At 50.1% G+C, this 287,574-nt stretch overlaps 4 protein-coding genes across 11 annotated transcripts; 1 reads left to right on the forward strand and 3 right to left on the reverse strand.

The window, feature by feature from the left end:
* Window positions 1–12,616: 12,616 nt before the first annotated feature.
* Window positions 12,617–142,175, reverse strand: Bcr (BCR activator of RhoGEF and GTPase). The gene is given in 24 exon segments (XM_052744694.1): window positions 12,617–15,332; window positions 15,726–15,888; window positions 16,383–16,488; window positions 17,452–17,586; window positions 19,603–19,742; window positions 21,318–21,427; window positions 22,516–22,575; window positions 31,505–31,636; window positions 33,726–33,823; window positions 36,868–36,942; window positions 37,602–37,706; window positions 39,266–39,341; window positions 40,156–40,176; window positions 40,179–40,277; window positions 42,239–42,407; window positions 43,944–44,065; window positions 51,389–51,529; window positions 53,843–53,895; window positions 57,544–57,604; window positions 61,365–61,472; window positions 65,937–66,122; window positions 66,439–66,543; window positions 72,562–72,743; window positions 140,778–142,175. Coding segments are annotated over 24 exon segments (3,822 nt in total). The 5' UTR covers window positions 142,063–142,175; the 3' UTR covers window positions 12,617–15,242.
* Window positions 142,176–149,468: 7,293 nt separating this feature from the next.
* Window positions 149,469–165,738, reverse strand: Rab36 (RAB36, member RAS oncogene family). Its single transcript, XM_052744712.1, has 11 exons — window positions 165,473–165,738; window positions 164,292–164,379; window positions 160,577–160,668; window positions 159,592–159,657; window positions 157,923–158,024; window positions 155,716–155,780; window positions 154,231–154,286; window positions 153,491–153,568; window positions 152,872–152,962; window positions 151,904–152,029; window positions 149,469–151,074 (listed from the first exon to the last, which is right to left on the reverse strand). The coding sequence occupies exons 2-11, from the start codon at window positions 164,358–164,360 to the stop codon at window positions 151,016–151,018; spliced, it is 804 nt and encodes a 267-aa protein (XP_052600672.1). The 5' UTR covers window positions 164,361–164,379; window positions 165,473–165,738; the 3' UTR covers window positions 149,469–151,015.
* A 3,515-nt stretch (window positions 165,739–169,253) lies between these two features.
* On the forward strand, window positions 169,254–249,263 carry Rsph14 (radial spoke head 14 homolog). Of its 2 annotated transcripts, none has more exons than XM_052744710.1 (7): window positions 169,254–169,408; window positions 170,521–170,768; window positions 172,163–172,265; window positions 178,478–178,596; window positions 243,651–243,876; window positions 245,605–245,741; window positions 247,568–247,872. In XM_052744710.1, exons 2-7 carry the CDS (start codon window positions 170,570–170,572, stop codon window positions 247,807–247,809), a joined length of 1,026 nt encoding a protein of 341 aa, XP_052600670.1. In that variant the 5' UTR covers window positions 169,254–169,408; window positions 170,521–170,569; the 3' UTR covers window positions 247,810–247,872. The 2 variants fall into 2 exon arrangements, with proteins under 2 accessions (XP_052600670.1, XP_052600671.1); XM_052744711.1 differs by lacking the exon at window positions 247,568–247,872 and adding an exon at window positions 248,420–249,263 and having other exon boundaries at window positions 169,256–169,408.
* On the reverse strand, window positions 186,225–238,705 carry Gnaz (G protein subunit alpha z). Of its 7 annotated transcripts, none has more exons than XM_052744702.1 (4): window positions 238,506–238,705; window positions 213,476–214,713; window positions 211,971–212,123; window positions 186,225–188,249 (listed from the first exon to the last, which is right to left on the reverse strand). In XM_052744702.1, exons 2-4 carry the CDS (start codon window positions 214,196–214,198, stop codon window positions 187,869–187,871), a joined length of 1,257 nt encoding a protein of 418 aa, XP_052600662.1. In that variant the 5' UTR covers window positions 214,199–214,713; window positions 238,506–238,705; the 3' UTR covers window positions 186,225–187,868. The 7 variants fall into 7 exon arrangements, with proteins under 7 accessions (XP_052600662.1, XP_052600666.1, XP_052600665.1 ...); XM_052744706.1 differs by having other exon boundaries at window positions 186,225–188,213; window positions 211,992–212,123; window positions 238,506–238,703; XM_052744705.1 differs by having other exon boundaries at window positions 186,225–188,213; window positions 238,506–238,703.
* Window positions 249,264–287,574: the final 38,311 nt, after the last annotated feature.

The raw sequence follows: 287,574 nt of genomic DNA on the forward strand, positions 1-287,574 counted from the left end.
AATTACCAAAGTCAAAGGGACCAATGTTGCTAATGAGCTAGTAGGACATTTGCATAGTGGGCATATCCAACACTGTGGTAGCTTTCACAGTTAGTGGTCTACTCCTAGAGATCACACTAGACACATACAGTTCCTAGACAGGGTGTGGCTTCTGAATTACATACCTCCACTCTATCACATCCTAGCCTCACTTGAACATTGAAAATACTTCAAATGAAAGAATACATCTTATGAAAAAAATCCAAGCAATAAAATAACCCCAGAGACATAAATCCCAATATAGTAATAATACGGAGAGCATGAAAAGCCAAGATAATATTACTCCAAAAATTACTAATCCCAAAACAAAAACAAAAAAGCCCAGGCAGTGGTGGATCATGCTTTTAATGCCAGCACTCAGAAGGCAGCAGTTCAAAGCCAGTCTGGTCTACATAATGAGTTCCATGACAGCCAGGACTACACAAAGCAATCCTGTCTTGGAAAAAAAACCCACAAAAATTACTAATCCCACAGTAATGACCTTCAGTGAGGGTGAATTAGACAAAATCTTAAACAAATAACTCAAAAGAAGGATTAGAAATATTTTCAAAGAACTCGAAGAATAAAATCTCAAATGAAATCCAAGAGAACACACAAAAAAATGGTAATATAAGACATGGGTTGGGAATTCAATAAGGAAAAATACTGAAAGAAAGCCTACCTGAAATACTGGAAATGAAACCCACAAAACACACGGAAAGCTTCATCAATACAAAGGATCCAGAAAAGAACAAACTATCCAAACCCAAAGATGGAATAGAGGGATCAGAGAAAGGACAAAGATAGATTAATAAGATGGTATGAGTGGAACTTTCAAGATATTTGGGACACTGTGAAAGACCAAATCTAAGACTCATGGGAAAGGGAGAAAAAAAATTTATGCTAAAGGTAGAGAAATGATTTCAACAGAATCATGTTTGAAAATAGGTGAAAAGATGTCACTCCACACATAGGAGAGATTTAAAATACCAAACAGAAAAGACCACAAAAGAACTTTCCTCATTATACTATAAGTAAATACACAGAAAAAGCAAAGTATGTTGAAAGTGACAAGTGAGAAGAATCAACTCACATAAGAAGGCAGGCCCTTCAGAATTACAGCAGATTTCTTGACAGAAACTTTAAAAGTCAGGACTGCTTGGAATGAGGTATTTCAGACTCTGAAAGAGAACAATGCAACCCAGACTACTATATGTGGCAAAGCTATGTCAACCCAGGCTACTATAACCAGCAAAATTATGTCAGCCCAGGCTACTTTACCCAGCAAAGCTATGTGAGCCCAGACTGTTATACCCAGCAAAACTATGTCAGCCCAGACTATTATACCCAGCAAAGCTATGTCAACCCAGGCTACTATAACCAGCAAAGCTGTGTCAGCCCAGACTATTATCTCAGCAATCTATGTCAGCCCACACTTTTATATCCAGCAAGGCTATGTCAGCCCAGGCTACTTTACCCAGCAAAGCTATGTCATCCCTGACTATTATTCAAATAATAGCAAAGCTATCTGTCATAATGAAAGGAGAGAGAGAAATCTCATGTGATCACTGGGCCAGCTCTAGAGAAGGTACTTGAAGGAATCATTTAGGCTAAAGAGAATGACAAACACATACATGCAGCAATAGGAAGGAACAAACCATGCCAGGATAATAGAGAAGCAACAGAGGAATAGGAAAACGCAAAGCACTACAAAATCCACAAAGAAGGACAAAACTTAATACACACCCTTCAATACTAATTCTGAATATAAATGGACTCAACTTCTTACTCCAAAGATTCAGACTAGCAAAAAGGGATTAAAAGGCAAGATCCACCTATTTATTGCATCCCCCAAATGCACATCACCATAAAAGACATCACTATCTTAAGATGAAAGGATGGAAAAAGGTATTCCAAGAAAGTGGAACTAGGAAACAAGCAGTTGTCACTGTCCTAATATCTGTCAAAACAGATTTCAAATCAAAACCAGTAAGAAAGACAAGGAAGATGTCACCTTATACTTATTAAGGGAACACTCTGTCAAGAGGACATTTCAATTCTTCTTCCAAAGACGAGTGCATACAATTTTGTAAAAAAAAATACTACTAGAGGAAAAGTGACCACACAATAGTAGTGGATGAATTCAATATCCAGTTCACATCAATTCACACACCATCCAGGCAAGAGATACACAGAGAAACATCTGAATTAAAAGATGCATAGATAGAATGGACATAGTATACATCTACAGAAAATTCCACCCAGACACTGCAGAACACATATTCTTCTCAATAGCCCATGAAACCGTCCCTAAAATAGATGGTCTCTCGGGTCACAAAGCAAATCTTCAAAAGTGTAAAGAAATTTAAACTCATTTCATTCTATCTGATTACAATTGAACAAAACTACAACATAACAGCAAGTGAAATTACGGAACATACACAAATTTATGGAGACGAGACAACACAGTATTGGACAATGAATGGGTCATTGCAGATATCAAGAAGGGATTAAAAAAAAAGTCTTAGAGTTGAATGGGGGAAAAAACCATAACATATCAAACCCTATTGGACAGAATGATAACATTCCTAAGAAGTTTCAGAGCTATAAGTACCTACATGAAGAGAATAGAGAGGAGAGCCAGAGAAATGGTTCAATAGTTAAGAGCATTTACTGATCCTGCAGGCCTGGGTCTGGTTACCAGCACCCATATGGCAGCTCTAAGTCTAATTCCAGAGCATCCAATATCTTTTCTGACCTCCACAGGCTACTGCACACACATGGTGTGTGGTTCATATACTCACACTCAGGCACACACACACATGCATATAAAACCAAACTTCTAAAAATCTTTAGATTTATTTGTATTTTATGTTTATGAATGTTTTACCTTCATATATGTATGGATAGCAGGTGTGTGCCTGGTGCCCCAGAAAGTCAGAAGAGGGCTTCAGATTTTCTGGACATGGAGTTACAGATGGTTGTGAGCCACTATGTGGGTGATGGGAATGAAACCCAGTCCTCTGCAAAAGCAACAAATGCTCTTAATTGCTGAGCCATCTCTCCAGCCCCAATAAATATTTTAAAAAAGAAAATTAGACAGATCTCATATAACGATGTACTCTAGGGCCTTGGGAAAACAAGGACAGGCCAAACTCAAAAGTAGCAGATGGAAAGAAATAAGACCAGCCAGAAATTAATGAAATGGAAACAAACAAATACAAAGAGCCAATGAAACAGACTTGGCTCTTTGAAAGGATAAAAAGGGTTGACAAACCTTTAACTAAACTAACCGAAACAGAGAAAAGATCTATGTAATTTAATTAGAGATGAAAGGAAAAAGATCACACCATCCACCAATCAAATTCAGAAAATCATGAGTCCATACCTTAAATATGTATGGTCCATTGAATTAGAAAAAGAAATAGATGAATTTCTAGATATACATTTTTCTGCCAAACAAAACTGAGATGACATAAAAAAATTTAAGCAAATTTATAAAAAGTGAGATAGAAATAGTAACTAAAATAAAAATAAAAGAAGCATAGACTTAGATGGATTCAGTGGTTGGTTTTGTCAGACCTCAAAGAAGAAAGGACACTGATGCTTCTTAAACCACCCACAGGGGGCTGGGCAGATAAACAAGCCATGTGGAGCCAGCCAGTGGGTGACACTGCTCCAAGGTCTCTGCTTCAGGTCCTGCCTCCAGGTTCCTGCCTTAAACTCCTGCCCTGGCTTCCCTTCATGGTCGACTATAAGCTGTAATCTTAAATAAACCCTTGGCCTCTCTAAGTGGGTTTTAGTCACAGCCACTTACCATAGCAACAGAAAGCCAAACAGGACACATACAAAACATAGCAGCTTCCTATGTAACGATAAAAACACCCTGAAACAGACATCAGGAAGAAACCCCAATCACAATCATCCCCACACCAGGTAGTGCCTTGGAACAAATCTAACCAACTAAAAGGCTTTACAATGAAGACTTTAAATCACCAAAGAAAGAAACAAAGAAAGGACTTGAGAGACGGCTCAGTGGTTAAGAGTACTTGGTGTTCTGACAGAGGATCAAGGTTCAGTTCCCAGCACCCACATGGCAGCTCACAATTGCCTGTGATGTCAGTTCCAGGGGAATCTGATGCCTTCTTCTGGCAGTCAAGGGCACTGCACATAGTACATGGTGCACATACATACATGCAGATAAAACTCTCATTCATATAACATAAAAAAAAAAAAAAAAATCGCCGGGCGGTGGTGGCGCACGCCTTTAATCCCAGCACTCGGGAGGCAGAGCCAGGCGGATCTCTGTGAGTTCGAGGCCAGCCTGGACTACCAAGTGAGTTCCAGGAAAGGCGCAAAGCTACACAGAGAAACCCTGTCTCGAAAAACAAAAACAAAACAACAACAAAAAAAAATCAATCGTTACAAAAAAAAAGAAATTAGAGAAGATGCAAATCAACACGGTTAAAACAGCTACACTGAGAAGAGCAGCCTACAGATCCAATGTAATGCCCATCAAAATTCCAATGCCATTTCCCCACAGAGACAGGAAAACAATCTTAAACACATACAGGAACCAAAGACCCCAGATAATCAAAGCGATTATGAGCAGAAAGAATAATGCTGGAGTTATCACCAGACCTGATTTCAAGTTAAACCGCAGAGCCATAGTAAGAAAAAATAGCATGGTGCTGGCACAAACCAGATAAGCAGATCAATGGAATAGAATAGACAATCTAGATATAAACCCATGCAACAACAACCACAAGGATGCCAAACACACCTGTTGGATAAGAGACACTCTCTTTAACAAATGGTGCTGGGACAACTGGCTGTCTACATATAGAAGAATGAAACCAGAGTCTCTTTTTCTGTCACATTTCATTTATCTATCTATCTATCTATCTATCTATCTATCTATCTATCTATCTATCTATCTATCTGTTTATTGTATGTGTACACAACACACTACCACAGCATGGAGGTCAGACGACAGCATATTGGAGTCAGTCTCCTTCTACTATGTGGATCCTTGGGATTGAACTCAAGTTGCCAGTCTTGGTGGCAAGCCCCTTTATCTCCTGAACTATCTCACCAGCTCAAACTAGCTCCCTTCTACCTTTTACCTTGACTAACAATCAACTACAAATGGACCAAAGCCCTTAACACAAAACCTTAAACTTTGAAAGTACTAGAAGAAAAAAGTAGGGCATATACTTCAAGATATAGGTATAGGTAAAGACTTTCAACTATAATTTTTAAGTTTTAATTTTTATTCATGTGTATATCTGTGTGGCTGTGTGGCTGCCACATGTGTGTGTATGTGTGTGTGAGGGTACCCGATAGGACCAGAAGAGGGTGTCAGATCCCCTGGAGCTAGTGTTACAGATGGCTGTGAGACTCCTGACTCAGGTGCTAGGAACCTAACGTGAGTCCTCTGGAAGTGTGGCCAGACTCTGACCACTGAGTCATTCCCTAGCCTAAGGACTGACTTGTAAATAAGACTCCAAGCACTCGGGAATTAGGCCCAACAATTGACAAATGGGACCTCCTGAAATTAAATAGCTTATGTACAGCCAAGGAAACAAGGAAGTCAAGAGGCATCCTACAGATTAGTAGTAATCACAAAACTTATGGAATGAATCTCTCTCTCTCTCTCTCTCTCTCTCTCTCTCTCTCTCTCTCTTTCTCTCTCTTCATATATATTCACACACACACACACACACACACACACACACACACACACACAAATTTATTGGAATGACTTACAGGCTACAGTCCAACAATGGCTAGCTGTGAATGGAAAGTCCAAGAATTTAGCAATTGCTCAGTCCCACCAGCTGAGTGACCAACCATACAGCTGGTCTTCTGTATGTGCTGGAATCCCGAAGAAGTGGGCTCCAATATCAGTGAAGAAATGGATGTGCTGACAAGGTGAGGGCAAGCAGGCAAAGAAGAATGAACGCTTCCTTCTTCCCCTGTCCTTACACAGGCTTCCAGCAGAAGGTGTGGCCCAGATTACAGGTGTGCTTTCTTGCCTCAAGATCTGTGTTAAAGGCCTGTGTCTTCCAGCCTCAAGATCCAGATCAAAGGCCTGTGTCTTCCAGCCTCAAGATCCAGATCAAAGGCATGTGTCTTCAAGCCTCAAGATCCAGATCAAAGGCATGTTGTCTTCCAGCCTCAAGATCTGGATCACAAGTGTGCCCTCCATTTCCAGATTGTAGTTCATTCCAGATACAGTCAAATTGACAACCAAGAACAGGCATCACAATTAATATTAACAATATACAAAAAAATTTTAAAAATTGGAATAGCAAGAAAAATAATCCAATTGCAAATGGGCTAATAGGGCTGGAGAGACTGCTCAGTGGTTAAGAGCACTTGCTACCCTTGTAGAGGACCTGGTTTTGGTTCCAGCACCTACATGGCAGCTCACAACCATCTGTAACTTTAGTTTCAGGGAACCCTGTGTCCTCTTCTGGCCCCTTCTGGTTTCAGGCACACATGTGGTACACATACATTCATGCAGGCAAAACACTCATACACATAAAATAAAAATAAACAAACCTTTCTTTAAAAATGGGAAGTTGAGCCGGGCGGTGGTGGCGCACACCTTTAATCCCAGCACTCGGGAGGCAGAGCCAGGTGGATCTCTGTGAGTTCGAGGCCAGCCTGGGCTACCAAGTGAGTTCCAGGAAAGGCGCAAAGCTACACAGAGAAACCCTGTCTCGAAAAACCAAAAAAAAAAAAAAAAAAAAAAATGGGAAGTTGAACTGGACAGAGGGTTCTCAAAAGAAGAAATGTAAATAGCCAATGAATACTTTAAAAAATGTCAACATCCTTAGTAGTCAGGGAAATGCAAATTGAAACTACTGTGAGACTCCCTCTTGTTACCATCAAGATACCGAGGGATGACAAATGCAAGTAAGGATGAGTAAAGCCTTCTTTACTGGTGGTGAGTGGGAAAACCAGTGCAGCCACTGTAGAAATCTGTGGGTAGGTTTCTCAAAGAAAAAAAAAAAAAGCTAAAAATACAACTACCATATGTCACAGCCATTGCATTCCCAGGCATATCCTCAAAGGGCTCTATATCCTTCACAGAGATGTGTGCACATCCATGATTATTTCTGATCTATCCACAATAGCAAAGAAATAGAATTAATGTAGATGTCCTTTAATGGGTAATGAAAACATAGTCCACATAAATAATGCAATTTTATTCAGCCATGAAGAAAAATGAAATGAAGATATTTGAGAAAATTAATGGAAATAGAGAATGTTGGATTAGGTGAGGTAATCCAGGCTCAGAAAGATGAACACCATGTGCTCCCTCTCATGACATCGTAGCTCTAGTTTTCATATATGGGTATTTATATGAGGGTGAGGATATGTAGAGGCCAGGAAACTAGAAAGGGCCCATGGGAGAGGGAAAGAGGCTTTGGTTGGGGGCAAGGATAGTAACGTGTCATAGGAAAGTGGAAGGGTGAATGAATACTGGAGTTAGAAAAGTTTAAGTGAGGATGGAGGAGGACAGAGAGATAAGGAGAGGAGGGTGTGCTGGGGAGGGTCACCCCAAACTAAGAATGTATAAAAAAAGGCTGTAGATAGAAGTTTCCCTGTGTCCCGCCTGGTCCTGAGGCTGCTCGGTCCCAGGTAAACACACAGAGGCTTATATTAATTACAGACTATATGACCTATGACTCAGGCTCATTATTAACCAGCTCTTATAACTTAATTCCACCCATTTCTATTAATCTGTTTTGATGCATGGCTTCATGGCTTACTGGCACTTTCACATCATCCTTCTCCCGGGGGCAGCTCACAGCGTCTCTCCTCTCCTTTCTTCTCCCGTCTCTTCAGTTCGAATGCACTGCCTAACCTTATTTTACCTCGCCATTGGCCAAACAACTTTATTTATCAACCAATCAGAGCAACACATATTCACAGCATACAGAAAGACATACCACAGCAAAAGGCCGAAAATAAACCTGCTACTTGATAAGATAATTAACAATCAAGTTAAGCTGAAGTACTCTGTGTGGGTGGATAAAGCTACTCCCATAAGCCATAGGTTATTAAATGATAATTCTAGTACTGGGTGTGGGCTATCTCCCAATGACTTCTTGGCCAGGGAGGAGGCCCCTAAAACATTATAGGCTATTCCCACTGCTCTTGACTGCCCACCAGAACTGGATGATAAGACTCTATTACTGAAGACACCACATGCTTTGGTTGCAGGCATGGAGAGAACTTCTTCCTGGCCAGCTAGCTTCATGGTGGTGGTCATTAACAGTCTTAGACAGCTGTAGACCGGCCATAATTCACTGCTGACCTGCTAGTCAATATGTGCCCACTGGTGGAATAGCCATGGTGTGACCACTTTCTGATTGGATTTGAGGAAGGTCTGCTCCACGGCAGGGGATTCATACCTGGTACCATAAATCTGATCAAATCCCATGACTAGGCCTTAGTGGCAAGGCTAGAACTATTGTTTTATTAAATAGACATGTTGTGCTGGGCATAGTGGTGCATGCCTTTAATCCCAGCACTTGGGAGGCAGAGGAAGGCAGATCTCTGTGGGTTGGAGGCCAGCCTGGTCTATATAGCGACTTCTAGGACAGCCAGAGCTATTACCCAGAAAGGCCCTGTCTTGGAAAAACCAAACCAAACCAAAATTTAAAAAATGGACATGTTGTGTCTATCCAATTACCTTCTAAATCTTTATGCCCGTAGGTTAGTGTTGCTCTCAACGTTGGGCAGATCATCTTTTTGCAGTAGGCAGCGATTACTGCTGAGACTTATAATTACTCAAAGTGCTGAGAATAAGTAACTGCTGAATGTTCAATTCTGTATCATTCCCTCTGAGGCTCAGGAATGTTCAGGAAGACTAGATGGATAGAGAGTAGGAGCTGGAAGGCATGGAGTGTTGTAGAACGCCATCTTCCTGATGTCACATGGCCATTGCGCTTGGGAACTCATAGGAGCTATGATTATCTGTACAAAGTCCTGCACAAGATCAGGCCTGCTAACGACCTGGTATGGTAAGGGGTGTTCTAGGCAGTTAAGAGTTGCAACAGGGTTGGGGCTCAGGAGACTCCTTCCTTTCTTGAGAATCTATAGGCAGTTACTGTTGCTTGGGGAAGGGTGTAACCTCTGTAAGTTGCCAGGGCTCCTGTGAATAAACCCTTACCCATGTTCCTGAAGACAAGCCTAATCAAGCTCATTGACAGACAGACAGACACACACACACACACACACACACACACACACACACACACACACACACCATGAAAAGACAAGAAACTAGCTGGGAAGAGGATGATATCAGTAGAAGTAGGAGGGGGCAAGAGAAGGAAACGGAGGGTAAATATGATTGAAATAGATTTTATACATGTATAAAGTATTCTAATGGAACTATTATTATGTATAGTTGGCATAATAAAAATTTCTTTAAAAATTGATCTTTTGGAGTTGGGGTGTAGCTCAATGGTAAGGCATATGCTTAGCACGTGCAAGGGGCTTGATTTGATCCCCAGCAGACATCACCACACACCTCGCACTTCAAGGTAGGTGTCACTGATGTCAAATTCTGAGCAAGCAGCTGCCCTGGTGGATGCCTCTTCCCCTCCTTTTGCAGCGCTAGCGACAAAGCCCAGGGGCTGCATCTTAGGCAAGCACCGAGTCGCCGGCCCCCATTTCCAGCCCCCTGATGCTTTCTGAGGGCTAGACGAGAGCTGTTTGTGAGGCGAAGGTGACGAATTCCAAACATACTAGAGGGCCTTGCGGACTGAGCCTGATGTGGGACTAAGGCTAGGAAGGATGTGGACACAAGAGGCAAGTGAGGACCTAGCAGAAGGCACTCCACCTCCTCGGGGCCTTTGTAAGCACAGCTGGTGGTCGAAGAGGAGCAGCAAGACCTCTAGATCAGGTCAGCAAGCCCTTTGTTTGCCCAAATGCTGTGCTGCATCATTGCCAAGCGTGGGGGTGACCTTTGCGTCTGCCTCATTGGCTTCTTTCTGCCTCTCTCCTTTAGGCTTTGGACCCTAGGACTGATGGATGTATCTTGACTTCCTAGTTGTGTGAAACAGTATTAGTTTCACGCGGCTGCCTTAGAAATTTATAAACCACAGGGCTCCAGAAAACCAGGACTGACTTCTCAGTTCTAGAAGCCAGAAGTGCCGAGCTCATCTGTTGGCAGGTGGATGCGCTGGGTGGAATTTTGGTCCAGGCCTCCCTCTTCAGTCATGGTGCCTCCTGCAACCTTGGCAATACTTGGCATGTAAATTGCCCCCTCCATCTGCGCATGGTATTTTCTCGTTTGTATTTTGAAACACGGTCTTGCTAGACAGCCCAAGCTGTCTTGAGCCTTCCCGAGTTCCATACACAGGACAGGAATGTAGATGAAGCCTCTGATGTACTTCCGTAGTTGGAGACATAGCCTGAGGAGCTCTGAAGCCTTTCTTGGAATGTTATTACCATCCGACATCAGGCCAGGCTGCTGGGTTTAGGAGCTTTGGGCACCATTTTCCCACAGGGAGCTGGTACCCTTTCTAATTTGGTTAGGAATGAGATGTGGCGTGTGTCTTCAAGAACCCACCTCTTAACCCATTGCCTGTCATTGTCACGTGATGCAGAACTCTGCCTGGGAGTTGACTGTGACTTGTCAGCTCTCTCCCACTTCCATTTGACCCCACCAGCTCTCTTGACCTCTGCCGGGATCTAGCTCCGGTCCTGCTGGCCTGTGGGCGCTGCTCCAGCAGAGGCCATTTGGGCCTCTTCAGGAGCCGGTTGTCACTCCCTCACTCTTGCTGTTTATCTTTCCAGAACTATTTGCAAGGGCCCATCATCAGACCTCGGGAAATGTCTTTTAAGGCCACTGGCACATTGGGGTGGAAGGAGTCATGAGAAGCCCTTCTGCAATTTCTACATGAATTTGAGAGGGCAAGATGCCAGACAATCTCAGCCTGCACGTCCCCACCAACAAATGCCATTTTGTTCAGGCTCAGGCTGGAAGTCGAGGTCTTGCCTAGCAGAAAGTTGGTTCATTGGGGACAGGGAGTTAAGACAGAACCCCGCATCTGCTCACAGGGAGGATTTGCAATGCTATGTAGAGCTGTGGTGATCCCCAGCCATAAAATTATTTTGTTGCTACTTCATAGCTGTAGTTTCGCTATGGTTATTACTCATAATATAAATCTCTGTGTTTTCCTATAGTCTTAGGCAACCCCTGTGAAAGGGTTAACCCAAGGGGTCGCAACCCACAGGTTGAGAACCACTGCTCAAAGGACTCCCGGCAGTGTTGATGACTTCAGATTTGAGGCACAGTGAATTATCCTGTCCCCAGGCCATACCACGGATCTGGGTTTGGCCAGACCTGGCTCTGGCGTGCAGAAGCATGGTGAGGAGTCAGCTTTTGCCTGAAGAATCCACCTCTAGTAAGAGATGCAAAAAGGCTATGAATGCATGTATGTGTGTACGTTTTCCAAACAGAGCCAGGCAGACAACGAAAGAGAGCTCGACTGTAACCTTTTAGGGGCTGGACTTAGTCTACTACCAGCAGAAGCCCTTCCTGGTCACCGTGCGCATAGCTTCCTGGGAAGGGTGAGTCCAAGGTCAATCCATGTGCTTGTGGGGTGGGAATGGGGTTAGGGCAGCTGAGGCTGCTCAGAATCCAAGGGTGAGGGTACAGCTCTTTTGGTCCTTCAGGGTGATCTCTGTCAAGTCTGTCAGTTGGTGAATGGAGCAGTGAGCGTCTACTCTGATCAACCTGTCACTCCTAACACCTCTATAACCTTGCACTGTCATCAAAATGGCAATGGCGACAGTGATACTCCAAGCAGCCTGCAGGCTGGAGTCACACTGAAAAATCACATTGTTCAGCTCCCCCACTCCCCCGCCCCCTTGGCCATTTGCAGTCTCTGTCAAGTGAGCCTTGTTCTAGGAAGCATTAGGGTGACTTGATTTAAATATTGTCAAAGGTAATCTGATGGTGAATGGGACATGGCAAGGCTCTTCCCAAGACACCACCATCAAAGAAAGAACCCATGTCACATGCCTGTTTCCACCAGAAGCAGGCTTCTGAGAGCTAAGACTATCTACCTACTCTACATGCCATACGAAGGTAGGGTCCAGCTGCCCAACTTGCAATCCCAGCAGGTTTTAGGGGCTTAAAAGAGGGGCATGGGCGTAGGTGAGAACCAGGTCCCAGCAAAACAAGCAAGATTGGTCAACAACCCTACTGCCGTCTCTGCAGGGTCAAGACTGACTTCCTAAGTGGTTTCTCTTTCTCCCCTTTAGCCCAGGCTATGCTCCTTGCCCAAACTAGACTGCCCCATGCTTGAGGACTCAGCTGCCATTCCATATCTTGAAACCGCGTGCCTGGCAACTGCCTGTGGGTACCCAATTCCAGTAAACCAGGCCTTCCCACAGTGGTACACGCAGACCCCTTCTCCCTCACTGATGGCCGGGTTGGACAGTGAAGGGCTCTGTCCACTGGTTCTTCTCTATGCCCACAGTTTCCAGTTTTGGCAAGCCCCAGGAGTGCAGGGGGTTCAAACCCAGAGGCAACTGACCAACTAGAAACCACCACAAACTGAAGTAGTCTCAGGAGACTTTAATAAGAGTGTCCATGGTCCTTCCGGCACAGAAGTAGTACAGACAGCTGAGCTCAAAAGCAAGATCGCAGCTAAGAGACCATCCACCCACCAGGGAGACCAGGTTACCACCATGACGCCAAGCCTGCTATACCCAGGCAGGACCCAGGTTCCAAGGTAAGAAAGCATCACTTCTTCCTTTATTGTCTGGCAGCCACGCTTGCGGGGTAGCCATGATGGACTCCGGGCCATCATTCTCTTTGCAGAGGGAAAGCTGGGTTATCCCACTCCTGGGAGAACCACCGTGTATTTTCCAGCCCCACATTGGCTTTGCCAGCCTACAGGCCTGCAAGGTGTGAGATGGTAACAGAGGCAGCCCCAGCCACGGCCACCGTGGCTGGATGGCGGAGGAACACTTTGAGCACAACACAAGAGTGATCATTCCATCCTCAAACAACACCTATATAAATAAAGTGAACCGAGGGAGGAGCCGGGCAAGGGGATGCAAATTGGCACGTTGATATATTGCTTTCCAGTTCAAGGGTGACAGATGCAAATCAAGAGACAACAGAGTGGGCAGAAACGACAGCTAGGGTTGGCTTTCCTCAGCAGTGTCCCCTCCTAGGGTCAGAGCCACCGAGGGGGACCGAGAGGGACAGTCAAACTAGGGGAGCCCACTGGGTCCAGAAACGCTCCAGGGCAGACCAAAGGGTGGCTCTGCTGAGAAAAAAAAAAAAAAAGCCAACTAAACAAACACTGTATGCAGACAGAGGAGACCCTGCAGGGTCTGTTGTTTCCTGCCCAACACCTTGGGCAGGTTCAAGAGCAGACAGTAGGGGATACATGACTCTGCCTCTCGGGAATCCCCATGTGCTGTGGGGTTGGCAGAGGCTGTTTGCGGACACACCCACCTTCCAGGCGTGGGAGGGGCTGTGGCCAATGTGACCAGGTGCGGGAGTCCTCCGTGACAAGCAATCTACACCCCCAAGTCATGCCTTTCTGCAGGAGCAGCACAGCATTCAAGTCTACTGGTCTCTTCTCTCCCGTCTACTCCAAGCCCCTTGTACCACAGCCCTGCATTGGAGCCTTGGCTGGCCGCCTGATCAGCTCTATGCTGCCGAGGCTGGTCTTGAACTCAGGGCAATTCTGCCTCAACCTCCCAAGCGTGGGATTCCAAGACCATTTTAAAAACAATGCATGGATTTCTGGGTTTCTTTCTTGAAGGTAAGTGGCGGCTTCCCCTTTCTCTTTTCACTACGGAGGGTGGTCAGGAAGAGACGATCCCGACTCCCGTCCAGGTACAAGGAATGTAGGGTGCGAGGGCAGAAGATGGGCTAGCTTTCAGGCTGCTTTGGGGCATCTGCTCCCACCCCCAGGCCTGACTTGCCTAACCTCCTTCCCATGTTTCTGACGTTCCAGGGACATCAGAAATGACTCCTAACCAAAAGAAAGCTGGTTCTTGAAGGAAGACAAAAAAACTGCTTGGGACGCTGCCCGTCCACGGTGTACATTCTAGTATCTCATTAGGTGTCTGAATCCGTTAGGAAAAAAATTAGAAACTATGTATAAAACTTAAAAATATTCAAGTATCAAAAGCTATTTCGGATCAAAGTTTTAAAACAAGCCGCTAGAGCAAGCTGCTGCTCCGGAGCAGAAACTCCTACAAAAGTTAACCAAGTCTGCTCAGTCGAGAGCGAGGAAAGGATGTGATGTGGATGTGGGACGACAGGGGACAGAGAGCGAGAGAGCCGTCAGAGCCAGGCCAGAGAAGTCACAGCCTTTGTAAGCCAAAAGGGAGACGTGGTGCCAGGCAGGCAGTAAAGATCAGTGGGCACGGCCACTCTCCCTGCAGAAGGAATGGTAAGGTGCCCGGCCGGGGCCTCCTTCCCCCCCACCCCGTGTCTGGTCCCTGGACACTTCTGGGCTGCGATGGAGCATCCTCCTGAGGAAGTGCACGAACAGCTAAAACAAGAGTATCAGCAGACAGGAGGAGCCTGACCTACTTCTGCACAGACACCCCTGGAGAAAGACAGAGCAAGCAGCAAGGAGTGAAGACGCCACCGCGTTGACTCAGCATCTCAAACCCCGTTTGTCACACAGACAGCGGAACTTCTAAGTCGGGGCAGTGAAGACAATCCCCACCCACCCAGGGACAGGGCTGGGGCCCCCACAATATGAAGCAGCAGCAGTGTTTATTCAAGACACAAGAGTGAGGGATCTGGTGGTGTCCCTATTCCCCAGAGAGGGTGCATCGGAACAAATGATCCAGTAGAGATTTTTTTTTTTTTTTTAAACTCTGATAAATTAGATTTCTCGTAAAAACCACTCTCTGCCACCTTTCCCTCGTATGCAGGCTGGCAGATGGGCTGGCCTGGGGCGCCCTCCGGTGGCAACAAGGAAAGAGTACAGTCTGGGGCCAGCCTGGGACTTGCAGACACACCCGGATGATTTGTGTAGGCCCCTTTGGCCTTTTGCTTTGGGTACTTGTCTCTTGGCGGATGGCCCAGAGCCTGGGAATGGTTAAATTACACCACAAGAAGGGTCCCATTCCCACTCCGAGGATGGAGTCTCTTGCCACAGGTTTCCAGGTCATTCTGTGGACCTCTTAATGAGACGACTGACGCCAGGCCTTTAGACTTCCGTGGAAAACAGGACGCTCTGTCTCTTGCTGTCGGGGGCAGGGATGGCCTCCAGCTGCAGGAAGTACAGCAACACTTGGACCTGTCCCAGCAGAGAAGGGAGAGGTAAACAAGTAAGAGGGTGCTCTGGGTTGCGGGCAGGAAGCTCATCTTGGCTAACCCAGCTCAGGCACTAAGAGACCCCGTTAGTGACAACAGCCTCGCGCATCAAGACACCCCGGATTAGGCAGGTGTCCGCCTACACAGGATGAAGTTTTAAGGCCTAGGCTGTGCACACTTGAAAGACCAGCAGGTGGGCTGGGCCTTGGGCCCTGCAAATCTACTCAGGTACTGAGGGAATCAAAGTAGCCAGGGTCCTTCGTTCCTGGCCCTCTCAGTCGTAGGGGGTCGACCTCTGTAGTAGAGGTGGGAATGACTAATAAGACTGAGGTCGTCCCCTGTGTCACCAGGGTAACGTGGACTACGTCTCCTATACCTGGGACATGACCTCCAGGGACCAGCTGTCAGTCATGGTGATGGGCTGGCTGGGGTTAGCAGGGAGCTTGCTTTCCTTCTCTGAGGGTCGAAGCAGCGTAGGACCAAAGACTGTGGCGAGGTTGTGCAGGGACATCTTGTTCACCGTCTCCTTTTCCGCCACCCTGTGTAAGGCCAAAGCAGAGGGTGCTGTTTCAACATTACATTCAGGGCAGAAGTAAAGATTCCACCCCAGCCAGGCGGTGGTGGTGCATGCCTTTAATCCCAGCACTCAGGAGGCAGAGCCAGGTGGATCTCTGTGAGTTCAAGGCCAGCCTGGGCTACAGAGCGAGATCTAGGACAGGCACCAAAACTACACAGAGAAACCCTGTCTCGAAAACAAACTAACAAAAAGACTCCACCCCAGAGTCTGAGGAGCCCTGGATCAAGAGAGCTCAAGGCCAGTGGGCAGCTGGGACAGCTCTGGGCCATGATCTGGGAGTAAAGGACAAGTTCAAGTGCAATTCTGGCTGTTGGCTTAATGTCATGGTGCAGAGGGACAGGGGTGGCCGTGGTTCTGGTCCCTGGAATGGGAAACTATTGCAGACCCAGGAAGGAGACAAAGCCCTTGGTGCCTAGTTTCTTGGGGTCTTGGGCTGCACAGGAGAACAGGCGCTACCTTTTCAAGTGGTCCAGAAGGAAAAGGAACGTCAGTAGGTTGGCTTCTGGGAGGGACAGCAGTAAGTTGAGCATGCAGCTCTCCTTTGCAACAGGGTCTGAAAGAGCTACAGAAAGAGGAAGTTTAGTTTCCAGGGTCACAGCCCAAGCTGGAGACCTCTCCTGAGGATATCTGATGACAGATCCAAAGCCTATGCTGGAAGATGACAGAGTTCAGCAGGCCCATCACGGTCTCGGCTCACACAGCTTAGACTAATCCCCTCTGAGAAGGACCCCGGGGTGGTTGTTTATGTGCCATGGGAGATACTCGAAATGCCTTCTCTCATCTCAAAGGGACAACAGCACCCTAGGCACCTGTCCAGCAGGTGTCCTAACCATGCTGACTGTGGGTAGAGCTGTGCTCAGGGCCACTTTCTGCAGCTGTAAGCACACGAAAAGAGCCCAGGTTCTGAAGGAAGCATGTAGAGTTGGGATAAAGAGAACTGGAGGGCTGCAAGGCCCCTGCCCTGGTCCCTGGGAGTTTCCCTTGTTTTCATGTGCACCCTAGGGGCACTTTCAGGCCCGAAGGCCCAGGTCTTCTGGTGAACTGGCCATACAGGCTGGGTCACCCTAAGGGCCAGGTAGGAGCTATGCTTGTCTCACGTGCTAGTGGCTACTTTGAGCACCATCCTTCAGGTTGACTAAAGGTCAAGGCTAGGCTTGAACCTCTGCTTGACTGGGCCAGGACCTGGGGATAGAGTGTTGGGGGTTCCCAGAGGAACCCGGCAAGCCATCCATTCAATGCTACTCCACTGAAAGGAGTGCTGTGGCTATCAGGATGCCACAGCTGGACATGCCCGTGGCGACACTGGTTACCCTCTGGCCATATTGAGAGGAGAGGGCAGCAGCAGCCCTTGGACAGCCCACAGATGGCTTGGTTTTTGTCTTACACAGCCAACTCCCTTAGGTTGGGTTCAAATGTGGACCCAGCGTAGAGGGGAAGAGTTCTGATTCCCTCTCCTAACAGTGCCGGAAGAGAGAAGAAGAGGTAGGGAGATGCCTCCCACAGGGCTGAGGCCGTCAACGCTCACCAATGCCCTCTGCGAAGTTAGGGTAGAACTCATCAGTGAAGAGGGGTTCCGGCAGCTCGCGGAAGTAGAGCTTCAGCGTGCCAGCAATGGCATTCACGTCCATCTCACTCATCATCACTGACACGTCCTTGTTATCTGGAAAGAACACAGAAAGGGATTCTCCATGTGGATCCCAGGTCTGGGCTTCTGCAACCCTGCCCGGGCTAACGAGGTCACCAGCATGCTGACAAATGTGTGTGCCCATTCTCTTTATGTAGTTTATCTTCTTTCTCCCAAGCATCTGTGTGTGAGCCTGGGCAGAGGTGCAGGGAAGCAAGAGTATCTCACACCTCTGCCCGTGTCTCTGCTCCGTGCACAGCAGTCCGGCTGCAGAGCCAGGTTGGCCAGAGAAGGAGAAGGCAGAGTTCATGGCGCCTAGGTAGGACTCAGGCAACTCTGTTCTGTACAGAACAGCTGCCCGGGTGGCTGCTTCTTCTAACAGGAAGGCCCTGGGGTCATTTGGGTCATTTTTATGGTCCTATTGGGTATTGTCTTTGGACTGTGGTGGCCACTGGTTCTCTGACCTGGAGAGCAGGCCTACTCTGGTTTCCCAGAGAAGCTGAAAGGGCAGTAAGGCTCATCAAAGGGTGCTGGGCCCTTGGTGGCCCAGGTCAGGAAGGCGGTACACAGTCTCTGTAAGTACACAGTCCTGCCGAGTCCTGTTTCTGTCTACTTGTTCTCTGGGGATGCTGGTTGTTTTTTGTCAAGTTGAAACAAACCTAGATATACCTGGGAAGAGGGAACCCCAACTGAGAAAATGTGCCCATAAGATTGGCCTGTAGGCTTTTCTTGATTGATGATTGATGTAGAAGGGTCTAGACTACTGTGGGCAGCACCATCCTTGGTCAGGTGGTTCTGAGTTGTATAAGAAGGCAGACTAAGCAAGTCACAAGGAACAGCTCAGTAAGAAGTATGCCTCCATGGCTTCTGATTCAATTTCTGTCTCCAGGTTCCTGCCCTGACTTCTCTCCGTGATAGACTATGACCTGGGAGTTGTAACCTGAAATAAACCCTTTCTTTCCCAAGTTGCTTTTGGTCTAGGTATTTTATCCCAGCAATAGAAACCTTATCTAAGACTGACTCTCTAAGGGTCTCAAGGCCCTTGCTTAGCACTTGGGGGCAGCTCTGTCTCCCTTGCAGGGTGTGAGGGTTTGGGGGACAGATAGAAACAAGACAGCACCAGTAAGAATTGGGTCATAGCCATGCCCACTGTCCCACACCACCCTCGAGTGAGCCATAGTTAAATTATATGGGGCTTTAGCTCCTCCTGTCTACTCCAAAGCATCAGACCACATCCCACAGAAGGCCATGGTCCAACTCGGTGGATGTGGCTAGACATTTGAAGGATTCATTTCTTTCTTTTTTAAACGAATTACTTGCTATTTTTATGTGTATGTGTGTACCTGTATGAGTTTATGTGCACCACATGCATGTAGGATCCCACAGAGGCCAGAAGAGGGCATGGGATGCCCTGTAACTAGAGTTACAGGTGGTGGTGAGCTGGATTGTTAGGTGCAGGGAACTGATCCTGGGTCCCCTGCAGGAGCAGTTTGCGCTCTTTCCTAAGGCATCTCTCCATTTTCTTTCTTTTGAGATGTGACATTTTAGGCAGGGTCTGAACTCCTGGGCTCAAGTGACCCTGTCTCAATCTCCTGAGTAGCTAGAGCTACAAGGTAACATCAATGTGCCCAGATCACACCATCTCTCAAACTTATTTATTTATTTTCTTTTAAGGCAAAGTCTTGCTCTATAGCCCTGCCTGGCCTTGAATTTGCAGCAATTCTCCTGCCTCTACCTCCCGAATACTGGGATTACAGATGTTAATTATCAATCATCAGTCAATCAATTATCTATCATCTGTCTACTTGACACAGGAAATCACTATGTGGCTAAAGCTAACTTGGAACTCATCATGTAGTCCAGGCTAGACTGAAAGTATGTATTCCTGGATTATCCTCCTGAACGTTAGAGTATATGCTCACACTGCCATGCCCAGCTTTTGTCTTCTACTCTTAAATAAGGAAGGAAAAGGTAAGAGAGTGATGTGCTAGGCCCTCTGGGAGTCTCAGTGTGGACATCACCTCTGTTCCACCCTGCCTGGGCAATACTCACTGACGTCAAAGGCCGCCTTCAGTGCCTGGATGTCTGTGGCCACTCCAGACACTCGGTAGATGCCCACCTCCTCCATGCCCCGGCGCTCGATCTCCTCCACACACTGGCGCACAATGTAAGGTACCTTGGACCTCTCTCTCCTGCAGGGGGAGAAGAAGGTGTGTAGAGTTTGAGACCACAAATGTAAGCTTGGGCAAGTTTTCCTTCCTGCTTTGAGCTCTCTATTTTATCAGGAACTTTCTAAGAGCCTGAAGCATCCAATCACCTTGCAAGTTACATATGACCCCGTGGGAAGGTCATGAGGCTTGTTATTTTCTTCCACGGTGCTGGAGGGTAAGTACTCTGAGCTATATCCTCAACCTCAGAGGCTTTTCTAAGCAACACTGCTCTAGGAAGTACAGCTTCCAGGCTGTGAATGAACCAAAAGCTTCCTAGAGTCTCGTGATAAAGACTCTCACCTCTAAGATAGGAAGCTGGACAAGGTATTGGCCCAGACTCCTGACTCCTGTGCAGTGAATCCCCTGAGGCTCCTTGAGAGCTAAGGCTTGCACAGGGCAAACACCATGCATCTGCTGTGTGTTCGATAGTTTTATGTCAACTTGACACAAGCTAGAGTTATCTGAAAGGAGGGAACCTCAACTGAGAAAATGCCTCCATAAGGTCTGGCTGTTAAGACATTTTCTTAATTCGTGATCAATGGGGGAGGCCCCAGCTCATTGTGGGTGGTGATATCCCTGGGCTGGTGGTCTTGGGTTCTGTAAGAAAACAGGCTGAGCAAGCCATAGGGAACAAGCCAGTAAGCAGCACTCCTCCATGGCCTCTGCATCAGCTCCTGTCTCCAGATTCCTGCCCTGTGGGAATTCCTGTCTTGGCTTCCTTCAGTGATGAACAGTGATATGGAAGTGTAAGCCAAAAACACCCTTTCCTCCCCAAGTTTCTTTGGTCATGGTGTTTCATCACAGCACTAGTAATCCTAAGGCATGCTGCATGTACAAGTCTTCAGCATTACTCAGGTCCCTTGCCATTTTAAATACTTTCTCTTCTGGACAACCTCTAGACCTCCTGGTACAGCTCTGGAACCAGAATGCTTTGAAGACAGTAACCAGTGCTATGAGGAGGTATGAACCTGGACTCAGATAAACACAATCAGGTCCTTTCCAAGCCCTGATCCCATAGTTACACAGGTGAAGTGAGGGGGCACCTTCCTCCCCAAAGTGCACATCCGTGTTTTCTGGAAAGAGCTTGGAAGCAGACTCTCTCATAGGAGAAGAGTGTGTTTGGACACATGTCAGTGTCGGGGCAATGGGTTATGTAGCCAGTACTCCATCCTGGGGAAGTGAATGGAAATCTGGGAGGAAGTGGCCTGTATCCCCAAGAACTGCCCTCAAAGCAACAAATAGGCATCTCCCGGCAACAGGCTCACAACAAAAGGGCCGAGATTCAAATTATTCAACAGGAACTTGGGATCACAACATATTCCAGGCAAGGGAAGCAAGTCCTGCACTTGGGCAGTTCCTGACCAGGAGATGAGGACATTCCTGAGCTGGTTTTACAATAAACACAGGAGGTGGCTAAGCAGAACCTCAGTCTCCCCTGGGGCTACCCCCAATCCCCTATATGCAGCCAGCAGGGCCGTGCCCTAAGAGAGCAGGCCTTTCCCTCAGGCATGCCTGCAGAATGCCCTCAAGAACAAGCCCACACCTCCTGCCACTCACTTTGTGACCACAGCGATCTTGACACCGAAGACCCCTGTCTGTTTGCGGGAAGGCATTCTCTTCAAGCTGAACTCCCTGCTCGTGAACTTGACGGAGAGTTTCACTTCAATCTGCAGGGGAAAGGAAGGGTGTGGGCCTCTTACCCTCTGGACCTCTTAGGCTGAGATCTCAGGGTCCTTGAAGGTCCTAGCCCAAGAAACCTTTTCACCCCCAGGGCAGACAGGTCAAGGCTCCAGAATGAGATGGAAGAAGCCCTTGTTGTAGTCAATCAGAGCCAGGGGTGGTCAGGGGCGTAAAGGATTTACTTCTGCACAGTCTCCTCTCATATCCTCATTGTTTCCCTTCATTTTTTAAAGTAATATTAAAAAAAAAAATAAGCAGGCGGGGCTGGAGCGTGTAGCTCAGTGACGGTGCACACACCTAGCATGCACAAGGTACTCCGTTCAGTTCAAATCATCAGAACAAAGCGGAAGAAGACAAGCCAACTGGACAACCACCGCCTCCCCTAAAGAACAACCCACCACAACAAAAGGAACAGGTCAGAAGGTTCTAATCCGGAAATCTAAGCTGTAAATCACAAACTGTAAACTCCCCGAACACCAAAGTGATACACGAGGAGGGTTCCACACCCACCTGACCGCCTGCGAATGAGTTAAGATGCATAAAATCCCTACCTCCACAGCTATGCATGTAAACTCTCCATAAAATAATAGATAATAGTAAATTCATATTTATATTTGGGTCCCATGTCTGAGACTGCTTACGTACATGCAAATATCATCAGGAAAAGGAAAAAAAAAATCTCTAAAACTGTGCTAGTCCCAATCTTTTTGGATACATTTTCCTGAGATAGCCAAAGACAACGTCAGTGGATCTTAAGTGTTTGGTGAGATGTGGTCCTGGGGATGGACCCTAGCATCACAGACCTTCCTTTCAGGATTGAACCCGCAGGGTCTGGGTGGCAACTGGCCACCAAATAGAGAGGGCTCCTTCCTATGCACGGTGTCTCTGCTCTGGAGGTGCCCACCTCTGCCCTGTACACAGCACTCCTGGTGGGCATTCCTTCCTCCTCCAGAGCCCATTCTCCTCTCCAGCCATCATCTCAGGCTTAGCCTTCTTCGGACCGTTCTCGGTGGAACTGGGTCTGTTTTAACTTTCAGTGGGAAACAGACACAAATAGAGCTCTGTGGCCACTTACCCCATTCATGTCGATGACAGTCCGTTGCCACTCTCTGTCCTGTAGGGTTTGGGGGTCCAGCTGAAACCAAAGATGCACGATTACAAAAGGTCCTCAGGCCTCCTCGGAGGCTCTGCTGGGCAACGGCCACCCTGCTGCTGTTCCATGCTCTACATGGGAAGCGGAGTCCTACCGCGGTCAGAGGGGCAGACTGACCTGTTAGACAGTCCTGGAACCTCAGAGTGCCGCAGCTCACTGCCATGAACCCCGCTCCCCACCCCCACCCCAGGTGGAGCCTAAGTCCCACTTCCATCTGTCAGAGGGGTTGCTAGATCCGAACGGAGGGCAGGCTGGTATAAGAACTAATTTCAGTGGTGACTGTGAGAGGGCAGAGCATCAAGGGTTGCCAATCACGCTTTCTCCCTCAACCGTGCCCAGAAAGACATAGAGTGCCACCCCGAATCAGACGGAAGCCTCACTGTACCCCCCAGCTTTGACCTCTGCAAACCATTGTCCAGCAGCCAGTCTATAGGAACCTACCCTATGTCACCCGAATAAGTAGTCTTTATAACTACCACCACCCCACCCCACGCCATGTATAGAAGCTCTGTCTCCCCTTTCTGATGAGCACCCACGAGCTATCATAGGCTTCAGAGAGGCCACTAGTGAGGCTAGACGAATAAGGAACTTGAAGTCTTCTGAAAACACGTCATGAACTGAGGGTGGGCTCTGTGCTGGAGCTCTCCCTGGCATGCACAAAGTCCCTGGTTTTTATCTCTAGTACCCCCAAATTCAGAGATAAAAGAACCACCACTGCGTCCCAGGTTCTTTTCTACAAAGAAATTCAGCTCTCTTCACTGTGGGAATCTGTGGTGTGGGGAAGCCCCCTGCCCTTGCTTCACGGGTCCTTGTAGGAACCCCAGGGCCCACCTGTGTCTTGGCTGCCCAAGGATAGTGCCCCTTCCTTCTTCAGAAGCAAGCGGAGTGAGACAAATCCTTCCCTTTCTCTCTGAGGACAGTAGTAATGGGGACCCCTCTCCCCTAAAAACCCAGGGGCAGCAAAGGCCATGAATGAGCAGTCCTAAGACTGGGTGAGCGGTAGGGTGAGGAGAATGACCGTCTGAGACATCTGGGTGACTGGGTCCCACCCTTCCCAGCCTACCCGGGATCCCAGGCCCTGACTGACTGGCCCACCTTGCCCCTGCACACCAGACATCGGATATGGGTCCACAGGGCAGTGCCTCGGGCACACAGCTGTTTCTCAGCAGAGGCTATCCGGCTCCGGCTTGCCCGGCTGGGGTAGAAAAACCGAACGAGGCCCTGCATGGCGACGGGGGGTCAGGCGGCAAAGAAGCTGGTGGAGCTGAGCAGCAGGACAGTGGTGAGCTCCTAACCTCTGTCTCCTTTTGAGCAGGCTCTCCCAGGGAAGCTCCACCCTACAGTCGGGCCAGCCAAGGTCACAGTTTCCCATCACCCTTACATTCCACTTTTGTTTTTGGTCAGTATATGGGAAAAACAGCTCCTGCTCCCAAGCCTATTGGTTACGGGAATTCAGATATGTCAGTCTCCTCTTATGCCGGAGTCTCCTTTTCGAGTGGGTGGTTTCCTGTGGTCCAAATTTAGAGACACTGAGTAACATGTGTGTTGTTGGTCAGTCCACTCCAAGCTGGTAGTGTCCTGAAAGAATGCTTCCAGGCAAGCTGATACTCCCAAATCCCATGTACTGCCGCCAATGGACTGGGGGTAGAGAGCATCCTGAGTATTGATCCTGTTCCCCTGCAGACAAGCTTCCAAGGGCCTTGCTGATCTAGACATTGTCCACTCTTGAGCACCAAGGCCTAGTATCTAACTCCGCCTAGAGCTGCTGGGACCAGGCTAGGCCAACACCAGGCCCCCTATTTGTAGCTTATGTTGGTGTCTGGGTACTCAACCCTCACAGCAGCCTCGAATAGGTGGACTGGCCTCAAAGAATAGACTGTGCTTAGGCCGAGCAGAAACCATGTACAGAATAACAGGACACGGAGGGCCGGGCTACGCTGCAAACAGCATTCAAGGCTGGCACACTTTCCCAGGCAGTTATTTAAAGTTCCAGAGCAATAAACAAGCAAGAGGCCGGGATCTGGAAAAACTGATGACCGAGGGGGAAGTGAGTGCTATTACACAGAAGTGCAGGGAAAAGCTAAAGCCCTCAGGGCCACTGTGGCTGTCAGGTACCACGGTTCCACCCAGGCACTGGGCAGCCAGCAGGTGTGTGTGCATACAGCGGTCCCGGAAGGACAGTCTGTTAACACCACTGTCTCCCTGGGACTGCATCAGGCAGGAACTTCGAAGAGCTGTAGTCAGTGGGTCTGGGGGATGGTGGCTCAGAGGCCTGCCTAGAAAACTGCTCAGTACACACCAGGACAAGCTGGGGAATGCCTAAGTTGAACCGGAGCAGACACTGAATGGGACCTGGAGCCTCCTCCTACCTACGACTGGAAAGCAGTCATCCGTATTGACTTATACCAATGCCACGGGCCACCGCGGCACCAACCACAACAGCCTAGTAATCAGAGAAACAAAACTGTAGGCCATGACAGGGTAACCTTATTTAGCTACTATTGATAATACCAAGAAGTAGATAACGCTTAAAAACAACAACAACAACATCAACAACCGTCAGCTGGTTGGTGGTGGCGCATGCCTTTAATCCCAGCACTTGGGAGGCAGAGCCAGGCAGAGCTCTGTGAGTTCAAGGCCAGCCTGGTGTACAGAGTGAGTTCCAGAATAGCCAGAGCTACACAGAGAAACCCTGTCTCGAAAAGCCAAAACAGCTACAGAAGATTATATCTGGCCTGATTCTGTTGGCAGGAAATGTGCGAAGTGAACAAAACTCTCAGGACAAAAGGTATTATTACCCAGATGGCTCTGTGGGAATCTGAGTGATAACCCCAGCAGGACACTAGAAGGTTAGGAGGGAAAATGGGAAAAGACAAGATTCTACGTTACTCCCCAAGAAGGAACAGGGCTGTGGGAATTATTCTGCTTAGAAAGTGTGTGAATGGAAATGAGAGAAGAGAAGCGGCAGAGAGAAATCTGCAAGGGCCCTGGCTGAGGATGATGCTCTCAGGATCCTGTCCCGGTCCTGACCACATCCCCCCAGGCTACAGACTAGCATCCCCTCAGCTCAAGCAACCCCACGAATCCTGGGTTCCTGCCAGCCTTGGGTGTAAAACTTGATGTCTTTATCTTGGGAAATCTCTCCCTGAAGATACAGCTAGTGTCCTATCCTGTGACAGTCTCCCTGTGCCCTCCTGACCTTGCCCACCATCAGTGCCATCTGAACCAGCGTGACCTTGTTGCAGGCTGGCCCTGGCTTTCAGGGCATCTGTAGTATCGTTCTTGAGTCTCTCTATTCTGGATCACAAAGCTTGGGGATAAGTGTTATGGCTTTTTTTTTTTTTTTTTTTTTTTTTTTTTTTTTGGTTTTTCGAGAGAGGGTTTCTCTGTGTAGCTTTGAGCCTGACCTGGATCTCACTTTGTAGACCAGACTGGACTCGAACTCACAGAGATCCACCTGGCTCTGCCTCCCGAGTGCTGGAATTAAAGGCATGCGCCACCACCGCCCGGCGTGTTATGGCATTCTTGAAGCCTGGCATACAGGTTCTTCCTCATGAAGGCAATACAGCAGGCTCTCATGTACTGTTTGTTTAGATAACCCACAGAAGCTTGGGACAATCTTGAAAAGGACCCTGGCCAAGGTCTTGTGTACCTACTGCATGTGAGGGCTCCCATTCTCCTTGCTGGGTGACTCTTTCAACAGCTGGCACCATCCTGGTGACTGTGTCCCAGATCAGTGCCACCACACCCCTCTCTTTCTGGCCCGTGGCTCTCATGTATCCTGGGTTCAGAAAGAGGGAGACCCCTACTCTTTCTCTTGTGGAATTCCATCTTCAGGAAGAGAAGTGGGGACCTGATAACTCAACTGAGACAGTCATGTATTGGGGGGTGGGGTAGACAGAAACCACAGATTCAGGCTATGGTTCTTGAACTAAGTGTTCAATAACAACATTTACGGAGCAAAAAGGATGCCAAGGCAGGATCTTAACCTCAGAAGAGTCCGACACCTCCCGTCCAGGGATGTGCATGAACAGCACCATTGGAGTCCCAGTTCCCATTCTGGTCCTTCCCTTGGGCCCTGCTCTCCTGCCTGGGACTGGACTTCTTCCTGTCCTCTCTTGGATATCCAGGACTGTGCCTTCTTCATCTCAGCATAAAGCCTTACCTCACAGGAAGCCCCTCTACTCAGATTCCGAGTCAAGGTTGCCATCCCTACCAACTCCTAGCAGGGGGAAACGGACAGCTAGGCACCCAACCCACACAGCACACAGGGAAGAAGACACTGATGTCATCGGGGAAGCCTGGGTTCAGGGAGGCTGCCCTTAACAAGTCACGGACGTCTCTCCCAGGGAAAACCTAACCCAGGAAACAGTATCTGCAGGTGAGAACAAGCCAGGAGGCAGGAGAACTGAGCCAGACTGGAGTGTCAAGGCCTCATGGGTATCCATGGCTCCTCCTCCTGCTTCCTTCCTCCTGAGATCACACGAACAAGCCCCTGTTGCCAGGAGACCGGCCAGCCACTGTGGAGGCGGCCATGAGTCATCTAGACCCTTTACAAGCACTTGGGTTCCTTCCTGTTTCATGAGGTTCCAGAGGCCATTCATCTCTCAGACCATGGCTGAGATCATGACCCGGGGGGCCGGAGCAGGATCCGGCTGTCTCCAGTGCCTCTTCGCTAACAATGACGATGACAATAACATAACAGCATCAAACGCTGACCAGGTCCCAGTGACACATCACTGAGCTCCAGATGCATCATGTCTCCCACTCCGACAACCGGCTACGTAAGGAAACGACACTGGAAGGGTGAGGGGGGTGATGACTCACTCGGGTCCCACAGAGCATGGCAGGGCTGGGAGCTGACAGAGATCAGCTTCCTTACCACACAGACTCCGAGCTCTTTGTTCAACACTGCTCCATCCCTGGGCATGTTCTCAAAAACCCAATTTGAGTAAGAATCCTGTTAAGTCAGTTTTACTAGAAACCTCTATCCTGAGATTATATATGTGTGTGTGTGTAAAAATATCTATAATATAAATCTAATATATATTAATATATATATATTTTTAGGGATGCTTTTATTTTGTGTGTGTATGTATACATGTTTGTGGAGGCCAGAGGCCAACCTCAGGTGTCGTTCCTCGGGTGCTATCCACCTTGTTTTTATTGAGATAGGATCTGTCACTGGCCTGGAACTTGCCATAAGGACAGGCTGGCTGGCCAGCAAGGCCCAGGGATCTGTCTGCCTCAATTCCCCCAGTGCTGGGATTAGAAGCATGTCATTACACTGGGCTTTTATCCCTGCCCCCTCTGTTTTACACATGGATTCTGGAGATAACATTCAAGCCTCCAGATCAACTATCTCTCCCTCATACTGCCCCTAGGTTTGGTTTGTTTTTTTTTTTTTAGTGTCTCGTGAAGGCCAGGCTGGCCTCCATTAATTCACTATATGGTTGTGACTGGTCTTGGAGTCATGGGATTTCCTGCCTCTACCTCCAAAGTGCTGGGATTACAGGTGTACACCACCACCTTTGATATTTGGTTGGGTTCTTTATCTCCTACCTTCCTCCAGGTATTATCTGCTTACCCGACCTTCCTGGAGCAAAAATCCCATTAGGCTGGTCTAGCCAGAATCCTTACTCACAGCATTTCCTATTAGTAATCTTCCACCCACTGCCCCTCACTTGGCTGTAAATCCCCACTTGTCTGTGCCGTATCTGGAGTCAAGCCCTGTTCTATAGAAAGGTGTCTCTTCCGTCTCGGAAGCCTCCGGAATATATCTGTCTTTGTTGCCTTCACTGCTCTCTGGCTCTGGAACTTTCTCTCTTCTCTTCACTAGGCTGGTTACAGGGCACTCAAGACTCCCTGACAGAAAAGCAAAAACATCAAGAAACATTTTGTTCATATGGCAGCGCCACAGCAAGGCGTTTCCAGAGAAGCTTGGTTTGACAGAATAGCTCTGTCCGCTTTCCACTGAGACCCCTAGTTTTCTGGTGGTAGTACTCAGAGGCCTTGCTTCCAAGCCCGCCGTTCTCAAGATTCCAGAGGTGAAACTTCAAGTCACTCAGGACGACTAGTGGGCCCCGAATTTCTCTTTGCTGTACTTGACAAAACCACGAAGGAGCCAGGCACCCAGTCTGTTGGCATCCTTGGGATCACCCCTGAGTGAAGCTGGGTAATACAGGCTCCAAGAGGGTCCCAGGGTCTGGGGTGTGTGTGAAGGATGCCTGGCTTGTGAGCAGATACCAAGAGGGAGAAGGGGAGCGGAGCAATGGCTGTTGGTCCTAACAAGTCCCAGACAGTACTGCTCACCAGAGGACCTGACACAGTTGGGAAAGTGTCTCCTTGAACGTCAAATGAGCACCCTTCAAGTCTTACTGCAGTTGGGTGAAGCACACACCTGATCCCCCCATCTACTACGGAGGCTGAGGCAGTCGGCCTGTAGGTGAGCTCTTAAGGCCTGCCTAGGCAAATCAGGAAGACTCTGTCTCCAACCAAAATAAGGAAGGGACGGGGCTGTAGAACAGTGGTAGATTACTTGCTTAGCACATGCAAGGTCCTGGGGTCACTCCCTTCTCTTTAATAAAAAAAAAAAAAAAAAAAGACCTGCTGTAAGTACCACGGGAGAAAGCACGTGCTACACTCTGGAGGGACTCTGCCCTCCGTGTGACAGCCTGGAGAGTGGGTGCTTTCAGAAGTGGAGCCTAGTGCAAGGTCCTCAAGCCACCAAAGGAGGTGTCTTTGCGAGAAGAAGCTCTGATGGGACACCTGGATTCTAGGGAGCTAGTGAGGACAAGGTGTTTCAAGATCAAGCCTGATACCCAGACTACCCCCCCTGGGGTTCCCGTTTCAAGATGCAACCTCCTCTTTCTACGTCACTATCAATACGATGGTCTTCTCAGTCTCCAAAACGGAGCAAAATGAAGCCCTTTTGCTCCCTGAGTAACCTGCCTCAAGCACGCTGTACTACAGAAAAATGGAATGGTACGGCACACAACACAGGGCCGGCGCCATGACAGACATTCATTCGATCTGTAACTGTCACTTGGTACGTGTGCAAACACTTGACTTCTTTAAGAAGTGACGGCTTCAGCTGCAAGAACAAGTCTGACAGGAAATCTTTGGGGAACATGACAGTATGATAGTAACAGACAGACAGAGGATATCCATACTGGAGCTGGAGAGGTTGCTCAGTGGTTGGAACCACTTACTGCTTTTGCAGAGGACCCAGGTTCAGTTGCATCCTCACCCACATGGCAGCTTACAGCCACCTGTAACTCCAGTTCCGGGAGACCTGCTACCCTTTCCTGGCCTCTTCGGGCACCAGACACACATGTAGTGCATACACACACATGCAGGCAAAACATGCATTTATACACATAAGATAAAAATAAATAAATCTTAAAAAAAAAAAAAAAAGACCCATACTGGAACAGAGGAAAACCAGAGAACTACCATGGTGTCCAGGGGCAGCGTGGTCACTCTGTGGCTGGCTGGATTAGTGGCAGCTGCCTGGCTGAGCATGGACAGGACACTTAGAGGAACATTTCTGTCCTCCAGTCTGCTCTCGGTGTATGGTAATTCCTTGAGGCCCCAAGCACCCGAGTCCCCCAACACACTTCCACAGTTAAAGCCAGGCAGCAGCCTGCATCTCTTAAGACTCTAGCTAGGCAGGGGACAGAGAGGCAGGGGACAGTGACCTGCTGATCTGAGTGAAGAGGATGGGTCCCCGCCTCTCACAGAAGTGACTTCACCACTCCTGACACTGTTCTTACCACAAGGTGGATTTTACTTCTCGCCCCCAGGGAAGGAACCTGGCGCTTGTGGGTGTGTACAGAGCTCTCACAGGTGTCTCTTTTCTCCTGTGAGGGGCCTCACACCGAGGTAGAAAGTCTAGGCAGTGGGGTGCCATACTCAAGACCTGACCCACTTCCGTGGGAGGAAGAAGTCAGACAGAGTGGCTGGGCTGCACTGCATGGAGTAAGACGCACCAGCAGGAGGGTGAGAGAGGAGGCAGGAGGATTGCCTGGGAGCTCACGGGCCAGCTCATCTGGAATACTCAGCAAAGCAGCAGAGACAAGAGACCCTGCTTCAAGGTGGAAGGAGACGCCCCATGACCTCTACATGCCCTACTGTGGGATGCCGTGCCCACACATGAAATAAACAAATAAATACCCCACAGAAAGAAGTCACACTTGTAAGAAAAGTAGAGACTACAACTTTTTTATTTTTGAAATAGGATTGCTCTCTGTAGCCCCAGACTGGCCTCTGAACACCAGAGTGTGATCATAATAGGCACATGTTAGGCAAAGCCATGAGACACTCCCAGCAGGTGGTGTCAGCTCCTGTCTGCCAGGAAGCAGCGGAACACGGGTGAGGTTTCTGGGGCTGTATAAAGCTAGTTCCGAAGGACAGAGGGTCCAAGTGGCCCCTCCTGAGGCCTGGGGACCCTGCGCTGGTCCCGTATGGACATAGTCTCTTGGCCTTCCTGGGGGTTCCTATGCTAACTCTGGGGTGTACTTGTGTGTACCCTGTTCAGGAAAGCGGCTGGAAACTGGGCCTATACACCGGACAGACAAGGAGTAGGCTCTGGGACTCCTACTTTTCCAAAGAGAGATGGCTTCTTAACCAACTTTAGCCCAGGGCACCGCCTAACCATCTGCTTGTGGCTGCTAGAACCACGGGAGAAACTATGGCTTCAGCTGAAGAAGAAGTCTGACAGAAAATCTTTGGGGAACGAGACAGTATGATACATAGGACAGACAGAGAGAGAGAAGGAAGGACCCGTGACTGGGCTGGCTCTCCACTCCATCCCAGGAGTTAGGCTGTTTTAGCAGCCTCCCATGGGAAAGGCCCCGGAGCACCCAGGGGGTGGGGGGTGGGGGTGGGGGTGGGGGTGGGGCAGGCTCACCTGGAGCTGACCTTTCCCCATGAGCTTGTCTGCACTCTCGCCATCCTCCTTGGGGATCTTCATCTTGTTGTAACACTTTTCATAGCAGAGTATCCGCAGGGTCTGGGAGCCTTCCAGCTCTATCTCAAACTCCTGTGGTTCCCCAAAAGAAAGAACGTTACCCACGAACAAACAGGTCCAACCAAGGATGTGGCAGTTCATCACCGTGTCTGAACCACGGCTCAACAACAAATGGTACCCCTGCTGCCCCAGAAGGACCCAGGCCTCACACAACTCTCCTCACGTGGTCCTGGGGCCTGTGTGAGCATCCCTGTGGGCATCGCTGTCACCACACTGTGGTTCTTTGACTGGATGCTTCTGGAAGCTTTTAAACCCTCTCCAACCTAATTCAAACTTGGTACATCAGCATCTATCTCCAAAGCATGGTCTTGATACCAACAATATCAGAATCTCGGGGTGATTGTTAGAGGTGCCAGAATCTTAGGTTGATTGTTAGAGACAGATATTTGATAACTTTGGGTGGTATTGAGGTGAGTTCATTTTTAGGGCAGTGAAGCCATTCTGGGTAGTACTATAATGGAAGACACATGTCGTCATTTATTTGTGAAAATCCACAGCATGTACATCTAACATCAACTGTAGCCTTTGGGCAATGCTCTGCTGATGTAGGTGAATTATATAAGATTTTAATAGTGGGGAGTATATGGGAATTTCTGCCCTTTCTCTTAATTCTGCTGTGAACCTAAGCCTGAAGGATGAAATTGAGGCTAGGGGTACAATTCAGTGTTCAGCAAACGCAAGCTCTGGCTTCAGTAAATTCTCTTTTAAAAAATGTAATTCATGGAAGGGCCAGACAGAAGGTTCTGGAATGGTCCTGTGAGCTTTGTCTGCCACTTATTGTGGAGTTAAACTTGCTCCTCTATCAGCCTTCTGAGTCTCCAGTGAATCCTGCATTTTCTGTTGATGCTTATGTATGCATGGCTCTTATTGGGCAGAGTAGCTATTTCTGGGAAGATGTGTCAGGAGTATGTGACTTCCCTGGATGATCTGCATGTACACACCAGGTGACCCAGACCTCCCATCATGACCCCCTAGAGCTTTGGCTGATGACACCTACCTGGACCTTTTGCAACCTACCTAGAATCCATCTTTGAGGCCTCTGAGGGGGTCACAATCCCCCAGTCCCCTTGTTTTCTGGAGGCCTTCTACAATGGGTCTCCTGTAGCTTTTTTTTTTTTTAAGATGGAGCTGGCTTGGTATTCAACTATGTAGCCCAGGCTAGCCTTGAAGGCTAGGTAATTCTCCTGCCTCTACCTCCCATGTACTGGGACTGCAAGAATGTACTGAGCAAGCCTCATATGGCTTTATCCTGCCACTATCATAGCTGAGATGACCAGAGAGGTTAAGTACTGGTTCCCTTGTGTTCTTGTCCTATTTAAACAATATTTATAATGACAATGAGGGGATGCTATGTTGCAAGACCTGGGATCTGGTCCCATGGTCCTCCTATTCGGCCATGTGACCAAGGCAGACTAGACCAAGGTGCCTGGTGTTTCACGGTTCACTCCTCGGTGGGCAAGGGGTAGGAGGCAGCTTTATATCTTCGCTGTTCTGTACCAACTAAATCAAGGTTCTTTAGGGTGACGGCAACGGCAGAGACCAGAAGTGACAACTTAGAGGTCTGAGGACTTCATGCACACTGGCCTCTGTGCAATCATGCCACTCCTAAGGTCCAAGGCTGGGGACTACAGACAACAGACTGCGCAAACCTAGTACCTCAATGCAAACATACAGGATCCTTGGAGACAGACCAGGGAGGTCGGGGGAGCCCGGCCCACAACCCTGACAGGCAGGGCCTAAGAACTCTGGAAACCGGAATAGCCACAGGAGCTCATTCGAGGTTCAGAGGAAAACCGGAAAATGGAAACCTAACAACTATACAATAGGCTATCGTGGGATTCAAAAAGCCTTTTAAAGTATTCTTTCCAAACAGTTCTCTGGAAAAAACGGGTTATTTCTCTGCTGGGAGTGGGTGGGTAAGACTCTGAGGAACACAGAGATAAAATCTCTTGGCTGTATCACACGCCTCCCCACCCCCACCCCACCAACCTCTGGGAGATTCCAGGAATGCTGGCAGCAGTGTGGCTTTCGGGGAAGCCCTTCGGGAGCCCCTGGAGATTAAGATCTGTGGAAAACATCCTGGTGGAGGCAGGCTCCTCACCTCATTCCAGTTTGGCTCTGTCGTGTCCCTGTAGACTCGAGTCTTTGCTTTATTCACAAAATACCCAAAGGAATCCACCTCCAGGGTGCAGTACAGATCTGGGAGGAAGTGACAAGGTAAGGGTGACCACTTTTCTATATGACCAGCTTTTCTTAGGAGCAAGCGTTATTCACAAAATCAGGAAGAGAACACTTTTTCTTCTTAAAATAACCCAAACAGTGGCTGGCACAAACACCAGCCCTCAGGCAACACCCCTGGTCCTGCCAGAGGAGTTGGGAAACGGGACGTCTCACAGCACTCAGCATCCGCTAAAGCCCCTTCAGTGACAGGGAACCTACAATGGGTGTGGGGGGGGGGAGGCGAATATGGCCTTGGAAGCCAGAGTGGGCTGGTGCTGTGCTGCATGGAGAGGCCGCAGCACAGCGGATGTCTCCTATCCTGGGAGTGAGAGAAGGTGGAAACCGGAGCCTAGGGGAAGCTCCTAAGATCTGAGCAGACCCTGATAGGAATTTCACCAGCACAGAGCTAGGGCGCAGGAAGTCCCACACCAGGGCAGGGCACAGGAAGAGATGGAGGCACTTGTTCAGCTGTGTGTGACATGGTCAAGTGTAAGTGGGAAATGACAGGTGGGGGTTCTGCATCTTAGGAAAGCCCTGGATGAGGAGTAAGGGAGGTCTGGTGGTGGGGATCGGGGAGGTCATGCCAAAGACCTACATGCATATAGACTGAGATGACATCCAAGTGCCACAATGGATAATGACATTTGACTGACAGGGTAAGGGGGACAGTATGGTGGAGCAGGACAGCTATCAATGGCAGTGTCCAGAGTTCAGATGAATACAGACTGGGACACTGGTGGAGAATGGCATCTGGCTGATGGCAAGCAGTCACCAAGTGGACCAGAGGCTGCAAGCCACAGGTTTGGCTTGGAAATGTAAAGTTTAGAGAGTTAAGACATCAGATGGAAAAATAACATGGGAGGTCAGGTATGGTGATATTTTATTTGTACTGAAATGTGATTTTATTTGTATGTTAATAAATAAAGTTGCCTAGGGGTCAAAGCTAATATCAAGCCATAGCAGAAGCCGGGGCGGTGGTGGCGCACGCCTTTAATCCCGATCACATGACAGGCAGATCTCTGTGTGTTCAAGGATACAGCCAGCATGGAGACACACGCCTTTAATCTCAATACCAACCATACAAGACCTGGAGGTCTGTATAGACAGGCAGTGATGAGGAGGTCATGTGGTTGGGTTTACAACCAATGAGAAGGCAGAACAGAAAGTCAATAAAAAGAAAGACACACAGGAAGTAGGTCTCTTTCTGAGGGAAAGGACAGCAGCGGCAGTGAAGGGTATGAAAGGGTTTTTAGTATCAGCTCTCAGCTACTGCTCTGACCTCTTGGGCTTTTAACTCTGCATTTGGCTCTGTGTTTCTTATTTAATAAGACTGTTACATCTACAGTCAGGAGTCAAGAGTTGGAAAGGCAGCCCTGGCATCAGTGGCTTGTTACTGAATGAACCCTAGGGGTAGGTCTGGCAAGGGAGGAAGATGCTCATGGACCATCCTTATGGTTCATCTTATCGACTCCACTGAATTTAGAATCCGTGGCAAACAGATTGCTGTGAGACTTATCTACACTAGGTTAATTAAGATGTAAAGACCCACCCTAAATGTGGGTGGTACCATTCCACATGCTAAGAAGAGAAAGCAAGCTAGCTTAAGCCTTCGTCTCTCTCTGCTTCCTAACCGGATGCCATGTGACCAGCTGCCTCCTGTCTCCGTGACTTCCCTGCCATAATGGATGGTACCCTGGAACCGTGAGCCAGAGTAAGTTCTTCTCTCCTTAAGCTGCCTCTGTTGAGATATTTGGAGAGACACTAATACAGGGGCCTGGTACCACGAGCGGGAGTGTTGCTGTGATAAGTCTGACTGTGGCTCCAGGACTCTGGAATGGGTTTGTTGGAGGAATGCGAAAGCGACCTGGAACTCTGGGCTAGAAATGCCTTTGAATGCCATGAGCAGAGTTTAATTTAACACACATTATTCTGGCGTGAGTTTGGAGGACCAGAAGACCCAGAGACTTTGGACGGCAGAGGCCCACCTCATCAGGTTTCAGAGAGAACTAGGAAAGAGGTCATTCAGGTTATAGTCTGCCAAATGTTTGGGCAGTATTTTGCCCATGTCCTGAGAACTTGAATGAGGCTGAATTTAAAAAAATAATGGACTAATTCATTTCATGGAAGACATTTCAAGGGAAGAGGACATCCAGGCTGTGGCATGGCTATTGCCCTTCACTCTTGAACCATAGGCCTAAGAGTTTGGGGGAGGAGCTAGGCAAGGAGATCCATAGAGTTGTAGTGCAGTCACCCTTAGGCACCTAGAGCAGCTAGCTGGGAGAGGAAGGGCATTGTAGCCCATCTGGGTTTCCTGGTGGCTTTGCTCAGCAGGTCTGCATAAGAGGATGATTGGACCACAGGCTGAGTGCAGGTGTTTGGAAGGGTCTACACTTGGCTGTATTGAGAAGGGGGAGGTCCTTTGCTCCTCTCCTTGGCATTGCCATAAAAAGCCCTTTGGAATAAAGTTCAGGGCTGGTGGGTTGAGACCCAGGCTCTCCCGAGGCGATCCTGTGTTTCTGTCTTTCCTCTCGTCATCTAGGTATCTTTTTCTAGCTAATATTTCTCACTTCTCCCTACTCAAGAGTACCCTGGGTCACAAAAGTTGCGGCTGGTCCACCATAGAAGGGTATTCTCTATCCAGTTCAGCGGAAGAACTAAATCTCCTCTGCAGAGGGGGTTGAGGGATCCATGCCTATGGTTTCCTGAATTGGAGCTTGGGCTCTCTGGAATTTTGCTGCCATCAGGCCTTGGGCTCAAATTCCTGATCTAATCATTAAAAGACCTGCCAGCAGGTGGCAGCTCATTTGTATGCATTCCCTGAGACAGATATGGGGAAAAGCTGAGAAAACATTCCTATTCCAGCAGGTTTCAACCAGCAGGGTCCCTCAAAGGTCCCTCAAAAAACTGCACCTCTGGTGGACATCTGAACAGTGTTCCTAGGTTGCCCACGCCTCTCGCCTGATGGTCCTTCTTAGTTAAAGTTTACTTATAGGGTCCACCACCTCCCTCTCTAAGCTACTTACTTGAACTCTGTTTAAACCCGGTGGCCGAGTGGACGATGACATTCAGGAAGCCGTAGAGCCCAGGAGACTCATCATCTGCAAGAGAGACCCCAGAGGTAAACTTTACGCCTCACCAGGGTAAAGTGACTGGTTGATCCAGCACGGGAGAGTAGCACAGACAGTATGTGCCCACTATGGATTCTGCATTTTGAGTCTTAGGATCTAGGTGGGTTCAAAACATAGGCAAGCTGGGCGGTGGTGGCTCACGCCTTTAATCTCAGCACTCTGGGGGGGGGGGGGGCAGAGGCAGGTGGATCTCTGTGAGTTCGAGGCCAGTCTGGGCTACAGAGTGAGTTCCAGGAAAGGCACCAAAGCTATACAGAGAAACCCTGTCTCGAAAAACAAAAAAAAAACCAAAAAAAACAAAAAACATAGGCAAACCAATGACCAAAACAAAGTTCCAAAGAAAAGAGAGGAGGCTGGGGTGACAAAGGTATGCGTGGCGCAGGTATGCTTAAAGTGTGCCAAACAACCTGCCCACGTGTGTTAAGTGAGTCCATATGCACATGGACAGCGCTGAACACAAAACTTGGCATGGTTTCAGCAGCACTCAGGGTTCACATCTACCGTACTGACGGTCTGACCGGCTGTCACAAACCTGATGACTGGGGACAAAGCCTCTGGCCAGTCTCTTCAGCTGCCCAGCAGTGGCTGCTCCTACCAGGTCAGCCCGATGCCCAGGAGCCCAGCCTTACCCTCTTTGTTGATGGTCAGTGGAATGTGGTGAACAGTCTGAAGTTTTACACATGAGTTGGTCAGCATTTGCAGCTCCACCGACGTCAGAGAGAAACTCTTGAAACCTGAAGGGGCAGAGGAGGGACGGGGATAGGTCAGTCACAACACACAGGGGGCAGGGAGATGAGGCTCGATGGCTCCCAGGTGAAACGCAGGTACAGCAGCAGAGCAATGTGAAGCCCGGGAGAGCCCAGGACCAAGGGCTCCTGAGAGGATCAGCAATATTGCTTACAAACTCATGTTCACACATGCTGACCTGCCACCCAAGCACAGTGCCCACAGGGCAGGTTTGAATACAACAGGATGGCCTGGAAGCATCTCCCCGGTAGGTCTCCCCAGACAGACACCGGTATAGCTCTGTCCTTGACTCTGCTAAGGTGGGTCATGTCTCTCAGTCAGGTGAAGCAAAGGGGTTTATTTCTGGGCACAACTTGGAGCAGAGACAGATGCTGCCGTACTGGAAATGGTTTTGGATCTCCATGTTAGGCTAGGGATCCCTGGGACACAAGCCCTTCCTTGGTCTCTCCCCGGCCACAGAAGCACTGAAAGGAAGAGACGGTCTTAGCCTTCGAGACGGGAGCTCAGGATGGGTCAGAGGCAGGCAGAGCCCCCAGCTGCATCTGCAGAAACCGAACCCAAACTCCTGCTTCAGCAGGAGCTGTTGATCTCTCATCACGGAGCAAGCAGGCCTCTGAGGACACAGTTCGTGGATAATGGGGAGCTGGGTTGCTGGGCAGTCGCAGCCCAAAGACTCGGGGTAAGGTCTACCATTCTACTCCCAACAATGTCCTAGGGCCCGGAGCGTAGCGTGCAATTCCAGAGAAAGAGGGAAAACAACAACAACAACAAAAAAACACTAACAGAGAGAAGAGCCTAGAGAAGGAAGGAAGGAGTCATTACAGTGAGGATTAAGTGTCTTGTCCTGAGGTGAGGTAGGAGGAGGACAGTGGACCAACACAGTATGGTTCCTTAGGTGTGTCCAGCCAAAGGCTCCTTCTTCATCACTACCTGCAGAGGGAGGGCAATGGAGTCCCAGGGGAGCTGATATATATATATATACACTTGTGTGGTTTTTTTTGTTTTGTTTTTTTCATAATATTCAGGTCGACCAGTTGGCTGTGTGGGTTGTTTTTGTTTCTGTTTTTTTTATTAAGATGGAGGTTGACCAGTTGGCCTTTTCAATTTTATTAAGTTAGGAAGGGCAGTGAAGGTACAGTTGAGTGGTTGATGGTAACTGGTGATCAGGGGAAGCCCAAGGATGATGCCATAAAAGGCCTGGCCGGGACAGATGAGAAGGGTGGAAGGTGTGTGAGCAGACATAGCAAAGCTAGCCAAGATGAGGAGTTGGGATGGTCTGGAGGAAGGAATCTCAGGGAAGATCAAAGGGCACGGAGGGTGGGGGAGCACAGTGAGGCTAGGGAGTTCCTCTAATGGGCGTGCTGAATTAGTCAGGGCTCCATGCAACATTTCCCCCTGGGTCTAAAAGCCCCTCTGAAAGGAAGAGCCAAGCAGAGAAACAAGGGAAAGGAGAGGAGTTGGAACATTAAGAACTGTCCACAGAGTATCCATCCATCCAGCCCTGATGGCTGATGGCCAAGTTCTCCGGGTACAGGGGACCACTCACATTTCTTCTGCTGCTCCCGGATGCTTTCTCTCCACTCAGCTCGCTCATAGTCGGAGGAGATCAGGAATGTGTAACTCTATGGTGAGTGAGGAGAAGAGCAGACCCCAATTATCTCTACTCCGGCTGAATCAACATTGGGAGAACCCAGAGGGCGGAGTCTGAGACACACACCGTTCTCCGGCAGCACACAGCCAAACTGACTACATTTTTCACACTCTACTGCACTGACTGTGGGCCATCGTACCCAAGCACAGGATGGGCCTGTGTCCAGCATAAGTCTTACCTGAAATGCCTGGGTTAGGGAATGACTCTGGCCGAGGGGGTGTGGCTTAAGGGACATGGAGGAGTTATGGAGGTCGATCTTTAAGGTGAAGGCTGATGGAACTCTCACCTCTGTATCCAATCCGTAAGAGGATAAGATGGGGACAAGGCCCTACAAAGTCTGTCAACTGCTCTCCTTGCCACGTGCTACAGAATTAGTCATGCTATGCATGCACAGTACATACGGGGCTAGTGGAGGGAGAGGCCTAGGCTATAGATGGCACCAGCAATCGAACCACAAGAGAACGTCAATGACCCTGGAGAGGTCCCCAGGTTCCTGTACCTAAGGTCACAGCTGCAAAAAAAAACCGTGCATGTTGTCTCCCCTACTCCCCTCCCTGGAGTCCTGGCCACTCCCCAGCTGCAGGAGCTGAAGCAGCTGCTACTCAGCTGGGGACTCCGGCCCAAAGCACCATCAGAGGGATGTGGGCCCACAGGCGACACGCTGCACTGATCTCTCCTGGAATGGGGAGGCTCCCCAGAGCCTAGAATAGCCGTTCGTGGCACAGACATCCATGAGCTGGAGACAGCAGGCAGCTGGGCGAGTCTGGACCGCGGCTGGCACTCACCTTGCCATTGCGACTGTGTACCCCTGAAGGCCATGCTGGGGGGACATTAACAGCAGCAGCGACTCTTGCTCTGACAGCTTCTTTCTCAGCCTCTCCATGACCTTGCTGCCCTTGTTTGCTCTCTGCGGAGAGAGGACAGTCTTGCCTTTTCATCTGGAACCAATGCCACCCTGCTCCCCCATCAGCTGTGGTCCATCGCTTTCCACCCTTACCCCCGGGCTCACGGAGCACAGAATCCCATCTGTCTACTCAGCGCAGTCCAGGGCCTTCGTCAGCTGTTGCTGGTGGCCTTTAGGGGATGTCAACAGCCTTTCCTTGGGGTCCAGCCTCAGCGCTAACTGGGGTCATACTCCCTAAGCCCTTCCTGAAGGAATGAGCCCTTCTCATAAGAGCAGAGGAGAGGCCTTCCACTTTTCAAAACCTGGACAACAATGTTCAGGAGTTACTGGCACCTAGGGGACCTTTTACCTGCTTCCTGCCTTGGTCACATTTAACACCAGGCCCCTAGAATGTTGGGGGTCGGGGAGGAGAGGGTCCTAGTACATTAAGATGAATGTCACCATGATCTGATCAGAAAACCCCTGCCTGTCCTGAGCTGCGTGGAACCTTCCTGAAGCCACTATACCCTGGAAAGAAGACTGTGGCCTCTCATAAGCTGGTTCCCCGACCCCAATTCCCAGATGAAGAGCATGGTGTGGGATGGAAACAACTATCAGTAGGCAGCAGGGCCCAGGAGTCCTGAGGATGCAGTGCCTCCTCTGCTTAGGGACAGTCCTACAGAGGTCATAAATAAACCATTAACATCCACTGCGGTCTTGGATTTCCCCGGTCTGAAGCTACAGGGCTTCCCTGTACGCTCCTAAATGTGCAAGATTTACAGTGTGGAGATCTAGGAAAGGGCATACTGGCTGAAGAGGACCCCCTGTCCTGCTGCATCCACTTCACCAGGGATACAGGGAGTGTTCTTGAGCTGAGGCCCGATTTCTGATGATATAACTTGTTTGTGGCTAATACCAGTCCCTCCCCAAACTCTGGTCTGGATTAACCCTAGACTCAAGGGATCCACACCCACTCTTTACACCTTCTAAAAGTTCTCCAGAAAAAAATTCAGGGAACTGCAATCCAAGGCAGCTAGAGGGGTCAACCTCTCCATCCCCACATCCTAGACTGCCCTGAGTCCTCTACAGCCTAAATGGGACACACCCCTCCCGTTAAGCATGTCTTCCTGCCTCAGTACTACGTGGATGCTGCCTGGGCACCAGGTAGCTGCTGTTCTAAATATGGAAAAGGCTAGGGTGGGAGGATTGCTTAGGCCCAGGACACCAGCCTGGACAACCCACCAAGACCTTGTCTCTTAACAAGCAAAACAATGAGCTTAGCTGTCCCAGGTATACACTCCTTCTCTGCCTCACTTTTCATTTCTCCTTGGTGGGAAAGTGGTCCTCCCACTCTTGTGTGCCTTTCCTGCCCAGGATCTGAGAGTAACAATCTCCCGGCTTGTTTTCTACGTGGTAGGACATTACATTTACACCTTCAATGAGCGGAATCAGAGGCTACCCGAGGCCAGGTTTTCCTGGGATGCCAGGCAAGGATGGGGTAGGGGGGAGAATGAGAAGACGGGAAAAGGTAGGTACAAGGCTGGGCTCTTAACATTCCAGGGATGGCCATGCAGGCTTCAACTGGACATGGGTCAGAAAGGAGTCACAGGGGACCCGCGAGTGCACACGAACCTTCTGTACGAGGGTCACTGATCACAAGTCAGGTAAGTGGACGTCAAGCAGTTTTACAGACGGGGTTAAGTATCCTATAATAGGCACTCTGAGAATACCATTGCCAGTGTGCCTCATTTCCCATTGGGGCTGGGTTGCTAGTGACTTTGGTATGAGGTTCTCAAGACAACCCGAGTCTAGCTACGACCAGATGCCCAGCACTCTAGGAGCTGGGAACTCTCACGGGTCCCAGCAGATCCCGGGGACAGATGCCTGGCCAAGACCGAGGAGGCACCTGTTTGGCCTGCACATGAGGGCCTGCTGTGTACTCAGGCTACACAGAACCTGGCCTGAGCTCTCCCAATCGGTCGTACCTTCTCTCGTTGGATGTCACTCTTGATTTGGGAGATTTTGATCTTCAAGGCATCCAGTTCCTCATCTGGCACCAGAGGGATGTTGGGTACTGCCTCCAATTCATCCACCATCTGGAAGCTGAGGTCCGTGAGCGGAATGTACCATTTACAGTCATATTGCTGGGTTTTGCTGGAGAGGGAAGAGAACATTAGCAGACCAGCTACTTTCCTTTGCTTCTGGGAATCAGAGAGCCACAGGTCTGCAGCTGGGCTGTTCACCTTACTTCAAACTCTGTGCTTCATATAACAGGCTAGGTTGAGGTTGACAGGAGACACCGCCAGCCCCAGTTATGGACAGGACAGGACTGAAGTTCAGAGCATAGAGTCTGAGAGGCTGCGATCTACCTGTTATAACCCCTTCACTTGACAGACAGGGAGTAGAGGACTTCCTTCTGAGTGGAGTCATTAAGTTCATTTGTACAAAGTCAGTGGAAATGTGTAAGGAGACCCCACTGTGTTTATGTCTGTTCTAACATGACCTCTTGACTCCATTCCAATCTGGTGTATCCTGGTCAAATCTCTGGTGGTGGTGGTGGTGGTGGTGGTAGTGGTGTGTGTGTGTGTGTGTGTGTGTATTTTGGGCAATTCATTGGTGGTGGTGGTGGTGTGTGTGTGTGTGTATGTATATATTTTGGGCAATTCACTGGTGGTGGTGGTGGGGTGTGTGTGTGTGTATTTTGGGCAATTCACTGGTGGTGGTGGTAGTATGGTATGTGTGTGTACATAAGTGTGTGTGTTTTGGGCAATTCACTGGTGGTGGTGGTGATATGTGTGTGTGTATTTTGGGTAATTCACTGGTGGTGGTGATGTGTGTAAAACTTAGAAGGCATTGGGCCGGGTGGTGGTGGCGCACGCCTTTAATCCCAGCACTCGGGAGGCAGAGGCAGGCGGATCTTTGTGAGTTCAAGGCCAGCCTGGGCTACAGAGCAAGATCCAGGAAAGGCGCAAAGCTACACAAAGAAACATTGTCTCGAAAAACCAAAAAAAAAAAAAAAACCAAAAAAAAAAAAAAAAAAAAAAAAACTTAGAAGGCATCACAGCTTGGCAAGACAGAAGTACAGCTACCACCTAGTGACTGGCTGCTGACAGAGCAGGGTTCTTGGCCCACAAATGCAGCCCTGGACACTCACTCTTGGATGGTTTATGATGAGACCTTCCCCCAACAATAGGAGTCATAACCTTGTCTGCCCCCCCCATTACAGAAGGCAAAGACATGTCACTGTCCTGCCCTGTGACACCTCCAGATGGTTAGTGACAACCCTAACTTTGTGCTTGATTCATATCCAGATGGAAACAATGTAAGGAGTGGGGTGGAGTGTGTGTGTCTGGCTACATTGTTATCCGTGTCTGTTGGAAACCCACCCTCCCAAAGCACTGTGGCCAGGGCACAGCCAACGTCGCTCACACACCCCCCCCCCCCCCCCCCCCCCCCCCCCGCTTTGCTTCTTCAGTTTGGTGCAAAGGAGCAGGTCGGTGAATAGGAAGATGTCAGAAACCCACCCTCCCAAAGCACTGTGGCGAGGACACAGCCAAGGTCACACACACACACACACACACACACACACCCCGCTTTGCTTCTTCAGCTTGGTGCAAAGGAGCAGGTTGGTGAATAGGAAGATGTCCCCTCCCAAAGCACTGTGGCCAGGGCACGGCCAACATCACTCACCCTCCACTTTGCTTCTTCAGCTTGGTGCAAAGGAGCAGGTCGGTGAATAGGAAGATGTGGCGCAGCTTGCGGGCCCCCTCTACCAGCTCCACCATGAAGCTGTCCTTCAGCAGCTGCCGGTGCTGTGGGCACAGTGTGGACAGGCCGCAAGTCAGGGTGATGGGTGTGGCGGGGAGCTGGGGCACCGGGGCCTCTGGGCTCAGCAGCAGGAGGAGACTATCTAGAAACCTCTTTCCTTTGGGGAGTTTTACTCTTTCCACATTGGCTTCCAACATGTTCTATTCATCTTCCTCGCCTGCTAACAGGTGGGGCTGCCATGGCATCTCTTTGGTTCAGCCAATTATTCTGAGTCCCACCTAGACGCTTGGCCCATAGAAGAACACCAGAGATTGGGGCAGAGGTGGACATCAGTTTGGGGTGACCAGTGCCTCTCTGAGGTGCTGGCCTGAGGTCAGCCACACAGAAGGGATGCCCTGCTGAGTGGCTCTTCTCAGGCACAGGCACAGTACTCCAGGGACTGACCGGGTAGCCTATCAGTAGGGAGAAGACGGGCCCAGGAATTCTTTGAGAAGAGCAGTGCTAGGATACGGGCTGGGTCTAAGGCTGAAGGCTTCGGGAAGCCATGGACCTACGTCTGGACTCCACCTCTGGTCCTTCCCCAGACACTAATGACTAAGAACAAGTCCAACAGAGAGAAGAGGTGGACAGCACAGGATGTGTGACATGGGTGGGCAGGGCCTAGAACAAAGAAAAGGATATGAAGAGAGTCTCCCACAGGCCCCTTCTGTACCTCAACAGTCCATCTGAAAGCCAAGGGATAGTCCACCTCACTTGTCCAACTCCAGAAGTTGCTAAGCAGGCACAGTAAGGCAAGTCATTAATTTATTCAAACAATGCCAGACACCTCATGTGGGTCAGGTGATGTGCCACACAGAGGACTCCTACTGTGAGTCACCCCCATGTCCACTTTGAGATAAGAAAATGGCCCCGGAAAGGCCATCCCAAGGTAGCACTGTGTTATGTATACTCATTGGCCTGGGGGGAGCACTCATTGGCCTGGGGGGAGTACTCTTGGCCTGGGGGAAGCACTCATTGGCCTGAGGGAGTACTCATTGGCCTGAGGGGGAGTACTCGTTGGCCTGGAGGGAGTATTCGTTGGCCCAAGGGAGCACTCATTGGCCTGGGGGAGCATTCATTGGCCTGGGGGGAGTACTCATTGGCCTGGGAGGTGCACCAGACTTTAGGGAGGCTTTTTGGAGGGGTGATTGCTCTTCACACTGTCTGGGAAGGATCTGTAGGTCAGATGTACACAACAAAGTGCATCATGAAAACCCACTCTTCTCCCCCAGCCTGAGGTGTGGTTGCCTCTCCACCCCCAGGAGCAGGGATGCTCCCTGCCTTCATCACAGTGGACTGGAGGATGCACAGTGTACCTGGTTCCCCTGTGCCTGTAGCCTCCACCTCCATAAACTCTACTTCCCATGCTCTGTAGGGATAGAAAGTAGATTCTGATGTGTGCATCCTGGACAGGCTCCCTGACATCTGCTGGCATGGAGGGGGACGTCTCCATCACAGGCAGCTCAGCTCATGACGGCCAGCTGATTGCTGGCACAGGACAGTCAGTTATTTTATACAGGCTGGTGTTCATACACGGAAGGACAGGAAGGCTATCAACATGCTAAGACCATGACTCTCAGACACACCTCCACAGGGCAGAAGGCTTTCTGGGTGATGGTAGCCATAAGATTCAAGAAACAGTGTATATACATTTGTCTTTTGGGTTGTGAGCCTAGCCTTTTAACAGGTGAGCCATCTCCCTAGCCCAGCAGTGCATACATCGGAAGAAATGTCAGTGTGGAGCTGGAGGGCAGGTTCTAGAGACTGGGGTATACAGATTGCTAGGTCTGTGGTAGGGATAAGGGAGGGTGCTGGGACACCAAGGTCGGCAGGGAATGACTACATGACTGCTTCCTCAATAAGGACCCAGAAGTGGGTCCCCAGACCACGAGGTGGCAGTCTTCTCTATACAAAGTAACTGAACGTCTTGCAATAACCAGCAGAGGGCACTCTAAGCCCAGCCTACCGCTGTGGGTCAGTAGTGTTCAGACAAGAGCCCCCTGGTACAGAATGCTCTTCCAATCTCATGCAGGCTTAAGAGGTTCCAAGAGGCAGATTTAGCCTGGTCGTGGCAAGTACTTTTGATATCACAACAGTTACTTAACTCCTCTCCAGCTCTGTCACGGGGGTGAGGGGTAGGGGATAGGAGAGGGTGGAAGTAGGTGGGTGGGGCTTCACCACTTCCCAGCCAGACCCACCACCCCAGGCCCCTAGGTCTATGAGAGCTATATTCCAGGAGTGTGTAAGTCACTCACTGACTGGGACATCAGAGCTGTCCTTGTGCAAAGCAGCATGGGATCTGACTTCTGAGCCCCAGGGCGTGGGCAGTTCCACCCGAACAGAGCATCCAACAGCCAAGGGAGGAGGGCCTCCTAGCCTTGGGACAACAGGTGAGGTCCCAAACCTAACAACAGCCCACCCAGGAAGGGAGGCCTGGAATCAGAGAAGGAAGGGTCAGTGGGTGATGGCAGCCGTGGGCAGAGGGAGGGCAGGCCCAGTCCCACAGGATGAGGACTGCCCTGGGCCCGGAGGGCAGAGTCTCGAGGCTGGCAGTCTTGCCCTGCTTTATAGTTAAGATCGATAGGACTTCTGGGCAGATGCCTCCTCCATAGCTCAGGAGGTTGGCCAGGCCTGGTCTCAACTCTGCTCTGAGCCCAGCGAGAAGCTCTATCGTGTGGGGAGGGGCTAAGACAGTCTCACTTCTTCCATCCTCCATCACCTCCCCCTGGGAAACAGCTGCGGGGGGTGGGGGTGGGGGTGGGAGAGAGAATGCAGGGAGGAATCTACGATAAGGAAATGGACAACAGAGACCTAACAGTAACCTTGCTAAGAAGTCTCCACTGCAAATCCAACTCCTCTGTTGCCTCCCCCCATTCCCTTCCTGGAACCCTGGCTCCTGTGCAGACTCTGGCCAGCCCGGTCAGTCTGGCTGGGCCAGCTCACATGGCATCAATGACTTCAGACTCTTGCACAGCTTCAGTCTGCCCAGGGGACACCTTGCTCAGAAGTGCTCGTCAGCCTGGATACAGGGTGCTCAGCCATGCCTTCCCATCCAGCCTGCCCCCATTCTCCAGGGTACACAGGCAAGGTCAAGGCTGAGCCACCTCTGCTAACAGCATCAACAGGGTGCTAAAAAAATTAAATGAGGTCAGGCAGTCCGGAAGAACTGTTGACTCAAAGTCTCACCCAGTGCAGCCCACCCCGCCCCACCCCTGCCCCAAGACAGAGCTGAAGGGCAGACAGCCCAGGAACTTGCTGACCCAGGTCTAAAGAGTCTGTAGCTCAGAGAAGGACGTTTGCTGAAATGGCCAGAGCGTGTACAAGAGGACAGGGGGAGAGGTCCTGGGATGTGTGTATGTTCCCGTGTGTGGCGGCTGGTGTGTAAGTCCTGGTTTCTCCGTATGTGCGTGTCCTGTGTGCTGGCAGGAGTCCCTGTGCAGGGGTCTCTGTCCCCATGTTGTGGGGGCAGAGCAGTGGAGGAAGATATGTGCGTATGGTTTGGTGGGTGGGGGGCACTTTCTGGGCAGTCCTCTATGTCCAGGTAGGAAATACCAGCTGGAAGGGCCTTCTTAAGTACCCAACCTGGCCAGGCATCCTGGAGAGAAGAGATCCAGGGTCTTCTCCACTCTCACTGCCTGTCTCCTGGCATCGCTTGGGAACCAGCCCATCCAGGACCTCCTTGGGGAAGACCAAATTCAGAAGCACGTTGTTATGGGTTTAAGGCTTACACCCTCTTTCTCCTTTGACACAGCTTGTTGACTTGGTTTCTGTTTCTTTAAAACTCAGATGTGGGGTGGGGAGGGGGTTGAACTAACAGTCCAGTGACAAAATGCTTGCCTAGCATGTACAAGGCCCTGGGTTCCACGCCAGTGTTACAGACATAAAAAGTTAAAACGGGAGGGAAAAGACCTGTTCAGTGGCTTTTTTTTTTTCTTTTTTGAGGATTAAATGAAACAGCATACCCACAGAGGCTATTGGGCTTTTATGGGTACTGAGGACCGAATCCAGGGCCCTTGTGTATATATATATTCTGATATTGTTCTGTACTTACAGTTCTGAGCCCTCTGCATGGGCTGTGGGGCTCTGCGGTCCCTGCCCATCCTCATCATGACACCAAGCAAGCACTGCCCACTACTCAAGTGCTGGTGGAGTTGGGGGCCTCACCCTGCCCTCACCTCTGCTCACCACCCTCTCCACACCTGCTGCAAATGGGTTTGACTTTTCCAGCTGTAGTGATTCCACGACTGTGTGTGTGTGTGTGTGTGTGTGTGTGTGTGTGTGTGTGTGTGTGTGTGTGTGTGTGTGTATGAGTGCGTGCATAGCATGGAGCCCAGGGTTTCAAGCATGATAGGCAAGCACTCTGCCAGTGAGGTATATCCTTAGTCCCCCACTCTTTTTAATCATCAGCAGGAAAGCCTAGTGTTCTCTGTCTGAGCCCCACTGCCTCTCAGCCTTCCCTAGCCCTAGTCCTCTGGCTAAATTCCTTATTACAGCACCTTCAGAAGCCACTGCCTGCTTTCCTCCACAAGGGGCCGCTAGAAGCCCAGGGAGAGAACTGGACTCATCTGCTACTCTTGCAAGCCCTAAGCTGCACACAGGGTAGAGCTCAAAGCAGACAGGCAACAACCGCTTGGAGGAAATCATTGAGCAGCAGGGACCTAGTTACCTAACTGTGAAGTTAATTTGGCCAAACAAGTGCACACCCGCCCGCCAGCTCACAGGACTAGGGCCTGGACGGATGTGTCTGCAAGGTCCTTTGATCCAAAAGCCGAGATCTCAAGCCCTCACTCCTCATGCTGGGTAGCTCCTGGTGTGTTCGCGCAAGGATTCTGGCCTGCCGGGGCAGCTGCTGGCCACTGTCCAGTTTGGAAACCACCTCTAACGCTGCCCAGACACTTCCAAAAAAGGGCCAGCCCTGGAGTCAGGAGACTTGGCAGAAAAACACGAAGAGCTCCCAGCAGACATACTGGAGATCAGGTGCTACCCACGGCTCACACTTGGGTCTCTCCACAATGCCCCGGCTCACCACGCTGGGAAACTTATGGGGTCTTTCCTGGATGGTGACATGAAGGGTGTCGCTCACCATCTTCAACACAGAAGGCATCTCCATGTCACCACCTCTGTTTCATAGGAGAGATCACTTTCAGCTTCACCACCGCCCAGTGGAGGGGGTCACTGTCCTTAGAGAACACAGACACTCAAGGCGGAGGGGGCCCAGATCAGGTCCACAGGCAAGCAGTGGGTGAGGATCGGCGCGGGGTTGGAAGGTTGCCCTCTAGCACCTCTTCTGCAGCGTCAAGCACTGTGTCGAGGGTGGAAGGATACTGAGGAGGATGCTGAGGACCCGACATGTCTGGGGACCACAGGGCACAAGTATAGGAGGTCATCCTGGCTTAATAAGCCCTGAGGTGCTGATGGACAGTGCTGGATGAAGGGGTGTTAAGTCAGGATTGCAAACCTGCAGGGCCTGTAAGCAGCTGAGGGAGCCCCGGCTGACTCCTCTGCAGGGAGTCTCCGGCCTTCATAAAGCACTCTGCCCTCAACACTACGGACAGATGTGGGAATAGGGATTTAGCTGCTAACTTCCAGGTGACATCAAATCCTCAGTCCCTAAGGCAGCTGATTTGAATGCTCTGAATACATCTTTTAAAGGATCCTAGACAGCGGGCAGGGATACACGCGTGAACTTGGCCCCGCATTCAGGGCCAAGGGAAAAGGGGTTCAAATGCTCGTTTCTCGGGTCAAGCTCTCTCAGAAACGAACAGCCGGCAAAAGAGAAAGAAGAGAAGCGCCATGTGGGATGGGTGACTTCCGCAGGCATCCAATCGATACACGAGATCCTGGCGGATACAGACCCAACACCAAGTTAGAAACCGTGACTGCTGATGGGAAAGCACAGGCTTTGCCCTCATCCAGTGGCCTTAAGTGAGAACCAGGTGCAAGGCCCCATGTCACTTCAGACGAGACCTGCTTCCTGGCTCCCCTGGGAAGGTAGGAAACTGCTCCACTCAACACTTTTCCTAGTGAAGCTAGGGTCCCACCACTTCTGTCTTCAATGGACTTAACGATAACTGAAGAGTGGACACACAGGGCCCGAGGGCTGTCATTTACTGCCTTTTCCAAAAATCGCATCACTTGGAGGCCCAGGGGCCCAGGGAGGTGAGTTATGTCCCGATCCTACTGTAGAGACCAAGCCTGGGTCTAGAAGGGAGAAGCTGTGAGTGGTGGGATGCTCCGGGGCAGGCCCTCAGGATACTGGGACAGAGCCTGAGCTGGCTTTATTCCAGAGCCTGGACAGGCCCGGTGAATGGAACTGAAGGACAGTTCCCTCCTCTTCCCCGGCTCCTCCTGGGTCAGACCCACCAAGAGAAACGTGCCCAGGCACCTCACTCATAAGCCCAATTAGACTGTGGCCAAGTGAGTACTTTCAACCCAACATGTAGACCAGCTCTTCCCAGGGAAGCACATGGCGGGGGGGTGGGAGCCAAGAGTAGCTCATCTGTCACTATACTGAAGAAGGAAAAGTCCCCAAGCACCTGCAGTCAATGGCATGGCCTTCCCATGTCCTGCCTAGGTCTGACAGCTCCTGTCTCTGCACAGACTCCAGAGACCACAGGGCAGGTTCCTTAACTCTAACACCACTTCTGACAAAGGATGCTCGCGCTAGATTCCAGCTCCCTGCCCTGCCTCTGTCCTCACCAGATTCCACCCAACCGAAAAGGTACGTGCCTCGTTAACGTGCTGGGCTCCTCCTTCAAAGGGTCAGAAGCAGCTAGGAGCACAGGCCAAGGGCTGCCTACTGATGATGCACAGAAACAGAATCACCATTAGTGGCTGCCACAGGGAGAAAGTGAAGCTCTGAAGATACCGACTTCGTTAGCCAGACTCACGTTCCCCAAAACTGTGGCTCCTTCTCTTTGTCCGACATGTAAACCCTTAAATCTAGTGTTAGCAGTTTTCCAAGAAAACACCAGGAGATGGTGGCAGGTCTAGGCACACAAAATGCTATCCTCTGCTCGCCATTGCTTCGGGTGGGGACCTGAGCTGGTGGAGCATGAGAAAAACAATGAGAGATGCTCCAGGCTTAACTCAACAGAAACAGAAAAAAGAAAGAGGTGGCTGAGTGAGGGGCAGTGACAGAGGCTGATGTGGCCATGGCAGTACAAGGTCACCCTTTTGACTTTACCCAGATGCCCTGCTGTACCTGGCAGAGTCATGGATTCCCCAAGGACCACACGTGTCCTGTGCTGTGCTGAGCCACCTGCTAAGGACCAGCAAGGGGCTCTCTGTGCCTGAGATGGAGGGTGCCACGCTCAGCCAATGCTCACCTCTCCTTTTTTCACCGTCATGGACTGCCGACGGGGTGTGATCTCCTCATTGATGCTGGACAGGAAGTTCTGTGAGATGCGGAGGGCGTCCTGCAGCAGGGAATGGTCGGGATGGCTGGCTGGAGTGTGCTTTAGCAAGTCCTGGCCCAGGTGGGAAGACTAGAGTTAGAACGGGATCGGCACAGACCGCCGTGTGAAAACCGCACACTCACACTGGCTGCGGTTCAGAGCTGCAGGCCCCCTGCTCTCAGAGCACTTGGGTGAACTCTATTCCAGAAGAGGCCCTGGTCCCCATGGCATGCCCAGAAAACCCGGTAAGGAGGATCTACCACTATAATAGACCTAGGGCAGGGTTTCTGTTCTTGCTATAATTAACATTTGGGGCCAAACTCTTTGTTATAGTGGAATGAAAAGGGCTGTTTCTGTACAGCTCCAGGCGTTTAGCACCACTGCTGGCCTCTGCATGCACTAGATGGCTGTAAACATTCTCTCATCTTCATCTGTGATGACCAATATGTCTTTGGTCATTGATGCTGGCTCCTTAAGGGCAGAACTGATCATGGCCCAGAACCCCTGGTCTATACAAGGCTAGGAGAAAGCCCTGGGTCCTCCAGGCTCCCCTTCCTTCAGATGAGAGCCTCGGCCTTTCTTCCTACCCAGACAGGAGTATTAATAATTTATTTACCACAAGGGCAAATTGTTCCTGCCCATGGTGAACAGCTAGCTCCCTGATTTAGAAACAAAACCCTTTCAACTCCTAATCCCCACTACAAAGAAGACATGGAGAGATGAGTAGGTCCCCCCCCCCCACTCCCAGGCGGCTCTGGTTTTCTCTCCCAGGGTGCTTCATTACACACGTGTCTGATATCTGGACCAATCACAGCCACAGGCAGGTGGCAATATCTCAGAGAGTCAAATGGATGGGCCACCTGGACAGAACCTCTGAACTGTTACTATTTCACAATTCTAGAGTCATCTAGAAAGAAAGCCTTAATGAGGAGTTGTCTAGAACAGGATGGTTTATAGGCATACCTATAAGGAATTTTCTTGAATATATTAATTTCGGTGGGAAGACCTCCCCACGGTGGGTGGTACCACTCCCTAGTCAGGGCATTATGAATCGTGTAAGAGTGGGGAAAGCCAACTTTGTACAGCACACACATTCATCCCATCTCTGCTCTTGATTGTGGATGTAACTGGATGCTTCAAGATCTGTCACCCTGAGAGCTCCTGCCCACAGAGCTCAGAGGTACCATCCCCTTGGAACTGGAGTTATAGGTGACTGTGAATCACCTGATGTGGATACTGAAAATCAAACTTGAAGCCCTCTGGAAGAGCAGTACACACTCTTAACTGCTGAGCCATCTCTCCAGACCCATCCAAAACTGCAATCAGAGCATGATAAAAGAATAATAAAGGTGAGTATGGTAGCATATGCCTGTAATCCCAGCACTTGGGAGGCTGAGGCAGAAGAACCATGAGTTCAAGGTCAGCTTAGGCTACAGAGCAAAACCCTGCTGCACAACGGAATATTACACAGCTTTGAAAAATGAGACAAAGCTGCCCAGACCAAAACGAAATAATAATCTCCATATACGTTATTAAAAGGGAAAAAGTAGGACCTGGAGAGATGGCTCAGGGGTTAGGAGTGCTCACTGCTCTTCCGAAGGTCCCAAGCTCAGTTCCCAGCACCCACATGGCAGCTCACAACTCTCTGATGCCCCTTTTGGTGTGCAGATGTACATGCAGATAAAGTACCCATAGACATAAATAAAAGGACCCCGTGGTGTGAACACGTAGAGGACGCCACCTTCTGAGTAATTAAAAAAGAGGTTCACATGTTAGCTCACACGCAACAGGCCCTCTCGTGGGGACTCCTTAGTGGGAGGGGAACAAAAAAAGAAACATCATAAAATTCTTGTGCATTGGTTGTACATTAAAAAAAAAAATGTGTCTGGAATTTGTAAGCATGCATGGTATTATTAACAGGGTTTCCCCAGGCAGCAAGACTGGAGTTGTTTCTGTTTTCTGCTTTTGTTTCTCAGCATAGGAAAACCTCCTGGTAGTGGGATTCCCGTTGCAATACCGGCCCACTCCCCCAGCCCTGCCTGTTTTCCATGGAACCTCACTCAGCTCACACACTTCACTACCAGAAATGTTCCCACTTACAGACCCCTGCTCACGTGGGACAGGATGCTCCTTCCCTGTCTGTCCCTGTGGGAGCACCAAGAGATACTGCTTCTGTTCCCCAGAAGCCTCCAGGGAGGTCCTGAATTCTCCATGAGTGTGTGGCAATGGGACGGCTGGGCACAGGTTGAGAGGCGGGCCAAAGACCAGCATTAACCTCAGGATGGGAGACCTAAGTGAAGAGGCCTTCCCTAGCTGGCCTGAGGACAGGGAGAGGAGCCAGGCCACCTTGGGAGGCAGCTGTCACGCTTCTATGATGGGACTCACGTGAAGGACTAACGTGCTCCTTGTCACCCGGTCCACAGGCTTGTAGAGCAGATCTGTGGAGAGACAAGCAGGGGGAGACATGACCACACTGGAGAAAACAACATGCTTGTCGACCCACTGCTGCTGCCAGGCCAAGAGGAAGAAGGGAAGTCCTACCTCCCCTTTGCAGGGCCGTTGAGGGCAAACTTGGGGTATCTGTCGGCCATGCTACCAGCTAAGTTCAGGGTTGCTGCTCAGGCCTGAGCCACTGGAAAGGCTCAGTATGGATGTGCTGCTGCCCAGGACTGTCCAGAAGGATAGCGAGGGCCCCGATCCTACCCTGGAGCAGACCAGGATGTGGCTCTCCAAGTCCATGGCTGGACAAGCTTGAGAGACCTGGATCCAAGAATGGCAAAAGCCAAGTGGGGTGCAAAATAGAGCTCTAGATCTGGTGGGTGCTGGGATGGGAGCTCATTTGGGGGCACTAAGGCTAGCCCTGGCCATCTTTGCTTCTCCCACACAGTGATGAGCATGGTTCACATGAGCACAGACACTCAAGGTCTTCCTAACATATGCCAAGTACACTTCTTTACATGAGTTCCATGATGGCTTCAGGACATACACTGCTGTTTCTGTTTTATACACAGGGAAAATGGGCTCAGAAGGGCTAAGGGGTGAGCTCTGGGGAATGGAACTACGTTCACTGTTCCTTATGAGTGAATATAACTGTTCACACCAGCCTAACCCCTCCTGTTCACACCAGCCTAACTGTTCACAAGAGCCCAACAATCCAAACAAGAAGCAACTTACTACTTTTTGATTAGTACAGACACATGGTCCCAGGAGTCATCGCTTGCCTGCCTACCTACCTGCATTCCACTCAGGCACTTTATGTGATGATGCCCTTGCCTTGGTCTTTGCTATCCATGGTTGATATGTTTTTCCTTTGAAACATGACTGGGCTCTGCCCCCGTGAATGAATTCATCTATTCAAGGATTATCAAGGAAGTAGCTTTGCCATTCATTTGAACTATCTCTTTTGGATACTTGTTTGCCTTGCTGTGTGGTGGCCCCACTGGCAAGAGCGCCCTTACTGGATGAAACGATTGACCTTGAACTTCTCACCCTTTTAGGCTGTGTGTGTGTGCTTGTGTGTATTACTTGAGATTGAGCACAGGCGCTGTGTATGCTAAGAAGCCTTTCTTCCCTGTAGAGTGCTCAGTTAAGTCACGTGTGGCAGCTCTTATTAGTAATCCCATCACCTGGGAGGCAGAGTCAGGAGGAGAGCAGTGAGTTCCAGGCAAGTCTGGACTACAGTGTGAAACCCTGTCTCAAAAAACCAATGAAATAAAATAAAGAACTCAGTAGTGCTACTCAGTTGGAGCAGCAGAAACTAGACTAATACTTACAAAAGAAGAGACAATACAATCCTTTCAGGGCCAGTGGAGACATCGTGATGATATTCTTAAAAGATATTTTAAGAGGACTGGAGGGATGGCCCAGCACTTAAGAGTGCATGCTGCTCTTCCAGAGGACCCACGTTAGGAAGCTCACAGGCACCTGTAACTCCAGCTTCAGGGGACGCAATATGCATAGTCTCCTCCCCCAACACACACACACACACACACACACACACACACACACACACACACACACACACACACACACACAATTAAAATAAGACAATTTTTAAAGTATTTGGGGGGGACTGGAGAAGGGCTCCGTTGTTAAGTACACTTCTTGTTCTTCCAGAGGATCCAAGTTCAGATCCCAGCACCCACAACCACCTGTAAGTCCAGCTCCAGGGGAATTCACTGCCTCTGGCCTCCAAGGACAAAACCACACTCATGTGCACAGACCCACATAGAGACACACACACAGTATTTAATAAAAACAACAACAACTAGTGATAATAAGAAGTAGTAGTAGTATTTGGGACCTGGAGAGGTGGCTCAGTGGTTAAGAGCACTTACTGTTCTTTCCAGCTCACATTTGCCTGCAACTCTAGTTCCAAGGTATCTAATGCCTTCTCCTGGTCTCGGTACCAGGCACATATGGTACACATACATACATTTAGGCAAAACCCTCATATACATAAAACAAAAATACATAAAATACATAAAATTAAAAAAATTTAACAAGTATCTTAAAATGGGGCTCTCACTTGCTCAGACTAGCCCCAAACTCGCAATCCTCCACCCTAGCTTCCCTAGTAGCTCAGGCTACTACTGCTTGTCCCTACACCGGGCACAGCAACGTGTAGATTTATTTTCAGACAGGGTCTCACTATGTATTCCAGGCCAGCCTCAAATGTAAGTTTCTCCTAAATGTCTCCCGAATGCTGAGATTATTGGTGTGTGCCACCTCGCTGGTCTTCACAGTAAGACTTTAGTATGTGATATTTATTATGTGATTAATATTGTGTCTATGTGAGCTGCCATGTAGGTGGGTGCTGAGAACTGAACCTGGGTCCTCTGAAAGAGCTGTTAGGGCTTTTAACTGCTGAACTATCTCTCCAGACCCTTAATGTCTTTTTTTTTTGAGAAAAATTTTTTGAGAAAGAGTTATTTATTTATTACATATACAGTGTTCTGCCTGCATGTATGCCTGCACGCCAGAAGAGGGCGCCAGATCTCATAGATGGTTGTGAACCACCATATGGTTGCTGGGAAATTGAACTCAGGACCTCTGGAAGAGCAGCCAGTGCTCTTAACCTCTGAGGCATCTCTCCAGCACCCCTCCTTAATACCCTTTTAACGATATAGATTAATTAGCTTTGTGTGTGCATATGCATGCACATGCACTGGACAGCAGGCATGGGTGTATGCATGTGGCATTTGTAGGGTAACTTTTGAGAACTGGCTCTCTCCTTCTAGCGTGTGGATCAAGGTCATCAGTCATGGCCGCAAGCACCTTTCCCCATGGCCCCACAGGGAGCTTGGCAGATGGTGGTACCTGCTAACTCCTGCAATGTTTTCCTGGGGTCACGGTTAGTGACCTCATCCCTTCTGCCCCCGCCATGACCCAGGCTGGCCTTCGTTCCTCCTCACTCTCAGTACTTGAAGTCTAGAACTGGGAAGATGATGGCAATGATCCAACGAGGTGTCGCCGTGTCTGTCTTTCCAACAACACTCCCTCTGCTGGAAGTGGTCACCACCACGAAGGCACAGTGGTGTGGAATATTAGTTGAAGATGTGTTGTTACCTTCGTTTATGCTGTGGAACATTTGTTCAATGATGAAACGGTGTGTTGCATTCTTTTATGTTGCATTTGTTTAACTCTGTGAAGCTGTGTTGCTGTGGCTGTCTAAAACACCTGATTGGTCTAATGACAAGCTGAACGGTCAATAGCAAGGCTGGAGAAAGGACAGGCGGGGCTGGCAGGCAGAGAGAATAAACAGGAAGAGAGACAAGAGTGTAAAAAGGAGAAGGAGGAGGACTCCAGGGGCCAGCCACCCAGCTACACAGTCAGCCATGGAGTAAGAGTAAAGAAGGGGATACAGAAAGGTAAAAGCCCAGAGGCAAAAGATAGACAGGGTAATTTAAGAAAAGCTGGCAAGAAAGGAGCCAAGCTAAGGCTGGGCATTCTTAAGTAAGAATAAGTCTCCGCGTATTAATTTGGGAGCTGGGTGGCTGGCCCCCACAGAGCAAAGAGTAAACAAACAGACAGACAGACAGACAAGCCAACCACAGCACAGAGCACGCTCTGCAGAGAGAACTCACTTTCCAAAGAATTCTTGGTGGTGGAGTCCTTGGCATCCTTGTTGCTCCTGGCTCTCAGGTTCTGCAGAGAGAAGAGCACATGCTCACACGGAATGGCAGAAGCAGTTTGGACAGTGCTGGAACAGAGAGCTTGGTCTTTCCTCCCCACAGAGCCCCTATGTACAGCAAGCGTCAGGCGGCACTCGGAGCCACCTAATGAAAACGGGTAGAGCCGTGGCCTGTGAACAAGACGAGCAAGCACCACGGGTGCCCCTAGATCAGTGGTTTTCAACCTGTGGGTCGCAACCCCACTGGAGGACAAGTGACCTTTTCATGCAGGGTGGAGGTGGGGGGGGGATTCAGGGGGTTGCCTAAGACCATCAGAAAACACAGATGTTTACATTAGGATTCACAGCAGTAGCAAAATGACAGTTACGAAGTAGCAACCAAAATAATTTTATGGTGTTGGGGAGTGGTCACCACTACACGAGGAAATGTATTAAAGGGTCACAGCATTAGCAAGACTGAGAACCACGGCCCCAGATGTTCCCTTAAGACAAGGTTTCTCAACCTCAGCACCCCGTGCGGGCATTGAGGGGTCAGAAATTCCTTGTCTCGAGTGTCTGCCCCATGTGGCTGCCATAAGCCACATCCCTGTGTCCCTATGTATGGGTGCAGTAACAATCCATCCTCCTGCCAAATGCTCCTTCAGGAGCAAAGTCATCTACAGATGAGGACCTCTGAGATGGAGAATTCTGCACAGGGCAGTTTAACTGCATTCAAGTAGCTGGTTATTCAGAAGAGTCCTCACTCACCTTTGGTGATGGCCAGTGCAGTGGGGGCAGGGATGGGGCACCACCAGACGGATATCATGTTTTACCTTCAGTCGGTCTCATGAGTGGAAATACACATACATACTCGCTACAATGTGCCAATGAACTGCTTTATTATAAAAGGAGGCACTAAGATTGAAAGCAAGGATTGTTAATGGAATGACATCAAAGACGTCTCATTTGATCAGAGATGCTACTGGAGACATGACGTTAAGCTCCTCAGCAAATTCATAACCAGCATAGGAACAAGAAGGGCCTCTGGGATCACTCTCCCAATCCTCCGTGCTACAAGTAATATCTTGGGATTGGAAGATGGTATTAGTATTCCCTAGCTCATCAGGGCCAACGCCTGATGGGTACTTGAGTACTTTTCCTCAGAGGTTAACAGCCTTGGCAGTGGTTGTTCCCACTTACATCTTACTCAGTAGTTCCCAAAGGGTAGAAGGAGGCATGGAAGCTAAAGGAGAGACTCATGGGATCAGGGAATCAGCCCAAACTCCACATTCTCCCGGACAGTTTAAGGTACAAGGCGTCCTGCCTCAAGGAGCCTTGAGTTTAATGACACATTTCCTCCACACACCTGACTCCCAAAGTCATTCTTATCTAGCTCTCATTTATCATCTGGAGAAGTAGAACCCCACAGAAGCCAGGTGGGCATCTCTGGTCTAACTGGGTACCACTTCACACATCTCTCACAACGGCCCTGGGGAAGAGTGAAAGTCCACTACCTGCCCTGTACTTAGGGATGAACTTACAGAGAGCTCCACGCATGAGCACTGACAGCCCTAGGACCCAGTCCCCTGGCAACCACACAGCTGCTGCTTCTTCCTTGAACTTAACTTTGTTCTCTTCAGGCAGCTCCAATCTCTCTGAAGCATTTTTGAAAAACAGGGAACAGTAGAAATGCTGCTCAGGTGGTAACCAGAACAATCAAGGTTCAGAGAGAGCCACAGGCCTGCTCCTTGCATCCCAGTGTTGGCTCAGACTCCCACTGCAGCGGTCAGTAGGACCATGCAAACATCCTCCCGGGTGGCAACCCACCACAGCTTTCTCCTTGGGTAGAATCCTGTCTGGGTGGACTCAGACTTAGCCACTTCATTACAGTCTGTTTTTCAAGAATCAAATCTTTTATCTGTCGGGGCCACTTGGGATTCTGTACAAACACTGAAGTTGATAAAGGTACAGAAAGTAGTTAGTTAATGAAGAGGGATAAGGAAGGAGCAGACTGCACACCTGAGGTAAATAGGGCTGACAGGGAACCGGACACTTCGTAGGCTTGGGAATGTAATGGAGCACAAGCTGTTAACCATGGGAGGTGACCAGAGCCAAGGCCACAGATGTGTGATAAATGATAAAATGGTACAAAGTCCCTGGAGCACAGATCAGGTATGATAGTCAAAAGTTTTCTCTCAGCAAGAGAAACCTGACTCATCTTGGGTGTTTAGTTTTTCCACTCTCCTTTGTAAAAGTGTGTGTGTGTGTGTGTGTGTGTGTGTGTGTGTGTGTGCGTGTGTGTGCGTGCGTGTGTTTCCCCCTAGTGCTACTGTTGACGTCAAACTGGTCTTGACGTCATCCCTTACACACGAGTAGGACACAGGAGGGAATGTTGAGTGTCTGCCTCGGTTACTCACCACCTTATGCCCTTGAGGCAAGGTCTCTCTCGGAACACAAAGCTCTCCCTTTGAAGTCGGCTGGGTTGGCCGGCCAGCAGGCTCCTGCCTCTGCCTTCTCACCCTGGGATTACAGGCACATGTGGCCATGTCTTGCTTTTACGTAGGTGCGAGGGTTTTAAACTCAGGGTCCCATGCTCGTAAAATAAGTGTTCTTACCCATGAGTCACCTTCCGGCCCCTACATTTTCCTTTCTAATGTTGCCTCTCTGCATGGATATCTTTCCTCCCAGAATCCTTGTTTGATGGAATAGAGAAGTCAGTCAAAGCTCTGAGGAGGGGGAACTGTACAGAGGTGACAGTGACAAGCTGCCCCCCCCCTCCGAAGAAAAATGTCACATGGCTGCCACTGACATTGCAGAGATATGATGGGGAAGGGAGAAGAGCCCTTGTGTCGAGAGATGGAGACCCAAGGGTGATAGTGAGCTCTAATCCTGACTTGGCTGCCAGCCCCAAGTGTCCTATTCAGGTTCTCTGTACTCGAGGGGCTCTTTTAAGGCCCAGAGGCTCACGACACCCTGTGGCTTCCTTCCTTCAAGGTTAAATGCAAACAGGGAGATAAGCAACCCTGAGACCCAGGGCGATACAGCCCGGAGCTTTCCGACAGTGGAGGTCTATGGACAGCAACCCTGGCTAAGCTGATGGCTTCCTCTCGGCCTCTAGTGACAAGACTGTGGAGTAGACACAGGACTCCCATAGGTCAGAGGGTTAGAATTATAATAACGACAGACAAAACAAGGGAGAGCCCAGGGAACATGGCTGCTGATGTTCGAATGTGTTCCTCCTAAAGCCCATGTGCTGGGAGCATAAATCCCTGCCATACATGCTGTGTTTGAAGCTGGGATCTTTAAGAGGTGGTTAGGATTAGATGAGGCCATGAGGGTACACCTCAACTGAGCTAGTCTGCTTGCTCGGTCCTGACATGTGACATCCCGTCACGTTAGGCTATAGAGAGAAGAGCCTCAGCAGATGTACCTCAGTGTCGTCAGGCTTCTCAGTCCCCAAACCAGAACCAAATACATTTATATTCTTTACAAAGTACACGGTGAACAGTGTGTAAGAGCAACATGAAAAAGATGAAGACATCTTGACTCAGACCCTGGCCCTTGGGTAACAAACGGCACTGTGAGGGACGGCTCCTACTGAATCACAACAGTGTCCTGCGACGCAGATGACCCGGCAGCAGACTCTGAGTCAGAGCCGGGGTTCCTACCCAGTCTTTAATCTGGTATACTTTGTTCTCCCAACCACCAGCCCGCAACCCATCGAGGGAGTGGGAGGCTACGGGTGGGAGTCAGCAGCACTCTGGCCTGCACCGCGTCACGGCACTCACTCATTACCTCAGATATCTCTGCAAACTGACTGTTGGCCTGACAGCATTTCTCTGCGGTTTCCATGGCCACCCCGTAGTTATCCACAAAGGCTCGGTACACACCCAGCTGGCTGGCCTGCGGAGAGGAAGGAGGGGAGAGTGAGGCAGAGGTGGGAGAGGGAGCGGCTCCCCACCTTCCTGAGGACTGGGCTCTCGTGCATTGCTCTGGAAAAAAAAAAGCCCAGGTACAGACAGCACGCGCGCGTTGCAGAGACCTCAGCTCTTCCGTGCTGCTCCTTCCCTCCCACCTGCTTTACCTCCCCACACACCAAGCACGATTCCCTCTCCTAAAATGACATGTTGAGAAGTGAGTCACGGCCCTGGACAGGTAATGGCTCCCTTCTGAGCTCCTTATTCCTCCCACCTCCCTTGCATAAAGGGTGCCGTGAGGAGCGGCTTCAACTTGAGATGAGGATCCAGATAAATGCCTCCGTGCAGGGGAGATGGAGGAGGCCATCCTGGCCATGGTCCATGGACCCTGGTAACTATGGTGGTGCGCTCGTATCTGATCCTGTCAGGCAGGTAAGGAACAGTCTGGCTGACTGGACAGAGGAGCTCTCACGACTAGCTGCCCTTCTTAGACCTCACAGGGGTACCTGCCTCTTATACACCGCAAGGTGAGAGATATTTTGTTTGTTCTTTATTTGACTAAAGACGTTAATAGAGGGTTCCCTCACTGGGCTTCTGCCCAGACACACACTCAACTAAGCCACAGTTTTCCATGGGTAGATGGAAGGGGGTGTGTGCCACCACCACAGTTATCTCTGGGTCTCACATCATTTTGGGGCAGTGAAGAAACACAAACAAACCAGGGTTCACATGGGACAGCATGTGGACACGGGGTAGTCACGCTGGCTAGGTTTGAGCCCCCCACAGCAGCTGCCCAGGAGCTGGAAGCCTGATGCATTTGCTGTTCCTGGAATTTTCTCTGGGTTGAGCCTAAATTTCATGGGCATTTGCATTTATATGGGCTCTCCTATTTCTGGGGATGACAATTCCAGACACTAGATAAAACCTGGTGCCCTTGGATAGGCCGGGCCTGATCTGGCTGTGCTCCCATTGGGCTTGCACAGAAGGTATGGGGTGTCCTCCAAGGAAAGAGACGGGCTGGAAGACACCCCTACACAGCTCCTACACTTTTAACCACGCCAGAGAAATGGCCGCATCCTTGAGTTCCAGGCTGTCCTTCCGTGAACAACCATAACACCCGGAGTACTGCCTCCTCCCACCCCCTCCTCCTTCGCAGGCCCCTGAGTGAGGGCTTCCCAGATGCCTGAGGAGCATGATGGCCTCTCAGGAGAGGAGATGGCTATGCAGAGTCTGGAGTGTTTTGGTAGAGGACCACTTTCATGGCTTCTCCTTTCCTTTCCTCTTTGCCTAAGGGGCTTACTTCTTTCAGGGATGAGAAATTCTGAAAAATCAATTCTTATGTTTTTGGTAACCCAAAACTGGAGCTGTATAATAATGGTAAGCATAAAGATTGCCAAACCGGGTGGTGGTGGCACACACCTTTAATCCCAGCGCTTGGGAGGCAGAGCCAGGTGGGTCTCTGTGAGTTCGAGGCCAGCCTGGTCTAAAGAGTGAGATCCAGGACAGGCACCAAAACTACACAGAGAAACCCTGTCTCAAAAAAAAAAAAAAAAAAAAAAAAAGGATTGCCAGTATCTAGATAGGATGTCCTGTGATGGACATGGATCCCTATACTGTGGTCATTCTTTACCAGAAAGGTCTAAGGAAACATCTGACAAACTCAAAGCAGCCTGTGCCCTTCTGAAAATGTCTGTTCAAGGAGCTAATATCAATAGAAGGTGCCTAAAGAGACATCATAGTCAAATACATAGAACATTGGACAGGACTGGATCCTCAATCAGAGAGGGAGGAGGCGTGAGAACTTCAAGCAGAAACAAAACCCCACACACTGAAAGTGGACCACAGGAAAGGGCCGTCTGCACCACCGCAATAACCCAGCAGTCCAGGGCTCTAGAGAAGGCACCAAAGTTGGAGGAGGTACACGTAACTCCCTGCATCCTTGGACTCCCAAGTGTGATGCTGAGTGAGTCTTGCCGCAGTCTGAAAGGGCTACATGTAGGACTGTGTCTGTCTGTCCTAGGGAGTCCCCAGCATTCAGCCCAGGTTAAAAAAAAAACGCATGCAATATTCAGCAGACTGACTGGGACTGACATTCCCCTGCAGCCTGTCACGCATGTAGACAGTGGAAGAACACCACGGAAACCAAAAGTAACTTTCTAAATTTTACGTTCTAGTATTAAAAGTTTTCATTAGTGTTTTCTAAAACAGAAGTTCCTGGGAGGTTTCAGAATGCTATTCTAGGGAGAGTGTGGGGTGTGGTTTCTCCCAAGAGCGCTATTCTTTGCTTTTCTGGAGGTTTCTGGTTGAGTCTGCTCTGCAAGTTTTAAAATTACTGGTACATGGCATAATGAGAGAGTTGGAAAAGGGACTCGGAAGATGAGGTGCACGGAACCAAAGACAGCTTCCTACAGTGCGGCTGCGAGGAAAGGACCTCAAGAGGAGAAGATATGGACCAAGTAAGTGTTAGATTTGTCTCCTGGCCTTAGTCCAATGTGTCTGAGGTCCAGGGCAGCAGAGAGGGAAGGAAAAACAACAGGAAAGCCACACCCTGGACTGGGGACCTGGCCTCCTGCTTCCTAACCGTTTTCTCAAGATTGAAGCATTCCATCCTGCAGGGGAGCTCCTGAAGCAGGAAGGTAAACAACTCAAAAGGGCTTCAGGAAGTCCCTGAAACTCACTAGATTCACTAGGCCCCTTCTGCCAGAGTAAACAATAAAAGCTGAGAGTCTCTCTCAGACAAGACAAGCTGCAGACTCTAAAGAGACCAGACCACACTGCCTACAAGAGGTTTAGAACAACTGAGGCACCCGCAAAGGACACCCTCCAACCTGTTGAGCTGCCTGAAGGCTGTGTCGTGTGTTCTAGGCTCCCAGCTTTTGTGGGCTGTCACCCATGCTGGGGTGGGCTTTGGTGGTGCAGGTGTCTTTGAGTTATTTCTGCTCCTGTAAGTGATCCCAGTAAAATTCATTGTTTCACTAAGTTGGACTTTGGTGGTATCTGTACTTCGGTTTGTCGTGGGATCCCTCACTGGGGTGAGCAGATGTGTGTGCTGTGTGTATCTCCCCAGGAAAAGTTGTGTCACACAACAGCTCCTCTGTCTCTGCTCCACAACCATCTGGGGGAATGGGTAACCCAGTACAGTGTGTGTAGGGGGTCCTTTTTAGCCTTGTAGGAAGGCTGTCCTTGGACCCCTGCTAACCCTAAAGGACTCATTTTCTGCATGAGGGAGAGTGTTCCAGGCAAAGAATATGTGCGTAAGAAGCCCGGGCAATCTAGGAATTGGGATCAGCCATCTTCAGAAAGAGACCAGGGCTAGCACCGACTTCCTATGGCTCTTCCAGGATGGGGTAACCTCTCTATTGGGCTGTTCTGCCAGCAACCTCCCCGCTTTCCTATTCCCATGCTAGTACTCACAGCTCTGGAGAGCTGACAAGTGTTTCTACAGACGTGTGTCAGATTCTTGGTTGGTTTTGATCTACTGACGACTTTCAGAAACTCGTACTCTGTTGTCCAACAAGCCCTTGTCTTTGGTTTTTATGGCCCCTCATACACGAGGAGCCTAGCCATCCTCCTTCCTTGCCGAATGGCTTTGAAAACAGTACCTGCCTTCCAGGGCAGCCTCACTGCAGGTAAGGTGGTGCATGCCCTCCGGGCACACTTTCTGCCCCTTCATATCAGAGTGGGACCCAGCTCTGTAGGAACCAGACTTCCTCACAGCAATGTGGCTGTCACCTGGTCTATGCTCTTTGGGAAGGTTCCTGGTTACATACCCTCCCTTTCTCCCTTCGCTTACTTACTATGTTGGCCTTGGATGGTCCCCTAAACTCCTGGGCTCAAGCAATCTTACTGTTTCAGCCTCCCCAAACAGCTGAAAGTACAGGTATGTACCACTAACCCAGACTCACACACTTCAAACCATCTCTAGGTCTAATCCAATGGGATCACTACGTAAACAGTCGCTATGCTGTAATATTTAGGGACTAATGACAAGGAAGAGCCTGTACATGCATCATTTTTTTTTCAGCATTTGATTAGTTCAGTTTGCAAATGAAGACACCCATAGATACAGAGGTGGACTTGTAACCAAACTCCACTGTGCTCCCATCTGCAATCACCTCCCCAGGCCACGCTCTATTCGCCACTAAGAGCCCCGTCTGACTGCGGAAAGCCACTTTGGTCCCAAAGGCAGCCTGATCTGTGTGTGGACACTCGAAACCCCAAGCAAAACTGTTGGAAGCCAAGAAGAACAGGACACCGTACTCACCCGACTCTAGCTGGGTTGGCCGTGTGTCCCTGAGCCCTCCCTCCCAGTGGCCTGCCCTTTGGCACCAAAGGCACTGAGACACGCCCCGGGCTCTCCCTTACTGTCTCCTTGTGGCACAAGCCCATGGGACAAACCTAGTCCTTTCCCAGCTGTGGCCACAAGTGCCAGCATGTCCAAGTCACTCACCAGCTTCTGGAAGAGGTCACCCACACGCTGTTGGTGGCTCCACTGCTGCACACGGGGGAACAGCCCATCATAGAACTCCTTGTGGATCTCATAGAGCTCAGGCACTTTGAAGAAAATGGTCTCGATCTGCTGGCTGGTCAGCACTGGCTGGGAGGTGGTGGCAGCGGCTTTCAGGGGCTTCATGGGCTAGAGGACGGCAAGGTGAAGCGGCCAGGTGAAAAGGGCTTATTATTTGCTAGATTCCTCAGGGTGGTTATGCGACATCGGCTTTTATTTCTTTGGTGTTGTGCGATCAGGTCCAGGTAGGACCTCGGGTATGCTGGACAGACAGGCGTTCTACCACTGAACTACATTCGGGCTCGACTGTTTTCGAATTCCAAGGGAAAATTAAAAGAAAGGGAAAACTTGGTAACAGAGGTCTCCCGTCAGTATCTACCGGCTCCCAGAGAAGTGCAGATATCTAGAATGAGGTGTGAGGTGAATCCCAACAGGGAGTGCTCACCAGCAGCAGCGCCTCCAGATGGCTCAGGTACGTCTCCTCGCTGGCCAGGATTCCGGACAGAACCCACTTTCTCATCTCCAAGCCCTTTTCCAAATCCAGTTCACTCTGCAGGAAGAGAAGCGGAGACATCAGCTCCCCCTGAGGACAAGCCAGAGATGATCCATTGGGAAGGGAGAGGGAGGTCCCAAGAGCCCTGGGACCCATTTAGCCATAGTTACTAGTCACTAAAATCTAGAGAGCCATCCACTCAAGGGCCAGCCTTAGCCCCCACAGACTAGGAAAGGGGAAGGTGGATGCCAAGCAGGCTGCAGGACCTCCTCCCTTCTTGCCTTGCGCCTGGGACCACGGAGTGGCTGCCTTCCACACATGGAAGGACAAGGAGGCTCTGACTCGAGGTGGGCGTAGCGCACAGGAAGCCCAAGGCTAGCTCCAGCAGGGCTGAGCTGGGGTACATCGGAGCCTACTGCCTGTCCATCCAGATTCCTGCTATCGAAAACACCCGCTGCTCCTTGCCCTTCACCCGATGTGTGTGTGTGTACCTCACCTGGATTTCTAGACTGTCGCTCACACTTGAACCTTGGACCAACCAGGCCCCAAGGGAGCACCACCTCCTTCCTCAGCATGCTACGCTTCCTGGCCTTGACTGCCCCGGCTGTGCATCACCGCCACCTGCCTGTGGGAGTAGCTAGCCGGGAGGGCGGCCGGCCCCCAGGCTCAGGACGTCTGTCTGATTCTGCTTTCTAGGCTCGAACCTGGCCGGTAGGGACCCTCTTGCAAAGTAGACTCTACGCGAAGCACCCGAGCTTTGTCAGCTTCCCAGACGAAGAAACTATGAAGCTCTGCAGCCTTGGTTCCAACAAGACAGAGCGGACACACTGTTGGATGCTGACCCAGGGGGTGCAGCCTGCACAACCTGGGGGACCATGAGCTGATGTCAGCTTATGTGGGCTGAATTGTGTCGGTCCTGCCCCCTCCCCACCCTCACCCCGTCCCATTCCTGCGGTGAAGTCCTGAGCCCCATGGCCTGAGAATGTGACTGTATTTAAAGACGTTGAGACGAAGTCAGAAGAGCGGATTCTAAGGCGGTGTAACTAGTATTCCATAGGAACTGGAGTATATGACAGACACATAGGGCAGGCATTTGACCCGACTGTCGTCATGTACAGCCATTCACAGATTCAGGAGATAAGTCTTGGAAGAAAACACCCCTGTAACAACTTGACCTTCCAGCCTCCGACACCTACGAGAAAGTACATCTCTGTTGTTTAAGTGGCCCAGCTTACGGTGTTTCGTACGGCACGCCTAGCAGACCAATAGTGATGGTGGAGCCAAGGGCAACAGAAAGTGCTGCTTGACTTCCTGGCCGCTCCCTGCTTCACTCCCCAGCCACAAGCGATGTCAGAGGCTGGCCATGCCTGTGGAACCACTGTGTGGCACCTGGCCAGCCAACCCCACCTATAAGCAGAGGGGGATGCCAGTAAGGGGAGGAGCCCTGCATCCTCGGAGGGTCATGTGATGTTAAAGGCCCTGCCCACTCCGCTTCTGGTTTCCGAGCCCAAGAGCAAACCCACAAGAGCCCTATTACCCCACCTCCCGGGCTCAGAACAGGAGCAGTGACCCCTTCCATGACTCACTTTCCTAAATCATTAAAGGAAAAATGTCAGCAATGCTGACATCCGGGGCCGAAGGGCAATCCTATGCAATATGATGCTGTCCTGCATCCCTGGCCTCGACCTCCCACATATGATGGCCACAAATGTCTGGATAGAAGTGTCGACTGCCTGGGGCCTGTATGACCCCTGGATGAGACTGGGTTCAAGGAAGGACCTAAGGCCAGCTCAGACCTCTTGGGAGGCTCTGCAGTTAGGCATTCGGACCCCACTGTGGACCCTCTGTGCCATAATAGCTCTGCTGGTCCACAATAGCTACAAAGTCCTGTAAGAGGGAAGCATTTCATGGTATAGACTACAGGCTCATCGGGAAGAGCCCAGGGTCAGGAGCCAGGGTTGCTCAGGGAGTCCCTGGCCCTGGGATTTTTATCACCTGGATGTCAGCTGCCTAACTCTCTTTTGTCCCACCTGGATCCCTAGGGCTTGGATCACATTGTCACTGCCACAGGATTACCTAAGAACCCTTCTTGAGTCATGACTTTATGTATGCGTGCATGTATATGTTGCTAAGCTGTGAACATGCAAATGTGTGTAGGTGGCACCCACTGCTCCAGGAAACTAACCCACCCAAATGGGTCCCTTCAGGGAACACCAGGCAATGGCTTCCACAGATAGGAGCCTCTAGGGCACAGCTGTGCTTGAACTTGGAAATTCCCTGGAACATAGAGTGCTCAATTAAGATTCGTTTCACCGTCAAATCTCAAAGACCTGGCGAGGTCCTAGTTTGGACCTCACTCTATGAAACCCCAAGGACTCCTTCAGAGTCTCAGTCTTCGTGTTGGGAAACAAGCAGATCCCAGAAATCCAGGACTATTGTGCTTGTTAAACACTGCCCGTGGGGCCCGGATCTGCAGGATTTGACCGAGTGATGCCCACTTCTCAGCCCAGTGTTAAATGGCAGGTCCTCAGAGAAGCAGCCTTCGCTTGTCTCTGCACACACGCCTCCCACCGTGGGGATGATGCACCTATCCCACACAAGGGAAGAGGTTAGGGAAGTGGCAGGCCTCTTGACAGCAGCAGCCACCCCCAACACCCAGCTCTCCTGTTCCAAGAACAATCTTGCTACTGTGAGCTCCAGGGAGACAGCGGGGGCCTGGGGAGGTCAGCAGGGCCAGTGACAGTCCTACCCAGCATAAGCTGCTGCTGCCTGCATGGATGGGAGAGGCCGGTAGAAGCCTGGTGCCTCATTCCACCCACACAGTTTGGAAAGCCAGTGGGAAACACTGTGCAAGCAGGACGGCGCCAAGTCCAGTTCTTATTCCGAAGGGTGAGGCCATCTGGCCCGGGGACGGTGCTAGGGTGGACGGAGAGAGGCCACGAGAAGAGGAATCTTCTTAGATGGGAAATCTTTTTTTTTTGGGGGGGGGGGAGGGAGATCAGAACCGTGCTGGTGGTGACACAAGCAGCCCACTCTGTCTCACAGGAAAGCAAACCAGGCAAGAAAGAACAAGAGAGCGGATAGCAAAGGCTGGCACTGGCTGTTTATAACCCCAGCCGCACACATGACATTCTATTATCAGCACCCTACAGGCAGGGAGGTTCCTTCTAGGAGGACGCTTCCGGTAAAGGGCAATTGGAAGAAAACAAAAAGGTAGCGAGAAGTCGTTTTGCCTAACCCGAGTCCAGAAACAGGCAGCCAACAACGGATAGAAACAAACTAGGCTCATGATAACAAAGTAACAAAGGCTACCAAGCCCGCAGGTGAGAGGAAGGCTGGTCCATGAGTAAGTCTTTCAAGACTCCTCCCAGGAGAGCCCACTGACCAATCAGGGTGCAGCTTTCTCTGCTCTAAGTTCATAGCCAGCATGGCTGCGGGGGGGGGGGGGGGGGGGGGGGGGGGGGGGGGCAGGGGCACTCTTCTAGTCTGCTTAGGGCCAGGGCTCTCTGAGTAGTAGGCTAGATACTGGCCCACAGCCAGGCTTTCAAGTGCTCCGAAGGGCGGACTTTTCACAGCAGACCAGTCCTCCCGAAGGGGAGGTCCCGGCACCCAGAACTGGCTCCACTAGCAGATCCTGTCTCAATAAACCCACCAAAGAAGGCCTTCTTGCTGCTCCCAGGGTAAGGGGTGCCAGGTCCCTGCCCCACCCCAATTCAATACCTACCTAAGGGGTGGATGCTCACAGAGGTCCCCTGAAACTCAGAAGCTCCACTGAGCTTGTGTGTTGCCATGGAATCCCCAGGGAAGTTCTCTTAGTGCTCAACAGCCCAAAAGGTACGAGCTTGGCAGCAGGGGAGCTTGGCAGCAGGGAGCCAACCAGGCTTTGGGAGGCAGAAGAACCTAGGCAGCAGGGTAGGGTGCTCTGGCCTCAAACCCACCACATTCCCTAAGGAACCTAAGAAGAGAAATCAGAAAGCTACGGTTCTGCCTGTCACCGGTGCCATGATGGGCTTCTACCCTTAGGGTTGTAGACACTAGAATAGCACACCTAACTAGAGGGCTGCTGGAATAAGACTCGGTGACCTGTCAACCCTCCTCATTCAGACACCTCCCACCTGCTCTGGTGGAATGCTTGGGGGAACTGCAGACCTGTATGTGCAGATGTGCAACATCCTGCCAAATCCGCAACATGGGTGGTGTTTTATGGACTCCTGAGGGGGCTGCAGAAGGCAGGCAAGGTTCTGCATGGAGTCTCCAGGGATGAGCCCCTGAACTGGGTGCTAAAAGGTCATCATCTCCATCAGGAGACTGGTAGGATAGAGGGGTTAGGGTGCAAAGAGGGTAGATCAGCTTCCTCTCAAGGGATGGATGGACAGAGACGTAAGCGACAAGGAGCAGGTACGTGTTACATGCTGGCTTCCTTTCCCATTCTTGTGTTTCAGGATGAGGAACCTGCTGAGCCTCAGGGCCATTAGAAATCACAGACCCATACAAAGAAAGCACTCTCTCAACAGAGGTATCAGCCCCAGAGCAAAGCAACCATGGTGGAAAGATGCATTTCTAAGGCTTGGTTAACAGCCCTGGGGAAAGTGTGATGCTGGCATTAGGAGCCAGGGTCATATGCATGCCGAGCATGAACTCTACAAACTAAGCCATGATCCCAAGGCCCGTTCTCATTCTTATGCTCAAACCCAGGGTAGAAAACATCCAGAAACAAGGTAAGCAGTGGGGACCATAGAGACAAAAGGGCCAGAGACAAGGAGGAAAACCGCTCCAGAGCAACAGTGATTGTTCAGGCCAAGAAGGGAAAATCCAAGATGTGAAGGGAGCTGGCTTCATTGTTTCCTGTAATAAAAAAATATCCTGATAATAATTAATACACACATACATACACACACACACACACACACACACGTAGGGGGAGAGAAAGGGGGAGAAGGAGAGAGAGACTGAGAAGCAAGTTATGGGATAAAAGGCTTATTTGGCTCACAATCACAGTCCATCACTGTGGGGAAGTCAAGGTGGCTAGTCCCATAGGCTACCAAGACCAGGGAATAATACCGCCCACAGTGAGCAGGTCTTTCCACATCAAATTAGCATAATTAAGATAAATTCCCCACAGGTTATCCTAATCCAGACAATCCCAATTGCCGAGACACTCTTCCAATGCGATTCTCACTGTGTCACATTGACCTTTAAATTCGTTACAGAAGGTATCCTTGCTCCAATGGCAAGAGGAGCATGCCCCTGCCTCAGCACACCACTGAAAAAAATGACCTGCAACAACGCCCTCACCACAGGGCCACAGAATGGCTCAGGACACAGTGCTGGTTGGACAGAGTCACTGCGGGAACTGCTCTGTCCAGCCTGCAAGCACCTCAGGGTGATGTTCCTGAAGGAGAAGGCGGGGCCCATAGAGTATGCTGCTTGGAAAGGTGACAGATCACCTCTCAAACGTTCCATTACTCCCTAGCCACAAGACCTGGGAGGAAGCCAACAACTGGCCTCAGTTATGCACTGGTGACGGGAAGAGGAAGACAGCAAGGTAAGATCCTTAGGACTGATGGCCAGGGTTGTGTGACAACTCCCTGGGAAAGGCAAACACACTCACTTGGTCACACAAAGCCATCGTCAGCACCTTCTCTGTTGAAAAGGGAGTAAGCATACAGGGCCAGGGCTAACGTCAGCCTAGCCGAGCACTACGGCACTACACTACCATGCCATTCTTGCTTTTAGGTAGGGGCCTCTGGCGTGACTCCTCTCAACCTCAAGAACACACACAGCCTGCCCCTCTAGACTCAGTTTATAAAGCAAACCCATGGCCCACCCTCCCTGCAGAATGTATGCACAGGGCTGCCTGCCTCTACTACTCGATTCACGACAAGAAAGGAGTTTCCTGTTTTTTGTCTAAAGGTGCCGTCACCTCCTTGCTACATGTCTCTGAACAAGGAGTTAGTTGCCTTTTCAGGAGACCTCTCCCCGGAAGCCGCGACCTGGTCCAGAGCAGAGCTCAGTGCCCCATCCAAGATTTCACATGTACCCCACATTCCCGGCAGGCGCCCCTCCGGGACTCACCCCTTTGGTGGGCTCCAGGGCTCCCGAAGCCAGAGCATCACGGCTGCCCCTGCCTTTGCTGCTGAGGTGTGGAGAGGAAGAAGGTGAATCGTCGATGTAGGGCAGCCCATCCTGGTGCCGGCGCTGTTCCTCGGCCTGGTCTGCGGCGCAGCCATACCCAGGTGGTGTTCCAAACGAGGAATCTGTGTGTATGAAGAAGCAACCGGTGTTAATGAGAGCCAACAAGGGTCCAAGCTGACACCATGTCTGGCACACACAGGTATCCCTCGGGGACTTTAGGTACACTGCCATCACTCTCAAGACCTACTACTAGCCAAAGACACAAAGGATGAGAAGGGGTCCAACTGCAGCTTGTATCCAGATAATAGCCAAGACTGTCCTTGGGAAGTGGATAATAGAGGGGACTAATCCGTAACATCTGGCCCTGGTAAAAAACACACACATACACATACTCTTTCACACATATACATATACTCTTTCCTAGCACATAGACACATACTCTTTCCTAGCACACAGCTTCTAAAATCATTAGACTTTCCAAAGTGATAATTATTTTTTTATGTTAGTGAGATGACTGGAGAGCTCAGGATGGGGGCTGGTTGTTGGGAGTGAGTGGGAGGGGAGGGTCAACCACGTGATTAGAGAGCTGGAACTTTCGGCTATGACCCTGGCCCTCTAGGAAAGGGGCTGAGGGTTGAGTTGATCATTAGAGGCCAATGACATAATCAGTCAGGCCCATGGTGTGGAGGAAAGGCCTGCATTTGGTCACAGAAGCTTTCTGCTGAGGGTGATGTGAAGACAGATGGGGGCTTTCCATATGGGGAGGGGACCTGGGCTAGGAGAACCCAAATGCAAAGATGCCCTTGTATGGTCCCTATACATCTACCTACAGGGATGCAATGGACAAAAAGACCACAGTCCTCTGTACTAATTGTTGGCAAACCCAAGAAAAGCTCACCAAGATCCTGGGCTGCCCCCACCCCGACCCTGCCCCGGGCTACTACTTATAGTAACCTTTGCTAAGACCTTCCAGTGGACACACACACATAGGCCTACCCTTTACATCAACAGCTTAATTCGGACAGCTGGGGCACGTGGTGGGTTAGCATGGTGAGGAGCAGAGGGCTAAATACCAGACCAGACAGCCAAGCTGATCATGGCCCTAGTTACCTGCTAGTCCTGTGAGAAGCCTTTATAAGAATGAGGGTGTTAAGTTGGGTATGGTTACACCAACATTGTGTAACCCCAATGTTGGGAGGCAGAGGCAAGTGGATCTCTGCAGGTCTGAGGCCAACTTGGTCTATGTAGAAGTTCCAGGGCAGTCAGAGCTACAAAAGTGACCTTGTCACAAAATTTAAGTGGGGGTTGAAGGTGGGGATCGAGGGTGGGGGTCAGGGTGCTTTCCTGGTGATCCTGACAAACAGTGGGGTGTATCTTTTAGAGACAGAGATGCTGTGACATCAGCTATCCATGGGTGCCTACAGTTTGCAGTAGGTCCTAGCCTGAGACCATAGGACAGCAGGCCAGCCCAGGTACAAGAACTGGCAACTGTGAACAGTGATCACCAGCAAGGTCTGGTGGTCCTGACCTGAGGAACCTGAACTACAGCCCAGACCCCCTTTATTCCAACCCAAGTACAGCATAAGGAGAGAGGGGCCCTTCGTGGCTGGTGAAGCTCTAGTCATAGGAAATAATATACCCCACACAGGCACTTGAAACTAATCCCCCCTCACACACACACACACACACACACACACACACACACACACACACACACACACACCTACAAGGCTGGATGACAAAGCCTGCTGGCCACCTGTAGCTCCTCTTTGAACCATGTCCAGTTTGAGATTCCTTCCTTCCATTTTGCTGAAATAGGGTCTCATGTCTCTCAGGCTGGCCTATGTCCTACATACAATTCACTATGAGGCTGAGGATGACCTTGAACTCCTGGACCTCCTGCCTCCACCTCTGAGTACTGAGATTAGGGGCATGCAACCTTTTACCAGATTTATGTGGTGCCGGGGGCGGGGGGAGGGGGCAAAACCCAAGGCTTGCAAGCACTCCAGCAACTGAAATACACTCAGGCTTTAGCTTGTATTTTTCAATGGAATGGACCCTTCTAGCTTGTGTTTTTCAATGGAATAGACTCTTCTAGCTTGTGTTTTTCAAAGGAATGGACCCTTCTAGCTTGTGTTTTTCAATGGAATGGACCCTTCTAGCTTGTATTTTTCAATGGAGTGGACCCTTCTAGTTTGTGTTTTTCAATGGAATAGACTCTTCTAGCTTGTGTTTTTCAATGGAATGGACCCTTCTAGCTTGTGTTTTTCAATGGAATGGACCCTTCTAGCTTGTGTTTTTCAATGGAATGGACCCTTCTAGCTTGTGTTTTTCAATGGAATGGACCCTTCTCCATAGACAGCACAGACAAGGGCCCAGTGTCGGCTAAATATTCCTAAGAATCTTTTGACAGTCTTGCTCTTTTCCTACGGCCATCTTTTCAGCAGCTGACATCCTCTTCATCATCTGACAGGATGCCTTTCGTCTGCTCCCTGTGGCTTCCACTGACTACATGGACTCATGTCCAAGGTCAAGTCAACACTGCGTAGTAATCAACCCAGTAAGAACATCAGGGTCAGACTTGTCCCAGGGGTCACTGCACCTGAACTGCAGGATTCCATGTCTGGGACACAATGAAGTCCTTGAGCAGCCTGACAAGAGAATCAACTGCTTGGCAAGGGCTTGTCCACCATTGTGGGGTAGGAACAACGTGGACATTTCGCCTTCCCTGGGTGAGACCCACAGACCAGGAGGTCCCCTGCTGGGCTGTGCCAGCCCACCTAACAACCCAGACTCCTCAGGTTGCGCCTCCTGCTGTCTGAGTCACAGGTGATCCAGGAACTGAGCTATGTCCATCCTCTTCGAAACTTCCAGAATGATCCGGGCACCTGAACTCAGGAGAAACATGGCCATGTTCTTAGCCCTGCCTTCCTAGACTATGGAACAGACTGAGAGGGCCAGGTAACCCATTCATTGGAACACACTGGGAAGGCGTACTGGGGAGAACTGGGGTTGGGGCAGCAGCTCAGCTGTGGCAGAATGGCCCCCCGTATTCCAAAAGTGAGAACAGATCAGACATCCAACTGTGACAGGAAGGTTTCCCCAGCTCCTACCTTCCTCTCAGCTCTGCCTCTGCGCCCTCTCCAGGGTGCATTTACATTGCTGGTGATGGCTGTTTTTATAGACAGTTGCTCACATTCCTTTGGTGGCAGACCTCTCCAATACAGGCTTAGAAATCTGCTGGGCAGGCAGGTCCAAGTCTCACCACAGTTAGAGCTAGTTCCAGACCCTGTGATCACAGGCTACAGTCTAGAGCCTTCTTCCAGAACCCCGTGTACCAAAAGCTGACTTTAGCTTGGGAAGAGGGCTATAAATCAGGAATGTGAGCCTGGTCATCTGTAGGGCTCTTCCTTTATTTTGGAGCAGTACTTTGTATGGGTACTTTGCACAGTAGCCATGGCGCTACCGGAGCTAAGTTTCCTAACAATGGGAAAGCCTCGGCTTTTGCAAGAAGCAGGGTGGAAAACACCTACTTGCTACCCTTTTGCCAGACACTTCCCAGGGCTCTTCACGGTGTTGCAATCTTTTACACATTCTGTGGCTGTACACAGACACCTTGGTGGGCATGAATTCCCAGACCGCCATTTTTCTGACAGAGTTTTGGAGCCTGATTACATTCAAGTCCACCTATGACTATCGCAATTTAAGATCCTTTAAGATGTAGGGAACTCCTTCACTGATGAGGAGCAACACTTGACAGCTCCTGAGGGTGTACACAGCATGCCTGGGACCCACACACAGAGAGGTCAGGGAGTATGCAGAGAGAAAGCAGGAAGGAGGAGAAGGAGGGCATATAAATGCATGAGCCTAACCCCTTCTTGGCCCAGGGTGTTATCCAAACATTTTCCTAATGGAGTTTTAATTGGCAGGTTTAAAGCAAGCAGGCACTAGCTCGGGGGTGTCACTAAGGCATATCTTGACCATCTGTGTGACGTGTGGGGTTAGTAGGGCAAATTCAGTCGGTGTCTCCACCTGCTCTATGACCACCCAGGGAAGTGGCCATATACCTGCCACCCAGGGAGGCAGTTATTTAAGGCAGATATTGCAGGAACCGGAAGGAGGTGGAAGGCGGGAAATTGTGAAACAGTTGCACAACTGGAAGGGGGTGACTGAGACCTGTCTGTAATGGGAGGAAGCCCATTTATATTAAATATGGATGCCAAAGCAGCTTTTGTAAAACTGTACTTCATGGGCTGGCATAGGAAGTCTGCCTAGCGTAAGCAAGGCCCTCGGTACCTATGTACACACACACACACACACACACACACACACACACACACACACACACACACACTTGCATGCACCCCAGCACAGCCTGTTGGAATAGGCTTGTTACCCCAGCTCTGAGGCAGCTAAGGCAGGATGATGATAGGGTCCAGGCAATGCCTGAGCTATGAGGTGACTTCAAGGTCAGTCTGGGCAACTCAGTGAGACCCTACTTCAAAATGAAAGATAAAGGGGGTCCTAGAGATACAGCTTAGCATGCCTGAGGCTCTAGGCTTAACCTCTAGTGCCTACTCTATCACTTTCCAAGCACATTCAAAAGAGAAGATATCCCTAAAATTCTGTGCTGGTAACCATGTGATCCAGCAATTCTATTACCTACGTGACTATGGAGACAAGAAAGTTGTTTACTCGGATGTTTAAACAAAAACGTGGGTTGTGATGTTCACAGAAGCCACTGTTCATGGAGCTTTGGGCGGCAGTGGTGGGAAGCTTGCCTGGCACGTGGACAGCCTGGGTGAGAGCCCCACTGCTGGCAAAAACCAAGAGTGAAGGTACACCATGGTCAAAAAGCAGAATCAATCCCAATATCCATTTCCACCATGGTCTGTTAGCTTTAAATAAAGATGATCTGACATAGGCTACAAGATGGATGGGCCTTGAGGACATTATACTCAGTGATGAGGGTCAGTAAGAGTCAGAAAGGGTCGCATATCACGGTTTCATTCACATGATGTATCCACCAAGGACACGGAAAGATACAGGAAGTAGGTTAGGGACTGCTTTGTGAGTACGAGGTTTGGTATTGGGGGATGGAGAACCGTGGAACCAAACCGATGGCGGCTGGTGTGCTGGATAGTTTCATGTCAACTCGACACAAGCTGGAGTTTATCTGAAAGGAGGGAACCTCAATTGAGAAAATGCCTCCATAAAATCTGGCTGTTGGGCATTTTCTTGATTAGTGATTGATGTGGGAGGGCCCAAGTGGTGCCATCCCTGGACTGGAGGTCCTGGGTTCTATAAGAAAGCAGGCTGAGCAAGCCAGTAAGCAGCACTCCTCGATGGCTTCTGCATCAGCTCCTGCTCCCAGCCAGGTTCCTGCCCTGTTTGAGTTCCTGTCCGGACTTCTTCAGTGATGAACAGCAATGAAGAAGTGTAAGTCAAATAAACCCTTTCCTCCCCAACTTGTTTTTGGTCATGGTGTTTCATCACAGCAATAGAAACTCTAAGATTGTTGGTTGAAACTGAGTGTGTAACACTCAACTGCTTGCTTTAATTAATTCTGAGCTAGACCTGGTGGTTTAGGCTTGTAATTCCAATGTCTGGAAGACTAAGGCAGAAGGATTACAAATTCAAGGCCAGCCTGGGCTATATATACAGTGAGGTTGAGGCTAACCTGGGGAAAACAGTATTAACACTAACACACACACGCACACACACACACACACACACACACACACACACACACACACACGATAACTTTCATGTGATATGAATTTTACCTCGATTAAAAATAAATTGGGCTCACAGCACCCTCCTCTATAAGCATAGCTCCCTCAGGGAGCTTAGGGCAGGAGGCTTGCAGACAGCTTAAGCTACATGAGTCACTGTCTTAAAAAAACAAAAACCAAATCTAACAGTTTTCTGAAGGCCAAGAGTGCTATTGGAAATAGACAAGAGAACCAGTCATCTGGTGCCGTAACCCCAGGCCACCGCAAGCAGCAAATGGCCGCTGAACTTTGGTATGTTGCTGGTTTCAGTGGGTTTTCTGCTTTCTCCTCTTCTGTTAGGTTGGCAGCTGTCCATCCTGCACTGACAATCAAGTTAAATCAAAACTCTTCATAAAGGAGACATCCCTCACCCACTCGGCCACAAGCCCATGGCAAGAGCACTATCTTCAAGAAGAGGGGCACCGTGAGCACCCAGTCCTGGGCCTCTTCGCCCTTGCACTGCATCCCTAAAAATGGCATCACCATTTCTGGCCAGTTCCCAAGCATGGAAATCCCCGGTTGCCTGGGCAGGGAGAGGTCATGGTCATGAATCAGCGTGCGCCACACAGAAAGCCCTGAGGCTGGCTAAGCCCTAACTACCACCCAGACGGGTTGCAGAATGCCAGTCAGGAGGGGCCTGAGTGTGCCCCGCTCATGGCCTGTTGCCTTGGCTCTCCAGGTAGCCCTATTTGTCCTACAGGAGGGCAACGTTTCCAGTGCTTTGTTTTCTTGGACCAGTGGTTCTCAACCTGAGACCCTTTAGTACAGTTCCTCATGCCGTGGGGACCCCCAACCAAAAAACTATTTCTGTTGCTACTTCATAACTGTAATTTTGCTACTGTTATGAATTATAATGTAAATATTTTGGGGGATAGAGGTTTGTCAAGGGATTGCAACCCACAGGCTGAGAACCACTGTCATAGAGGCTGACCCATATAAGCTGCACGGTTGTCTACTCAGGGCCTGGGTTCCAGGTGGCTGAAGACTCTGAACTACCAAAAGGCCAATTTTGCAGGATATCTTCCACCAGCTGAGTGTACCCACAATGTGGGCAAGCACCCTTCCTAAGGTGGTCTGAGTGAGAAAGGCCCTCATAGGCTCCTATGTTTGAATAGTTGGTCCCCAGTTGGTGTTTGGGAAGGATTAGAAGGTGTGGCCTTCGAGGGGGTGTGTCACTAGGGGGTGGGCTTTGAGGCTTCAAAAGTCCATACCCTCCCAAGTTTCTCCCTCTCTCTGACTGATGCTTGGAGGCTGAGATGAGGGCTCTCGGCTACTGCTCCAGTGCCATGCCTGCCTGCCACCATGCTCCCTATGATGATGATCACGGATCACCCTCTGAAACGGTAAGCCTCCAGTCAATTCTTCCATATGTTGCCTTGGTTGTGGTATCTTCACAGAAATAGAAAAGTAACTGAGACACACACCCCACCCCCACTTACACACCTGGCATCCAGAACACTCAAAAAATCTTAAGTCTCTGAGGACTTAGCTTGCCTAAAACTCCTAGACACTGAAGGCAGGAAAAAAATAATCTGATGCTCGAGGCCCAAGGCTGAACTGGCTCGTGCCAGGGTGGGGTAACCAAGGGTGGAAACCCCAGCTAGGAGAAGGCAGCAGTCCTTTGCCATGGGAAGAGTGATTTAATTACTGTTTCTTGAACCACTTGGCTTTTTATTTTTTAAGACAACAAGGTTAAGAAAAACTTCTTGGAACCTCAACTATTTATCCGAGACAAATGAACATAGCATCTATCTCAGCCAAGACATGTGCTGCATTTAACACCTGTGCTGGGTATGTGACGGGACCATATACACCCCTCCCTTTGGAACTATGGGAGATGTACACCAAGATAATCACGCCAAGGTCACCAAGAGACAAAGCTGAGGAAATGACTACAGAATCTGAGGGAGGGTTGGGAGAGGCAGACATGCTCTGTCCTGAACACAAAGGCAAACAGCAGGCCATAATCGGCCCAGGGGTAATCCTCCCAAAAAACACATCCTTGGGCTGAGAATGTTACTCAGGGCTGGAGTATATGTGCAAAGCTCTAGGTTCCGCTCCTACTGCTGTTAAAAAAAAAAAAAAAGAGTATGTCCATCTCCTACCTCTGAGCCTGTAAGGTGAGTAGAATCTTATTTGGTTGGGACAGACATAATTAAGGAACTTCGGATTCCACCTCCATAGATTATCCAATTACTATCACTCTGCTGTGCTCTTGCCCTCAAAGACCACTCAGGAGAAATACAGGGGGCGTTCCTCTACATCAAGCAACCGTCCACTTCTTGGGACATCAACTGAGTGACCTCGGTTTTGTTCCGATCTGTTACTACCTGGACTCCACAGGCTAAGGGTTCAATCAAATGTTGAGGCTACCTGGGACTTCTGAGTGACCAGCCACTAAGCAGTATAGGTCTGTGTTTCTGCCACACTGTTCTCCTGGTAGTAATTTACCAGACTAGACTAGATTTTTGGAGAACTTTCTACAGACAGGGGACCCCGGGCCTGGGTGAAGTCTCCTAGCAGCTGAGAGTCAATGATTTTGTCACAACTAATAAAATCTACCATGAATATTGCCTATGTAATTTTTTTGACTAGCAATATTCTAAATAAGAATGTTAAAATATCAATGTGACCTTTGTACTTAACCTTATTCCTTTCCTGGGTATAAACACGTAATTTTATGAGACCCTCACAAACAAAATTACAAACTCTGTTTACAGTTAAAATGTGTTTTCACTTCCTTGTGACCTGCATAGAGTAAGGACTCCTTTGACCCTTTTAACCTACTTTTTAGGATTCTATGAGCCCACAATCCTAAATCCCATGCACTTCAGAAATCACGATTTAAGAAGAGTAAGTTTCTAGAAACCTTTTGAACATCATCACTCCAGAAGTCCACCCACCCCAATCACATATGTGACAACGGCTGAGACACTCCAGGTCGAAGGACAATTTCCCCGAGGAGCCCACAGCCATGCCCGGTATGCGCTGTCCCTTTATGCTAAAACCTTTCATTAACAAACTCCAACTCTGCATCACATTAGTCTGTTTTAAATTCTCTTCTGCAGTGCAGTCAGGAGTCTCTGGAGACTTCTATGAGGTGGGCAACTGGCAGAAACCAAGGGCTGCCAGACATCATAAGGGACACAAAAGACAATTGGCAAATGGAAGAAGAGTACACAGGGTGTATATCCCAAGGCTGTACCAAGAGCCTTCCACGCCTCTCCAGATGTTCACTTGGAAGCTCTCTGAACCCCGATGTTTAGTTGTTTTTTATGAGGCATGACTGACTCGCTCAGTGACCACTGGCATCAATTCAACCTCCAGCCCCTTGTCCCTCCCCCAGAGGTGGGGAGAAGGGCTGAAAGTTCCAACTCTCTAATCCTGTGGGAGCTGGTCAGGCTGGCAACCAGCCCCATCCTGAAGCTCTTTAGCCTTCCAAAGTATGAGACAAGGAACTATTTTTGGAACCACACTGTTTGTAGTTTTTTTTTCTAGATCAATGCATGGCCTACAGAGGAACTCAGACACCAGCACCAAGGAACCACTTCCTAATTACCACCTGCCTGTGCCCATGGAAACAGGACTAACCAGCTGGCCATGAGCGCGACATGCCCTGAGCGCCACAGCTAGGTCTCAAAGTGGAGACCTAAGGTGGTCTTCCAGTTAATAATTAATAGCAGAAGGTTTGGTCATACTCTAGGCTGGATCCTCAACTTGGCGCATTCGCAAACTGAACTGGAACGAGGCTACCGGGAACCGGGTAGGGTGTGTGCAAGTGATGTTCTGTATCTAGTGCCAGAACTTATGGTATAGGATACGTGGGCAGATGTCAAAAGCCAAGGGACAGATCAAAAAGTGGCAGGGTCTGCTAGCCTATCATAAACAGATTCTCCCCTGGGAACTCTGCTTTTGTTTTTGTTTTTTTGTTTTTTTTTTTTTTTTTTTTTGATTAAACAGGTATCTGTTAGGAGACATATAATCCTTTTTGTTCCCTATCTCCTTCTTCAACAATTTCCCTGAAAAAAAAAAAAAAAAAAAAGACAACAGACAGACTGGTATCGCAGGGATGGGGGAGGAGTCAGAGATTCTTTTCATCTCAACATTCCCATCAGTGAAACAAGGCTAATGACAGACACTCTTACCCATATGCCCTGGGGGGTAACAAGTAAACCATCACTCCCCTACCAGAAGGAGGAAGCACCTAGAAGCATCTCTTAAACCAGTGACTGCAAACTGGGTATTCATCCCATCCAGGGCGTGATAGTTATCGCCACCATGTGGCTCCCTTCCGGAAAACCCTATGGTCTTCTCTTGCTTAGCTTCTTTAGTGTGCGGAACCTCTTCTTCTTTCACTGTTTTAAACCGGCTCCACTTATAAAACATGGCAAGATCCACGTGCTGGCGGGGCTCACAGCAAGCGCCTAAGTCTGTCTTCTGTTGCTATAATGCAACACCAGAGGGCAAGGACTTATAGAAAAGATTATTTAGCTCACAGTTAGCACGGGGCAGGCGTGGCTCTGCTGAGGGCTCCCCTAACTGTATCGTATCACGGAGAGTGGCATCTGTTACAGGATGTATAGGAAACATTCCCCAAAGGCTCTCGTGTGTTAAAAGCTTAGTCCCCAGCTTTTGGGAGATGGTATAAACTACAGGAGTTAAGGCTCAGTGGGAGGAACAGGTCACTATTCTTAGGAGCTTATTCATTGTCTTCGGCCCCTTCCTTTGGGTTCCACTCCCCTTCGCTTCACTGCCAAAGACAAAGCTTTCCTCTACGGGATCTTTTCTCTATAAGGCCTCTGTCTTGACAATGACCTAGAAGCAAAGGCCGCAGATGACCATGGACTAAAACCTCAGAAACCATAAGCCGAAATGAATCCTTCCTTCCTCGCTTGCTTCCTCGCTTGCTTCCTCGGACACTTTCATTCCAGTGATAAAAAGTCTGACTAATGGAGCAGAGCACCACTGTGGAGAATGCCAGAGGGGAGAAGGGGCTGGTGCCTTCTCCTAGGATAACCCATTGTTGGATCTAATATAGGGTCCCGTGAGAACTAACCCAAGAGTCACTTGCCCAATATCTTAACCAACTTCTACTGGGTCTCACCTCTCAAAAGCCCATTACTGATCAGCATTGCTACACTAGAGGCCAAACTTCTAACATTCAAATCTTTGGGGTTACATATCAAAATCATAGCAGCATCTACCTATAGGGTTGTAAGGCTTTTGTGGGCCAGAGAATCATCCGGGCACAGCACTCGTAGCCTACTAGAAAAGGTCAGCGGAGCCTGTAATGCTGACGGTATATACTGGCCACTTATCTACAAAGGTCCTCTTTCCCATTTTCTCAGATGCCGGGTGATTCCAGATTTCTCTTCTCAGGCACAAACTGGGCTGGAGAGGAACTCCGCAGGGCTTCAGGCTCTGCAGGCCAAAGAAAGTCTCTGCAGGTGGCTGAGAAATGAGCCAGAAAGCCAGCCAGTAAGGATCCCTTTGTCCAGATGCAAGAGGAGACTGAGAGCTTGGCTCTGGACCTGAAACTCAAAACCGTCACATTGGAATTACCACTCATGGTGATAATCCCAGTTGTCATCAAGGGTGTGACAATCTGTTCCAAGACCCACCTGTCACTCCTTGGTCAGTCAGGCTGGGGAACCAGGCCTGGCTCCCAGCCTGCTTCCTCCAGGGAGAAGGGATTCACAGGCCTGAGCCATCCCAGACAAGCACAGCTGTCAGACACTCGCACACCCACTCAGGGCCCACACTCAGTCACCTGCCAGACCAGTCAGGTGAGCAGGTCCTGATGACAGCTGGGCTACATTCCATTCCTGAAGTACTCTCCAGGGAAAGCTAGTCTCTGAGACTCCAAGGAGGAGCAGCTGGACCACTTCTCTCTGTGACGGAGTCCTTACGTCATCAGCTGGAATAGTATCAGGAAGAGGCCTTCCTCCAGAACCGTGGGATCCACTGGGAGCCGAGGCGTCTGGAGGGGTGCTTAGAAGGTATCCGACGCGGGCTCTAAGCCTGGTGTGTCTCACAGAAAATCTCCAAGTAGTAAAGTAACAGCTTGACTCTACTGGACCACCTTGCCCAACACTCTTGCCTCCACAGCCACCTCCGTCCTCGGGGCCTTGCAAAGGTGGCAGCTTATTTAGGATGAGTCAAAGACACTCAGGCTTCCTGCACACTTCTCACATACAAGCTAATCCCAGCCCACTTCCAAAGGTCCCTGTTTGAGCCCACCGACCTCCCTCTGGAGGGGCTACCGCCAGCCCCTGGCAAAGGATAGCAGTAGCGACCATCAATTTCACACCAGTGTCTGGCAGACGCTAGTCACCTCCGTTTTCAGGAAGAAAGCCCAGAGCTGCTTGCACCCAGGGCTCTTAGTTAAGATGGAGTATGTTCTGCATCTGGGCTGTGCACATGTGTGTTGCCCTTTTTGCTGAATTTTGCTCTGTTCGTGACTGGAGCACAGGAGCGGTCAGCAGCAGAGCATGGACCATGTATTTAGAAGGGTGGACTGATCTATTTGGACAGCTGACCGATGACCATCAGTATTTGGACAGCTGACCGATGACCATCAGTCCGCTTCCACCTGCTGAGTCAGCAGCACACTGGCAATGCAAATGTCTCACAGCTCCACCAAGAATGCACTGGAGTTGCAGGATGGGAGTCCTGCAGCCGGGGGAAGAGAGAGCTGTGAGATGGCCAGAGCGGCATGCAGTGGAATCCCGGGGCTCAAAGACGGAAGCTATTGTCCACGTGCACCAGGGGTGGGGTGGGGGGGGGGGTGCTGGTTGTTGTGTTGCAAGGTGGGTTCTGGAGCGTCTCGAACTGAAGCGCTCCCAAAGGCCTCCATAAGCCACCACGGCCACCAGTCCCAGAGGTGTCGCCAGCTCTCACGGGCAACATCCCTCAGCTTTGTGGAGGAGGCATTGTGTGAGATGTCGCTTGCTACAGATGACATGTTTGAGTCTCTTTAAAATTCACATGTTGAAACTTAATCCCTAGTATTTTGGGGTGAGACCTTAGGCAGGTGGACAGGATGGAAGGGTGGAATGCTTGTTGAGTGGGAATGGTTTTTTCCTGGGACCCCAGAGTACTCTCTCACCCTTCCACCACGGGAAGACACAGTGAGAAGATCAGTCAATGCGCCAGAAAGAAGGGTCCTGACCAGGCACCATCTCTGCAGACACCTTGATCTCAGCCCACTGCCTCTCGGACGGAGAAACGATCGTTGGCAGTTTAGGTTACCCGGTTTGCAGTACTTTTACTAAAGCCCGAATAGCCTTGAGACTGACAAATCTGATATATAAACAGATCTGTATTCTGAGCGTCTCCTAGAGGCCCCCTTGTCTGCACCTCGTGTCTGAGAACACGCGGACTTGACCACTACACCTTCTTTACTCTAGGGGTGTTCTCTTCCTGGGAGGTGCTCACACAGGCTTTATACTCAGGATTCGGCCTCCGGAGGTCAGGCAGAAATGCTTTCAAGGCTTGAGAGATGGAGATGAAATGGGAGCCTGATTTCTGCTGGTGTTTATACTCATCCCAGCTGAAAAATCAGGAGCATTCAGGACAAACTACTGATGTACATACAGCTGAGTTGTAGACCCTGTCTAACTGGCCCCTCAGGGCAGAGGGCGGGCTGTGTCCACGTACCCTTCTCCCAGCTGTCCACAGCCTCAGGCTACCTTAGGCTCCAAGGCCCTCTGAGCTCAGCCTCAGTTCCACCCTAGCTCAGACATGAGGCCCAGTGCCTCGTACTGGCTACTGATTTCTAGTGCACACCTCTGCCTGACCAGCCTGGGCCCCCGGGTGCTCCTCTCTAGAGCTTGGCTCACACCGACCTCCTATCAGCTGGGTCTACAAGTCCTACTCATCTTTATAACCCACCATTCCTTTCCCTGAGAGTCGTAACTGACTCTTGCTCCTGCAGCCTGGGCCAGGGGGCATTCTCCAGAGATCTTTCTCTCATTCTTCACAGGATCCTCTTACTCCAATACTCACATCTAGATTATGGATTTTCTTTCAACTTTTAGTATTCCCTAAAAACAAGGACCCATCCTGGTCCCTCTGCAGGCTGATGAGTGTTTAAAAACCATGGACCATTTGTAGAGCACACCTCGAGCACACTTATACTGTACCACTAATTAGGTGCTCAGATCTAAACCAGTAAGCCAGCAACTACACATGTGCACAACCACTGAGAGCCTGTCTGTGTCTAGCCAGGGAAGACACCAGGCTAGCCAAACTCACAGTAGACCATGAGGCCAGGAGAGGGGTGGGGCACCTGACATACAGGAGACTTTTAAAAGACTTTCTGTGTTGATAAGATACAAATAAATGGTAGTCTCCCGAAAGTCCGGTAGGGCCAGGGTCTCCGTAAAAATGTCAGAAGAAAGAATGCACAGGACCGGAGATGTAGCCAGTTGGTGGAGTGCTTGTCTAGCATGTGTGAGACCCTGGGTTTGATCCCCAGCACTACATGGTCCACTTGTGGTGGGGCACACCTATAAACCCAGGGAGGGAGATCAGGAGGATCAGAAGTAGGCCATTCTCAACTACAGAAGTTCAAATCCTGTTCAGGTTACATGAGACAAAAGAGGAGAGGAGGGGGGGGGGAGAAGAGAAGGAGGGAGGGGAGGAGGAGGGAAGGAGGGAGGGGAGGAGGAGGGAGAGGAGGAGGGAGGAGAGGCAGAGGGAGGAGGGAGAGGAGGAGGGAGGAGAGGAAGAGGGAGGAGGAAGGGGAGAGGGAGGGAAGAGGGAGGGAAGTGGGAGGGGAGGAGGGAGGAGAGGAAGAGGGAGGGGAGAGGGAGGGAGGAGGGAGGAGAGGAAGAGGGAGGAGGAGGGAGGAAAGGAGGAGAGGCAGAAGGAAGGGGGGAGGAGGAGGGAGGGGAAGAGAAAGGAAGGGAGGAAGGGGGAGGGAGGGGAGGGGAGGAGGATGCAGGAGAGAAGAGAGAGGATGGGAGGGGAGGGGAGGAGAGGAGAGGGATGTTTACATACATGGCCACAGCTGACACCTTCGAGAGGCCTTATACCAGAGCTCAGCACATCTGCATGGTGAACAGGCTGGGCTCATTGGGAATGAATCACAAAAACCCAAAGTGACGTTCTTGGTTACTGACCACCAGAAAGCCTCCCATACCTTGTGTCCAGTCCCTCCGGCTGACCTCTTCCTTTTCCCAGAAGCCCCTAAAACAGTTCTCAACCCTCCTGATGCTGTGACCCTTTAATACAGTTCCTCATGTTGTAGCGACCCCCGCCCACCCCCCCCCCCCGCAACCATAAAGTTATTTTCGTGGCTACTTCATAACCGTAATTATACTACTGTTACGAATCGTAATGTAAATATCTGATGTGCAGGAGATCTGATAATGCCACCCCTGTGAAAGGGTTGTTCGTGACCCACAGGTTGAGAACCAAGAAGGTACACATCCTGAGGTAGGTGAGGTCACCATGCTTTCTAAGGACCAGGAGGATGCCCACCATGCACGTACACGGAACCTGGCACTATGAACATACCACTGGCGCTGGCTTTGTGTTTTAGGACAGGAGAGAAATGGAAGAATAAAGCAAAAGAAGGCCGTGATGCTATCTTCTCTGTTTCCAAATAAGAAAAGTCTGTCATCACTGGGAGGACAAACAAGACAGCCTGCTTCCGCCAGGAAGAGGGCCAGTGGGTGCAACACGGAACGCAGCCAGAGCCCCAAGTCTGCACAAGCTGCTCGGAGGTCTTTGCAAGAAATGAGCATAAGAAAGAAAGAAAGGAAGGAAGGGAGGGAGGGAGGGAGGGAGAGAGAGAGAGAGAGAGAGAGAGAGAGAGAGAGAGAGAGAGAGAGAGAGAGAGAGAGAGAGAAAGAAATGAGCATGTAAGTGACCCGTGGCCCACAGGAAGCTCCCACAGGGCACTGCTTAGAGATGTTGAGGGCTCCAAGAGACAATGGCCTCCTCCAGGGCCCTCACTGCTCACAAATACTCTTTCAAAGTATTTTATTAAGGCTGGCGAGATAGCTTCCCTGGTAGGCACTTGTCTCCAAGCCTGACGACTTGAGCTTGAGCTCCGTCTCCAGGCCCCATATGGTAGAAGGCAAAGGTTGTCCTCTCACTTCCACATGTGCGTGCTGGTGTGTGCGCACGCATGCTAGTGTGTGCGCGTGCGTGCTGGTGTGTGCGCGTGCGTGCTGGTGTGTGCGCGTGCGTGCTGGTGTGTGCGCGTGCGTGCTGGTGTGTGCGCGTGCGTGCTGGTGTGTGCGCACGCACACGAATGACAAGTAGGCACTGTGAACATTTTTTTTTAAGTTCAAAAGTCTTTTATTAGAAACCTTTTCCAGGCACAGGCCTGTAGTGGGTGTTATTGTGTTCCCCCAAAATATTGTGCACCCTAATAAACTTATCTGGGGTCAGAGAACAGGACAGCTACAATATTAAACATAGAGGATAGGCAGTGGTAGCACACGCCTTTAATCCCAGCATTCCAGAGGCAGAAATCCCTCTGGATCTCTGTGAGTTCAAGGCCACATTGGAAACAGCCAGGCATGGTGACACACGCCCTTAATCCCAAGAAGTGAGCCTTTAATCCCAGGGAGTGATGGCAAAAGCAGAAAGATATATAAGGCGTGGAGACCAGAAACTAGCAGCTTTTGACTGGTTAAGCTTTTAGGCTTTGAGCAGCACAGTTCAGCTGAGATTCATTCTGGATGAGGACTCAGAGGCTTCTAGTCTGAGGAAACAGGATCAGCTGAGGAACTGGTGAGGTGAGGTGGCTGTGGCTTGTTCTGCTTCTCTGATCTTCCAGCTTTCACCCCAATACCTGGCCTCAGGTTTGATTTTATTAATAAGAACCTTTAAGATTCCTGCTACACAGGCCTTTAATCCCAGCACTCGGGAGGCAGAGGCAGGCAGATCTCTGTGAGTTCGAGGCCAGCCTGGTCTACAGAGTTAGTTCCAGGACAGCCTGGGCTACACAGAGAAACTCTATCGAGAGAGAGAGAGAGAGAGAGAGAGAGAGAGAGAGAGAGAGAGAGAGAGAGAGAGAGAGAGGAGAAACTTTTCCCCTGTTTTACCTCTCCATATAGACGGCAGAGAACTCATTTTCCCTTTCGGCCTCCTCTTGCTTTATTCAGTGGCATCCCATAGATTGCCCTACGCCTGTTCTGCTCCAGGTGCTGCTATTAACGTCTACTGCCTGACTTAATGGTGCTTGTGGGTGAGGAGCAATCATCTGCATGTACATGAACTCCAGAGCCCATTCTTATTGCCAGTGGGAGAAATACTTCAGGCCACAGATACATGAAGACTTAGGGAAATATCGCATTTCCTACCCACAGATTCTCAGAAACCGCCTCCCCTCCTAGCTACACTGCATGCCAGGCCTTCCTTCTTCCCAGTCCATAGCCATAGCCAGCCCCACACCCAGAGCAACCATCCTGTGCAGTTGTTCAGGACACACGATGCTCTGGCAGGGAATGTGCCCCCCCAAGCGGAGTGCACTGCAGAGGCCAGAACCATCTGTCAAACCATTCCAGGTCCCACCCTCACGATGCCTGGCCATAACGCACCAGATGAGTTGCTGTTTCTCTCCCAGGTCCTTTGTCAACTGAGATGAGTCATGGAAACCCTAAAAGGGCCGTGACAGATCAGTAGTAACAGCCTGGAATGGGGTAGGTGCTATGGAGATGGAAGCTGCTCGTTTCTAATGGAAGGGGGGTGGGGAGGGGTTGCTATAGAGCCAACGTACCCACTTTACTGGCACAGAGGCACACCTCTACACCTTTTTAAAAAGTGTACCAACCAGCAGCCTGTGCTGGGCAGGGCTGGGAGGACCACGGACTCCCGCAGCCCTGTGCTGGGGCCGAATTGCCTCTGTTCTGACCACCATCTAGGCTGACCCTGTTCAGCCTCCCTCTTTGCTGTGGGGAACAGCCATGGAATTTATCAGGAATGTGTGGTGCATCCTTCCCTGGATCCCTGGATACCATCTGGCAGTGCCCATGGAACACATGGACCTATAAATTATGTCCCCACCTACTCCCATACTTACATTCCCATTCAGGGGGGTGAATCTGCTCCTATTTAGAGCTGGGGGGGGCTCTAAGAAGACCCTAGGGTCTTCTGGATCTTTATCTGGGCCCTTCTGTCCTTTGTTCACTGGCTCTGCCTTGCCTGACTACTCATCGGGCCAACCTCAGGGAGTCTGAAGACGGCTTGCCCTTTAGGCCCTCCCTCCCATGTCTGGTCTCCAACTTCCTAACCCAGGGTCTTCCTTTCAGCATGGTAACTTAGACCTCAATATTAGTTCCACATTTTAAGGTGCCTTTTCACTTCCACAGACATTACAATTTGGGAGACCTGGTGCTCAGGCGTGGACAGGGTATTCTGGTATCCGAGTTCCTGATAAACTCTGGAGTAATGGCGTTTATGATGGGCCCAGGGGCCTCACAAACTGGAAACCGCACCAGCCAGTCAGACTGGGAGAAGAAAACATAGACTCCACAGACAGGTCTGAATCACAGCGCCAGCCTCAGCCAAGACCAGACTAAAGGGACTCAAGAAGGGTCATGGAAAGTTACTGTGAAAGGCAGAAATGAAAAACATAGGCTACCAGCCTCAGAATGCTAAGAAAAAGATCTGTCCAGAGAGTACCATCACACACAGAAAAAAACGGTATTTAAACGTAGAGGCTGGGCTGGTAAGATGGTTCATTGAGTACAGACACTTGCTGACGGGTCTGATGAACTAGGTTTGATCCCTGACATCCACAAGGTGGAAGGAAAGAAAAAGATTTCTACAAGTTGTCCACATGCACTCTGTGGCACACGTGTGCTCTGCCTCACATAATCAAATCAATCAATGTCACTTTTCTTTAAAAAGTACAAGCTGAAAGCTGGGTGTGGTAGTACGTGCCTATAATCCCAGCACTCTGGAGTATGAGGTCAGGAAGGGCTACACAGCAAGATACTGTTTCCAAGCTACCTACTCCCCCAACCCCCACCCCCACCCCCAAACACACACAGGAACACAAAGTAGATGCTGGAGTCAGAGGTACGTGTCTGTAACCCTAGCATTTGGGAAGCTGCGGTAGGAGGACAGTAAGTTCTAGGCCAGCCTGGGCTACACAGCAGACCCTTTCTCAAACCAAGAAAGAAAGAGAGCTTCAACTTTTGAGTTCCAGGTAAGAAGGCATACCTTTCCCCATGAACCTAACCGCTGTGGAATATAGTTTCGGATGTGTTACATTCATTTATGCGGCAGAACATTTGTTTAATGATGCAAAGATGTGTTGCATTCATTCTTTCCTGTTGCATTGGTTTAACTCTGTGAAGCTGTGGTACTTTGCTGTCTCAAATACCCGACTGGTCTACTAAAGAGCTGAATGGCCAATAGCTAGGCAGGAGAGAGAAATAGGCAGGGCTGAGAGAATGAATAGGAGATGAAGATGAAAGAGGAGCGAGAAAAGGAGGACACCAGGGACCAGCCACCCAGCCACACATCCAGCCACAGAGTAAGGAGGAAAGAAAGATATATAGAATAAAGAATGGTTAAAAACAAAACAACAACAACAACAAAACCCAGAGGCAAAAAGCAGATGGGATAATTTAAGAAAAGCTGCCTGCTACAAGTGAATACTAGCAAAAGCAGGGTATCTGTCTTCCTTCCCACGGATGTGGCAGCAGGGGCCCCAGAAGCTTTGGCGGTCTCAGACCACGAGGCAATGCCACTGAAGAGGCAGGAGGCTCTGAGGGTAGAGCCTGCACACTGCAAGGGGAGGTGAAATTGCTGTGTGTCTAGTACCTGAAAGGATGGATCCGAAGAGGGTGAATGGATGGAGGTTTGTGGAGGAGGGGGATCCAGAAAAAAAGATCTTTTACGTCTACATGTGAAGACAGGCCTCATCCTATGCCCCACTGCGTGCGTGTGGAATCACCACAGTCCACAGCGCAGCACAGCACAGGCTGCAGACTGACCCCAGGGCGGCACACGGCAGAATGGACGATAGAATCAGAGCCAGAAAATGGGCCAGGATGTGCAATCTGTTTCTACCTTGGCCGACTTCCTACTTAAACCCTGGAAAAAGGATCCAGGGCCTCATGACATACTCTTCAAAATGTGCAAGACACTATCCCAAATTAATTGACAATCAAGCAGGCAACCAAAACAAATGTCAAAAGAAGACATCGAGTGCCGAACACACAACCCAAATGTCGGGAGTGTCAGGAGAAAACCTCTAAAGCATCTACTATAACCGCCACCGAAGAGGAGCAAAGAAAGATGCTTGAAACAATGAAAAGAGGGGAGACGGGGGTTCTCAGCATACAAATAAAAGCTACGAAACATGCAAAAGCCCCAGAGGATTAAGGCTATAGCCTCAGGAGTGGTAGAGCACTTGCCCACCACACACAAGGCACGGGGTTTAATCCACAGCACCACAGTAGTGGGAAACCCAAGGAACAAGAACAAAATTCTTGATAAATAAAAAAAAAATTGATCCGGTGTAAACAACAGTAGAAAAAAAAAAAATCTCAGAAATCTACAGGACTCCATCAAAAGATCTAGTACTTTCTAATATCTAATAAAATATATAAAAAAAAGATTTTATATTTCAGGAGTCATAGCGTTGAGAGAGGATGGAAAAACATCTGAAGAAATAGTAGCCAAGCAACTCCCGAATTTGATGAAAGACACAAATCTGTAAAGCCCAGAAATACAATAACCCCCAAATAGGGTAAGCAAAGCCATAGTGGACAGAATATTCCAGTCAAAGTGCTGAAAATCACAGGTAAGAAAAATGGTCTTTTAGACAACAAGAGAAACAACACACTATATGTGAGGTAACAGTCAAGTGACCGTGTGCTTCCCTCCCCAAATTACGGAGGCCTGAAGACAAGACTCAGAAAATGATTACATTTTTTTGAAACATGAAATGTCTTTATTTATATAGGCTAATACCATCTTGGTTGCTAGAGGGCTGACTAGGTCTTAGGGATCAACCTCTGTTAGCACGTGGTCTACAAGTACCTTGGCCCTGCTTCTTTTTTTTTTTTTTTTTTTTTTTTTTTTTTTTGGTTTTTCGAGACAGGGTTTCTCTGTGTAGCTTTGCGCCTTTCCTGGAACTCACTTTGGACACCAGGCTGGCCTCGAACTCACAGAGATCCGCCTGGCTCTGCCTCCCGAGTGCTGGGATTAAAGGCGTGCGCCACCACCGCCCGGCTGGCCCTGCTTCTTTTTATAAGAAAACTTTCCCAACCACCTCTTAATCATCTATCGGGAATAGCTTTTAAATCCTCTTTAAAATCACTTGACAAGGCCGGGCGGTGGTGGCGCACGCCTTTAATCCCAGCACTCGGGAGGCAGAGCCAGGTGGATCTCTGTGAGTTCGAGGCCAGCCTGGGCTACCAAGCGAGTCCCAGGAAAGGCGCAAAGCTACACAGAGAAACCCTGTCTCGAAAAACGGAAAAAAAAAAAAAAAAATCACTTGACATGCTGGGCAGTGGTCACACACATCTTTTACCCCAGCACTCAGGAGGGAGAGGCAGGTGGATCTCTGTGAGTTCAAGGCCAGCCTGGTCTACAGAGTGAGTTCCAGGACAGCCAGGACTGTTACACAGTGAAACCCTACCTCAAAAAACAACAAAATAAAACAAAACAAAAAAAAATCCCCTAACACGCTGATAGAAAACTTGGGAGTCTACCTTCAATGAAATTAATGACCCAAAAGGGAATTCGTTCACAATTCTATTATGTCCGCTCCCCTCCCACAAGTCCCAGTCTATTCTTTACTATGATCCCAGGGCACAAAAGCTCAAGGGATTCCATTAGTTTACATGCAGGGCTTCTTACTCTCCTATAGTTCTCATTTCTTCATCTGTGACGATGGGAAAACAGCACCCACCTCGGAGTCCTGGGAAATGAGCAGAAAGGGTACAGGACACACCGGCCACCCTGCCCCGTCAGCTGTCCTGCTGCTCTTGTTCTTGGGACAGTGCATGGTCACCTGATTACGACCTGAGACCATATCACCTCATTAGAAGCATTTTCCCACTGGAACTGGAGTATGACAGTGGGTGTAAATCAGTTGAAATAACAATGTCAGAGCATCCCAACTCTCTAGCGTCTTCTTTGTTGTGTAAGTGCTTGGAAAGTGAGCAGCGTCATCCCTGGACCCATGGGGAGAGACTCCTGCAGCTCGGGATGGACTGGGACACAAGTGGGTACCAGTGCACACTTGGCAGTCAAACACAATACGTAGCAGCAATCAGCTCTCTTCCTCTACCGTGTGGGTCCCGGTAATTAAACTCAGGCAGGCAGATCTGGGGGCAAGTGCCTTTACCGACTGAGCCATCAAGCCAGCCCCGAATGAAACGCTTTAAAGGGCTAAAGGACCATTAATCTAGAATGCTGTAGCTGGCAAAAGCATCCTTCAGGAACACAGGCAAAATGAAGACTGTCCTAGAAAAAAAAAAGGAACAAGAGCTGGCCCCGTGCAGCCCAGTGTGAACTCCTGACCTCCAGAGCTGTAAGATATTAGGTGTGGTTATGACATCTGTATGCTGCACTGTGCTGGGATCCACATGCTAGGCAAGTGCTCTGGCCCCGAGCAATATCCTAGGTCTATTTTGCTGTTTTAAGTCGCCAAGATTGCTATAATTTATTAAAACAGCAATAGGAAACATCTACCTACTTATGTATCTATGTATTATGTGTGTGTGTGTGTGTGTGTGTGTGTGTGTGTGTGTATAAAATCTATCTTTTAACAAAAAAAAAAATAAGAGCTGGGGACTTAGTTAAATCAAGGCACCAAAAAAAGAAATCAATAAAGCCAATAGTAAAACTGGCACAGTGGCTCATGCCTGGAATCTCAGCATGTGGGAGACATAAGCAAGAAAATTACATGAGTTGAGGCCAGCCTGGGACACCCGATAAGTTTCAAACTGGTTTGGGTTACAGAGTGAGAACCTGTCTCAGAGAGAGAAAAAAAATCAATAATATAATAAGTAGATTAATACAGAAATCTCTAAATTAAAAAAAAAAAAACTAAAGACCTAGACACTGCTATTAAACACTAACACTAATCTGTACATCAAAAAGGCAGTCTTGAGGAAGGCAAGAAAATGGCTTAAAGTGAGTGGAAATAAAAATAGACCATATCCCAATTTGTACAATGCATTAAACACAGTGTTTTGGGGTAAATTCTAATACAAATGCTTGTATTAGAAAAAAGGAAAAATCTCAAGTCAGTAAATTTCCATACCAAAACAAAACAAAACAAAGAACAAAACCAGAGAAAGAAATCCAAAAGGATGATAAGGAAGATAAGGTCAGAAATCACAAAAGCAGAGAAAAGCAGCATCTAAAGGAAGAAGCTTTTTCAGAAGGAGGGGAGAAGAAAAAAAAAAAATCAACAAAACTGTTAAGCTTCCATCCAGGCTGACAAACAAGCCACTCACAAAACATCAGGAATGGAGGGGACCTCAATCTCCTGCTGATCCGGACCTTAAAAGGATACCAGGGCAACAGTGAAACAACTCCGTGTATGTACACTATGACAGCTTCAAAGAAATGGGCCAATCCCATGCCACCTATGGGTTAGCGCTTCCTCCCCCGCCCTCCCTCTCTCTCTCTCTCTCTCTCTCTCTCTCTCTCACACACACACACACACACACACACACACACACACACACACACACACACACACCGTCAGCCATCTTAGTGCTGACCAGATCATGCAGTAAAAGGAGCCCGGAGCTGACAAAGACAGAGGCAGATTGGGGCCACGGAGAAATAGACACAAGGACTTCCTGAGATGGTCCAGCCTTCTAGATTTCTTAGATGCCACGAACTCCCGAGAAACCAAATCTCCAATGACTCTGGGCTTGGGTGATCAAAAGGGTCCCAGTGCATTATCATGTGAACCAGGAAAGAATTCTGTACAAGCAAACTGCTGAGTCAGAAAAGGTCATCTCCCAGCAGCCATCAGTCAATGCCCTTTCACCACACAGCTGAACACAGCCCTGGAAACGGCCTTTCCTTTCCAAAGCTTTTCCCTGATGGGAATCAGTCACACACTCTCCCGACAGAGAGCTAATCTTATTGTCCAGCCATGCCTGCAGTCAAGATGTCCTTCCTTATGTCCTCAGGATGTCTATTTTTCTGGTTAATTTCCCCCTTCTCTGTGTAGAGGGATGGATAGTCATGTAAGAGACACACACCCCTGGAGCCTCTGGAAGCAACTGGGGATGATGGGAAATACTCTGCAGAGCTGTTGGGAGACCGAATGTGAGGACAGTGTCTTGTGTGGCACTGGGCATATGGTAGGTGCGGAAAGCGGTGGCACCATTTGTAAATGGCACTCGTTAATCAACCTGCTCCTCAAATGCTTTCCTGAAGGCTTCACTTTCCACCCGTCAGCCCACTCAGGCGGTTTAGGATGTGTATGGTTTCTGGGTCTGAAGAAACTTTAAAATGACTGAGGTGAGATGTGCTCAAGGCAGGCAGTTTGCTAGGTTAAAAAGGATCCTGTCCCAGAAGCCACACTGATTCTCCTCCTCCTCCTCCTCCTCCTCCTCCTCCTCTCCTCCTCCGGGTTTATTTATTTTATGTGCATTGGTATTTCCTTGCATGCATATCTGTGTGAGGGTATCAGATCTCCTGGAGGTAGAGTTACAGGCTGTTGTAGATTGCCAGGTGGGCGCTGGGAATTGAACCCAGGTCTTCTGGAAGAACAGGCAGTGCTCTTAGACGCTGAATCATCTCTTCAGCCCCGCCACACCGATTTCTAATCACCAGATGGCAGTCAGTAGTATTGTATGCTCCGGCCTTGGCCTGGTCTCTCAACCAAATCTAACCTTCACCGCCCTGACTCCAATAAGACGTCCCCTAGTGCTTCCCAACTCCCTTCACACACAGCCCAGGGAACCTGCACTATCAATATGAAGCCAAGTCAAAAATAAAACTGCTGGAGGAGAAAGAGACTCTCTAGAGAGAAAATACTACCCTGGGGTCTCTCCACGTTACTATGCCATCTTAAACCAGAGACCAGCAAACTTTTGCAGCCAAGAGCTAAAATTCTGTATTTCTAGAAATAGAGGATCATTTTGAGTTTCACGAGCCTCGCTGTATGGTCTCCACTACTCCACCGTACTAGTTAGATTTGTTCATTGCTTCAGCCAAGTAACCGAGAAGACAGCTTAAGGGGGGTTCCTTTTAGCTCGGTCCCCAGAGCCAGCAGTCCACGCTGGTGGGGAGTGCAGTCCGACAGAGCGGTTCAACCGTGGCAGCCGGGTAGCAGAAAGAGAACAAAAGAAACACAGCCCAGGTCAAGGCCACAAAAGAACACCCAGTAACCTACTTCCTCCACCTAGGTCCCCTTTCTAAAGTTTCCAGAACCTGCTAGGACAGTGGTTCTCAAACTCTGGGTCGCGACCCACGGTGGGGGAATTGTCAAATGACCCTTCCACAGAGGTTACCTAAGACTATCAGAAAACACAGATATTTACATTATGATTCATATCGTAGAAACACAGTTAAAAAGTAGCAATGAAAACAATTTTATGGTTGGGGGTCACCACAACATGAGGAACTGTATTAAGGAGTCACAGCATTAGGAAGGTTGAGAACCACTGGTCTAGAATAATGCCACCAGCTCGGGACTGTCCCTTTAATGTATGAGCCTTTTGAGGGATCCTTCATATCCAAACCACATTAACCATGCTACTGCATCATGCAAGGAGCTATATGTGGTACCTCCAAGCCAGTGACTGGGCTGTGTTCCAGGAAAACTTCATAAAACAGGAAGTGGGCCCAACTGAATGTAAGTAACAGGGAGAAGTCTCAACCCACCATCCTCCCCACATTTCCTCAACCTGGTTGTTTCTTGAAGTCACCATAGGCCTAGAAACTTGCAAAGCAGCTCAGGGAAGCTCTTCCTCTCTGCTCGGGCATTTAAACGCCATCAAGGACCCCACCAGTGCAGGTAACACACCCGAGACAAAAAAGAAAGTCCTTCATGGCCTTGATGTGTGGTAGCAAATGAAACACACACACACACACACACACACAGAGCAGAGAGAGTACAAGTGAGCGAGGGAGAGCGAGCATGGGAGCACACACACATACACAGAGTGCACAGTGTAAGGCCATGCACGCGTGTACACACACACACACACACACACACACACACACACACACACAGCGAGCACACAAAGAGCAAGAAAGAGTGAACATGTATACACACAGAGAGAAAGCAAGCACACTGTGTACAGTGGGGTTGTGCGTGAGCACACGAAAGCTCACATTAGTGACACCAAAACATATCCAGGATCTTGATTCCTATGTAGCAGAGATTCTGCAAAGAACACTTGAAGGAAATGAGTCACTTATGGAGCCCAAAGAGAAGGTTTCCACTATTCCGTGGGCAACAGCATGTATGTTCCACCCCATGGGGGGTGGGGGGAATGGGGGGGACGGACGGACGGATGGGGACATGGACGACAGACAACTCTTGCTCCTTCAGGTAAAAAGGAAAGAGAACACACAAGGAAAGAGAGACACAAGGAAGTGCCAGGGCCCAATGGAGAGTTTGTGTATGTTTTTACTCACCTATTTCGAAAAGGTTTTGAGACAGTCTTAAACAAAACGGTAAAATGATACCACTGAGAAGAACACAAACAGGAAGAGCCAAAGCGTGTTTTATACTCCAGGTCGTATCAACTGTGCGAGTGAACCCGGAACTGTCCCATCTCAGGCAACAGTCAAGGAAAGGAAAGAGTCTTGGATAACTGCCAGTGGGTGATAAGCAGGAGGGCCCTGAAACCCCATACCTTAGTTCCGCAACGCTACTCCGTAACCTGCTGGTGGGCTACTCTTGACCAGTCTGGCCACCACCAGGTCCCGAGAGATTTCCTCAAATCAAACTCCAGAACAGCTGTCAGCACAAACTGGGGAAGAGGGAGCTCAGGCCACATTCCCGAGTCCCCAGGCAAGAAGAGCCTGGAGGAGGATGGGCCCTGCAGTCTCCAGCTGGTGATCCTGGCTTTATCAGAGCCCACACCCTCCACCTGGCCTGGCCAGCTTGCCTTGGGTGGGGTCTGAGAAGCAGGGTGAGGTCCACTCCGTGAGTGAGCCCAGAGATGGAGAGAGAGGAAATCCCAAAATAACCACAATGCCTGCCCTTCTGGGTCTGGATGATGACTTCTGTCCAAGCTCCCAGTGAAGGAGGGAAACCAAGACATGGAAAGATCACAACAGCTGGTCAAGCGACTTCAGGATCTCCTGCCTCAAACACGAAGTGGTTCCTTTCCTTACATGAGGTGCCCAGGGGGAGCTCGGGCCAGTTCGGCTGCGGGCATCCTTCCCTGGGGCAGCCCAGTTAACTTGTCCCTCATGCCAAGTCTGCCTGCGAGGTCTTGGAGCCATGACTGGGAAGACCAGACAAACCTATGGGAATCCTTGGCTCCTACTCAGGGCTCAGCTCATCACAATCTGCTCTGCTCAGGTTTTGAGGAAGCTTCTCCTCCTCTGAGTGACCTGGAGCCAGGGTCTTCAGAGGCAGTAAGTGGGTACATAGGGAGTAGCTCCCATCAGCCATCTGCCCAGCCCCTGGGAACAGACTACGGGAGCCTGCCAGAGGCAGAACTTGAAAGCTATGCTCGAGAAGAAACGCTGCCCACTCTGCCTCACTGCCCAGCCCTGCCCATGACAGGACAACAGACACCTCCCCAAGCCCAAGGTTGCAATCTACAAAGCCCTCTGGAACATTCCCCACCCCCACTGCTAGGGTTATCATCCGGGGCTTTATGTATGTCCAGCCCCAAGTTCAAAAAAACAGTTAACAAGTCAAAAAAAAAATATAAATGAAAGCTCGAGAAGCCAGCTCTGGGTTGGCTCTTGAAATAGACGAGGCTCCTGGAGACCACAGAAGCCGTCTAGGACAGCAGATGTAGCCACCTCATGGTAGCTGTGCCTGTCACCGGGGCCTGCGCCCCAGTATGTCTTCCTGTTGTGGAGTTAGGCCCTGCATGTGCCGCCTCAGCACTGGCTTCCTGCAGGCCATGTGGAAAGGAGAGATAAATGGTTCACAGCCCAAATAAGGCCACGCCTGGGTCTTCCTGTGGGAAGGTTTCTGGGGTCCCAGGCACCAGGCCCTGGCCCATGGGAAAGGCAGGAAGAGGAGGCCCCAAAGTGCAGACAGACAGGGGGCCATCAGGGCTCGGTCATGGAGAGGGAATTAGGAAGAAAGTAAGGAATCAGAGCTCTACCCACCTCTGTGTGGGGAAGAAGGGTGCTATAAACCACATGACTGGAGACGAACCCCACAAATCTCCATGTGCTCTGGAAGGATGGGCCACTTCCCTTGGGCCCCTGCCGGCTGGGGTCAAGATGATGATAGACTGCATCTGAGTAAGTCTCTGCAGCCTTCCTGGAGCACAGCCTTCCTGGAGCTCTCCCGAGTCTCCTCCCGACAATCTTTGCCCAGCAGGCAAAGGGGAGGTGTCTGTTGGCTGTCCACGTGCATCCATTTCATCTTCTCAGAAAGGAGTCAGCACCCCAACCTAAGAGATGCTAAGGCTCCCAGCTTGGCCTCATCTTCCCCAATGGGCCACAAATGTAGGCACACTCATGCACACGCACACACAGAGATACATGAGTGTGCACGCACACTCTCATTCACAAATGATCACACTCCTCCCCAAACTTCACATCCCCTTGGTGGAGAGCTTGTCATCTACTAGGTCATTGTCCTCCAGCAGCTGCATGGAACCACATGCATTATGGACTGAATATTGGTGTCTCCTCCCCAAATGTATATGTTGAAAATCTTCTCATTGGGACAAGACCAACAGGTAGGACCACTGTGGGGGAGGGGTCATTAGGTTCCTTATGAAAGAGGCCCAAAGGAGCTCTGTGCCCTTCTGTCCCGAGAAGACACAGCAAGAAGGCCTTATCTATGACACAGAGAGCCCTCACCCGATCTGGAATCTGCTGGTGTCTTAGGCTCTTCCCAGCCCCCAGAATCATGACTAACAATCATTGTGCCAATAAGATTGTGTTTAGCTACAGCATCTAACAGACTAAGGCGTACTTGTGACCTCTAGGAGAAGCAGGGACGATGCTGGTGGAGACTTAAGACAGGTCAGAAATAAGGACAGGTAGTCTGACTCACTCACCTAGACAGCCCCATGGACATGCTCATGCTACGGATCCAAGCGTTGTAGACACAGACAATGCAGCTTGGGTCTTTCTGGTTGGTTCATGGGCATGGCACAGACACCAAAACTACTGAGCCTCGTGTTGCCTTGTGCCCACAAGCACGTCTTTTTACACCTATTGACTGTCACTAAATCATAACTTCAGCCTTCGTATCTACACCCCTCTCCTCTTGCCCTGCAACAATACTCCTTGCTCTGAACTTCCACGGCACTTAAGCTTGTACAGTTTATCTGACAATCAGTATCAATCTTTCCCACTGATACATGGTGAACTATCACTTTCTCATTTTAACTTTCGCATACTTGTATCCTGCTTTCCCACTATGACTGGCAAGCTCCATCGGGCCTCATAGTGCCTAGTTGGGAGGACAGAGATGGGTAAGGCAGGTTTGTCTTCACTCAACCCTACACATGTTAAGTGAGCACCTGCTATGTGCCTAGTGTCCCAGCCTCTGGAGTGCAGGTGTAAACAATGCACAGTCACGACAGGTCTGCTCCAGAGGGAGACTATGAAGAGGCTTGTGACAAGGATGATGTCACCTTCTGAAAGATGCCTCATGGAGGATAGACAGAAACACCAGTGAATCCAATCAGGAAAACAAGAAGTACTTGTGCCATTAATTGAGGGTCTGGCCTGAGTCGTAAGAGATAAGAGGGTTTTTCACTTCTAGGGTGACGCACTGCCCCCAACCACTACTGCCAAAGACCAAAAGAACCGGGAGTTTTCTCTCAGAAAGCACTGAGCACTATGGGTGTCCTTGTCCGGGCCTCCATTCAGCAGGAAGTGGGTTCCCTGCCCCTTTCCTCCAACACCTTCTTTTTTGGTATTTCCCATTCACCCCATCCTGAGGGTGGGGGGTAGAGAAATGAGAGAGGCCCCATTCCATCTCTGTGAACTGAGAAGCTGAAGGGGGAAACCAGGAACACAATCAGCTGGAGGATGTGGCAGGGTGGAGAAGCCTCAGCTCCTTTCTCCCGAGGAGGCTTATCCTTAGAAGCCTGGAGTCCCGATCTGGGGATGAACAAGTCAGTTCCCGTCAGTGCTGCCAATCTGAGACCTGCAAGAGGGAAACACATCGTGGACAGCAACAACGTGCGGACCGGAAGCGTCCATCTCTGCTCCCACAGCAGTTCGAGTTCCGTGCCACGCACACGGGGATTGGGAGGGGAGGAGGAGGTACTGTGAGCTCACTGGAGAAAGAGGAACTCATCTCTGCAGATCCTGCCCTACTTTTTCAGCGGGAAATGTTCTAACAGACGGGATACCGAGAAGCTGAAATGGGAGGGGTCGATCCTTGGAGAAAGCCTGAAAAAATTCAATCTAATCCTTTATCCCAAATAAAGAGCCACAGAATGAAATATGTCTCCTCTAAGCCACGACGCAGGCTGGCTGTTCTCTTCTTTTGCTACCACCATTCCAGGGAGCAGTGAGGGTGGAGGTTATAAGTCCCATCTTACAGATAGGAACATCAAGGCCCAGAGAGGGCTTCTTACGACACTGACAGCTCAATTTCATGACACTCCAGAAGCTGGTTGGGAATGGCATGAATTATGTACCAAGTATCCAGAAAAAACAAGTGAGCTGAGCTGACAAGTGGGTGGAGAAGGAATGGCACTCCAGACAGCCTCGGGGCTTCTGCTCTTGGCTTCCCCCAGCAGACCCAGCCTGTCCAGGCTTGGCTCAGGGAGCGGGTGCTCTCGGCATTTCCTATCTGGGTGTGGCCTGAAGCAAATGCTGCCCCAAGAACAGTTGGAACCAGTGAGCCCAAATGGATGGGTCAGAGGGGCAGCCTGGGCCGGCAGAGGTTAGAGGCCACTCCCCACCACCTGAACCTGGCTTCCTCTAGGGAGGTCCTCTCCCAGATACACTCTGCCCGGCATCTGATGCATTGCTATCACTACAGCACAGACATAGTCCTCTTGACTGTAGGTCAAACCTCAGTGCAAGAAACCCTCCCTTCGGAAGAGCTTTCGACAGGAGGGAGATCGTCTTTGCCTTCATTCGAGGGGTCAAGTGCTTTATTCACGAGAGAAGACACGGGCACTGGGGGTCTGCTGTGTGTCCAGACAGCCTTGAGGAGTAGATGGCAGAAGGGATACCCCCTCTGGATAGTCATAGAAGTTGGCGATGGCACCAGCGACTACACCCTCCAGAGACTAGAATCACAGAATGGCTCCCCAGTTCAGGAGCTACAGGTTCAGTAATCACTGGGTACCAGAGTGAGCTGGATGCTGCAGGAAAAAGCCCTAAGGGACAAGGGAGCAAGAGAGGTGATGGAATCACAAGTTGTGTGAGGTTGAGGGCGTTTGGGAAGAAAGGCAGGGTCAGGGAAGGGGAGGAGCCAAGAAGCATGGACGCTAACGCTGAGGCCAGGAGGACCGGAATGAGAGACAGCTAGGCAGCTGATGCGAGAATACAGGACCTTCCAGGAGGGCAACAATCTCAGCACTGGCGGGATGAAGGCGCTGCGCTGTCCTGCCACACAGAAGGGAAGGGAAGCCAAATGTAGGTTACACAGCCCTGCAAACCTGCCGGTCTAAGACCCATAATCTTGAACTCGAGACCATGCGCAGCTTAGAGAGGTTTCTTAGAAGCAAAGAAAGAGCGGGTTCTTGGGAGAGGAACTGGGCACGTACAATGGCTCACACAGGGGCAGAGCAGAGTCAAAGAAAGGCAGGACACGCCATATTCAAAGTGAAGGAGTCCAGACACCACCCGAGTCCGGTAGGTATAGGTAGGTGTAGATAGAGCAGGCAAAGAGTAGAGTAGCCTGGGGCAGGGGAAGAAGCTTCATGCAAAAATATGCACCGCAAGGGGCAGACCTTGCCGATGCAAACGTCTTCAGTCAAGATGCTCACCTTTTTACGAGCTCACTGGCATTTTCAGCTCTGAAATGCAAAGGCCCCCTGGAAGACACATCTCCGAGAGCCATTTGCTGGCTTGAGGGCTTTGCTTTACTTTCTCCCCTCCCCCTGGATTATTTTTAAAAGATTCGGTTTCCTGTTTTTACTGCCCTGCCAGCCAGGCCCTGGGTCCATCCATCCATCAACAGGTCATTAGGACCACGGGCATGACAGAACGGGCTGGCACGCTGCAGGCCCTCCCTCCTCCATAATGAGGGATCAGTCACCTCTACACCCTGCACCAGCTGCTCGCTCTGTAAACACTATTGCCTCCCTGCACCGGGGCCTGACCTCTCCCACAGGCAAAAGGCCTCTTAATGAAACAAGTAAATAGGCTGCGGATGGCTACTCACCCTCAGAGCTGCCTCATTCCAGGACAGAAAAAAAAACACAAAAACAAAAAAAACAAAAAACAAAAAACAACCACCACCACACACACACACACAGAGAGAACAAACAAAAACCCAGCTCTGCATGAGCTACCTAAATCTTCTCTCTTCCAGCAGAAAGGTGGGCCCGGCTGTCTTGTGCAAGAGGGAAGGGTTCGAACCACTGGGAACAAGGTCAACTACGCCTGTGCAGACACAGCAACGAGAGATCAGTATATTCAGGCTCACTCCTGGCTATTCCTGCCCACACTAAGGCCAATCCCCCAACACAGTGCAAAGCGGAAGAGAAGTCACGCCTCCCTCCCATCTATGCACCACTAAATAGACCAAACCCCTCCTCACTGTCAGCCCCAGAGCAGGAGGAGCTGGGGTGAGGGTCTCCTTGCTCCCTCAAGCCCATGGTGGCCCCTGGGTCCCATGGTGATGGTGATGAGGTTCAGTCAGTGCAACTATTAATCACAAAGGACAGACCTCCAGGCACCATGGCTACGTAATGCAGAGTCCTTTCATGACCCGCAAGATGAGGAGGAGGTCAGAGGCACCAGCTCCCAACCTGCCTAGAGCCTGGATAACTTGCAGGGCCTGGGGCACTTGCAGGGCCTGGCCCACAAGGTCCAGGGATCTTAGGAGTTGTCTTAAGTTTGCTGTGTACTGCGGTGATAAACATCCCGAGCAAAAGCAATTTAGGGAGAAAGTCTGTACTTGGCTTGCACATCCCAATCACAGTCTATCGTTGGGGGAAGCCAAGACAGGAACTCCAGCAGGGCAGGAGCTGAAGCAGAGACCAAAGGTGAACACCGTTTGCTGGCTTTCCTTCCCACGGCTTGCTCAGGCTACAACCCAGGATCACCTACCCAGGAGTAGCGCCTCCCGCAGTGTGCTGGACAGTCAGTCCCATTCATCAAGAAAACGCTAACCTAGCCCCCAGGCCAATCTGACAGAGGCCATGTTCTCAGTTAAGGTTCCCTCTTCCTGACTGGCTCCGGCTTCTGTCAAGCTGGCAAGAAGCTAACCAGAGCAGGAGGAGTCCAGGATGAAGAGACGAGCGAGATCAGAAATGCACAAGGGGGAAAATCCCCAGATAGGGGCGAGGAGAGGGACGGCTGCCCAGTTTCCCTGGAGTAGGCATGTTTATCTGGGCATGTTCACGCCTCTTATCTGAAGAACCTGACTTTTCTCCAGGAGACAGACGTGAGTATCTGGCCTGGCTCTCCCTTCAGCAGGATCTACAGAGTGCCAAGGCCTCTCCGATACAAGTATGTAACCTTTAACCCACTGCCCAGCACGAGGCCCGGGAACCCCAGTTTGAATCGTGGAGCCCCTCCTCCGACCCTTACCACTATCCCCAGCAGGCAGAAGGAGTTTTCCTATATCCATTTATTAAATTTTTATTTCGAAAACGCCTCCAAAGAAACCTGCAAGAAAAAAAAAAATGCAAAGGACCACTGCTTAGAACAGGCTGACTTGAGAGGAAGGGAGGGAACTGGCATATTTACCTTGCTCCTCTATCACCACTTTGCCGTCAGACACAAACCAAGCAGCCAACACGATCCTAGGATACCTGGATTCCCACTAGGTCCCACCGTGCTGCATCAGGACAGTCGTTTGCCCCATGCCTGCCTTACAGAAGTGGCTAGGTGACACCCCCCTGCTCTGAGACCACTCCTGACAGACTTAAGGCCCATCCACCTTCTGTTTAAAGGGCAGCAAGGGTAGGAACAGCGGAGCATGAAAGTGTCCCACTAATCGGTACCTACTAATCGCTGTCTTTCAACACTTTTCCTGAAGCTCAGGCTTCAGGTGCCACACGAGCTCCAAGTCTGTGGGACATACACGGAGACCCCACCCAACCCTTTTCCCATCGTTCTAGAGTGAGGAACCTAATGGAGGGCATAATGAAATTGCATTTTTAATTTGTGGTGATGGGTCTTGAACCCAGAGCGCTGTGTAAGCCAGGCAAGTATTCAACCACTTATATCCCTGGCCTGGTTGTTTCTGTTTGTTCTTTTCTACAGGGTCTCATCATATAGCCCACGCTGACTTTGAACCCGTGATCTTCCTGCTTCACCATCCTGACTGCTGGGATTACAAGCGTGAAGCATAACAATGGCTTTATTTACTTATTTCTTGTACTACTGCAGACAAACTCAGAACACATGTCCTACCAATGGTCTATAGCCCAGCCAGTAAGTTTTAGTTTAGAAAAATCGCTTAAATATGACAATAGCAAAACCCAAACAAGACTTCCACAACCTCACTTACCCCTTAACCAATGGTCTGGGTTGGTTTCCTCACAATCCTTCTAGTTTTCACCCTCTAACTAATCAAAACCCCGGGACAGGGTATTATACCCGAGCCCCAAGGACTCCAGCCTGTTGTGTTCCCGACCCTTGACAGTATGACCTTTCTGTTCTCAATAAGGGGTGGACGCTTGCTCTCCGCCTCCTTGGATCTGGAGTGGACTTGGCATTCACTGTAAGCACTGGCAGCAATGACAGTGTATGGGTCCCCTAGCCCACACATCATGTCCTCACAGCTCCCGTTTTCTGCCTTGTGCAGGACTGAGGAAACTTGGGCTCAAGAGCAAAATGACAATCAGGACAAGACAGACTCCCACCCTCCGGCATGCCCATCAAGGCCACAGTGCAGGGGTTAGATCGCCTCTGGTACCAGCTTCAATCCACACCCAAGCTGCAGGGAGCTGAGTAAGTCCACACAACATGAATGGGCAAACCACCTACAGATCCTGAATCGCGAGAGATTCAACCCAGAATCACAGGAGATGAACTGACGCCATGAAACTGTGTGACTGATGTTCCACAGCAGACGACAACCAATCCACGTCTAATGCAACTTCGTGTCTTGCTTTTTCCATTTAGAAGCTTCTTCCGCATTGTTATATAATAATTTCCTCCACCGCTGTTGGTGACAAGCAAGCTCCTTTAATCCCTTCTCTACTGTAAGACATTTGGTTCCAGCTTTCCAAGGCTGTGAATACTGTGAACAGTTTCACATAATAGCACCAAAAAGGAAGAGCAGGAGAAAAAAAAAGTCAGATTTCCTTAGGAAAATATCTTACAATGATTGGGTTTGAGCTTATAAACACGGTAACTCCTAAACAATATAGGCATAGAATTCAAAGAGAAAGATATCCTTGTGGCATGATGAAAAGGGAGTTGTGAATAAACTCGGTTTTGCAGAACTGTAGAGAAAAGTATTCTGAAACCAGGTCCTGTTCGCACCCACAGCAGCTGCCAAAGCTTACTGAGGCCATTTGGATGTAAATGGATCAACTACCCATAGGATATGGGCAGATGGAAGAGTACCTACCCATGGGATACCCCCAGATGTCCAGGGCTTCCTCCCCAGTACCCAAGGCACACAGAGTAATACTTATTTTCCAGTTAACCCCCCTAAATACCAACTCCACTACACTGTCTAAATGTGGCTAAGTTAAAAGGGATACAGTGATTCTAAAAGATGATCCAGGCTGACAGGAAAGGTGGGGTTAATCTTACAGTGCTGGCAGCCTGTCTAATTCCATGACTACTTAGTCTTCCTTTATGAATCTACCCACCGAAGGCAGCTTCCAATCTTGATTTCCAATTCTGCTAAGTCAGAGGAGAATTTTAGTCCCACTTGCAGGGATAGGGCCTACCACTCTATGACGCTCCACAGAGGAAGACCCCAGGCCTGTCTGCCTTGTTCCGTACAGGAAGCAAAGTTCCAAAACCATGCCAAGTCTCTGGCCTACCTCCACTCCAGTTTCATCACTGATTTGCCCAGACAATCAACTCCCAGGCTTATACCTACTGCTTCTGGCAGATGGGTTCACTCAGCACCACTTCTCTTAACCCCTGGACCATAGTTTAAGATTACCATCTGTCAAGAATGGCTGACTATCCCAGCACCGAGAAGGTAGAGGCAGATGATCTCTGAGTCTGAGGCCGGCCTGGTCTACCCAGCAAATTCCAGGACAGCCAGGATTACAGAGAGACCCTGTCTTGAAAAACAAAAACAAAACAAAACAAAACAAAAAAAACCAAAACAACCCAAACCCAAACCCAATCAAACCAAACAAACCCAAAAGCCCCCTAAACAAACAAACAAACAAAAAAACAACCTCAAATCATCTGGCAGAGAGGGTGGCAGCAAACAGGGATGGGGCGTGCAGCCAGGAACCCTCCCCTCCATGAATTCCCACCCTCTTTATCAGTGACCTGCTGCATTCCAGAAAGCTGCGCTCATTGTAGTGAGTATACAACAGAAAGTTTCCCCTCTCCACCAACAGGCAGGCAGCTAAATGTCGCCTGGGGCACGCGTGCAAAAAGGGGACTGTGTAAGAGAAGGGCCACGAGTGACATCATGTCCACTGCGTTCATGCATGCAGCATCCCTCACCATCACCAAAGGCAGAGGAAATCCCTGACGGATGGGGCAGACAAAACATGGCAGACACAGACAATAGAATGTTATCCAGTCTAACAAAGAAAGAAAAATTCTGACACACGCCACACTGGTAAAACCTGGAGGCCATTACACAATAAAATAAGATGGACGCAGCAAATGTACTTTGCTATTCCAACCGGAAGAGGTACCCAGGATACACGGGTTCACAGGAACGCAAGGCAGACAGCTGACTGCCAGGAAGGAAGAAGGAGAAAACGAGGAACAGCTATTTAATGAGAAATAAATGGACCTAGAGTTTCAGGATGAAAGGATGGGAAAGTTATCAAAATGGATGGTGGGCGGGGGGGCTGTTGTCAATGTAGTTTACACCACTGTGTTTTTTAAAAACATGTTACGGGGGGAGCAGGGGGCACTGCTAACCTCTGACTTCCACATACGTGCTGTGGCCCAATGCCCTCCTCCAACTTCCTCTAAGATTTATTACCACATCTCCCTGAATAGGAGATCCTGTTGCGCCCACACTAATTCAGCCCCAACTTGTTCAACCACAGGAAGTAGAAGGTCTTTACCAAGGTGGAGGGAACCTGCCTGGGGTGGCATCGTCTAGCCAGTCAGAGGCTACATACTTTTTCCAGTTCTGTATAAGATTTTGTCTCGGGGGTGGGAGGTGGGGCGGGGGGGGGGGGGGGGGGGGGGGAGATGCGAGGTTGCTAGGGCTGTGGTCACTCAGGTCAACGAGGCTGGATTCTTCGCAGACACTGGGTCCAGGTCTTGTTTTGTCTCTTGACATTCCATCCCGTCAGAAATGGAGTTTGATCTTAGCTCCGCCCAACTGAGAGCCTGGATGAGGGAGAACACTGTGACCCAGCAGGATGCTGAGATCTGAGCAGAGACTGTGGGGATGCACGTACAAGAACAATGTTTTCTGCCCCTGGCTTCCTGGGGGAGGCTGACAGGCCTGAGCGCTGCACATGGGGACCTCCCGTTCCTATCTTGACTTTCCCACTTGCTGCACTGCTCAAGTCCGGCTGCTGTGGTGGACAGAGAAGGCAGGTCCCTCATCCCCTGAAAATATTTGACACATATTGAAAGGATGATAATATACGGCGCTGGCAGCGGTGCTGGTTACTGCATGGAAAGGTCACGGTCAGGACAGAACTCGGTTACTTAGTAGCAGAGAGCTTTATTGGGAGGAAGTGGGGGGTGTGGATAAGGACCAGGCCTGGGAAAGAACACATTTGGAGGTAGATGGTGGGGCGGAGGGAGAGGGAGTGGAGAAGAGCAGAGCAGAGAGAGAGAGAGGGTGTGGGGTCTGCGTTCGGCTTTTAAGGTGCAGATTGTGACCATGCCTCACAAGCGGGTACAAGACCTTTTGCTTAACTCCTGGACTGCGCATGTGCGATCCCGCAGCTGGAGTAAGGGCAGAATTCTAACACATATTCCAGCTTAGCTGCTCTCCTAGACTTCTCAGTTTTATGTTCTAACCATAAGAGGCCCTCGGTTGTGACAAGGTGTCCTCTGACCTCCATATAAGTGTCACAGTGTAGTGCCCTCCTCCAGTAAATAAATAAATGAATGTAATAATTTAAAAAAGGTTCAAGCCTATAACCTGAGTCAGTAGAAAGGCTAAGGGAAAGAGGGTCAGAAGTTCAGGGCCTGTCTGATTAGTTTAGTGAGGCACCATGGGAAAAAAAAGGAGAGGAAAAAGAACCGAGGACATACCTCAGCGGTAGGGTGTTACCTACTATGTGTCCAACCCTAAGTGCAATCTTAAATACTGCCCCTCAGAAATATTGCAAGGGCAAATTTCATACGGTGTATGTTATCACACTTTTACAAGAGGAATGTCAAAGGGAATGACGCTCTGTGGCAGGCCCACAGCCTCGTCTCGTTTAACCCATTTCCAATACAGGCCTGGACGCCATAGTCACAAACACCAGCCCGAGCCCTTCTTTCCCCTGACATCTGCCAAACACAACTAGCTGTTTCCAGGAACAACTCCATTTCTCTGCTCTGAGAGGAAGGTGTGCCAAGATCCCCGCCGGGCCAACTCCACCTAAAAGACACATGGTGACATGAGGCGCCAATCCCCAGGAAAGCACCTCCCCAGTCAACCACGCATCACTAAAGAGCATCTACAGAGAGTCAGAGAACTGGCCTGGATACAGAGACAGCCGAAGAAAGGTGGGTCTTCCCCGACACAGGGGCTCACAAGAAAAACCCGGTGCTGGGAGAACCAGAGCAGCGGCAGTTGTTATACGGGGTCCTTAGAACCTGGGTGGGTAGTCTGATCTGGGCCAGGCTGTGTCTTCGTGTACTGTCTCTTTCACTCATCTCATTTACTAAGAGGTCCTCAAAAACAACGGGATAGGAGGACTCTACCCCTCGAACAAAGCAGTCCAGAGGGAAAGGAAAACAAGCCATTTCTTGGCAGTGGGTACTCCGGGCTTTTCCAACGCTGATAGGAAAAGGTAGCGTGTCATCTACTCTGGACCCTTAAAAAAAAAAAAAAAAAAATCCAGCCAACGGATGAAGCGGCCAACATCCCAGGCTGCTAGCCGTCATAACACCAGCTATGACACCAATAAAATGAGAATAACAACTGTTAGTGAGTGCTGTAAATGTGCCAGCATCCTGGCTAAGGGCTTTTCAGCACACATCTCAGGTAAACGTCATAGCATGCCCCTGAGTGGAAAGATGATTTCTCGGACCTCTGTGCTCCAGATGGAGAAATTTCTTAACCATATTTCATCCCTTCTCAGACACATATTTTCCCCAAATTTCAATAAAATTTGAAGTAGAATCTTCCATTTCTTTTCTTGCAATGATGCAATTCTCTTTTTTTTTTTTTGGTGAGACAGGGTTTCTCTGTGTCGTTTTGGTGCCTGTCCTGGATCTCGCTTTCTAGACCAGGCTGGCCTCGAACTCACAGAGATTGGCCCGGCTCCGCCTCCCGAGTGCTGGGATTAAAGGCGTGCGCCACTGCCGCCGCCGCCGCCGCCGCCGCCGCCGCCGCCGCCGCCGCCGCCGCCACCACCACCACCACCCGGCGATGATGCAGCTCTTCAGTGTTGTCCCCCTGACCTTCTCAGCAGTGTGTCAGTAAAGAGAATCCAACCCTTGGGGGTGGTCTCAGACAGAATGAAGTGCCCTGCGTGTAGGGTGGGGGACACCCTCAGCACCCCTTAGGGGTTAGTTCTTGAGGGAACTACCTGCCTTTCAGCCCAGCACCTGCTTTCTGTACAGAGCCCCACTGAAGAATCTGGAGGCTCAGGAATATGAATCAGCACCATTAATAACCCACAGCCTGGCTAGCATCAGCTCTGGAAGGCTCAAATTTGGACATTCCCACCAAAGATGGCCAAGCTGGAAGCTACGGGCGTCCACAGGGTCGCAACTGCCCACAGGCTGCGGAGTCAGCTTCACCCTCTCCAAGATGGCTGAGTCCATGGGTCAAAACTAAATTGGAAAAATGAGATTCTTATAGGCCCCTCTGAAGTAGCATTCCCCTAAGCCTATCAAGTGTTCAAATCAGAACAGTCACTAAAACCAGCAGTCCATGTCCCTCTAGAGTGGTTCTCAACCTTCCTAATGCTGTGACCCTTTAACGCAGTTCCTCATGTTGTGACCCCCCCAACCATAAAACTATTTTCATTGCTACTTCACAACTGCAATTTTGCTGCTGTTATGAATCATAATGTAAGTATCTGTGTTTTCCAACAGTCTTGGGGGTGGGTCACAACCCACAGGTTGAGAATCACTGTTCTCGAGGCTGGCATCTGCCTAGCAGTGCAGACAACGCCAGCTATCTCCTTTACACCTCCAAGCTGCCTGCAGTCAAGGGACTGATTTTGATCAAATGGCTCACACTCTGGTCCAGGTACTATCCAGAACAGCGCGTGCAGCTTGCAGCTGCCATAGCACTGGGCCAGAGAACCAGTGCATCACTTTCTTCTTCCAGGATGAAACAAACCAAAGCCCAGGGACGGCTGGTCTTCACTACCAACTTGGCGGGATTTAGATGGCAGAGAGCAGAGGGGTTTCGTTCCCTGGTATCCTGAGGGGAGCAGACCTGAGCCTCGAGGAAAAGGACCCAGGCTCACAGAGGACTTACAAAGCTCAGTCCACTCGAAGTCACCCAGGCCCATTTACCCGACAAGCGTAGAAAAGGCACCCCAACAGAGACAGAAAGCAGACTGGGAGAGGCTGGAGAGATGGCTCAGTGGTTACCATCACTTGCTGTTCATGCAGAGTATGCAGGTTCTGTTCCCAGCACCCACGCGCCTGCTCACAACCATCTCTAACTCCAATTCCAAAGGATAAGACACCCTCTTCTGACCTCCACAGGCACCAGGCACACAAGTGGCACACAGACAAACATGCACGCAAAACATTAATACACATAAAGTAAATATATCTTTAAGAAATTTAAGGGAGAGAAGGGTAAAGGGGTTCTCTTAGGGACAATGACAATGTTCTCGAATCAGACAGCGTGGTTGTGTAACTATACCGAAAACCACCCGGTGGTACTCTGCATGGGTGAACTCTGTGTTGTGCATGCAAGATGTAGCTCAAGAAAACCATTGTTAGAACAGAAAGGAACAAGACAAGGCTAACCCATCCGCAGAATGGCTTGGTCCTCAGTAATGAGGGGGAACAAGCTATGAAGTCATAGAACAGCTTAGATGACTATCAAGGGAAGGAAGTCAGATCCAAGAAGCTACACACTGCAGGACTCCATTTATATGATGCTGGAAAAAAACATGGAGAAGAGGCAAATCAGTGGCTACAGCACTGTAGGTGGAGTGATGCCTACAAGAGACACAGACTATAGCAGCTTCTGGAGTGACAGGCCAGTTATGTTTCTTGGTTTTAGTGGTAGTGGCTATATAAATCTGTGATGTCCCGCAGAAGCGTAAAGTGACTTTTATTCTTTATAAATTACATAAGGACACACAGCTCCAAAGCACAACAAATTATCTTTCAAGATTTTAGTGTGGTTTTTTGTTTTTTTTTTTGGTTCAGGGTTTCATGTAGCCCTGATGGGCAATGTATGATCTTCCTGCTTTCACCTTCCAAGGGCTGGAATTAGAGGCATGTGTTAACACCCTTGAACTGTAATATTAAAAAAAAACCAAAAACAAAAACAAAAAAGAGGTACTTTACCATATCTATAATTTTTTTTTAAAATCTCAATACCAACTTCCTTTTTCCAAACATGAACAAAATATAATTAGGAGAAGAAAAGGAAGTGGAGAGAAAACAAAATAGTGAAGGTAGGGAAAGGGTTAAAAAATATAAACATCACGGCCGGGCGGTGGTGGCGCACGCCTTTAATCCCAGCACTCGGGAGGCAGAGCCAGGCGGATCTCTGTGAGTTCGAGGCCAGCCTGGTCTACAGAGCGAGATCCAGGAAAGGCGCAAAGCTACACAGAGAAACCCTGTCTCGAAAAACCAAAAAAAAAAAAAAAATATAAACATCATGAAGCCGGAGAGATGTCTCAACAGCTAAGAGTGTGTGTCGCTCTTCTAGGGGACCCGAGTTCAACTCCCACCATTCACATCAGGCAACTCATAACTGCCTGTAACTCCAGCTCCAGGGGGATCCACCACCTCTGGCCTCCACCAGCGCCTGCATTCAGGTGCACACTTATATCCACACATAGAAACGTAACCGAATTAAAAACAATTATAAAAACAAACACACATACACATATACACTATACACATACACATCTTAAGACACTCAGGCTTGGCATGTAGCTCAGTGGTAGAACATATTGCTCAGTATGCACAGGCCCTGGCTTCAACTCTTAGCACACAGAGAAAAACTTTAAATTTGTGGACCCACCAGTATTCAAAGGTGGGGGCGACCGAATTGTCTATCAGCAGAGGGATGGGCAAATAAATAAGTGGTGTGCACACATGGAATGGATTATTCAGTCTTCAAAAGGCAGGGATTCCTGATACATACTATATAACATGGATGAACTCTGAGAACAGTGTGGTAAATGAAACAAGCCAGCCTGATGCAGAGTTCTGGTTTGCAAGATAAAAGAGAGGTGACAGATGCATACATGGTCCCCAACTTACAACACTTTGACTCTGTGGTGGTTTGAATGGGAATGACCCCCATGTGCTCACATATTTGAATGCTTGCCTTCCCCCACCCCCACCCCCGTCCCTGTAGTTGGTATGGCCTTGTTGGAGGAGGTGTGTCACTGGGGTGGGTTATGAGGTTTCAAAAGCCCATGCCACTCCCAGTTAGTATTCTTCTTCTGTCTCAACATGGAAGCTCTCGGTCACTGCTCCAGTGCCATGTTGCCTGTCTGCAGCCAAGCTCCATGGTAGTCATGGGCTCTCTACCCTTTGGAACCATAAGCCCCACATACAATGTTTTCTTCTGTAAGTTGCCTTTCTCATGGGGTGTTCTGTCATAGCAACAGGAAAGTAACTAAGACAGAACTATGTTTTTGTTGTACAATGGTATGAAAGTATGCTTAAAGAACATTCTGTTTTTCACTTCGTAATAGTATTCAACAAAATTACTTGATCTGTTTTTCATGTCATAATAGCATTCAACAAAATTATCCGAGATACTCAGTACTTCCCTGATGGTTTTGCTTAAATATATGCTAATATACATATCCTAAGCACCTTTAATGTAGGCTAGGCTAAGCTATGATGATAGGTAAAGAATGAATGAATGGATTGTTGGATGGATGCAAACTGACTTCAAGTCTAGTTACTACTTTCTCAAAACTCTTGTTCTCAATGTGGAGGGGTTTTCATATCTTTGATCAATAAGTGACTATTTTCTAAACTTATGAAGAATTGCGAACCAGTAATAACATGACGTACATAGCACATTTATCAGCAATGCCCATGTGCCTTGTTATTCAGCGTTAGTGACTCATGACCAGACTTGTTTCAGGAGATGAATATTGGCACTGAGAAGCAGCAAGACAAGGAAGAAAAGGAGCTAGAAACACGTAACCACCTCTCATCCCAGCTTTATCACGCCTAGCTACTTCCTCGTGGGAAGAAGCCTCGTAGGACAGGAAATCAACCCTATCGGCCTCTCATGTCCCATGAGGAGGAAAACACATGCACACTCCTGAACAGATGGGCATACCTACACACCATTTTGCCCCCTATTTCATAATCACCAACAGTCAGGAAGCTACGAAACAACAGGGTTGGAAGCTCTAACCTACAGGTCAAACCAACGACTGTGCCTGTCTTTGGGCCGCCCAAGCTAAGAATGGTGTTGATATTTTGCAATCATCACATTTCAAGTGGTTTTATAAGTACCTACTTAGTGGTCTGACACTTATCTCTGAGACACAAGAACTAAATTAGTTGCCTGACTCTTTAAGTAAAGTTCAGCAAGTCCCAATACTGCAAAGAGCAGTGAGTGAAAGAACATTCTAGGTCAAGTCCTCTTGCGCTAGCTGCGCTCTGGCTTTCTTTGGACCAGTGTGGCAACTAGACCCTATCTCCCTGTAAGAGTGCAGGGAGCTTAGCTCCTTACTGCACAAAGCCAAACCCAAGTATAAAGTTCCAGTAAAGGGAGGGGTCTATAAGATAGCCAGATGGAATGGGGAGGGTCAAAACCTGCCCCCAACCAAGCCCATCAAATGGAACATTCTAAAGGAAAACACAGGCTTCCACTGAGACAACCACACCGAATAGAAACGCTAAGCTCTCTGCCTCTTCCCTGTCCTCTTGCCCTCCAGACCACCCAGCCTATCTCTCCGGGCACGGCCAGTTCAGGCAGAAGACATTCTTCCTCCAGCTGGCAGGGAATGGAAGTATAACAGGAAGCAGACAGGGAACTCCCACTATAGGAAGCACACTTGGGTTTCAACCCAAGGCGGGACCCGGACTAGGCGAACGGACTCCAGGGCAGCAAGTCATTGGTGCCGGAGGTAAAGGGGCTCAATGTACCTATTGTGCATGGGCAGACAGGCCAGGCACACAGGTGCAGTTATCTCTGCCGTTGGCTTTACCACAAGCACGTGCCAGTCACTGCTCTGGCTGACCAAACACCAGCTGTCACATTACTGCCAAACACTTGACCAGACTATTAGCTACCACCCAGGCAGACATCCCTCACGCTGTTTTCTCCCCACTCCCACACAGGTAGCCTGGCCCCCAGCTACCTGGGTTCTACTCTTTGACACACGGTTCCAGGGAATATCTGCATGGCCTGTGGGCACGGAGGGAGGGCAATCGGCCAGCAAAGAAAAAATGTACTTCCCCGTGAGATCTGCACTCCCTAACTTGTCGTGGGTCCCTGACCTAAGCCACAACAGCATCAACCAAGACACAAACGGAGTGTCTTGCAAAAAGATTAATGAAAGACAACTTCCAACTGGGGATTTCCCAGCATTTGCTAGGAACTCAGAGCAACGTGATTTTGTTTCTAACCACAAAACTAACTGGATCTTGAAGATTCCATTGTCTAGCTCCTTCATTTACAGATGAGAATTCTCAGAGACCCGTGGAGTGTAAACGACTGACCAATGTCAGGACAGCAGCTAATGGCGACACAAAGGTGGCCAACAGAGAGGAGAACAAGTGAGCCTCATCAGCTCTACAAACCATCAACTCGGACAGCTAAACTTCTCAACGGCTGGTTCTCAGCACCGTGATGACCACGACGGTAACGGGGAACTCCTACCATGCAAGGAACAATGTAGAAAGTGTGTCCCTCTCTCTTTCCTGTCCTTCCCAAGCCACTGACCACCCAGGCAGCCCTCCTTCCAAGCATGGCCTTGCTCTACATGCCTGGTCCTAGGCTCACTCGACACAGGGCAGTCTGCTAGGCGGACTCAAGTCTTCCTGCAGGGGGGGGGGGGGGGGGGGGGGGGAGGGGCGGCCCTGACAGACTGAACAGCATCCTCCTCATCCTTTGCCAGCTGACTGCAGCCCTGCCTTGTCATATACGTTTTTTCTTCCTTTGTATAATTGCTTTTCTCCAGTGACATTCTACTCCTCCCCCAGAGCTTCAATTAGAGCCAAGCAGGAACTCTGTGGGCTACCATTAACCGGGATATTAACCTGCAGAAAGGATTCACTGCCAGATGCACCTGAGAGGAGTTAAACTGCTTTTCAGAGGCAGTTACAACCAACCAGTTCAGAGCATAATCCACAAATGTCACACTAATCAAGAGGGCAGTGAACTCACTCCCGACCCAAGACTATGACTTTGACAAAAAAAAAAAAAAAAAACACTACATGCCACAGCTTCAGGGAGCATTTCAAAGAAACAGACCGCACAGGTCTAGGCTATCTCAGGAACCCTGAGGTGTGGCTCTATCTAAGAGTCATCAAAGAATCCACAGTTATGGTAGGGCCCAGCCTAGGACAACTACCCTTACCCTCCTAAAAATCCCACACCACACCACTGGACTGTCAGAGGTCCAAGCCTTATCCAGCTGGGTTCTCTGATGACCTGAAGGAACTGCTTCAGAATCCGACAAAAAGAAACCTCTGGGTATGTGCCCAAGAGCAGTACAGACAGATCTTGTGGCAGCTTTGATCGCCACACTGATTTCCTTTAGTGGCTGTACACGTCTACACTCCCACCCACAATGAATAAGTGCTCCACTTTCTCCACAGCCTCGCCAGCATATGCTGCCATTTGTTTCATTGATCTTGGCAATTCTGGCAGGGGTGAGATGAAATCTCAAAGCAGTTTTGATTGGTTGTTCCCCGATGGCTGAGGATGTTGAACGTTTCTTTGTTTCTTGGCCATTTGCGGTTCATCTCTTGAGAACTCTCTGTTTGGTTCTATATCCCAGTTTTAAAAACTGGGTTGTTTGTTTTCTTAATGTTCAGGGTTTTTTTTTTCCAGTTCTTTGTATATTCTACATGTTAACCCTCTATCATACGTGTAATTGCTAAGATTTTTTCCCCCATTCTGTAGACTGCTGTTTTGCTCAAATTATGGTGTCCTTTGCTATACAGAAGTTTTTTTCAGTTTCATAAGGTCCCATTTATTAACTCTTGATCTTAGTGCCTATGCTACTGGTGTCCTGTTCATAAAGTCTTTTCCTGTGCCGATGAGTTCAAAGTTATTCCCCATTTACCTTCTATCAGATTCAGTATATCTAGTCTTCTGTTGAGAGCCTTGATCCATTTGGAGCTGACATCTTACTTGCTCAGCCAGATTCATTGCTGCTCTATTCATAATAGCCAGAAATGGAAACAACCTAGCTGTCTATCAACTAATGAACAGCTAATGAAAATGTGGTGCATGTACACAGTGGGGTACTATTTAACTGCTAGGGAAATTTGAATTTCGCAGGTAAATGGGCTGAGCTAGAAACGATCATCCTGAGTGAGGTAACTCTGACCCCAAAAGACAACTATGACTATGTGTTTTCTCTTATATAGAGATGCTAGATTTTAATCTTTAGATATGTGTGTTTCACTCTGAATGACCACAAGGGTTAGGTAGCTGGTAAGGGGTCAGGGGAGAGGAGAGGATCTTCCAAGGAAGGGGAAATAGAATACAGCATTATAAAGAGACAAAGGGAGAAACTAGAATGGGAGGTTAAATGGGGACAGGATGGGAGGGCAGAATAAAGGAGGAAATATGAAGAGGGACAACTAAGAATTGAAGGTCTTTTGAAAAGCCTTATGGAACCAGGCAGAGCGGCACACACCTTTAATCCCAGCACTCAGGAGGCAGAGGCAGGTGGATCTCTGTGAGTTTGAGGCCAGCCTGGTCTACAGAGTGAGTTCCAGGACAGCCAGAGCCTGTCTAGAAAAAGCAAATTTCAAAAAAGCCATATGGAAGCCTACTACTGTAGAAGCATCCTAAAACACATACATATAAGAAAGGAATTTAAGTGGAGTCATCGTATAACGGGGGAGACAATGTCCCAACTAGGCATCTTATGCCACCCAGTAAAACCTCCAGTGCCAGAGATGAGTTACGTCTTGTTGAACTGTTGGCAAAAGGGGTCTCACGGACTCCCTATCGCCCAGACGTCACAGGCCATTGCCGGGATTACTCTCCGTAACCTGTTTGTGAGGTCCTGTTGCTGAAGACCCAACTCACTTACGTCATCCAACATGGTAAAACCAAGCTGGTGTCCAACCAGAAGCTTCCTTCCCTACTGGCTAGCACTCATGGTGCTGGGGGGTACTTCGCCTGCCACAGGAGGAGAAAAGCCATCGTCAATTTCACCCAGCTACAAACCCTGTGACGTAGCTACCAGGAGACCTTCCTACAAGACGATGCGATAGTGGCACAAACATCACAGGAATAACCAATACTTTGTTTTTTTTTTAGTTTAAGGTTTAGTCAATGAGACGGGACCCATACATGACACTGCTAAAGAGTCCAAGAACCCGAGACTAGATAGCTCCCAGGCCTAGTGGCAGAAAAACCTCCTGCTACCTACTATTATTCCTAATAACATATTGCTATACACATAGAGCAGAGCCTCACTCAACCCTCATCAGAAAAGCTTCTTCTTGCTAATATTTTCTGCTAATACTGTCACAACAATAATAATGTTTTCCTAACCCCAAAACCCCTTTTTTTGAGACAGTTTCATGTAGCCCAGACTGGCCTTGAACTACTGGGTTTCTTGCATCTGCCTCCTAGGTGCTGGGACTACCAAGTGCCACCATCTCAGGCCAAAATAAAAACAGTAAACCTACTTCTTCCTCTACATGTCCACCTTTTAAAGATGCACACAGTGTCTATGGATTCCCAGAGGTGGAAGAGTCTGAAACACCATGAAGTCAAGTCACTCGAAATAACTTTTCAAGACACCCAGGCTCGCTGGGAAAAGGAAAGCAAACAGCCCTGTATGAAACTGCTCAGGAAGAAGAGAAGCCTTCCAGAATAGCCTGCAGGCAGCAAGAAAACGAGGGCCTCTGGCAGTCCCATAACTACCAGGAACTGAATTCTGGCAACAACTTGATTGAGCCTGGAAGAGGACCCTAGCCCCCAGATGAGAATGTTAGCTTGCACTCTGTCTTCAGCTTAGACAGATGCCAGGCAGTGAACACAGCTATACTGCTCCTAGAAACGATGGCATTAAGACATACAATAGCAACACAATCACCAGTCAACCACTTTGGGGGTGGTGACCACACTCTGTATGAGTGTGAGGGAGTGCAGGGGGAGAGAGATAGAGACCGAAGAGACTGAGACTTTTTTTTTCCCTACAGGGACATCCAGCACAGGGATCTAATACCCTAGGTCTCTATCAGCCTAAATGTCCACATCTCCCATACTCTATTCTTTATGCTAATTAGCATCAAGCCACTAGGAGATTATGGCCTCTCAGTGCCTGGATACTTCCTGAACAGCGGGTAAGAATCAAGCTCCAAAATATCATGTGTTACCATGGCGATCTGTAGGCAGACCCGATCAAATGAACACTCCCCCATCCCCAGCCCTTCTCCAAATGAACTGCAGCCCAGTGTACCCTTTAAGAAGCATCCCCCCGGGCTGGAGAGATGGCTCAGCCGTTAAAGGCTAGGCTCACAACCAAAAATATAAGAAGCATCCCCCACCCCCTCCCTGGAGCTTCAAAGAAAATGGTCTGGAGAAGGAAGGCCAAAGACAGAGGACCAGCTAAAAGTCACTTGTCCCAGCCTGTGTGTGCTCTTGAAGCAGGAGCATGGGTCCAGTATGAGCAGCGAGAAGCCACCTGGTGCTGGAGCAGGAAAGGAAGAATGGAAGTGTCCCACCAGGAGGCTCTGGCCTACTCTGTCTAGTCAGAACTTAAAAAAACTCAGTAAACACAAAGGGCTTCCCTCCCTTAGGAATGACTTTGAAAGAGTTCAGAGTGTTGTGGGCAGAGAGAGAGAGAGGAAAAAAAAAAAAAAAGGAAATAGACCTCCTCTTTTATCTCAGGTCTGTTCCCTGAACTCGGTGTGTGTGTGTGGGGGGGGGGGGGGTAGGTGGGGGAGGTAGGCAGTACGCCTTGGTTATGGCGGGCATCTTCTAACTGCTGTATTCCAACAACCACCTCAAGTGGTGTCTACCCACAGAATCAGGAACTGGACCCTTGCCAATGTTCTGGGGACTTAGTCACCCAGTCCCCAAAGCAGCAAACGCTTCTACAAAAAGACCCCCCACTTCCTGAGTGCTCAGGCCCAGGGGTCCCTCTAGACAGCTGCTGACCGAGTCTCAGCCCATTAACTTTCCCAGACTTCCCTGACAGAGTTTCTGGAACCCGAGGACAGACAGGTTCAACAGGATAAATAATAAATCACGGGGCCAAGGGGCGGGCGGAAGCAGGACACAGCATCCAGACCAAGTCTCCCATGTTTCTCTGAGACTTCTAGAGCCTGCCTCACCACCAGGGCCTCCTTTCTGGATCTTCTCATACACCTTTCCTGGGCCTCAGCTGCTTTTCCCCAAAGGGTATGCCACAGTGACTCACACCATCTGGTCACTGAATAAATGCCACAGGAGAGAAAACCAGGCTTATACTAACCATCACAACCCATACTTATTTAAGCTAAATTCTAACAGCACCTCACAGCGGTTCCAGGGACGGGGATGGGTCCACCAGACGGCCCCATGACAAGCAGACAATCAACAAGTTCTCCCAACTCGAGGTTGAACAAGCCCATCTGTCAGCTGGCAGACCAGGGCCCCAGACACCAACCTTGACCATACCAAGGACAGGCTTACCACCAAACATCTAACCTAGCTCACGGCATTCCACTCCATCTATCCTTGGTCACCAGCTACAGGGATCCACTACCAAAGCCACCCTTCAACTCCATTGTCATAGTGGCCTGTGACAGCACATGACAGACTTTGCTGCGGCCCTATCCTCCTGAACCCGCTCTCGGATCACACTGCCACCCTCTTCCTTCTCTCCTAATGTCAACCCTCACACACCTGGGCCCAAGGGAGGCCTTGTTAATGCTCCACAGCGACCACAGGTACACCAGGGCCCATGGATGAGAGCCCCGAAAAGCCACAGTATTTAACTGCTGTCCACTAGTAACTGGCCACTCCTCTGAAGGGCTGCCACATCAAACTTTCTGCCTGGAACATTTTCCGCTCCACACCCTTCCTCCATTACAAACCACGGATGTCACCTCAGAGCCTCAAATCTACCCCCACATTAAAGTCTTTTTAGGAGCTTGTCTGTTTCTGCTTCCACCTGGCCTGCAAGCATCTCACACTCAAGCTAAGGGCTGACTCCAAACCACCTTCCTACATCCCAGGACATCAGGGGAGAAGAAACTTTTCCAGGACAGAGCAGTGTTTTCCCACCAATGCCGGTGGCCGGGTCAGAACAGGTTGCTTAGACATGAATGTATGTGGGTCCTTGGAAATTAATTTGTTTTCACCTGGAACCCGTAAAATGTTTAATCATGTAAGGGAAATGAGGAACAGGCTGGGTTGTTTTTTTTTTTTTCTTTTACTTGTATTCATTATAATCATTCACTTGAAAAACAGAATGTAACCACGTTGTAATTTATATATTGCTTGAAAGATTTTGCTGGGGCTTATGTAAGCCGTAAGGAAAAAATAAAGTGTAGGGAAGGAAAACATCAGAGGGAGAGAGGTAGATAGCATGAGAGCAGGAAAGACGTAGAAGGGAAGCAGCTGGGAAGGAGGAGGAGGAGGAAGAGGAGGAGGAAGAGGAGGAGGAAGAGAAGGAGGAGGAAGGAGGAAGAGGAGGAGGAGGGAGGAGGAAGAGAAGGAGGAAGAGGAAGAGGAGGAGGAAGGAGGAGGAAGAGGAGGAGGAAGAGGAAGAGGAGGAGGAAGGAGGAGGAGGAAGAGGAGGAGGAAGAGGAAGAGGAGGAGGAAGGAGGAGGAGGAAGGAGGAGGAGGAGGAAGACGGGTAAAAGAACAGAGCAGAGAAAGAAGAGAGCAGGAAGAGCAACCAACAGAGAGAAAGATAAAATGAGGAATTAAGCTTTGGCCCGCAGATAAAGGTCCCGAGTGTGTCTGTGCATCTGTTCCAATAGTTCGCCTATCTACATCTCTTCTCCAGCTTCTCTGTCCTTCTGAGAGCCTGGGGGGGGGGGGGCCGGGACCCCTCAGCGGCAGCTGCATCTTCAAACAAACAAACAGAAACAGCTAACACTTACCACTAATGACCTGTGCGCTGAAGAGGGTTGAGACAGTAAATTCTACGTTATGTGATTTTAACACAATAAGGAAGAGAAAAGGGATCAGGTTGACTAGAGATGGCTGGAGAACTGGCCGGCTCTTGGCTCGGGCTTCCCACTTCCTTGGAGGTTGAATTACTCCAGCTGCTAAAGCATCTCTGAACTTGGTTTCAGGTAATAAACCCAAGTGAAGGCACCTTTTACTCAGGTTCCTAAAGGACAAATATAAAGGTGAGCTGTTCTCCACTCTGATGCCTAATATTTGGCCAAAAATGAACAGTGCTTTGAATGTGCTGACCAAGTGAGCTGGTCAGAGCAGACAGGAAGGTGGACATGGGCACCATGAGCTTTCCCTAGACAATCCCTGGGGAGCACTCCAGTCCACATGAGCTGGGAGCATAGTGTGGAGCCCCACTATGCTCGAAATATGGGTAATACACCCTCCTAAAGGTTCTGGAGTGGCAGTATTTGGAAATGCTGAGACCTCTGAAAGGTGGGGCCCGGTTAGAAGTCCTTAGGTGGTCTAGGAAATGTCCTGGAAGTACACTGTGGGACCAGAACCTCTCTTTCTCTCAATTCCTGAGTCAGGACATGAGATTTCCACATTCTCATTTGGACCATGGTTAAGATTGCCCAGGCATGATTCAAGTCTTTGCCATGACACATCCCCTTCACCAGAGGTCCAAACCCATGGGGACAGCCAATCCTAGGCCTGAGCCTCCAAGAAACACGAACCAGAAAGAACCTCCCTTAACTACGTTAAGTGAGTAGCCTGTGTTGGGTATATTGTTGTAGTGATGGGAAAAGGGCTAATATGATAAGCCCTTTGCCCTAAAACTTCATAAAACTCATGTGGGGTCCCTGGCCCACCACCCGAATCCCTGGAGGGGTTCCTGCAAGATGCAGATGTTAACACAAAGCAGAGCCTGCCCTTCTCACTCATCCCAGCCTCTGCAGAGCTTTCTGCCCAGTCCCTACCTGGGCAAGGCAAGACAAGGCTACAGAGAAAAATGCTGAGATCACAAGGTGCAACATGATATGCCAGACACAAAGGGCCAAACTGTCTGACGGCCCTTCCACGATGGGCTTAGACATCAAGCTCACAAGGACAAAAGTGGAATGGTGCCTGCTATGCCCCGGAGGAAGGCTGGGAGCAACTGTCTAAAGAGAGCAGTGTTTCAGTGTGGGAGTACACAAGAGTTCTAAGGATGGATGGCGGTGACAGCCACAATGTAAATGTATTTGTTCTGGCCCGTGTCTCCCCCAAATCCATACCGTTAGGCTCCTCACCCCCCAATGGGATGGTGTTAGGAGGTGAGGTCTTTGGGAGGTGATCAGGTGCAGGATTAATACCCTTGTACGAAGAGAGGCTAGAGAGACATTTTCACTCTCTGTCACATGAGGTCACAGGGGAAGACCACCAGCTATCAACCAGGCAGGTTTCTAAGGAAATCCTTACGTCCTTATTGTACCCGATGTTGGGGAGGGGTAGGCACCACGGCACGAATGTGGAGGTCAGAGAACGACCCTGTAGGGTCCGTCCTCTCCTTCCACCTTTACGCGGGTTCGAGGGATCAACCACAGGCCACCAGACTCACACAGCAAGCACCGTGTCCACTGAGCCATCTCATCAGCCCCAAGCAGGGGCTCTTTACCGGGACTGTGCTGGCCCCGTGACCTGGGCCCACCAGCCCAGAACTGAGAGAAACAGACATGGACTGGGTAACAACACATCCAGCTCTGTTATACCTCACTTGATGCCACGGACCCGTGTACACGAAAGTGAGAATGTCACATACACTTCACTACAGTTCAAGGGGACTACGGCCAGAACCAGGCAGAGCTTAGTGGGTGAGCGCTGTTCTAGCTCTGGGTTCCATCATTAAACACAGGAAGGGATGGGGTTAGGGGAGGGAGACAGGCAAGAGGAGAAAAGAGCGGGGAGTGGATAAAAGAAGACGTAAGGGCTAAAAAGTAAAAAAAAAACAAACAAACCACCAACCACTCTGGGCACCTTCCCTGATGCAAACTCAAGTCACCTTGAGGTTTAGCAACCCATGCCCCAGGGCCTCTTCCCAAAACCACGAGTGAGAGGCGCCTCCACCTCGCCTACCACAACTTCTATTCACAGCCCTCTTGGGACACAAGGGCCCCAAACATAACTGATTAGGTCTCCCTGTGAACCAAAGTAAGCACCTCAAGGCCTCCACCGCATACCTGGGCACCTCAAGGGCTCTAACCGCATAGCTGGGCACCGGGGAGGGAGGGTGGGCCGGACAACCTGTTCACAAAATAATATTCTCTGGAATCTTAATGGACCACATGAGAGAATGCAGTTCTGATCATGTCAGAACATGACACACCCTGAAAACAGTAGCCTAAGTAAAAGGAGCTAGACATTAAAAAGTCCACTTGTGCTATGATTCTGCTCAGCAAAGGTCCACCAAGAGCCAGTCTCCACGGACAGAAAGGCCAGAGCCAGGTGTGGTGGTACACATCCCGGAAGCTGGGAGGCTGCCAGACACTGGGGTCATAACTTAACATTTCCTTTGGGGGTAATCACAAGTTGTCCCCAAATTAGATCATAACTGTGGTGACCTCCCAAAACACTGAACTACACCCTTTCATCCTTTCAATGAGTAAATTATATCTCAATGAAGCTGCTTGGGGGGCGGGGGGGACAGACCAGAACAAAGCCACACCCAGCCGAGAGCAGCAGAGCTGTGCCCACAGAGGACCAGGGGAATGGGAGACCGGATGAAGACAAGACAAACTCACGTGCTGCCCATCCATCCTCATCCTAAGCCCCGAACGGGATGCTTCTCTGGCTTTTTAGGTTTAGATGCAGAAGGCTTCTGGAAGGGTGGGGAGGAAAACAAACAGACAGACAGACAGACAACAACAAAACCACAAGAAAACAAAGCCCCCGGATTTGCTGAAGGTCCAGTTACGCCAGTGTCCCGAGAAGTGAAGGCCAGGCAGGGCTGGAGGACAGGGGATGGTGGCAAGTGTATAGGGCTAGAACTCAAAGGCCCTACTGTCCTCCCAGGGGCTCAGCCAGTCCACGTGTTCCCATGTCTCTACATGAACATCACACCACTCTTCTCCCAGGTCTGTCTGGCTCCTGGGTGCTGAAACTCCACAGAGACCACAGAAAATTCAGGCTGCCACTGAATATCGGCTACAGTCTACAGTAGTACCCCACAGAGATCACATCTGGATACACCAAAGCATTAGCACCCGAGCTTCTCCCAGTCCCCTTGTGGCTTGCGGGAATAAGATAGCCTGTGGCTATTACAGTATTGGCTTCCTTTCGAGAAGCCTCGTAATTGGGCTGGAAGACGGTTCTGTGAGGCAGAGGTGCTTACACGCAGACCCGATGTTCTGATTTGATTCCTGTTACCGTGATAAACACCACGACCAAAAACTACTTAGGGAACCAAGTTTACTTCATCTTATACGTCTCATCATCTTATACGTTCCACCATCAAGTAAAGAACTCTAGGCAGGAGCCTGAAGCAGAAAACATGCAGGATAGCTGCTCACCAGCTTGTTCAACTAGCATTCTTATTTCTATAACTCAGGCTCACCCACCTAGGGATGGCAGTGCCCACAGTGTGCTGGGCCCTCTTACATCAAACAGCAGTGAAGAACATGCCCCACAGATATGACCACTGGCCATCTGATGGAGGCAATCTTCAGCTGAGAGGGTTTCTATCCCCCAGTGACTCTAGGCTTGTGTCAAGCTGACAGCTGAAACTAATTATGACACTTGACCTGAGTTTGATCCCCGGATTCTTTTTTTTAATTGTTCTTAATTTTTATTTTATTTTTATGTGTATCGGTGTTTTGTCATGGGTGTCTGGTCCCCTAGAACTGGAATTACAGATAGCTGTTAGCTGCCATATGGGTGCTGGGAATTGAACCTCGGTCCTCTGGAAGAGCAGCCAGTCAGTGCTCTTAATCACTGAGCCATCTCTCCAGCCCTGATCCCTGGATTTTAATCCTACAAGGCAGCAAGAAAGAATGACTCTGCAAAGCTGTCCTCTAATACTCACGCACGCATGCACGCATGCACACACACACACACACACACACACACACACACACACACACACACAACACACACACACACACTTTCATTTACATAAATAAAATATGAATAAATGAATAAAAACATCTCAACCATCCTTTTTAAGTGGCTCTAAGCGTTCTCTCTACAAACCGGCAGACATGGTTGCTGGAGGGCAGGGGTGGAGTCCTTAATTTTTACCAAATCCCTGAAGTCAAGGCCCCCTGAAGTCACAGGCCAAGTGGTTCAGGAACACCACAAGAAGACTGCCCCACCTACGAGTCTCACCAGAGACAAAGGCCACCCATCCCAGGTGGCTCATTCTGTGCTGGGCATAGCGGATACTGGTAAAAGGTCTTAGTCCTCTGGTATGTTTGAGGCCTGACCCCCAAATGATTTATCTGGCTTTCATTCAGGAGTTACAAAGCAGGACAAATCATAGCCCAGTCAGATTTCCGTAATATTATCATCATTTGTAGACAATCAAAAATTATTTCTCACCATTTTGGACACCGGAAGTCCACTGGAGACCATGTCTACTACAAGTCTATTTATAGTTCCAGATGACAGCTTCTTGCTCCACCTTCCTATGGCAGGAGGGGTAAGAGGGTTCTCTGGGACCTTTTTTTTAAGGGCACTAATCTCATTCAGAAGGGTCTCATCCTTGTCATCAAATGCCATTCATCATGTGGGTATCAGAATGGGCCGGGATGTACCTCAGTGGTACAGCAATTGCTGAGTATACTGGGGTCCTAAGTCTGATGCCCTGTGTGTCAAAAGAGAAAAGAAGATGGGAAGGAGGGGGAAAGAGAAGGAAGGGGGAGAGAAGGAAGGAAGGAATCTCTTTCCTGGAACCTTGTAAAATAAGAGAAGAGGAACATGGCTTTAAGGGGCTGATGCCTTCAAGTCTTCCTGAAAGCTGCGACCAGATGTTTCCATGGTAGCAATAGGTCTACACCAACCACTGTTTTCCTACCAAACTAAAAAGACTGGCAGGGAAGGCCTGTCTCTGGTCAGACAACTAATCAAGGTGCCTTACATCCCGGGAGTCACCTTGTGTCATGTGACTCAGCTCCTTCACAAATGCCTTGACCTTAGCCAGGTTATATTCTAGGCGTCTGTGAATGTCTCACTCACCCTCAGACCGGACCAGTGGACAGCATGTAATTACGATAATGATCTCGCTACAGCCACTTCACAAGAATGTTCCAAGGGCCCATGAAACTGCCTCCAAAGAAATCACACTGACTACACAAACCACATCTCAGGCTTCCAACTCCAGCAGAGGCAGGCGCCTTTATGAACTCACTAGCTACTCTTCCACTGGGGATCATAAACTCTCAGGTCACAGCAGTAATTACGAGTCAGAATCCAAGACATTGGATTTGCAGGACTCACAATGTTCTCTATAGCTGAGCAGGGGAGGTTTAATGGTCAGCAAAGGAGAAAACGTAACTAGCCAGATTGTCTGCAGAGCTAAACAGTTTCATTCCTAAAGGAACCTGTATCATCAGGCCCCAGAAAAGCCACTGCTATTTATTTTATTAGATGGGATTAAGTGGGTTTGGCTAGAACACAGATGGGTCTAAGCAAAGTAAAACCTTAAAGATGGAGCCTCATTGTTGCTAGAGTTTTTCTGCCTGGCCCACAGTCAGGACAAATCTCTCTCACCCGCCAGTCCCAAGCCGCTCAAACCCGATCAAGTAAACACAGAGACTTATATTGGTTTCAAACTGTATGGCCGTGGCAGGCTTCTTGTTAACTGTTCTTACAGCTTAAATTAATCCATTTCTATTAATCTATACCTTGCCACGTGGCTTGTGGCTTACTGGCATCTTCACATGTGACTTGTCATCATGGCGGCTGGCAGTGTCTCCCTCACTCAGCCTTCCACTTCCCAGCTCTATTCTCCTCCTTGTCCCGCCTATACTTCCTGCCTGGCCACGGACCAATCAATGATTTATTCATTGACCAATCAGTAACACATTTGACATACAGACCATCCCACAGCACTTCCCTTTTCTTTTCTTAAAAAGGAAGGTTTTAACCTTTACACATCTCCAAAGTCAGCTTGGTATATTTGGGAATTTGGGCGTAGCTTTTCTTACTACTTCCTGCTGGAGGGGGGCGCTGTATCTTCTGGGGAAACAAAGAAAATTTTAGGATCATGGAGTAGTCCATGAGGCTGTATCATCTGAGCCAGTTGCCTTGAAATGGTTCTGGATGTTGGATCATCTGGGCCATGGTGTCATCGGAGACCTTTCAGGTGGTCTTGGCTGGTCAAACCTGATGTGTCTTAATCTGGAACAAATCCATAGCCTCTTGTTTTTTGTGGAAACAAAAGAGACTCTTTTCCAAAGCAACATATCCTTACATCCAAATTTTGAAGTCAAAGTATCTTTAAAATATACATACTGGTTTAACTCAGCTTCCTTTACAATCAAATATCTCTCTGTAGTTAAGAATCCCAAAGACAACACAATCCAGACTCTCTGTGTAATAGTCATCTCTACGTGGCTTATTTTTTATATGAATTTTACTGTCTCTTTAAAGACTTTAATTTTTAAAACCATGTATTTGTTTCTATACTGTATATATCACCTTTTTTTGTCTCTTTCAAGCCTACGTATATTTTATACATATTTTAAACTATTACATCTGAATCTGTCTTATTGTGAATCTATTGCTTTAAGCTGTAGCAGCTGTGGCTGCTGGCTCCGCCCACCGCAGCTTTCCAACATGGCGGCAGTATGTTTACCATCAGCTCTGGGAGCCATCGTGGGTCTATGCTTTTATCCAAGCAGCATGTAGCCCAGAAACCTCTTTTTTTGTTTTGTACTAGCAAAGGCTAAATCCACAATGCAGCTTAATGTGCCATTTGTAGAGGCTTCATTTCTGTCATACTGCAGGTCGAGCGCGCAGGCTAGGAACCCGTCAGTAGCTCAAACCAGCAGCTGCCGCTCATTTGAGAGAGACAATTAGGAACTGTTTTTAGTTTCGTTTTAGAATCTTTTTTCCCGGCTAGCTCAGTCGATAGAGCATGGGACTCTTAATCCCAGGGTCGTGGGTTCGAGCCCCACGTTGGGCGCCATTTGTTGCTAGAGTTTTTCTGCCTGGCCCACAGTCAGGACAAATCTCTCTCACCCGCCAGTCCCAAGCCGCTCAAACCCGATCAAGTAAACACAGAGACTTATATTGGTTTCAAACTGTATGGCCGTGGCAGGCTTCTTGCTAACTGTTCTTACAGCTTAAATTAATCCATTTCTATTAATCTATACCTTGCCACGTGGCTTGTGGCTTACCGGCATCTTCACATGTGGCTTGTCATCATGGCGGCTGGCAGTGTCTCCCTCACTCAGCCTTCCACTTCCCAGCTCTATTCTCCTCCTTGTCCCGCCTATACTTCCTGCCTGGCCACGGACCAATCAATGATTTATTCATTGACCAATCAGTAACACATTTGACATACAGACCATCCCACAGCACCTCATGGCTGGAGAGATGGCTCAGGGGTTAAAGGCACTTGCTGTTTGTCCAGAGAACACAGGTTCAAGTCCCATCATGTACATGGTAGCTCACAATAACCCGTAACTCCAGTTACAGGGGACCTGATGCCTTTTTCTAAGCTCTGCAGGCACCAGGCACATATGTGGTATGCATATATACATAAAGACAAAACACACTTAAAATTAAATTAAAAATAAAAGATGGCGCCTCGGTTCATTTTTGTCATGCTCACGGCGCCTCTGACACTTCTCTCCCCTGGACAAACTCTTCTCCAGGGTCCAAGGGACGGCAAATCCTATAGGACAGGGAAGTAGGACTCACTCGGCCTTTGTCTCAAGGCTCTTGTCTCCCTGAAGAAGGAAGCCAGACAGACTCAGGATTAATAAGAAATAAGGGCTCACACAGGGTTAAAGAAAGGCACGCGGAGAGAAACGCTTTGACGTTATGAAGGTTTTGCTCTTGTTGGTTGGTTTTGAAAGGATAAGCCCACGAAGGTAGAAAGTCTTTCACCAAATTCATGAAGAAAAGCAAGAGCATTTCTCAGAAGACAAATGCCAGGTATGCACCTGATGTCCAATAAATACCCTCGAGTTACTAAACAGGGAAGAGTGGAGAAAGTATCCATCGGGATAGACAGAGCAGTATGGGAAGGCTGTGTTAATAGTAATGTCAGGGGGCTGGGGAGATGGTTCAGCCAATCAGGTACTTGCTTTGCAAGTATGAGAACCTCAGTCCATCCCCAGCACCGACACTGAAGAGCGAGTGTGGTGACACATGCCTGTCATCCCAGTGCTGAGGAGGCAGAGGCAGGGGGATCCACGGGGCTCACTGGGTCCTCAGAAGTGTGAAAGGTTATAATAAAGTTACTGTTTTTAAAAATAAAGACGAAGAAGAAGAAGAATTTTAGGGATGGATATAGATCAGTGGTAAAGCACTGGCCAGCTTAGGCTATACAGTAAGACCCTATCTCAAGCCGGGTGGTGGTGGCACACGCCTTTAATCCCAGCACTTGGGAGGCAGAGGCAGGCGGATCTCTGTGAGTTCAAGGCCAGCCTGGTCTCCAAAGCGAGTTCCAGGAAAGGTGCAGAGCTATACAGAGAAACCCTGTCTCGAAAAACCAAAAAAAAAAAAAAAAAAAAAAAAAAAAAAGAAAGAAAGAGAAGGAAAAAGAAAACTACAGATGAACAGAGAGAACCTCAGCAATGCCCTGATCCAGTCACCAACTTACTAACTGAACAGAAATTTGATGGCTCCTGAAGCATTAGCTTGTGGCTCTCCTGGTGCCTTGGCTCCATGATGACTCACACCATCCATTGCCTAATGCTACACAAAGCTTTTTTATTATTATTATTTTAATTTTTCTTTTCTTCTTGGAGACAAGCTGAACTTGGTAGGTAGTCAAAGATGATCTTGAAATCCTAACCCTCCACTTCCTGAGTTCTGACATCACAGGCATGACTTTGAGGTCCTGGAGACTGAACCCATGGCCTCCTGAATGCCAGGTAAGCACCCTACCCACAGAGCTAACCCCAGGCCTGCGTGCTTTTACTAAGATCTGTCCTATAACACAGCTCCTGAAAACCAGTCTGAGCACCGTTGACCTGCACCTCAAACATTTTGTATGACCTCAGTTCCTTAGACTATGACTTTTAAGAAATTAGTAAATTGATCCTCTCCAGGGTCTACTCCTCATCTTTCACCAAGGAAAGTTCTTTTTCCATCAGACAGACACCATTACAGAAAACCGTAACCAATCAAAATAGAGTCATGGGCTCAGTCCGAATCAATACATCTGCAATGCAGTTCCTATATCTAAGGTTCAGGAACATTGTCGAAGAGGAGGTGGAAAGATTCTAAGAGCCAGAGGGTCAGGGAGTTTGTGAGATTGTGTCTTTCTAGGACGTCAGAAGCTACAACACCCATAAAGTCTCACCAACATGGCTGCCTAAACATGAGCTAAACAAAGACAACAACAACGGACATGCTAACATGGTTGGGGGAGGGGAGAGCGGGAGCTCAGAGGCTTGGACCCTAGATAAAGAACTACAGTCAACTAAAGAATGCTGAGAGCAACAGAAATAGTCTTCTCCAGGGACGAGCACACCAATTGATTATCCAATACCAACTGGTCAGCCCTGGAAACATACATATACATAACATTATATAAACAGCAGGCTGGATGTATGTAGGAACACACACACACACACACACACACACACCCCAACTAAAGAAAAAGAGGCTATGAATTTGAAAGAGAGCAGGGTAGGGGGCACACGGGAGGGTTTGGAGGGAGGAAGGGGAGGGAGAGAATGATGTAATTATATTATAATCTCAAAAACATATAAAAAAATAAGAAACTATGGGGTCATTTCAGTGGTCTTAATCCCAGCTGACTGATGTCTTTCTAAGGAGGAAAAATATGGATATTCACAGTTGCCAGGAAGGAAATACCATGTGAAAGGCATTTAAGAGAAGGTTACTGCACACGGAGGAGACAGGCCTCAGAGGGAAGCCTTTCACCTCCTTATTCACATCGGCCTCCAGCAGTGGGAAAAAACACATTTTCATTGTTTGGTCTACCCCCAGCCTGGGGTGTTTTGTTATGTAATAGCGTTAGCTGACTAATACACTGGGCCACTTCAAGACCGTGGGTGTGAAAGCCAGGGAAGCAGGAGGACACCACCACTAACAGGTGTTTTCCTAAAGAAAACACACCTGCTAAGGACCAGTGGCTCCGGAGTTAAGGGTGAGAATGCCGCCCCAGGGAACTTTAAAGCCATACTTAAGTACTCTAGATACTGGACAAAGAGTCTAGGATTCCATTTACATAAGATACCTAGGATAAGTAAGTCCCCAGAGACAAAGGGTAGATTCCTGGCTCCAGGAACTGGAGGTAAGGAGAATAAGGGATTATTTAGATGGATACAGTTTCTGTTTAGAAAACGAAACAGTTGAAGAGACAGGACTGGAGGTATGGCTAGGGGTAGAGCCTGTGCTTAGCAATGCCCTGCGTCAGTCCCAGACCTCCACCCCACCCCCCAAAAGAGTACTGTAGACTCATCGAGTGCTGGTGATGCCACTGGACAGAGTAGGGATCTGCTTGGTGACAGTGCTTGGTGTAGCGACACAATGTCCTTGGGCTTGATGTCTGACAAAGTCTCAAAGATTGAAATCCCACATTTTGTTATGTATATTTTATGTACGCATCGTTATGTATTATTTTAAAAACAGTAAGCATGTTACAATAACATATTTCAATTAAATTACTACATTTTTCAAGAAAAACTTCCTCGAAGCCGAGCGGTTGTGTCTCAGCCAGGATGACAGAACTCCCAGGGGTTTATAATTAGTACACCATCACCCCAAGCCTTGATACGAAAACCATCGTCCTTAGCTGAAACTTGGACCTGTTACTTCACGACGTGAGAACACTTCCCAGACACCTGTTACTTCACTCTGTACACAACCCTCTCAAGCCACAGGAGGAAGCTACAGTCTGGGCCTCCTAACACGGCTTGATCCCAAGGAGGGTCAGCACACTGGCTACCTGGACTTGTCCTGGCGGAGGAGGCAGTACCCACACAGACCTCCCCAGACACAGGACTCCACCCATGAGGAGACATGTGTCCTCAAGCCAAAGGCAACAAATTAGCCGAACGAGAATCACAGGGCAGGCTTGGTCCCGGGTCCCACTCAACTTAACAGCCCTCTCGGCTCTTTTAATGAAAAGTCTCAGAATACTTCATTCTGTTTCCTGAACACCTCAGTCTGCCAGAGTCTGACAGTGATTATAAAATGTTACACCGACCATTTACCTGTTAGATCACCCTCCCCATCTAGCTCTGCCCAGGAGAAGCCTGCACTCAAGTCAGGGGCAGCCATGGGCTCTGGTCTAAAGAGGCCATGACTGAGCCATCAAAAGGCTCGTGTGAAGAAGGCTCATGGTCCACTCAAATCGGTTAGTTATCTTCCAGTCAGTCACCCAAGAGAAAGGCAACACAGGGGTTGGTCACTCTGGCACCAACACAGAAATCCAAAGAGTAAGTGAGCATGCTCTACTAACAAGATGACAGCTCACCGAGAGACACATTGAAACACAAGAATCTCAGTTCAGGCTAGAAGCAACTTGGCAGGAAAGCATGGACTCAGCATGAAAAGCCCTGGGCTAAAACCTCAGAAAAAAAGACCAAAAAACCCAGGGTACACCTACAACAGGTTACAGAGCACAGGGGTAGAGTTTGAATCCCGTATCCTCCACATCTAAAGGAGGAAGGGCTTTGCATGATGTGGTACATCAACAGTACCAGCTATTTGGGAGGCTGAGGGAAAAACGACAGCTTGAGCTCAGGAGTTTAGGGCTAGCCTGGGCAACATGGTAAGATCTTAAATCAAATCAAATAAATAAGTAGGTAGATAAAAAAAAAAAAAAACTTGAGTCCCTGCTATAAGGTGGGTAAACATTAAGAACATGACACTTAAGAGAAATAAGCCAGTCATAAAAACACTAATTGTGATTGTACCCAATGCGAGTCACCTAGAACCTTCAACTTCATAGCAACAGAAAGGAAAGTGCTGTTGTCACACGCTGGGAGCAGAGTGTGTTGTCTAACAGGGACAGGATTTCTGTGAAAGTGACGGGTGTACAATATGAACACACTCGGGGTCACAGAACTGCATGCCTAAAAAATGGTCAGAACAGGCTAAGAAAGTAAGTATTTTGTGTTTAGTCGCTTTAGAAAACCTCTGCTGGTATGTGTGCCTCTTAATCCAGCACCTGGGAGGCAAAAGCAGGCCGAGCTCCGAGTCTGAGGCCAGCCTGCTCTTCACTGCACGTCTGCAGCCAGCCAGGGCTACACAGTGAGACCCTGTCTCAAACTAACAAAGCCTCCTGCTCTGAGCACACGCTCTTCCCTTGGCTCTCACTAGCTCACTTCCATTCTCAGCATTGCTTTCCCCTTGATAAATGTTTTCTCTTTCTACTTCTTTAAAAATAAAATTTAAAAAAAAAATTTTTTTTTTGAGATAAGCTCTATGTAACTCAGGTTGGCCTCAAACAATCCCACCTCAGCCTCCTTCGATGAAATGGCAGATTTTTATATTCTATCATATTTTTTAGTTTAAAAATAAATCTATAATTCCAGTACTTGAGAGGTAAAGGGAGAGGGATCAGGAGTTCAAAGCCAGCCTAGGCTATTTAGTAAGACCCTGTCTCAATACTGTCCCCTCCCAAACACATATAAACTCCAGAGTCACAGAAGGGGAACTTGGGACGCTAGTCTTTTGTTGCCACTCTTGAACAGATAGCTCGCCACATCTTTGGCTGCTGGGCTCATGCTAATATACCAAGAAAGTTGTGAGCATCCCTGATCTCCCATCTGTCTAAACACGGAAACATGCATCCCCTCCCCTCTTAACTTCTAAGCTTCCTGATGGCAAAGACCACATCTTTTCCTTCTCTGTGGCCTACACAGGACCAAGGGAAGGGTTTTACATAAAGAAGGGCCCACGGCCGTCTGTTTTCACCTTCACAGGTGTGGATGCACCAGGACCCCAAACACACACAGTTATAGGATTTTCAGGTACTTCCTGGTACTGGGCACCCGGAAGAAGCAGAACATGGTACCATGACCAGAAGGCCTGGAGCTCTGTATTCACACACCCAAGGACTTCAATTTTGCTATGTCTTGGTTGCATCCTGATATAGATGGACAGCCCACCACCAGGTGATGGATGAGCTCATGAGGGATCTTGCATGAAGCACCTTGTCAAGGTGCCCAGCACAGAGCACTGTGTGATAGTTTCAGCTCCTTCCCTTAACGTCCCTGGCAACTCATCTGAAGGGACTCGAAAATTACAAGAGACAGGCCACTGTGCCTGCCCTGACAGAACATTAAGGTGACCTCCCCTGCCCCCACATACACACACACACTGTCATTTTCCTTACTGTTCCTTTTAGGCCAGTAGGCCCCACGGCCATCTAATGAACATCAGTAAGTAGCCCCAACAGAGACAGATGGCTGAGCAGTGACAGGGACCCTTTTCCCCTCCCATAGAGGACAGAGAAGAGTGTTCAGCACAGTTCTTTGGGCTACAACAGCTGGGCATGTTAAGGCCAAAAAGAACTAAACTCACGCAGTGCACAACACTGAGAGAGAGTCCTAACATAAACTATGCGCTGCAAGTGATAATGATGTGTCGATGTTGGTTTATGAGCTGTCACAAACGCACCCATTTAGTGGAGGATGTTGCTATCAGGGGAAATAGGTGTGGTGGCATGGGGTAATGGGAAGGTCTGTATGCTTCCCATCCATTTTTGCCATACACCTCAAAGTGCTCTGATAACTTTAACTATTTAAAAAATGGTCTAAGAAATAATGTAAATCTTGCTTCGAGCACTCCAGTTTATTATTGGATGGTTCACTGTGGTATTGGAAATCGAACCCAGAGTTCACACCACTACTAAGCCACATCTCAACTCTTTTAGATTATGCTGTTCGATCTTAATTGTTGAAAATGTCTGAGGACACTTTCCATGTTAGAACACGCTTTTCTTTTCTTTTCTTCTTTTTTTGTTTTTTTTTCGAGACAGTGTAGTTTTGATGCCTGTCCTGGATCTCACTCTGTAGACCAGGCTGGCCTCGAACTCACAGAGATCTGCCTGGTTCTGCCTCCCGAGTGCTGGGATTAAAGGTGTGCGCCACCAGCGCCCGGCTTGGAACACGCTTTTAATCCCAGCACTTGGGAGGAGGAGACAGGTCGATCTTTGTGACTAAGAGGCTAGCCTGGTCTACAAGGCCAGTTCTAGCACAGCTAGGGCAACATAGTTAAGTTTTAAGACCCTGGCTCAAAAAATAAAAAGGGAAGTGCTGGGATTAATCCCAACACTCGGGAGGCAGTAGCTGCAAAGTAAAGGCCAGTGGTGGTCTACACAGCAAGTTTTAAACTACACAGGTCTTCACCTATCTCAAAAAGGCACAAAATAATGTTCTAGGGAAAAATAAGAGAGAAAGTGGGGCTTCAGGAGTCAAAGAAAGATTCAAAAAGTTCTACAATATGAAATTAACTTCTAAGCCACTTCCTGAGAAAACTAACCTACATGTCTCTTGGGCCCCACCTCCTTCTCGTTCCTACTGTGACCTACTCTTGCACTTGGGTCTGATTATGTGGTGGGCAACATGGCCATTTCTACGGCAGGTATAGGAAAGTCTAGGCTCAACTTTGTGGAAACTCAAGCGTTCCCTGCCAGCAAGAGAGGGTCTCCATGGAAGCCTTTCATGCTCTTCTTTATTCCTAACATCGCCAATCACCACAGCACTGAAGGCCAGCTCAAGCAAGTTCAACTCGCACGCAGCTGGCTGGACATGGCCGGTGCCCAGTCATCCCCTGGGCAAGCCTCCAGACCTGGAAGGAGCTCATTGACATGCCTGCAAAGCAAACTTCTGACTCCTAGAGCTTCTCATCCTTCCACTAGGGACAAGGAATGTGGCTGAACCAGGGTACAGGCAGACAGGTCCAGCTACACACTGCCCTCAACCCAGATGCCCACAGAAGAGCAGCAACTGGAGGCACCTAACCAGGACAGAGTGCTGGGCTTAAAAAGGCAGCTTAATACTGCCAAAAATAGCCTCGCTTTTTCAAGCGGATTCTGACAAATGAAGCACATGCACCTCCATCAGCAGGGGGAAAAAAAAAAAAACCTCAGCGAAGCAAAAAGACCAGATCAGTCGGACACAGACAAGAACTCCTAGAGATTGCTGGCAGCTGTACAGCCCCCAAATCCCATGCCTGCCAGCACCCCTCCCATCTTACTCCAACGGAAAATTCTGCCTAGATCTCAAAATCTAGTCCCATGACCCCACCTATCCAATGGTACCTGTGTGCAGCAAAGAAGTCACTGGTTCGTTTTAGTGCTGGAGTCAGACCATGGATTTGGGGCCCCCAACAAGAACCTGTTGAGGGCTCATCCTTGGGAACACCAGGAGGCCAGGGCACACTGGAGGACCGGAAAAGAACGTGGGGTCTGGAGATGTAGCTCTGACCTCATGGTGTAGGGGTAGACCTAGTGGCCTCTCAAAGGTGTCAGGCAGCGGGTTTGAGCCCCAGCACCGCGAAAGAGAAAGACAGACAGACAAAATCCAACGGCGGTGGATGGAGGGCAAGGAGGAGTCTATAGGTGAGTGATGGTGGGCGAGGCATATCAAAGCCAAGCCGATGGGGATGGCGTGGGATTGGCCCCACATACAACCTCCAACCTATTTTCAGTGGCCCGCTGCTGCCAGAACTCACCTCACCCCCTTCTAGCTATCTTCATCTGCTCTCACCGCTAACGAGGGAATCCGACACAGCTAAGAGTTCCAGGCAGCTTGCACATCTTGGGTTCCCCTAACGTGTGTCACATAACCACTCCAAGACCAGAACAACCAGGTGGCAGGGAATAGCCAAGCACAGATCCCACCCCACTTAAAGAAGCTGATCTAGGTGGCAGAGATGACTCTGACTTTTTTTTGTCCAGCATGAAGAGAGCATAGGACACTCTCTCCCAATACTTCCGCAAACCCCACCTGCTCTATAGAGCTAGAGAGTAAGCCAACAGCCATCCCCCCATAGTCCCCCACCCCCATCCTATTTGCCTTCAGGAGGAAGGGGGTGGAGTTAGTTGGGGCGCAGGGCCAAAGGAACACAAAAACACTTGAAAATCACGCCAAAAAGTACCCATTTCCCCCATGCCAATCTACTGCATAAAGAGTCCAGAGCAGGTCTAAGTAACCCACACAGGCACTCACCTGCATCCCCCTGGAAGGTGCTGTCCCCATCACTGGGCCAGATCTGCCCGGTCTTGCGGACACCAACGATGGTAGCCTCAGACACCACAACCTGGCACGGCCGGTGCCGCTTCTGGCACTGTGGCGTCGGGGGGCTGCTGCTGTCAAAGGACTGCTGCGAATTCTGCGAGGGCGAGCGGCTCTTGTCCCGGAACATACGGTAGGTGGTGGGGCTCGGGGACACGCGGCTGGACTGGCCAGAGGAAAAGTCCTCCTCGCTGGAGGTGAGGTTCTCATTGGAGCTGCAATCCGGGGTGTAACCACCTCCGCTGTCCTCAAAACTCCGGGGAGAGTAGGACCTGCGGGGCCAGGTGAGGCGCTTCTCCTGCTCTGAAGTGCTCTGGCTTCGCAGGAGCGGGCCCTTGCCCTCCCCTTCCATCATCATACCTCCGACGTAGATGCTCTGGTAGGGTTGGTACTCCAGGGGCGGCCAAGGGGGCCTGTTGCCGCCGTTGGCATTGATTAGGTTGTCCTTCAGGAAGCGGGGGTTCAACTCTGCATCCTCGTAGTCACCGTCGAGGGCGCAGCTGCTCTCCGAGGAGCGCCCGCGATAATGGGGTCTGGGCGCTTCCCCGGGACCCTGCCCGGTGCTCTGCTGGGACTTCTTGCGCTCCATTTGCATGGCCTGGCTGCCCAGAGAACTGATCCGGTCGGACACCTCTTTGTCGTTGACCTTCACCAGGCCGCGCTCGTGGTGGAACTCGACGTTCACGTAGAAGGGCTTCTCGGCGTCGGCAGAGCCGGGCTGGGCAGGTCCCTTGCGGATCTTCTCGAAGTTGGATCTGAGCGCCGCCACGCTGGTGGGGGGTCCTCGGTCGTCCCGGTCCGCCGGGGCAGCAGCCGCTGGCCTGCGGGCGGACGCCGGCCGTGCCTTACCCGGAGACCCCTCTCCGTCCGGCCGCGCCTCGGACTCCTCGACGGGCGCCGGCTCTGCGCCATCGGCGGGAGCGGGCGGCGGGCGTGGGGCGGCCGCTCGCGGCTCGGCGGCACCGTCCGGGGGCTGCGCGGCGCGGCGGAAGCCCCAGCGCTGCCGGTCGTAGCTCTTCTTCTCCTTGGCCAGCAGCGTCTGCAGGTAGATCATGCGGAAGCGTTCCTGGTTCACCTCCTGCTCCAAGCGCCTAATGGAGGCCTTGCAGCGCTCCAGCTCCTGCTCGATGTCACCCACCGAGCGCAGCTCCATGCGCGGCGGCTCCGAGTCCGGGAACTGCGCCCTCCACGCCTCGGCGAAGCCCACGGAGTCCACCATGGCGCGGCCGGCTCACCTGCGCCGCGGGGCTGCACGCCGGAGCCCGCCTTACCGGCGGCGCGGCATTCTCATCGGGCCCGACCCGGGGCGCCCCGCGGCTCCCATGGCCCCGCGGCGGCGGCGGCGAACAATGCTCGCCCCCCGGGGCCGCAGGTGAGGAGGACGGCTCGGCGGCGGCGGCGGGGGCGGTGGGGGGGGGCGCGGACGGGGGGGGGGGAAGGGCGCGGGATTGCGCACGCCGCTATTGTGTGCGGGGCTCCGCGGCGCGCGCAGCGGCGGGAGCCGTCCTCCGCCAAGCCGGGCCGCCGCGGGCTCACGCTCGCAGCCCGAGCGCTCCTCGCCTCCGGTTCCCGCGCCGCCCTGCCCGCAGCCCCGCTGCCCCGCAGCCTTCCTGGCAGGCGCGGCGATCAGCCCGGCCAGCTCTCGCCGCACTCCCGCCCCGGCCCGCACTCAACGCCGCAGGAAGGGGAGGACCGGGGGGCGGTGGCCGTGGAGCGGCTGACGGGGGCCGGGCGCGCCTCTTAAAGGGGCCGCACCGCGGGCGGAGCATTGGGTCCTTGAAACAGACCAGCACGGCGGCGGCTACCCGATCTAATCCCACTCTGGACACAGGGGCGCCCCAGACCGGGTGGTTGCGAGCGATCCCTCCACCGGGGAGGCCCTGGCTAGTTCTTCACGCCTAGAACGGAAATATCTGGTTCCTCTTTTCTGCGCTGCCAGAGCACCTACCAACCTCGGTGCTGATAGCACCCAGCAGGGTCCAAACTACAGAGAAATCAACTAGGTCACACTCAGTTGAGACAGTCAGGGCCAGGCTGGGTCACCCATGCCAGCAGCCCGTGTGCCAGCCAACAAGCCTCTGGTGTTGGAGATCTGGGGTGGGTGATAAAACTTAACAATGGCCACACAGTTGCCACAGGACTCCTTACACTGAGTGATAAATAGGAATGTCTCTCCCTCGGCTCATTCAAGGCGTCTTCCTCCTGACTTTTGACCTCCAGAGGCCAATGTAGGATTTTCGGGGTCTCTTTCTTTCTCTGAAGGGATCACAAACTTCTTTCTTAGCCTCGGAGCTGGGAGGAAGATAGGAAATCTTTGAAGGTTCCCAGGGAAGCTTAGGGATCTGAGGCACATAGCAGAGATACTTACTCTCTGTAGGGAATCTAATCTATGCAAAAATGAAATCCAGGCCAGCCTGCTGGGTGAGGTGAAAGGAAACAGGATTTGGCAACTGAAGAAGAGCCTGAGTTGACCACTTTTTCCTCTCCGTGCCTCACTTTCCCGAGAATTGAGATAAACCCAGAACACCTGCCTCCACAAGCTGTGATTTCCCTGGTTTGTAAACAGTTGCGCTTTTCTAGCGAAATAGAGCCGAGGAGCCGCGGCTAGATGAGCAGGGTCTCCCTGGCTTAGACCGTGTGGTCTCGGTGATTCCCTTTCCCTCCCTGGAGCTCACGTTCGTCCTCCTCTGTAGCGATGTTTTTCCGGCACCCATGGGTTCAATCTATGTTCACGTTGGCGAGGCTGGCGAGCCTTTGGAGCCCAGCTCAGAACTCCGTGCAGCTCGCTGCTGCCCTCTGCAGACCTTTTTAATCTCTGGTTTCCCTCCTTCCTCGCCCACCTCACCCTTCTCTGGCTCAGCAGGCAGTAAACAACACAATTGCTGAGGAAGAAACAGTTTTGCTGGTGACCTGACTTTGAGGCCATTGAGGCGAGCATCCCAGGAGCGCGGTAGTGAGCAATGTTCTCCTCTTCAGTAGCCTCCCCTTTAAAATGAGTGTAAAAAAGCCTGCTCCTCGGTGGGGGCATGGCTCAGTGGTAGAGGTCTTAAGAGGTCTTATTTGGCAAGACAAGCCCATGGATCAATCCCCAACGCTACCAAAAAAAAAAAAAAAAAAAAAAAAAAAAAGGAAGCCGTGACCTCCCAGGGTCACAATCAATACTAGCTGCCGCCTGTAATGATCTGATGGGAGTCGTTCAATAAGTGGGCCAGGCAAGATGAGAACTCGGGCCTCTGGAACCCTATTTCCTGGCCATCTGAAAAGAGACAAAATTCTTTTTCCCTTGTTGATTTGGGTCTTTCAGTTTCCAGTAGGCTCGTTAGGGCCCATATAGCTGTTAATGTGTGGAACAGGAAGGAGTACTTTGGTGGAGGTGGATGACATCACCCATCAGTATGGTAACTCTGGTTCACAGACTCCAATTCAGCTCTACTTTAAATATTTTTGTTGAGTTTTTGGTGAGTGGGGTGCTGGGATTTCGAACCCAGGACCTTGTGCATGCTAGGCAAACCACTCTTCCACTGAGCTACACTCCCTCTACTTTAAATATTTTCTATTTACTCAACCATTCATTTATTTTGTGATGAGGGCCCATACTTCAGCCTCCTGAGCTAGCTGGGACTATGTTTATGTGCCAGCATGGTAGCTTTTAGTATTTTATAAATAAATAAATTTGCTTTTAAAACTCAGAAGCTGTTTATCAGGCTTTTCAGACTCTGTCTCTTGACATAGCAAATTGCTCGTTGAGTGTAAGGACACAGCCAGACAGTGGCTTTCTTCCCCCATCAGATGTCCTTTTCTTGCTCCAAGGATTTTCCTCCATCCTCAGGACTTCCCTGAAGGAGCGCTAACACAAAGGAGCTTCTAGTCCTATTCTGCACAGAACATCTCTCTCCCTCCCTTCCTCTCTTTCTTTTCCTATAGAGCTTTCTCATCACCTGCCCTTCTCCAGGAAGACAGAGTGAGAGGAGACATAGGGTCCATGCATACTACAGTCTGTCTCCTCATCCAGTGTGTGCGACCATGAGATCTTAACTCTGCAAGCATTCAGACTGTCAGTGAGTAGTGACCAAATTGGGATATTTGTGTGGTTCAGAAGAAGCACATCTCAGGGAAACGTGTGTGTGTGTGTGTGTGTGCGCGCGCGCGCGCGCGCGCGCATGTGAAAAAGAAAGTGAGAGACAGAGAGAGATTGAGAGAGAAGGCAGGCAGAGTTGAGTCAGCAGAGAATGAGACACAAGTTGGGGAAAGGCCAGCCTGGACAGGTGACAGCTGGGCAATGGGCTAGTGCTACAACAGAACAGACAGAGAAGAAGGAGGCTTTGAGGATGATGTAGCTATTTGAGGAACAACTGAGTTAGGAGATGAGGTCGGTGTGTGGAGCAGGAGGTGACATCATAGGTGGGCCAGCACCCCATGGGTGTCATCCTGCATGGTCCGGAACTTCCCACCATAATATATGTTATAATATCTGTGTACCTTACCGCCTCCTCCATATGGATCCCAGGCACTCAGATGTGGCTTCAGCTTATCAAAGAACAGAATGTTTAATTGAAGTTCAATGAATTTATATGTAAGTACTTCCAACAGCTGCTGCCTCAGTCCATGCAGTAAGCAGAGGGAAGTCTGCTTGATGTTCTTGGTGGGCAGAGTTAGACAGTGTGGTGGTAAGGACAGGTCTGTGGCAGCTGTGCACATAGGAGAAGTGGCTGACCTAGACTGGGCTGGAAGCAAGGTGACCAAAAGGAAGGGTTAGATTACAGGGCCATTCTAGAAGTGGAGCTCAGAGGACTTCCAAGATGGGTTAGGCGTGGGAAACAAGGGGGAAGGACTGGTCATAGGGTTGAAAGAGAGATGCTGACTGCAAGAATAGGCAGAGATGCCCAAGTGAGACTTTAGGTACCCACTGCCCTGTGGTATCAAATAGGTACGCACCACCATGCTTGGTTTATTTGGTGCGGGGGGGGGGGGGGGGGGATTAAATCCAGGCAGGCACACAGGCTGAATTCAATGGTAGAGGGCTTTGCTAGCATGTACAGGGACCCTAGAGCAGTGGTTTTCAGCCTGTGGGTCACGATCCCTTTAAGCTAATCTCTAACAATGAAAATGCATCCTACATATCAGATATTTACATTAAGATTCATAACAGTACCAAAATTACAGTTATGAAGTAGCAACAAAAGTAATTTTATGGTTGGGGGTCACCGCGACATGGGGGGAGGAGTCACCACGACATGAGGAACTATGTTAAAGGGTCACAGCATTAGGAAGGTTTAGAATCACTGCCTTCCAGTACAATGAAGAAAAAAAGAAAACTATATTTTACTCCTTCTCTGCCCAACCATCACCCCTCTCTCCATCCCTGTTGGAGGCAGGAGGAAGGCTCCCTTTTAAGTGGGATGTGGCTGTGTTATCCATCTGTTATCCATCATGTCATCTGTCATCTTCAGGGAGACAGGGGCAACAGCATCAATACAGTAGTTCTCCAGCCCTGTTGGCTCATGCTGTGCTGAACAGTGCTTGGCCGGTGGACCTCCTCCAAGCTTACAAATCCCTGGCCGACAGTAGGCAGCGGGGATCTCAGTAGGGTAGCCTTGCCAAGTAGGCAGTGGGTCTTCTCTGGAGCTGCTGGCCCAGGTTCCCAGTGACTGAGCAGGACTTTCATGAGCAGCAGCTCCACCCACCTTCGGCAGGATCAATTATTGATGACTCTTCTGAAGCCATGCCAGTGCAATCTCCTGACTGTCGTCTGCAGCCTCCATCAGGAGAAGGGCAGAATGCAATGAGCCTATTAACGAGGGGATTGGCCAGTAGTGTGGTCTAGGTTTCCACTTTGCATCATCAGAGGCCCAGAGCACCTATTATAGATCAGGGATGCCTCCTCTGGTAAGGGAAGGAGCCCCAGGTCTGCTTTGCCTCCCAGATCCAACCCCTATTATGTGTCCCAGGAGGCTAGGACTAGGAAGGTGGAGTGAAAAGCCTTCCAACAGCCTAGGGAGCTGCATTCAACTGGGGCACAGGATCAGACAGGTAGTTGGTGGCTCTGAATGCCACTGATACACTGGACTACAGGGAGGAGACCTGCCCTGCCTGGATGGAGGCGATGTGATGGCTGTACTTCTGTCTGCCCATCAGCCTCTCTCAGGGGAGGCCTAACATATGGGAAGTGACATGTGAGGCCACAGCAGATGGCAGAGGAGCCCCAGGAGCCTCTGGGGGGGCCCTGTCTCAGGGCAGTATCTGAAGCCAGCCCAGGGCCCATCCAGACTCACTCCTTATGAAGTGGGGAGGGGCTCCCTAAGCTGTGTAACTCTTCTGAAAACTCCCAGCCTCCCCTGTTGCCACGTTCTCTTTATGGTCTACCCTCCACCTACAATTCCTTGTCAACATGGCACTGTCTCACAGGGCCTAGAGCTATGTATGGACAGAGCTATTTCTTGTTCCCGGCCTGCACGTCTGTGGGGGTCACATCCTTAGTGAATGTTGGGTGGGTTGGGGGAATAGTAACTGGAAGAATTCAGAGAGTGGGCTGTAGAAACTCCTGAATAATTAGTACGCTCCATGCCTGTAAATCCCAGCACTTGGGAGGCAGAGACAGTTGGTATTTTTAGTTTGAGGCTGGCCTAGATCACACAATGGGTCAGTCTGTCTGTTTTAACACACACACACACACACACACACACACACACACACACGGGGTAGGGAGAGATGGAGACAGAGACAGAGAGAGTTGTGTAACTATATGAATATAACCAGTCCTGTCTACCTTTATGTTTAGCTACCTAGGTGTTAGGTGACCATAGTTCTTCTGGCTTAAGGCATCCTGGGTTCCTCTAGAAAATTAAGCTTTTCTGGGAGTGGTCTCTATCCCCTAGGCGATAGTGTTGTGGCTGGATCCCTGTGGCCTCCTCCAGGCCACTGAGGCTCATAACAGAACCAGGAAGGTAGAGGCAAGCATGACATGAGTTCCAGTCACTGTGGAGCTTGAATATCACCACCACTGCATGACTAGGGGAACACCTTGAAGACTCGGGGAACAGGCTATGCCGGGGTAAGGCTTGGTGGGAGAGTCTGAGCGGGGTGGGTGAGGTGTCATGCAAATAAATCCCTTTTTAGGTCATACCCTTGGGTGAGAGGCCACTCGAAACACTTGTCTGGAACAAATGTGTGAGAGCCTGAAGGGTAAGGCTATTGAGTCCTGGGCCCTGGTTCTACCGGGACCAGACCCAAAGCTGAAGTGGAGTGGAGGAGGAAATGGCTAACTAAGATGGGTTCTGGCTTTTTAGTCTTCTCCTCTGCCGGACAGCAGACAGGAGACAGGAGGTGTCTCCAGCGGAAGAGTGAGTGGGAAGCAGGGAAGGATTCAGAGGACAGGGAGAGCACAGCTCTAGGTATTTGAACATGATCACCCACTAGACCTTGGCTGTGAGAGGTTGCTTATCTGAGGCTGCAGGCCCAGACCCACAGACTGCCTGGGCCTTAGCTAGAAATCCACAGGCAAATGCCGAGGTGCCTGAAGAGACTATCTCCATATTCAGTCAGGGTGGGGGTGGGGAGACATGGAAGTGATGGGGTTTGCTATAACTTTTTTACAAAACATTTTTAAAGACTCATCTTATGAGCATGTGTGCATCTCCAAGTGAAAGCATATGCACCATGCGTGTGTGTGTGTGTGTGTGTGTGTGTGTGTATAGGAACCCAAGAAAGTCGGAAGGGGGTCAGAACTGGAGTTACAGGTGGTTGCGAGCCACTATGTGGGAACTGGGAACTGAACCTGCGTCTTCTGCAAGAGCCGTAAGTGCCTTTGACTGCTGAGCCATCTCTCCTGCCCCTCGGGTTTGGTTTTCAGGGATGGGTAGGAAACCTGTGGTAGGCAAGAACTCTTACCATTGAATGGCACGTCTAGCTCACTTATTGTGCTTTGGATGTCTCCTCTAAAACTCACATTGAAAGTTAATTCCAGCCGGGCGGGTGGTAGCGCACGCCTTTAATCCCAGCACTTGGGAGGCAGAGGCAGGCGGATCTCTGTGAGTTCGAGGCCAGCCTCGTCTACAGAGCGAGATCCAGGAAAGGTGCAAAGCTACACGGAGAAACCCTGTCTCGAAAAACAAAAACAAACAAACAAAAAAAGAAAGTTAATTCCAAATGCAACAGTGTTGGGAGGCAGTATCCAGTGGGAAGTGTTTGGGACTCTTGAATACACTGTCCTTTAACACAAGACCGGGTTTGTTACAAAAGCAAATTTGGTCACTGAACTTCCCTGTTCAGTGCATGCCCCCTGGTCCATGTACCATGCTAGGATGTGGCATGGTTGCCCTTGCCAGATGTGAACCCCCTTCTCTTGGACTTCCCAGCCACCAGAGGCATAAACCAATCTACTGCTTCTCACTTACTCAGCCCTATGGTGTGGGGTTTTAGTCACACAGACCTATTAAGACAACACTGTTGATTGGTAGAGAAATATCTGAATCCTTGATTTTCCTTGGTAAGCTTAGAATCTATGTACAAGGCACAAGTACAAGGACACTCTGGAGAATCAAGCCACAAGGGCTGGGGGACAGAAGGACAGCATGGAAGGAATTTTACCAACTGTTCACCATTTTCACTTCAAAGACGACAACCGACTCCGGGGCAGAAGTATTTTTGTTTATATGCTTACCACCTAGTTTAACACCAACCATTGAATTCCTGTAAAGAGATGTTCTATATACTTTTAAAAATAAAAGAGCTTGAGCCAAATGTGAGCTCCATGTCCGTGACCCCAGCACTTGGGAGACAGAAGCAGGATTGCTACAAACTCAGGGCCAGTCTAGTATACGTAGTGACACCCTGTTTTTTTTTTGGGGGGGGGAGAGCGCTAAAATAAAGCTAATGAATGCTAGTATGGAACAGGAAAATATGCCAGTGTCCTCGGCTGTTTGGCCATTGCTGAGTTAATGAACAGTCATGGAAATGTGTGGTATGCCCGGCACTTAGAAAAGGGCACTGACCAATACGGCTGCCTGCAAATGCTTATCGTCCCCAAGAAGCAGGTGTTCCTGCGTATGGTGGTACATGTCTGTAATCCCAGTGCTTGGGAGACAGAGGGCAAGTAATATCCAAGGCCAGCCTCAGCTACATACAGAGTTGGATGCCAGCATGGGCTACATGAGACCCTGTATGGGGGGGAAGCAGCAGCTAGGAATGCCAGATGTGCCCACCTTCTTATGGCGGGAGTAAGACAGGGAGGCATGAGTCTAGACCCAGAGCTATAGGAATATGGAGTGGGTGAGGAGTCGGGGGAGACCCTGGACCCAAGTAGGGCACAGTGTTCCTGCTGATATGCAGGAAGGGGTTAGACAAGCTGGAGTCTGCGTGTCCCAAGTCCTCCGGAGATATGTGGACCATCGCCAAAGTCCCGAGAGATATGCAGGACAGTTGGAGAGACACATGGTAGGTCAGCAGAGATGGGCACAGGTGACAGCGTAGGGCAGGGCTAGGCTTGGGGATGTAGAATGAGTTGCCAGAGGGACTCCGTGCAGTTTTCATCTCTCAGCAGAGTCACAACGATCCATCTTCTGACCCGCAGGGCAGGGCCACAGGGAATCTCAGAGATGGAGGCAGGACTCTGCCAGAGGGTCCAGATGGACTTTGTTCATCGTGCTTAACAGCGGAACTCAAGGGTCCTGAAATTCTGTGGCAGAGGGACGGTGGATAGCTAGGTCCGAAGCTCCAAGACCTAGAACTCCATGTCTTCTGGATGAGAGAACCCCCAGGTGGGATGGCAGGTGAGTTTTACTTGCCTACTTTGACAAGTCTTGGTGCTTAGAACATGGAGATGGGGGTTCAGAGACCTCGCCTAGGATCAGCAGGGAAGGACTCCGGGGTGACTGCAGATACGATTGGGTAAGGGATGTGGGCTAGCCCTGAGTGTCCTGAGATTGCAGTCTTGAAGCCTCTTGAGACCACAGTGACTGTCTGAAGACCCTGTAGGGAAGGCTCACCCCAGTGCCCACCCGCAACCAGCCAGATAGTATGGAGCTCCGGTAGCCAGTGGGGCTGGGCCAAACAGAAACGGCTGAGCCCCGGAGACACAGGCCTTCTCCAGCTTGAAGGCATATCTGCTGCAGAGTTTGGGCTCCATGTCACCCCGTGTGTCTGTAGGGAGTGGATGGCTCTGAGGCTGGCCTCAGCTAACAGCAGCCCAGGCCGGGTGGCCTCCTATTCTCCTGGGTCTTGGGCGCCTCTATTCCTACAAAGACAGAAAAATAAGATGGCATCCAACAGGCACCCTACAGCCGACACTGGGCAAAGACGACTCTACCCTGATAGCTGGGGCCCTAAACTTGGTCCCCTGGGCCTGTCCTCCGAAGCCTGGATGACCTGGTGTGGGAGGGATCCAGGGGACATTTGGGGTTGTGGCATTCAGGTTAAGCTGGAGGCAAGACATATCTGAAGATCAGGAGCCTAAGCCTGGCCCAAGAGGAGGCTGTGTGGAGATCAGGGAGGCTGGGGCAGGTGTCTGAGTCGACGGGTGGGGTCACGGAAGCTGTAGGCCTGAGATGTGGTGACAGCCCAAGAAGACCACCAGGTTGGCAAATTAACAACAGTGGGTGCTGTGGGATGGTCTGTATGTCAAATGCGTTGCTGATTGGTCAATAAATAAATCACTGATTGGCCCGTGGCCAGGCAGGAAGTATAGGCGGGACAAGGAGGAGAATAGAGCTGGGAAGTGGAAGGCTGAGTCAGAGAGACACTGCCAGCCGCCATGATGACAAATAGCATGTAAAGATGCCGGTAAGCCATGAGCCATGTGGCAAGGTATAGATTAACGGAAATGGATTAATTTAAGCTGTAAGAACAGTTAGCAAGAAGCCTGCCACGGCCATACAGTTTGTAACCAATATAAGTCTCTGTGTTTATTTGGTTGGGTCTGACGGCTGTGGGACTGGCGGGTGTCAGAGATTTGTCCTGACTGTGGGCCAGGCAGGAAAACTCAAGCTACAAGTGGGTGTGGACTTCTGGTCCCTATCCTGCTCCTCAGCGCCCCCACCCCACCCCCTAGCCCTCTCTGTACGCACGGATTAGGTCTCCATCTCCATCTCCGACCTGGGACTGAGTGCTGGGCCTCTTCTCTAGGTCCTGAAGCACAGACTGCTCGAATGCTAGGGCGGCGACACGGCTGAAGAATGCCTTCACGTTCTCTCCTGGGGGCCCACAAGACAGCTGTGACTCAAGGTGCCCTCAGATGCATTATGGGCAAGTCCTTAGGCCAGCCACGATCCTTTCAGAGCACTCCTGATTGTCAGTGACCAGCCCATCCATGGACGGCAGCACAGTCCTGGGTGGCAGCCTGCCTTCCCATTGGGTTCTGGTCCCCATCCCTATCCTGCTGCCAACCCGCCCCCCAGGCTACTCCCTTAAACATCGGAGCCTTCCTTTCCTAGAACCTTCCCTCTCAATCAGTTGCTATTGTACAACCTGGGACGAGCCTGAATGTGTGTGCCTTCTCTTTAGGAGCTGCCCACGTGCTGTTGGCCCTTACGTGGAATCTGTATGCATCCTCCTACAGTCCCAGTACCGACGTGAACATTGCCCATGCTCAGCAACAACCTGTGCAACTGTGCAGAACAGCCCTCCTTCCTCTACGGTGGGATCCCAGAGAACCCGCCCTTACTGAGATCAAGGAGGGCGGGTGCTATGGGGTGGATGGAGGCTAGTGCTGGGAGGAACAGCAGATGGCTCCAGGCATGGGATGCTCCCAGTGTTTGTGGTGGCCTAGAGGTGGCACTTCCAGTTTCAATTCATACCCAGTCCACGGCCAGATACACACTGTCCCTGTGCACTGGAGGCAAGGAATGCCGGCCCGATTTCTGAGTTCCCACAGACCTGGAATCTCTTTACTGCGTGTCCTTTCCTTTCATCTCCCCAAAAGCCTGGTTTTCCAACTTTGCTCTTTATAATTCTGCATCCTTCAGTCTTTTGGTAATCAATGCGTGTGGTGTGCAGAGTCTTTCGGTAATAAATGCAAGGGGGGTTCACTACTCACCGGTTTTGGCTGACACAGACCAGTACTCTGCCTGCATCTCATTGGCCAGGTGCACAGCCTCTGCTTCGGCTTGCTCACACGCTGCCCCTGACTGGAAGAAACAGCGCAGGCTGACCCGGTATCTTGGTTCATTGCAAGGCGTCCCTGGAATGGCCACCTCTCTCTCCAACCTTGCTTCTCACTTCCCCCTAAGCAAATGGGTGTGGTGGGGTGTCTCAGTGCAGGGATGCTCCCAGTGCAGGGGTGCTCCCAGGGCAGGGATGCTGCCAGTGCAGGGGTGCTCCCAGTGCAGGGGTGCTCCCAGTGCAGGGGTGCTCCCAGTGCAGGGATGCTCCCAGGGCAGGGATGCTCCCGGTGCAGGGGTGCTCCCAGTGCAGGGGTGCTCCCAGGGCAGGGATGCTGCTTGCCTAGGGATGATGCTTTAGTGGTCCCCAGGGAAATCTGAGTCATCCCTGCCTCTTAGTGGGGAGCACGGGAGCTTGAGTACTCTCTTCAATTCCATAGCCTGTCCGACACAAGGCATGCCAGTGTTGCTCACTGCTCTTCAAAAGCGGGCTGCAAGCACGGGCACTTTCTGGAAAGTTCCTCGGGGTTGGGCCTCCAGCTCCAGTCTGCTTACCAGGAGATCCTTCTTGGTTCCCACGAGGAAGATGAAGCAAGAGCCTGCCTCATTCTCCCTCAGTGCATCCTCCAGCCACTGCCTAGAATGTACAGAGCGGAAACAAGAGACTTGTAGTCAGCCAGGAGGCACAGGGAAGGTACCCCGACCTACACTAAGTGGGATGCTTAGAGCCTCAGAAGAGCCTCAGTGGGACCAGGAGGAGCTGGGAACATAAAGGCACAGGTTTGGGAGAGGTGAAGACTCCTATTGTGAGAACTCCTCTGCCCTTTATCAGCTGGAGAAATCATCCCTGTCTCCTTCTTAGGGCCTGGAAGATGCTGATGTGAACAGCCCAGGCAAACGGGGAGGAGGGGTTTCGGTCCATTAGGTGGATTATTTCTGGCAGATGATGGCCTTCTGTAATTGGTCATCTGCCCACATCTCTGCCCAATGTTTCAGTCAGGGAGGATTAGCTATGAAATTATTAGGGGCCAAGGTAAAGGTGGACGGAGGGGCCCCTCGTTCAAAATGAAGGTTTAATATGCTGGCAGCGGGATGTCAAAGCCAAGTGTGGCCTGTCAGCTTGAGCTCCTGAGCAGCAGATGGGGATAAGTCTTTAGGGCTAAGTGAGGACCTAGACAGTAAGTGCCCATGGTTCTGGGCCCAGCCCAGAGGCTGGGGTTGGGGAGCCCTGCCAGGCAGCTTCACGAGTCCAGGTGATATACAGAGACATACAGGGGGGTAGAACCTGGGGTTACTTGCCTGGTGTGTCCCAGAGTCTGCACGTCAGTGAGGTCAAAGGCTGTGATGATCACTGGACACAGGGAAAGCCAACAGCCAATCAGCAACAGGTGTGATGGAGGAGGCTCCCCTAGGTATCTTCCCAGATCACAAGGAACTACTGGGGAGGCCCCACTGTGGAGACTAGTGAGGAGTCACCCTGTGGTGGCCACCTTGGACCTGCCTTCCCACCAACCTCCCAAATCCCCCAAACCTGTAACTAGCAGGACAGGGGCGGTAGGGGGGGGGCACAGTGAAGGCCTGAAGCATGTGGACTCTGGTAGGAGATCCTCTGCCACTTGTAGCCCAATGGGCTTGGGTGAGAGCTGAGACTGTGGAGAACCTGCTTTCCCTGTCTGTACAGTGATGAGAATGATACCCCTGGCTGACAGGAGGGACAGTTTTGAAAAGCTGTTGGTCTAGGGCCCGACTCTGGGTAGACTTTTAATTGAAGGATGGGGATTAGTAACAACCAGTTAAAGGAAAATGGCTTTTGTGGTGCTACGTGGGCAGCAAACCGTCAGGTGTCTCTGGGGTCAGCTCTTTTCATCACAGAGTCTGCCCTGGATTCCCAAGGGGAAGCCCACAGGAGGATGGTCCATGCAGAGGTCAGCTCTCTGCTGCCCTGCTGGGAGTCAGAGCAGGCTGGACAAGGGCTTTCTGTGCACTTTGGCTGATGATAATCCTACCAGTGACGGGCATGGCGAGTACTGTTTACAAAAGTGTACTAGGTACCTGACACCATTTGCTCCAGGGAGGCACAACCCCTCAGGAAGAGGGGTTAGGAGAGGGGGTAGCTGGAGGAGGCCACGGTGGACATGGCCAAGCGGGAGGTTCTACCCACAGCTCAGGTACATGCAGCTTATATCCTGTTCTCCCTTCTTTACACTGGGATGAAACTATAGTGATTTTCACACCATCTCCGAGAAGATCTAACTGTGCCTATACTTTTGAGCCTGGTTTGGGGTCCCACCTCCTACCAGGCTCTCCTTCTGTCTCCTTCCTGGGGACTTTACGTTGCCACCTCTGCTGACTTTGAGCCCTGCTCAGCCCCCAGCTGCCGCACCTGGTCATGTTGGCAGTGGGCACCAGAGCCCCAATATGGGACCTGCCAACTCTGCTGGGTCCACCTGTCACTCCTCTATGGCCTAGCCCCCTCTGGGTAAGACAGGAAAAGGCTCTCCTCATCTTCACCTGGAATGTGAGGTCATCTCTCTTTTCTGGGACCCTTAAACAAGAATACTCTTTTGAGTTGAAACTGGGGCTGAGGCAGCCTGCACCTGATACTTCAGACTCCCTAAGGGTGTGACTGTCAAAGACGACCAGGGTCTAGTCCTCTGGGCAGCTTCTTTCATCCCTAAGCACTGGCTAGACTGCTAATCCCAGTGGCTCCTGGAGAACAGAAAAGTAGTGTTTGTGCAGATGACTTAGGTTGAGAGCTCCAGCGTCATTCGGCTGCTCACCCTGGGCACCGCGGTAGTAGGCAGACGCAATACACTTAAACTTCTCCTGCCGGCTGTGTCCCCAGCTGTGAGGGGAAGAGGGAGACAGGAAAACAGCGGGGGCAGGTTAAGCAGTCACAGCATTCTAAGGCAATGGAATAGTGAGATCATGGGAAGATCTCAGGACCTACGCCAACATGCCAGCCACACATGAACAACAGGAAGTGCCTGGGTGATCCAACTCTCCCTGCCCTGGCTCCCTGCAATACCCGCCCCCTGGTTTTTCCTGGGATCATCGTGCCAATAGGGGAGAAGGTGTAACATTGCAAATTGCCTTGTCCAAACAAAGTTACACCTCTGATAAAGTTACCGCCCTTCTGACTGTGACATTATAAAGGGCCTTATGTTCCATAACAGGACAATGCTGGGGTTCTGGGACAGGCCTTCAGTGTATGTGTGACCGGGGCACCCTTCACCTTCCGCACAGTAGCTCCCCACATTAGGAAGGGGGCTAACAGGGACACAGTTCGCATCCCTTGGGCAACTGATCAGTTAGCTCCGGCTTTCTGAAACAATTTGTTGGGAAGGAAATAGAAGTTGAGCCCTAGATCCATGGAAAAGGAATGAAACAGCAGATTAATAATGTCTGCCGTGGGTACAAGATGTAGGAAGGGAAGGAGACACGCTGAGATCTACTTGTATGGGCTGAAAGCAGGCTGTCAATATGCAGGGATGATCCCGAAATCCAGTCATCAACCCATTACTTTTTAAAGTCAACAGGTTAACATTTAATTTTTCTCAGGAAACTAAAATGATAGCCCACAAATATGGTATCAGTGATCTGAATTTGTTTTCAAGAAGTTCAGTATAATGGAGGCTTGTGGGCTTTATTCCTTCATTAATTCATTTTTTTCATCTCTGAAGAAGCCTCTAGGTGGGGGATGGGCATACAGTAAGCCAGGCAGGTGGCTGACAATGGCCTCAAGATAAGATCCCGAGAGCCTATGACAAGGCAGTGCCCATTTTACATTAGGCCCTCTGATTAGAGACTGCCTGAAGCCTCGGTGAGAGAGTCCGCTGGCTGGCCGCTCTCTGTACAGCTCCACCTGGCTGCTCCCTCTAGACCAGACCTTTGCTCCTCTCAGCTTTCCAGAACTCTCAGTCACGAAGCCCCGGATTTTCATAGCGTCTTTTGCTCTGAACCAACCCTGGGCTCGCCCTTGCACAGGATGTATCATCTGGCTCCAGGATTATACTGGGGCGCTGTCTCCACGTGGAGATGGGAGCTGACACAGGAGCTGAGGGGTCAGCCTAGGCAAGGCACAGAATAAAGACTAACGCCAGGGAGGAAGTCAGGGAAGGGGGCTAGAACAAAGACTTGGTGAATGCCAGCCGGCAAGAAGAACACAGGGGCTGTTAAACGAGACAGCAGGGGTGGGGGCATTGGGGGTGGGCTCACCAGAGAGCACAGGGGTCTGGTAGCTGAGTAGGCCTGCAGGATCCTCTGGGGAGTGGGGAGAAGGAGGTCCAAAGCACACAGCACTTTCACCAAGGTAGAAGAAGGCGAACCCGGGGAAGCCCTTGCACAGATGTGAGGGGAAGTGAAAGGGGTGGGAAGTGGGGCAGAAACCAGGGGGCCACTGAGGGGCAAAAGCATGGATGGGGTTAGGAGAGGAGACAGACTGAGTGGGGAAGCACAGTGTGGACAGAGGGGTTACACATTTACAGAGTGAAGCAATCGGAGGATGGAGAGCATCTGGCTTTCCAGCTTGAGAGCAGGATGAGGGCAGGGTGGCCTCCAGCAGAACCCTACTCACCCAAGGCTGGCACACAAGGACCGACTCTGCCCTACTTTATAACTGAGAATAGGGAATAGAACTCAGGAAAAAATGTCAGAGGCCACACCTGCTGCTTGGGAGATCACAGGTCCACCTGGGGAAGAAGGTTGAACCTTAGTAAAAAGCTACTGACTGGGGAAGAGAGTGGGTGGAAGTGTAGGTCGGGCCATGAAGACCGTCCCCAGATCTGTTGACCAGCGAGGGGCAACTGTGAGGATGGAGAGAGAATCTAGGGACCCATACGCCACGAAGTCTGGTTTCTTACCACCACCCAGGGCTGTGCTCGTCCACACACATCCTTGCTGAGCACCATGGGGGGCAGAGGAAAAAGATCCCAGCTAAGGTCTTTCCCCCAGGGGAGATCTGGAAACCACATTATCAGAGACTTACATCTGGAGGCTGTAGGGAATCCCCGCAATCTCAAAGCGCTCGATTTCAAAGTCTACCCCAATAGTGGCCTTGTAATCACGGTCAAAAACATTCTTGCACAACCTGTGGGAGGTGAGGAAGTCATCAGAGGTCCCCTCCCAAAAGTAGGTGGAGGTGCTCACAGCAGTGGAAGTCTGTAAGGGAATAAGATCCCCCAGTAGGGAATCAATAAGTGATCGGCTGGGTGTGGTGGCTCACGCCTTTCATTCCAGCACTAGGGAGGCAGAGGCAGTCAGATCTCTGTGAGTCTGAGGTCAGCCTGGTCTACATGGGGAGTTCTGGAACAGCCAGGGCTTAAAAAAAAAAAACAAAAACAAAAAAACCAACACCCCCCCTCCCCCCAAAAAAACCACCACCACCACCACCACCACCAAAACCAAAACCAAAATACATCAAGGAAAGTGATGGTGCGGAGAGGCTGTGGCTGTACAGGTGTGTAAATAAGCTCTCCATCACTGGAACAAACTCCTGAGATGATGGCAACCCATGAGGAGACGTTCATCTGGGCTTCTAGTTCTAGAAGCTTCAGTCCATGATTGACTTAGTCATGTTGCTTTGAACTAATGGTGAGGCTTCCTCATGGTGACGGGCATGTAACTGAGCAAAAGAACATCCCTCATGGCCAGGAAGCAAAAGAAGGGGGTGAGCTGCGGGGGAGCACACTGTTCCCTTCACGTGTACATTCCCAATGACCTAATGACCTCTCGCCAGGCTCCACCTCCTAAAAGTTCTGCCACCTTACAAAAGTGCCGCAGACCAGAGACACAAGCCTCTGACGCACGGACCTTTGAAAAATCCTTATCCAAACCATAGCAACGGGGTGGTCAATAAAAACGATGTGGGGGAGGGGAGCTGCATCAGCCCAGAAGCTGCATCATCACTATCGTACAAAAAGTGAGAGAAATTGAGGGTCCATTCCCAGGGAGGGCAGTGCAAGGGCCCCACGGGGACGGTGTAATGAATGCAAAGTATCAAGGATGCTCCATCATCTGGCAGTCACCGCAACGGCGCGCATGCGCTAGAGCATGAGCCCATGTACGGGTCAGAGGCTGACACGGCATTTTTCTTTAATTGCTCTCCATCTTGGTTTTTGCTCTCTCACTGATTTGGCGAGGCTGGCTGAGCAGCAAGCCCTAAGAATCCTCCTGTCTCTGTCTCCCCAGTGCTGGGATCACGGGCAGGCAGGCGCTGCCACATCTGGCTTTTCCATGGGGTCCTGGGGATTCAGTTCAGGTTTTGGGTACTTAAGCGGCAAGCACTTTATGGACCGAGTCAATCTCCTGAGCTCCCAATCTCCCTATTTTTAAACTTTTCTTTTTAAAATTGTGTGTGTGTGTGTGTGTGTGTGTGTGTACAGGTCTCTGTGGTGGCCAAAGGACTCAGACCTCCAGGAGCTGGAGTTGAACGTGGTTATGAGCTCAAATTCTGGGTGTGGCGGGGCAGTGCCAGTGAGCCATCTCTAGCCCCTCTCCTTGACTTCTTGCCACGCCCTTGAAAATATTTCCCAGGCTAAAGCTGTGTTATGTTCCCAGAAGCCACGTGTTATTTGGGGCTCCCAGGCAAAGGTACAACAAATTGGTGCTGGGAGGTGGCGGCCGGCCTGACAGCGTGATGGGGCGGCAGGACTTACCTGTGGATGAGGCTAGTCTTTCCCACATAGAGATCACCAACTACCACCACCTTGGAGAGCTTCAGCCTGGAGGAAATATGTCCGTATCACCCTGGAGAATGGTATCAACAGTGTCTTCAGCATATCCAAGTCTTTCCTTCCCTGAACTATCTGAATGAGTCACCCTTCCACCCTAGATGCAGGAAGGAACCAGTGGGGTCAAGGACATCACCAGGACACGCACAGAATCAACTAACCTGGGCTCAGAGGAGCTCACAGACACTGAACCAACCACCAGGGAGCCTGCATGGGACTGCCCTAGGCCCTCTGCATATGTGTGACAGTTGTGTAGCTTGGTCTTCTTATAGGACTCCTAATAGAAGGAGCAGGGGCTGTCTCTGGTTCTTTTGCCTGCTTCTGGGACCTTATTCTGCATACTGGGTTGCCTTGTCCAGCCTCAGTACAAGGGGAGGTGTCTAGTCTTACTGCAATTTGATATGCTACGTTTTCTTAATATCCAAGGGAGGCCTGGCATTTTCTGAATAGAAACAGAGGGGGAGTGGAGGGGTTGTGGCAGAGGGGAGGTAGGGGGAGAGACTGGGAGGAGAGGAGGGAGGGCAAACTGAGGTCAGGATGTAAAATAAAACACAAACAAACAAATAAAAGATTTCAGAGCTCTGGAGCACAGAAGGGTACTATGTAGCAGCCAGGCTGGGGCAGGGACCGGAGACAGTCAGAGAAGTCTCCCCAGAGGCTCTGACATACGGAAACCTGGAGGGACCAGAGGAAGAGTGTATCCCACAGCAGAAGACAGCTGGTTCAGACAGAGGAAACGGACCTGCGCTGAGGCTTCCCTGCAGCTGAAACGTCATCTGTATGGCGTTCTGAGAAACAGGGCAATTGTTCGTACAGTCTGCCTGTGTGTTCCATTTGCTCACTTCACTGACACATGCATTTGTGCTTCTATTCTTCACACATCTTCCACACCCTTGTCCCCCGGGCTTACCCAACAGTGCCCGTGTTCCTGCGCTGGCAGGCAGTGCTGACCTGGCTGTGGAAATGTTCCTTGAGCTGCAGGCAGGCGTCAGGTGTGTACCACTATAAAAAGACAGACAGACAGACAGACAGACATGCAGACAAGCAAGCAGACCGTCCTGCAAGGCCGCATCTCCACAACGCAAACTGGGCAGCATCGGAGCACGAGACCTACTTCCCAACCCTCCTTCCTTCCTGAAACTTGAAGCTTGCGGCGCCTCATGAACATTCCTCGGTCCCGGCAAAGCCACGGGTTGTGGGGTAGGAAGTGCGAGCCCATTTCTCAGACAAGGAGACTGAGAAAGAATTTGCCCCTGGAAGCACCACGTTGGCCCAGCCTGACGTGGATAATAAGTCCTCAGGTCTGAAGTGGCCCTGGGATCCAGGACAGACATGGCCAGCTGTAGCTGTGGCCCTGACTGCTGTAGGTAGAGGGCTGTAAGGGAATCTCATCTTCCCTGGGCAGACTCCTTAGGGCTAGGCGTTCTGGAGCCTTACAAGGGCAGCTGGGTCAGATCTTAGCTCTACCATGCACAACCGTGTTGATGTTAAGCAGTTTTCCCCGACTCTCTGAGCCTCTGTGAATAGTGTCTTTTGTCCCATGAGACTGGGCCTGCTCACCCCGCCCCTGCCCCCCATTATACTTCCTTTCTCTTCAAGTCATAAGAAAGACACCAGCCTGAATCATCTCTGGTTATCACGGTCACACTCCATTGGGAAGGCAATGGCCCACGCTCACTCTAAAAAACCGGGGGAACTCTCCAAGATCTGAGGCACAAAGGCTTTCTCTGGCAGTGTGTGAGAAGGAAGTCAGAGGAAAAAGATGAAGAAGGAGAAGAAGTAATGGCTGCAGATGGGAACACCCACAGCCTACAGCCATCTTCTTCCTCCTTCCTAGCTTTGGCACAGAATCTAAAAGACACAGAAAATCTCTCTTCACACTGGTTCAAGCCTCACAGAAGCAACCTTGGGCAACAGGGTTGTGGTGGTTTGAAAGAAAATGGCCCCCAAAGGGAGTGGCACTATTAGGAGGTGTGGCCTTGTTGGAGGAAGTGTGTCACTGTGGAAGGCGGGCTTTGAGGTTTCATATATGCTGAAGATCCTGCTCAGTGTCTCAGACCACTTCCTGTTGCCTGCAAGCCAAGAAGACGGACACTCAGCTACCTCTCCAGCACCCTGTCTGCCTGCACGCCACCATGTCCCACCATGATGATAATGGACTGAACCTCTGAACTGTAAGCCAGCCACAATGAAATGTTTTCCTTATAAGAGTTGCCATGGATGTGGCTCTCTTCACAGCAATAGAAACTCTAAGACAAGGGTCTTTTTTTTTCTTTTATTGAAAATGGATTTTTTTTTTCATATAATGCATTGATTACGGTTTCCCCTCCCCCTACTCCTTCCAGTTGCTCCTCACCTTCCCCTCCCATCTGGATCCATACCCTTTCTGTATGGATCAAACAGGCATCTAAGGAATAATAATAAATAAAAAACAAACAAATCAGAGTATGATAAAATAACCAAACAAGAAAAATCACAAACGCATACAGAATCAGAGACACACATATTCGAGTACACTGGAATTCCATTAAAAACTCAAAACCTCAGCCGGGCGGGTGGTGGCGCACGCCTTTAATCCCAGCACTCGGGAGGCAGAGCCAGGCGGATCTCTGTGAGTTCGAGGCCAGCCTGGGCTACCAAGTGAGTTCCAGGAGAGGCGCAAAGCTACACAGAGAAACCCTGTCTCGAAAAACCAAAAAAAAAAAAAAAAAAAAAAAAACCACTCAAAACCTGAAGGCCTAACATACAAACAAAAGACCTGTATGATGAGGGGCAGGGGCAGAGGAAGGCCCCAACGACATTATGAGACAAAGAACCTTCAAAGATGCCATTGAGTTCATTTTTGGTTGGTCATCTACTGCTGGGGATGGGGCCTACCCTTAAGAGTGGTTTGTTTCCCCAGTGAGACTCCCTGGGAGAAAACTAATTTTTCATTTGCTCTAGTGGCTATCAATGCACAACAAGATCTTTTTTATTGTTTTGATTTTTAAAGATAGTGTTTCTCTGTATAACAGTTCTGGCTGGCTGTCCTGGAACTCCCTTTGTAGACCAGGCTGGGCCTTGATCCACCTGCCTCTGCCTCCCAAGTGCTGGGATTAAAGGCGTGCGCCACCACTACCCAGCGCACAACAAGATCTCCGCCCCCCGCCCCCCCCCCCCCCCCCCCCCCCCCCCCCCGACAGGGTTTCTCTGTGTAGCTTTGCGCCTTTCCTGGATCTCACTCTGTAGACCAGGCTTGCCTCAAACTCACGGAGATCCACCTGCCTCTGCCTCTCGAGTGCTGGGATTAAAGGCGTGCACCACCACCACCTGGCCGCACAACAAGATCTTAACATTACCTTTCGGAAATATTTTCTGCATGTACTAACAAACAGATACCTCTCCCCAGCCCCACCCCCCCTTTTTTTTGTGATGGCAGGGACTTAACCAAGTGCTCCAGCATACTTGACTACACACTTGACTACAAATAGCTCCATTCTTTGCTTTTTACCTAACAATTTGCTTTGGCCCTCCTTAGCACTGGGAAGAGGAGCCTCATCCCTCCTACACATGTTGAGGAGCAGCATTACTACCGGCCTCTCTCTGGACACTGATGTTGACCTTCTGCTCTTATTAAAGGCTGTAATGCCCGACCTTTCACACTCTCCATTCATGCCAGGACATACACAGAAATGAATTCCCAGTAGTGGGATTGGCTACATAATGGGCAAAAACATTTGTAATATGGGTAAATATTGTCTCCCACCCCCCTAAAAGAGGGGAATTATTTAGCATTCCCCACTGGATTTAATATTAGACTATAGTATAGGTTGGAGTTTTCAGCAAAAAGTGAAGGTGGAATGGTAATAAAGTCCTGGATTTGGGGATCAGAAATTAGAACACCATTTTTGTTTCTAAAAGATGGATCTTGTTACATACTCCAGGCTGACGTCACACTCACAATCGTGTCTCTGTCTCCCAAGTGCCACTACACCTGTGTGTGCTCTGCCCCCTCCCCGCCCCCCGCCCCCCTGCAGTGCTGGGGATAAAACTCAGGGTTTTGTACCTACCAGGCAAATGCTTTCCCCATTATGTCACATCTCCATCCTCTGGAGAGCTAATAATAATAACAATGAGGAATGTCCTGACTTGGGGGAGCTTACACTTACCATGAGCCTCAGCTCCAAGGCAAGCTTGGGTGACTTGCCTATGGTCACCACTTAAAGACAGCATCAAGATTATACTGAGGACTGTCTAAGTGGCTTATAACCTCCAAGCCACACAGCTACCTGTTGTCACTACTGGTCTGCTTTAGAAGAACCCAACACCCAGCCTTTCAGTATCTCAGAAATAAGACCAACCTCTGGGATTCACTTGCTTGATTTCTGGGGGTGATGGTGTGTTAGCAAAGCTGGACATGGCTGAAGTGTTACCTCAGCAGTGGAGACAAAAAGGGCAAGGAACAGAGTCACATTCCCATCATCCCAGCACTGGAGAGACTGAGGCAGGAAGATTGCAAATTTAAGGGCTAGTCTGGGATACTTAGTGAATTCCAAGTTTATCGAGGATAGTAGAAGCCTTTTATCAAAGCAATCCAGACCCAAAGAAAACTAAAAACAACGTCAAAGGTGTTCTAAAGACTGTACCTTAGGGAAGCTGGTGATGATGCGGTCCTGGCTCACAGGGGGCCCCAAAGGGGTCCAAGAGGACCTCATTCTTCCAGTGTTCTGTAGACTGAATCAAGAGGAAAGTGGATTACATAAATATATGAGGTTCGTTTCTGCATTGTGGTCTAGCAGATCAAAGCAGAACAGAGTGCACTAGGTGCCACATGATCAATGGAATTCTGATTGGACTAGCTTCCCAACAAAACAAGAGATCCACAGCAACCAAAGGGGACCAGATGACCTGAACCAGCCTGAACAATCCTATAAAGCGAGTACCTTTGAACAACCAACTTCCCTTTTATTGTTTCTTCTTTCCTTTCCTTTTTTGTATATATACCCAAACTCCTAGCCAGGTGTAGTAGTAACATGGGCCTATGTCCTCAGCACTTGGGAAGCAGAGGCAGAAAGATGGCTGAGTTCCAGGGTGCTTGGGCAACACAGTGAGAACCTGTCCTAAAAAGGCCCAAACCAACCAAACAAAAACACTCATTTTATTTTACAGGATGAAGTGTTGCCCAATTCCAGATTCACAAAGTCAATTACAACTAAATTTGTTAAGTTGTCTTTTGACAAGAATTGGAAAGCCATACAAATCCTCAAAAGGCACCTGTGAGTTTCGTCATCACTTTTCATCACTTTAAAAGCACATCTCAGCCTGCATCCCTCTCAGCAATATTAGGCAGAGGCCACTCAATCTGTAGGTAGCACATTGGGGGAGCAGCCCATACCCCATCTTGCCCAGAGTCAAGAGGTGAGTGTCTAGGAGGAGGGCCTCCTTCTCAAGGTTCCTTGGCATGAGGGAGGTATGAAAAAAACCTGGCTGTGGATCACAGCCTAGATAGTGGAATCGGAGTGGGGAGGGGTCTCCTGCTCTTAGTGTGTTTCAAGATGGAGCCTCTGAGTGGTATAGTGACTTTAGGTTCCGGCCCCTTTTACTGATGGTCCCCACACCACCCAGGGAGTCTGGCTCCTCAAGCCCAGTGTCCTCCTCATCCGACCCGGCTCCCGCAGAGGCCTGGCCGGGAGTGGACGCTCAGTGAAGAAGAGCAGGCCTGCAGGGCACACTGAGGTTTGGGGGTAAGACGAGGGTAGGGTACAGGAGAGCCTCAGGACTATAACCTCCGGGATGCGTCCCTACCCTGGAGGGTGAGTGGACTCACCAAAGCTGCAAAGACCGGGTTCCGGCGCGCTGGCTGCAGCAAATCACTACAGCAACGCGCGGGCCTCGCGGGACTGGCTCGCAGCTCTTGAATCCCGACGTCAGGGGCGGGCTCTGGACCCTCCTCCAGTCCGTAGAAACTGATGGCACAGGGCCCGCGCGGAGTCATCACCATAGCAACGAGAGCCTCTCGGGGCGCGGAGCTCTGCTCGGAGACTTCCGGACTCCACTGGAGCGCCCAGGCTCACCATGACAACCAGGGCGGTGATGCTCAGGCGGGGCCGGTGGGTGGAGCCTGGTCTCTCAGGATGGAGTCTGGGCGTGAAGGGGTTGGTTCAAGGTTCACTCTGGCCACCTTGGTGGGCTAGGTCGTGACAGTCCCCAGAAAAGGGGTATTGGTATTGGACTGAAGCCTGACATCCTCCCCGCGGCAAGGGAAGGGCCCACCTCATGCTTACCATCTGCCTTACTGCATCAGTTTGAATTTAATGCTATTTGGAAAGCATGTGCCTGGCTTCTGGCACTCATACTGAAAAATTAATTTCCTCCATTAATGGATGTTTTAAAAGCTGAATCAAGTTACTGGGCTCCTTCGAGCTAGTTTCGGTTGAAAAGCAAGGTGTGGGGGTACAGGATATATTCCAGAATATATTCCTTAGAACTCTTACCACCACCACCACCCCTCAAAAAACTAAAAGCCTCATTCAAAAAAATTTGCCTAATGAGTTAGAAATAGAATTGAACCCAGATTTTCTGACTCCCAGCCCGGGGGTGTTCACCACACTTTCCTAAAATAACATTAGGGCAGTCTGGTTAGAGACATCCTTTCGGACTCGATCCTCTGACAGACAACAGTAGGTAGATTTCTAAGTGTCATATGGGTGATACCAAGGGTGGTAGATCTATTCTGGTCATCTTTAAGGCAACAGGAAATGCCCTGGAGACCGATGCTTCTACTTGCGTCTTGGTTAAGGAGTTTTACTGCTAAGGCTTCAGACTTAAAGGGTTTTTACGCCTCCAACCCTTAGTTTACTCAGCTATTAAATGGTCCATCAGGCACATTTGCAAGGATTTCTTGTGAGGAAGACATTGCTGGAGCCAGTTTCTTTTAGCATAGAAGCAATAGAAGAGATGTGGGTGTGTGCAGGGTCAGCAGGCAAGGCTTTAATGGGTCTATTGCTAGGGAGTGGAAGTAGGACCGGGACTGACAGATCCGGTCCCTCCACCCCCCCCCCACCTTTCCCCTTGGAACAAAATGAGACACAGGTCTCTATCTGTTTGCCAGGGTGGGCGAGACGCAGGTGGTTGTCACCATGCCAGCAGAGCTCAACTGCAGTGTTTTTAAAAACTGTTTGTGGCAAGCCCTCCTGCAGTCTAGGTGAACCTCAAATTTTCCAAGATAATGGCCGTGAACTCCTGATCCTGTTGCCCCCATGCCCCATGTGATAGGATAATAGGCCATGCACCACACCACATGCCTAGTGTCTTCATGCTCTTAAGAACATGAGGGTGGGGATGGTAACTACAGGGCTCTAGGTCTTTAAGTTGTAGCAGCTCCTGAAAGATCAGGAAGGCAGAAGACCAGCTCCAACAATCCATCTCCATGCAGGGACAGAGAGAACGTCACCCAAAGGTTAAGGCTGCCCCATCTTTTCATCCCTTCCCAATCACCCGTCTATAGACTCCAATGAGCAGACTTCATCTGCAGTAGCCGTCAGATCCCTGAAGAGTATTCTAAACACGTGTTATTGTAACCCATATCCAGAGGTGTTCTCTACAGCAAAACATTGGGAAGCCATATTAAATATGTGCTATTCAATCATTGTTGACAGGATTTAGAATTACCCCTAGGTAACACCTCTCAATGTGTCTGTAAGGATATTTCCAGAGAGGTTTGACTGACGAGAGGATACCCACCGTGAATGCGAGGGGCGCACCAGTTGGTCACCAGCCACTGCCGCCCCTACCTGCTTCCTGTTCCATCAAGTTCGGGGGGAGGTGAGGAGCCACAGCTGAGAGTCACTTCAGCTGACGTACCTTCCCCACTACGAAGCATCCTCAATATACGAACTGAAATAAATCCTCCGTCCCTCGATTTGCTTTTTGTCATACTCATAAGAAAACTACCTAACACACCCAAATATGTGACCTTTCTCATCCGCGACCTTCATTTAGTCAACCAAGAACAAGGGAAACTGAAGGGGTTTCCCTGGCATTTGTGAATGGAATATAAAACATTGGTTCTCAACCTGTGGGTCGGGACCTTTCCACAGGGGTGGCCCAGGACCAATTGGAAAACACAGACATTTACAATTCCGATTCATAACAGTAGCAAAATTAGTTATGAAGTAGCAACAAAAGTAACTTTATGGTTGGGGGAGGGTCACCACAACACGAGGAACTGCATTAAAGGAACTGCATTAAAGGGTCGCAGGGTTAGGAAGGTTGAGAACCGCTGATGTAAAACATCCTCCACAGGTTCACGTTTTGAATGCTTGGTCCCCAGCTGGTGGAGGTTTAGACTATGGGGGGAACCGGGCCACTGGGGGCAAGTCCACAGAAATATTTTATCCCTGCTGCCCTTCGCCTTACCATGTCCTACTTCATGTTTTCCCACTGGCATGGTATTTTGCCAAACACGCATGGAAATTCTAAACCAAAGCAGAGTTTTTCTCACTTGAGTTACTTCTGCGTTCAGTAATATGGGAGTTGTAGAAAAGGCTTTTAAATTATAACTCTCTTTTTTTTGTTTGTTTGTTTTGGGGTTTTTCGAGACAGGGTTTCTCTGTGTAACATTCCTGGGTGTCCTGGAACTCGCTTTGTAGACCAGGCTAACCTAGAACTCACAGAGATGCGCCTGCCTCTGCCTCCCGAGTGCTGGGATTAAAGGCGTGTGCCACCACTGCCCGGCCTAAATTATAACTCTGGATTCAAGCCCATCAACCACTCGTTCTACATTTACCGAAAGCTTCTTGGCATATGTCTGGCACAGAGATAATAAACAGAATAAAAGAGACCATTAACAACAGGCACAGGCAAGGTCTTGCTGTTGGGGGCTGGGCTGGGTCTGACTGAGTTGTGTCTATAGGGGATATCAGACAGGGTCTTGACATAGTGTGTGTGTGTGTGTGTGTGTTTGAGTTTGTGCAAGGTTTTAGGGTGTGTGTGTGTGTGTGTGTGTGTGTGTATGTGTGTTTATGCAGAGTCTCCATATGTTGTGTGTTTATGTTAGGGAAGTTAAGCTGGGCCTGCTGTATTGTGTGTAGTATGCTAGGCAGGATTTCAGTATGTTGTATGTATGAAGGAGGGGGTTTAGGAGGGGTCTGGCTATTTTGTGTGTCTACCTCCCAGGTAGTGGTAATAAAGGAATACACCCCGGGGGTTCAGGTTAGGAGTTTGGACTCAGGACTGAATCCACTTAAGCAGCCAAAGGGAAGGTTAAGCAGGTGCTGTTGGGGCGACCACTCCAGCCAGTATGTGTTTGGGTGATCAGCTTGCAGAAACGTGGGGCCTAACTAGGCAGTTCTGGGGACAGGTCTGTGTAATTGCGGGGGAAGTAACTGAATCTCTTTGAGATTCTTAGCCTTAAAATGAGTAAAGTTGCACCTTCTTAACAAGCTGGTGACCCAAAGCATGCAAAGGACACAGGAAAGAGAAGTGTGTAAGTAAGTCCTTTCTATTCCCACCAGTACCACAAAAGCGAGTTGTCTTTGTTCTACAAAGTAACATTGTAAAATATTATTGTTCTTCCATTCTCGGCTGGGCTTAACCCCAGGCTTTTTGCGCCTGCGCCTTGGCCCTCTAGGGCGATGACCGGGAAGCTGCAGACGCTGGCAGTCTCCTAGCAACCAGGTCGCCTGGGAATGGAATCAGCGCTCTGGCTGGCAGACACCAGGAGACTACAGGCACTGTAAAGCAAGTGAGGCCGCTGCAGCGGGTAGGTGCCCGGCACAGGGCATGGGGGGCTTCCTGACCTACCCAGTTCCGTTCACACAGGGCTCACGCCCCCACACCCTGGCTCTCGCCTTTTCATTGGCGGCCGGATTCTTGTCGTGTGTGCCCTTTACAGGAGAGCAGCCCCTGTCCCAGAGACCATGATTCCCTGGAGTGGGGCCCATTTCAGAGATGGCTGCCACCTTCCCAGCCTGGCCCCTTTTCTCCCCTTGTCGGCTGGTGGCTGGCACCAGAGTCTGGCTTGTCGTTTACTTCACAACTGAATCCTGCTCCTGCCGCTAAATGCAATAGTGATCAGGATAATAATTGCAATCAATATATTTCAAGTTCTGGTCAGCCAGGCTCCTGGGTCTCAGTTAAATGACAATGCTGGAAGGGCAGGAAGGAAGCACTCTTATTACCTGATTTTTCAGCTGCAGATACACACATGGAGGGAATGACTTGTCAAGGGTAAACCACAGCCTGGACTATATCCCATTCTTAACCCTGAAGCCACATTGTCTAGTTGTTCAAAGTGTGTGTGTAGGGGGGGGAGGGGAGATAATAACAGATCATTATTTAACCTTCATCCCTTCTTGGGAATGTGTCCTAAACATGTGAATACATGTCTTTGACATGAAGGAGCAAGACCTCTGCTTGAAAAACTTCTAGCTTTACCAACTCCCTAGCCAATATCTGTTTCCTTACTTGTAAATGTGGGCGACTCTTTATGGAGTGGTTGAGTTCGATGCCAGTTAGGCACTAGTTAGGGCTGCCACCGGTTAAGCAGGGACATCAAAGGAGAAGCCATCTTGATGTTTGCTTGGTTGGCCAATGTTTTTCTTCTTGGTGCCTGTGACCAAGGAACCCATCTATCAAGTAGCCCAAGCAGTTTCTTCTGTCATTAAGGACCGAGATTTGCAGTTTGGGTTACTTACCAGGGCTGTGACCTTGAGAAATCTTGTCACCTCTGTCTGCTGGTCTGTAAATCGAGGTGAAAGTGTTCACCTGTGTTTGTCTTCACCGGCAGTCTTGAGGCTGAGATTACTGGGTTCCACATGCTAATAGTAATAACGACAGGTTTGGTTTGCTTTGTTTTGTTTTTCCTTTTATTAGTGATTTCTACAGAGCTTCGTTTTCAAAGCCCTTTGACGGGTGTGGAAAGATGGCTCATGCCCGGATCTCCATGTATATGCCTCCTGACATCGACCCCACAAAGGCTGCCATTGCTTATGGCTGCCGGGCCTTGCCCAAGCTAAATGAGGAGCTGCAATCACCGAATCTCCAGACAAGGCAGAAAGCCTTGGTGGCTCTGTGTGACCTCATGCACGACCCTGAGTATGTCTATGAGGCCATCAAAATAGGTGAGAGTGTCCCACCTCAGGTGGTCATGACTGGGGTCCTGGTGTGGCTCAGACAGTGGACGGCATCAGTAGAAGACTGGCTACTTATTCAGCCTGGTTTCAGGCCAGCAGTACCCCTAAGTGCAATGTTACTTGCAAGACAGGGAACGGTCTCAATCAACAGATATGCAAATCAGTGTCCAGGAGAGCGGCCTGAGTCTTAGGTTGCCTCACCAATAAATTAAATAGAGGGGCTGGAGAGATGGCTCAGTGATTAGGAGCACTTGCTGCTTTTCCAGAGGACCTGAGTTCAGATCCTAGCACCCACATCAGAGAACCCACAAGTGTCTGCCACTCCAGCCTGAGGGCATCTGGGGCCTCTGTCCTCTGTGTGCCCTTGCACTCATGTGCACAAACTTACACACACACACACACACACACACACACACACACACACACACACCCCTATACATAATTTAAAGTAATATAAGTAAATCTTTAAAAATTTAAGCAGGATCTTTATACACTAAATCTGGCATCCGTGGATCTAACCAATTCAATGGCATGCATGTGACCAGTTTGTGGAATGTCTCTCTTTTTTAAATTTTACTTTTTATATTTTCATTATGTGTATGTGTCTGTGGGCGGGTATGTGTTTGTGAAGGCACGTGCCCGTGGAGGTCAGAAGAGGGTGTCTGATCCCCAGAGCTGATGTTATAGGTGGTTGTGAGCTGCCTGATGTGGGTGCTGAGAATTGAACTCGGGGTCCTCTGCAGGAGCAGCATGCATATGGCAGGTTTCCAATCTGACCTCATGTCTCTCCTGAGATCAAAGAAACGTCAAGGGCAACTTTCTTAACCCCAGGGCTGACTACAAGAGGAGGAGTGGACAGGAAAAGTGAGGATTTGGGCATTTAGCTCAGTGGTAGAGTGCTTGCTTTGCAAGCACAAGGCCCTGGGTTCAGTTCCCAGGTCCAGAAGAAAAAAAAAAAAGACAAAACAATAAAAAGACAAAAAACAAAACAAAAAATCCAAGGTAACTGGCACAGATAACGCCAGGCGGTGGTGGCACACACCTTTAATGCCAGCATTTGGGAGGCAGAGGCAGGCGGATCTCTGTGAGTTTGTGGCCAGGAGCCTGGTCTACATGGTGAGTTCCAGGACAGCCAGGGTTACATAGTGAGACTCTGTCTCAAAAAAGTCGGAGAGAGAAGAATTATGAAGAGATTAAGAGAGATGGTCCCGGGTTGTGAACCCCTTCTACTAACAGATGCTGTGCCACTGACTTGACTCCCCCAAACCCAAAGTACAGACCTTTGGTACTTTCCTGTTGCCAAACATTGGGTCACATGCTAACTTCTACCCATTTTTTTTTTTTGAACTGGCAAATGTTCAAAAGCTTTCCTGTCTCCACAGGCTGCCTGGAGAGCCTGAAGGCCCTGCTGAAGGATGATGATAACCTGGTACGGATAAAGACCACCGAGGTGCTGTACATCATGGCCACCCATAACGTAGGCAGGTGGGCAACTACTAATGAAAACCAAGGTCACAGTTAGAAACTGTGCTACCCCCCCCCCCCCCCCCCCCCGGGTAGACATCCTCACATGACCCGAGTGCTCTAACTTCTGTTGGTAGCACTGCTCTCATGTGGTGCTTTTATTTGTTGATGACAATTCTCTCTGTAGGGTAGTTTTGGTTGTCCTTGTGACAGCATAACAGGATTCTGTTCCAAACCCTTTTCTTGGTCCTGAGGGATTAAACCCAGGGCCTCATGCATGCTGTGCAGGTGCTCTACCCTGGAGCTAGACTGATTTTTATGTTAGATCCTGGTTCTGGCCTTCCCCCATTGAAGGCGAGAAGTTCAGATTCAACATCCGCAAAACCTTTGCCGTTCTTGAGTCCCTTGTCTTAGCTGCTCATAGGGAGCGTGGCTTCACCTTTCTGTTGTGCGGTCTGAACAGGCCTCACCTCCTGCTGAGACGCCGAGGACACAGTGTATAATACCTGCAAATGGTCCTCTCCTGTGTCAAGTTTCGCTATTTGCACATAAACGCTATTTCACCTTGCTAGTTAGAGACCCAGTGGCAGTTGGGGCAGGGTGCTTTCTCCCATTAGCTGAGCTCGTCCCCTTGATTAGGGAGCACTAGCTGTGCTTGGTACAAAAGCAGAATCCTAGGTAAGGCTGTAGATCAGTGGCAGAGCATGTGCCCACCACGTATAAGACCCCTTGTTCTGCCTCCAATACTGAAAAAAAAATTAAAAAAAAAAAGGTAGCACTTCGGACCACACCACCATGCCCTTTCCGGAGTCTCCTGCATAAAGACCACTGCCATTGTATAGAGGCTCACAGTGAAAGACAGCAGCTCTGAGGGCAAGCTGCCAACTGTCTCAGGCTTGTTTAGTGTAAATACTGACATTGAGAAAGGCTTCATATCGTACCCAAAGGGCCTCATGTTGTTTCAGAAAAATTCAAAGCCACTCTGGGCTTTGATGTTACCCCATGCTTTCAGACCTTTAGTGACCTCCCTGTACCTGCTTGAGACAGATGCTGCTCGGTGCTGTGGTGGGACATGTAGGGGGTACACAGTGCCAGTCTGGGCCCTAATTCAAGAAGGTAGATCAATGCTCCCATCAGAGCAGTGAGGTAGGAACATGGGCTCTGGCCCGTCGGTGGTGAGGTACCCTTTCCTGCTCTGCAACCTAGCCAAATCTCTTTGTCTCACTTACTTTGGCTAAGAAAACCCCAGGGGAGAGAGGATGACCATTGTGCTCTGGAGTTGGAGACAGACTGTAGTAGCGTTGACCCACCTGTGCTCCCCGAGGAAGCTCCGGATACTGTTTTGGGGGAGGTTGTGGAACCTTTTGGACATGGAGCCTAGTTGTCAGCATGGATTCTACGGGCCACAGCCAAGCCTGGGTTCCGGCTGGACTCGGCCTCTTCCTCTCCCTCCCAATTTGCTGGGATATAAGCAAGTGTGCTATATAAGCTTCTGATACCACAGACAGTTAAGTAGCTGGTCCTACTGACATGCCTTCCCTGCCCTGAAACTGAGCCAGAATACATCTTAAAGTTGTCCCTCCCAAATGTGCTCAGTGCAGGATTCTAAACTTAGCCCTTTCCCTGCACATTACGGTAGATAAGGAAGGGAAATCGTCCCCACCAAATGCTGGTTTCTAAATTCCACCTCCAAATCAGTGTTGACTTCCCCCTCCCCAGTATGCTCTACACCCTTTTCTTTTCCTCTCTCCTTCCCTCCTTATTTCCCTCCCTCCCTTCTTCCCTCCCTCCCTCACTCTCTCCCTCCATCCTTTCTTCCTACCTTTTTGGGACAAAAGACATTGAACTTTGGGGCTTTGTATATGCTAATCAGTACTCTAGAACAGAACTGTACCTCTAGCCCTCAACGGTGATTTTATTATTATGGCTAGTGGCTCACCAAGCCCTAAGTGACTGCCTCAAACTCCTTGTGTTGAAACTTCACCCTCATGTCACACAAGTAGTGACAAGGAGGGACAAGGATGGCCTCCTAAGTGTGGCATCTTGGCACCTTGAGAAGTCAAATCACGCAACACCCTGATGTGCAGGAAGCTCCCTGAGAATTCTGGTCCTTGTTCTTTGGCTGGCACGCTAGCAAAGGAGACACATTCTTTTTTGTTGTTGTTGTTTTTGTTTTTTTTCCGAGACAGGGTTTCTCTGTGTAGTTTTGGTGCCTGTCCTGGATCTTGCTTTGTAGACCAGGCTGGCCTTGAACTCGCAGAGATCTGCCTGCCACCGCCACCCGGCACCCCCCAATGCAATTTTTGATTAATTATTTGGGGATCTCATGCAATGCAGCCATATCATACTCACTTCCCATTCCTCCCAGGGCCACCATCCCACTCTTGTGCCACCCCACCCCAAACAACAGCAGCAGCAACCAACCAACCAACCAAACAAACAAAAACAACACCAAGTCCAATTTGTGTTCCCACATACTCATCTGGAGCGGACAGACTCCCAGGAGGAACCACATTCTTTATAGTCAAACGACTTTCTTAGTTTTAGTTTTTTCTTTCTGGGTGTTTTTGTCTTTAAATTTTTTATTGTTACCAAATAGTCATTGTATAAAACCCATGAATTTCATCATATTTCCTAAGCAGGTGTATCATGTACTTTCTTTATTCCCACACCTTCTGTTACCCAGTTTTAACTCCCATCCCTTCTTCCACTGGTCTTCCTTTTCTTCCTAAATATCTTTTTTTCTTTTTTTTGTAAATCCTTTGATGCCAGGAATTGAACCCAGGGATTCATGCTAAGCACACGCTTTACCAGTGAGTCCCCTGCTGGCTTCTCTCCCTCCCACCATTCCTCCCTCCCTTCCCCTCTCCTTCCCTCCTTGCTGTGTTACTCAGGCTAGCCCAGAACTCCTTGGTACAAATGATCCTCCTGTCTTAGTCCCCTGAGAACTGGGACCAAGAAGCATGCCAGCCAGTGTGCAAAGAATGCTTGGTGCGGAATGAATATGAATCATGGGGAGGAGGAAGGAGGAGAGGAGGAAGCCCAGCAGCTCTGGAGTGGGTGTGTCCTGCTAGCATCTTCTTTTTCTAGAACGGGGCAAATCATCCTCTACGATTAAGTTCTCACCAGTGTCACAGCGCCGTGACTGGCTGGGCATGTCCTTTGTGCTGGACATTTAGCGAAGCGCTTCAGACATGGCTTTATTCCCGAACCCACCCTGACAGGTGTGACCTCAGAAGACTCCTTTGCAGATGCTGTTGTCTGCTTCAAAGAAATGGTTCACAGTCAAGGAATAAAAGATACAATGAATTTCCTTTAAATCAGCCCAATGAACTCAAAATCACAAACAAGACATTTGCCGATCCTTGTGTGAGACCCAGGCCTTTTCTAGGATATGGGTCCATCAGGTGGTGGTTTCTATGGACTTTTCTGCTTAAACCACCAGTTTGATTTGCAGCATGTATCTCAAAAGCACACTAAGATAAAAAAAAGACACAATTGCAATAATCTGCCCACAAAAATGTAGAATATCTTACAGTCACCTCCCTTTCTTTGAGATTCATTTGAGTTTTTACATAGCATTCAAAATTTCTTTCAAGAGGAAATAAAAATAGCTCTTCATTTAATTGGCTTACCTAATATTTAATTAACTTACATGTTGTTAGAACAAACGTAGAGGGCAGCCGTGGGTCTGGAGGGCAGCAGAGGGCTGCAAGCAAATGCGTAAGTCAGTTGGGAGAAGGCAAGAGAAGGAAGGACTGGGAAGAGTCTGGGGGTGCCAGGCTGTGAAATCTCTCCCTGGGAGCCAGAGCTGGAGAACAGCGGTGAGCTCAGCTCCACTGTGTAGGCAAGGTGGGTTACAAGTTTCTGCTGCTATGTGCCACTTCACAGGTGGCCGGACTGATGCTCGAAATGTTGAAAAGAATCCAGGCTAGAAGGATCCAGAGACATTGCTCGAAAGTGAGAGGACTGTGGTTCTTGCCACCCCATAAGCCACTACGCTTTGTGTTTATGACCTCCCAGGTTTCTAGAAGGTGGAAGATCTCTCTGGCTTGAGATAGCATGGATTCCAGCAGGGTCACTGACTTGATCTTATCTAAAGCTCTTCAGAGATCATAGGGCTATAGTAATAAAAACAGCACTGCACTGGTATAAAAACAGACATATTGGTCATTGGGATAGAATTGAGACCCCATATGTAAGCACACATGTAACAAAGTTTCTCGGGTCCCACCCGGCCCCTCGGTCCTGTAGCCACTTATAAAATAACCATTCAGAGGCTTATATTAATTACCAACTGTATGGCCTATGGCAGGCTTCTTGCTAGCTAGCTCTTTCATCTTAAATTAACCCATTTCTATTTATCTGCGTATCACCACGTGTCCCTGGTTTTACCTGCATCCCATTACATGTTGCCCCGCCCCCACTCCTTTTTCCTCTCGTTATCTCTCTTGGATTTTCCTACCTGGTTCCATCCTGCCCTGTTATAGGCCAATGCAGCTTTATTTACTAACCAGTGGGAACAGCATATATTCACAGCATACAGAAAGAAATCCCACAGCACTTCCCCTTTTCTGTATAATCAAAAAGGAAGGTTTTAACATAGTAAAATTATATATAATAAAGCAGTTATCAAGCAAGAATTACAGTTACGATATCTAGTCTATTTATATTTGGCAAAATTAGAAAATATTCTACCATCTATCCTATTTTATGAGTCTAAAGTTTTATATCTAATTTATCTTTTATCATGACTAAGGAAAGCTATAATTATAACTATCTAGTCTTCAACTCCATCAAAGACCCTCAGAAGGATATAATCTTACCTAAGTAAACAGGAAGTGCATTGTAAGCAACTTGCAAAAATCTAGAATGACAGAGACATCTGACTGCCTGGACAGTCACCTAAAGTTCCTCTGTAATGTTGGGGCATCCATCTTCAGCCTATAGGCCTAGAGTTTCTCAGTTGCTTCTCCCTGAAACTTCTGCTACACACACACTCTTATAGCCAACTGATTTTTGACAAAAAAGCCAAAAATACGCATTGGAGAAAAGAGCATCTTCAGCAAATGTTGATAGTCAAAGAAAATAGCTATGTGTGGAAGAACGGAAAGATAGCCTTATTTCTCACCTAGCACAAAATTCAACTCCAAATGGATCAAGGACTTCAACATAAGTCTTGATACCCTGAATCTGATAGAAGAAAAAGTGTAAGGAATATACTTGAACTCACTGGCACAGGAAAGGACTTTCTGAAAAAGACACTGATAGGGTAGGCACTCAGACCAGTAATTAATAAATGAGACCTCATGAAACTAAAGAGCTTCTGTACAGCAAAGAAAACCACCACTCACATGAAGAAGCAGTCTACAGAATGGGAAAAACGATCTACCAGCTACGCCATTCATAGCTAGACGATACAAAGAACCAAAAAAACTAAACGCCAAGAAACAGCCCAGTTAAAAATGAGGCATAAAAGTAGTTAATCAGAGAGTTCTCAAAAAATGAAATACAAATGGTTGAGAAACATTTTCAAACATATTCAACATCCTCTGTTATTGGGGGAAATGCATGTTAAAATGAATTTGAGATTTCAACTTACTCCTGTCAGAATGGCTAAGATAAAAAAAAAAAAAGACAAAGTTAGCCTGGATGTAAGGAAAGAAGACTACTTCTTCACAGCTAGTGGGAGTGTAAACTGGATGCAGCCACTGTGGAAATCTGTGTAGTGGTTCCTCAAGAGGCTAGAAATAGATCTACCACACCATCCAGCTATACCACTCTTGAGCTCATGCCCAAAGGACTCTGTATCCTACGGTATCCATAACTGATCAGCCATGTGATAAAGCGCTGCTTTATTCACAATATCTAGGACATGGAAACAACCCCAATGCCCATAAACTGATGAATGGATAACTAAAATGCAGTGTATTTACACAACAGAAGAGCCTTCAGCTGTTAAGGCAAATGAAATTGGGTTTGGAGAGACAGAAGAGTGGTTATGAACACTTGTTGCTCTTGCAGAGGACCTGGGTTTGGTTCTCAGCACCCACATGGTGGCTCCAGTTCCAGGCTTTCTTCTGACTTCCTTGAATACCAGGTGCACATGTGATATATACACATACACGTAGGCAAAACACCCATAACACATAAAATAAACAAATCTTTAAAAAAACGAAGAAAAGAAACACGAAATGGTCTTTTGATGTCTAAACCCATCTTCCCTTCCTTAGAACTGGCTTCTTAGAGCATGACATCATCCTAGCCCTGTCACACCTGCTGGATGATCACCAGGTCGTCTGCCGGGAGAACCTACACCAGGCATTCAAGCATCTGGCACAGCTGCCTGCAGGTAGGGTTGCTTCGCACATGGGATCTGGTGTATGACTGTTCGTGGTCTTCCCCTCCGGGTCACTTGGTGCAAGGCTGCAGATCACAGTCCTTGGTCCTTTTTTTTTTTCCTTTTAAAATGACCTCGGGGCAGGTCTGTACAACAGTGTGCAACCTTGTACCCCCAGCTACTCCCAAGTGCTGAGGAGGACCAGCCTGGACCGCAGAATAAGACTTTGTCTCAAAACCATAGTGGCAGCAACAAAGTTAGCTTTTTGTTCCAACATGACAAATGTATTTTACCAAGTTGGGAGTGTAGCTCAGAAGTAAGAGAAAGACCCCGAGTCCTATCCATTTCTAAAAATGCAAATAAGCAAATGTTTAGTTTAATCTGTAACAAATGAACACAAATAATAAGCCTCGGAGCCTCCCAAGCCTTTCCACAGGCCTGATTCTGGGTTCCTCTTCCTCAGGGTGACTTCTTCAGTTGGTAAGGCCACATGCTGGGTTGTCTGGTATTTTTTTTTCTTTTGGGGGTAGTGGTATTGAACCCAGGCTTCACATGTGCTGACCAATACTCCATCGTGGAGTTTACATTCCTAGTTCAGTTTATGGCTCTAAGCTTTATGAAGATGAGAATATTCAGTCTATACTATTTCTATTTCAGTTTTGAATGCTTTCGTTTAGTGTTTCATTGCTGGATCATAAATGATTTTGGAAGGCTAGGATTCACATTAAGTGAGTATACTAGAGTTTGTCTATTCTGCCGCCAAGGGACATCTGATTGTATCCACTTAAGGCATAGATACAGTCCAAGCACTCTCTGTATCTCTCCACACATAGTACCCTTCCTCTTCATCTCCCTCGAGCTGCTAACAATTTAGTGAATATAACCCTAAACATGTACATGGATTTTTGCCACAGATATAGTAAATGAAAAAGTATATATATATATATGTATATACACATATATATAATGCTACTTTGCATATTTTAAGTCTGTGTTAAGTGGGTCTTGCTGCATGTATCCCTTTGCAACTTAAAAATTCCCTAAGAAGTAATATTATAATTTTGAAAAGTATTATTGTATATGTGTTGTACATCTCCTTCCACACAGCATCACAGTTGATGATGATGATGATGATAATGAGAGAGAGAGAGAGAGAGAGAGAGAGAGAGAGAGAGAGAGAGAGAGAGAAATGATTTGTGTGTGGAGGGCAGAGGGCAACTTTTGAACTTTTGGGAGTTGGTTCTTGCCTTCCACCTTGTAGAGGTAAGGTTTGGTTTGCTCCTGATGCTGTCCTGCATACTCCAAGTTAGCTGGCTTAAGACTTCTGGGCAATTCTGGTTCCACCCTCTGTTTTTACCTTAGGAATGCTGGGATTACAGATGCCTGCTACTGCATCCATTTAAAAAACAAACAAACAAACAAACAACCATAGATTCCAGGTCACCAGGAATGTGTGACAAGTGCTGCTACCTGTGGAGCACCTCACTAGCCCTAATATTATAATTTTGAAACATACCCATGTTGTATCGAAGGGTCTTATACTCTCACTGCACTCTTTTGTCATTTGAATGTATTATGTTCTGTTTTGTTCTTTGGGTTTTTTGAGACAGGGTTTCTCTGTGTAACAGCCCTAGCTATCCTGGAACTTACTTTGTAGACCAGGCTGGCCTCGAACTCACAGACATCTGCCTGCTTGTGCCTCCCAAGTACTGGGGTTAAAGATGTACACCACCATGCCTGGCTCTTGAATATATTGTGACATGTTCCCATGTTGGTTGTTTCCACTTCTGGGATGCAGGAGGAATGAGGAATGAGCACCTCTGCACAGACCTTTCTGGTTCACAAGAGGGATGCCCTAGAGTCTGCTAGGGAAGGTGATGCTGGCCTTAGATGCCTGCCTGCTTTCCCTTTGCAGGATGCCAGAACTGCTTCCCAGTCTACCCTCCCCGAGGCAGTGGCATCTTTATCAGTTAGCCCAATGGTGTGCTGTGGTAGATCACTGCCATATGATGTTGCCCGCGGGTGTGACCAGTGAGAATGAACATCTCTCTGCTCGGCATTACCTCAGGCTCCTCTCTGCTCAGTGCCTCTGGGGAGCTGGGATCCACCCTGCCAATTAATTCTTCTACTTCTTGTTAACATGAAGGAGTTGTCCCAGATCCCACGTGTTTGTTGATCACCTGAACTGACAATATCATTTTTTTCCCTGGACTGGCTGGGTAGCATGATGGTTAATCTCCATTGCCAACTCAATGAGACCTAGAATCACCTAGAAAACAGGCTCTGGGCATGCGCTCTCGGGACTGTCTTGGGCATGTTATTTGGTGTGGGAAGACCCAACCCACCGTGTGTGGCATCATGCCCTGGGCTGGGATCCTGAAGAAAAGGAGAAAGTGAGCTGAACACATGAATCAGCCACTCTCTTCTTTATGATTGTGAATGTGTCGATCACTGACAGCTGCCTCAGGCTCCCGCTGCTGTGACATTCTTGTGATGGGCTATTCCTGGATCTCTGAGTCAAATAAACCCTTCCTTCCGTTAACTGCTTTGGTCAAGAGTATTTTATCACAGTGACAGGAAAACTAACGGAGATAGGTCGCTTCTCATTATTTGTTCCTTTGTTGACCTGAAAGTTCTTCATTTGGAAGTCGGTCTCACCAGCCATTCCTTTGTGCTTCCCCAAAGTGGGGGATTGCTACAAAAGACAGTCCCATTTATCCTGAGCTCGTGAAGACATCCTGCCATGCTTTCCAGGAAATAGGAGCCTTTATTTTCCACTTTTAGCCTGTGAAGGTCATACCTTGAATGGAGCTTTGCCCATCTTTCTAGACCTCACCAATCAATCCTGCCAGAGTTCTGAAAGCTCTGGTGTTCTGGGCTCTCTCGGATGCTCCCCGTCTCCCTGTAGAACCCAAACAACATGAGTGCGGCGTCTGCTGTGCAGACAAGCCCAGTGAACACAGCCTTTCCAGAGACCGAGGCATCAGCTCTTGGCCCCGGGGCCTTGATGGGTGCTGGTCATTGTGGACGAGGTCCCCAGGAGGGAGGCCCAGGCAGCCTAGTGGAAGGATTGGCAGCAAGGGCTTGGGGTGGTGACCGGGAAAATGGGCAGAGGGAGGAAGGCAGTGTGGTGGATGCCTGGGTCGAGATGCATCTTGGGACCACTTGGGTGCTGTGGCTTTGGGGTTCGCGGGGGGTGGCTGTATGTCGCATGGTGTCCTAGCTGGGCTTCTGGGTGTGACATGGACTTCTACTTCAGCATCTCTCTTATCAGTATGTAACCTTGGGCAGTAGCTAGTTGGTGGGAGTCTGTGTCGTTTGTTTGGATGCTCTCAGCTAGCTTGAAACATATGTTATGGGGCTTCCTGTCCATGGCCACAATGAAGGTTTTTTGGTTTTTTTTTTACCATGGCATCCTTGATGCCTGCTGCTCCCATGGCACCACCAGCCTCTAGAGTATCTTGCGTGTAGCTAATATTGTTTAGCAGGTGGATGTACCTGCAGGTTTTTTTCCCTTCCAAATCTTTGGTGCTACCAAGGTCTGACTTGTTCCTAGAATAACCAGCAGGGGGTGCTCCAGGACTAGGGCCTGTCCCAGTGACGGGCTTCTTAGGTCCTACGGGGTTGCCCTGTTGGGAGAAGAAACCAAAATAGAAGCTGTAAATGCCACAGAGGGGCTGCCAGGCCAGGCTCCCCAGAAACTGGTGGCCGTGAGTTCCCACCCAGGGTCCTCCTTTGTTTCAGGCATTGACTGGTTCTCTGGATGAGTCTGGCCTGGCCCTTTCTCACGTAACTTCCTCCTGCTTAGCCTGGTTCACCGATGTTGGCCCAGATATAGTGGTGGCAGTGTAATTTACTATCTCTGGTCCTGATGTGGGCTGCCTGGCCTTGGGTCAAGCCCCGGTGGTGAATGCCGGTATCCTTTCTAGCCAGACATACCCACAAACAGCCAGAGATGGCGTACAGCCTCCATCTGTGGAAATCATTCCCTGGCTTCGGACCACGTCTAGATCTCAGTGGGGGCAGCGGGCACCACAGGAAGATGTTTGCATGCGGTTTTGAACCTGGGAAGGCTAAAATGCTGCAGGGAGCTTCCCTGGAGTCATATTGTCTGGGCTCGACTGAGATCCGGGAAGCTGTTCCCACAGGGAGCTGAACCTGTAGGGACCGGCTTATTCCCTGAAGTGAAGGGCTGCTGAAGAAACTCGCCCTTCATTAGTATACCTCAGCCCCAGCTTGGCAACCCTTGTTCTTCTGCAGCATCTGCCTCAGTTTCCTGGCAGCTGAAGTAGTTCTGGGAAGGCCCCCCCTCAACTCCCCCCCCACCCCGCCGCTCCTCTTTTGTCTGACACCACCCCCATGTCCTTAGACTGACAGTCCAAGCTGCTCCTGTCTCTGGCCTTAGTTAGGACAATGACTGATTACAAGGACCTATTTGGTTTCTGGGCTGCTGTCAAGAGTTTCTGGGTACCTCCCCCTATCCTCTCTACCCCCTGGCACCTCCAGCAGGACAGGTCCTTTACCTGGCTAGCCCGTCAAGACTGACCACAGTTCCAGAACTTACCCTCACCACCTCTCTTGGGCCAAGAAGGCTTTCTTAGCTGATTCCATTATGTTTTCACAGTATCCCCTAGGGTTCAAAATAGCCCATTACCAATGGAATTACCACAGGGGCTGGGTCCCCTGGGGCCACACTCTAGGCTGTTCTGGCTGGCACCTGATGCGGGAACTACCCCAGTCCTGAAGCTCCCTGTTAGGCCTCTGTCGGTGAGATGAGTCCCCCAAGAGTGCTATCTCTAGCTTCTGGTGGCTGCTCATCCTCATGGTGCAATGCCGCCCTCCATGACATTGACCCCTGTGCCAGCTGGGACCACTCTCTGCCCATTTGTTTTGGATGTCTGCTATTATCCAGGGTCTAGACAGACCACTACAAGCCTTAGACGCTGTAGACTGGCCAAGTCATTTGCTATGCTGTTGGGTGATGAGAAGTTGTTCCGTTGAGGTCTCTGCCTGTGTGTGTGTGTGTGTGTGTGTGTGTGTGTGTGTGTGTGTGTGTGTGTGTTGTGTGTGTGTGTGTATATGCGTGTGCATGCTCACACAGGCATATATGTGTGTGGAGCCATAGATAACCTTGGGTTTTAGTTCATGGGAACGGTCCATCTTTTTTTTTTTTTTACATTTTAATAACGTTTTATTTCCTTTAGACATTTTTGACTATTTAATTGGACTAGATTTCTCTAGAGTATTCACATACAATTGAACACTTTTTTTTTATGAGTTTATTTTGAAAGCTTTCAAACAGAGGATGATGAGAGAAGAGGGGAGCAAGGATGAGAAGTTGTCCACCTTATTTTGAGACAGGGTATTTGACTGGGATGTATGTAGGCTGGGCTGGCTAGTAAGCACTGTGGACACGTCTGCTTCCACCTCCCCCGTACCGGGATTACAAACCCACACCATGAGGCCCAGTGTTTCATGTGAAGGCTGCGAGTTGAACTCTGCTCCTCATGCTTGAGCAGAGCCATCTCTCCATATCGTCTCCTTGTTTGTGAAGCAGAATAAACAATGTCAGCTTCTTAGGAGTGTGGTGTAGAGCACAGCTGTTGAGGGCGGCCAGCATCACCGTAACCATCATGGATTCCCATACATCCGTGACCCTACAGGTCCCCGAGGAAGGTGGTAGTCCCGGATGGTGGTGCATCTTGGGAGAGGCTAGACAGCACCCTCAGAGGGCAGGCCAGTCCCTTCAGCTATTCTTGTCATCAGTTTCCCCACTTACTTCCTTTTAAGTCCTGTTGCCAATTTCCCTGCCAAAGCCGGCTAGTGGTGTTTACCTTGCAGGCCTCTCCTGGGCCTCTTAGGGTCAGCTTGTGCCCCCCGGGGGAAGGTCAGACCGTACCTGGCGGATGAATCAGTGAAACTTGCTATTATTATACTGATCTAGAGCGGGTGACTGTGGGAAGGTGGGGACATGGGGAAGGATAAGACTTTCAGACAGGCTGAGGTGGACTTAAGCTTGATCCTGAAGGATGGAAATATCTAGGCCTATGAGGTTGCGGAGCAAGAAGGAAGTGAAAACTGTCACAGACAGCCCAGCATGGTACGCAGAACGGAGGCCTGTCTCTGGAGGATAGGATGGTTGATCTTGTGAACCTGACAGGATCTAGACTCTCATGGTCGATCAGGTTCTGGGCATGCCTGTTAATGGTCAGTATAGATTAGCTAAGCCATTGGACAACCCTGGGGAGGGTGATACAGATTAGGCAGGTGGAGGAGGGAAGACCCACCTTGATTCTGGGTAGCACCATGTCACATGCTGGGTTCCAGATGAACAAAAAGGGGCACAAAAATGGGCTCTCCCATTCTTGATCATGCACGCAGTGTGGTCAGCTGCTCTTACCGCTATGACTTCCCCAACACGATGGCCTGGAACCTCAGACTGTGAGCCAAAGTAAGTTGCCTTTGTCAGTTATTGTAACCAAGGCAACAGGGCAAGTAACCAATACAGGGGCTGGGAAGGATCCCGAGAAGGTGCCCATGGGGCTCTAGAGGAAAGCCACTTCCTGGGTCAGGCCTCCTCTGCTCCCTGCACACACCCAGGGAGGCAGAATCTTTCTATTTTCCCTTCAGCTGTGTATTTTTAGGTTAAAGATGCTCACAGTGAAATCTGTTTTCTGTTTCACAGCTGGTATTAAAAGCACAGAGTATGTCTTAGTGACTTACAGTTGAACGCTTTATCTCCTTAAACAAAAGTCCCCCTTGGGTTCTTACAGTTGGTGACATGGCGACAGGCAAAGGAGATTCTCACATAGGTAGGAGGGTAGGTGGACCAGAGACCCGGGTCTGTGTGTTTGTATCTGAGTATGTTTGTGTGGATGTCGGCAGTCCTACACTCAGGGCTCTGTCTGGAGTTCTCCTCGGAGGAAGCAGTTTCAGGGTCATCCTGTGCGCCTCCTGGATTCCTGCCCCATCCACATGCAGTGCAGGGTGGGGATCCAAGCACCCTACTCCTCCTGTGTTCCCCATGAAGAACACCGAGTTCCGCTGACTTGAGGGAATCCCCCAACTGCCTGATTCCTGAACTTGATCTTGGGATGCTTCCCCAAGTATAAGGCGGTCACCACTGGCCACCCGCAGAGGTGCGGAGTATTACTGTAACTGTACAGTCTGATGGCACCTGAAGCGGACCCTCATTGGGCATACCTCCCTGACTTGTATTGGTACCACTCTACCACCCCAAGTACTTCTGAACACAAAAGCCACCGAGTGGGCAGGAGGGGATCTGTCCTATACTTTCTTCCTTCTGGGAAGCCAACTGACACCCCTGAAGAGCTTATCTGTGGGGTAAGGAGTCCCAGTAACAGTGCAAGCAGGGCCAGTGCTGGGTGGGGTCTTGGGAACAGCAGAAGTGGGTCAGCACTATCATTTACAATCTTCTGCCATCAGAGGCCACATCTGAGGGGCCTGGTAGGTTTATTCTCTTCTGTAACTCTCCTCCTTTTTAAATTCATTCCGAAATGACTTTACCTGTGCATGCATGTAGACGTGGGGAAGGAGTGGGAGAGACCCCAGCGTGGAAGGTGTCTCTAGCTGCTTTAGATGGCACCGAGCTAAGCCACACACAGCACACAGGAACAAGGTTCGGCTCCATTCAGGGTATTTTATTTTCTTAAAGTAGACAATCTTTGACTTTCATACGGTCATCAGCTCTTCTCTCCCTCTGTACATCTCAATTCCTTGGCTGCGATTCTGTACATTGACCTTGGACTCATGGGTACCAAACAAAGGGTTGAGAGAGATTTGGCAAGGGCTCTCGTGGTGCCATCCCCTTGGCAGCAGGGGTTTTGTATTTATACACAGCCAGGGCTCTTTCCAGACCAGCGTCTGTGGGCCCTGGGGCTAGAAGGCCTGGAATGCAAGGTCCCAGGTCCCAGCAGGGGTTCCTTCAGGCCACAACTCTGGCTGCGCCTTCACAGGAGTCTGAGCAGCTCCCAGCCCACCTCAGGCTTGGAGTATTTGGGGACCAGGGAGTGCCTTCTCTTGCCTGCCCTCCCTTCTTTTGGCAAAGCCATAGATAATTTACACTTTAAATACCAAGACATTCAGCGATTGTTCATTCGCTCCTAGTAAAGAACCTTCTGTAAATACATCACATTTATTTTTCTTAAATAAAAACGAAGCAGAAAACGGGCACCAATTACAAGAGGACGTCGCAGGGGCTTATGTACATATGTCCCATGAGGCTGGCGCCGGGGTGCCGCTCGCCCCAGAATTCTTTGGAGCCGAGGAGCAGAATCGTCCAGATGACAACTTCTATACTCAGCAAGCCAGACACAAAAGGGACACCTGAAATGAAATGTGTTTTGAAAATCTGCACTTAAAAAAGAATAGTTAATCACATCCGAAACTGTAGTTTTTTTGTTTTTTTTTTTTTTTCTGCGAAACATAAAATTTGGCCAAAAATAAAAATTAAAAAAAAAAAAAAAAAAGATGCCAGGGAAGAAAAACCAGGTTTCCATTTATAAAACATCAGACCAGCAGAAGGAGAGCTGCAAACCCAGCTGGCCTAGTTTGAAATAAACGATGCCACTCATTTTCCTGGGTTAATTTTCGCTGCATACTTTTTAGCTGTTTAAAAAGAGCCACCAGTGGTTAGAGGTCCGATTCGTACAGTCCCTTGTTTTCCGCAGGTCCGAGGTACAGGACACATGTGGTGCAGAGTGGCCGAGTCGGGTGTGGCTAGGAGGGGAGGAACAACAGTCCCTGCTCTGGGCCTCCCTCCTGCTCAGTGGTAGTCCCCAGTCCGGAGCTCAGTTGGTGAGCTGGCCTTCTTCCAGGCAATGGGCACAGCTGGCCGGACCTGGCCCCAGTCCTGCGGCCTCTCCCCGCCCCGGGGCAGTCCAACGTGAACCCCCATGCAGAGTGGGGCCAACTCAGGAAGGCAGAGTGAAAGGGGGGCAAGACGGCCTCGGAACTGAACTCGCGACAGCGGCTCCGTAAGACTTCAGGAAACCTTGACACGTGGGCGAACTCTGCCATCTCCGGATGTGCGTGTGTGCGCGTGTCTGTGTGTCGTCTACCTACCTACCTACCTAGCAATCTATCCAAATATATTTATGTTTGCTGAGACGTGGGGCCAAGAAGGCAGAGGCTGGGGGTGGGGTGGGGACACACTCTTCAAGCCCCGTTTCCTGCCCCTGGGGTTGGGCCTCTCTAGCATGAGCTGGGGGTCCGACACCCCCCGCGGGTTTCGCCACAGGCAGGCAGGCCGTGTGCCTGGCTCCTCAGCAAAGGCCAATGTACTTGAGATTGTTCTGTATAATGACATCCGTCACCGCGTCAAAGACGAACTGGATGTTACTGGTGTCGGTGGCACAGGTGAAGTGCGAGTAGATCTCCTTGGTTTCCTTGTTGCGGTTTAGGTCCTCGAACTGACGCTGGATATAGACCGCAGCCTCCTCGTACGTGTTCTGACCCTTGTACTCTGGGAAGCAGACACTGAGTGGGATGCGCCGGATCTTCTCTGCCAGGAGGTCCTTCTTGTTCAGGAAGAGGATGAGCGAGGTGTTGATAAACCAGTTGTTGTTGCAGATGGAGTCAAAGAGGCGCAGGCTTTCTGCCATTCGGCTCTGGGGTGGTGAGGAGGGAAGTGCTGGTGTTAGTCTCTGTGAGCAGAGAGAGAACTTAAGACCCACAGCCCCGCCAAGAGGCGCTCCCCACTGAGACTGCCCGCCTGCCCGCCCGCCCCCGGTGCTAGCCCCTGAGATGGCATCGTACATCTGATAGGTCAAATCAGTCTTCACTCATCTCCCCCAGAAACCGCTGACAGTCTACTTCGCCCTGAGTATCTAGGGGTTCCCTCCCGCTTCAGGACCCCTCCTCTGGGCAATGATGCTCAAATGACCTCAGTATGTGGTCCGAGGGCTGAGGCAGTGCCCAGCCTAGCCTCCTCGAGCCCTGGGATGCAGACCCCTCCTCCAGACTTACTCTGAGGACCTGACATTTATTTCAAACAGTCCTAGCTCCTGGGTCTCTCCACACCCACACTCAGAAGCTCAAGCATTCCACGGGGAAGTTATTTCTTCAGTGCGAGTCTGGGTTTCACACAGTCCCCTGAAACCTAAATTCTGCCATGCGGCACCTGTGGAGGGGACAGCCTGTGCTTCTGTAGGCTGGAACGGTTGCTGTCTCTGCACCTTGCCCCCCCCCCCATCCCATTGGATTTATGGGCTCACATGCAGTGGGTGTCCGGCCACGTCTGAGCAGGCAGGCTTGCACATAGAGAGTGAGGGTGACATCGTGGGACAGTCTCTGGTCCCTCCCACTGTTTGCTTCCCTTCTTTTTTGAGGACATGTCATGTGCACAGTGACTTTGGGCCTTAAGGAGCATGTCCAAATGTACTCCCCAGGACATGGACAGATCTTATTTTTAAAACGGGTAACTGTCCCCACCTGGGGTCACTGCTGGTGGAACTAACTGCCCATCCCTTTAAGATAAAGTGAACAAGCCAAGTTCCTGGATAAGCCGAAGCCAGTTTTATATCCTCATCAACCGAGATACCGGTCAGCGAGCGAGGCTGGCATTGACGAGGGGGACACAGGGCACCCGCAGCATCCCCAGCAGTCACAGTGACAATGATGGTGCTTCCGGGCCAGGTTCTGCCTGTGCCACCCTTGCACCTGCCTAGCTCCATCTTACCGATGGAGAGACTGAGCTGCGGAGAGGTAGGAAACGTGCCCCAAGTCCCTCATCAGGGGCTGTGGGCTTGCAGTCTCATGCAAGGGAGTGGCCTGGGGGCAGAGTTCCAGGGTATCACACGGAAACCAGCTTCCCAGGCCCCGTGTTCTCTGAGGCACTGGCTCTGGCTGGAGGAAGCAGATGGGCGGAAAGGGGAGGGTGGTCAGAGGTCCCTGTCATCATCCCGAGACTCGCCCACCAGGAAGACTACGTTTCGCAAATTCACTCTTTGGAGTTGATACAATCAATACAGGAAGACACTCTGGAGAGTGAGTAACCCCAGGTTTTGGCATGGTCTAAATTGACCTTCCCCACTGAGAAACGGAGAGCAGGGTCCCAAGCCCAGCGATGCACGAGGGAGCCAGCACCTTCCTCTGTGGTTGGACCAGACCTGGATGTGATGTTCTGAAAGGGAGATCGGTGGGTGGTGGTCTAGGAATGCTACCTTCTTCTGGGAGAACAATTAGCTCTAATGGATTCCTGGAAAATGCAGTGTAAAAGATGACTGTGGGAACGGAGCTGTCACTTCTCATAGAAATGATGTCATAATTGGGGCTTTTGCTTCTGACTCCAAATTCTGTATCAGATATGGCTATTAGCACATATTCTTCAATTCATCGAGCAGGCAGGCTTGCTGAGCATGTCCTGAGTGCATGGGGCCATGTCTCTCACGCTAGACGGAGGAGGTCTCAGAGCTGTGTGAGCCTTGATATGGATACTGGAATCCATCCAGGGGTGGACTAGGGGGTTTCTCCTGGCCCATAAGGGGGATGGGAAGCACAGAGTTGGGGGGGAAGGTGGTGGCTCCCTTAGCCCTGGTGGGTCACTTGTGATGATGGCAGGAGTGGTCCTTGGATGGAGGTGTTCAGAAAGTGGGATGTGGCTTAGAGGAGGGGCGGAAAGACTCTCTAAAGGTGCTGCAGTAGTGAACAATTGCTGGCCTGGGGTCAGTCCTCTTCAGACCACGCTTGCAGGAAGAGCTCAGTTGTGGAGACCTTTAGGGGTAGCAGTAGTAAGGGTCAAAAGACCATCCCTGAGACTGCCTCAGCTTCTGTGTGCCTAATGGACTCCTTTCTACCCCAGCTGTCTGAACCACTTCCCTGCTGGTGCATCTCTCAGACTTTGGGGACCCTGCATGACTAAGCCTTGCATCTGTCACTCAAGAAATCATGGAACCCGGGCACCTAGCTCACAGGGTGGCAGGCGGCAGCAGGGGTAGGACTAGGTGTCTAGGAAGCACAGGATCTCCCTTTATCTCGGGCTCGGTCCTCCTCACACTCCCAGGCTCCTCTGGCTCTGCTGCAGTTTCAAGCTCAGGTTTTCTGGTGACCCCCTCTATTTTTTAAGGACTGCAGTCTCTTGGGAGATGGTGTGTCTCAAATAACACTTGTCCCCACAGTCGCATCTCCCGGGACCTGCCCAGTAGGATTCAGAAAAGCCTGGGGCAGGGGGAACTGCTGTGCATTGGGCCTGTAAGCTCATGGAGGACACAGGGCTTCAGAGTCATGGCAGTCCCTGAGCCAGACACTTCCTTCTGTCCTCCAGAGATTCCTGATGCTGGGTGTGTTGTCAGTATGTGAGCACCGAAGCTCTGTAAAGTGGATATGCATAACTGCCCTGGGAGCCAATCAAGATGGCTTGTTAGAAAGCACAGCACGGTCAGAGTCGCTCCAGCACACCACCTCTCAATGTGAGGGGCTGGCAAGAGAGGCAGGTACTGCGTCCTGCCTGAATCTGCCCCTAGACGAGAGGCTCTGTGATTGCCTGTGGTCCCAGGGCAGAGGTAGGACAGAGAACCTCAGGCGATCACAATCAGGACCCTGCCCAAAGGAAGCCAACCAGAGGATCCGGTGGCCAGGGAGGGGTCTTGCACTTGGCTCCAAAAGAGCAGCCTTAAGAGGTGTTGGTGGGAGGTCTGGCTTGGTGCCCACCGGATGAGTCCAATGCCATTAGACTCAGTTTCAGAGTGGTAGCCACACTCTTGGAGACTCATGTCTCCCTGCTATCTCAAATCACCACCACTGGAGGAGCTATGCTATTCCCGGCTGTAAGCCTTGAAGCCATGCAACAGAGGAGCGAGTGGGAGGGCTGAAGATGGCCTTTTGCCTGGCCTCCCGGCCTCCTCACTACAGCACTCCTCATCCGTTCATATTCTGCTTTTCTTGTAGGGCATCTTCTTCTGTGAGGCTGCTCCCTACCTCCCTAAACCTTCCAGCTGTGCCCTACTCAGTCTGTGAGGTATCTTATTTCTCACGTCTTCTCCATTTACATCTGCTTGGCTTCATGGGTCATAGCTGCTTCTCGGGGCGGTATGGTGGGGACTTTCACTGCACCCCTAGTCTTGTAGCAATGACTCCACCAGCCCAACACAACATGTTTCCTTTTGATCCTGGAATCTGAGGAGCTGCAAGCAAGCCAGAGCCCACTTGCTGGGGTGGAAGTGGGGATGGGGAGGCTTTCTCCTTTTACACATGGACCGAGCCCTACGGTACTATTGACTTGCCAGAGCTCGGTAAAGAATCACTAATACTCTCTTCTGGCAGGACATCTCCCTTACCTTTACCTCTCCAGCCACCAATGGTGCCGCCATGGTGGAAGTACTATGGTCAGTAGTTACCATGAGGCCAGCCAGGGCTTAACCACTCAGCTCTCTGAAGGGCTCTTTCACTATGGAAATTGACATTTTCTAGGAGGCTGGGGTTCATCTGAACATTCGTTTATATAAATAACACAGAGCATATGATGCTGACAGAAGCCTGTGCAATGTGGGAATGTGGGAATCTTACTGCTTGGTGGTGGGAACCAGTGATTTGTAGCAAGCCATGTCAGCCACACCGAGGCTAGGTAACAGTCCCCAGGGTGGGCTGCAGCTGTATCTTGGACATTTGTGACATGTCTAGATGGCTCTAAATGTACTCAATGCCACATATCCTCTTTTACCCCAGGGTGGGGCTCTCCTGCACTTGGATTTCTTACAAGGGGGTAGAGGGGACCTTCAAGCACGTTGGCCTGAGAATCTAGGGGTCTTCTTTCCCGGTACAGCCTCCAGGGGCCAGCACCTATGGTAGCCGAACCAAGACTGGCTCCTGGAATGATTTTTTTTCAAGAAGGCCAGTCGCCGGGGTAAGCTTGCGTCAGGTTGGCCATTTGGTTCCCTCTCCTCACACCTGGTGACACACAGTGGCAGATGTCCCTGGTTATGCATACAAGGTCTGGGGCTCATTTTTAATAGCATCCTTCTGTAGCCTCTCTGCATCCCGACTGAGCTTCTAAGGATAATATCTGGACCTTTGTGATGGCTGTTCTCCCACTCTATTCCCACCTCCCATAACTCATTTGGAATCCACTGTCCCACACCGGCCGGCCCTAGCACTCCGAACACCACTCTCTGTCCCCTGTCACACTCTGGGCGGGATGCCAACTTGTCAGTGTCTCGCCCCCTTCACCTGTGATAAGAGGTTGAGGTCAGCAGCTCCCAAAGATGAGATTTTTTTTTTTTAAACCAATCAAACATGAGTACACACATAATCTGGAGTTCATGCGGGACCCAAGTCCTTCACCTACGTCCGAGGCCTTGGTTTTCCACTTGGCACATGCCCAGATGTGCCTGGCCAGATAGCTCACCACACAGGCCCCAGGGGCGGGCTTGCAGCCTTCCTTCCACGTGAAAGAACGAACAGCTTTGCTGTCAAAGCCGTAAAGTTCTTGAACTGGCTGGCTCTGGGTGTCATCTTGACACAACCGAGAGCCAGTAGTGAGGCGGGAGCCTCCGTTGAGGAAATGCCTCCATGAGGTCCCGCTGTAAGGCGTTTTCTCAATTAGTGATCCGTGGGGCAATGCCCAGCTTGTGGTGGGTGGTGCCATCCCTGGGCTGCTGGTCCTGGGTTCTTTAAGAAAGCAGGCTGAGCAAGCCAGGGGAAGCAAACCAGTGAGCAGCACCCCTCCACGGCCTCTGCTTCAGCTCCTGCCTCCAGGTTCCTGCCCTGCCTGAGTTCCTGTTCTGACTTCCTCCAGTGATCTGGAAGCATGAGCCAAATAAACCCTTTTCTCCCCAGCTTGCTTTCTGGTCATGGTGTTTCATCACAGCAACAGAAACCCTAGCTCAGACAATTCTCAAGATGAACAACCTTGTTTTATATCAAGTTAACTGGACTTCAGCTTCCTCTTAGAGCTGAAAAGATGCCCCAATCCTTGAGAGGCGGGACTGCTGGTTTGAGGCCAGCCTGGACTACATAGCAAGACTCTGTCTAAAGAAAAATAAAAGGCTTCTACGCCCCCAACACCATCCACTAAAAAAAGTCTCAGTTAAAAGAGCAGCAAAGCTGTTCTCATCCCCTGACCTAAGGAATAGCTCCTTTTCTGGAGGTCCCATGAGTGCAGTAAGGAAGGAGGTGGCTAAGTCTTGATGTTTGGTAATGCGCTGTGCTCCTCCGGGGCCCACACGCACTTGGTGAATCTCTGCCTGGGAAGCCAACAATCACCCCTACCCCGAGAGTGGTGGTAGCACAGGCCTTTTCTGCATAGGGATGCTCTCCCCATCAGGATTCCCAACAACCCTTCTTGGGGACCCAGCACATCCCAGCTTCCTCTGGCTTCCATCTGCATGTAGACAGTCCTTCAGATACTGGTCCAGACTAATCCTTTCCCAACCCATTCCCCCATTTGTGTAAACACTCCTGTAGTGGGTACCCCTAGTTCATGTAGCCCATGGTCATACTGCTTTGGGGAAGCCAAGCGTAAACATCTACTCATGTGCCCCTGTACCCAGGCTCAGGTAACTGCTAGTGGCTGGGATTTCTGCCAACAGCGAGAATGAACTGAGTAACACATGGCTCACGGCAACAGGGGGCATTTCAGCTGGGCTTTGTGGCTGAGGGGCCTAGTCACCTGTGAGAGTACTGTGAGGGGATGTGGTGTCAGGACCAGCTGGGTGGGGAGACAGAGACTCTCCTGCTCTGGGCTACCATTTTCCTCATCTCTAGGTCAAATTAGTTCTGGTACAGTTTGGGAAGTTCAAGTCAGCCTGTGGTAGAAAAGCCCAGAATATTTTTCATAGAATAATGAATTCAGCTTTTTACCCTACAAGTGGGGCTGGTCTGGGTCATGAATGAGCTCCATTCACCAGACTGTCAATCCTGCAGTTGGCAGGGCTGACCCAGTCACAGCAACAAACTGCCAGTCTTGGGGGCAGTGCCCGGATGGGAGGGGCTTCACTGGTTTCACTGGATTCATACTGGTGTTCTTCACCGAGTGACAGCTAAGCTTCTGGGATTTCCACTGTAGGGAAAGGCTTGGGAATGCTAATGTGAGGGGCTGTCTACTAGATGGCAGTATGGCTTGAGGGCCACAGGAGCTGCTGACCCACACCATGACCAAGTCCAGTCCCGGTCAGTACTCTTGGTGTAGAACTGATTTCTTTACACTGTCTAGAGAAATGGGAAAGGGCCAGAGCCCTGTGCTCTGTGCATTCAGTGGGCAGGGGAGATCTCAGTCACTTCCCTGAACTGTCCTGAGCTCTACAGAGAGAACTTCTCTAGCAGGGAGTGGGTGGGTCGACTTCACCCTCAGGTCTCAGTAGGTCCCCAGAATGGAGGAGCTTGTGAAAATAGCTTGTCTCTAAAGAGAAGGTCTTCCAGGCAAGTGAAAAATGTCTATTTCTCCTCCAAGCAAAGAAGAATAGAAGTGTGGTCTAGCTGGCTGAGGAGATCGCCAACAGGCTTCAAGGAAGCAAGTGCAATGTCCCTCACCCCTGGACTTTATGGCAAAGAGGCCAGTCTGGCCAACAATGCAGGGGGCTGGGGAGCTTAGTTTATGTCACCCTGGACAGTCCTTTTTGGCTCTGAGAGCATTAGGCGGGGTCTCAGAGGCACAAGATCCCGGCCTGAACTTATCCCCAAGCCAATGAGTTAGAAGCAGGAGTCAGTTCCATGTGGTGACAATTTGGATCTTGATGGAATGGAGGTAGTGTTGAAGAACTGGGGTAGGACCCATGCAGGAGGAGGCTGGGACCAGGGCAGCCTCCTTATACAAAAGGGAAGATGTTCCAGAGCCCCATTTCATCACACTCGGAACACCCTGTTCTAACATAGAGCAAACCTCAGCAGCATGGAAGCTGACACGGCTGGGCCATGTCCTGGTCATGGCTGGCCTTGACCTAGGGTGCCTGTCAAGGAGTGACATCTTACAGGGTCTTCAGTGGACTGTGCAGAATGGGAAGCTGGTTCAGCGATCCCTGTGGGCCAGCTTGGGCATTAACATTTGATTCTGGGGGATTTTTTTTTTTCCGTTGCTGGTGTGGGCCATTCAGCTCTGGGGACTCCCAGTGTATGCCTACTGCCATGTCTCAAGTCCTCCCCAAACCGATGCGCATGCTTCAGGGTTTGGTCCCATTGGACCTCTCGAGCCCCCTCTACCAGGCTCCCGTTCTAGCCATTCTGGCTGCAGTGTGTTCCCGCCCTGCACATGCGCTCAGTTTCCTCTCTTTCCCAGGACCCTCTTCTTAGCTTTGAGCCTGTGCTACTATCTCCAGAGGTGCGGGGCATTTTCCCACCAACCCCACCACTCCCCAGAGTTTTCTTGAGTGCGAGCAGCAGGAAATATTAGATAGAAGGATTTAGAGTGTGGAGATAAACAGACAGAAAATACAGAATAGCCTCGAGAGGGCCTGGAACCTTTTCCAACAGGCCCTGACTGTCTCTGCCCTAAGGCATTTATAGAAATGACAAGGGGTGGAGCAAAAGACCCCCCCACCTCCAGCACAGCCAAGTGCAGACCATCTCAGACACCTGCACTCAGGCCCATGGTCCTAATCATCCTCTCTATGCAGACCTGCTGAGTAAAGCCACTAGGAACCGGAAAACGGGCTCCCACACAGAGGTGTCTTTCAGTTCCACATGGTTCGATCCAGGGCGCTTGGCCGTATCTGAGTATCTTTCTCTCCCTCGGTCTAGACTGCAGGTCTCTTGCCCTTAGCGTCAATGGTTATGGACATCTGGCCACACATCCTGTCTTGTTGGTTTGGATGTGCAATGTCTCCCATAGGCTCAGGCGTTTGAACACTTGGTCCCCAGCCGGGAGTGCTGTTTGGGAAGGTTGTCAAGGCATATGAAGTGGAGCCTTGATGGAAGAGGTGGCTCACAGGGGTGGGCCTCCCTCGACGTCCCCACTTGGCTTCCTGGGTGTGGATGCAATGTGACCAGCCAGCCTCGGGCTCCAGGCACCATACCTTCCCTGCCTGCTGCCTGCCACATCTTCTCTGCCATGGCCCCACCATGGTGGACTGTGTCCCTTGGGAGCTGTAAGTCAAATCAAACCCTTTCTCCCGTAGGTTAAAGAAACTGAGGCGCTTCCAGAGTCTGCCATGCTCTGTGATCAGAAGCCTCAGGTTTGGAAACAATGGGGTTAGATCTGAAACAGCTCACTGCTGTTGGGACCTGGGACCATTACAGGGACTGTCCCTAATATTAGTTGCTGAGAAGCTTCTGTTGGGCATGACTCTGCTGGCTTCTTGGAGGAAAGGGCCTGTACATGCCAGGCAAGTGTTCTGAGTCACATTTCATTCACCACCAGTCTGCAGCGAGACTCTGTCACCTCCTACATTCCAGATCATAGCTCTTGCCTTAGTGAAACAGAGTACTCAACTTGGATCCTCCAGCAACCTGGACTGGATTGTGTTTCCGAGAAGTTGGTCTTGGACTGGGCACTAAACCCTTCACTTCTTCTGAGACCTCTCTCCAGGTCCCATGACACCCCCTTGGATGCCAGGCTTGTCAGCCAGGCCCCTGAAACTTTTCAAGGTGCCAGGGTCTCCTTTCACGGACAGACTAGCCTAAGTCCAGTACACTCACTCACTTGCTGGTCTGAAGATCTGTGGCTGCAGTTCCTATCTGGTAGCTGGCTGGTTCTGCCACTCTCTCCTGCTTTAGAGCCATGGGGGAGGTTACTATCCATGCTCTGGTGGCCTCAAGGAGCTTAGAAGACAAGAGGAGTGAGGCGAGAGACACTGAGGGGAAGTCAGCTGAAACCTAAGCAGGCATCACGGCACCGCTTCCTGGCAGCAACATGCGGTTGGGGAGGCATCAGTCATCTGCCTAGGGGCCAGATGCATGGTTCTCCCCAGACAGTGCCAGCTACTGGCTGCTGGCTTCCCTATTTCAGCCTGTCTTCTCAGTGAAGTGGCTCCCGGTGGGCAGGGCCTGTATATTTACCCCAGTGCCGGGATGGAATGCTAGCTAACCCTAACAGAGACAAGGCAGCTGTGCCTCTGGCCCTGCTGCTCACAGGGAGGCTCCCGGGCAAACTGGGCACACCAGCCACATTCAAGCGTGTGGTAGCCCCTTGGGTCTCTCTCAGCACTGAACTGCTGGAAGGTGGTAATAGCAGCTGTCACACAGGGCCAGCTGCCCCTCCCTCTGTTCAGTTTAGCACCCAGACTCTCAGTAGACGGATTGCTGTTTCCATGACAACTGGAGAGGACGCCTCCACCCTCCGTCTCACATAGCAATAAAGCCCAAAGACGGGAGGAGGCTGCACATCTTAGCCCAATATATCCACTTGGGGGTAGTAGAAGGCGGGCCTTTGGGAGGTGGGGGACCTGATTTTCCCTTCATCCCTTTGAGGGAGCTCTCTTGGCTCACTCTGGTCTGAGAAACAGGCCAGTACTGTTAAGATAGAAGGTTCCTCTGGTGACATGCTCCTAAAGGAGTATCCACTGGTGGGGAGGCGTCCTGATGTGACACAGGGATCCAGGCCCAGGGAGAGGAGTCGTGGTGGGGATCCTTGAGGCATTCCTATTTTATAGACTCAACAGACCTCCACCTCCGCCCAGACCCCCACCCTGCACCATGGAGAGTCCCGTACAGACTGGATCACCTTCAGGCTTGGTCACAGATACTGGCCTCGGGGGAACTGGGATGTATCTGGAGACGGAGAGGATGCCTGGGGACTTGTTTCCAGTCCAGTCTGGTTAGCACACTCTTCCCCCTGCAAAGTTAGACGCTGCTTCGACAACCTGGAGAACTGGATCAGGGAGGCTAACGACTCAGTGAGCCCGATTGCCCTGGAGTCCATCTGTAGGACAGCACAGAATCGGGCCAGTGCAGGGCAGGAGCACGGGGTGAACTGGGGCTAAGGGAGGCCTGCTGCCTACCTACGTGCCGGGTCCCACTTGGGCTCAGAGCCCTCTCCCTCAGGGTGGCCACTTCCACACAACTGTTCCTACACCTCACCTACTCACCAAACCTGGACCTTGCCGATCTGTGGGTGCTCAGGGTACTGAAGCAGATGGTACAACCTGGCCTGCTGTTCCGGCTCCAAGGGCCTGGCTCACAGCCCCTATTCCCATTCTGCCTGCCCACCACTTGCTTGGCTCCGCACACTACCTTATTTTTGTCTTCGGGATCTGCCGCAGGCTTCCCAAGCAGAGACCCTGCCTACCCTTCAATCTCAGGTCCCTCCCATTCAGTTCAGTATCCCTTTTATGAGAACGCTTCTACTCGACTTCCATTTTTAGGGCTTTGAGTAGTATATGGGGAGGGGCCTGGAAGAGTAGGAGCTAGTCCCTGCTTGAGGGATAGACAGGAGCAATAAGCAAAATCACCTTCCGAGAACCGAGTCCTTCAGAGGACACATACATACACTACCAGCTGTCCAGAAAGACAGGAAACAAATGTTGAGTGTGGCCGGCCAGGCAGTAGCACACCGACTAGGCGTAGCTAGCACTGAGGATCAGGCCTGGGCTGGGGCAGCAGTCTGAGCTATCGGTGGAGTCTCTGGTGGGGAGCAACCTCCCTGTGTGTGCCTTGTGAGCACCCTCCAGAGGCTTCCATCTCTGGTTAACATATTTCCTGCCTCTTCCATGTGCTCACTTCCCTCAAAAGTGGCCTCTGCCATAATGTCTTTCTGCATGCAGTGCTCTTGCTCTGAGTGCCCACAGCTGGCTGGCCTACTGAATCCCGCCTCTAAAGTTTTTACAGGTCGTAACCTCAACCTCTTAGCACTGGGATGCTTTTAGCACCGTTCAGACCATGTTCTCGTCGGTGCTCATCATTTGCCCACATTCATGACCGACTGACTGTCTTGGGACCTGCTCTCCTTAACTTGGGGGCAATCTTCAGACAGGGCCAGATGGCATCTGGAGTGGCAGCTATGTTGCAGGTGGGGGTCAGGGTAGGGGTGAGGGTAAGTTAGGGTGAAAGTAAGCTTGGGTGCTTGGCTTGCCCACTCTGTGCCCCTACTCTTGGGCATGGCATACAGATGACAGGGGTGGTATCGGGAGGAGCCCCAACATTTCTGTGAGGATATCTAGGTTGTGTTTTGGGGAGGTGACAGGTACCCAAATGAGGCCTTGAAAGTGTGGGATTGGGACTTCCGGTCCGTAGCAGCCTAGCTTCCCAGTGACAGGTGGCCTTCATCTTATGTCACTACAGCTCTGATGCTCAGAGGGTCGGCAGATAAGAGACTAGAAAGGGGCAGGGGAGGGCACTCAGCTTTAAAACGACTGGGAACTGGCTGATCCCGTATCTCGGCGGGTGAAGTCTCAGGTTTCGTATTTGTGAATTGACACTCTCTGGTCAGTCCCCTGGGCTCTGTGTACAGATGCTCGAGACCCAGCTCTGTGTCTCTGCCCCTCTTGCTGGGTGTCCTGTGCATCCTGCTGGGAAACCTGCATGGACCAGATGCCCAGCCCAGCTGCAGCCTCCACCTGCAGGCAGATAGCCCTGAACCCCCAGGAGCCACTTGGATTCTGTGGTACAGGAGGGTTAGCAGTGAGGGCGACTCCAGCTTGTAAAGCCAGACATTCTGGACGTCTAGTGTTCTCCGGCTTTCCTTTCCTTGGGTCTGTTCTCATCCAGTCCCCTTTACCTTCTCTTCTCCCAGCGGCTGCCTCTCCCCGACTAAGGGCTCTCTGTCTGTCACCTAGGCAAACTGGGGGAGAGCTACCTAGTTTACAGAGGACTTTGGGAGAAGCTCTCTGCTCGGCAGCAAACGAGATTTCCCTGGACTGGTGTAACCTGAGCAAGTCCAGAAGTCAACCTCTGCTTACCCACGTCCCTCCCAGTGCCCAGTGACAAGTGCCTTGTTCACAGAAACAGTACACGCCAGGCTACCACTTCAAACAGCAAAGGCTGTTTAAACAAGATAAGAGGCCCATGGGTAAAGCTATACCTCGGGCTCTCATAACACGGGACGCTCTCGTCCTGAACCTGCCAGGAACAGCAGGAACTACTACACTTCCTGCCTCACGTAGCAGGTGAGCCTCTGGCCACCTCCTGTTTACCTGTATAATGTGGAGGGGGCTGGGGTGACCCTAAATGGTAATAATAGAAGCCACCACCCAATCCTGCCCAGTCCCTGAGTAGTGGCCAGTGAAGGATCCTCATTGGGATATCTATACATTCGGAGGCCCCTGACTCTGCAACCAGGGAAATATCTGCACTTGGAACCCAAGTGTCTGTATCTGTGAGGTGGGGGCCACCCCTGGCTGGGCTAGGGGCTCACAGGCTGCAGGAGCAGTGCTCCGGTATACGACCTGGGGCAGGCTCTGTGCCATCTGCTCCTGGCTACTGCCCTTCTGTTTCTATTTATTCTGTCCCCAGTAAAACCCCACAGATCTCTCTCCACATCCTTCTGCACGGAGAGCTCGGAGCCCACGATGTTCCATGTGAATTGCCCTAGATACCGAGGAGTTGGATGAGGGGCTTGGGAGGTCAGAATTGTACTGTTGGGTCAGCCTGGACCTGGGCCATCCAGATGGACACAGGTGGCCACATGACACACTAGGATGACTGCCAGGCTGCAGTCCTACCAACCCTCAGATCCCACTGTTAGCTAGAGAGAGATGCCTACAGTACCTGACCGTTTGTTTGTTTGTTTGTTTTTTAACTTACCTGATAGCGCTCTCTAGGGGTATGAATACAGCCATCGGACAGTGCCCTGTTTAGTCAGTGGCCTCTCAGCAGTAGGCCTAGTACCCCACAAGTCACCCTGTTCTGCCTTTCGTTTTTAGTGGATCTCAGAACCAATGACAGACAAGTTCTCAGGGCCTGGTGACTCTTTCTGCCTTGACAGGTGTTGGTTCAAGTCCCAGGGGAGGAAGAATCCCGCAGTACGACATGGGCAATGGGCATCATATAACCATCATATATCCCAGAGGTTGTGATTTAGGGATGCTCTAAGACTCCTAGGTCTAGAACAGAAAATTCCCACAAGATGCTAGGCATATTTACTCCAAGAGGAGCTGGAGCACCAAGTCCTGTTCCACTGTCCATGCCCAGCAGGCCAGAAGGATGGGGATGGGGGATGGGGGGGGAATGCTAGCCACTAACAGGAAGTTAGTTAATGGACACCAGGAAGCAAGGATCTTATAGACTGGGGACTGTCAATACAGATGCAGGCCCGTGAAGCAAACTAGTGCACAAGGCCCCTCCTGTTTGTTCTCCAGGGGACACCTGGGACTTACAGCTCAGCACATCTCCTGGACGGCTCAGCAGGTACATGCTTAGCAGCAGAGATTTCCCCCACCCCCACCCCCCATAGGCACCAAAGCTTGTGAAATCCTTCGCAGTAGGACTGGGCCATTCCTTTGAGGAACAAGAGAAACTGGGGATAAAGAGAGATCCCAGTGGGGGAATGTCTGCTTATGGCCTACAGGATGGGTTTCAGCAATGCTCATCCTTTATGAGAAAAGAAAGAGTACTTAGGTCACCTGATGTCACCTGCAGGATACTGGGGGAGGGTGATGCTGTAGCAAGTTCCACTCTGTCTAAACTCCAGTTAAGGTGACAGAGCTTCTTTGAGCAGAATGCACATGGCAGTCACAGAAGCCAGATGTAACTTACTCTCTGGGTCTCTGGTAAGACCAGGACAGGGGCCTGGAGCCTGGGATGTTTGCTCCTGACTCCAGTATCCATTACTACACACGCTGAGGAAAAGGCCACATCCTGCCCTGAATACAGCAGCTGCCCAGCTCTAGGGACAATGAGTTGGTAGGAGACCTGAACTTACTTGCTTTTCTTAATTCATCTATTTATTTTACATCCCGGCCTCAGCCTCACCCCATCCTCCCCTCCAAGTCCCCCTCCTCCATTCCCTCCCCCCACACCCCAATCCCCTCCTCTTCCATCTCCATCTAAGAAAGGGCAGGTCTCCCATGAGTACCAACAAAACATGGCATATCAAGTTACAGTAAGACTAAGCACCTCCCCATGTATTAAGGCTGGGCAAGGTGACCCCGTATAAGGAGTAAGGTCCCAAAACCCAGTAAAAGAGTCGGAGACAGCCTCTGTTCCCACTGTTGGGAGTCCCACAAGAGGACCAAGCTACACAACTGTCACATATATGCAGAGGGCCTAGGTCAGTCCCATGCAGGCTCCTTGGCTGTTGGTTCAGTCTCTGTGAGCCCAGGTTAGTTGATTATGTGAGCCTTCCCATGGCGTCCTTGATCCCTCTGACTCCCACACTCCTTTAGGAGACCTCAGCTTTAATACTGTCTCTTTGGAGGAACTGCCAGAGTACACAGTGGGATGAAGGACCAAGGACAAGGCTTCCTGCTTCTCCTGATTACAACCTCCGCATTCTTGGCCAATGATTTAGTGCACACATAGGCAGAGCAGCCAGGTTGTGCAGGAATTCTGATGCAAGGTAGGGTCACCCCCCAGTGTTTACAGTGGCAGGGACTGTCATACCTGTAGAGGCAACAGACTAAGGGCTCCTGGGCTATCTGTTTTGTTTTCTCTCTGGGCCTCAGCGGTTAGGAAAGGAACCTGGGCCAACGCTGAAGACTCTTTGCCTTCTGGATAGTGATCAAGGCTTGCTTGAACTTAAGGCCATGCTTTAGGATGTCATGGTTATATTGCAGGCTGCCACCTTCTGGAATGTTTTAAGAACCGCAGAGTAGACCCTTAGGCCATGAGCAGCAATTGAAAAAACAAACAAACAAACAACAAACAGATGAAAAGAGAAAGCTCCCTTCATGTCGTTGTGGCTGCTCTCATGGATGTGCTCCACGGTTCTTAGCATGTGACAATACTCATCCACCTCAATATCTTCCAAGTACTCTCGGCCTAGTTACTGAACACTGTTCTCACCCTGGTTTATCGGCAAGGTCCTGAACCCACACACTTCACCCGGAGGAACCCTCGGTTCGTCCTGGGTGGTACCCAAATACCTAACCTACCTCCAATCCTGTGCATCCTGAGTTTAACCACTGTGTGACCCTATCCTTCCGGAGCAGGCAGTGTTTCGGAAAGCAAGAGAAATCCCAGAGCACCACTCAGGCTGGGGCAGTCACGACAAAGGAATCACCATGAACCAACGACAAGGCTGATGCTGAGAGTATTCTGGGGTGGTCTGGACAGAAATGGGCCAGGGAAAAAGCTCCAATAGGGCCAGGGCAGGAGAGGACACTGATGACCCTCTCAGCTATGGAAGGCAGACAGCATGGATGCCCTGGCAACAGGGCCCAGGGCAGAGCAGCCACAGCGCACGGCAAGGACAGGTCCATAGTCCAGGTTGCTCATCAGGATGTGGCCTTGGCCCTGCTAAGTCCAGGCTGGGTCACTCAGGGCCTCCTGCTGTGCTATAGGCATGAGTTATAGCAGGCAATGACCATGTCAGAGCAAAGCGCTCCATCTCAGGCTTTCTGTCCACATCTTCCACAAGCACCTTTCTCACTTCCGGTCACAAAGGTCGGGTGAGCTTGTCTCCGCTAAGGCTACACTGGAGCCAGGGGCAGTATCCAACTCTGTTGCCAGACTCTCGCCTCCTGTCTTTGGTTGGCTAGGTGAGGCTCAAAGAGAGGCAGGAGCTGTGCCTGGAGCCTTTCAGGCATGATCATCGCGTTTTAGTCGGTCTCGCTTGTTGTGGGTGGGAAGCCACATCCAAACCACGGCTTGCCTCTGTATCATTTCCAGGACGCTACTTTTGCCTAGACTGTGGCCTAGCTTGGGTGGTACCCTGACATTCCATCTGCTTTCTCATCACTGCCTACTCTGAGAGGACAGGCTCACACCACCATAGTGTAATCCAGGTAAGGACAGGATCAGACGTGGATGAGGCTTTGGGGTTCCTGAGATGGAGCAATATTTTGTTTGACCCACACAACATGAAGGCCAAGAATTCTTCCAGGCAGGACACACAGCTCAGAGCTCGTAGCTTCTGAGGACCATCAAGCAGAAGGTCACACGTATTCAGTTTTAGAATGCTGGGTCAGGACATCTAGCCCACCCTGCAGAGCAGGGCATGCTTTTCTCAGGGGCACAGCTGGCCAGGGAAAGTTGTGCAGGGCTATGGCCCTAGGTCTGAGAACCTTAGGACATGAGGCCCAGGGACTTGGGCACATAGTAGTTTTATTACTAATAAAACTAGATACATGAGAGACCTTGACTTGGGAAATGTGGGGTTGGGGAGGGAAGGCTGAGGGGGGAAGGCTGGGGGGTGGGAAGAAGGGGGAATCTGTGGTTGGTATGTAAAGTGAATAGACAATTTCTTAATATTAAAAAGAGAGAGAGAGAGAGAAACTAGATACAGTGCAAGAGCTGAAGAGACACTTACTATGGGGTGCAAGGGGTGAGGCCAAGCTCCTGGCTAGCCTGAATTTGTCCTCTGCCCAATTAGAAGCATGCCCAGGGAGAAGGAGCGCCTATCATCATACCCTCACCAACAATGGGTGTCTCCTTTAGATATCCAGGGAGACTCACAGAGGGACAAAGAAGGGACTGTTTCCTGTCAGTACAGAAGCCTTTCTGCCCAGGAGGTGGACCTAAGTGTCCTGACCATTCTTTACCTACTCTTCTGCCATTCAAGGCCAGTCAAGGATCTCTCCTGGGTGTGGCAGATCTAATACCCACCCTGATCATCAGGAGCCCATGCCCCCAAGCCAGGGAGAGCTCAAGGCTTTCCTTCACCACCCTAGAGTCTCTTCTTGTTAAGTGGGAAAACTGTTTTTCAGTTCTTGGATTATATAAATCCCTTAAAACAATAATAATCTGTGTCTTAAAGCCCAGAGTTGTTCTGATGTGTACATAATGAGCAGGACTAATGCGCTCAGGAAATTAATTACCCACTGCCCAGGGCAGCGGAGTGGACAGGAGACAGAAGCCTTGAGTCTCTCAGTACAGCTCAGAGCCAGAGCAGGGCATACTCTTTGTGAGTATGCAGCGTGATCACCCTGGCAGCGAGAGTGTGCAGCCTGGGGGTTGAAATCACACCATCCCTGGCTCTGCATCACAGTATTTGGACTACACCTCTCGTCCCTGGCAGGGCTAGCACTAGATGCAATGGGACTTTGTCCTGCTTCACCATTCCTTGACCTCAGTACAGGGTGCCATCCAGAACTGTGCTATCCACAGTCCCCAACAGCCTCTCGGTTTCTACCTCCTTTGCCGGTTGCCCCAACACCACCCCACGGCTCTTGGGCTGGATTCTCCCTGGTCCAGATCAGACTGGCATTTGACCTTTGGCCCAGTCTGTTCAGGCCCTGTTGCTGATGTCCTGCTCCCTCCACTCTCCTGCAAGCTGTTTCCAAGGCAGAAGGACCCCCTCCTGACTTGTCCAGCCCAGGCCAGCTGTTTCAGAGGGTTTCCACAGACCCTCTCAGGGGCTCCTTAATGCCATCTCCTCGTCGCTCAGGAGAGGAGGAACATGATGACTGCCATGTCCCTATGTTGTGAGCTCACTGGACTGGGGCCCTGCACATTCTAGGTGACTACTTTCCTGAATGATGCCACAGGATTTGGCTCTCTCTCGGATGGAGGAGAGCCCACAGGTCTCAGGTTAGCTTACAGAGAGAAAGCAACAGTCAGTTCTACAGCTGTTTCTCTATGCAGCAGAGTTCTCTTAAGTCTGTGAAAAGAGAGCAGCAGTGAGGGCCAGGCAAGGAATTGATGATCCTCCGGCAAATGATGCTTCTTCAGCAGGATAATGTCAGTGGAAATGGTATGTGGCCAGTGGGTCGGGGGAAATCTCCAAGGGACCACGGGGGAGGGTGCAGGCAAGCACACTGCTCTATGCTTCAAAAACATGCAAGTGGTGACGACTCTAATTCATCATCCACTGAGTCTGGCCCCAGCAGGATCTGCCCATGAGAGTATCTTGTCTGTAGACTGTTGGTAAATAACAGCGGGCTGGGTCGGGGAGGGAAATGGGACTGCTGTGTAAAGCTGGTCCATGTCTGTGATGTAATAACTGACACCTGGCCAATCTGAAGCCACCAGTATGTCATGAGACAGCTCAGAACTTCCTGAAGATCAAGTATCGACTCTCGCAAGCTGGGAAAAGCCAGATACAGCTGCCAGATTGGCAGACAGAGGGCTGTTAATGACTTGCTCCTCTGCAAGGGATGAGTACCTGGGACAGGTACTTGCGCCCCCCCGCACCCCCCCACCCCGTTCTTTAAAACTGATCAGCACTCGAAAAGCCAAATTGTTAGGGAGCCCCTTCCCACCCAAACCAAGGCATAAGCTGGCTGTCTTCCTGCTGTGGTATGGGCAACAGTCTCAGAGATCCAAGACCACAGTGCTTGTCTCTCTGTGTGTTCTCTAAAGGTATATGAGGGTTCCTATGGTAGAAATGATGGGATGATAGAGCTGGCACCCTCGGACTGAATCCAAGGAATGGTTTCCAGTGACCCTGTAGGACAGATGATCCGTCATTATGGAGAAAAAGCTGAATTACACAGTTCACAAGGACAAAATGAAGGCGTGATAAATGGATGAGAAGGCCATGTTAGGAGTGCAGAGCTGTCCCATGCAGGTATTTCTAGTGTTCTAGAGGCAAGGAGATGTACTGAGAAACAAGTCCCAACCCCCAGGGCCCCGGCCTGCTGAGGACTCACCAAGAGCCAAAGCCACTGTACAAAGGGGACTGACAGAGTGGCCTTGTCCTTGGAAGCAGCCGGTATGACAAGGAAAGAGGGCCATGAGACCGAGACAGGAGTGTTTGTAGCCTATGTCTCCCTGAGAGCAGATGGAAGGTCTCAGCACAAGTATCTGAAACGCCAGTTGGTAAGCCCAAAGGCTTCATGCCGGGGGGGGGGGGGGGGGTGTCTCCATTTTCTACCCCTCTCCCTATCACAGGCTGAAGACAGCATACTACTGAGGATCAGGTGAAGCCTAGGGTCCTGGGAGAACAGACTCTATCCACTCACTGCCCAGGAGATAGTATGGACAGCTGAGTCCTGCTCACTACCATGCACCTACTTCACCCTGGCCCTTTCTGCCGCCTCTCAGGGCTGTGCCATCTAGGGGGCCCCCAGTCCTTGAGACCCAAGCCCCTCTGCCATGCTACCCCACAAGGTCTGAGCCCTGGTCTCTGTCATCCGAGGGTCAAGATTTGTGGATATCATAAACAAAGTGCAGGGAGTCCACAAGCCTCTCTGGCATGATTCTAAACGCTAGACACTATTGTTGGAGCTGTGTCCTTAACTGGGTCAGGAGAAGGAAGCAGAGTGGGGGACATACTGTACTGAGGATTCCCCAGTTCCTGCTGCTGCTGACTGTTGGGGAGCACGTCAGCCTAGATGGTCACTGGAGTCTCCCATGTGATGTGGGAGCTGACAGGGGAGGGCTATGGCTTGAGTGTGAAATGTCTCACAGGCACGCGTGCCATGACACTCGATGCCCCGCGGCAGTACTCCTTCATGAGGATGTGGAACCGTTCAGATGATGGTTTAACCAGCAGAAGTTGGTGGCTGGCAGGCAGGCCCCGAAGGTGGGATCTGCCAAGATGTGGACAAGCTCCTCTGCAGGTACCTGCTGCCTTAGCCACCACCCGTGTGACGGGGGACTGTACACTCTGGAACGCGAGGCCAACATCAATCTTTCCTCTTGAATTACTCTGCCAGTACTGGGGCACGGGATGCAGATACTTGGAAATATTCGGAGCACTGCCTGGCTGAGGACATTAAGTAACCTGTAAGGTCCCTTCCAATCTAGACTGTGTATGCTAGGAGAGGAACATCATCCATATCTGGCTATTTCCCACTTGGAGCTCCTTCCTGGGACCAGATGTGACCCGCTCCATCATCCCTGGCTTACTGTACGCACCCTGCAGACCTCTCAATAATACCTTTTTTTTTTTTTTAACTCACTGTGTAGACCAGGCTGGCCCCCAACTCACAGAGATCCGCCTGCCTCTGCCTCCTGAGTGCCGGGATTAAATGTGTGCGCCACCACGCCCGGTTCAATACCTCATATTTTAATGAGATGTTTAAATATTTTTTTCCAGGTTGGCCTTTAACCTGTAACCCTGCTTTAGTCTCTTGAGTGCTAGGCTTCCAGGCCTGTGCCACCATCTCTGGCTTAAATTCCTTAAAACATTTCATTTTGAGGGGTTGGAGAGATGGTTCAATGATGATGAAGAGCACTTGCTGCTCTTACAGAGAACCCAGGTCCAGTTCCCAGCACCCACATGGTGGCTCACAACCATCTCTAACTTCAGTGCCAGGGGATCTGACCCCTACTCTGACCTCTGACAGCACCAGGCACACACATGATACACATATGTACACGTAGGCAAAACACTCATACCCATAAAATAAAATAAAATAAAACTCGAGACAGGACTTCATATTAGAACCCTGGCAGGCCCTGAACTCAAGATAATCCTCCTGCCTCTGCTTCCTGAGAGCTAAGATCACAGGTGTGAGCTATTACACATGACTTAAATCCATTAAAAAGAAACTGAACAAGTCTCCTTTCAGTGTACACACGATAAAGCACATGGCAGCTTTAAAACACAGTGGCAGGTCCATACTGTGTATTCGGGACAGTCTCCTAGATACTTTCCTTCCTCTGGGGCACCCATTAGGGAGCAGCACCCATGGGGTCTCCCTCAGGCAAGCTAAAGTGGGGTCCTTGCTCTCTAGCTCCTCCCATGCCTCCCCGTCTCCTACCCACCCCACAGTGCCTGCTGAATGCCTGCTATGGCTGTAGCATAGTAGGCCATGTGAATACTGGCCTGCCCTTGGAATGTTGGGTCTGACCTGTCCGGAAGTGGGAAGGGGCTGCTGACCTGAGAACCGGGACCTAGACAAGGGTCTAGTCTAGGTGGGTGCCGGGAGTGTAGCTGCTGTAGAACCCCCGACCTGCAGAACTTGCACTTCCGCCTAAAGTCTGCACCTGGCTGGTCTCCCGATTCTGCTGACCAGCTCTCTGTCAGGTGAGCATAAGGCCTCCCTGCGGTGAGTCTTGATGAAGCTCAGCTGAACTTGCGGGGCTCAAGTGGCCACCACTGATCCCCCTGGAAAGCAAATGGGGTAACAGCCCTGGCAACTATTGCCTGCTAGCTCTGGAAAGGGGGCAGGTATCCCCGGCAGCGTAAGGGCTCGCAAGAATTAAATAGTTGCTGTGTAAGACTGTCCCTCATGTGCCAATCAAGTCTGCGCTATCAGAAGTTGGCTTATGTTCACTTGTAGTTCTAGTGCCCCCCCCCCGCCCCACCCCAATCAGGCCTTGTACCAGCACAGCAGGCACACAGCAGGCCACTATGGGACTCAGGGTAGTGATCTCTCTGTGGGTTTCTAGATGAGAACATTTGGCACTTTACAGCTATGCCTTTTAATCTGTCCCTTCTGAAGTGTCCCTCTACCATTAAGTGGCTTCCAGTGTCCATTAGCTGATCCGCAAAGGGAGAGGCTAGATGGCAGCTGTCTGCTTCCTTCTACTTCCCCAAGACCTGGTGCCCTGACCTGAGGGCTCCTACAGGCCGTAGCCATGGTCATGGTTCCACATGGGCTGCCAGGGCTGTTTTATTCTGGGTTCACAATCCTCCTGTGGCCACCGGGTGACCTGCATCTGTTATCTGAAGAGGACCAAAGCCTCTACCCTGTGTCTGTGTGAGCCCTGGAGCTGGCTCAGTGAACATCCTCAGATGGGAGGTTGTGAAGGGGGTGGGCAGTCGAGCCCTAGAGTGGCTCCTAAGATCAGTTTGGGGTGGGGTGGCACACAAGAGAAATTCCCGTATGTCCCTGGGATGTGCTTAGCCTCCGGTGGCATCTGGGAGTATACCAAACGGCACTGGGAGCCCACCTGGGTTTGGAGTCTGTAGCTGCCTGTTAAGGTTACAAGGAGGTTGGAGACTCAGAGAGTCTAAAGACCTGTCGAATCCTGGAGAGTGTATGAATCATGGACACACACGGCATGGCTCCCCGTATGTGCCTGTTGCCACACTCCATGGATGTCCTGGAAACCTGCACCTCCAAGGTGCTGCCCTGTGCTCACTGCAGCCCTGGAGCGCCCAGAGCCTGGAGATGCTGAAGCTCTCCTTGGCAACACGCTGACGCTGACGCAGAAACCAGCAGGCGGGCTGGGGGGTGGGGGGTGGGGCAATGGCTCCTTCTCCAGGCATGGGGATGGGAGGGGGGTACCACCAGCTCTAGGAGAGGAAAGGCAAGAGGGCCTTGGAGCTGGGCAGGAAAGGAGAGCTCTGAGGAGCCATGTACACAAGTCTTGACACAGGCCCCAAACTTCACTGAGCTTTTGCAAAAGTGGTGTGGTCTGTTCTTGGCTGAGTCCTTGCTGGGGCTGGGACTTTTAGGGCATTCCAGGAGGGGGAGGAAGCAGCTAGTGGCAGCCGGGTCTCAGCATCTGGCTGGAAGGAGAGAGGTGAGAGGTGCTCACTGTTGGCACAGCCAGGTCTGTGGGGGAGGGGAGAGATCAGAGGAGGGTATTGTCTTTCCTCAGCAGCCTGTTTGTTTTCTATCGTCAGATATTACTGGTGGAGCATGAAAGGTCAGAGCCATTTGGAATCCAGTGAATTTCCAGCTTTGCTAGGGTTTGCCATCAGGAATTTCCTTTTCTGGTGAACAACGCTACTTCCTCAGGCCCAATGGGGATGAGAGAGAGGGGAAGGAGAGAAGAAGAGAGAGGGAGAGAGAGAGAAGGGGGAGCATAAGGGACAGGGGGAGGTAAGGGGAGAGGGTGAGAGATGCAGAGAGGTGAAGGGGAGAGGGAGAAAATGAATGAGAATAAATACGTGTGTGTGTGTGTGTGTGTGTGTGTGTGTGTGTGTGTGTGTGTGTGTGTGTGTGTGTGTGTGTAGGCTCAGCTGCAAACCCCTCCCTTCAGGAAATGCTCTGGTAGACTCAGCCTGGTTTCTCCAAGAGGTGAGCATGGGCCTCACTGAACTCCCTACAGGGATGGACCTGAAAGAGGGCTAGAGATAAGATAGCCACAGAGCTCCACTCAGTCCTCCCAGGGCCTAGCCCCAGGAGCACCCTGCTTACATGGGAGCACCGACCCACACTGTTACAAAGCGCTCAGTGAGGAGGGGAGAGGCCCCAGGCTAGGGCCAGGGAAGGCATTCAGTGACGTTTTGCTTGAGATGAACCTCTGTGACTGGCAGCTACAGCATGGCTGGCCAACCCTCCATCCTACTGTTCCCGTGACCAACCCCAGGCACTACACTTCGCCTGACATCTGGGTCAACCCCAAACTCTGACCGCAGGTAATGTCTCTCTCCTCTGTGAGGATGCCACTTCTAGTTAGAACCACACACGTTGCTGGAGTGGGAACAGCCGGCAACGTTGGACGGGCGAAAACCCTGAAGATGGCTCACTCATAAGACAGATACAGCCTGGACACCACAGGCGGCAACAGGGTCACCTACATCTACAGCTCATCACCTCACTCATTGGGGATAGTATCAATACCTGGCACGGTTCCCAGGGTACCTGGATGCTGGAGGGGAGGGGAAGAGAGCCCTGCCTTCTGTCTTCATGGCCATCGGTCAGGCTACAGGCTCTATGTCCAGAACACTCAGGCATCCAGAGCTGTGGCCAGAGCCTTCCGCCTTCCACAAACACCTTTGGGGGACACAGGCCCAAAGTTAGAGTCCTTGGATGAACTCCAAGAATAGTCATCACTTGCCTAAACAAGCCCAGATGAAAGAAGGCGCCCCATCCTTGCCATTGACCCTGGAGACCAGTGTTCCGAAGTGGAGAGGCTGGACCCCTGTCTCATAGCATGGTGGAGGTGACAGGTTCACAGATTCCTCACGGGCATCACTACCTCCCCCCAGGTAACCACAGCTCCAGGAATCCACAACCTCACTCAGATTCTTAGAGGCTGTAAAGGGAGGCGCTGGGTCTTTGTTTAGTGTGTCTGCCTGGTACAAAAGTTCTACTGAGGAAGACAGGCCCAGAGCAGCCTGCCATCATTTGTCTATCAGGCTTCCACTCCTGCTACTCCTGGGGAGAGTGTAGTAGGTAGCTTGGGCATCTGGCCTTCTGCCTCAGTTGGGTCTGAGCATGCTGGCTACCCTCTCCACGCAAAAGGCCTACGTGTGCTTCCTTGTTCCCCTGCCGCTCCCCCCAGCTCTACCACTGGATCTAGGTCTCCTTCAGGCTGCTTCTCTGGCGGCCCTTCTCACACACTGGTTTCAAGCCTCGGACAAGGGATTCAAAGGACACCAACGAGGCCCTGCAGCCAGCCTATCCACTAAGCCCAAGGCCAGGTCCTGGCACCTTGGATTTAACCCTTCTTAACCAGATCACCGCTAGCCTCTCCAGATCAAGAAGGAATCGTGGCAGGGAGTTGCTGTTCTCAGGATCTCCATGTTAGGTAGTGCTGGTAGGAGCTTAATGGGTTTGCTAAGCTGCCACTCGGCCCACCAGTGACTCCGAGCCAGGCCTTGCCTTCCATGTCCTCAGCGCATGGCACAGACACAATCTAGTCACCCAACTGGGGCCAGGGTGACCTGGAAACCCGGGCAGCGGGGCCAAGCGCTACAAGGGAAGTTCCAAAGTTCCACCCGTAGCTGGCGGAGGGTAGTCAGAGCCGATAAAGGTGGGGGCCCTGCCTGGTGAGCTGTGTGGAGCCTAGGGGTGTGGTGTCATCTGGAAGGGGTCTGAGCAGAGCCATCGAGGTCACAGTGACGTCCCTTGGGCTGGAGGCGTCATGGGGTATTAGCGTGACCCTGCCCACTGGGGTTCACAGCTTGACAGAGGTGCCCCCGAGGCCCAGTGGCATCTGTAAACTCACCGTGCTCCACAGCACACTCCCCTGAGCACAGAACAAGGGGCATGCTCATCCCATCTCAGGGAACCGCTAAAGGCTCCGTGTGGCTGGGTGAGGCTCAGCACCGGTTGCCTCTCTTGGCTCTCACGAGCCCACCTGTTTCCCAGGAACAAACGGTAGGAACCCAGGCTTTACTCACCGTCTGGTTGTCCTCATAGAGCTTCAGGTCATAGCCACTGAGCTCCACACAGAATATGATGGCTGTGACGCCTTCAAAGCAGTGGATCCACTTCTTGCGCTCTGACCTCTGCCCGCCCACGTCCACCATCTTGAAGGTAAGCTCCTTGAAGGTGAACTTGTTCTCCACAATGCCCGTGGTCATGTCCCGAGAGCGGAGGATGTCCTCCACCGTGGGGATGTAGTCAGGTGCCGCGATGCGCTCCAGGTCATTCAGGTAGTAGGCTGCATTGTCCTCCAGGTGGTACTCACTCGAGCGCCCGAAGCAGGCCTGAGCCCCGGGGTCGGCCCACAGCCGTCGCATGACACCCAGCAGCTCGGGTGTGATCTCACCCTTGCTCTCGGCTGGGCCAGTCAGTGCAAAGAGCTGCACAGCATCATAGGCACGGTCAGGGTTGTGGAAATCAATCTTAAGGGCGGCCAGGGCCCGGATGATACGGGTCAGTGAGTCGATGGCGTTGTAGATGATGAGGGGCTTGTACTCCTTGCAAGCGTCCAGGTTGAAACCGCCGCTGTGGATGATCTTCATCTGCTTGACGATGGTGCTCTTGCCCGAGTTGCTGGTGCCCAGCAGGAGAAGTTTGATTTCCCGGCGCTGCCGCTGGCTTTCCGAGCGCAGGTGGCGGTCAATTCTCCGGGACCGCCGCGCTGCCTCTTTTTCCTCTGAGCTTTGCCGACATCCCATGGTCCGGCAGCAGCGGGCCACCCCCTGACACAGAACACAGGATGGGTGCCTCTTCCCCGCCTTTTGCCAAACAAACAGAATGGTCACAGTGAGGGATGCTGAAATGTGTGGGCCGGTGTCACAGGCGGACTCAAGGGAGACAGCTGACCTGGGGGTGCTCAGCACTGGCTTTGGGGCAAGGCCTTCGTGTCACACTGCAATCCCTGCCCCAGTGGCTCTTCTCCTGTGGGCATGGCGCTCAGTGCAGCGGGGGTAGAGACCACACCCTCCCCTCTAGTGACACTCCACCTCCCTGTTCAGCAGTGTGGCCTGATTTGCCGTAGTCATTCCCTGCACTCTGCCACGGTAGGAAGCTGTCCGCTTGCGTCTGCCTAGGCAGTGTCTGCCCAGGCTACTGCTGTCTGGTCGCTGGTTGCTGTGGCGATGCTTCTAAGCACGGCTGGAGGGCCCAGCGCTCCCTGAGGCCCCCCTGCCTCAGGTTGCTCCGGCTCCCTGCCTTGCATCCGGCCCTTCACCTAACGGAAAAAAAGAGAACAGCATGAGCTACCTCCCTGGGCCCACCTCAGGCTGGACAGGGGAAAAGGGGATCAGCCGCCGGGCCTCAGGAAGCACCACAACGGTTCATCAACTTCACAGCCCCTTAAGTGCTTCAGGGTCAGTGCCCAACCCACAGCAAAACAAATATGCTTGGCCAATGCCTTCCACTTGGCCGATCTGCTTGACGCCAGGTGCAGGGGGGACAGGAGTGAGCTGTGCAAAGCTCCTGCCTGCTGCCCACCCCCTGCTCCATGGATTCACTTCTTCTTGCCTCCTGGACCCTGTTGACCTTGTCCCCTCTGAGTCTGTGTGTCTGACTGGGGCTCCACAGTATGATCCCCCGCTGCGGGTGTCCACGATTCCAGGACACAGAGGGAGCTCAGCCCTGTTCTGCTTTACAGTGCAGCCCTGGCTGTGTCCCCCACCGCCTGAAGGAAGCCATGGAAAATGGGGTATCTCCCAACTTTCACCCCTTAACACACAGGGCCAGATGCAGAGAGTGTGTATCGTGTGTCAGGACGGAGCTCCGGCCCCGCTGTCCTTTCCAGGGGGAATCAGCAGATGGGGGCACCATAGGGTCCTGAGCGAGCAATAGCTGGGCACAGTTTTTAAGGGATGGCCAAGGCCTGCAAATGGGGGCGATATGGTGATAATCTGTCTAGGGAGGCAGGGGAGGATAGGGAGGCTCTCAGAAAACTGGGAATCTCCAAGTCCAGGCATGGCTGCTCTGCTCAGGTCCTAGCTAGGTTCAGGCTGAATCTTTCACAGATCCTATCTGGGCCAGAGTGCTAATGAGGAACAGCTGGACTCACAGCTGGAGCCAGTGACACCTGTTGACCACTAGGGGGAAGGTTACCTACTAGATACCTCCCTGACCTGCTGGGTGGCTGGGACAGGTCTCCTCCAGCAGGGGGCTCAGTTCTGTCGCTGACTGGGAGGGAGCCCAGGGTGGCCCCCTGCCATGACACATCTCCTGCCTTCTTTCTTCTGATCTGTCTTTGCTGGGCTATTGTGCCACAGGTACTTTATAACCTAGCTGATGTCCCCGTCCCTGATAGCAGGCTCTGGGGTCGAAGGTCCAAGGCAGACAGAGCTCCTCATCTAGACAAGAGCCTCCCTCTGCCTCCACTCCTAGGGGTGACCAGAATCTGAGACTCAACCTACCCAGCCACCCATGTGCTCCTTCCCCATCTGACTTGGACCCTTAGGAAATGGCAGCCCAGCCCCCATACCGTGCCCCTCTCTGTCCTACCCACACCAGACCCACGGTTTTGACTTTCTCCAGCGGCTGTGGCCTCGGGTCTTCAGGGTGTGAATCTCACTCTTCACACAGCTTTTGGCCAGGTACCCCGTTGCCTCTCAGCACCTTGGATAATTTACTCCACATCTCTGAGCTTGTCCCTCGTGCTCACAGGTATCTGGGAGGAACAGAGCATCTAGCACAGAGCCTGGTACTCTGCAAGTACCAGCCCGTAGCAGTTACCACCCCACTGTCTCAGTCACATCATCACGATATCGTTACCTCCTCAGCCGGAATCCATCTATTCCCCTGCCCTCTCCTCACCGCTGCCTTCACAGCTGCCCTCGGCTGCTGTGTGACATGCATGACCTTCTGTACTGATGCTGCCTGCCTTCTTCCCCTGGCAAGGAGCGCTAAGTGAGCAGCCCCCCACCCCCGGCTTCACCGCCACCACGAGCAGAGCAGTGCTCAGTGCACAGCGGCCCCCAAGCGGGTGCTGGAGTAGGAGGAGGAAGGGAAGGAAGGGAAGGTTAAGGGACTTCTCCACTTCTCGGCAGTCCCGCCTGAGCAGCCACGAAGGAGTGTGCCAGAGACACCCCAGAGGCAGAGCTGCTCGGAGTAGTGATTAGACGTCATTCAGATTATCCCGGGATGTCTGAGAACGGAAGCCTTCGGGTGCACGCGCTCCATGGTGGCACACGGACCGCACATGCGCACATGCGCACTGGAGCCACTTCCCAGCAGTGAAGAGTTCCAGGGGAGTCTCTGCTGTGCATTTTACCTCGTCACCTACATTTCCTTTAATGAACTTTCATTAGGTAAAGGGGTTTGTAAGCAAATGCCATGGCACCGATAAGGAAGGCCCCGTCTCTCATCACACTAGGGCTTGCCTGAGCCTCTCCCTTCACACTGATGACCTGACAGCCCCCCGCCCCCCCCCCCACGCCCCGCCCAGGGGACAGAGGTGTGTACCATCTTCAGCCTGCTGTGTGTGTGTGTGGGGGAACATCTTTCCAGGAAGCCTTTCTAGCCGCCGCTGGGTGAAGCAATGGGGGTGCACTGGGGCCAATGCCATTTTTCTGCCATTTCACCCTCCCTCCCAAGGCCTGGCTGAGGGTGTTCCTTGTTCACACCATGTTCTCCAGTGTTTTAAAAGTCAAAGGTATAGCCAGGCCTCACTGGCTGGTTCTTTTATCTGGATGGCGTTAGTGGCAAAGGTCATCCGGAGAACACGGTCCTGCTAAATGAGTCTCCCGAACCGCTGCCAGGAAAAGTAGGATCCTGGGGACGGGTTACAGTGACCCCACTTTCAGCACATGGCTAAGTCTAGACAGGTGACCCGAGTCTTGGTAGGGGGTTCCGATTCCTGAGGGATAGTGGGGCAGTCCCCTGCCTTGGTCTGGAGTTGCATCTGAACAGAAGATCCTATCTTGTCAGGTCCTGCTTGCTCTGGGCTCCACGCTCTCATTGGCCACTCCTGCTTTAGGTATCTCTTGCTGGAACTCTGCCTGCTTTTTGTAGGTCAGCTCACACGAGTGAGGAACCTCCCCTCCATGTTGCTGCTGCTTTTGCACTGTGTCTGTCTGTCTGCTCTGCATGTCTCCTGTCAGGCAGAGGTCTCCTCAGGACTGGTGAAACTGTGTGGTGCGGGAGAAAGACGGACCCCTGGGGAACTGAGAGGAGACCGTGGTTGTGAGCAGGCAGGGCACCAAAGCACGGTGCCTACCCTTAACTGTCCATCCTGTTCCTGCCCTGGTGGCCCCCTTCCCCAGCACTGGATCTTGAGAATAAAGAGAAGGCATTGGTCTCAAGCGGTGGGCGAAGAGGTTTCTCTGTCGATGGACATGTGATCCGAGCTTCAGGAAATGTGTTTCATCACCACGAGGCTGCAGGGGAACTGGGGGAGCATGCTGCCAGCTGAGAGCCCTATCTGTTGCTGTCTAGAAACCCAAAGCCAAGGGCTGGTCCTTGATAAGTAGGCATTGGTTGCTAGAGGGCAGTGAGGGAATAAAGGGGAAACTGTGGTCAGGCAGCGAGCTCGTATCATGGGGACATGGCAAGCAACTGTCACAGTGATGGCACAGTGGAGTCACCCTCTGCTAGATCACCAGGGTACCAGATACCCCAAGCAAACAAGCTGATGACCCTTCCCAGAATTCTTTTCGCACCTCTGTGGGGTCCGGTCACACTTGGGCGAGTGCCAGAGTAGTGGGACTGGGAGATGATGATGGATGCAGAAGTCCGGCTATGCTCTAAAGGGAACCTCAGCCCAGTCCCACCTACTGAGGTAGGGCTCCCGTCAGCCCTCTCTCCGAGTCTACCTGGATTTTACTGGGTCTTGAGGGACTCCTCCGATCTCAGAATGCAGCCTGATGTCATCTGGCCAGAGGCAGAGGCTCAGTGGGCGACCACATAGCTTGAGGTTTCCTGGCCCAGAAACTGCTTGAGTTCCCAGGGTGACACCCAGGATCTGCCAGCACGGTGTCCTTGGGAATGGCTAGAAATAACAGAAGTACTAGGCAGAGACGAGGCTTGTACAAAGGTTTGGAATGTGTGGGTGTGGACAGGAGAGACGAGCCACAGTCACTGCGGAACTGAAGGGAGGTCAAAGGGCCTCATTGGAGATGAGAAAAGTCCCAGGTGAGAGGAAGGGGCACAGCAGAAGAGAAGCCTAGCTGGACTCTCGCTTTTCCTTCATCAAAGAGAAACAAGAAAACAGTTTGAAGCTGTGTGTGCAGATGCATGTTTGTGACAGTGACCCGCATGCGCTTATGTGTATGTGTTTGTATGTTTGTGCGTGTGTGCATGTGTATGTATGTATGTGTGTGTGTGTACCTGCTTAAGTATCAGTGAAGATGTTCCACGGAATGAGGCAGGTGCGTGTCTGTGTGCAGTTCCACATGGTATCCTGGAATCCTCAAAGCAAGGTGGTCACGGACAGGAGGGCCTAGCTATGGCGCAGTGGCGAAGAATGGGGCTGGGAAAACCAGCCAGTGCATTATCTCACACTTACATGTGAAGCTGTGGCTCGGAGCTTGGAGCTCGGGCTGTCTGTGCATTGGCTAAGGCAAAGACCAGGTCCCTAAATTTACTCGGGGAAAGACAACAGGAGTCAGACCATAGACAGGGCATAAACAACAGCAAGGGACGAGGTGGCATACTTTCTTGTAAAAATGGAGCTCCCGTTAGGAGGGGAAGGTCAAAGGCGGAGTGCACAGGCACCAGTCTGCAAAGGTGGGCAAGGCTGGCCTCCTAGCGGGTGAGACATGACTGCAAGCCAGTGGTAGTGGAGCAGGCAGGTAGGCATCTGAGGCCGAGGGAGATGCTGGTGAAGGCTGAGGTACCCGTGCGAGGGGCTGGAAGGACAGCCGAAGTGATGGCCCAATGCAAGTCAAAAGCCAGCTAGGGCTGGGATGATACCACGGTGTTAGAACATCCTAGGAAAAGCTCCCCTGTGCAGACTCCAGGTGAGAGGGCCATGATGTGGAGGGGGGACAAGTGGCAAGCGGATGGGACAGGTAGACATTGCAGGTGGTTCTCTAAGATGAGCCGCAGGGCAGTGATGGAGTGGTGGCTGGGTGGGAGCAGGGAGGGGATGGGGCGTCCCAAGGACTGTCTGTCCAGCAAGGCCGAGAGGCAGGGCCACTATTGGAGAAGAGATGCTGAGAGAAAAATGGTAGGCAGAGGAGCAACAGTCAACTCTCCTTGGAGTGTGGGACCTCAGCACAGCTGTGTGGACCGTATCCGTCAGTCAGTATCGGCAAGTCCGTCCCAGCCCTCTGTCAGATGCAAGCAGCTGGAGGCATGTAGAACGTGGCGACTCTGTCCCTGCCCAGCAGTTTGGGGCGGCTAGTCTTCTGTGGCCCCCAGCTCTTTACAAGCTCTACGCTGGCCTCAATCGCGCCACTGTGTGCAAAGACTCAGTGCGCAAACCCTGACCCCACCCGGGGAATCTGCTACTAGAGGTCAGCGTTCCTTCCAGTTCCAAAGCCAGAACTGTCAGTCCGTACCTGGGCTCTATCACAAGCACCAACCATCTTCTTTAAGACCCTCCATACCTGCCCGAGTCTAGAGCAGCGGTTCTCAACCCATGGGTTGAGACCCCTTTGGGGGCGGGGGTCACATGTCAGATATCCTACATATCAGATATTTATATTAGTAGCAAAATTACAGTTATCAAGTAGCAACCAAATAATTTTATGGCTGGGGGTCACCATGACATAAGGAACTATATGAAAAGGTCGCAGCATTAGGAAGGTTAAGAACCACTGGTCTGGAGTGTCTGACCCTGGCATCTACTCACTACTTGATCAGCCTACCTTCATTGTACGCTGCCCCTTCCTAAATATGACCCTCTCTGTCCTGGAAAAGATATCCAGTGACAACCCCGAGCCAGGCCAGAGACATAGACAGTGTCACTTCTCTAAGGATCTCTGCATCTTGGACACCCTCTACACCAGTTACCGCTGCCCCCCTTGGTCTACCCCTGTAGCTCACAGTCCCTGGAGGCTTGACACATTCCCTCTGAGGCAGAGGACCTGGACAGTACAACACCGATACCCATGGCTGCCAGCGCTGGGTTGTGCCAGCTTCTGGTCTGTATCTACCCCTGGCTGTCCCCCCAAACTCCTCTCTCAGGACCTCCTCTGCAACGGTCAGTGAGCTGGCCCCTCAAGAGCACTGGAAAGGCAGATCGGACCCAAGTCACCGAGTGTCTTTGTCCAAGCTAGGTGACTCCAGAGTAGGAAGGTATCTATTGGCTTACAGGCCAGGTCCTAGTTTCTCACAGACAAGCAGCCTGGCCCCTACCTGTCTAGATCCCTGGCTACCTGCTACCACCCTTGCCAGTCCCTCAGGAAGGCCTGCCTCGTGCTGAACCTAGACCACCAGAAAGGTTGATCCAGGACAGCAGGAGATTTGCCCAGACACTCCCTCTCAACACAGAGCTACTTGCTGGGGAGATATGCAGGCCCCCTGAGGGTTTACACTCAGGCTGAATGGGTGGAGAAATGGTCAGACCCGAGAACCAAAACTGTTAGCTACGGTGTGTAGAACCCCAAAAGGTGGTGGGTAGCCAAAGCCCAGGATACATCAAAGCAGTGAGGCTGCATCCTGACACACAGTTGGGTTACTAAATGTCCCCAAATACCACCACACACCTTGAGTGCATGAGGAGTCCCACTGTCTTGTACCCCAGGCAAAAAATCTGGCCTAGGGTGTCTCCAGTCTCTGTGTGGGGAGCATCAGCGTATGTGGTTACAGGACTTGAGGTAGAATCAAGAGTCCCTATCACGGAGTCCTTTCTAACCCACGGGAGCTACTCTGGGGCTGCTTGCACCTGCCTGACCCTGGCCTGTTCTGAAGTTCCCCATGAAGGCCAAGTGTACCCCCAAGTGGGGATGAACCTCAGCACTGCCCATACCCTACACCCCACTTTTTCAGTCACCTTCCGCCCTGACAGTGGCAGCTCTTCTACTTCCTATGTTCCCTTGGCACCCAACAACCATGCTACACGTGCAGGGGGCAGAGGGCGGCCGGCCGGCCCAGCGGTGGCAAGCTGAGCTCACCAGGCCCTTCTTTCACGTCAGGCTGTCGGGCAAAAGGGACAAAGTTTCAGCTCCACAGCCATCCCATATCTCAGTCTGCAAGGACTAGCAGGAACAGTGCATCTGAGGTTCCCTGGGGCCCGCACCTGGGCAGTTCACACACCGCTGGCCTTTGGTTGCCCAACTCATTAGCCAGGAGGCTTCCCCAGGCCAACAGAGCTCATTTGTTTCTTTTCATGAGTTCTCAGCTGGGCGTGGTGGTACACACGCCATGAATGGATTCTTCATGAATCCATTTCACTTGTGTGTGTGTGTTCTGGAACAGTGGGGGGCAGCTTTGGGCTGGCCTCTGGGAGTGTCTGTCCCAGGGAAGTCAAGACAGTGGCCTTGGGGAGAAGGTATTGTAACCAACCCAGGGCTTCAGTGCGTAGTCTACGGTAGCAGCATGCCTCCTTGGGCAGCTGGAGTCACCAGGGGAAGAAGGGCCCAGAAGCCTGTGGCTACAGACACATGGTCCCAGCACCCAGGAGGCTGAGGCAGGAGGATCTTGGGTTCTGGGCCAGCTTGAGCTATATAGCAAGCCCTGTTTCAAAATGAACAAATCCATGAATGAACACACCAAGATTTAAATATGGACCCTCTCGCTTACTCCTGGAACTGAAGTCCCCGAGTGGACACCCACGACTTTATTTTAGAAACAGAAGAAAACGGAAAAGCTTGTGCCTGCGGCTGCCACTGATAACCAGTTTCCTGCCCTCTTAATTCGGAAACATTTTTTCTCCTGCCTCTTCACGCCTGCCTTACTAGATGGTGCTCTCTCCTTCAGCTGAAACACTGTACGTTCCTCTCTTTCCTGCTGAAGTGGAGCAGCTCTTGTTAGGTTTGTCCAAAGCCAGGCCCGGACTACAGGAGGAGTCTTCTTCATGCTGTCTGGCCCTCTAGCTGGCTCTATTTCCCTTCTCTGTCCATCTCAGCCTTTGCCCAATACAAAGTACAGTCCAGAAGCCAAGACCCCACGGCTATGGACTTGTTCTCCTCGGCCAGATCTGTATGCAATCTCGTCCCCACCTGTTACTGTAAATGCCTGGTCACAGTCCGGGGTGAGTCCATGTCATCTGTGTGTGTTCTCGAACAGTGGAGGGCAGCTTTGGGCTGGCTTCTGGGAGTGTCTGTCCCAGGGAAGACAAGACCGTGGGCTTGGGGAGAAGGTACTGGAACCAAGCCAAGGCTTCCCTGCATAGTCCACGGCAGCAGCATGCCTCCTTGGGCAGCTGGAGCCACCAGGGGAAGCAGGTATTTAGGGAAACTGAGCCCAGAAGCCTGTGGCCACAGACACTTGGTAGATAGCCACACTCCCATCCCACACCTGCTTGCTCTCATCTATGCCTGCCCATGTGTAAGAGTAAACACAAGGGTTGGTCCATGACTTTGTAGAAGTCTAAAGAAAGGAGGTGAGTTCCTCAAGGGAGTCTACAGAACTCAGCTTTAATCAACACCTCCCCACCCCCGCTTCTGTACCCCATGCTGTATTCCTAATCTGGCCACATCTGGGTATAACTTGCTACAATGTTTTTCTTGAAATGGATTCACACACACACACACACACACACACACACACACACACACACAATCCTACTTTAAGAAGAACTTCAAGTGGAAATCCCAAGTCGTTCATCATAGAAATTATCTGGAATACACGACAATGTGAAGGGAGTGTTTTTGTTGCTAGCCTGGGACTGCAGAAGGGCCAGGTGAGGTCACTGGCTGTTTGTTAAACAGTGAGGATTAGTGTCTGCTGGTTGGGGACAGCCGCACCGGCACCAAACTGGGATTCTCTCCGTGAAGGAAAAGGACTGTGAGATGTAAAAGGACTACGTTCCTCACAAGAAAGGCTAGCACAGGACCTGCTGTGGTTTGGTGGCCACTCTGTCTCTTGCTCAGAGGAGATGCTGGGTTCTGGGAATGCAAATGGGAGGTACAAAAGGACCTCTCTGCTGGGACGCTCATGGGAGCAGACTACCGGGCTGTGGCGTCCACACCGCGCTCCTTGTCTTCAGGCCAGAGACCCCTCTTCCTCCCTCTTCTACCCAGCTGCACTGGCGCGTTTAGCAAGGCATCCTCTACCGCTCTGCTCAGCATCTTAGATCTGGGCCTGAGGCTCCCCACTCTCAAATCCACGTGGCAAGTGAGCAACACATCCTCTCTGCCGTCTCAGACTTGAGCCCCCGTGTGCACCGCTCTGCTCCACGCAGGGGGACGCGGGGAAGACAAGCTGAGTTTGTGTCCCGAGGAGCTCCTGCTGTGGTTGGAAGATAACCAGCCCGTTCCTGACACAGACCAGCACCGCAGTGGTCCGGACACGATGAAGGATGGAGAACAGCCCTGGTGAAGAATGGCTGAAAACAGAACATCCCAAGCTGACCTCACAGTAAAAGGGGGGCTTGTTGGCAATCTGGAGGTTACGCCCACACCTCAGAGGTAGGGCTCAAAGTCTGGGAGCCCTCTGAAAGGTTAGGGGCTCGTGAGGAGGCTGACACCCGGGGTAGGGAACTGTGCTGGACAGGGTGAGTGTTCTTGGGCAGGGCTGTGCAGGAGTGGATGCCACGTGGGACGCCACAGGTGTCACCAGGCTCCCAGAGCAGCTGCTTCCCTGGATCTGGAAGAGGCACTTCCATATTCCGGCCCCTCCACGTTGCAGTGTAAGATGTCAAGTGGACACTCCGTTGGGAAGGCTGAGCAGAGTCAGTGCGGGTGCTGGAGAGTGAGTGGAGTTGGAGCTGGACCCACACTCATCTGGATGACAGGGGCACGTTTCCTTCCAGCTGAAACGTCCTTTCTGAACAGTGCCTGTTCAGCTCTCACTGAGCTTCAGGAGTAAGGGCAGCTCTCGAGCCCACTACCGCACGGTGCCAGTGAGTGTGTGGGGTACAGCCGTGTGCACTCAAACCCTGCTCTGGCTTCCTCTGTGCCTCTTCTCTCACCTAGTGTGACTATAGAAAAAGGTCTGATAGTTCATTAAGACGTTTGATACAACATGTATTTTGGGACCAAAAGCCCCATCTTCCCAAAAGAGAAAAACAAAACAAAACAAAACAACCCTCTGTTTGACACTGGACAAAGACAGGGTAGGCAATTCCTCCAAGGAACTGCTCTTGTGGGAAGAGAACTCAACCACCTCTTCCTTCCTGTTAACCCTCCCCTCCCCACCCACCCCCTACCCCATCCCCCCACCCCGCAAAAAAGAAAAAAAAAAAGTTTCTGCCTCCCGGGTTCTACTTCACACCCTTCAGGCCCACAGTGCCTATCACACATGACATTTTCCAGATCGCTTTTGAAAGTGCAGTGTGAGACTTGGCTCCATGGTAGTACTGGATCTTGCCCCAGGAAGGAAGGGTAGGCTGGCCCTCCCCTGGCCTCAGGGCTCCTGGGTCCCGCCATGGTACCCTTCCTGACTACACTGTGAGCGTGGTCTCCTCTGAGATCCCCACTGTAGGCTTATCTGGGCTTCTGCTCTACCCCCTACCCTGCAACTGCCAGCTCCACTTCCTTCAAAGCAGGTGCTCTGTGAAAAGATTTGCAGAACAGATGGACGGATAGATGGTCCAATACCGAAAGATGTTTGCACAGAGCTCGAAGCTTCCCAGCGCTCCCTTTGGAGTACGTTACCTAATTTGACCTCGCTTAGGAGCCTGTGGTGGAGGGGGGGGGGGGGGTCACACACCAACAGTCATATGGACCTCGGGCCCTGAGGTCTCTGCTGGCCCACAGGCCCTCCTGAGTGTTCTGGGACCTGGTTCTGTTGAGATTCCAGGGTCCCTCCATCTGCCTCCCTGACTTTTTGGCTCCAGTTTTCCATATATGCCCCTTAGATGGGTATCTTCACCATCCTTCCTGAACAAGTGACCCATCCAACAAAGACCCCAGACTTAGAAGTTTCTAGTTCCCTCTTCCATGTTGGCAGGAGTCCTCCTTCTGGAGCTTCTGCCCTTCGCTCTCCTACCATCGGAGCCCTCCCTGCCCGAGCTAATTACTTACTACACATTCTGTACCAGGCACGTCCTCATCCTGTGCCCCCTTCTCTCTGGTTCCTGGGCTCTCACGCCGTATTCTCTTCCTGAATCTCTAGCCCTTCACTGGTGTCTTTTCCTCCTGGTCCCTGTTGCAGTCCTCACTTACGTTCTCTCTCTAGCCCCCCCCCCCCCAGCCCTAGCCCTGCGTTCTCTGCCCCACCCCCTTATCCCATTCTCCTCTCATCATCCTGGCCTACGACCCCTTTTCCAGCCCTTGTCCTTCCTGCCCATGTCCTCTCCTCCTGGTCACTGTCTAAACTCCCCCTCTTACTGGTTCCTGGACCTTTGTCCCACTTTCCACACCAGAAGCGTCTCTTCCCTTCAGGTTGTCCCTAGACTCTCCCTCTACTGACCCTGGCGACTTCTAAGAACCCGTTGTCTCTCCTGTCTTGGAGAAAGGGGCTTTCGGGTTGGCCTTTCCTGGGAGCTCTTATAGATTACCAAGCAGTCCCCTCTCACGCTTGGTCTGTCTCTTGGGACTTTACGCCTGCTGTACACCACAGCTTACATCTTCTCAAGCAGAACCGCACCGCTATGCAAACAAACAACAGACACCCGCAACCAACTTTAAATGTAATAAATTATTAAGATGCATTTCTAATACCCAGTAATCACCAAACACTGATATCGAGACGCATTTCTAATACCCATTAATCACCAAACAACACTAATATCGAAGATGGGGCTGTTGGCTTGCTGCTTTAATGAGAAGTGATTTATAAAGAATGCTAAGAAACAAAAGCGAAGCACTTTAAATGTTTCCTCGTCACTTAATACAGATACGCGTACATTCCCATGCTACGGTGCAGAGAGGCTGAGCTCTTCCCCGAAGCAGCTCAGGCTCACGTTCTGGAACTGCCAGCAGTGTCCTTGCTTACCCACAGCAGCACACCTTACCTGACACTCAGTGTGCTTTCTCCAACCCCAGTGTGTGGAGAAAGCAGCTGCTATTCAAACCCTAGGTGGTTATGACTCCCCGTGCCCAAACTTAAACGGGCTTACCCACACTGAACCAAACTACACCCAGCTTTTGGGGACTTACAAGCCAGCCACTGTGATTTCTACAGAAACCCCCTTGATATTCATCTTCTATTCGTTTATGTAATATTCAAGGATGTAATTATACTAAGGACAACTGGTATAAACAAGTTTGGGACAGACAGGGCCAACTCACAGGGGTGGGCAAACAAGTGCTCAGGGGTGCGTGAGGACTACCCACTGTTCTGGGAGCAGCCATGGCCACAGGCCAGCACAGCATGCTTCACAGGGAGACTGGAGAAGTCCCATACACCCGGGGAGCAGATGACAGAGCGGGGGGGGGGGGGGGGGGGGGGGAGGGCTCTGCTCACCACCAGTTTTCTAGAAGGCTTGCGAATGACTTTGCATTTCATTTATCACACACCCTGCAAGGGTCTGAAAAATGATAGAAAATGCAGGGTGTTGCTGATTTGGCTTAGGAAAACATGACTATGTTTGTGGTATTTTTTGCAAACCAAGTCACTAGGGCCCTGGCCACTGGGTTAGCTTTTCCATGCTGCCCCCGTGACCTTCCTGACTTGCAAACTGGCAGGAGGTTCTCCTTCTTTGCCACCTCCAAATGCTCTCTCTCTCTCTCTCTCTCTCTCTTGAATCCAAGTAGATATTAGGAAGTACAGGAATGTGTATACAGTGACCCCCCCCCACACACACACTTCCCCTACACAACCCCTAGCCCAACCCATGGCTCCACTACTGCTAGGCAGGTCACAGTGGCCTGTCACTGTCCTACTGCTGAAGGAAGGTGCGATCACTGGAGAGGCCCTCTCCTGCATCCCCGTGACTCTCTCTGGCCAGCCACATGTGTAATCTTCTGGCCCACAGCCACCAAGGCTGACCAGACAAGAGGTGATAGCTTCACTGAGAACACTGACTCAGAAGGAAATCTGGCCAGGACTAAAGGGGTAAAAATGAAGAATTCGACCTATGGAGGAGAAAAGAAAAAGAAATAAAGAAAAAAGAAAGAAAGAAAAGAAAAAGACAGCCAAGAGGTGGGGCCTTTGATGCGAGCCACATTAAATGGTGTGCTGCCTGGGGGAGCTGTGGCCTGGCCAAGGTTCACTGCTGGTTGAATTAGGTCCTTGGGTTGGGGGGATAACCTGATGTCGCCATACTGGATGTCTGCAGATTCCTGCCCTTGTCTGAGACATCCATAATGTAACCCCGTTCCGGAGCTCTCCAAATGAGTTCTCGAGGCCTGGCTCCTTCCTGAGGCCCCTTTCTTCTCTCTGTCGTTTGGAAGGAGAGGTGTGCCTCCTCTCCTCCCGTTTCCCCTTTCCCCCTTGCTCTGTCCCACAGTCCTCTTCTGGACCCGCCTACGCTTACACTTGTGTTCCGACTCAGTTCACACGGCCAGTGTCATCCCAGTGCAGATTCTGGGATCCTCCTCAGGTCTGAGAAGGGCCCAGAAACGTGCACTCCATCAGTGCTGAGATCTGCCTGAGGCTAGCTGCCTGGGGCCTCTGCATCTGTTCTCCAGCCAGCACTAGGTCCCTCCTGTGAGCATCTACACTTGAAGGTAGTCCTGAACCTTGATGATAACAATCTTGGTGAGGTCCTTAAGAGGCAGAGGCTAGCTGGGCGTGGTAACACACACCTTCATTCCCAGCACTTGGGAGGCAGGGGCAGATGAAACTCTTGAGTTCGAGGCCAGTCTGATCTCCATAGCAAGTTCGAGGACAGTCAGGGCTACAAGAGAAACCCTGTCTTGAAAAACCCAAACCCAAACTAAAAGAGAGGCCGAGGCCGAGTGGAGTGTTCTTACACTATGACCAGCAGAAGGAGAACACCCAGGAGAAACTCTGAAGGGAGTGGGCGGGGGGAGGTGCTCAGGACAGGATCAGGGAAGAAGCTAAGTCCTGTGAAGTTCCAGCCATGGAAGAGCACTGGGCTGACCACACGGGGAGCCCAGGAGAGAGAAGAGCCCCCACTGTTGTGCACTTTGAGGGTGAAGCAGATCAACACAAGCGTTTCCACCCCCCCCCCCCAAAAAAAAAGAGGGCTCCACAGTCCTGCGGCTGACAACAATGGGTGTGGGACAGCAGTCGGTGACAGCGTAGCCATATGAACAAGAGGTCCTGGGAGCACTGTGTCATGCACAAAGTGCTCCGTATACTTTCCGGGTACTCCCTTTCTAACGGGGCACCTCGGGCCAGGCCCAGGCCCCTCTGCCATCCTTCCAACTCTTATCTATAACCTGGTCATCGAGCTGAACCCACTCAGTCTGCCACCTGGACAGCAGCAGTGACCTCACAGGCGCCCCTGATGTCACCGGCCCCATGGACTTGGTGCTCCATCGGCAGCTAAGGGCTTCTGCTTAGACATAAGGTAGCTGGTGTCTCTCTCTTGTGCCTGAAGCCTTCTTTCTGTCCCTTGTCATTTTAGTTTGGAGCTGGGGTTATGATCCTGCCGGGGGCCCAGGGGCTCTGCTGTGGTACACTCTCCAACTGCCTCCCACCCCCACCCCCTCCTCAGCTCATCTTCCCAGCAATCTCTATCACACAAGGATCCCTCTCAACTCAGGACAACTGCACCCTCCATCTCTCCTCTGTCAAAGTCTGTGGAATTTTGTCCAGAGACGTCTGACATCCAGTGGGTCAGATGTCTCTTCCCTGCCAGTCATATTTACAAGCAAAACCAATCACCCTGACCCGAGTATCCAAGTCTTACAGTACTGTTTCTTTCTAGAACAACATGTCACTGCAGAGCTCACGTACAGTGGGTACTATACTCTTTCCTGTCATGATCGACAACGTAAGCAGTATGGAGTGACTGGGCGAGGGACGGGAGAAGGGACATCCGAACACCCCTTACCCTGGGTAGCAATGCTGCCCTGCCGAGAAGTCACCAGGTCACCAGAGTCTGGGACATCCTCTATCTTGTAAATTTTGGGGGTCTGGGTTTCTGTTGCTTCCCTCCCTATATACACCCCATGCTGCTCCGAATCCCCCCAATAGGCCTGTTCTCCCTCCTTCAGCACTGACCTTCTTCCTGTGCCAGTGACGGAGACATAGCTAAGCCCTAGAGGCTAAGGGCCAGGGGCTGTAATGCATCCTGACCCAGAACATACCCATAACCTAATACCAAGGGTGTGATCAAGGAACTCCGGAGCTGGGACAGGGAAGTAATATATATTCAGGAGGCTCCCTGGAAAAGGCAGGTGGAATTGGGGAACAGGAGTGGCCCCACTAATGCCTCTGTGCAGTCCCAGCCACAGGGCAGGGCAGGCTGGCAATGTGCGTGCGTGTGAGTGTGTGTGTGTGAGTGTGCGCGCGCGCGTGCATGGTGTTATCGCAGAGGAAATCGATGCCTGGCACCAGCCCAGTGTTTAAGGGAAATGAATAGATTTTGGCCGAGGACAAAGAGAGTTTGATTAATCAGAAATTGGATAATAGAGGCAACACTCTAATTATTTTTCTTCCCAGCATTTATCAAGAAATATGTTTGCAGTGCATATCAGAGGTAACAGAGTGGGTGAGGGGGGGCAACTCTGCTGCAGTGAACGTCTGGCTGAGGGACAGGCCATCTGCACCCATACTCAGTGGCAAGGATGGACGTGAGGCTCCCGGAAGCCAGTCCACAGGGCAGTCGGAGATAAGAGGGGCAGGTGGACAGGTCCGAGCACTCACACGCTTGGGACAACTAAGGCCAATGAGGACATGCTGCGAAGAGTGAAGTCGGGGGAGAGGGAGGCACAGGGGCAGGTCATCCGTCAGCACAAACCCCCACCCTCACATACAGACTACTGGTTTCCTGTCCCAGAGCCCTGCCCCCCACCCCCCTTCCCCGGCTCTGCCCACCCAACCCCAGCATGGGTGCAGGGCAGAGGGGCACACACCACCATTTGGGGTCAAGCTGTTTCTCATGGAGTTCTAGGACCTGCTGAAGCCAGGAGACAAAGGTTGTAAGTTCATCTTGCCAACCCTTATCTAGAAGAACCCTAGGGATCCCGGCAGCTGCTTGGAGGGGTTTCCCATTTTCACCCCTGGTGGACCACTGCATGGGTCAGGTGGGAGCACTGAGTGTCTCAGAGTCTAGGGCTCACACACCTCGCCATTCTCTGGTCACTTTGCCTTCTCCCATGTTATCCCTACTCCTACAATTCCTCTGTGGAAATCCACAGTTTAGATGATCCACCATTTTCATCTGGTCCACTCAAACAGGCGGCCTTCTTGGGGTTCCACACTGGAATGAGATCTATGCCCTGGAGGAACCTTGGCCTTGTTAAGTGGTGTCTCTCATCCATGCATTCCCACGGTCCACACAGTGAGGCTGCCATGGGGCAGGGAAGAGTCAAAGACATCGGTTGACATAAGGGACCGTCAACAACGGCCAAGCTGCTTCTGAGACTCCAGATGTCAATGACAAGGGTGCTGAGGAGAGCGATGAGTCCTTCCGTGTGTGTGTGTGTGTGTGTGTGTGTGTGTGTGTGTGTGTGTGTGTGTGTGTCTGTGTGACACATTCCCAAGTAAGGAGATATGGGAACAAGTTAAAGCTGATGGGCGACAGGCAGGCTGTAATACTGGGCTGGCTGCCGGCAAGCACATTTCAACCCCGCCAGGTGAACTTCTTACAGGTTCTCACTAACCGACCATGACTGCTTCCCTCTGAGCTATGACACAGCCTTGGAGTCCTCTTGGCCACAGTGTGCTTTAGGTGGCCACTCTGAATCTGGAATATGAAATGAAAACTTTCTGTGCGCTTGACTCAGCCCAGAGCCTCCGACTTAACAACGAGGAGGGCTGGCGTGGTGAGGAGGGCTGGTGTGGTAGCTCAGCTGCGGAGTGCTTGACTGGTATGTGCCAAGGCTTAGTTAGCATGTGCATAGTACAGCTAGCACTGCAGATAAAACAAAACAAAACCGTGAGCAAATAAAGAGTAAAGGCAGCCGGGCGGCGGTGGCACACGCCTTTAATCACCAGCACTCGGGAGGCAGAGCCAGGCGGATCTCGGTGAGTTCGAGGCCACCCTGGGCTACAGAGCGAGATCCAGGACGGGCACCAAAACGACACAGAGAAACCCTGTCTCAAAAAAAAACAAACCAAACAACCAACCAAATAAATAAATAAAATAAAGGTAGTGAAATTAAGGTGGGGTGGGGGTGGGGTAAGGGGATAGGAGTGTCTCTCGGGATTCTCTTGCTGTGAGCAGCCCTGCTGACCTGACCTGATAGGCTGTTTCCAGATAGGCTGGGACCTAGCAAGGCCCCGTAGCCACCACTGTGTTGACTGTGCCGCTCTCCTCCCATCAGGATCTCGTTTCGTCCCCTTAGGGCCGTTCCCCACGGGTTCGCCTCTCGTGTGCCACTTGCACGTAAATTCCACCGCCTCGTTTGATCAAGGTGCCACCGAGGCACATCACCACATCGCCATGGGGCCAGGTGTCGGGGTGAGGCGTCCGACTCAGTGTCAGAAGCCGGGCAGCTGACCCGCGTCCGGCCGGGACGTGAACCAGGGCCAGGCCTGCTGGGGCCCAGTTGGTGCTTTGTGATAGGCAGTTAAACCTAAGTGGCAAAGACATCTCTCTTAGGAGCAAAGGGCTAAGCCGGGGCCACCGTTCTCCACACCAGTCGGCACAGGCCAACCCTCCTCAAGAAAGGTACTCGAAGGGATGGTGTGAGGTGCACCCGCTTACCGAAGGTTGTTCCTCAAGAACAGACTCCCTAGGTGTTATTTTTCTCATAGGCGGACCCCCCCAAAAAAGTCCGTGCCTCACACATCTTTCATTCAGACCCAAGAAACAATAAACAAACAGCAAGCAAAGGAAACCCACAGGTCAGACCACAGTGACTGACAGGGGGGATGTGGGAGGGCCACCGACGCACCCCTGGGATGTGAGTAAGGTTAGGAGTGAGGTCCCAGAGAGACTCAAGGAAGCGTGGAGTCAGAGATGAAACGTCTCTCAGGATGGAGCCCCGGTGTGAGAACCCCCCGAGCGAAAGCAACAGCCACTGCGAAGCCCGTCCTGCCCTGTGGAGAAACCTGGCCTGCAATGTGGATGCCGGGAGTCAAACAGCCCCGCCATTAGAGGAGAGCAGCTCATTTTAGGCCGGATCTGAGACAGCAGAAAGATGGCGTCCATGCTCCCTGTACCGAGGGCCCCGCCCGTCAGCAGACCCTCCCTCTGTTCCCTGCAGGGGATGAGCCCTGGTGTCAGCCTACAAGGGATCTATCTCGCAGTCCACTTACTTCTCTCGTCCCTTTAGAGAGAAGGAAACTGAAGCCCGAAGGAGTAAAGAGATGAAAGGAAATAAGCCCAATCCCGGAGCTGCACACGGGCTGGATGGGAAATGCCCAGGTCCCCAGGTCCAGTCAGGTGGCCTTCTGGGGATAAAGCCAGTCTGCCGAGGAGGAAGCTGAGCTATTCCCATGCTGCTGAGAATCCCAGGTTCCTTAATGCCCTCCCTGAGCCTGCCTTGTCAAGTGCAGTAGCTTCCAGGGTCCACTATGGCACTGAAGACAGCCAGAGCCCCCAGCCCCCGTCAGGTCTTAGTCTCTTCAACTAAAAGGGAGATAAAAAAACTGGCCCCTCCTCCACAGCACTGATTGTGAGGGGATAAGAAACATTTCCTGCCCCCTGGAAGGCAGTTGGCCATGAAATGCAGGGCAGGTTTGGTATGTCCTCCTTGGGAATGTCCATGTCTAGGCTCTAAGGAAATGTGGAGCATCTGTCTATTACCCCTCCGACCCAACGTAGCAAAGGGCCATGGCTCACAGGAGGACCCTCTCTGAGGGATCAGGCCAGGCCCACTCAGAAATCCTGTCCTGGCCAGTTCTCTAGCCCAGGAGCAGGGGTCTCCAACTCAAAGGATCGCTTTGACCACAGCCTGCCCCAGCATGGCCATGGCCACAAGAGCCCTGGGGACAGGATATGCTTCGAGTTGGACTGTTCTAGAAGGAACCTTGGGTTTGACACCAAAGGCCCCTCCCCTGCGCTGTGGTTTTTGACAGTCTAGCTTCCTAGCACTTCTTGATGGATTCTCCAGGGACGTCTCTAAAAGAGACGTATACCTTAATTTAGAAGTGAATAACTCAAAACTCTGTGATGTAGCAGGCTTCTGTGGGGGGGGGGGGGGCGGAGACAAACTCACGGAAGTGACTGTACGAAGCTGCCAGCCACACTCGCCCCATGTCCAACCGTGGCTGGGCTTCAAGACGTGTGCCTCCTGACACCTGCCGTCCTGAGTGGCTACCGGCTACCGGGGCCAAAGACGGAGAGGGGAGAAATGATAACGCACAGTGGGGAGCAATTCTTAAATGTGTGGCTTTGGGATCCCTAGTCAGGAGATCACAAAGACAAGATCACAGGATAGTTCCGCCTGACCCCGCACAGCTTATCTACCACCCACTCAGGGGAATGGAGAAAGGGTGGAGGGAGGGGAGCAGGAACATCACAGTACAGCTTGTAAGGCCTCTTTCTCTGCCCGCCACAGCCCCAGCTCTGTTCCCACGGTCCCCATAAGTAGGCCGGTATCATGGGCGTACACATAGTTACACAGGGCCCTCCTCGGTCAAGCCTAATGCTAAGCTGTAGCCATTTTGAAATGCCTACTAATGTCTCACCAAGGCCCCAACTGATTGTGTAGCCAGAGCTTCCCATGATGTTCCAACCCCAGTGTTTAATGCAGGAACCCACCCCCACCCCCACCCCCACCCCCACCCCGGGACGCCTTCTCCAGCTTCCTAAAGGACCATTACAACGGTGTTCCCACCCTCCCCAGTCTGCCGGTTCTCCAACTTCAGCCTCCGCCTCTCAGGTCCTATCCACCCTGGGTCTTCAGTGACCTCACTGGCCCACAGCTTCCCCAACACTTGGATGCCAAGGACTGCATGCCCTCGCTCTGACCACAACATGGTCAGTACCTGCCAGAGTCTCATCAGGTCCCCAAGTCTCTTCCTCTTGAAGGAGTCTTCACGAGCCTCCTTCCTTACCCAGGGTCAGCTGCATCCGTCTAGATAAAACTCCAGGGCTCCCATCTGACTCATCCCCTCTCGTCCCCTCCTCTACCCATCTTCAGTCCCTGAAATACTGCCTAGCCCCAAGGGGCCTCAGGGTCTCATCCTAGCCCCGCCTATTTTTGCTTTACTTAGAATATCATCGCTCTGTGGTAGTGGGGATGGGACCAAGGGCTTCCCATGTTTGACGATTCTCTCCCACTTAGAGCTACACACCCAGCAGAGCGGAGCACTTTTAAAAACTCCAACTGGTCCCAGGTCCTCCTCTGTTCTAACGTGCCCAGGTCCTCTGACTCACTGGAGTGTGAGCCTTACCTGATCCAGTCTTAAGACCCTACACGCATGCCTGCACTAGGATCCGGCCAGCTACCCTTCTCTTTCATGTGTACATATGAGCCTGTTTGTATGTGTGTGGTGTGGGTACACACTTGTATACACACACAGACACACACACACACACACACACACACACACACACACACACACACACACAGGTCAGAAGATAACCTCGCATGTTGCCTCTCTCTGGGTGTCGTCCACCTTATTTTTGAGAAGGGGTCTCTCGAGGGCCTGGGTCATGCCTGATTAGGCTACACTGTCTGGTTAGCTAGACCCAGGGACTTACATGTCTCTACTCCCCATGCCCAACCCTGGAATTACAAGTATGCAGCTCACTACCTGTTCTTTGGTTTTTTTCTGTTATTGTTTATGTGGGTCCCGGGGAGGAGAACTCCAGTCCTCAAGCTTGAATGGCAAATGATTTACTGGCTGAGTTATCTTCTCCAGCCCCTCTACTTTGAACTTTTGAGACAAGGTCTTGCTAGACAGCTCAGGCTGGCATCGAACTTGCCACCTTCTCGCCTCTTCTCCTGCGCTTCTCCTCCAGTGTGGATACATTAAAGTGGACAGCCGATGTGGGGACCAAGGACAGCGTTGTTAGTTCTTTAGAGATGAGGACAAGAAGGGTCTGAAGTAGAGGTAACAGGACCAGGGCCTGTCTCCACGGCTTCTGATGCCTACACCGGAATTCTTGCTTCATGGCTCTAGGTCACTGAGAGCCGTGGTACTCCCGGGCCCTCCTCAGGCTACAGAGAGCACAGTGTGGCCTCTGCTCGCCTGGAGCTAACTTTTGGTGTCTGCCTTGAACACTTTTTATCATGTTCAAGTCAAGCACAGGACTCACAGGCTGCCCCAGGGTTGGATATCCTGGGTTTCCTTCCTGGGAGCTTTGGGAGACTAGTGGGCTATCTGCTTCCTCCAGAGTTTCCATGAGTAAGCCCCAGTCAGTCAGCAGCAGCTAGTGCACCTCTGCAGACACCCAGTCTTTTGAGGCGTTTGTGAGGTGGCAAAGGCATGCTCTGTCCTTGCCTCCAGGGGAGGAAGCACAGACGCACACATGCATGCATGCACACAAGCACACTGTCATCCAGGTTCACATACCAGACTACTGAGTAGCTAGACCGAGGACACATTCTCAAACTATCTGCAAGAAGACTCTCTCCCAGCAGCCTCTACGCAGGGGCCTCTTGGCAGTGATGTCTGTATTCAGCTACCCAGATACTGTTGGACTCACCATAAAATCTCGAAGTATAGACTGGGACACTTTTTTTTTTTAAATCCTTAGGAACCAAAAGGCCTAGGAGGTTGGGAACAGAAGAAAGAATCCTTTCTTTATACTTCAAACCCTGAGTTCCATGGCAGGTCCCTGGAATGGGTCAGGCAGGAGGCACAGATCACGTACTCCATGAGGGCAGGCAGGCTGAGTCTCAGCCAACACCCTGTGTGTACATGTGTGTGTGTGGAGGGGGAGGAGGTGTTTGTGTGTGTGTGTGTGTGTGTGTGTGTGTGTGTGTGTGTGTGTGTGTATGTGTGTAACACCCTTTGACGGTGGGTACACTACCAAGATGAGTAAGAACCAAGCCCTTCTGAGAGGAAACCAAAACCATCTCTGGGAACAGGAGAGCGAATCTAGGGCAGAAGGTGACATCGGCCTTCTAAGGGGGAAGAACTATGTCTACTCACAGCCCGTCTCATAAAAGAAAAGCATCTGCTAGAGGAGCACACAGGAGGAGTTTTATACCAAATGCCAGCATCTCTTCCTGTCTAGAGAAGGCAAACGCAAGGGGGCACCACTTTGTCCAAGCAGGGGGCAGCCCTCTGTAGCTTCCTGGGTCCCTCAATGGTCCCTCCTACCCTATCATTGTTTTTAAACCTTCCCAACTCCAGACTCACCAGCTGAACGTTGTCTCCTTCAAAAGCAGGTGACTTCATCTTGGCTAAGAAGGGGGCTGGGTGGGTTGGTTACCCAGGGTCCTGGCTCTATCACAGGCAAGGTGCCTTGTAAGGGCAGACCCAGGAGGCCAGGAGCCCTCTCTGGTCCTTGAAGTTCTTTCTCCAACACAACTCAGGTCCAGGGGTCACAGAACCATTCCCTTTTATAGACACAGAGGCTGTGGGTTCCACTGAGACAGGCTGGCAAACAATGGTGTCTGGTCACGGTGTCTCTGTCCACTTCCCTTCACGTACTTCTCTGGCCTTGCACCCACCTCTCCCTCACACCTCTGACTCTGTACTTCCACCCAACCCAGCGGCCCCAGCCTCCATTCATTCTCTCCCCTCTGCCCACACTGCTCATTCTGGCTGTGCCCATGTCCTTCAAGCTCCAGTTCAAATGTCACATTGCCCACAGGCAGGTCTGACCTAAGCCTGGGGTATCTCTCTCAGGCCCCTCCCAAGCCCCCTGCACCACACTGAGGGCCCTGGTTATCAGAGTCCAGCCATATTAACCCCCCCCCCCATAGGAAGGTGAATCAGTCCTGGGAGGGCAGGCCCAGTCCACTCCCACCCTTCCACCTCAGCACCGGGCCCTGGGGGAGCCAGCACTCAGTAAATGTTTGCTTAATTGAATCTGGCCAAGCAGCTTCCTCTAGACTGGGGCCAGGTTAGCAGAACTAGATGATTCCTAGTGCAGGGAAAAACCACTTGGGCAGAAAAGAGCCTGCCAGGCAGGGCTCAGGTGTCTTGCCCCAATCCCCTCCCCAGACAAGGCGACCTCGGTTACCAGGCTGGTCCCTCCACCCTGAGACTCAGACTCCAGGGAACCCTGGTCTCACTTGGCACTGCTTTCCCATCCTCCTCTCTGTAACAGGATCCCCAATTCTCGGCCTAGGCAGATTCCTGCCATCTTCATCCAGACAGGCTCAGCACCTCCCTAAAGGCAGAGCCCCCACAGATCCACTGCAGGATCCCGAGCAGAGGCCCTCACACCCCTCCCCAAACACCCCACCGCCTTTTAAGGAAAAAAAAATATTGAGCCAGGAACACATTACAATCGCAGCAGGTCGATACTCATCTCTGGCTCCAAATGCCTCCAAGGAACCTGCTCCCTTGCAAGAGCGATGACCGAGAACAGCGAGCTGTTGTACCCGGGCCTCAGGGCCCTCTCTTCCCGTCCTATCAAGGCCAAGCGCCGGAGCTCCTGACACCTGCGGCTGCCTGCACCCCTGGCCCCCGGAGAGAGACCCTCGCCTGGCGTCGCTCCTGCAGGTCGCCCGCCTGGGCTCCGCACCCTCAAGCTGCTCAGGGCCAGCAGTGGTCCCATATCATCCTCGGCGCCCCCCTGCTCAATCTCCGTCAGGCGGCGGCCAGTCCTTCCGAGGGTAACTGGGCCGCCGTGCCTCCCTCCCCAGGCACCTGTCTGGGCCGTGGCCACCCCCCTGCCCACCTCGCAGACAACCCCACCCTCGCGGCTCTCCTACCCGGCGGGGCATCCCTGCCTCTGCACCCCTAGTCCCAGAGATCTCGGGTCCCCAGCACAAAGGCCCCAGGCTCGGGCCCGGGTGGGGGTGGGGTGAGCCCCAGCCGCGCCCCCAGCCCAGGGTTCAGCTGTGCGCGCCGGGGCCGCTGGTGCGCTCACTCACTCACCTCCCGGGCGCGGCTTCGTGCGTCGGTCGAGCTGCACCCGGCGGGGCGGGGCCGCGAGCGCGGGGCTGTGGCGCCCCGGTTCTGCACGACGCGGGTGCCGGCGCCCGCGCGAGGACGTGACCGGTCCGCGGGTGGCACACACGCTCCGCCGCCCTGGCTCCCTCCTCCGCCCTCCCGCGCCGCCCGCAAGCGGGTCCACCCGCTCCGCACCGCGCCGCCGCCGGCAGGGGGCGGAGTCGCGAGCGCAGCCCGTTGCCAGGCCAACCGCAGGCGGGGTCTGTCGCTCGCCTGCCCCGCACCACGCGCTGCCGCCGGACCACTAGCTCCGGCTCGTTTCCCATTGGGCGATAGTGACCGACGGACGTACAAACCGCCCAGTAACGACAGACAGGGGCGGGGCCGCGGCTGTCTGCGCGCCGCCGTACCGCACGCGCTGCTGGCTCCGGCGACTGTGGCACTGCACTGCGCTGAGCCTCGCCGAAGCCGCTTCTAGCGTCTGGGGAAACCCACCCCGAGAGAGCATCGTAGCCCTGGTTCCTTGCACCCTGCTTGCCTCGCCTTTGTCTATCCCTCAGTGGGGTTCGAACTCAGCCCCGGCAACCTACTCTCCCACCCGTCTCTTTGCAAAGTGCTGTCGGTCCTGGCTTCCTTGGATGTTTCAACAATCCTTTAGGGCGCGTGAAAACGCTGATGGGCTAAGCTAGCGAGGTTTGCGCAGCATGTCGTTCGTCTTCTCTTCTGCTCTCTTTTACAGCATGTAGGGGGGTACTTATAGGAGTTCCTCCCACCCCAGCAGAGAGAAGCCGAAGGGAACCAGATTCGTGAAGTACCTGCCCCCTTTGGAGACGCCCCAGGAGACATCAGATCTTTGGCAAAATGCACCTAAGTGCAGGCCGTGAGATTCTGCCTAGTATCAGGAGGAGCCTATGTGTGGGTCTTGGCTGGGGGCACCTCATTCCTGTACAAGAAAGTCTCAGACCAGGGGGCCACCAGAGTTGTGCTTCTCTATCTTTCCCTCCTTGTAACTCTAAGCTTATAATGTGTCTGGGAGCCCAGGGTGAGGTGGGGAGCCATGGCTACATGTTGGTGCCCGCCAGCCGGATGCTTTGGAGGCAGGGCATCATCCCACCATCTCCCTGGGAATGGTTCTCCTGCTGTGAAATGGGGACTGTTGTACTGCATACGCGGGGGACGAGGGGGCTGCAGCCCACCTGTGAAAGCGCTGCCTAAACTTTTAGGGAAGGGACAGGTCCTGGTTATAGGCACTGCTGAGGCCAACCTAGACATGGTACAATGCATGACCAATGAGGACCAAAGGAATTCTGCTAATGATTGAAGAACATGTCTACCAAATCAACAGGCTGTGGGGCCAGTCTCCTGTCACTGGGACCGGGCTGAGAGCCAGTTTCCCAATCTGTTAAAGAGGGCACTATAGACTCCTGAGAGGGTTAATGTATGTAGGAAATAAGTGATCAGGGCTCGGTGGAGGCAGTTTCCACAGCAGACTCAGGGGTCAGACTTCAGCGCTTTGCAGAGAGTAACACCAATGCAAGAATTAGATTACCCCCTACAGCATTCCAGGTGGGGGAGCAGAGGCTAGCCCCTGAAGTGTATACCAGGGCTGGTTGCTGCCTCCTGGACCTGATCCTGGCAACTACCTCAAAGTGAGAGGCTTTGGTGTCACCTGGTCTTTTGCTGGTGGCCTCCACGTGGTGCATACTTCTAGCGTATAGCTCTGCACCCTTTTAGAAGACCCTCCCTGGTCGCTATAGAGCAGGGGGTAGAAAACAGCAGAAGCATTCATCCTTATAGTTACACAGTTGTAGCAACCCGGTGGGGGCCTTGGGAGCACAGGGCAGGGAGAGCAGTGAGCGCTGGGATAGCTTTATAAAGATAGGATGCTTGGGCTGGGGCTATGGCAAGAGCAGGATGGCCAGGGATCAGAGAGAAATGAGTTCCGAGGTGGGCACGAAGGAATGTGAGCTCTGTGGAGAACCTAGGAAAGGCCACCTTATCCACACTAGCACCCACCAAACACACAAGGATACTAGGGATAGTCACAACTAGCTAATGACCCGTGAGTATGGTTGGAGAGGTTGGCTTAAGAACCGGCAGAGAAATTTAAGATTAGCTCTTTTTCATACCCGAGAAGGCGAGTGGTAGGTAGGGTATTAGCTGTGATAGGCATGAGCTCACAGACATGGCGAGCTGTGTTGCTGGGAATAATCAGATAATGAAAATATTAAGGAGTCCAGCTCAAGAAAATAAGAGCAGGCTGAGAAGTCAGTCTACAAGGCCTGTTGGATCTGCGGAATCACAGGGACATCTATTCCCTGATGACTTGTCCCCCAGCCGGCTCTCCACTAGCCTTCCCGATATCCTGGTGTGGGCTGGGGGTGTCCTGCTCCTCTCTGGAGTTTCAGCCACCCAGGGCCTCGCCTTTAGAGAGGGCACCTGTCCTGGCAGGCTCTTTTTCTGTGCTCTGACTATCTTGCCTCTGAGACTCACTGATTCTCAGGCTGTGGCAGCCGGGTGGGTTTCTGCACTCTGTTTCTCTGGGGTCCATGTATCCCATCCCCCACTTCAACATTCCAGACCGCACCTGGGTTAGTTATAACCAGCCAGGCCAGCCACTTGTCTTTTAGCTGAAGAGAAACAATGTAAATGAACAGAAAAGACACACCCCTCACTAACTTTGTTTCTGATTTCCCCCCTTGGCCTCAAAGTGAATCTTGGTCCCAAGAAAATCTGAGCTGCTGAGGGTCCTGGCCCTGCCCTCGGCTGGCAAGTCCTTGGGCATTAGACTTGCTCCCCCGGGACTCCAGGGAAGGGGGCTAGATAGAGACAAGGAGAGTACCTCTAATATTATAACTTTTCTGACCTCCTCTTCCTTCATCCTTCCCCTAACCGGTGTCTGTCTCAACTCAGCCGGTAGTCTCCGGCAGCAGGGACTCCAGCCCCCAGGGTTCCTCGGGGAAGCTTAGACACAGGTGCAAGTCAGGGCAGAATCAAGTCCCAGTTAGAAGACTTCTACCAATGTTTAACACCACCGAGGCCCAGCTTCAGTGCTGAGGAAACTAGGCTCAGAGATGAGGTAATAGGTCCAAAATCACCCAGCTGGGAAAAGACACAGTTAGGTGTCAAATCTAGGCTTTGGAATTCTGGGTGGGAAATGAAACACAAACAAGTAAAAAACAAACAAATCCCCAAACCCAAATCCCCAGTTCATTGGAAGCAGTAAGTAGGAAGGTGGCTTCCCTGAGCTGTCCTGAGACCTTAGAGCACGAATGGGCAGAGCTCGTTGCTACACTCAGGCACCCCAGGGAGAGGCTGGATAAGAGCACCAGGAGCCACTGGTTATCAGGGAATGTGAGGAGCAGTGAGAGCTGCTGAGATCCCCGTCCCCACCTCTCCACCCCATCACCACAGTCACCTGCCATCTGACATCCTCAGGGACCGAGGAAGGAAAGCTGGGGTGATGCCCGCAAAGAGGAAATTCCCTGGTGCTAATTGCCACTGAGAGACCTTTAGGCTAATTAACCTGTTCATTTGCCTCTCTAGAGTAAATTAGAGGGTTTAACTGGGGAGACTGAAAGAGAGATGTTTGCTGGTGGCCACCTCCTCGGGGGCAATGGGAGGCTTTGTAGTGGGCACAGTGGGCTGCTGGAGAGGCTTGGCAGAGGGGCTGGCTGCCAGGAGGTAATCACAGGTGGCCCTTGTGTTGCAGGGAAGAGAGCTAGCTCTCTTGTGTTCCCTTTTCATTGCGGTGAATTGGGAAGGCTGCTCTGATAGCCTGGAGCTTCCCGGGTTCTCCAGAAGGAGAGGGGTAGGTCCTGTTTATTGGGGGGCGTCTTCTGCTGCTAGCTTCTGCGCCCTATGGGTTGGTTATAAAATGCCCCTCCCTACAGGTTCATGCAACTGAGCATTCGGTCCCCAGCTAGTGGCACTGTTTTGGGGAGATTGTGGAGCCTTTAGGAGGCGGAGCCTAGCTGGACGTGGGCCAGCTGGGGTATGCCTTAAAGTTTACAGCCTGTCTCCCCCATTACTGTCCAATGTGTGCTTCCTGTTCTGCAGAAACGTGAGTTGGTAAGGTGTCCCAGTTTTGTGTTCCCACTGCTATGGAGCCACCCATGGTCATGCCTTCCCTGCCATGACAGACTGTTCCTTCAGGGCTCATGTCACTTGTGTGTTTAGTCACGGCCGTGAGAAAAGAAACCAACACAGCCTGGCCCCAGGGACTTCCAAAACCCCTTGGCTAGAGTCCTGTCATTTTTAGATGGGAACACAGATCTTTGGGGGGGACAGGAGATCCTTTTTTACACCCCCAAACGTTCCATCTCAGGCTCTATTCCAGGCTCCAGAAGCTTTGGCATAATTTGGATGTGAAAGGAAGTCCAATGCTTCCCCACCACTCTGGAGGGAGTTTGGTTGGTGTTTCCTTTACCTCTGACAAAATAACTTGAGAAACTCAGTGTGAAGGAGAGAAGATTGACTTTGGCCCCTGGCTTCCCAGGCTTCGGTCCATGTGCACGTGGCTTTATTGCAGAGTATCACGAAGCAGCTGGGGGTAGAGCAGAGCTGCCCGCCTTATGGGTAGGTGGGGGCGAGGTGAGACAGAGAAAGGGGAGAGGGGAGGAGAGGAAGAGGTGGTGGTCGGAAGCAAGACATTGCGACCTACTTCTAATAGATTCCACTTTCTATTAGCTCATTGCGCTATGAACTAACCGTGGATTAGACCAGCGATGAGGCTAATTAACGAAGTAAATGCCATGATGAGCCAGCCAGTCACCTCTTCACTGAGGCACCTGCTGGAGAACCAAGTCTTTAACATATGAACCTCTAAAGATATTTTACATCCAAACCATAATAGCATGGGAGAGAGAAGGTCTCTCTCTGTAAACCTGGATCTGCTGCAGGGAGCTGCAACCTCTCAGGCTGCCTGCCACGCAACTGCTTGTCAGTGGTTGATGCCTTCAAGGCACAGGGAACCAAAGAGTGTCCGACTTTTGTCCCTTCCAGGGCCACACTTCTTCAGACATACTGCACCTGTGAACTCCTGCCCACTCCTCGGGCTCGATCCCCTCACCTAGGTGGGCCAATCAGTATTGGGGAAAGGACACTTTAATGCCCTTTCCTGTTCTGCAGGTGCCCGGGGCATCGTCAACAGTGGCCTGATCCCCTCGCTGGTATGGAACCTGCATTCAGAGGAGGAACACATTCAGGAGATCATCTTGGACACTCTGGCACCATGCCTGCAGGAGGATGCCAGTGAGGCTCTAGATAGCCACGCTGTGCCCTGTTTTAAGGAGAAGCTCCTCAGTGAGAACCACCAACTGCGCAGCAAGGCTGCTCGGGCACTCATTGCTATCAGGTGAGGTGTTTTGTGTTGACCAAGCGGTCAACCTCCTTGAGTTTCTGCTGAGGGCCAGAGAAGGCCACCAAGCTACTCCTGGCCTATCAGGAGATCAGCAGTGGGGCTTCACCTAGCTACATCTGCCAGAGAACCCAAGTGCATCCACCCAGGCATACTTCCTCTAACTTCCTTGTGCCCTGGGGGAAGGGGACACTGGGTCAGAAGAATACCCTTTTCATTAGTGTGACCGTGGTGCCTGGCCTGAGATTATGCTATATCCCAGGAAGCTCTCTCTCACTTCCATCCTGGACAAACCTAGCTAATTGGTCACTTCTCCATGAGGAAGGCAAGCGGATGAACTCCAGTGATGATGATGATAGCCAGTGGTCGTTAAGTATGCAAACATGCCAGGCACTGCCTATAAAGTCAACGAGGGTCAGACAACTGCCCAGGAAGGAGGCATCTATCTGCCTGGAGAGATGAGAAGGTGGAAGCCTGAGTTCCAGTCACTTGCTCAAGGTCACGTAGGATCACAGTCTAAATCTGGGCCTGACAACGGAGGAAGAACGGAACCTCCAAACAGTCAGTCCTGTGTCTCAGGAGACCCCTTTGCCCACACCCCCTCAGTTCAAGAGGGAGGGAAGGCCTTGCCATCCCCTCAAGCCCTGGCTTAACTTCTATCAGGGAGTCTGGCTAGGGGGCCAGGCTGGTATTTCTGGTGGGCCTGCCCCAACCCCTGGGACGCTCGCTGGTTTGGAATGCTCGTTATGATGCATATTCTCAGACCCACCCATAACTATCACTATCAGGTCTGCGGCCGGAGGTCCCCATCCAAGGAAGCTCCAATGACAGAACTGTACCAAAGTGCTGCTTCCGCCCAGCTCCCCTGGTCTTCCCCATCAGCCTGTCTGTCTGTGTTCATTCCACCCCTTACGATTTTGTGTCACCCACACAGTGAGTCTGTTCTGTTTGCTGCTGTAGACTAAGGGCTAGATGATGTGCTCCCCAAATGTCAAGTGCCGAGAGGCAGATAAACGTAGCTCTCACCTCGGTGTCTGGACTAGTACTCACCTCGGGTCGCCGAGTAAATGAGCTCAGGGCAGTCCCGTAGGTGAACCCAGGACTCTGCGTCCTTGATAAATTGCCCCAGGGTAAAGACTGATAAGCCCAGAAAGCCAACAGCATCACAGTATCGCTGAGAAGTGGCTGCTGGATCTGTTTCCTGAACAGTGTTCCCATAAAATACCTATGTCTTTGAGGTGTTCAGAGTTCCGACAAATGAGAGTTCAGTGGGCAGTGAGGTAGGGAAATGGCGAGCCAACGGTCAAGCTGAAGTCTGTTTGTTGGGATGTCGGTGCACTGTGTGTGACATTACCAGCCTGAGCCCTTCTCTTTTGGGGGCGATAACGCTGGCTCATGGTTTAGAAGCTCTTGGGAAGTTCACTACCCTCCTTTTCACAGCTTCCTACAATGCTGGAACAGAGTGAGCCTGCGGTTGCTCGCCTCTCCCCTGGTAAAGAAACCAACTCAGACAGAGACAGACTGTCTTGCTGTGGGGTCTTACTCTTCCCCATAAACACACATGTCTTCATTTCTGAGCATGGCTTAGAGTGACGCTCATTCCCCCCGGGTACTCTTTATCTCTTTCAGTGGCAGAAAGTCATACTCCCAACACAGGTTCTGTCTTAGTGTGTGTCCTGGGACATTCCCAGGCCTCACCTCCTTTTGTCCCTCTCTCTGCCATAGCATCCCCTTGGAGGGCAAGCAACAGGTGTGGCAGCATGAAGTCATTCCTATCCTGGTGGATCTGTTGTTGGATCCTGATGAGGAGGTACAAGGTAATGTGGCTGGGGCCCTGATGCACGCAGCAGTGACCACTGAAGGTAAGACAGAGGTGCCCTTTGGATTCCTGAGGCTGGGTGGGTGCAGGCAGAAGGGAAGAGTAAGGCCCCTGGCTTGCCAGCATCTATAGTGAACTTTCCAAATGCTTCCTTCTCACGTCAAGGGCCAAGTATGGACCTCTCAGACCTCTAGGCTCCATCAAAATCCACTTGTTGGTCTCTCGCTAAGGACCTTTTAAAGTTTGGTCCAAAACTTAGACCTCTCTCGTCTTCTTGGACACAGTGGGCTGCCAGTGATTTCTCACAAGCCACTCACTTTCGGCCTGTGCCCCTCTACACCAAGCTATTTCCTTCGCCTAAAGACCTTGCCTCAGACTCAGGTCTCCTTGAACCATTATTCTGAGATTGATTAGTTTGGTCTCTATAATTCTGTTATTCCTGGGGTCGAAGCAGACCCCAGAGCCCTTGGCTTTAAGTGTTCCTTTCTTTAAAAAAAATAATGTGTGTGTGTGTGTGTGTGTGTGTGTGTGTGTGTGTGTGTGTGTGTGCGCGCGCGCGCGCGCAATCATATGCCTCTTCCCCTGGAGCCAGAATAACAGGTGCTTGCTGTGGGTGCTGGGAACAGAACCCGGGTCCTTTGCAAGAGCAGTACCACACTCTTAGGCCCTGAGCCATCTCTCCTTTTTGTGTTTCTTGGTCGTAACTACTTTTGTTAAGCTGTGGTATAGGGCACATACTAGAGGAAAATCTTCCCCTGAACCCCTCAGGTCAGGATTCCCAGGCAGCAGACATCAAGGCTAAGCCACCCAACCACTGGCTGAGGGAAGGGACCCGAGGTAGACTCTACACACCTGACAGACTAGATGTGACGTTCTTCCTGTCTTGCTTCTCATAACTTCTGAAAGCCATCTGGCCTTCCTGACTACTTCATTCATACCCACCCACTCCAGGCCTGTGCATGATGCTCTCTTTATGTTTCCTGACGACTCTGGAGGTCTTGGATTTATAATCAACATGGCTCCCCCATGGACCCCCAATAGTAGAATTGAGACACACAAGGGGAGAGGTTGGGGCTTTTTCAGAGTCTACAATATCTTTTCGTCATTCCTCCTTACTGAGGCAATTCTGACTGCATGTGGAGGAGGGCACCCTATGTGCCTTCACATGGAGGGGGTACCTCAGTCCAAGCTTATGTGGGAAGATTTGGAAGGCCAGGGACCCATTAGGCCTTAGCCAATGGCTAGAGACACAGAGGCCAGGACCCAGGGATATGTCACCCTTTCCCAGCTAGGTCTCTGAGTCCCTATCCTAAGTTGGGCCCTGAGCTGGACGATGGAGCATAGAGGTCTTGGCCTTGGGTATCTACAGTTGTCAGAAGAGGCAGAATCATGGGAGATGTGGAGAAGCCAGCATTCAGGGGGTGGGGCATAGGGCAGGTACCCAGCCTCCTCCGAGAGCAGCTGGAGGGCCCCACCGCTAAGCTGCACCTTGGCACCTAACCGTGTGTGTTTTGTGCCAGGTGCAGAAACTGTGGCTCAAGAAATGCCTGCCACATAGACATGTGATTGATTTTTTTTCCTTTTTTTTTTTTTAAAAAAAAAATACTGTGTATGTTGTCTTACGAAAGCTGATTACAGGGGAGGCCGCGGGGTGACACGGCGAGGCTGGTTAGGGAACCGAACAGGCAGAGGAAGAAATGGATGGCCCAGGTTGGACTCAGCGGAGCAGTGCAGCAAAGACAGAGGGCCAGAGGGGGGAAGAGGCTGGGTACAAGTGGCATTGCTCTTTAGACATCCTGGGTAGCGGGACAGGGGGAGACAGCCCCTTCAGTGCAGATGACTGGGAAACCCAGGGTCTGTGGCCCACAGGGAAATACGCGGCCCTGGATGTGGATGCCATCGCCCCGCTCCTGGAGTTGCTCTGCTCTACAACACAAAGCAAGGTGTGTCTGAATGCCATCAAAGCCCTCACCATGCTGGCTGAGGCCCCCGAGGGCCGCAGGTTACTGCAGCCCCACCTGCCTACCCTCCGGGTCTTCCAGCAGCACAAAAACGAGGCCATACAGCGGGCAGCCCAAATAGCCATCAAAGTGATTGAGTGGAAGCCATGACTTCCTTTCAGGCCAGACCCGAGAGGCTGTCTGTGGGCCTGAATAAATGAATTGAATCTCCTATGCCGGATTTCCCATGTCACTTCATGTTCCTAGAGCAATGTCACAGCTCTCTCTCTCCTGCCAAAGAAGAAACACTAGACCCCAAAAAGGACCTGGTTCTGGGAAGCACAGGTCCATCCCATGGTGTGGGGTGGGAGGAGGTAGCCCCGACACAAATATTTTCTGCTTGGATCCAAAGTCCTTATAGAAGGCAGATAGCAGAGCTGAGCCCTCCAGGGACAGGGGTGGGAGGCGGGGAGTTGGACTGGGGGTTGGAGGGTTATACAGTTGGACCAGGCACCAGCTAAACATAATACCTTTGACTGATTAGGACCTTGGGGTACAGCTGAGCATGGTTTTGCTGAGCGCTTCCACCTATAGAGAGACCAAGGTACCCCATTAAGCTACGTTCACCTAGTCCTGCCTGAACGGTCAGGTTATGGATGTCCTGGTTTACAAGTGAACTAGTGTGCCCAGCATCCATTGGAGGAGCCACAGAAATAGAGCAGGACTTCAAGGCTGAGCCTCTGGTCTGGGACTAAGCTGGACCCTCCTCTCTCCCCCCAAGAGCCTGTTCAAACTCCTTCCTCACCGGTGAGAAGTGATGTTTGAGAGGACTGCTCAGAGTAAATATTATCAGAACCAGAACCCCAAGAACCCAAGTAAGACTTTCCCCACTGTCCTTTCAAGGAGGCTCAGAGACCCTCCTGGTTATCAAGAGAAACACCGAGAAGTGTGTGTCCTGGAATTAAAGGATCAGCTCAAGTCGGCCCTCTTGTACCAAAGGGGACTGGCTACTGGATTCAAGTGGCATTTCAGGTGCGATCCTATTTTTAAAAACAGACCACATGAAAGGAAACCATTCTCCTCCAGCAAAGCAGGGGCCCCAGGACCTCCGTGGTCTCACGTTCTCATCGTGCCTCAATCCACAGCAAGCTGACCCTGTTCCTGCCACAGGGTCCAGCCAAAGTCAGCAACACCCTGCTCCCAGGACCCTGTGCATTTGGTGTCGACTCTGGAACCCTCTTCTGTGACATGGCCCCACGTGTGGGTTTAGATGCAGACCATTTCCCCCCACAAAATCCAATCCATGTGACTGTGTGGGCCCCTCTCCCAGGTCCCTTTCTAGCTGGGTATGACTTTCTGTTTTCTCGGCCCCAAACAGTGTCTCTAGCCCCGGACTGTTTTAAGCGCTGGCCCCTTATGTCCAACAGAAACTCTGCCCTTAAATGTCTCCAGGCAACAATGAACACCAGTTATTCAGAAAACATTTCAAAAAAATAGAGGAGGAAGGAGTATTTTTTTTTTAAACATGATTTTTAAAATTGATTCTTTGGGAACTTCACATCATGCACCCCAGTCCCATCCACTTCCCAGTCTTTCCTCCCGCCACCCTTGTAGTCCCCTCCCCCCACAAAAAAGAAAAAAAAAACCATTTTGTTCTTTTGTCTTTCCCACCTCTCCATCACATATTCGTTTGTCATAGTGGCCTTGGGAGCTACGGCGTGTCCCACCGTCTACCCTTTTGCCCAAACAGCTGTACTTACAAATATTCGTTGCAACAAGTTGTTGGTCTGGTTCAAGACCTCTGGCTTCTAGGAAGTCATCAATACCGGACCTTCCCCCAGACTTCTGCTGTTGCCCCGAGTCATGGAGATCCTGCAGCTCTATCTCCATAGACCTGGTCTCTTCACTCGCTCCAGCAGGTCATCGATGGGGTACATGTTGGGGTGGACCAACTCAAAACCCTGGATGGCAGTTAAGTTGGTCAGTTCTGGCCTCTACTGGGACTGTCCACCTCAGGCGAGGGTCGGGGCCAGCTCTCCTATGCCTGCACCATTGGGGCCAGTTCTCCTGGGAGGTGGGGCAGTTCTCCCACTGGGAGGGGTGGGGTGTGTGTGGGGAGCAGTTCTCCAGCGCCCAGGCCAGCTCTCCCATGGCCCCTGGTAGTAACATGGGCCACAGACATCAACACAGACCCTGGCTGAAGTAGGACCATGGACCTAGACGTGGCCTTCAGTCACAGTTTTGGCCCCGATATCACCGTGGCCTCAGGTGGCAGCAGTGCAGGCCCTCAGATCAGTATGGCCCTGACACCAGCATAACCCTCATCCAGCAACATGGCCTCAGGTGGGGGAGTAAATATTATCAAAACCAGAACCCCAAGAGCCCGTGTAAGACTTTCCCCACTCTCCTTTCAAGGAGGCTCAGAGACCCTCCTGGTTATCAAGAGAAACACCGTGAAGTGTATGTCCTGGAATTAAAGGATTAGCTCAAGTCAGCCCTCTTGTACCAAAGGGGACTGGCTACTGGATCCAAGTGGCATTTCAGGTGATATGCCTGGATGACCTTTGGTGATAACATGGGCCCTGGACATCAACACAGACCCCAGTAGCTGTAGGGCCACAGACTCAGACATGGCCCTCAGCAGCAGCACAGGCTGGAACACCACACAGCCCCAGATAGCAGCGCAAGCCACCCATACCAGCCTGCTCCTCGCTGCCGTCCCATATTCAGTTCCTTTTCTCTCCACAGTGCATGAACCGCTCCACTTCTCCTTCCCTCCCATTTCTCCACCGCATACCTGTTCATCGTCTTCCTGCCCACCTGTTGGTAGGAGCATTATTTTGTTTTTGTTGTTTTGTTTTTCGAGACTGTGTAGCTTTGCGCCTTTCCTGGAACTCGCTTTGTAGACCAGGCTGGCCTCGAACTCACAGAGATCCACCTGCCTCTGCCTCCTGAGTGCTCGGATTAAAGGCATGCACCACCGGCGCCCAGCAGAAGGAGCATTTTTTTTTTTTTTTTAACTCCAGGGACAATCCTTGCTAACCTTGCCCTTACACCACAAAGAGAAATCACAAGAAGACTTTGGACCAACATGTCTTCTGAATAGAAAACATGAAAAATGTAGCGAACAAATTAGTGAGACAAATGTAACAACTTGGTAAAAGTATTACATATCAGGGCCAACCAGGGTTTAAATATCTCAGGAAGGGACGTGAAAAACCAATCAAGGTACAAGAGTCAAAAAGATCATTCCACAAAGTCCAATATCCATTTGTGGTTAAAAACGAAACAAAAAACTGTTCTTAACTTAGGAATCTTAGGATAGAGGAAAACTTCCTCTATAGACCTAATGAACACCTGCGAAAATTCAACAGCTGGCCTCATATTAATAACTTCTTACTCCTTGAGATAAGGAACAAAACAAGGACCTCTGTTTTTGCCACTTTGGTTCAGTGTTGTCCTGGAGATTCTAGACAGGACACACATAGGCAAGAAAAAAAGCGGGGGGAGGACATCCATATCTTTTTTTTTTAAATGAGCAAATGATTTTATCCATCAGTTATATACCAATCACTATACATCAAATTATACCATCACTATAAGAAAAACACTTTAACTATAAGAACTAACAAGTTCATCTTTGTGGTGGCATCAATATACAATTAGTTACATTTTCTGTCGACTGACTGTGAATAGAAAAAATGAAACTAAGAAATTTTTCTCAGTAGCATCAAAGAATAAAATAAGTTAGAATAAATATGTGCAGGATAGATTGTTTCTTTTCTTTCTTTATTTTTGATGCAGGCTAGTCATTTGGGAAGAGGGGAACCCCAACGGAGAAAATGCCCTCACCAGATTGACCCATGGGAAAGACTCTGCTTTTTTTTGATTGATTGATGTGGGAGGATCCAGCTACTGGGAGTAATTCCACCCTGAGGCTGGTAGTCATGGCTGACATCAGAAAGCAGGCTAAATAAGCCATAAAAAGTAAAACAGTGCTCCTTCTGTGGCCTCTGACTTAGTTCCTGCCTGCAGGTTCCTGCCTCTGAGTGCCTGCCATTTTTTCCCCCTGGACTGGAGATGACAATGTTAACTGAAATAAACCCAAGTTTCCCTCCCCCAAGTTGCTTTGGTCATGGTTTTGTTTGTTTTGTTTGTTTTGGGGTTTTTTTTTTTTTTTTTTTGTGTGTGTGTGTGTGTGTGTGTGTGTGTGTGTGTGTGTGTGTGTGTGTGTTTAAAATCACAGTAATAGAAACCCTAGGACAAAACCTAATAAAATAAATGCACAAGACCTCTGCACTGAAAATTAAGTATAGGTTAAAAGACCTTAAAGACCTAAATCAAGGGAAAGACAGACATCCCACACTTGCAGAGCAGAGACTTGATGCTGTCTGGCAGGAACACACTCATGCAGCTCATGCCACATGTTGGAAACAGAGCTCTTGTTTCCAGGGCTCTCCTCTCTCCTCTCCTGTTCTAGAATGGATGTTGTTTTTCACCTATATTCTCATGACTGTCACCCCGAACCCTCTGTGACGGTTTTGAAACTGATTGTCACCAGAGTCTAGAAACACCTAGGCGGAATCCTCCAGGCACACCTGTGGAGGATCATCTAGATTAGGTTAGCCTCTGGGCATGCCTGTGAGGGGTTATCTTGATTGGTTAATTGAGTTGGATAGACCCGCCTTTAAAGTGTATGGTAACATTCCTTGAGGCCGGGTACCGTTCGAGAATACACAATAGAAATCTGGCTGATGGTGGGCGTTGATCAACTCTGCTTCTTGATTGTGGATGCAGTGGGACCAGCTACCACAAGCTACTTTCACCATGGCTTCCAGGCTATGGTGGCCTGTAACCTTGAATTACAAGCCAAATTAAACCCTCCCTGAAGTTGCTTTTATTAGGTATCTTAGCTCAGCAACATGGAAGGTAACTAAGACCCCCTCTACTCCAAAGTTCTCCTCTTGGCCTTTGTACCAGTCTCCCAGAGGGTGTTCCTGCTTCTCCTTTCATCTCCCCAGCGAGCATCAGCAGATAGGATCTTATCACTTTCCTGTTCTAACTCTAGAGGACTTAGGATTCCAAAGCATACAAGGCCTCTGGTTGGGTTTCAAAATCTCTACCACCCATTGTCTTTGTTTGGGCATCCTCAAGTATGCCTTTCATTCTGGCCTCAAGGCCTTCCATTGTCCCTTCTCTTATCAACGAATTGACTCCTCCTTCCAGGGACTCTGGATCTGGGTGGGGATACCCGGCTGGGCATTCCTGTGGTTGTGCAGGATTCCTGGTGTGCACACCTGTGGGCTTCTGCCTGCCTCCCGATGACTGGGTTCATTTGCCGGCGCCCTCATGGTTTCCTGCTGCGAGGTGCAGTTAAGCAGGACCCTCTGCAAGGCGCGGTTCTGTGTCTTGAAAGTGAAAAGTCGCTTACGAAGGACATGCAAAGAGCACAAATGCAATATAAGCCATAGCCTCTGTTGTTGTTTTCTCTCTCCCATAGGCTGTAAGGTCTCAGAGCAATCCCTACGTGCTCTGTTCAAAGCTATTTCTGTAGGGGGTACAGCACAGTAGTAGTGACATAGAACTGTCAGCTGGAGACTTAAGGAAGGGATGAGGTATTGGCTCTTTGAGCATGCTTTGACTTTTCAGGATACTGGGTGGGCTTCCCCAAGATGCCTTTCTTAAGGATTACGTATTTAATTCGGTCTAAAAAGGAAAAAGGAGAGGCTAGGTAGTTCCCGTAGAGACAGACAGCCCAGGAGTGCCTATACCTGATAGCTGGCTCAACATCAAACTGGGGGAGAGCTTACAAGGAGAGTTTCCTTTCTCCCCGCCCTCCAAAAATCACTGTAGGAGACGCTAGTCAGTTGTCAATGGGGCGGGGGGGGGGGGGGGGGGGGGGGGGGGGGGGGGGAGGCTAGTTCAGCTACAGCCTCAGCCCTTCCTCTGGACCAGGCAGGAGCTGAAATTTCCACCCAGGTGGCAGCTGCTGCTCCTGGTCTGAATGGTCATCAGCACTGGGCCCAGCACCTGTGAGTTAGGGCCCCTGGCACCTCCACCTGGCCGGGGTGGGGCCGAGCTGACCACAGACGTCTTTGACACAACAGGACCACCTTCACGGATGAGACAATAAAGCAGCAGAGGGTGGGTGTAGGAAAGAAATCCTGCTAGTCTGGTAAACACAAGCAAAAAGTGCCAAACATATCAGAGATAAAAAGCCAAAATTAAATTTAAAGTGAAAGCCGTTGCTTATGAAGTAGAGCCATTTGGAGAAAATGACTCATCTCAGAGAGGAACAGATGTTCTCATTTGCATAGTCTCCTTAATCCTGAATGGACTTTGCTCTGTCCCCCGAGCATGCATAGTCCGCAGCTGGCGGCACTTGCAGGACACCAAGGGAGTGTTTTCATTAGCGTGGTCCTTGGTCCCATATTGTTGGGTGTCCTTGGAGGAAACGTTACATCACCATCACCATGAGGGGGTCTAGGAAAGGAAGCAGTCTTTCCTGTCCCCAAACTCCCCACTCCAGCTAGGCTGTGTTCGGCACAGTAGACACCTCCAACAACCAACCGTGAACACAAACAGGAGGACCCTTCCGGCCATGACCGCTCTCCAATGTGTCACCCCCTCTGTATCTTTCAGGTCCTTGCTCACCTCTATCTTTCCGACTGCCTGTACTGGGGCTAGGACCCCTGGACCTCTCCACATGCCACAGCGTTTGTATTCTCCTTAGTCACTCCCATCCCCTCAGTGACCGACCAGCTGTTGCTGAAACTCCTTCCTGGGGGAGATTATCAGCAACATCTACCTCTTCAAAGGGTCCAGTGACAAACCCAGGCACAAATCCACCGAAGTTCACTGTTGTGGGGACCCATGAGTTCACTGGGCTCCCTTACAGGGCAGAGCTGAGGGGCGTATTTACAGGGATATGGATATTTGTCTTAGGGTTTCTATTGCTGTGCTAAAACACTACGACCAAAAGCAACTTGGAGAGGAAGGGTTTATTTCGACTTACAGCTTGTGGTTCAGGAAGTCAGGGCAGGAACTCGATGCAGGTACCCGTACGAAGGTAGGAACTGAAGCCGAGGCCATGGACGAGTGCTGCTTACTGGCTTGCTTCTTATAGCTTGCCTCAGCCTGCTTTCTTATACCATTTGGGACCACCTGCCCAGGAGTGGTGCTGCCCCCAGTGAGCTGGGACCACCCAGATCAATCATTAATTTAGAAAATGCTCCACGGATTTGCCCAGAGGTCCCTTGAGTGGAGACATTTTCTCAATTGAGGTTCCCTCTTCCCAAATGACTCTAGCTTATGTCTTTGAAAAAAAACACTGCCCAGCACAGTGTCCTTCCCTCCAACAGGCTGTAACCTATGAAGTCTTTGCCCATCGGGCATAAGGGCTCCTCCATAGGTGAATAGATGGAGACCACGTCTCTCCTGGCTTATACACTCCAAGGGCCACATACAAGGAAGGCAGAATTGTATACAACAGGCGGTAGGGAGCCATTGAACACTTAGGTGAGGGTCCTGTGAAACAGGAAGTCCAGCTGGGACAACCCCTTTGCACTCCCTAAGATGGCGATCGCTCGGCTGGGATAGCCACCTACAACAACGTGGGATCAGCCACAAGTGCAGGCCACAGAACAGACATTTAGAGGCAGGTGTCTAGGTCTCTCTTTATAGACCTGAAAGAGAGGGAACAGGCGAAGGTCAGGGGATACACAGGTCTTGACCCTGAAGGGAGGAACCGAGAGTGAAGGCCACCTCCACAGTGCGTACGGCGTGAATCCCCACAGACTCGCCCCTAATGTGAAACAGACATGACTAAGGTAGGGTGGGGGGGACAATGGACTTGGGGGTTTGGTGGCTGCAGGGGAGGCAAAGCTGTCAGCTGTGTTCAGATCCCTTCAGCCGGACACTTCAGGTACACATTGTTGGGCACGGCTCGCCCACGCTCCTGTTCTGCTGCTGTTTACCCACTTTACCGAAATCTGTTCCAGCATCCAGGCAGAGAATCACTTTTTCTTTTTCAACATCTGGCTCTGTGGCTTCCCTAGTCCTCTCTACCGAAGTGCTGGGCATTGCCAGGTGACTGACAAGAGCCCGGGTTCTTCTCGTCCTCTGTGATGACTCTGGCTTTCTCCTTTCCATGGGTGTTTCAGATGGGCATCGCTGAGCCTCCTAGTCATAAGGAGATGCAGCCCACTGATCTTGCTATGCTTCTGCAATACCCTGGGCCCTGTCTCTAGAGTACTTGGGCATGTGTAGCTGCTTCTCTGTGTGCACCCTCTCCTGAGGACAGAGGAAACCCTGTGAGTCCTGGAAAGAGATATTGTTTTTTTTCAGTAATATCTGGGGTGTGTCTTCTCCAGGAAGCTCTACTCCTCTGCTTGGCCAGCAGAGCATCTGCAGATACCTGGGCCCTGGAAGGAACATCCTTCCTACCACTGTCCAGAAGGGGAGCCTAGTAACTTCAGAAGGCTGCCATTCCTTTCTCTAGGACTCCTAACTGGAGCTGCACATTATGACCCCAGCATCTGTCTGCACTGATGGTGCAGGCTGGCCCCTCAGAGCCTGTGCTGACCAGGATCAGCACCATGTTAAGCTGTATCCCATTACTGTGGGCCCACCACTGCCTAGAATGTGACCTCCCAGCCACTTCCGGAGATAGGGCAGCTCCATTTCAGTCAGAGCTGGATCACAGAAGTTGTGCTGTGACATCTGACGTTTCATCCATCGAACAGTCTCCAAGTCGCCCATGTCTCCTGCCTCCTGTCCCTGCAGCTGAGGCTGGAGAAGCCTCAGGGATGGTGAAACTATCAGCGAGAGACAGAATGGCCTCCATTACAAGGTGAAGGACACTTGTAGCCAGGGAGGACCAGTCAGTGACATGGTTATCTCATACGGTGGCGGAGAGTCCTGATCATCAGCCCTGCTGTGGCGTCTGCTCTTAAACGCCCACGGTGTTACTCCATCATACAGTGTCCAGGAGCACACAGGCTGCAGAGAGAGGCACTGGAGACATGTGGAAAAGTCAACTAGTGATTCAACCACAGCCCAAGGTACCTAACAGATGAGGCTGGATGGTGAGCATCCGCTATCTCAGGGGCTGAGAGTGTGAGAGTGCACATTTTGGGGGCAGTGTTCATTCCAGATCTCTCACTGGTTTCCTGACTGCTGAGTGCTAATCTTGGCTAGTGTTTATCCCTACTCTATATCATATTGGCAATGCCTGGCACACTGTGGGCACAAAGAGGTCCAGTTTTATCCACTCAGAAAAGAAGAGCTGATAGTGGAGGATGCTGATTCTTTTGTCCCCCGGACAGGTGACTCTCACTCCACAGAAATCCACAGGACATTCTTACCAGGTGATACCTTGGAGGTCTTGAGAAGATGACACAGGCCTCTTTAGACCTAGAGTTTAGAGAGGAAGGAGCCTATCTAAGTCGGGGCTACTATTTCCTATGAAGAAACACCATGGCCAAAGGCAAGTTGGGAAGGAAAGGGTTCATCTGCTTGCACTTCACATCACGGTCCATCTTTGAAGAAAGTCAGGACAGGCACTCACACAGGGCAGGAACCTGGAGGCAGGAGCTGATGCAGAGGCCATGGAGGGGTGCTGCTTACTGACTTACTCCTCAGGGCTTGCTCAGCTTGTTTTCTTATAGAACCAAGAACCACTAGCTCAGGGGTGACACCACCCACAGTGGGCTGGGGGCTGGGCCCTCCCCCCATCAATCACTAATTAAGAAAATGTCCTCTGGGCTTGCCGACAGCCCAGTCTTACAGAGGTATTTTCTCAGCTATGGCTCCTTCCTCTCCGATGGCTCTAGCTTGTGTCAAGCTGACATAAAACTATCCAGCATAGGACCTCAGAACTCCACCTCTCCTACAGTCTCTTTCCTTCTCTCTCCTTCTCTCCTTCAGATTCATAGCCTCTCCCCAACTATGCCCCAGGATCAAGGGTAATCTCATTATGGCCTTTATCCAGTGTTTGCGTCAGGGCTGGGAAGAGGCTCAGGTCACTCTATTGCCTGGCTCCCATGGCCTCACATGCTCCTTTTCTGACCCTGCCTGCTAAGACAGGTTCTTGGGCCCTCTGGATGCCCCATGCCTCAGCTCCTCTCAGGGACACGTGGTTACTTTTTGTTTGGATTGAAAGTTAGTTCTTGAGACCTGCTTTGATGGTAACTTCTTAAGTGAGATTACTCACTTCCCTCTCTCTGCCCACCTGTCCCTGTTCTCTGTTACAGAGGGCCATCTCCCACCTCCTTCTGTGGAGGGTCTGGTTTGGACTCCTGCATTACCCACCACCCCCACCACATCCACCCATTTACACACACACACACACACACACACACACACACACACACACACACACACACACACCCCTAAACATTAAAAGCTAAGCTCTGAACCTGACAGAGAACATGCAATATTTGTCTAAGTCTGGGTTATCTAGCTGAATATAATACTTTTCAGATTCATCTATTTTCTTGCAAATTTCATTTTTATTTAGTGTTGAAACAATCCCATTGTGTATATATACTGAACTTTCATCATCCATTCGTCTATCTGTCAGTGGACATCTAGGCTGATTTCATCTCTTTGCTATTATGATTAAGGCATCGATAAATGAGAAATGCAGGTATTTTTAGGTAGGATATAGAGCCCTTTGGGTATATTTTCAGGAGTTGATATGGTTGGATTGTATGGTAGTTTCATTTTTAATGTAAAACATTTATTTACAGGGTTGGGGATTTAGCTCAGTGGTAGAAAGTTCGTGAGTTCAGTCCTCAGCTCAAACAAAACAAAACAAAACCAAAAAACCAAAAAACTCCACCACATTTATTTACAATTATTGTTCTTCTTATTCTTGTGTGCGTGTGTGCACACATACAGTGGTGTGCACACGGAGGTCAGAGGACAGCTTTTAGGCGCTTGGCTCCCCCCTTCCACCTTGTCAAGGCAGTTTCTTCTGTTGTTTCTGCTAATCTATGTATTCCAGGCTCGCTGGACGGCTTCTGAGCAAGTCTGTCTCCGTCTCCCGTCTTGCTGTAAGAGTGCTGGAATTTCAGGCACGTGTCACTGTATTCCGTTTTTTGTGGGTACCAGGGATTGAACTTAACGTCACTGGGCTTGTGTGGTAAGCCCCTTAACCCACTGAGCCAACTCACTGGTTCTAGTTTTAATTTTTTGAGAGACACCTATGCTAATTTCCGCAATGGCTGCACTAGTTTACACCCCAACCAGCCTTGGATGAATGTTCCTCTCTCCTCACATCCTCGACAGTGCTGGTTGACATCTGGTTTCTTGATAACTGCATTCTGAATGGGTGAGGTGGAATTTCAAAGTAGTTTAATTTGCATTTTTTTTGACAGATAAGCATGTTGAACATTAAAAAGAAATTACTAACACTTTTTTTTCTTCTTTTGAGAACGGTCTGTTCATTTTGTTAGTGTATTTACTGATGGATACGTTTGATTTTTGCAGTGATTTATATATTTCATATATTAGCCCCCGTCTTAGGTGGAGCTAGCTGGCAAAGATGTTTTTATTTCCCATTCTGTAGGCTATCTGATTGCCCTGCTGATAGCATACTTTAATTTCCTGTAGTCTCGTTTGTTGATTCTTAGTCCTATGTCCTGTGTTATTAGAGTCCTTTCCTATATCTATATCTTGAAGTATAGTCCCTACATTCTCATGCAGTTTCAGTGTTTCAGCCTCTAGATTAAAGGTCTTTGGTCCATAAATCTATGTATTTCTATATAGATGTAGATGTAGATTATAGATAGATATCCAGTTTTACCAGCAGCCTTTGTTGAGTAGACTCTTCTCCAGTGCGTGTCAAACATTAGGCAGCCATAGCTATGTGGCTTTATTGCCGAGTTTTCCATTCTATTTGAATGGTCTACATGGTTATTTTCATGCCAGTTTCAGGCTGTCTTTGTCACTATGGCTCTATAGTATAATTTGAGGTTGAGTATTGTAATGCCACCAGGAATGTTCTTTCTGACTAGGATTGCTTTAGCTGTTTGTGGTCTCTTATGTTCCTACGTGAATTTTTAGTTTAGTTTTTTTTTCAGTTTTATGAAGAATGTCACTGGAATTTTGATAGTATTTGCATTGAATCTGCAGAGTACTTTGTTAACACAGCCATTTTATAATATTAATTTTGTCCATTCAGGAGCATGGAAGACCTTTCTAACATCTAGTATATTCTTTAATTTATATTTCCAATGTCTTAAAGTTTTCAGTGTAGAGGTCTTTTACAGTGTGCTGGCTAGTTTTTTTAAGTCAACTTGACACAAGCTAGAGTCATTGAAGAGGGAGGAACCTCACTTGAGAAACTGCCTCCACAAAGTCAGGCTGTAGGCAAGGCCTGAAGGGCATTTTCTTAGTTAGTGATTGGTGTGGGGGGACCCAGCCTACTGTGGATGGTGTCACCCCTGGGCTGGTGGTCTTTAGGTCTATGAGAAAGCAGGCTGAGCAAGCCATGGGAAACAAGTCAGTAAGCAACACTCCTCCATGATCTCTGCATCAGCTCCTGCTTCCAAGTTCCTTACATTCTTTGAGTTCCTACCCCCAGCTACCTTTGGTGATAACCATGGTATGGAAAAAAAGAAAAAAAAATCAACCCTTTCCTCCCCAAGTTGCTTTTGTTCATGGTGTTTTGTTACTGTAATAGAAACTGTAACTAAGACAGCTAAATTTATTCCTAGGTACATTTATTGTTGTTTGTTTTGTTTTGTTTCTTTAAAGGTTTCTAATTTGTTTTGCAGCAAGTTTATTACTGGCATATATGAAAACTATTGGCTCTTGTATGTCGGTTTTGCCTTCTGTAACTTTACGAGAAATGTTTATTAGATCTAGGGATTTTCTCGTAGGGTCTGTAAGTAGGATCTGTAAGGTCTTCAAATAGAATCATGTCAACTGTGACTAGGGATAATTTGACTTTTCCTTCCTTGTTTTAGTCCCTTTTATATCATTCTCTTGTCTTATTGCTTTAGCTAAGACAGGTAGTGTAATGGGGAAGAGGAAAACTGGAGGTAGGTGTTCTAACTGGGGGAAGAGGAGGGGAGAATAATACAGAGGAAGAGGGAAGAGGGAGAAATAAATAACACTCCCGATGTTTGGAAAAGCCATAGGAAAACATCATTTTATTAGCTTATTTGAAATACATATGCAACACATGCATATACACACATGTATTATCTATGTTAAGTAAACTTATAAAAGAATACATACTAAAATGGAGTTATAGCACATAGGATGATAATGGTTCTCTCAAGAGCCATAGACTATCCAGCAGAAATTCCAGTGCCAGATATGGAACTCTTCCCTTTGAGTTGTTGGCCAGGGAGTTCCAAGGGACTCCTCAAAATATATAGGCTATTGGGATTGTCCTTAATTGTCTCCTAGAACCATAATGTAAAACTGTATTACTTGAAAACACCATATACTTAAGACACAGGGTTTGCAACTGACATAGACGCCTCCTCTCTGTGGACTGAGTCTCACTGTATCCAAAGTTGCTGTGCAAACTGTCGAAGTGGAAGAGCAATCAGTGGTCCATCCTAGCTAACTCCAAAGCCGAGGAACCACAACAATGACTGGGCAGTATATTCCAACAGTTCAATAGCAGTGCTGTTATCTTGGAGATAACCAGCAGCGTTTAGTTAGATGGAACCCTTGCTCAATAGGAGGGAATTCAAGCTTGGTACTGGAATCCTAGCCAACTACCCATGACCAATGAAGTCATAAGCCCTAAAGGAGAATTTGCTACTGACATTTTCCTAAACAGATATGATTTATACCTGTATTCAAAACCCTTATCCATTCACCCAGATAAACGTAGTTCTCATCTATCATCAAGAAAGTTCTTGCAACAGATGGAGGCTACTACTGAAATTTACAACTGGTCTAAATACAGAGAATAAGTGGGTATGGAGTGCATGGCCCTAGTTGGTACATCTACAACACAGCCTCTACACCCAAGTCTCATGAAATACCACAGAAGATGGGGCAAAAAAATTTAAGAGCTAGAGGAACAGGATACCTGCTATGAGTTAGTGTCTTCTAGACATGATGGGGAAGCAGTAGCCATTACATTTCAACAATATGGTTGCCCAGACAAGACCTGTATAATGATGACACCAGTTGTAATGCCAGTGCGAGTAGAGGAAATCTCACACAGCCCCACCCCTAGATGAAGAGCTACAGGCAATCAGTGGCTGCTGAGAGTCAGTCTTCTTTAGGGACATGCCTCTGATAGATACTCCAATCCCAAGTGGTCCGACCTCAACAAATGTACAGAAGAGCAACACTAAATTGGCCCTGTAGGGTTTCTCTCTCTCTCTCTCTCTCTCTCTCTCTCTCTCTCTGTTTGTAATGAAAATAATTATAGAAGATGTAACGAACTTGAGAGGGAATAGGGGGAGGGACACAGGGGTTTTGAAGAGGGAAGGGTGAAAATGATATAAATACGCTATGTATGATACTCTCAAAAATTAAAATTAAAAGAAAAAGAGAAGGGAACTGAATACATCATTGAAAAATGTGTTAAGCCCTATGGCAGGGTCTGAGCTGATATCCATGTCCTGTTACCACTGAGAGCCATGCGGATGACAGGGTCTGGTCAACCACCTGAGACCACCTCACTGTCCAAGGGCCATGCTGCTGTGGGGACCACACTGGTCTGGGTGGCCTGTGCTGCTGCCTGGGGCCATGGAGATATCTGGGCCTGGGCCACTGTCTAGGGCCATGTTTGGGTTTGTGGCCCTGCAACAGCTGGGGTCTGGGGTGATGTTCAGGGCTCCTATTACCACTGAGGGTTCTGCAGATGCCCAGGGTCTGGTCAGACATCTGGGACCATGTTAATGTCTGAGGGTCATGCTGCCACCAGGGCCATACTGATCTGTGTGAAAGCAGGCGTGAAAATACAGCCACCCGGTGGTGCGAGCACACAGCACATGTAGCCTGCCCATACTGCTACTTAGTGGTTCTGGGAAACAGGCGTGCCCCTGACACTAAGCACTGGGACCAAGCATGTGTGGGAACAGGCATGTGCATGCTACCACAGGAGGCACTGAAACGTGGCATGTGTTCGAACAGGCTTGCTTACCCTTGCTGCCATGGGGTGATTCTGGGACACGGCACATTGTGAACAGGCATGCCCATGCCAGCCCAGGACAGCACTGGGACATGGCACATGTGTGAACAAGCATGCTCACACCACCACATAAGGGTCTATGTCCGAGTGTGCATGTGAACATGTGTGCCTATGCCACCACACTGGGATACGGCATGCATGGAAGCAGGCTTGCCCACACTACTATGGGTCGTCACTGAATATGATATGCAGCCAGTGTCACCAAGGGGCAGCACGGGGATCGTGCATGTGTGGGAACACATGTGCCCACACTGCCATGTACACCACTGCCATGTGGTGGTACTGGGATATGGCACATGTGGGGCAGGTTCCCATGCCACCACATATTAGCATTGGCACATGGCATGTATGGGAGCAGATGTACCCATGCCGCCACGTTGTGGTGCTTGGACAAGACATGTGTGGGAGCAGGCATACACGTAGGACCACATGGCAGTGTTGGGACCCTTGCTCATGCCATAACGTGTAGGCACTGGGACATGGAACCTGAGAGAACAGGTATATGTGTGCTGGTAAGTGTTGGTGCTGGGACACAGAACATATGGGAATAGGAATAGCCATGTCACATACGATGGTACCCGGGCCACAGCATGTGTGTATATAGGTGTGCCCACACCACTATGGGATGGTACTGGGACATGACATGTGTGTGAACAGGCATGCCCAAGCTGTCACATGATGGAGCTAGGACAAGCATGTGTGTCAACAAACAGGTGTGCCCGTGCTGCCAAATGTTGGTGCTGTGACACATCACGAGTGTGAACACACATGCCCACGATGCGACATGGACATGTTGGTATAGGGACACGGCTTATGTGTGTGGAAATGCATGTCACTACTACCAGGGGACATCACTGGGACATGGCTTGTATGTGAACATGCATGCCCATACCTACCACCTTGGGACAGTGTTGGGACAAGGCACATATATGAACAGGTGAGCCCTGTCATGTGGCAGCTCTGGGACATGGCAGGTGAATCCATGGGCACACCCAGGCCACACATGGTGGTTCTGGAATACAGCAAGGATGCAAACAGGTGTGCTTGTGTTTCCACATTGTGAGGCTGGGACATGGCATGGGTATAAGCATACATGCCCATGCCACCAGATGCCAATGTTGGGATACAGCAGGTGTGCAAAAGGTGAGCCATCGCTGTCATGTGATTGCACTGGGAGATAGCACACGTGCAAACAGGTGTGACCATGCTGCCATGTAAACGATGGTAGGACTTGGTCCATGTACAACCAGGCCTGCCCACGCTGCAACATGTAGGTGATGGGAAATGGCAGGTGTGCCAACAGGTATCCCCATGCCGTCTGGTGGCGGTTCTGGGACACAGAAGGCACACAGGCGTGTCCGAGCTGACATGTGGTAGTCTGGGACATGGCAGGCCCGTGAACAGCCGCGACATGCTGCCGCATTGCCGTACTGTACATGGCAGGCGTGCAAACAGGCATCAGAGCACTGAGACACAGCCGATGTGCAGACGGGCGTGCCTGCGCCACCATGTGGTGGCTCTGAGAAACAGCATGTGCGTGAGCAGATGAGGCCAGGCTGACATGCTGCAACACTGTGTTGTTATTGCAGGTCTCTGAACAGGTGGGCCCACGATGTCACACGGTGGCCCTGGGACTGGGCACACATGGGAACTGTACACCCACCCACCATATGGCATCACCAGGACATGGTTAGCTGTGGGAGCAAAAGCACCCATGCCAACCTGTGGCCGTGCTGGGACACGCATCACCGTGTGTTGGCACCGGAACACAGGAAGTACGTGAACAGGGGCGCCATGCTACCACGGGGTGGCACCTGACATGTGTCAGACGCACAAACAGGCGTGCCCACGTCAGAAAGTGGTGGTGCTCAGTCAGACATGGCAGGCGTGAACGGGTATTCCTGGGCCACCACGTGCTGGTACCGGGACGTGACCAACATACAGACATGCATCCCCGCGATATGATGTGGTGGAGAGGACATGGAAGGTGTGTGAAAGGCGTGCTAGTGCAGCCACTCGGTGGTGATGGGACACAGCAGGCAGGCGTGTCTGAACAGTCAGGTGGTGGCTCTGGGACTCGTTAAGTGCATCAGCGGGTGTGCCCGCACTGCTGTATGGCAGCGCTGGACATTGTTAGGACAGGACAGGTGGCAAACAGGTATTCTGCACCACTGCGTGAGGGTCCTGGGCACAGCAGGTGTGCAAACAGGCGTACTCGTGCTACCACACATCACGGCTACAGTAGGGCAGGTGTGTGAACAGGCATGCATCTGCCACCATGTGGCAGCATTTGGATATGGCCGGCATACAGACATGTATGCCCACGTCACCACATCACACAATCAGGTGTGCAAACGGGCACGCCCACACTGGAAAGTGGTTGTGCTTGGACAAAGCAGGTGAGGAACAAGTATGCCCATGCCACCATGTGGCAGGGCAGGGACATGGCAGGCATGCAAACAGGCATGCCCATGCAGCCACTTGGCATGGATGGGACTCAGAACGCAGGTGAACATGCATTCCCATTCCCTCACGTGGAAGTGCTGAAATATGACGCTCATGCAAACATGCATCCCGTGTACTGTCACTTGGACACAGCAGGCTTGTCAACTGGCATGCCCATGCAGCCACATGGTGGTGCTGCAACACAGCTGGTGTGTGAACAGGAGTGCTTTAGTGGTACTGGGTCGCGGAGGCATGCAGTCCTGCTTTGCTGATGCATGATGGCACTGGAACATGGCAGGCACGAAAAGCATGCCTACACACTCATGTAGCATCCATAGGACGCAGCAGGCACACAGACAGGTGTGTCTGTACCCCCGGGTGGTGGCCCTGGGACATATCAAGCTAAGGAACAGGTGTGCATGTGCTACCATGTGTCAGTGCCGGACACGGCATGTGTGCAAACAGGTGTTCCCACTCCACCATGCGTCATCCCTGGGACACAGCAGGCGCGTGTGAACAGGTGTGCCTGTCTTGCCTCCTGGTGGTGCTGGGACATGTCAGACATGCCCAAAGTGTGCTCTTGCCAACAACCCATGACGTTCCTGGGGCACGGCAGGCGTGGACACAAGCATGCCTGTGCCACTGTGTAGCTGTGCTGGAACTCAGCAGACGTGTGAACAGGTCTGCACCATTCACCGTGTGTTGGTGTTCAAATGCAACGGGAATGAACATGCATGCCCACAGCACCATCATTTGGTGGCTCTGGGACATGGCAGGCATGAACAGGCGCAGTGGAGGCACCACAAAGCTGTGATGGGACATGGCAGGTGTGAAACAGGTGTGCCTGTGCTGCCAGGTGATGGCGTCGTGACACAGCAGGCCCATGAACAGGTGGGACACCACCCCCACGTGACGGCATTAATCATGCGAACAGACAAGCATGCCTGACAGGCGTGCAAACAGGCGTGCTTGCCAGCAAGCCCTATGGCATTATTGGGACCCAGAGGCATACCGACAGGCTTTCCTGTGCTGCCACACAGCAGTGCTGGGACAGAGCAGATGTGCAAACGTGTGCTCATGCCACCACACGCATCGCTCAGACCCAGCAGGCATGCCAACAGGCACGCCCAAGCCACCACGTGGCCCAGTGGGGATCAGGCAGGTGTGTAAACAGGTTTGCCCTGGCCAATATGTAGTGGTGCTGGGGTGTGCCAATTGTGTGAATAGGCACACTCAGGCTGCTTATGCAGTGCTGGGTTATCGTGTGGGTGTGAACAGGCGCGCCCACGCTTCTGTCCCCAAGGCTGGGACATGTTGTCATCCTGGGATTTGGGGTTGGGACACAGCATGTGCAAACTAAGTGTATCTAGAAAGTGTGAACAGGGGTACTCACGCCACGACATGGCAGCTCTGAGACACGGCATGAGAGCAAGTGTGCATTCTGCACCACCACATGGCCGTGCTGGACATGGTGGATGTGCAAATAAGCACGCCCACGTAACCACATGCCACTGCTGGGATAGGACAGGCATGCAAACAGATGTGCACATACAAACGAACACATGGCAGCTATGCGAGCACACGTGCTTCCCCAGAGCAATGCTGGGACATGGCAGGTGCTCAAACAGGCGTCCCCTCGCTGCCAGGGGAGGTGCCAGGGCACAGCAGACATGCAAACACACATACACACACACACACACACACACACACACACACACACACACACACACACATCCATCCCGTCACCTGGCATCAGACAGGGAAGGTGTGTAAACAGGTGTGACCTGCCGCCATGCAGCAGTGCAGGGACCGCGCAGGCTGGTGATCAGGTGTTTCAGGCAGCCACATGACGGTTCTGGGACATAACAGGTGTGCGGACAGGTGTACCTGGGCTACTGTAGGAGTGTGAATAGTCATGCCTATGCTTCTGCAGCATGAGGTTGGGACCTGGCAAGTGAGAACAGGCTTGTTTATGCCATCATACAACAGCACTGGGACGTGGCAGGTAGGCATGTAGCACGCCTGCATCTTCGTTAGTGGCACTGGGAAACAGCACAGTATAGACAAGCATGTCCTGCTGTCAAGCGATAGTGCCGGAACTCAGCAGACCTGCAAACAGTCCTGTGTGTACCACCATGTATCGGCTCTGGGGAACGGCAGGTGTGTGAAGAGGCACGCCATGCTGCCAGGTGGTGGTGCTCGTCCATGGCAAGGCTGAACAGGTGTGCCCGTCTGCCAGGCGGTGGTGGTCCTGGGACATAGCAGGTTTGCAGACAGACATCTACGTGCTGTGATACAGTGGCATGGGCATGGCAGGCGTGCCAACAGACACGTCCGCGCTCGCCATATTGCCACACAAAGATCCAGCAGACGTGCTGAAAGGATTGCCCACACTGCCACAGGTTAGTGCTGACACCCGGCGGGTGCACAGACAAACATGTCACACGGGTAGTACTGGGACACGGCCAGTATGTAAACAGGCATGCCAGCCGTGTGAACAGGTGTGCCAAGGCCACCGAGTGGTGGCACTGGGAAACTGGGCGTAGGAACAGGAGTACCCAGGCTGTGTATTGTGTTGTCTGGCTATGACAAAGGTATGAAGAGCTCCGCCCAGGCTTCCAGATTGTGAGGCTGGCACACGGCATGTGTGTGAACAGACACACGCATGCCACCAGGTACCTGTGCTGCAATCTGGCAGATGTGCACACAGGCAAGTCATCGCTACCACATGGTGGCACTGGAGATGGCACATGTGTGGCAATGCCACCCCACGGCAGCCCTGAGGCATAGCAGGAGGCGGGCTAACAGGCATGCCTATACCACCATGTAGCCTCACAGGGACACATCAATCATGCTAACTGGCATGCCTGCACCCACCATGTGGCCTTGCTTGGATATTGCCGGTGAGCTCAGGCCACCATATGGTAGCCCTGGGACTCCGTTCACGTGTGATCAGGTCTACGTGTTTGCCATGGGACATGGTAGGTGCATGTATAGCCACACTCCCATTGCCAGGTGGTGTTACTGGGAAAAGGCAGGCATGCAAACAGGCATGCCCATGTGGCGGTGCTAGGACACGGCAGGCATGAACATATGCGCTCACATTGCTACATGGCACAGCTGGGATGCGACAGGTGTGCAAACAGGCATGTCTACATCATGGGACATTGCCGGGAGACGGCAAGTGAGGACAGCCCTGCTTGGGCTGCCAGGTGGCTGTGCCGGGCCACAGCAGAACCGTGAACGGGTGTCCCCGGCTGCCATATGTTGCTAGAGTTTTCCTGCCTGGCCCACAGTCAGGACAAATCTCTCTCACCTGCCAGTCCCACAGACCCTCAGACCCAACCAAGTAAACACAGAGACTTATATTGGTTACAAACTGTATGGCTGTGGCAGGCTTCTTGCTAACTGTTCTTACAGCTTAAATTAATCCATTTCCATTAATCTATACCTTGCCACATGGCTCATGGCTTACCAGCATCTTCACAGGCTGTTTCTCATCGTGGCAGCTGGCAGTGTCTCTCTGACTCAGCCTTCCACTTCCCAGCTTTATTCTCCTCCTTGTCCCGCCTACACTTCCTGCCTAGCCAATGGCCAATCAGTGTTTTATTTATTGACTAATCAGCAACACATTTGCCATACAGACCATCCCACAGCACTTCCCCCTTTTTTTTTCAAAAAGGAAGGTTTTTTTTTTTTTTTTTTTTTTTTTTTTTTTTTTTTTTTTTTGGTTTTTCGAGACAGGGTTTCTCTGTGTAGCTTTGCGCCTTTTCCTGGATCTCGCTCTGTAGACCAGGCTGGCCTCGAACTCACAGAGATCCACCTGCCTCTGCCTCCCGAGTGCTGGGATCAAAGGCGTGCGCCACCACCGCCCGGCAAAAAGGAAGGTTTTAACCTTAACAAAGTAAAATTGCATATAATTTGGGAATTTGGGCGTAGCTTCTCTTACTACTTCCTGCTGGAGGGGGGTGCTGTATCTTATGGGGACACAAAGAAAATTTTAGGATCAAGGAGTAGTCCGTGAGGCTGTATTGTCTGAGCCAGATGCCTTCAAACCATCTTGGATGTTGGATCATCTGGGCCATGGTGTCATCGGAGACCTTTCAGGGGGTCTTGGCTGGTCAAACCTGATGTATCTTAATCTGGAACAAATCCATAGCCTCTGGCTTTCTGTGGGAACAAAAGAGACTCTTTTCCAAAGCAACATATCCTTATATCCAAATTTTGAAGTCAAGGTATCTTTAAAGTATACATATTGGTTTAACTCAGCTTCCTTTACAATCAAATATCTCTCTGCAGTTAAGAATCCCAAAGACAACACAATCCAGATTCTCTGTGTAATATTCATCTTTATGTGGCTTATTTTCTATATTAATTTTACTGTCTCTTTAAAGACTTTATTTTTTAAAACTATGTATTTGTTTCTATAACTGTATATATCACCTTTTTTGTCTCTTTCAAGCCTACATATCTTTTTACCCACACATTGTAAACTATTACATCTGAATCTGTCTTATTGTGAATCTATTGCTTTAAACTGCAGCAGCTGTTGCTGCTGGCTCCGCCCACCTCAGCTTCCCAACATGGCTACGTTTACCGCCAGCTCTGGGAGCTATCATGGGTCTATGCTTTTAGCCAAGCAGTGTGTAGCCCAGAAACCTCTTTTTTTTTTTTTTGGTTTTTCGAGACAGGGTTTCTCTGTGTAGCTTTGCGCCTTTCCTGGAACTCACTTGGTAGTCCAGGCTGGCCTCGAACTCACAGAGATCCGCCTGGCTCTGCCTCCCGAGTGCTGGGATTAAAGGCGTGCGCCACCACCGCCCGGCTCAGAAACCTCTTTTTTTGTTTTGTGCAAGCAAAGGCTAAATCCACCATGCAGCTTAATGTGCCACTTGCAGAGGCCTCATTCCTGCCATACGGCAGGTCAAGCTAGGAACCCGCCAGTAGCTCAAACCGGCAGCTGCCTCTCATTTGAGAGAGACAATTAGGAAGCTGTTTTTAGCTCCGTTTTAGAATCTTTTTTCTCAGTTTTTAGGTGGAAACTCTTGCCACCACGTTGGACGCCATTTGTAGCTAGAGTTTTCCTGCCTGGTCCACAGTCAGGACAAATCTCTCTCACCTGCCAGTCCCACAGCTGCTCAAACCCGACCAAGTAAACACAGAGACTTATATTGGTTACAAACTGTATGGCTGTGGCAGGCTTCTTGCTAACTGTTCTTACAGCTTAAATTAATCCATTTCTATTAATCTATACCTTGCCACGTGGCTCGTGGCTTACCGGCATCTTCACATGCTGTTTCTCATCGTGGCGGCTGGCAGTGTCTCTCTGACTCAGCCTTCCACTTCCCAGCTTTATTCTCCTCCTTGTCCCACCTATACTTCCTGCCTAGCCAATGGCCAATCAGTGTTTTATTTATTGACTAATCAGCAACACATTTGCCATACAGAACATCCCACAGCAGCCATACATCAGTGCTGAGATGGGACGTGTACACCAATAGCAATGCTCATGCTGCCAAGTGGCAGCCTTGGGACCCGGCAGGCTCATGTAGGCATTTCCACACCACCATGTGGTGGCCCCGAGACATGGCAGGCATGAAGGGATGTGTCTATGGCGCTATGTGGCATTGCTGGGACTGGGCATCCATGCCAATGACAGGAACAGGGCTTTTTGAGTCACAGTATGTTGGTGCCGGGACACAGCTGCTGCAGGAACAGGCGTGCTTCTGCCAACGGGTGGCAGTCCCAGGGAATGGCAGGCATATAAGCGGGCATGCCTGCGCCATTAGGTGACATTGTTGAGATGATGTGGGCGTGCAAATAGAATTGCTCGTGCCACTAGGTGTTTCCGGGAAGTGGCGGGTGTGTAAACAGATGTGCTCAAGCACCAGGTGGCTGCACTAGGACATGGCTGGCATGTGAACAGGTGCATCTATGCTGACATGTGGCATTATTTGGACGTGGCAGGCATACAAGCGCACATGTCCACGCGGTCATGCCGCAGCACTGGGATTGGGCAGATGTCTGAATAGGACCACTTGCGCCACCGCATGCTGGGACATGGCAAGCGCGTGACCAGGTATGCTCGCTCCCCCCGGTGGAGGCCCCGGTACACAGCTGTGCGAAAAGGCATGCTCAAGCCACCATGTAGCAATGTTGGAACGTGGCAGGCATCTAAACACGAGTGTCTCTCGGCGATGGTGCTGGGACTCCACACGCATGAACAGGCAGATCTGGTAAATGGCAAGTGCCAACAGGTGTATACTTACTGTGGCAGGGCCAGGACACAGTGGGTGTCAAAATAGGCATATCCATAATGCCACTTGGTGAGGTTGGGACACGGCAGAAGCAAAAACAGGTCTGCCTGTGCTGCCACGTTTGGCTCTGGAATACGGCAGTGGCGTGAACAAGCATGCCCACACCACCACATGGTGAAGCTGGGACGCAGTAGGCATGCCAACAGGTATGCCTGCGCTGGCCTGTGGCATTATGGGGCACAGCAGGTTTGTGAACAGGTGTGATCATGCTCTCACATGAGGCACCGGGACACAGCAGGCGTGAACAGGCTTTCCCACACTGCCTGGTGGCATCTTCAGGATAGGTAGGCATGCATGTGAAAAGGTGTGCCCTTACATGGCAGGTGTGCAAATAGGCACGCCCGTGCTCCACGCGGGGGCACCAGGACATGACAGGTTACATGAACAGGCATGGTTATGCGGCTAGGTGGCGGCCCTGGTACACAGCAGGAGTAGATAGGTGCATAGAAGCTTCCGTATAGCGAGTCTGAGTCACTGTGGACATGCAAACAGGTGTGCCCGTGTTACCAGGTACAGGCCCTATTTTATGGCAGGTACATCCAGGCATGCTCCAGCTGCCACATAGCAGCGCTGGGACATGGCAGGCATACAAAAAGGTGTGCTTTTTCCACTTAGCATCACTGTGTGGGTATGGCCACACAGCCACTTAGCAGTGGGGGGAAATGGCAGGCCCATACAGGTAATAGAGGTGCTGGGACACCAAAAGTGCATACAGGTGTGTCTGCACTGCCAGGTGCTGCTGCTGCTGAGATTGACAGCAGGCATGTGAACAGGTGTGCTTACACAGCCACATAGAGGTGCTGGACACAGAGGGCATGCACACAGGTATGCCTGTGCCACCAGGTGGCAGAGCTGGGACACAGTAGGTGGATGTGAAAACAAGCATGCCAGTGATGAAGCCATGGGGTGGTGTTGGGAAATGGCAGCTGCACAACTAGCATTACTGCACCGGGAGGCGGCACTGGGAAGGTGCGTGTGCCCGCTTCACCACATGGTGGCGCTGGATGCCACAGATGTGCAAACAGGATTCCCCACACAGCCAGTGCCTGTGGGACTGAGACTTCGCACGTTTACGAACAGGTGTGCCAAGCTGCCCTATGGCAGCACCACGGGACACAGCAGGAGTGCAGGCAGGTGTGACTTGTTAAAACAGTCTGCTCACCTTCACCCCTCCCTCCCTGCTGGTGTAGCAGGTCTGGAGTCCGTCTCAGTGAACATTTCTAAGGACTTTCTAACACTCCTGGTTCTGGATCAGAGAATCTACATAGAAAGCCATTGCTGAAAAACAAATCTTTGACTCAAGAAACAGTTTTGTGAGGCAAGAAACAGTACTGTTGTTTTACAAACAAATAATTCAAGCTTCCGTGTTACTAATCAACAGGCGATTTTCATGCAATTCAAGGGCAGTCTCCAGTTACTCTAAATTTAGAAACCATAACCACTGAATTTATTCAAACAACAGTCACCAATGTCAGAGAAGTTAGGCCTGTGAAAACCTGTTCTACTGCATTTGAACGGGACGAAGCTTGTTTCTTTTGTCATGTAATGGAGTGTGAAGCTAGCTCATCTAAGGTACATCGATAATTCCATGTCCTTTTATTTGAAAAAAGGATATTTTTTTTAATAGCTTGTAAATATAGTTGGTCAGATAATTTAATTTCACTTTCATTTATATTGCACAAAATATGGGATTATTATTGTCCTGGGCACCGCTGTACACACACTAATAATCCTAATACTGAGAGGCTGAGGCAAGACTGTCGTAAATTCAACGTCAGCCTGAGCTACAGAGTGAAATTGTCTCAAGAAAAAAAAAACCGCATTAAAATGTATACTAGTTTAGTTAGAAAAATGGCTATGGCAATACAATGTGGTTTCTATGAAGTATCTGTTAGGATTCTGCCACTCCTCCAGCTATATGACCACAGAAGCACAGTTCAGTAGCTAAGGGGTCTTACATGATTATGCAAATGTGCGCAGCATGGTCATGCAATCTGCGCATGCGTGGCGTATCTTCGTAAACCCACAGGCGCATGTGCAGGAGAATCCTTAAAAAGCTGGACACAGACTCCTCCCCTTTTCTTCTGCTCACCCCCCCCCCCCCACTCTCTCTCTCCCTGCACGTATCTTTCCAACAGGCCTGGTCACTCTCTTCTGTTCCCCACTCCTCCTAATAAAGCTCTGATACTGGGGTTTGTCATGCCTCATGACCTTTCTTGAACAGTAACAGCACCGCTTATTATTTAAAACCAGCAGTAACAAATGAACATGTTCTGAGTATTTCGTTCAGGAATCATTATTATTTAACGTGCCTTTGGTAACAAGGGAAATAATCAATTGACTTGAATATTATGAATCAGACAGTAGCTGGGATGGAGAAACAGAGAGACGGAGCACCTAAAGCACGTGAATCAAGGATGCAGGAAGTCCTCGGCAAATAAACACCCTTAGAATGACTGCACCAAAGTGTTGCCCTGTTCCCACAGAGCGGCCATCTGGGCACTGGGAGGAAGTGGGCACCTCTTCTGACGGTGAGGACGGAACTTGGCAAGTTTAAGTTTCTGTGGCTTGTGGGATCACTGTAATTTAGCCAGCCTGAGTTTGGGTACACTAGTAAACAGAACATGAATCAAAACTTTGATTGAAGATACACTTTCTTTTGGGAAGACCATACACAAAAAACAAACAAACAAACAAACAAAAAACTCATCTACGTTGTTAAACCCTAGACCTCAAAAATATCACATTGTTCAGTACACAGTAATTATTCAGAATTTTTCAATGGATCAATGAATGTGTAATTGGCTGCATGCATAAATAGCGGTAGATGAGTGGAAACATATGAAAATAAGTTGATATTTAGGATTGTCTGAAAAATGGGGGTTGAAGGGGGTTCACTTTTTTTTGGATTACTTAAACTTTATGGAAAACAGAATCTTAGGAAACTATTCTAGACTCACGTTTATTCATGAACCAGTAGGTACCACATTGAGAGAGAACATCTTCATTCTTTGGGATACTTCAGATACTGAGATAAAATTCCTGTTGAGTGAAAGAAAGACATTCTTTAGTTACACTCAAACAGCTTGCAATTTACTTTCCATGGATAAAATGAATTAAACTCTTCCTGTCAATCATGATGGGATTCTGACTTAAAAAGAAATAATTTGTGATTATGGCTAGGTTAACTTTTGTAATCCAATCAGTTAGTGAAGAACTCCTCTCCCTCATAACCTGGTACACAAAGATCAAATTTTTAGTCTTTAAAAGCCTTAATGAAATAAAGCACCTAACTAGAAAATAATTGAATGGAATTATAATTTTCTACTTGGTCTCTGAAACCCAAACAGAGTTGTTTTAAACTTAATGGTGGTCTTTAACAAATTAAGAAATCAGCCCCTGGAAATGCATACTAGCAAACATGTCCGCCAGCAACTCACAGGCCACACGCACATCCCAGCACAGCTATGAATGAGTGTTCTGTGTTGATTTCTGTTGCTATGATAAACACCATGACCAGAAATAAGTTGGGGGAGGAAAGGATTTATTTCATCTTACAGGTTATCGGCCATCATTGAGGGAAATCAGGGCAGGAACTCCATTCAGCAGGGCAAGAATTTGAAGCAGAGCCTATTGAGGAATGATCTTTACTGGCTTGCTCACAGAACCACATTCAACTACCTTTCTTATAGAGCCCAGCCCCACCTTACCTGCTCTGGGATGGTACTTGCCACAGTGAGCTGGGTACATCAATTAGCAACCATGAATGCCCCATATATGTGCCCACAGGCCAGTCTGATAGAGGCAATTCCTCAACTGAGGATTCCACATATGTCAAGTTGACAACCAAGATTAGCCATCACAATCAATCCCTCCCATCCCCTCTCAAAAATCGTAAGTTTACTTAAAACATTATGGATTTTTTTTTGTGATTTAGAAAAAAAGATCACTTGTACAGTCTTCGAGTCTGAACTTTGCAGATGACAACATTATGTCACAACATCAAAAAGCTGGACAAATCTGCAAGGGTGTACAGAAAGACTGTGTCTAGATGATGTGGAGCTTGTAGTCATGCTAGCCAAGTTTCATGCTACTCAGTCTTGTACCATCCCACATACCCTGACTGTGGTCCCTGAGGACATAGAAGGTACCGCATTTGTGAACATATTTTTGTTTGAGGAAGTTGTTATTTTTAGTGCAAGATGAACGACTTGCTGAATGGCAAGCCACCAAATAATACTGCACCCAGAAAAGTGAACAGGAGGTAATAGGCCTGCCTTGCATGAAATAGATTCAGTGAAGTATCATGAATAAAATATCTCAAGAATTATAGCTGGGAAGAAGCACGGTGGAGTGGGAAGCTTCAAACTTCATATCCCACAGAAATGCTGTAAGATGCCAGAATCAGTTTGTTAGATCTCTGGAAACAGGCAACAGGTAGAAAAGCAAACAGCGGCTGACAAGAGGAGGACCCTTGGCTGACAGGAGGACCCTTCAGGCCTTCCCTGGCTCAGTCGCTCTTTACAGGGACATTCCTGTATTCCTCAATGAGCTTTCTTTGTCCTGTGTTCTTGAGAAAGCAGAGCAGATATCATTTAAATTTTATGCACGTCTGTTCAAATTTACGTTAGGACTGTCTGAAGAACTGCCCTAACGTTCTTCTCCAGTTTGGTTCGTTGTTGAGGTCAGAGCAGAGAAACAGTGGTCATCGATGGAAAATTAGAGAAGATGTGAAACATCTGCCTGGAGCAAGAAGCTACACGTGAAACGTGAGATAGACGTGCTGAGCTGGGAAGGAAAAACTAGGGGAAGAGTTTCTTTCAGAAATTACAGCATTAGAAACCCCTGTTTATTGAGGAATTCAATCACCAGTGTACATACTGAGGGGTTTAACCACCCCCAAACCCACACACCCACACCCATCTACCACACCACACCCACCTACCACACCCACACCCATACCCACACACCCACACCCACCTACCACACCACACCCACCTACCACACCCACACCCATACCCACACACCCACACCCACCTACCACACCACACCCACCTACCACACCCATACCCACACACCCACACCCACCTACCACACCACACCCACCTACCACACCCATACCCACACACCCACACCCACCTACCACACCACACCCACCTACCACACCCATACCCACACACCCACACCACATCCACACACCCACCTACCCACCTACCACACCCACACTACACTTACACACCCACTTACACACCTACCACCCCCACATCCACACCTCTACACCCCCACATCCCCACCCCACATCCACACACCCACACTCACACACCCATACCCTCACACACCACACACCCACACCCATACACCCCAATCCACACACCCCCATATACCCATTTCCACACACCCACACACTCACATGCACACCACACCCATACACCCACCTACCCATCTACCACACCCACACCACACCCACACCCACACAGACACATAGGAGAATGGGGGAGGGGAGAGATAGAGGAAGACATAGACAGATCTATGCTCAGTAATGACCTGAGAACATCATAAGGTTTTTTTTTAAGAATAGCAAAAGTTTGATTCTTTATTTAAAAGTATCTGCACATTGCACTGTCACTTGATAGTATATCTGTCATCACCACAAGGGACAGATTCATCTTCACTAACTGATGTCTTATAGCATCAATAGGATGTGAATTAAAGAGGAGAGTGGTTCAGTCTCATAATGCCACTTGTGTTCCTTAGAATAAAATCATTTTTAAGTAAAACTGTGCAAACGTCTGGATTTATTAGGCTCTATTTATGAAATAAAGCTAAATAAATGATTTTCCTCTTTTATTTATCTAAATTTTTTTATTTTTTATTTTTATTTTTATTTTTTTAATTTTTGTATTTTTTTATACCCATGACTATCTACAACATTTAAATAGGAAGTCCTTCAGCATCTCACTATTAAATGCACTTCATAGATCCTATATGTAGATGGCATTATATTTAATATGTATTTAATTTAAATGAGTCCACCTCTTTGTTTTCTAACTTTCATTTGGCTTAACTTTCTTTGTGTATATTCATTTTACCTGGGAAGGGCATTTTCATATAAATACACATTGCACATTGAAAATACTTCCCTATATCTCTGAACCCCCATTCTCTTCCCTATCTTTCTATTAATCCCTTGTATTCACTTAAACATTTTTGCTTCTAATTTCATGTCATATATACATACATGATTTTATGTGTGAAATCTAAAAAGCATGAAATAAGAGAAAACATATTTTATCTTTATGAGACTGGTTTAATTCACTTTATATGTTTAACTCCAGTTATATCCTTTTATTCCCCCCCCTAAAAAGTTATATAACTTTGTTCTTTTTTTTTTCTGTTTGTTTCATTAAATCTAATCAGAAAGTGTTGCTGGGTTGCTCCCATGACATACTTGCCACTATTGCATGTGGTTACATCTTGTCAGGCCAGTAGTCACTGTAGCTCACACTGATGATTACTTTCCTGCTACAGTAACTTGCACACCACTGTACAGCACTGTGAAAGCTAGCCAGTAGGGAAGAAGTGCCTATGTCAGCTGGATTTCTTCATGTTCTATGATTCAAGCATGTAGTATCTTCAGCAATAGGGTCCTACTGTCAAGTTCCAGAGGATAATTGAGAGAAATGGCAATACCCTATAATGTTTGGAAATTGATGGTATTTCACTGGCCAACAACTTAAAAAAGACAACCCATTCCTGGCACTGGGGCTTTAATTGTTAGCATGTAGTGTCTAGTTGGGGTATAGTCTGCCTCCCTGCATTATAAGTTAACGTCACTTATACTCTCTGTGTATGTGTATGTGTATGTGTATGTGTATGTGTATGTGTATGTATATGTATGATTTTTATGTTTTAGGAAGCTTCTACATTAGTAGTTTTCTATATAGCTGTAGCTAGAGTTTTCTCTAGTCCTGCCCAGGGCTCACAGCCACTCAGACCCAAATAAACACACAGATGCTTATATTAATTAAAACTGTTTGGCCTAATGGCTCAGGCTTCTTGCTAGCTAGATCTTACACTTAAATTAACCCATTTCTATAAATCTATACCTTGCCATGTGGCTCATGGCTTACTGGTATTGTTACATCTTGCTTCTCATGGCGGCAGCTGGCAACGTCTCCTGACTCAGCCTTCCTCCTCCCAGAATTCTCCTCTCTGTTTATCCTGCCTATACTATACTTCCAGCCTGGCTACTGGCCAATCAGCATTTTATTTATCAGTCAATCAGAGCAACACAATCTCAGCATAAAGAAAGACATCCCTAGCATATGGCATTTAAAAAAACTTGTTAGTATTAGTTATCTCTCCCCATATTCCCTTGTCCCTCCCATCCCTCACCCCATTATCCATCTTCCCCTTTACAATACTATTTTCTATTGTGTCTCCTTCCTTGAAGGACCTCCTCCCCCTCCATGGCTCCTTTGTGGTCCTTACCTCTATGAATATTCTAAATGAAACACATATCTACAGCTGGAAAGTTAGCATCTGTGTATGAGAGAGAATACAAAGTGAATGTCCTTCTGGGCCTTTGTTTTCTTTTCTTTTTTCTTTTTTCTCAGTGAAACTTTGGTGCCTGTCCTGGAACTTGCTCTGTAGACCAGGCTGGCCTTGAACTCACAGAGATCCACCTGGCTCTGCCTCCCGAGTGCTGGGATTATAGGCGTGTGCCACCACCGCCCGGTGGTCTTTGTTTTCTTTTTCTTTCTTTTTTTTTTTTTTTGGTTTTTCGAGACAGGGTTTCTCTGTGTAGCTTTGTGCCTTTCCTGGAACTTGCTTTGGAGACCAGGCTGGCCTCGAACTCACAGAGATCTGCCTGGCTCTGCCTCCCGAGTGCTGGGATTAAAGGCGTGCACCACCACCGCCCGGCCGGTCTTTGTTTTCTTAAAGCTTGTCATCTTCATGGGGTGAGATGGAATCTCAATATAATTTTGACTTGGCATTTCTCTGAGTGCAAGTGAGATTGAATGTTTTCTCATTTTTTTGTGGCATTTGGTTTTTGTTTTTTCATTTTTCTTTATTAAGAATTTTTCTACTAACTCCACATACTATCCACAGATCCCCCCTCCTCCTTCCTCCCACCCCCCAGCCCTCTTTCCCAAGCCACCCCACATCCCCACATCCTCCAAATAGAGGTCTCCCATGGGGAGTCAGCAGAGCCCAGCACACTGAGCCTAGGCAGGTCCAAGCCCCTTCCCACTGCACCAAGGCTGTGCAAGGTGTCACACCACAGGCACCGGATTCCTGAAGCCTGCCCATAGACCAGGGATAGATCCCGATCCCCCTGCCTGGGTGTCCCCCAAACAGTTTGAGCCAAACAACTGTCTTCTGTATCCAGAGGGCCTAGTCCAGTTCCATGGGGGCTCCACAGCCACCAGTCCACAGTTCATGGGCTTCCACTAGTGTGGCCGGTCAACTCTGCACGTCCTCCCATCACGATCTCGACGTCCCTCGCCTGCAGTATCTCTTCTCTCTCTCATCAATTGGATTTTTGTGGCACTTGTATTTCATCTTTGAGAACTGCCCATTTACTACATTAGCCATTTGCTGATGAGGGTGTTTGATATCTCATTTAGAGTTTTGTATATTTTAGGTGTCAATCCTCTGTCAGATGTATAGTTAGCTGAGATTTCTCCCCACCTTTTCAGTTGACTGTTTCCTCTGCTCTACAGAAGATTCTTTCACTTAACGAGGTCTCATCTGCCAATCGTTGGCATTAATTCTTGGGCAGCTCGAGTCCTGTTGAGAGCCCTTGCCTGTGTTTTCCTTATTATTTTCTCTAACAGTCTCAGAGTTTCAGATCCACCATTAAGACCTTTGATCCATTTGGAGTTGGTTTTTGTATAAGGTAAGTGATAGGGATCCAGTTTCACTCTGGATATCCAGTGGGTGTCCAGTTTCCCAGTACCATTTGTGAAGAGGCTGTCTTTTCGCCAGTGTGTATCTTTGGCATCTTTTTCATAAATCATGTAGCTGCAGCTGGGAGGGTTTGTAACTAAACAAACAAACAAACAAACAACAATGCAGTTGATAGTGGACGTGTAGAACTTAAATTGGAGTGCTCTTGCTTCTGTAGACATTTCATCTGCATAGGAGTTCACTGATATGTATAGAATTTAGAACTGCTTGTTCGTGTGGTTTTGTGTTGTTTTTATTTGTTTGTTAATTAGAATAAAGTGATTCTTGTAGCTAGAGTTTTCCTGCCTGACCCACAGTCAGGACAAATCTTTGTCACCTGCCAGTCCCACAGCTGCTCAGACCCGACCAAGTAAACACAGAGACTTATATTGGTTACAAACTGTATGGCCGTGGCAGGCTTCTTGCTAACTGTTCTTACAGCTTAAATTAATCCATTTCTATAAATCTATACCTTGCCACATGGCTCATGGCTTACCGGCGTCTTCACATGCTGTTTGTCATCGTGGTGGCTGGCAGTGTCTCTCTGACTCAGCCTTCCACTTCCCAGCTTTATTCTCCTCCCTGTCCCGCCTACACTTCCTGCCTGGCCACTGGCCAATCAGTGATTTATTTATTGACCAATCAGAGCAACACATTTGCCATACAGAACATCCCACAGCAGATTCTTAAAGTATTATAAAACTCTAAAGGCACACATTCAAATTTACATAATTACACGACTATAAATTATTCATAGAATATTTTTTTCCAAACCTACATTATTTTTATCTTATTCAGGATAAAAAAACAGTAGAACTAAAACTTAAATAACTACAGTGAAATTAACTGGAGATGAATGAGCCCCCAGGGTATTTCCTTTGTAAGCATTTGGTCCTATGTGAGAAGGAGATGTAAACTCCAAACAAGGCTTCTACTCAGACCTTGGGAACATTTTAGAAAGTAGTTTAAATATGATCAAGGTATTTTTTAATGAATTAAAATAACTATAGGATTAAACACATTATGTATCACTTCACTGGGAATACAGAATCCTTTTAGTTGTATAAGAGTCATTTTATTTGCCTCATTTTCAACTCTCTTAAAAACTTAGTGTTTGATGTACTCATGTACTGAAATACACAATAGCACACTGAGCCCCATTGCCGCACATAATTTAAGCATAGGAATTAAAAAGAAAATGCAAAAAAGCACCCTAAAAGTTTAAGTAAAAATATTGGTCATGAATGTAAAAAATAGGTGGTGGTGGCGCACGCACTCGGGAGGCAGAGGCAGGCGGATCTCTGTGAGTTCGAGGCCAGCCTGGTCTCCAAAGTGAGTTCCAGGAAAGACGCAAAGCTACAGAGAAACCCTGTCTTGGGGGGGGAGAAGAGATAAGTTTCAGATAACAAGTTATTCATAAGGATAATCTATAAAGAACAAATTCTGTAGAGGGAACCTAATCCTAAAGTAAAAAAAAAAAAAAATCTTGGAAAACCTGTGCAGTTACACTTCAATTGTCCTGTGAGTGTTGGCAAGAGGGCTTAAATAAAAACTAAGAATACTTCCCTCTCACTTGAGTGTTTAAAGACAAAATGACATGAAATCCTAACACAATAAATCAGAGATATCAAAACCAGAGGACAGTGACACAGGAAGGCAATAAACGCCTGGAGAGCGGCTGAGTGAGCCTCACGAAACTGTTGCGCGGACCTTCCCAATTACAGCATCCCCAGGCAGTGGACTCGCATTCACTTGAAGTTTCCTCTCCGTTTATTAAAATGCCTTGGTTGGTCAGGCGGTGGTGGCGCACGCCTTGAATCCCAGCACTCGGGAGGCAGAGACAGGTGGATCTCTGTGAGTTCGAGGCCAGCGCAAAGCTACACAGAGAAACCCTGTCTCAAAAAAAAACAAACAAACAAACAAAAAAAACCAAAAACCAAAAAAAAAAAAAAAAAAAAAGCCTTGGGCTCAAATTTTATATTTTTGCCTAAGGCCATAAGACTTATTATAGGAAAAGAGCGATGTGAAGCTCAGCAAAGTCACCAGATCCAGGACACCCCTTAATGCTTAGGACAGGATCCCCGTGCATCATCCAAGACTCAGCTTGGAAAAGGGTAGGAGAATGAAAGGGGGCTTGGAAAGGGCTGGGAGCCTGTCTTGTTTCTAAATAGGGATTTTGAAGCCTGTTGGTGGGAGCCTGGGCTGGCAAGTTCAACCAGAAATCTGGACAAATATTTAAGCAACAGATTGAGGATCAATGCCGATGAACGAAATAAGCATTTTGGGAGAGCCAGAAAGGAGCGATTCGGTTGGAATTGGCAGCTAAGGACATTGTTTCCATTAGCCAACATTCTGGAAAAGCCACATTACAGATGGTGGGCTAAGATCCCAGGCAAAATGACTGTGGCAGACCTCTTCCAATGATCTCCAAACAACCACTCGGGATGGAACATAAACTCTAAATTGCACGCTACCGTTGGTACAACATGGCAGTGTGAGACAAAAGGCCTTTCATGCTTCTCACATGGGCACACTCATTGCAGGAGTCCGACTGACAACATGTGGTAAGTGTTCCATCACGTTTTATATAAGAATGGGCACCAGTGAAAGATTATAATGCAAACTGCCTTTACTGTCTCAGTGACTTGTTAGTTTTGAAATTTTATTTTAATAATATTTGGGAAGAGTCATTTGGAAATTTCTGGAAATATATAGACAAAAAACAATGTGGTTGATATATTGTGCACCCTAATAAACTTATCTGGGGGTCAGAGAACAGAACAGCCACTATATTAAACATAGAGGTCAGGCAGAGGTAGCACTCTCCTTTAATCCTAGCATTTGGGGGTGGGGTGTGTGTGTGGTGTGTGGCACGCACCCTTAATCCCAGCACTTGAGATCTCATGTCTTTGCTTGAGAAGCACACATTCCTTTAATCCCAAGAATTAATATGGCAGGACACAGAAAGGTATATAAAGCTTTCGGAAACAGGAACTCGTGCTCTTAAGGCATGAGGACCAGGAACTAGAGGCTTTTAGCAGCAGTTCAGCTGAGATCCCTTCTGGGTGAGGACTCAGAAACTTTCAGTCAGAGGAAACACTCTGATTCTCTTGAAAGAGAAGCTTTTAGTCTGAGGATTTGTGGAAACAGGAATGGCTGAAGAGTTGTTGAGGTGAGGTTGGCTGTGGCTTGTTCTGCTTCTCTGATCTTTCAGCATTTACCCCAAAATCTGGCTCCTTTTTAAGACCGTTTAAGATTTATGTTACAATGTATCTCATTTCTACAGTATAAAAAAGAGCAAAAATGTCATAAATAATGAAAACATCCATATAGTCTTATGAACTGCCAATTAATGAACTAAACTGAAGTTTTACAATCCTCCTTGGTTTTAAGTCTCTATTACATGAAGTTGATAACATTCTTATCTTTATAGAAATATTTCTTTAATTAAATTGTGAATGTAACATGTAAGTAAATCTACTGAACGCATAAATTCTAAGAATAAATGATGGCCGCACTTGAAAGATAAACTAATGATACCAAATGAGGTTGGTCAACAAGTTATCAATGTCACTCTAAGAAACCAGTTCAGTAACTCAATTTTATATGAATGTCATAAATTTTCATGTAAAAGAAAAAAGTTACTTTAAAGTTACATATAATGCTAAAATTTAATCTTTGCAAAATTGGAATATAAGCAGAACACAGCGAAGAGGAAAATTCTTACATCTAGCTCACTGCCATCATGATTGCCCTGTATCAAGTTACAAGAGACCAGGAATAGTCAAGGTGTTTATCACCTATCATCTTGGACACACGGAAATAAATCAATTATAATCAACCTCACATAACCAACAGGGCAAAATAGAATTTCATATTTGGCACTTTGAGTGAGAGGTAATGGTGAGTACCATGGTGAAACCTATACTAAGTTAAATCCCAAGTCACACAGTTACAGTGCTGATAGGATTTGCCCCCTGTCTTTCTCAAAGCAGATTGGTGGTTTGAAGACTGACTAAAGGAGATATACAATATAATATTATATATCTCATACAAATATAACTATGTATAAAATATATTATATACAATATTAAAGGAGTCATATAAGAGCCAAGCAAAGTTCTAAAATCGTAACAAAGCTCTAACTATGAAGGTCACCTGAAATTGTAGGTAAGATTAAAAGAGTAGAAAATGTTTCTACTTGGTTCTAAAAAACATGAGACCATTAAGCCATACTTAGGAAGTCTTCACTGATCACAAACTCAAAGAAATGAAAATCATCAAACTACCAAAGTATCAGTCATAAGAAGCATTGTTTAGATCTTCTAATCTAAGTGAGTTGAAGAAGGGAGAATATAATTCTGAGACTATGCTGAGAGAGCCGTCATATTCAACACAGATTAGTGTCAACACTTGGTTGGAGAAGTGTGATTACCAACATCATGTTGGCCAGAATATATCCACACCAAGGAGACTCATGGAAGGTGATGGCCAGAAATCACAGGGACACGACCCCATATAGAAAGATGGAATCCTGAACAAAGAAGGGCAATTGCATAAAATTCTTGATAATTTAAGACACTAAAACTGAGGTTGTATCCCAGAGGAGGTATGTGGAAGGTAAATGATTATCCAATGAAAGATTAGGTATCCATAATTAAGCACTGAAGACTGAGCTTGAGTTCTCTCAAGTTGAAGTTGCAGCCTGCATCACATTTCTATAAAATATAAAGGCAGTGTAGTTACCACCAGGTCTCCCCAGATCAGCCACGCTGTTCATTATTTAATGGATAGCACTTCACTGTCCAGCAAGGGCTGTGCCATGTCCTCTGGGTCCATAATTCTCATTTGTATAATGGACTCAGCTAGAAACAGGCTAAGATATAAACCTTAAGTATTTTCTTTCCAGAAAAAAAAAATTAAAATTGCTGACCAAAAAATATCTTTCCCAGAGTGAAGATGAGATTCACATCTATACATCACCTAAAAACTATTTTATATGAATTACTACGGTTATTTTCAAATACATCGCCTTTGCAAGGCTAACTCCTGCCCACATATCTGAGCATGGATTTACTTCGTGCTCAGTTATCTCTTTATTTTCTCATGGCGTCAGGACAATCCTGGGCTGTTCGAGATAGGTCTATTTGCTCCACTCTCACTCTCATTGTTTAAAAGATGGGAATACCGTTTTCATCAAACCATCTCTTCTAGCAGGCTTTGCAATAGATCTGCATGCCGGCAGATGAGTGTGGTGGCGCCAGTGGCAGGACCTGCCTTGCTTGCACACTGTAGAACTATACGCCGACAGATGAGTGTGGCGCCAGTGGCAGGACCTTCCTTGCTTGCACACTATAGATCTACATGCCGACAGATGAGTGTGGCGCCAGTGGCAGGACCTGCCTTGCTTGCACACTATAGATCTGTACACCGACAGATGAGTGTGGCGCCAGTGGCAGGACCTGCCTTACTTGCATACTGCTTTTCTCTTTGATTTTACGTTTAATTACAGCTCTGTGGAGTCTTTCATTTTCTTCAAAGGGTAGTGAATTAATTTCCATACATCTTCATCAAATTAAAATTACCCTCAGTGAAAATTAAAACAATCTGAAAGTGGTTGTCCTTTAGACATCTTTGCAGAACAGGCATGGTCGTACGTGGTGTATTCTGCAGACTGTGACACTTGGTGACACAAATTACCATGTTTTGTAAAAACCACGTTTTAATTCACAGGACCATCATTTATCATCTCATAAACAATAGCTACTGGCAACTTAGCAAAAATGCCTCATAGGCATTATTAACTCAGTAATATGATCCTTTTTGTGTGCACTGGACTAGTTCTGCAATATTGCTGAATTTCTAAGCAGTTAAATTCTTACTGTCTGAATTCTTTGGAACTCTTAATTCTGTACCTCTTATCAACGATCCTTATGTGTGCATCTTCCAGATTTTGACATAACTGGGCATTTTCTGCTCTTCTCCACTAAGAAGTTTCTCTATGTGACTTCTGTTGCATATTGCCACTTTTATTTCTGAAAATCTTATCTGCACATTCATAAGCACACGGAGGTGTAATGTAAACAACCATTAAGAAAAACAAAATTAGGCAGCCATGGTGGCTTACATAGGATCCCAGCACATGGGAGGCGAGGCAGAGGCAGGCAGATCTCCATGAGTTTGAGGTCAGTCTTACCTATACGATGGGTTCCAGGTCAGCCAAAGCAACATAGTGAGACCCTGTTTCAAACAGAAATCGCCCAAATCGTGTCATCTGTAGAAATGTATGGATTGGCAGCTCAACATATGAAATGAAATGAATCAGACTCAGGACGACAAACATCATATTTTCTGACATATGAGAAATCTTGGGAAGTGGGGGGCATGAAAGGGGAACAGATACTCCAAGAAAAAAAATTATGGGCATGGGGACAGCTAAAGAGGGATGTGAAAGAAAATGGGATGAACGTGACTGAAGTACATTGCATACAGGTATGAAAATATCACAGTTCATATCACTGTTCCATTGTAGATTAATAACAATAATGCCTTAACTGATAACAATAAAATAATAACTAATAATAATAACATTTGTGCTTTTAGGGGTGTGACCCCTGGTCGGTCGATTATTCTCACGTGGGTGGCCCCACATCTGGGAGTCTAGAGGCAACACCAACTGGACACATTGGATTATTAAAAAGAGAGGAGACTCTGGAGTTCAGAGGGGTGAGGATATAGGGGTGGATCTGGGAGGAATTAAGGGGAGGACTGAGGGTGAATATGATCAACATACATTTCACAAAGTTCTCAAAGAATCCCCAAATATATATATATTTTTAAAAGAAATGAATGAATAGAACTAGAGGGAATTATGTGATTATCATAAACCGGACACAGAGAGACAAGTGCCACATTCTTCACGTGGAAAGGTAGACAGTTTAATGGATTAAAAAATCATGATTAATAAAGGCTGCGTAGATCAGCCACGGAGGGGAAAGGAGAGTGTGCATGCATGTGTGGAAATAGCACCCTGATCTCCACCAACTGTGCAGT

Source organism: Peromyscus californicus, unplaced genomic scaffold (genome assembly GCF_007827085.1).
Source record: "Peromyscus californicus insignis strain IS unplaced genomic scaffold, ASM782708v3 Scaffold_19__1_contigs__length_69161282, whole genome shotgun sequence".
Classification (NCBI taxonomy): domain Eukaryota; kingdom Metazoa; phylum Chordata; class Mammalia; order Rodentia; family Cricetidae; genus Peromyscus; species Peromyscus californicus.

Excerpts from the sequence above, each read along its gene's own strand:
- Rsph14 (XM_052744710.1), top strand. The coding sequence starts at position 170,570 with ATGGCTCATGCCCGGATCTCCATGTATATGCCTCCTGACATCGACCCC. Across the intron at positions 178,597-243,650 it reads TCTGGCACAGCTGCCTGCAG|GTGCCCGGGGCATCGTCAAC; the intron begins GTAGGGTTGCTT and ends CCTGTTCTGCAG. Across the intron at positions 245,742-247,567 it reads CGCAGCAGTGACCACTGAAG|GGAAATACGCGGCCCTGGAT; the intron begins GTAAGACAGAGG and ends TGTGGCCCACAG.
- Gnaz (XM_052744702.1), bottom strand. The coding sequence starts at position 214,198 with ATGGGATGTCGGCAAAGCTCAGAGGAAAAAGAGGCAGCGCGGCGGTCC. Across the intron at positions 212,124-213,475 it reads TCTATGAGGACAACCAGACG|GTGTTTGTGGAAGGCGGAAG; the intron begins GTGAGTAAAGCC and ends TGTCCCCCAAAG. Across the intron at positions 188,250-211,970 it reads TACCCTGGGAACCGTGCCAG|AGACTAACACCAGCACTTCC; the intron begins GTATTGATACTA and ends CTCTGCTCACAG.
- Rab36 (XM_052744712.1), bottom strand. The coding sequence starts at position 164,360 with ATGAGGTCCTCTTGGACCCCTTTGGGGCCCCCTGTGAGCCAGGACCGC. Across the intron at positions 159,658-160,576 it reads AGGAACACGGGCACTGTTGG|GCTGAAGCTCTCCAAGGTGG; the intron begins GTAAGCCCGGGG and ends TATTTCCTCCAG. Across the intron at positions 152,963-153,490 it reads GAACCAAGAAGGATCTCCTG|TCAGGGGCAGCGTGTGAGCA; the intron begins GTAAGCAGACTG and ends TGTTTCTTCCAG.